Below are 278,600 nucleotides of genomic sequence, written 5' to 3'. Positions count from 1 at the left end.
CAACTTGGCCCTGAAGGCTTGGAAGAGGGGATTAAGAGCCTGTGATTTGTTTATGCAAGAACCAAAGGGCAATGGGGGTGGGCGTAGAGCTCAGGAGTAGAGCGTGTGCTTGGCTTGCATGAGGTCCTGGGTTCAACCCCAGAGCCTTCGTTAAGGGGAAAACTAAAATAATAATAAATTCCCTTAAAAAATAAAGTTCATGACTCATTGATTAAAAAGAACAAAGGGCCATGTAATCCTCCTTCCAGTCGCTATAACATTTACCAACGAAAAATTATTTACCACGCTTTATTCAGATTAACAAGTCCGTTTTTGACGTAGACAGTAGTGGTATACTGCCTGCCACCCGTTTCAGCGTGAAGTTTCTGATGCAGGCACTGAAATGCTAGCTAACCACTCCTGCCCTGTACTTCAAATACAATTTGCATGGAAATAATCAGCATACAGACGCTATAATATTGCCTGCACTGAAATTTTAAGAGATGTTAATTATTCAGTATGAAATTATCTTAAATCTTCTTATAAACCTGCCCATAGTTTAAAACAGGAAAGTATAAACAGTATTTAGAAAACACGAAACATCATTTAAATTTTATTGGAAAATCCAGAGGAGTGTGATTTCAACCAGCAACAAAGTGTTACTAAGAGGTACCCCATACCCCCTGCCCCCCACCCCCAGTTTCCTTTTCTCCTAAGGAGTAAAGTCATGTTGCTTGATGCCACCGTGGGTAAACACGAATCCAGCCTGATAACCAAAACTGAAACAGAGTATCAGTGATTGGTTTTGTTCTGCTTATCCTCATGATAGGGAGAAAAAAAAATGTGTATACACCCACACACACCCTAATCAAAAAACAAAAACTACTAATGTCGTAGAAAATCCACGGGTCCCTGAGAATGCCTGGCATTTCCAAAGGCCCACGGCCCTACTCTGGAAACGCTAGACAAGCAGGTGAGTTTACTCGGCCTCCCAGAAGTGCTCCTGCCTTTAAGCCATTCGCAGAGTGTGACAGGAATATAAGTGTACTTGGTAACCTGTGGAGCCCTGCCAGGAAGGGCGATAGTTTCTTCTAAATGCTAAAGAAATCACCAAACCTAAATTGCTTAAAATGAGTGGAAGCAAATTAAAAGTGAACCAACAAAAATTTTAAATGAACCAAAAAAAAAATTCTCAGTGCATTGGATTGGAATTGAATTCATGTGAAATTTTAAATGCCTGGCTTTTATCACAGGAAGGAAAAATTTTGTGAAGAAACTTCATGTATTGCGGTACCTGGAACTATGAAAAATATTTCGCTCATCCTCTCCGTGTATTTCTCATGTGGGGATACAGGATATTATGCCTGATAGTATCCCAAATGGTGGATGTGGGGCTGCGCGGAGCAGGTATCTAGCTTGGTGGTGAGTTGTATTTCAGGAAGGACAAAATAAAGAATGCAGGAACTCACTAAGGATGCTGCAAGACAGATGAAGAGAATTTGTGCCATTTCAGAGAAGCTTCAAAAAGTTAAGCCTTGTACTAGGGCATCTGCAAAGCTGCACTGATACAGAACTAAGGTGAGGTTCTAGGACTAACCCTCCAAGAAGATCATCAGTGCAGCATTTGCTTCAGGACCCTGGGACAGTGCTCAGATTGTCCCAGGTTAATCTGAAGCCAATCAATCTACAGAGAACGTTGAACATGTTCTAAGGATGGGTTGGCGAGAGCAGGGTTATTTGTTTTGTGGCTTTATGTTCTCTAGTAGACGTCTGTTTTTCCTGGGGTGTATTAAATGACTGTTAAAAAAAAAAAGCACAACCCTTCAGTGGCATAAGGCACAACAAACAAAAGTAAAGTTGATCCAAAACACTACGCTCAGTGCATACGTTTGCTGTTATGTGTAGGTTTTTAGTGTAAAAAAATCAGCTTTAAAATTATTTTTTCAACACTAATGTAACAATAATAGGATATGTGTGCATGTATATAGCTAGACATATATATATATAACATTTAATCTGCTGGTGATCAAAGTGACAACTAATGTAATAATGAAGGAAATACAGACAAATGACTGGATTCGGTCCTGTTCCCTGCCGTGTGTTTGGTTCTGTAAACGTCTACCTGGCGTCAAATGTAGATTCTTCTCTGCTGTGGCTGCATTCTTTTTCTTTCTAGACTTAAAAGACACGAAGAACAGTTAACTCCACAGTCTTCCTGGCTACTTCTCCGCGGATTCCACAGGGACTGAGTGCGCCCTGGACCTGCAGAGCCGCCTGGACAGTGGGAAGGACCTTCCTGGTTGGATGTTGGGGCAGCTCAGTCTACTAATGTGTCCCTTTCGGTATCGGTTTAACTGAAAGCTGCCTTCACTTACTGTCAGTCTGAAAGTGACTACAAGGAAGAGGGCCCGTTTCTCCCAGAGCTTTTATATTCCCTCTAGAGACTGTTTCTTTTCCAGTGGAAGACTTTATAGTCATTTATAACATGGGCCGTGCCAAAATGAGTGAAATACTGACTAAATGTCTAGCGCCACCTATTGGTAGTAAAGTGTACGTTGATTCTTGGTGACTTAAACGTTCCCATTAAAGAGTAAGAGGAGGTGATTTTGACTATTTTTTCCCCCAATTTCTACGTTCATATGCATACTTTATCATGACCAGTGTATTTAAATATTAATAATAATAATAATTGAATACTTTAGAGTTATTGTTTGAATTACTCAGTTTCACAGTTCCACATGCAGGCACAGTCTACTTTCAATAGTAATGTGAAAAAGGTAGAGAGATTCTGAAGTACCAGGAAGAAACAATAACATGGCATTTTTCACATTAAAAAAGTGCTTGTCTTGAAATACATATCATCACCCACAACACAAAGTGTCCTTTTAAAACAGTCTTTGGATTTTTTTTCCCCCTGACATTTAAGAGTTTGAAATAATAAAGCCATTTAAATTCAGTTACTCATCTGTGCTAAGAAATAGATGGGCCACAAACAGAGCTGGATTTCCACATACAAAAGAATAAATACAGTTGAACACTGCTTCCATAATTAAATGGATTGAACACTTAAGCAAAATGAGGTCTATACATACAAGAAAATATTCAGCCTTAAAAGGGAAGGAAATTCTGATGTGTGTTGCAACACAAATAGATTTTGAGAGCATTAAGCTAAGTGATACAAGCCAGTTGCAAAAAGACAAATATTATACTTTTAGGACAGAGTCAGATTCATAGAACAGAAAGTAGAATGATGGTTGCCAGAGGCTTGGGGTTGGGGAACCGGGGTGTTGTTTAGCTGCTGTGGAGTTTCAGTTTTGACAGGTGCAGGGTTCTGGGTATTAGTTGCATACCAATACCAATGTACTTACGCTACTGAATTGTACACTTAAAAATTGTTAAAATGATACATTTTATGTTGTGTTTTTAATTACAATTAAAAATAAAGTCTAAGAAATGGCTCAAACAATGTAAATGCTCAAAGTATAAAATTCACTAAAGAAAACAGGCATAAGTCTTCATGATCTCGGATTAGGAAACAGTTTCTTAGATACGTCATGAAGAGCACAAGCGACCAATGAAAAAATTGACAAAAATGGGCTTTATCAGAATTAACCACTTTTGTGCTTCCAAGGACTTCATCAAGTGAGTGAAAAGACAGCCTGGGAGAAAATACTTGCAAATCATGTATCTGATAAGAGACTTGCATCTAGACTATAAAAAGAACTCTCATAACAACAACAAGAAGACCCGCCAATTTCAAAATGAGCTTGAGTCTGAATAGAACTCTTTCTCCAAGGAAGATACACAGTCACCAATAAGCACATGCAAAAATGCTCAATATCGTTAGTCATCGGGGAAATTCACATCAAAACTACAACCAGGCACTGGTTCACCCCCCCAGGATGGCTGCCATCAAAAAGGCTGAGAATCACAAGCGTCGGTGCGGACGTGAAGTCAGGACCCTCACGTGTTGCTGGTAGGAGTTTTAAATGGTGCAACCACTTTGGAAAACAGTCTGGTTGTTCCTCAGATGGTTGAACAGAAGGTTACTTTAGGGTTTAGCAATTCTGCCCCAAGAGAACTGAAAACATGAGTCTGTACAAAAACTTGTGTACAGATGTTCACAGCAGCATTATTTATAATAGCCCCAAAGCAGAAACAAACCGAATGTCCATCAGTGGATGAATGGATAAGTCAAATATGGTGAATCCTTTGGACAGAACACTGTTCAGCTAGAGGGAGAAGTGGAGTGCTGACTCATGTTGCCACAGCGATGAGCCTTGACAAGCATCCTGCCAAGTAAGAGAAGCCGGTCACGAAGGACCAGAGGGTGAGTGATCCCATTTCTGTGAAATGTCCCAAACAGGCAAAACTACAGAGACAAAAAGTCAGTCAGCGATGTGCTAGGGCCCAGGAGGTAGGGGATGGGGCAGTGAGGAGTGACTGCTAAGGGTTTCTTTTCAGGGAGGTGGAACGTTTAAAACTGATTGTGCTTACGGTTGCAGAGACCTGTGAGTATGCTAAACGCCAGTGAACGAATTTTCCCCTTTAAAAAGGTGAATTGTAGGACACGTCAAATGTATTCCAAAAAAGAGCTCTTATTTAAAAAAGAGAGAGTGAATGGGTCCATTCAGCATCATTAACTTGTGACATTGATTAAAACAGTTTAGAACGGTAAAGACTAGAAAGAGAGACTCTGAACACCCTTGCCGGTATTAAGGCATAGAAAATGAATAGAGTCTAGATTTAATGAATGTAAGGTTTTACGGTGATTTATGCTTTGAACTTCATTTCGTGACAGTAAGTAATTTCCACTAAAATTGAAAATAGAGGCATTGTTATCATTCTGTATCCCACACTCGTTCTTTACAGTCAGCAACATGACCTTGCAGCTTAAATCTAGACATTGCCCGCCCCCCCCCCCCCCCCCCCCGCCAGAACTGCCGCCCCCGCCTGGGATTGTCTTTCATATATGTTAATTTCCTAAGTGCACAGGCTGTTTTCATTCAGAACGTGAAAGACTCCCCTAGGTAAACTCATTTTAAAGGTCTTGATTTTCACAGCCGCCTCCTGCATTTGGAAGCTTAAAGAATCCCTAGGGCAAGGTTTCACCGAGCCTCTTGAGAACCACCTGGGTGAGAATTTCCTCGGCTGCTCGGTGAAAATGCAGATTCGTGGAAGTTTCCGCCAGCCCACCACAGCCCCAGGTGACTTTTATGCACACTAGAATGGGTCGATTGAGAAACAGTCTCCCCTGCCTCATCTGAGAGGTGGGACTTTTGAAATCTTATCACCGTATGGAGAAGTATAGAATCCTAGACTGTGAAAACTGAGAGGCACCCAGGAGTCATCTTGTGCAACCGTCTCATTTTATGGAAGAAGAAATGAGATGATTAACCCAAAGCCACACTGCCCTACAGGGCCGTGACCGGGACCAGGCAGGGCGCGGGGGCTCTGATGCCAGGGCAGCCCTGGGTCAGATGGGGCAGAACTAGGCAGACTGGGTACCACTGCCCCTGAGTACATCCATCCACCGTCAGGTGGGACCTCGAATCTTGGTTCGAAATACCAACTCCAGAGAAAAGAGGACTGAAATAGCATGAGAAGAGGAGGAGCTGCCACTGCAGAGGTCATCTTACTTACTTTCTCTGTACAGCTTTTCTGCATGCATTCAGTTTAATATTTAGTCTCTAGAAAGCATCTCATGCTGTCGCTTAAATGCTATGCATGTATGTAGGTGGGAAAGCTGACTGCTGTGTTGGTGCGGTGACTATTACTTTCTAGCTAGAGACTGGTGGCTCCCGATGGAGAATTTTCTAGTTTCTTGAGATGTTTCAACAGAACAGTGTCAGAAGACGGTTCTCTCCCCCTCCCTCCCCCTCCCTCCCCCTCCCTCCCCGTCTCTCCCCCCTCTCTCTCCCCTTCTTTCGTTCCTTCTTCTGCTCTGGAAATTGGCCAGCGAGATTATTTATGGCTCCCAGTTCACATCACACCTTAATAATAAACAGGAGCAGTTTTCCTTTGTTTTCAAATTTCAACAGCAGGGTAGTTAAAAATTGGCTCCCATCAGAAAGCTCTTTCTCCAAGTCTAATGTGCTATGCCGTGTATATACATGATTAACCAGTACAATACGTACAGCAAAGAAGCCAGGTGAGAGATTTATTGATTCTGGCTGAAACAAATTGAAAAGTAACCTTGAACACTTTGTGAGTCCATAATGAGCTCCACACATCAGCCTGGGGGCCAGGTTAGCCCGTCCACTTAGTTGAGGCAAAGAGCCTGTGTTTGATCTAACTTAATAAAGTAATTCCAATGTAAAAAGTAGGTCAAAATGATGACATTCTAAAATTCAAAGTTCTTTTTTGTTAATAAGAGGAATGCATTTATTTTAAGTGGGATTAATGATTTTGGTAAAAGATAGTATTTTGTTAGATACTTTGAAAGGACTGTCTAACCAATGAGTACTTTGTGGTTGATTTGTGGGACGAATGAATGTCCCCAAGTTCAGAGCTGATTCCAAGTAACACTCAATGACTCAGCTCTTCGAGAAAATGTCCCTGCCTCTGATGAGTCAAAATTCAAATTGGGACCAGAAACTAGAACATGGAGTTATTTAGCGTAGCTGATAGGACTCTGTTCTACTGGTAATCACCCCATGCGAGTTAAATGTTACCTGGCAGTATTATGAGGCTGTGTCTTCTGAAATTAAGTATAAGCTTTAAAAAAAATCTGAATAATCAGAACAGTATAAAGAGCAATCATTATTAAACACTCCTCCACCAATTAACTTTCTGAAACCAGAAACGGATAGACTGTGTGTATATAAGCACATGTGAATTATTAGGTTAGTAGATTTCAATGTCAACTTTCAAACTCAGATTTTTTTTGTTATTGATAGTTTTTGGTTAGTTGGTTGGTTTAGGAACCATTAAAGAAATATGTCTTTCCTTGGATCTTAAATTCATAATGTTTTTCTGTTTAAGTTAGGAATGATCCGTTTCTATAAAAGTAGAGAATTCCATTTTTACGGGAGCTGAGAAGTAGGTGAGAGTGGGTAAAGATAAATTAGCATTTTGGTTATTGGGAAATCGTGATTCTTTTTAGGGATGTAGCCCCACACACCCCCTTTTTTCCCCAGGCCCAAAATAAGAGTGACTAAGCTCCCCAAAGTGTGGGTAATAAAAGAGTGAAAGTTTTCATTCTGACCACCATATACTACTTGTTTTGGTAGAAAAATCGCCCACAGATTTCAAACTAAACAGTAAGCTCTTGGTTTGTTTACTGTAGAAGTCTTATTTTCTCTTCTAACAAATGTTTCCAAACAGAGAATTTACCACAATTTTAGGAAAATATTTCTCTTTGAGACAAGAAGGACAAATAAGATGTTTAAACAGCAGCAGGTAAAGACCCTGGGGTGCCAGCATCCCCCACACCCAAGACGTCCCCGCTTCACAATGAAACGGCTGTGTTCCTGCCCCCAAGGAGAGCTCTCTAGAAATTTCCACCTTAGGGCATGTTGCCACAGACGCTCAGGCTTAAATCAGAACACACTCCTGTTAGTACAGAGCTCGGTTTGTAGAGAAATAATTATTCTCTTTGTCATTTTGAGTCCTCAGGCACAGAAAGAAAGCATTTTCACACAGAACACGGTCACAAGCCTTTTAAATCCATTTGTAAAATTATTTTGGTTCTTATGGAAAAAGATGAAATATTGAGTACTGATGAAAATTTCCTCCTACGTAAGTATTTTTCAAGCTCATTTAGCCCCCAACCTGACATAATATCACTAAACATTAAGTTAAATGTTTCTAGAATATTTCATCAAATCCCAAAATGAACAAGTAAGACTGGAGAAAAATTGCTAACCAGCATGTATTAGGGAAATGAAAGAAGGTTGTATGTTAAAATTTTCTTCCCATCTCTGAAATTATAAATGTCATTTTAAGTTGATTAACTTAAAAGTTGATTACTACTTAAGGTAAACATATATTTCTTTTTCTTTTTTTAAGTTCATCAGTGTTCCTGCCACAAGCCTTAACTGCGGTTTAGTCTTAGTAAGACTGAGAAAGTGAGGGTGAAAACTCATTTGCCCGTTCCGGGCAGGAAGGTGGGAGAAGAGGAGACATTTAGGGTTCTGAAGTAGATTTGTAGAAATGCGTTGAGAAAGCTCTTTCCAGAGTATCTGTGCATTCAGGTTTAAAACAAGACATAAAATAGTAGATAAAGCTTAAAAGCAAACTTGTCAGATGATAACATTATCCTATAACTAATCATAAATCAATTAGCTTATGTGCTAGAGCATTTTTCTATTAACTACCCCGGAGAGAAGATGATCCATTTACTGCCGGGTGGAAACGTGCCTGCGCTGGGGTGGGGGGAGGCGGGAGGAATCCCGTCCTGCTGGCTGCTGTCTCAGGTGGTGCGTCTTCCAACCAGCGTTTGATTTCAAATGAAACGCTTAATATCTGTCTCTTCCAGACTGTCTCTGATTTCTAAGTTTTTAAATAAGAGCTTTATGGAGATAGAATTTATATACTGTACCATTCACCCATTTAAAGTGTACAGTTCAGTGGTTTTTAGTCAATTCAGAGCTTGTGCAGTCATTTCCACAATCAAGTTTATAATGTTTTCATTAACCCCCCAAAAGAAACCCCATACCTTTTAGTCATCAGCCCCTGCCTCCCAGCTCCTTTATACCCTCTCCCCCAGCTCTAAGCAACTGATAATCCATGTTCTGTCTCTAGATTCGCCTATTCTGGACACTTCATACAGATGGGATTTTGCAGGATGTGATCTTTTGTGACCGGCTTCTTCACGCAGCGTGATGTGTTTTCAAGGTTTAATGTCTAATTGAAAAACAAACTTCCATTTGGGAAGAATTTCAAATTTCCAGAAGAGTTACTAAAATAAAAATTGTACAAAAAGTCCGTATGTCCCTTATCCAGATTCACCTATTGTTAATCAAACATCTGAAGGCTTTTGACGTCTTTGTTACTGCAGCAATGAGACATTTTTTAAAAGTTGTATTTATTGGGTGCTTATAAATAATGTGGATTGCCATTTTGAACCTTCTTAAAATGACTTGAAACCCAGGAGCTAACTCCGTGGTAGACATGTATTTGATACAGGCCAGCTGATTTTGTGGATGTACCCAGCAGTACATGAAATTGGAAGGTTCTAGAAACAGAAATGAACTGAAATGAACACACAGGAAACAGAACTTAAGGAGGCCAAGAAGACACCAAGGTCTTTCCCACCATTCTTATCCAATTGGACTTCTCATCAACCAGCATTTACTAGGCACCTCACTTTGCATCCCAGAGTGGTATAAAGTCATGTAAGGAACGGGAGGACAGGTGGTGAGTTTTAACAAAAACAACCACTTGCAAAATACTGTGGCCTGAACTCTGTTAGCAAAATTATGAAAAGTAGTTATGGAAGGCATGAATAACTAACCCTCTCTGGGAGGAAGACACTGCAGGAATCGCAGAAGGGGATGTCCCTTGAGAAAGCTCTGGACATTCTTTTCCCTACTGGCCAAAAGCATTAAAGATGCCCCAGGCTCTGTCTTTTTATGGAAGAAGTGATAAGGTGAAGTTAAGAAATCCTTTCCTTTGAAGCTTTATTATTTTGCAAATAACCAGCTTTCTTAGTTCGTGTTTTAGGGGAAATCGCGCTCAGGGTACCCTGCGTTTAAACTAGCATACGTGATAGTTTCCTCTACATTGCAAACATGCGTGTATATGTATAACTGGATCGCTTTGCTGTACACCTGAAACTAATATTGTACATCAACTATACTTCAATAAAAAATAAAAAAAATAGCATGCAGCATAGTTTTCCTCTATGTTGCAACAATTCTGGTGCACGTCATTCAGTTTACTATTTTTTTTTGGTCTTTTTCTTAGGGGGGGTGGTAATTAGGTTTATTTATTTATTTATTTATTTATTTAATTAATAGAGGCACTGGGGATTGAACCCAGGACCTTGTGCATGCTGAGCATGCACTCTACCACTGATCTATACCCTCCCCCAGTTTACTACTTATGATATGTTAAAGTAGCATTTCCCAGCCCAGGCGGGGAACAGGACGCTGAGGATGCCTGTGACACAGGTTCCCGGGGCCCCTGCAGGGTGATGGAAGCTCTGTTGGGCAAGTCTGGGAAACTGAAGCACATACCCCAGGAGTTTATGATGCTAAGCTCAACTTAGAAACACCCCGTTACCAGATTCCTCATCAAAGCTTAGTTTATGGATGTAAAACGTGTTACTGCAAAAATACTAAATAAAAAGCATGTTGTTCTAAGCCTTCAGGGCAGGTCGGAGTGCTCTAGGAATTCAAGGGGACTGGAGGCCTTCAGGAGGTGGAGGAATAATCAATCAGGGGCTAACGGGAAGATGGCAGAATGGGGTTTTTGCCTGCATGAAGCCACGTGAACAGTGTCAGAAGGTAGGAAAGGCATAAACTGTGGAATCAACCAATCCGATCCTTCCTAGGGTTTGTGACTCTGGGTGAGTCATTTCATCCCTGAACCCCATTTTCCTCTTGTGAAATGTAGAAAGGAAGAAAGAAGTAAGCATATCTAACTAGTAGGGTTATTTTGAAGGTTAAATTGAAGTATGTATATACAAATACTTTGCAACATACCGGGTAAATATTAATTATTATATTTTGTAAAACAACAAATCACTTTTGCACACCTGTGTCCTTTAAAAAGCAATACCAACTTTTTTTTAAGGAGCCAACCTACCACATTAAATGTATTATGCAAGTCCGTTATATCGGAAAATAAATCTACAAAAGAAACCGTTTTTTCTCCTTAGTGTATTATTCTCTGTGGTAGAGATTTTAATAGTTCTTGCTCTAAAAGACTTGACATTTGCGGACGCGTGACTTAGAGAAAACCTGCAGATGTCTGACACAGTGAAATAAGATAGTTTGATGATAATTTGAATGCAAGGAAGCTATTTATAAAAAAATTGTAAAACTGAGGGAATATGACTAGACAATTCAAGCATGTTTGAGACTATAACTAACTGCAATTTTGAATGGAAGGAGTTTTGGAAACAGAATCTGCCTGGAAAATACAAATTCACATCGATTAACAAGTTAAAGCCCTCTGTCTGAACAAAGGCCTTAGTATGGTAATAATACATTAGTGATACCAAAAATGTCAATATTTTGTTATATAGAAATATTTTATTATATGGAAACATTTTCCTTCTTTGGAAAGTTAGCAGCCACAGCTCTTTGTTGGCAGTGATGGGAACAAAAGGAAGATGGGAACTGAAGGGATTTGTGACAGGGAACTTAGAAATCAGAATGAGTTGGGGGATGGGGTGAGCAGAGTTTGGCCCAAAAGCCTGATCCCATTAAAAGACAAAGGATGCCGCAAGTCAGGGAAGCAGCCCAGAGCACCTGCAGGGACAGCACAGGGCGGCCTGCGTGTTGTCAGAGCTTTAAATGCTTTAGGTGAAGGACTTCATCCTTTAGCTTTGGCTTCTGGTCCCAGGTCCCCCAAACAAACAAGCAAAATGTGTGTGTGTGTGTATTTAAAATATAAAAATTATATGACATATATTAAAGATATGTGGGAGCAGCCACAGCTAATAATGTAGCTTGAGATATTTGGCAGCAGAAGAAAGAATTCAGATCGGCGACTTGGAAGCAGGTCACTGGAGGGTTACCTTAACCTAAGAGGTCCACTGCCAGCTCTCTCCTCTTTAACCCCCGGTGCGCTGGCTTCGCAGGCTTTCCCTCCCGCCCCAGCGTGCCCCCCCAGCAGCGGAGCTGAACGCGTCCACCTCCGCTCAGCCCCACGGCCTGACGGCCAAGGCGGACAACCCCGCTGTCCCACAGTAAACACTGGCAGTAAACTGCTGCTGACCTGGCGCTTACCAGTGACGGACCTCATCTAATACCACTTTTATAATCAATGGGATGTTTCCTTTAAAGAAATAAATTAGAAACTGGGGACCTGAAATTGCAAAAGGACAAAAGGGCTGCGGCCTGCAGGCCGGTCTTCCCTGGGGCGGAGGCCTGAGGTCTGCGTTCTGCGCCTGGGTGCAGGGTGGATGCGGGGTGGGTACGGGGTACCCAGGCCGCAGGGGAGTTAACGGCCAGGGAGCAGCTTGGAACTTTGGGAGCAGTTTGAGAGTCGGCTGATGTCTGAGGAACCTCGTCATTAAAAATGGGAGCTTGTGTTTTACATGACTTGGTTATTTTATTTTTCTAGTGATTTCTTTTTATTGCATTTTAAAGGCCTCGATGGGGGACAGAAATAAAGGCGGAACCAGATCCTTCTGTACAGCCACTTTGCGAAGCTTTAAAGATGGCTTCATTTCCATCAGCACTTCAGCCTCGAGTCATTTTCTCCCCAGAAACAGTGGCCCGGCGTCTGGGGTGGGGTGGGGTGGGCGCGGGTCCTCAGATCTCCGGGGTGTTTGCGGTGGGCGTCGGGCTCCTTCTGAGTCGGCCTGCAGGTGGCTCGGCAGAGGTTCCTTCCTCCCAGCTCCTGGCTCCAGGTGATCGCTGTGGTCTCATCCCCTCAGCAAACACCTTCAAAGAGCCGGCTGCAGATACAGAGCGGCGGGGAGACTGGGCTCCTCCAAACAGGGAGATTGCAGTGGGGAGGGAGGTGAAAATCATATTCTTAATCACAAACAAACACAATTAACTGGCAGCTGGATTAAGATACCTAATCAGTCAAAATTATTTAGAGGCTCTTATAACTAACACCCCCCTTTTGTAAGTTCTTAGTTACTCTGGGAGATAACACTCTGTTAATGAAATACGCGTCTGTAGGGAACATTCCTCGTCTTAAAGTGACAGAAGGAGGCTTCAATAAAAGCAACACAGGCCTTGAGAGAAAAGAGTGTTTAAAGAAAAAGACGAGACATGGGAGGACGCGCAGCGAGAGACCGCCCGGCAGTCAAGCATCCCCAGTTTTGGTCCCACTCAGGGCAGAGGGACATCCTCCGATGGGGCCATCTTTCATCCATTCAGCTCATCTTGCTGAGTTCCGATGATGTGCCTGCCAGTCGCCAGCTGTCCTGGGCACGCGGACAGGGCAGTGAGCATCACCACTGAGGTCTCAGGGAGCTAGCATTTTACTGGGGAGAGGACAGACAATAAACAAACAAGTGTAAAATACGGTGACTGCTAATAATAAGTGCTTATGGGACATTATGAACCAAGTAAGAAAACAGAGCATGACAAGTGTGTGTGTGGGGAGGGGGTGGCGGTGATGGCAGATGGTGACTATTTTAGTGGTAGGATGGTCTCCCAGAGTAGGTGTCTTTGGATGGGGGAGCCAACCACAGGAAAATACTGGGGACTTTGGTTCCACGCAGAGGGAAGAGGACGTAGGCTTCAAGGAGGAAAGAGCTTGGCATGTTTCAGAAGCAACCAGAGGCCAGTCGGCTAGACCGCAGCAAAGGAGGCACCTATGTGGGGCCATGTGGCCGCCATGATGGTTGGGGCGTTCACACACGATCGGACTGGCATTGGTGATGCTGTGTTATGCACGTGCATCAGAAAAGTTCACTATGAGAAGGTACTCAAGTCAAACGCTAGGCAAGAGTGTTGAAAAGTCTGGACTAATTATCTTTATACATCTTTATGTATGTCATATAATTTGTTAAATAGAATAAATATTTGGAAAAATTATACTAGCCTAGATCCTTCCACCACTGAGGACTTAAACTGCTCAGAAATTAAAGTTTCAGTTTGAACACCTATCCTGAAACTGAACCAATATATTAGATATGTTTTGTAAGTCTCCCTACATACAGTGACCAAACCAGTTAATACATACACGTATGATTAATATTTGTTAAATCAGTCATGCTTAGAGTCTTTGCTTAACCAGAGGCTGCCCCTTTTAGCTCCGGGATGTTTTATCAACAGCCTTTCTGGAGAAATGACCCAGCAAGATTTTCCTCCTTTAGTTCTGGAAAGGGACAAAAGATGTGCCGAGGAGGGAGGAGGCTACTAGGTGCCCTGGACTGTCCATTCCAGCTGAACTCAGACCTGCTCACCCTCAGGGCTGCACAGGCTGCCAGATGCAGCTCGTGAGGTCTGCTAAGAGCAGCTGTGGACAGGGCCGCGTAGGGAGGGGGCCGCGTAGGGAGGGGCTAAGTCTGACTGGGAGGCTCAGTGGTTGGTCTTCACATTAACACGGTTCCACTGACCTCTCTCTCTCTCCCGCTGAAGATGGAAATGACTCATGGGAATTCAGTCATGCATAGAAGCAGTGTAAATTAGATTGGCCAACCTCTGAACTTGGGGCATGTCATGAAATCTGACTTGTTATGCGTTATTTTCTTCGTTTAAGATCATGGAGAGTAATGTGTGGATGGGTGTGGCTGACCCAGGGGAGAGGCAGTGTATTTACGAAGTATTTCCTTAAAGCTGCCACCGGCTCTAAGAACACTTCTGGAAAATATTATTGAATTCATATTCCCCTTTCTTCCTGATGGTTTTTAGTAAAAGAAATCCTACGAGGTCAAGCCAACTTCTAGTTTTGCTCCATTCACAACTGAAAGCTCAAGAAACATTTTTTTGATTTTCAAGGTACAGTCCTGCACTTTGAAAATGCGGGCGACCCCACCCCAAGCAAACAAAAACAGTGCCTTGTCATTTTGTTTCTAACTTACTCCTGAGGAATGTGCCAGCAAGTCAAGACAGTAAGGAGGGAAACTTTGAGGTTAGAGTTTATGATCACATTTTCTACTCAAAATCACTTGAAAATAATTTTAAACAAGTAATTTTTTCTTTCCTTTGCTTCTAAACATAAAAACAGTGGAATGCTGGGGGAGATCTGAACAGAGGTGCTGGTGTGTCTGGAAGCCAAGAGCAGGCAGGTGGAGGAGAGGGGAGATGGATGACAGGGAGCAAATATGCAGATATATTGAGGGCAGTGGGAGTCAGGTTTCTTACCATCGGAAAAGGGATTCGCCCACGTGGAAGGACAGCAGGCTAGGGAGAACCAGAGGCTGTTGGACTGGAATTTAACTCCTGATTTTTCATAATTTGGGGAGATACAGAAACAGCTCTAGATGCATGAGTGCATGCACACGTATGTTTCTAGCTCTCTCTGCTAAGAGTATTTAGAAGCCGTGATACCTGAGTCCTGAGGAGAACCCAGATCTTGGTTTCGAAATGCCATCCTTCCCTAGAAGATGCCCATGACTCCCTGGAGAAATGACTGAATCAGGGTTGAGGCAGGAAAAGTACAAGATGAGCCTGGAATGCCTAGTTATGGCAGAAGGTAAGGAAACAGTCCAAGGATGATAAGGACGTATGGAAAGGATACAGGAGTCAGCTGGAAAGGTGTCCCACTGGCCACTCCAGTGACAACCTGAGCCCCTAAGCAAAGAATATCAGTTAAGGATGAGAAGCCACTGAATAAAAAAGGAATCCATACGTCCCTGCTAATATAAATAAATAAACAATTAAGTAAATGCAGGGGAAACTTCCTCCCAGTAGAAGGGATACATAACTCTGGAAGGAATGATGGGACTATAAAGCCACCGTCTGAGCAGATGCTAAGCTAGGTGGATGGAGGCTTAACGGGGATATGAGTATAATGGCAGAATTCCCACTACAAAAACGTACTTATCAGTTGCAGAGGGGAAAATGGTGACTTGTAGGTAGAGAAACTGGGCAGACGGCAACTTGATCAGGTGGCCAAGGGTCACTCGGCAGCGATGGTACGGGCCGCATCGGGTCTCCCTTGTCACACCCTGGGAGGGGAGCACCACCGTTTCCGCAGTCTGCTGCCAAGAATATGTGAGCCCACAGCAGACAGGCCTGCTGATGGGACGCCTTTGGAACGAAAGCCCTGCACTTGTTAAAGCCATCAAGGTGAAAAGAGTCAGCGAAGGACTGAGGAATGGTTCCAGATGGAAGCCAAAAGAGACGTGATAACTGAGGGCCATGTGTGATCTTGGAGTGAATGTTGGACCAGAAAGAAACGGACTTCATTGGAGCAGTCTGCGAAATTTGAATTGGGCAAGTGGCTGAGACGGCCGTGATGTGTGGTGGGCAGCAGTGTTAATTTCCTGATTTGTTTGGTTATATGGGAGCGTGTCCCTCGGAGTATTCCGAGTGAGTGAGACATCATGCGACTGCCTGCTCTCAGATGGTTCAGAGAAAGGTTTGGGACACGCATACATACATATAAGTGTTTAATATATAAGCTAGAACACACTCTATGGGTGTATCACATTTATGCAGTGTCTATAATGACTGTCTACATGCTAATGTTGTAGGATGATATATTAATGTGCTACATATTTATATTCTCTACATTTATATATTTTTAGAAAGGGAGCGAGAGAGCAAGTGTGGGGAAATGTTTTTGTTTATTTAGACCGAGATGGAGCAAAGGAGATAAAACGCTAACACACTGGAGCATCTCAGTGAAGGTGATACGGTGCTTTATGCTGTTCTTGCAACGCCTCTGTAAGTTTTGGATTATTTCAAAATGAAGGATTGAAAAACAATGCCTGCCTAGCTACATGGCTGTGTGAGGAACAAGTGCTTTCATGTGTTAGTGTGATGTGTGTTGTTTCCTGCGTCAGACACTCCCATCTTCCCGAACTCTCACTAGGATAATTTTACAGAACTTGAAAAGCAGGGATGGGTTATACTTTTCAGCCTGAGGAGTCTACAAATCTCGTGAGTTCCAGGGAAATGTTACATAATAAGAAAGTGTCAAAAAGAATGGGTTGTCTATCTGTCTCCAATTTTGAGTTTTAAAATAACCACCGGGAGGACAAAAGAAAGAAAGAAAGAAAGAAATTAACCACTGAAATAATCTGTATTTACTCAATTAGTCATTATCCAGAAAATCCATAACCTTAGTTCCTAAAAATAGAATCTGGTTTGCCCTGGATCAAAGGTGGGACCCTTTATGCAGTAACTAGTTTTTTAAAAGTTTTTGCTATAGAGGTATCACCTCACACCAGTCAGAATGGCCATCATCAAAAAGTCTACAAATGCTGGAGAGGGTGTGGAGAAAAGGAAGCCCTCCTGCACTGCTGGTGGGAATGCAAATTAGTGCAGACACTATGGAGGACAGTATGGAGGTTCCTTAAAAAACTGAAAATACAGTTAACCGTATGATCCAGCAATCCCACTCCTCGTTATGTATCTGCAGAAAGCTCTTAATTCAAAACGATACATCCAGCCCAATTAACAGCAGCACTATTTACAATAGGCAAGACATGGAAGCAACATAAATGTCCATTGACAGATGACTGGATAAAGAAAATGTGGTGTGTGTATATATACATACATATATATGTATACACCACACACATTAGAATACTACTCAGCCATGAAAAATGCAGTAATGCCATTGGCAGCAACACTGATGGACCTAGAGATTATCATACTAAATGAAGTAAGTCACAAAGAGAAAGACAGTTATCACACAATATCACTTATATGTGAAATCTAAAAAAATGACACAAACAAACTTATTTACAAAACAGAAAGAGACTCAGACATAGAAAACAAACTTACGGTTACTAGGGGTGGCAGGGGGAGGAGGGATAATTTGGGAGTTTGGGATCAGCAAATACAAACTACTATGTACAAAACAGATAAACAACAAGGTCCTACTGTATAGCACAGGGAACTATATTCAATGGCTTGTCATAACCTGTAATGAAAAAGAATCTGAAAAATATGTATATATGTAGAACTGAATCACTATGCTGTACACCTGAAAGTAATACAACATTGTAAATCAACTATACTTCTACTAAAAAATTTTTTTTAAGTTTTTGTTCTAAAAACAGTAGCATTCCATTATAACCCAAAGCAAGACAGCCTTCTGTCCAATCCCCATTTCCATTTTATCTCAATTTGCTATCTTTTTTCTGTACAAAGAAACTTCTCTAAATGCATTTGCACCCAGACATCTGCAGACACACATACTAGCCCAGTTTTGCTGCACACTTTTACTTGTCAAAACTTTGTGATTATTTGTTCTCTTTTTTATCTAGAACAATTGGAAAGAGATCAGATATTTTCTCCTTCCTTTTTTGAGGAAACTGGAGGCTGAGGCAGTCGAAGTGACTTGCAGTTTACCTGGCAGCAAGTTCCTGAACAACCAAGACTAGAACACCCTGCAAGGTCCAGGCAAGGTTCGTGTATTTGTGGGTTATTCTTTTTTTAAATACACGAGTCCCAGGCATAGTTACCAAAACTGAACTTCGTCTCTATGCCTTTAAGAGAAGAATCTAGTCCTACTGAGGTTAAATGCTGATTGCAAGGTGTCTATTTGCATTTCAAAGATCTTTTAATGGAACATTGAATGTTTTACAATTCTAGGTATTTTTATTCCTGGCCACTCTTAACGGAGTTTTAGAAGGTTGACATACATAAAGCAAGATTTAAAAAATTTTACCACCAAAGTAAAAATACTGACATTCAAATGGAATTAGGAAAAGCACAGGAGTTTACAGAGCTCTCAAAAAGCTTTTGCCAATGTAACAGGCACAGCATAACATTACTTGTTACTGGCTATAACAGACGTTACAGTATTTTAAAATTTCATTGTTTTTCTTTAAAACATTTGTTTAGTTGTTCAAATGCATGTCTCTTCAGTATCATGGTAGCCTTTTCTTATTCTCTCAACATGTCTTCATACGCTAACCTGCATTTATTTAAATTTTATTTTATTATTAAACACCTGGATAGCACTTACTGAGTGCCAGCTCCTGCTCTAAGCAGTTTATGAAGAATTAATTCATTTCATCCTCATCAAACTCTCTGAGGTCAGTACTGTGATTGCCGTTCACTTCACCGAGGAGGAAGAGAGAGGCTCAGCAGTGTGTCCAGGAATGCACAGCTGGAACTCTGATTCGGTTCCGAGCAGTTTGATTCCCACATCTGTGCCCATAACCATCTTACCGTGCTGTGTACTGAGCTTCAGACTTACAGGTGCTGGGGAGCTATTTGTTGATTAAATGAATAGATGGTTCTCTTGTCTCTTAGATGGATCTGAAAACATGAAGCAAATTAGCCAATTGCTCTGTGCCTTAATTTTTCACTTCATAAAGTAGAATCAAGAATATTTGCCATCCATTTTCTCCCAGACAACAGTAAGAATGGAGAGGATTACTTTACCTGCCTGCTACATGTATGTTTTTATGCCCCAAAGACCTGGTCAGCCCAAGGTAGGGCTAGAGGAGACCAAAGCAGAGATCTTAAATATGTGATGAGACCACACAATTCAGTGCAATTAATGGAGTCTCTTTCAGTCTGCAAGAGTGCTAAGTACAGGGACAGAGCTTCTGACACCTCAGCTTCCTTATATCTGATTTTTATCGCAATATAACATTGCACACTGTTTTCATTTTTTTTCAGCTGAATGAGAATTTGTATAAGATATTCAAAATAAATGAGATGTCATTTAGGGTTAAGACTGTGATCTAATAAAAAATGTCTAATTATAGATCTTCTAAATAAAAATGCTTTTCTGTTACAGTCCTGCATCTCTGATATTATTTAATAAAAAAAAAAGATTGTCATGACCTGGTTAGGAACAACACTGGATGTTTCTATGCCAAAAATCCTAAATCCAGCCCTACTTAGCTGCTGTCTTCATTGAGTTCCTACAAACCCTAACATGTCGCTCACTGGCTGCAGACATGGCATGCAAAGAAGTTCAAAACAAAACCCACACTGTTAGCAGCAAGGGCAAGCAGGTACTCCAAGCACGCCTGCCACGTGACCTCGAGCAAGGCACCTATTCTTTCTCAGTCTCAGTCTCTCCTGAAAAATGAGGATAGTAACAAAGGCTGCCCTGCCTGCCTCCAGGGCTGTTTTGAAGCTCAGATGACTTCGTGTACATGAAACTGCTTTGTAAACCGTATTCTGTGATTATGAAGAAATTAACACTGAAGGTTTTGGTTTTGGAAAGATTTCCCAACATAGAAATTTATTTCAGAATATATCCACATGCAAAATTTTCCATGTACATTCTTGGCCTGGACTTCTGTACTGAGGGATTCAGAAAAGCCACAGGACTTGAGTTAAACCTCAGAAGAGGTGAGAGTTGAGGTGCTTAATGGAGACTGAACTCATGGGGAAGGAGAGGGTGGAGAGAAGAGTGCAGGCCTGAAGTCTGATGACTGCATGGTCTGCACAGATGTGTCTTAGATGAGAACAGAGTCTCTGCTGAGGATTATAGAGACAATCCCTAGAGCCTTGCTTTGAAAGAAGATGACCCCATGACTCGGCCGCGGACAACCGCTATAGTATCCAGGAGCATTTATTACACACCAGCGGACTTTGTGTGCTCTGGGGATGTCAAGAGGATATCTAAGAGTACTGGCAGAGTTGTCGGCAAGGTCAACAAATGGGCAGAGAAGAAAATTTGGGTAACAGAGATCAACTGAACACTGACTGTAGAGGAATACAGCAAGAACTCCTAATATTTTCCTCTCCTGTTTGGAAACTTTGGAAGCTAACTCAGGTACCATTTCAAAATCTGATTATGTCTGTGGTTCAAGTTGCAGAGAGGAGTGGATAATGAGTGTGTCAGAAGTGGCCTGTCCTATGACCTACTAACTTTGATCACCTCCATGATCACAGAATGCACACCTTTGCCCTAACCAACCTTCTGGCAAAATCCAGCCCTGCTGACTAGGCAAGCTTGGCAAGCCAGAGTTTCCAGGGTGGAAAGGCTACCTCTTACAGTACCTCTACTAGGAAAAAAAAAATCTCACAAGCACTTGGCCTACTGATGTTGGCATCACCTCTGCGTGCCAGGAACAAATGATTGCAGTAGACAGGGCCCAGAACACCCGGCTGGTGGTGAATAAATCGAATAAACCCGACTGGAAGGCTAGTGGGACTGCACTGGGCACCCCTCTGAGGCAGGGGCCGCGTCTGCTCCCCTTTGGGTGGGAGTGCAAGTGTTCTGCTCACAGGAGACCAGCTGCTGCTGAGCCTGGTCCGTGGACAACAGAAAGCTCCAAGGACAGCCCTGGCCTCTTCTGGGGTGGGAGGGAGCTGGGAGGAAGAGGTCAGCAGAAGTGGGTGCATGGAAGTCACGGTGCTATCGAAGTTCCCTTGTAAGTTGTGAGGCAGAGATGAAGGGGGCGAACAAAACAGAATTTGTTCTGGGGAAGGAGCCCGGAAGTCTGAGGTTCCCTGTGCAGGGACTAAAGGGAGGGAGCCAAAGCTCCAACCCGGGGGCCAGAGCCGGGGCGGGCGCGGGGCGGGGGAGAATATAAGAAACACCCCCGCGGACGAGTTTCTGAGCAGGGAAGTGGACCGGGAACAGCGCATTTCCTGCTTCGCCTGTGCAAACCCCAGGCGGGGCCAAGCGGGAACAGGGTTACGGTCGAGGAGTCGCCGGCTGCCAGGGCGGGGTCCCGGGCGGCCTCGAGGGGGTCCTCGGACCAGGGCGGGATGCGGGCGGAGGGGGAGGGGGAGGCGTGAGAGCGGAACGCACCTCTCCCGTCCTCGTGGCGAGCGAGTTCCCAAAGACCCTCTCGCCACCGGCCTTTTTCATCCGCCGGAGAGGCGGGCGCATCGAGGGGCAAGGTCGAGCGCCAGGAGCAGGGTTCGGGTTGGGGAGGGGGGGATGTTCCGACCTTTGCGGGGGGCCTCCAGGGTCCCGGGTGGGGGCTGCGCGGCGCCGGACCGGGTGGCCGCGATCTCCCGGCCCCTCCTTCCTCCCCTTCTCTCCCAACCCACCCGCGACCTCCGACCTGGCATCGCGAACCCACGGGGGACTGGCCCGGGGTCAGGGAGGAGGCGCGCGAGGTGCGGAAGGCGCGGCTGGGAGGCGCCGGCGCGCGGCCCTACCTGGGAGGTGCGGAGCCCGGGCCGCGCTTCGTGCCGCGCGCCGCCTTCCGCTCGGCTCCCGGAGGCCGCCGCCGGCGCGCGGCTTATAAATGCAAAGGCCTTATTGTTATTCTTTGTTCCGGGGACACCATTGTCTATCTGCCCGGGGGCCGCCGCGGCGTTTTCCCACGTTGGCGGCGCGCGCTCCCTCCCCGCCCCCACGGACTTGCCCTCCGGAGCCGACCCGGATCTGTGTGGGTGCCCACGGCCTTCCCTGGCGGCTGGAGTGTCCTTCGTCCGGCTCCCGCTTCCCAAGCATCGAAACACAAAAGCCTGCCGGAAATCCCCCAGCCTGTGCCTGGTCACTCAGGGGTCCGAGCCGCGGCTCGCCACCTCCCCGGGTTAATTTCTGCGCCCGCCGGCCGCGGGCCCCGAGGGGTAACGGGCACAGCATCGTACCGCGCTAGAAGCGTGCTCGCCCAGGCTTTCGAGCCTTGGGTCTGGGCCGGGGACCGTGCGTGCAATTAGTAGCCAGGAGCCCAGAGATCCTAGTCTGTGCCCGGCCTGCGGGTGCGCCCGGCCGGCCACACGAGCGGGTGTACACGGCTCTTACTCGAGAACTTGTTTGCCCCCCTCCCCCCGCCGCGTAAATCTCTCGTGATTAGAAAAGCAAGGCTCGCAGGAAGCCACTCCGGATGTTTGCTGCTTTTCATGTGGCATTTGTGGTTGGCTCTGATAACGTCCCGGGCTGGACTTCCAACACCGAGTTTAGTAAAGAGACCGAAATAGAGTCTACACACACCACGGACGGGTCTGCGGCGGGCGCCGCAGCCCGCAACGCGCACCCCCCCAATATATGACAAGTGAAGGAACAGAAGAGATTAGATACAAGTTACAGTACATAGAAGAGACTAGTCTTGAAAAGGCACCATGATTCCGTCCTTGTAAATGTAAGTGAATTGCTAGCTTATAAATCCCAAGGAGGGTGTTCAAGAGGGGGAAGGGCGCTGAATTCTGAGGCTCCAACTCGATCCTCTGGATCTTGTGCTCTCACTTGATTTCTCAGTATCTTACCCAACAAAAATCAGTGGTTTCCAGGAACGAGTGCAGATAATAATGGGGAGCCCCCAGATTTTCTTCTCCACCAGTTTCTCCATCCTCTTGGCTCCTCTCTGTGTAATGAGGTGGCAAGAAGGAACACGAGTGTGGAGAAAGTACACCAGGGTAAATCCGGTCATAAACATTTTTGGGGGACTCACATCTAGATTGTATTTCCTGCACCTTATTTTATTTCTTACGGAATTAGTTGAATAGGTTCATCTAGACAGATTAAAATGTATTCTGGAAGGGGCACTGTTTTTGTTTGGTGTTCTACCTCTGTTCTAAGAAAACTCCTGTTCATAAAAATTTTAGTGCTAATAGAAAATTCAGCTTTGAGATCTTTGAAAAGATATTTATTGCTCTCCAGCAAAGTTAGAGATCACGAGGAAACACCAGGAGCGAGGTGTTACAGGACTAACTGGTTCTCTCCACTCCACATTTCCTTACTTAGACAATCTGTAGCCATGCAGTTATGCTTCATTTTCAAGCCCATATTATTTTTTCAGCAAAACAAACTCTTAAAGGAAAAGTGCATAATCAGTTAATTTGTTTAAGTTTATTAATTGCTTCAAAACCACCAATTAAAAATAACACCTCTCTTTTATTTCCTTAAGCAGATTAAATTTTTTTCTTGTCTGAACCTCAGAGATCCAGAGACTCAAACCACTTTCTAGCTGCTGAAGGTGAGGGAAGTGCAGCTGACAGACACATCACAGGTCGGCACAGAGTTAAAGCTGGCTTAAAACAAGTGTGTAGAGGTCTTTGGAGAAATAGCACTGTGGGAGAAACTGACGGCCAGGGGTTGCAAAGGCCCTATCTCTTTGTTTGTATGAATGCCACTAATAAGCAGTCTTGATAGATTACTTTGTCGCTGAAATATCACACAAGAAGCTGCAGATCCCGGATGTCAGCCCTAGTTTTTCATCACCCCTTCACAGTAAACAAAGAAAATCTGTTGTGGAGGTTGATGTATGGATTTCTTTGCAAAGTTTTCAAATTCTGCAGGAATGGCTGTGTTTTTGCTGTAGACACCACCACAATACACAAACAAAATACACAAACACAACAACTTAGCTTAGCGGTGAAGAGCTCCACAGACCACTGGAGATCACATCCACTCCCCAATGCTGTGATCTTGGGCAAGTGCCCTAACCTCTCTGTGCCACAGTTTCCTCTCCCGTAAGATACACTAGCATCGACCTCGTAGGTTTATAAGGGTAGACTAGCTCGCTGATGTTCAGAAGGAGCTAAGAATAGTGCGTGGTGTTCTGTCTTATATAAGGGCTTGTTTACAAATCCCCCTCAAAAAGTTTCTCAGATTTAAGCAGAAGTCATTCAGATGATCATTCCAATCTCGAGAAACGTATAGGAACCCCCCATCACCTGTCAGAGTGACCACCTTAAGAGCTACAGTCGTTTTGCTGCTCAGGGGTTTCTTTCCTCTCATCCACCGACATGTACATAAATATCAATGCTGTTTTTTTTAAACCACATTTTAGAAATCAAAACTGTCTTGCCTCTTTCACTGAACACATATGGGAAAATTTAGTTACGCTTGTTAGACATTTCATGTACACATTTTCAAGGGGTGGTTCGTTGTTTTGGATAAAGCTTTTAAATTCTTCAGGATGACGAGCTATAGAACGTCATTCATATGTAATCTCGTTTCAGAAAGTAGGATTTACTTCAGCCACAGAATTTTGAATATAATACAACAGGTACGTTGAGTCCTTGGGGAGAGAAAGTATTTTTAAACTTATTATCAGTTTGAAGAAGACATCCGTGGGGAAGAAAGCTAGGTCCCCCTCCACTGAAACACCCTTAGCTCCTGGGTTAGTGGATGCTTAGTGTGTTGGTTGGAACTACCGTGTCCCAGTACTTCTATCCAGCAGTGCAATCCAACCAGCACCTTAGAGGTTTTTCAGGAGGCCCCCTTCCCGGGTCAGAGAGGACCTGGAGACAAAGCCCGGCTCCAGCCAGTTTCCCCTGGGCAGGTGTAGCCCTGGGCGCGGGGCCGGGGGAGGGGAAGAGGGCGGGAGTGGGGTTGAGCCGGGACTTGGGATTTGGGTGGCGGGCTGGGCGTGGGTCTAACGACGCCCGCCCGGCCCGCCCCCGCCGCTCCATTGGCCACGTCTGTGCAGAAAAGGCCCCGCAGCCCGGGGGCGCCCGCAGTGTCACTGGGCCGGCGGGGGCGCTGCTTGCACGGTGGGCTGGGATCTGCCAGGGCCGCGGGGTCGGGCTGTGGAACACGGGCGGCCCGCCGGGCATCTCCCTCTCTCGTTCCCCACCCCCTCCCCCCAGGTCGGGGGAGGCGGCGTGTCCAGCGGAGGGTTGCGGGGCGCGGGGCAGGGCTGGAGCGCCATGAGCAGCCCGGATGCGGGGTACGCCAGTGACGAGCAGAGCCAGCCCCGGAGCGCGCTGCCCGCCGTGATGGCCGGGCTGGGCCCCTGTCCCTGGGCCGAGTCGCTGAGTCCCCTCGGGGACATGAAGATGAAGGGCGAGACGGCGGCGAGCAGCGGGGCGTCGGCCGGGACCGCGGGCCGGGCCAAGGGCGAGTCTCGCATCCGGCGGCCGATGAACGCCTTCATGGTGTGGGCTAAGGACGAGCGCAAGCGCCTGGCGCAGCAGAACCCGGATCTGCACAACGCCGAGTTGAGCAAGATGCTGGGTGAGTCCGAGCTCGGGACCCAGATGGTGCGAATCGTGGAGCCGCTTCCTTGGGCCGCAAAGAGTGCGGGCCTTGCGCGGGAGGCCAGGAGTGCGTGGCTGCCACATCCTTCCCTGGGGCCCTCGGTTCCTTCCCGCTTCCCGTTCTCCCGAGTCTCCAAGGGGCTCTGGGCCTCGGTGGTCGGCGCCTGGATCCCCCGGGTGGCCGGGGCGCGGGGCCAGCGGCTCTGGGGAGGCGGCTTCTCCGCGCGTCTGAGCGGCGGCGGGGGCACCCTGGCGCGGAGCTGGGTTTGTCGGGCCCGTTCCCCCGACTCCTTTCCCGGGTGCGGACGTTTTCAGTTCCTCGAACGACCGCGAGTGGGTGAGCGGGAGGCCGCTTCCAGGAGGCTAAAGGAGGAAGGGGTGCCTTGGCCTTAAATCTCGCGTCTTCCCCAAGTGCTCGTACTCCCGGCCTCCAGGTCCCAACGTTCACCTTTACCTTGACCCCCTTCGCCCCCCCCCCAGTTTCCCCGTCTGAGGTCGGAGGGGTCCCTGGCTCCAGTGGGGCCTGGGAGCGGGAGCTTGGACAGTAAACCCGCGCCCCTCTGCACCTCCCGCGCCCCTGCAGGCAAGTCGTGGAAGGCGCTGACGCTGGCGGAGAAGCGGCCCTTCGTGGAGGAGGCCGAGCGGCTGCGCGTGCAGCACATGCAGGACCACCCCAACTACAAGTACCGGCCGCGGCGGCGCAAGCAGGTGAAGCGGCTGAAGCGGGTGGAGGGCGGCTTCCTGCACGGCCTCGCCGAGCCGCAGGCGGCCGCGCTGGGCCCCGAGGGCGGCCGCGTGGCCATGGACGGCCTGGGCCTGCCCTTCCCCGAGCAGGGCTTCCCCGCGGGCCCGCCGCTGCTGCCCACGCACATGGGCGCCCACTACCGCGACTGCCAGGGCCTGGGCGCGGCCCCGCTCGACGGCTACCCGCTGCCCACGCCCGACACGTCCCCGCTGGACGGCGTGGAGCACGACCCGGCCTTCTTCGCCGCGCCGCTGCCCGGGGACTGTCCGGCCGCCGGGCCCTACAGCTACGCGCAGGCCGCGGACTACGCGGGGCCCCCGGAGCAGCCCGCCGGGCCCCTGCACCCCCGGCTCGGCCCGGAGCCCGCGGGCCCCGCGATGCCGGGCCTCCTGGCGCCCCCCAGCGCCCTGCACATGTACTACGGCGCGGTGGGCTCGCCGGCGGCCGGCGGCGGGCGCGGCTTCCCGATGCCGCCGCAGCCGCCCCCGCCGGGCCCGGGGCAGCCGTCGCCCCCGCCCGAGGCGCTGCCCTGCCGGGACGGCGCGGACCCCAGCCAGCCGGCCGAGCTCCTTGGGGAGGTGGACCGCACGGAGTTTGAACAGTATCTGCACTTTGTGTGCAAGCCCGACATGGGCCTCCCCTACCAAGGCCATGACTCTAGCGTGAACCTCGCAGACGGCCACGGGGCCATCTCCTCCGTGGTGTCCGATGCCAGCTCTGCGGTATATTACTGCAACTATCCTGACGTTTGACAGGTCCCTGATCCGACCCAGCCTGCAGGCCAGAAGCACAAACAGTGTTACATACTTCCCGGAGGAGCTAAGGAAATCCTCAGCCTCATGTTGTGTTGTGTTGTTTTTAAGTTGCCTTGGCATATAATTTATGGTAATTTATTTTGTCTGCCACTTGAACAGTTGGGGGGAGAAAAAAATGCGAGGTTGTGATTCAAGACTTGTGCAGATACCTGTTGCCCACTGTTGCCTTGTCTAAACCCCATTTCCAAGTTCAAGTTCACCAATTTCCAAAGGGTCCCAGAACAACTTGCTCCGTTTCCTGAAGCTTTATTGATCAAAGAAATTTTATCCCGGGTGTGTTTTTTAAATCTTAAAAAAAATAATAAAATCTGGAATCCTACTTTTTCACTCTGCTTAGTGCCTCTGTCACAAAAATCAATTTCTGAGATCAGTGTTAAGAATTTAATAGAATTGGAAATATTTTAATGATGACATTTAATATATAGTTACTGTAAATTTCTCATTCTCTTGTAATGGTAGATCTGAATGCCTTGAAGGAGACGCCCTAATGTGAACATTTGGGTACCCCAGGTTTTTGCTAGGGGAAAGACCCTCACGGAACGAGCCTACATTATACATTTCAAGTGATCTTAGTCTATAGGAAGTAATGGTTAATCGTTAACACTAAATATTTTCAATTTTAGTACGTCACTTTCAGAATCAGGAGAATACCCAAGTGATTTTGTTTTTCTAGTTGGATCTTGAGACCTGCCTAAAGAGGCTTTGGTTTATTTTTTCCTTTTCTGTATTTCCCCAAGAGCCTTTAAACACCCTCTTCACAGTGAAGTCACCAGTCATCACATGTCTACACATTGGGGAGTAGTGTTACTGGGTTACAAATTGAAGGAGTCACAGGAATGAATCAAAATGTGCGTTGTGACCTTAACTATTAACACTTGGCATCTGTAACTTCAATGGGATGTTTTGCTCTAAACTACATCTGGGGCCCATGGCAGTTCCTGACACCTGCAGTTCTTAAGCTTTGGAGGGATCCAGGGACCATTTGTAGGTAGCATGCTTTCCAGTTGCTCCTAGAGCTACAGTCCTAGGGCATCATTATCCTGCCCCTGCTGGGAAGAAACCGAGTCTCAGGGTTGTGAAGCAGGTCGGCCTGCTCCGAGCTGGGGCCCTTCCCATCACATTTTGCAGCTGAGACGTAAATGGATACAGACGCCTTATAATGGGTGCTTCCTGCCCGGGGTGTTTCGTCAATGCCACTTTGCACTGAATTTGAGCCTGATCAAACCTGAGCACTTACGTGTGATTCTCTTCAATTTCCAAATGAGGAAAGAAGGCACGGAGCCCTCACCTGCCACGTGTATGGGGAAAGCTTGTTGTTACAAATTCTGACAGCCTGTTTGTTCATACCCATTTTCCTTTGTGCAGGGTGTATTCATGGGCACTGGGAGAACCTGTGTCCTGGTGTGAGAAACTCTCTCCATACTGATATATGCTGTAGAGAAAAGGAACGGGGTAGGAGGGGGGCTTACAGCCTTTATCTTGAGAGTTATCTGAGCTGACATGGTGGGCCGGGTTCTCTTGAGAAATGGCAGGATGTATTTTACAAAGGGTTCCTGGATGCTAGGAATGTTTGGGATGAAAGTTCCAGTGAGGAAGGGTAAGTCTGCCTTGTTAGGCGTAACAGAGGTTACTTTGAACATTTGAGATGAAAAAGTTCACCCCAGACTTCCAGCCATCATTGAATCCAGTTTAATTGCTTCCTGTACCCTACCTTTTTCTGTTCTTTCTTCCTCTGACCCCAGACAGGTTCTACTTTCAGCCTGCTTCTTCCCTGGGATGTCCTATGTTCCTAGGAGATAAAGTGAGCGCAGTGCCCCACTTGCTCAGGTTCAAGGCTGTATCGCCAGTTCAGATCACACCTGGCATTTCTGTGCCTACTTGGTTGGTCCAAGGATACCCAGTTGTATCCTTTGCTGCTACCTCTCGACAAAATTAAGAAGACAAATAGGGAAAAGAGGAAAGGAGAAAAGAATGCTTGGGGGAAGAACCAAAAGTCCATGAAAATTACATTCTTAACGACTCACCAGGGACAGGTGAAGTAATAACTCAAATTGTTAGGTGTATCCAATGCCTTTAACCCCAGTGGTGGATAATTTGTCTTCACGATCATTCCTGGGGGCAGAGGTATCTCATCTATTCCTTCTTTTTCCTTAGGCAGAGGCAGATGCACTGACCTCAGGTCCCAGCTAGTGACTGGTTTTTGTTTTACTTTGGAAACAAATAAACAAAAGATCCATTGCCTCCCCCCATCTCTACTTCTGGGATACTTTAGAAGTGTGTCAGGAGGTAGAAATCAGGGCAACTCTCCCGAGTTGTAAGCACTCTTAGATGTCTTGCTTATTTGAATTCACTTTAGAGGGTGTCTAAGAAAAACAAACCATGCCCTTCCCACCACTGGGGCCTGCCCACATGCACATAAGCAATGCTTTAGACATCATTTTAGGCGATTCATGACTCCTTAGACCTCTTCCAAAGGTTGTAGGAATCCAAAGCCCTCAGATTTCGAAGCCCCGACGGTGAATATTTGTTGGAAAGCATGATATTCAAGCATCGAAGCAAAAAGGCAGTTTCCCTTAATTTGAAAACACAAAGGGACATCTCGAGAATTCTCTTCTATTACTGAATCCCCCCCTTTTTTAAAGGTCACTTAAACATTTTTTTAGGGGGGAAACGTCATAGGTTTACTTATTTGTTTTATTTTAAGAGGAGGCGCTGGGGATTGAACCCAGGACCTTGTGTATGCTAAGCATGAACTCTACCACTTGAGCTGTACCCTTCCCTCCTGTCCCCCCCCCCCCCCGCCCCCGAGTTTCCCCTTCTTGAGACATGTCAATCAAGGAACACTGGGGAGCGGGATGAACCTCTCTCAAAGTGTAAAGGAAACCCAGGACAGCCTACAAGATGAAGACAGAACCTTCTCCTTGGTGCAGTTGTGTGGTGGTGGTAGCTCGTCTCCACCTCGGATATTTACATCCTTGGATAAACTCCTCCCACATTTAATCTGGGTTGGACTTGCTACTCTGATCCAATGGAATACAGCAGAGGTGATGCCGTGCCAGTCCCAGGGCCAGCCCTCAGGAAGGCTTGGCAGTCTCTTTTGTGTGCTCCTGGGAGCCCTGAGCTACTGTGTAAGAAGTCCAGTTACCAGGTGGTGAGACCATGTGCAGAGACCCCGCAGAGAGGAGAGACCACGGGCATCCCGAGGAGGGCGGGCAGAGGGCTGGCCTGGCCTGCCTGCTCACTCTCACCAGCCCTCCTGCCCCCATCCTGCCGACAGGAACTCAAGAGAGGCCAGAGGAACAAACTGCCAGATGAGCTCAGGCAATCCACAGGTGGGAGAGAATGAAAAAAAAAAAAAGATGGTGGTTATAAGGCACTAAGTTTGGGGGAGCTTTGTTACTTGGCAACAGATTATTGAAACAGGTTTTATCCTTAAATGACCCTTTCTTATTTTTCCTGGTGGGAAAATCAGAAAAAGAGTTTGGGGTCCTGTCAGAGACACCAATGTCGTTTTAGAGTGAAGGGTGGAATGTGAAACGTGACTCCGGTTGGCTGACCACGGTAGCGCCAGATGCGCAGACAGACCCTTCTTTCCTGAAGCTGATGCCGATGCAGTGACCGCAGGTACCAGCCAGTGACTGGTGTTCTAAAAATATTAAATTTGCCTCAATTTTTAATGGTTTTATTTTGGAAACAAATACATGAAGGATACATTGCCTGCCTCCCTCCTCCCCACCCCGTCTTGACTTTTGAGGTGCTTTAAAGTGTGCCAGGAGGTAGGAATCCAGTTCTTTCACAGGCCAAGATGCCCTGACTAGGTGCCAGTGCAGAGTCTGCACACCTCTGAGCGGCCCAGAGAAAGGAGTCAGAGGGTATTTTCTTTCCCACAAAGACACTGCCTTCATCTCTATTAAAGCTACCAGGGCAGATCTGATAAATAACAAATAAACGTGTAAGCTGCTAACACAAGCAGCCGTGAGATGATCTCACACTGAAACAGTATCTTTTACTTATTCTTATCTCAGAAGATTATTGCACCTTTCATTTGAATCCCACTCTGCAAAAGACTTCAGCTTCTGTAAATTTTGTGCTGATATCGGGAAAAGCACATACAAGCAAGAGGAATTTAGGGGAAATGGAATGGGGTGCTGTGCACCCAAAGATACCATCACTGTCTAACATTCTCAAATGTCCCATTTCACTTTATTTTGAATACTCTGAACTGTGCCGGTCACATCTTAGATGTTCAACATGCCCTTCCTCCTCCGATTCCCTTTTGATTTGTTTTCACAACACTGGACAGGCACAAGAGATTTTCCATCCATCATTTCAGCATAGATTGATTCTTCCTGCTTACAAGGTGCTTCCTTCTGAGTCCCAAATATTCATCAGAGGAAAAGTAATATCTGTGTCCTAGCCCTACCTCGAGCAGGGTGAGGAACATTTAGCTCTTTCCTCCACATGATGAGCCTGTGCCCTACAGAACATTCCATCAGGTCCTCTGACCTGGGATCCAGCTGCATCTCCTTAATTTTTCACTGTAACCCCAACCCCTACCTTCCCTCTGATGAGAAGGTTATGTGATTCCTCCTGAATTGTTAGGCAGCTTCATGTAAATCAGTCTGCACTGTCCCTCTTACACAAACGCTGAACCCTCACCACCAGCAATTCTCCCAGCTTTATTCAAGGGTCTGGATATTAAAAATTCTTAGTCCAATGCAAAATAGTATTTTAATAGTAAACTGGCACTTCTTAGCAAAATATAAAATTATTAGCACCAGTATAGAGCAAGCGCTAAATAAGTTATTGCTATGATGTTAATAATGTTCTTTGATGGAAGCATTCTCTGCAGCTTAAGTCCAAACAACAATTTGGCTGAATCAGAGGGAAAAAAAGTAACCTCATTCTTGCTGAAGACATTTTATCTTTGAGGATCTCTTTCCACTTTCGCCAAAATCTCAAAACACTTTGACAAAGTTGAATTCATAATAAGCATTCCCAGCTGACATTGCTTAGAAAGATGATTTGTGAGGTCACACTCTGAGATTCGGCCGAGCATTGTGAACTGAGCAGCCATGCTGTGGACTTGGTTTTCTCCAGGATGGTGGTCAGTGCTCACTCTGATGGGAGTCGGTCGGTCGGTGCCCTCTCATGTACCTGACGTCTTGCTAGGCAAGGAAGACAGCTGTGACAGGCTGGCAGGAGGCTGAGCAGTGTTCTTGTCTGTCTGATTCCTCAGGCTACAAGAGCCCCTGGGGCAAGGACTGTCTGGTCACTTTGTGTCACCTGACCTGGTACCTAGAAGTGCTCAGAGATAGACTTAGTACCTCCCTCAGTTCTCCACTGGGCATTCCCCGAGGACTTGGGAGCTCCTGCTTTGTCCCTCTTCTACCTGAGACAGTCACCAGTGGCTAGAACTCCTTTCTCCTGAATACTGTGTCAGGACAGCAGACTTAACTGCACGGAGCATAAGCTACTGGAGCAGATCAGAGAAAGGCTGTATAAGTGATGGTGTCCCCAGAGAAGAAAAGTCTCTACATTTTGAGCCAGAAGTTCCCCGGCTCAGCAGCTTGGCTTTGTGAATCTGATGGTGTGAATCTTTTCTGATCTCTGCTCTGCTCATCTGTGGAAAGCAGGCATGGTAAAAGCCCCCTCTCCCCCACGGGATGGCTGCAGGGACGTGAGATGGTGCTGGAAGGGTTGCTTCAGGGACACGGATAAACGCTCTTCCCTCCCTCCCCTCTTCTCTACCTTTTGATTTTATGTATCTTGTCTTTCCCAGCAGACTTGGGGGATTTACTTTCATGATTCAACAGTAAGTTGCCTCCACTGGTTCTTTGCTTAGTGGATTAATTTCCTAGCCTTGTAAGCTCGCCCGTATGACCTGGAAACACAGATTGATCGTCTGTTGTTTTTTTCTAAGCTTTGAGCAGCTCAGCCTCTTTGATCATAAAATGAGACCAGAAATAATTGTCATCTGAAGAAGAACTTCACATAGAATGTCTCAGTTTGTATGAACTCCCCATTTCGCATGAAAATCTCAAGGTCTTACCAAGGGACAGTTGAGACACAGAGCCCTCCCCAGCCTGCTAACGCTCACCTTTCAGTCCAGCCCTTTCCCCCACCAATCACAGTTTCTCAAGTCCTGAAACATATTTCTGTGTCATTTAGTTTTTAAGGACTGAACGGAGTTGGAATTCTTGAGGGCGAATAAGCAGAATGGAATGGGGGAGGGCAGTAGATGAAGAAATAAATTCTGGTTTCCAGCAGTTCCAAGTAATGTTGAAACTTCATACCCAGGTTTTTGAATCACTCAGCCCTCAGATGTGATTTCCCCAGGGCAGTGGTGGATGGGGTGAAGAGAAGGAAATTCTGACACATCCCTACCAGCAAGGGACAGTTTTATAGCTGTTCCTCACAGCGTGGATTCTTCTGCTTGTTTTAATAAATCAGTTTGGATGTTTGAAAACAGTAGCTGGGATTGTAGGTGCACACCCACATGCCAAAAATACTACAGGACGGAGAAATAAAATAAAAATTCAAGCTTGTAGTTTCAGTAAAGAGATTGTGGGTATGGGAAGTATATAGTTTTATTTATTCATTTAAAAATTATTTAAAATTTAAAGTGATGCACATGCTTATCAAAAAAAAAAAAAAGGCCACATGACAGATGGGCTTATAACAGAAACTAAGAGTTACAGGGAGATTCCATCCCTCCAGAGCCCCAGTGCCACGTATTAGTCAATCCTTCTACCCGCTTCCCCCGGTTTTTTTGGATCTGTTGGGATTTACCTACATTAATAATGCTGTTATTCTTGTGGTTAATTAATTAATATCCCTGCGAGGCTAGTTCGTATTTATCAGGTTTAGACCTTGACTTCCTGCTGTAATAGCCAAGCACGCCCTGCGCTCCTCCGTCTACCGAACGAACGTAGTTCCAGCCTTATTTCCATTTCTCCTATTGATGACCATTGCCTTCCTTCTAAAGCACTGCTGCTTGTTCCGTCACAAAGGCGGGAAGTCTTGACCCCCAACTGCGAAAAGTGGGGATACTGGCGCCCCCACCTCTCCCAGCCGCTCTCCCTTCTTTGGCGAAGGTGGACATTTTGGGACAGGTTTTCTGCGTGTGTGGTGGGGGAAGGGAGCAGATGGAGTAGCGAGGCACGTGCTGGAATGGAAAGGCATCCATTTTACAGCGTCTCAACCAGTCCCAGACAGTCGGGGCCGCTTACCACCGTGGCTGTGATTTTAGATTCAGTCACTTCTTACCCCCACTGGGAAAGGGAAGTAGCGTCCTTAAAGCTTTACACAAAGCAGAAAAAAAAGTCAGGGAAAGGGGAAAACCCAAAGCTCAGCGGTCGGCTTCCACGCCCACCCCACCCTGCGCCGCGCGCGGGCCCAAGTCCCGCGAGGCGGCGGCGAGTCCCGCCGGCGCGGGCGTCTCGGGCGCGGGAGGCGCCGGGAGCCGAGGGCGCGGCGCTCCCCTCGCCGGGAGCCGCACTCCAGCTGCTGCCAATTCTGGGGAGCACTTTCACAAAGACCTGCAGGGACTTCAACTTAAAAGGTAAAGGCTCTGAGGTTTGGTGTGGGTCGAGGGGAGCACGGCCACCGTGGTGACCGGGACGTACAGACCCCGACGTCGCGCGCTCGCTTCGAGGCGTTTCGCGCCCGGTGCCCGCGGCCTGAAGCGAATCCGACTCGAAGGTTAGAACGGGCTTCCCTTTTGTATCGTCCAGGAGTCGACCTGCCGCGCGAAGCCCCCAGTAGGGCCAAACGTGACATGTGGGGCTGACCTGCCTCCCAGCAGTGGGGGGGACGGGGGCTCGGCCGGTGGTTTCCTGCGTTCGCGGCGAGTGGCGGCGCGTGGCTGCGCTGGGCGCCTGAGCTCTGGCCGCGCCGGGGCCGCCGGCAGCGCGAGCCGGCGCTCTCGAAGGTCACGTCTGTGCAGACAAGGCCGCGCGGCCCGGGGGCGCCCGCAGTGTCACTGGGCGGGGGAGTGGGGGCGTCGGCTGCGCCGGGACGCCGGCGGCGGGAGCGGCCCGCCCGGCCTCTCCCTCTCTTGCTCCCCACTCCCGCCCCCTCCGTGTCCCGCGGAGGGTTGCGGGGCGCCGCGCAGGGCTGGAGCGCGGTGAGCAGCCCGGATGCGGGGTACGCCGGTGCCAGGCCGAGCCAGCCCCCGGGCGCGCGGCCCGCCGTGACGGCCAGGCTGGGCCCCCTCGGGGCTGTGAAGGTGAAGGGCGAGGCGGCGACGAGCAGCGGGCCGCGGGCCCAGCCAAGCCTCCACACGGCGTCTTCAAGGTGTGGCTAAGGCGGAGCGCCGGCGGCTATCGGGGGCACCGGGCCCGCAGGACCAGGACCTGCGCGGGACGCCGGGCGAGGCGCCGGGAACCCCGGAGGGAGTGAGAGGAATGGGCTTGTGCAGGGGAGACACCGGCTCGGGACCATCCGCGTGGGTGGGTCAGTGGCTCTGCCTCCGAGAACTGGCTTGTAGCGGGGGTTTTACTTCTACGGAACCAGTCGTCTTCGGGGCGGGAAATGAATTTAGGTTCAAGACCAAATTGTTAACCATCTCCAGGTGTAAATGATGACGAGAAATCCTGCACTCCTCGGAAAGGTTTTAAAGGTGTCCTCTGATCAGGCAAGGCTCTGTACAAAAGAAAACTCGAATGCTCTTCTTCCAAGTTTTAGAAAGAGCTGATTCCTTCTTTATCTCTCGGTTAAGAAATTGAGGGACTTAACAGCAGATAAAACTACTGGCCATTAACGAAGCAGGAAATGCAGTCAACAGCACCGTTCAGAAAATGTGCAAAGCTTTAGAATGTCCAGCGATACAGTCTGCTGTGTTGACCTCTTTTTTTCCGATGCTGAAGTTTGTGTTCGAAAACCTGGGCGACGTGGCCTGTAGTTGTGAAAAGTTCAAGCTCATTCTGCTTTCATTCTTTCCAAGCTTTTTTTTTTTTGAAGAAGGAATAAAATGTCCAGTCTTTATTTTCATCCTACCCATGTAAAATCATTTATCTTCTGTGTAAATAGCTTCATTAAATTTTTTAAATTTCCCATTTTTTTCCCATAAAAGATGTAAGCAGAACATCAGGGGAAAACTAGTGATGGCATGGCGGTCCTGTTTCCCCTTGGGTTCATTTTCATAAAGACACGCAGGGTTTTCTCTCCCCCTCCACCACGTCCCCACGAGTGGGAGCACACTTTCCCTGCTGTTCTGCAGCTTGCCTTGCAGTTAACAGTGCATACTTGGTGTTCTGAGCTCCTAGAAGCTGAACCTCTGTTTACCCAGCTGGTGGTCTTCTCCACTCTTGCGTGGGGTCGACCCCACCTGTCCTGTCTTCAGTCCAGTGTAAGTTTGTCTGTTGATACAATCATTTTATGTGCACTTAGAGTCCTAAGACCCCTCTTACACTCATGCAAAGACTGAGTTTGTGAACAGGAACGGGGGGGGGTACCTGCGTTTAAAACAGAGAGGCCCCAGTAGGGGGGGGGCATTTTACCCGAGAAGGAAAGGGCAGAGCTGTGCACGCCCTGAGCGCGTTCTTCCTTTACAAGCACGGTTCTTTCTGGGTCCGCTCTCAGGGGTGCAGGCGGCCAGGCCGAGCGGTGACAGACCACTCCGCTGGTGGTCCTCGCGCCTGGACACCGTCCCTACGTTGCCTCACTAGGGCAGGGGTTGGCTTGCCGGGGTGCTGCGTTGGTACTTCCAGAACCCTAATATCGCGAGGCCGAGACGGCGTCCTGGGTCTTGGCCGGTGAGATCGCCCCAACATCTCTGGCTGACGGGGTCCTGGTGTTCCTCTTCTGGCAAAATGGTTACTATTAACCTCCGCACTGTCTTCCCTTGGATGAGGAAGTGTGTGCGGCGCCGCTTCGCGGGTCTCCAGCGGGCTCTAGAGATGCCCCCGCTCTGGGGGCGGTGGAGCCACTGGGTCCCCAGCGAGGCGGGCACCGGTGGAGGAGCGGTCTTCCTGGAGGAGGCGGCGCTCCGATGGGCCCCTGAAGACCACCCCGGCGACGGCCCCCCAACCGGACTCCCCGCTGCAGGACACGCCCGTTCCCCACCACTGCCAGGGCCTGGGAGCGCCCCCGCTCGACGGCTACCCTCTGCCCACGCCATACACGCCCCTGCTGGACGGCGTGGGGCCCGACTGGCCTTCTTCGCTGCGTCGCTGCCCAGGAACTGTCTGGCCGCCAGGCCCCTGCACCCCAGCTCGAGCTTGGCCTGGAGCCCGCGCCCCGCGATGCCGGGCCTCCTGGCGCCCCCCAGCGCCCTGCACAGGTACTACGGCGCGGGGGGCGGCGGCACCCGGAGCCCCCCCGCGGGGCCCAGGCCCCCCCCCCCCCCCCCGCCCCAGCGGCTACCTTGCGGGGACCGCGCGGACCCAGCCACCTGTCAACTTGCATACAGCTGGGCTGCGGTGCTGGCACGAACCCCTGGGCTCCGTGTGGGAGTTCCGTTGCGGGTTCACCATGTACTACAAATGTCACAGTGTATGAAACTTTCCTTTGTCAGAATGAACATTCCAGTAAGAGCAGCGTTTAACATTGTTACCCCTCAAAGGAAGTGATGCAAAATGTGCCCTGCTTAAACATCTTGTCTCACTTTCTGTAGATGCATCTTATTCTGACATGAAAGTTGGATTATTTTTATCAAGTGGCAAATTCATGAACCATGGTAGAAAGCACCTTTTTCTTCCAAAGTTACCTCCTCCCAGGTGGTTTTAAATGCAGAACCAACATCTATTGTGTAGCTCCTGTATTTCAACTCGCTGTTTCTAAAGTTCTTGGTTATTGACTTCAGTAAATTTGTAAATGAAGTTTTTAAAAAATTCTCTGTATATGGATATTTTATATTCTTCCACAAAGTTAAGTTGTGTCTGTGTCAGTCAGGGTCCCTCAGGAAACGCGGCGTAATGAAAAAAGTGAAGAAAGAGTCAGGAGCAGACAGGCCTTTCTGTAGGAGACTCCGTGGAGGGACTGGAAGCTTTCCGAGCTGGGCAGTAGCTTGAGCGTCACGCCTCGGCCGTGACTGGGAGGTTACAGCCCAGCAGGATGGGGCCAGAAAGTCAGTCCTTGGGAAGATCCCGTTGCCCCCTGACTTTCTGATACTGCCTGTCATTGGCAGGCCTCACTGCAGAACTGGAGGACAGGAGGCCTGTGGAGGCTGCTACGGGGAGGAGGGTGAGGGCCATGTCTTGGGGGCCAGGTGAGGTCCAGGCTTTCCCAGCATCAGCTCCAGAAGGGAGCTCAGCACAGCACTTCTGCCTAAACTGGATAAAACTGACTGCCGCATGCCCCCTGCGAACTGCGGCAGGCAGTAAGGAGGGATCTCGGCCGCTGCTCAGCAGGCGGGACACTGGAGGCGCCCCATGGAGGTAGGGCTGGGCCACCAGAGAACCCACTTCCAGGTGACAGTGCAGGGGTCTGTGAGTCGGGTTCCTGGGGGGTGAGCCGGACCTCGGGACTCTTCAGTCATGTGAGCAAAAGCAAGTCTTTTACTGTGTAAAGCCCTCAGTGTTGGTTTTCTTCTCACCCGAAACACCAGTGCTCGTGCGTGACAAAGAGCTGGAGGTGTGACTGCTGGGTTCCCTGGTGGTCGGAGGGAAGCGCCCAGACGTGGCCCAAGAGGTTGCTGGCAGCGGCCAGTCTCAGGCCAGGGCAGCGCTGCTTCTCCAACTTGAATGTGCGTGCATCTGGCCAAATCAAATGCAGATTCTGATGGAGGAAGGCCAGGGTTCTGCGTCTCCAGCCAGCTCCCAGAGGAGGCTTGACAGGTCACACGTGAAGAGTCAGACCCTAGATCGCTTATCCACACTGACTTAGGGACCGTTCATGACCTAAAACACGCCAATTCAGGAACAGGCACCACAGAGTCATTTCGGAAGAGTTCTGGGTCATTGCTGCTGCTGGCTGTGTCTGCCCGGCTCTTCACCACCCCCGTGCCCCCGCGGGCCTCCCAGCTGGCCCTGCTTGTCTTGCTTTCCCGAATCCTGTCAGTGCTCAACTTAGAACCACAAGAGCGACAACACGGGGAAATGGTGAAGCTCCCGAGAGGAGGAACCAGGGAGATGAACGGGGGTCTCTGGGCCTCCGAGGCTGAGAACCTGATGGACTTGAGCTGGCAGAGCCCTGGTGTTGGTGTCACCCCCACCCCATCAGGCATTTTCACTGCTGTCACCCGACTTCGTTACTATTCAATATTTCACGAATCTACCTGCTTGCTTGTTTCTTACTAGATTACAGCCAGGCGTTTCCTGTAGGACAGCATATAAGAATTCGATACCTTTTAAATCTTCTGAGTCCCACTACCTTCCCTAAGCCAGTGATTCTCAAAGCAAGCCGCCCAGTACGGTCTCTTAAAAAGAAGATGGAGGCCTAATGTCCCCATAAGAGATTCTGACCGGATTGGTCTGGCCTGCAGCCAGGGGGTTTCAAATTTGAAAATCTTTTGAGGTGATTCTGATCATGGCCATTAAATAGGTAACTCTATTACTACCCCAGAGCGACCTGAGAAATCAGTTGCTTGTGTGTTACTTCATCAAGTGTTCACTGAGCATCTGTTCTGTGCCAGGTGCTATATTGTTTCCCAAGATACACTAAGGCCCATCCCCTGCTCTCAAGGAGCTTGTGGTTTCATACGAGGGAGAGGCTGATAGATAAACAATTGTTAGTGTGTGGTCAGTGCAATAAGGTATCGTTCGGACAGAAAGCAGATGGATTCTGTGTGAAGGGGCGTGGATCAAGAATGATAATTTCTAATGTTTCTTGAGCACTACGGATGGAGGAGGCCCCAAGGAAGGGCTGGTGCTTACCCAAGGCTTTGGAGGAGGAGACCGCCAAGTGGGGAAGGTGGGGGTGGGTGGGAAGGTGTTTCTGAGTCAAGGCTGGGGGAGACTGGGGTGAGGGGGTGAGAAAACTAGGGCGATTAATTCCATCTTCTTTGTAAAATAAGGATGGAGTCGTGACCTGAGAGGGATGGTAGGGGTTGCAGGCAGGAGTGGAGCCCTGAGACTTGAGAAAACAGCTCCAGACAGAGAGCCCCAGGGCACCGTCAAGGCCCAGAGGAGACTGGATTTCACAGACAGGGTTCCACCTTCAGGGCTGTGTGCTCAGCAGCTCCAGTGCAGAAACTGAGAAATGAGACGGTAGAATTCTTTCAGAGCTAGGCTCCGAGAAGCCATAGGGAAGACAGACTAGGTGGCCAGAGAGTTTTGGTGAGATTTTGGTACAAGGGTTTAATGGAGACGTGAGGTCGGGAGAAAGCTTTTAGGCTTGGAAAAAAATTAGAGGGAGAAGCCAGAAAGCATCAGAGAGGACTTCCAAGATGAGATGGGCCAGGGTGCCGATAACGAGCCAGGTGTGGCTGGGGTGGGTCTCTGGAGGGGGAGGTGCAGGGTGCTGGAGCTAGGAGGCCAGGGCACCTGGGCTGGACTCTGTGTGGTCACTGGAACCCTGTGGGTGGAGCTGAGGAGGGAGGAGGACTGGAATCCTCTCTGCAGACTTCATGAGACGCCCCACCAGCAGGAGTGGATTTAATCAAGTTATCCAGGGTATAAAGGGGGGGGACTTAGCACGGAAGGGAAAGAGCAGGGAACTGGAATGCAAAATGGAGCTAGGGTGGAACAGGAACAATCCCACTTAGACTGGAGAACGTCGAGGAAGAAGTGGCAGGAAGCCCTAGTGACAAAAGGACGTTTTATACATCCCTCCAGAAAGCTGGAGATGGACGTTTTTAGGTTAGGGGTGAAAGATGTAGAGTTCAGAAGTTGTGCTGACAGCAGCAGCCTGAGCAAGCGGGCATCTCGAATCAACTCTGCCATCAGTGGTCGGGTTTACGGACAAGTGTTGCTAGCAATGCCCTGCTTCTGAGAACTCCCTGTTTGACACAGTTGTTCTTGATCACTAGGTGCTAAACTTTAAAAATCGTTATTCACAAAACCAATCTTTCCCTCCAGTCAGTTCAATATTGATACCTGAGGCCAAGCCTTAGGCTTTGGTTAGGATTCTGCTCAGCCTGGAAGGTGCCGGACTTCCCACACTTGACCTCCAGACAGATCTTTTTATCCGAATATTGAGCAACCCTGGCCAGGCTCCTTGTCCTACAGGCACAAGGACGATGCCCTGTGTCAAGAGGGGCACTCTGTCCTCACACGGGGACGTGGAATCATGAACACTCCTCGAACCCTCCTTCTCCAGAGACGTTTCCCTGTCTCCGTAAGACCCGCTCTGGAGACCCTGCGAGGTGCGTCCCTGTTGAGAAGGCAGCCGCCCAAGGACCTCCAGGGCCGGAGGCCACGTTCCACACGTCCCAGTGGCCAGCACCAGGACGCACTCCAGGGTTCATTCCTAACGGCTGAGACGTCCATGGACCAAAGGAAGGGAGGCCTTCCTCTTCCCAAATGGGCCTTGTTTCCGGTATCACTCACACCCCTCAGGAGCATCTGAAGGGGAGAGTGAGTTCCTGGCTGTCCCCAGCTGTCCTCTGGGCTGGATCATGGGCTGGGGTGCCAGCCACTCCACTCCAAGGCTCTGTGGGGTGCATGGCCCTGCTGCTGGCCCGGGAGCCCCCAGCTCTGGCGGTGCAGAGTGAGCCCCACCAGCCTCCAGCATTACTCATCCCGCTTGGCGCGGGTTGAAAGCATGAACAGTCTCTTCCAGGCACTCCCTCGTTTCACTTCCCTCTCACCCGAGGGCCCCTCCTCGAGTCTGACCTGTTGGGGGCAACATCCTCTCTGGCTGACCCACCCTGCTTCCTCCTGCAGGCTGTGCTCCAGCCTGTGCTTTTGGTTCAGGGGTTCCCAGAGAAGTGTTTCCTCTGCCCGTCCCCTTCCCGGCCTCCCCATTATCATATTGAACATACTGGGTTCAGGGTCTTGAGTGACTGGAGATTTGAAAACAGAAAGATCAGTGGGCATCATGGGAGGAAGCAGTCCTGGAGAGGCAGCAGATGGAAAGTCCACCTGTGAAGGCCCAGGTGGGCCCAGTGGAGGGACCAGCCCCGGGGACTGTGGAGAGGGTTTCCGGGGGCTCTGAAGAGAGTTAGGGCAAGTTGCCGCTGTGGTGGGTGGGGCCCAGGCAGATGGAGGGTTGGCATTCCGGAGACACCACCGTCACCCAGCCACTCAGAACGTCTTGTTTCCTCAACTATAAAGTGAGGGTAATAGTAACCACCTGCAGAGTCATTGCCAGGATTAGAGATATTTGTACTGCGCTGAGCTGAGTGATGGTTTTAGGAGGAAATCTGCGTTCCTCTGACCTTGTATATCTGCGGGGTTGGGGGGAGCTTCTGCACCTAAGCATGTGGCCTGAGCCTGTCGTGACCAGGGAGCTGACCAGTCTTAATTCACTGGGACCTAAGTGCAAAATGGATTTATGTTTCTCTCCAAGTATGGCTTCCACGATGCTCTAAATTCTCCCCATCTTGCTCTTTAATGAATTCTTGGGAAGACTTTAGTACTGTCTAGTTACTTTTCATTGTTAAAATCTAACTCATTTAATTTATTTGGAAAATGAAGAAGGTAAAAAGTAAATTCACTGTAAAGCCCCAATCTCAGTTCAAATCTTATCCCTTCCACTCTCCTCCCAGAGGGCGTAGGCGGGACCCTATCTCTCAGTCCCAGAGGGGGGCCTCGCTTGTCTCACAGACAAGCCCTCTTGCAGGCCGGCTCCTGCTGTGCACGGGGGCGGGGGGGTGGAGTGCGGAGGAAGGCGAGGCAATGCCTTTTTACTTACCTGGCCACTGTCGTAGTCTCTCTGGTGCTTCTCCAGAAATCATTTACTGGTTTGAAAGCCCCCATGTGACAGGGGCTGGCTCTCTTGTGGGCCACAGGGAAGGCACTGAGGGCCTCCCGCAACCTCCATCCCTGAGTGGGAGGTGGATTGTGGCTGGACCCATCTGTACCCTCTCTCTTTTCAACCCCTGCGCTGGACAGCGAACCCACAGCCTCACCTGGAAGGCAGCTTTCTTTGTGGTGCACCAACAAGATGGTGGAGGCCTGGTCACTTTGCATGGTGCCTACTTCGCCCCTGGGAAATTCTTCCATCTGTGGAGATTCTGAACTTACCCTGGGCTGGCCCTGCTGCCCCTTCTCCCTGCCACTTCCCGCCACTTCCCTTTGAATTCTCTTTCCCTCTGTTAAGGGAAGATCTCTAGTCTGATTCTAAGCCAGATGTCAAGCCGGGAACCAGAATTTAACTCTCCTTTATTGCATGCCTTGCAAGCTCTGTATTCTTTTTAAAAATGTATTTCATTTAACATTATTTATTCTGTAATGGGTAAGATGTTCAAAAGTACAAAATAAAATAGCATACATCAGATAACAGATATCTCACCACCACTTATCATAAGAAGCAAAACCAGACAAAGTCCCATTGCATGAGTACTTTTCAAGACTGTGTTTGGGTGACACTGGACATTGCTTTGTCCACAGTAAAAATAATTGGAGTTCAAATTGGAATTACAGTATATTTGTACCTTATTTTTGGAAAGATTTCTATTTTTTTTATATTATGCATTTCCATCCAACATTGCCCAAACTGGATCTATAGATTCAATGCAATCCCCCTCAGAATTCCAACTGTCTTTCACACAGAAATGGACAACCTGGTCCTAATACTCATGTAGAAATGTGAGGGTTTCCAAATAGCCAAAACAATCCTGAAAAACAGTAACAGAATTGGAGGAATTACATTTCCTGACTTCAAAACTTAGTACAGCCATTTCTCAGTATTCGGAGGGAACTGATTCCAGGAACGGCCTTGAATAACAAAATCTGTAGATGTAAAATCAAGTCCCTTATGTCAAATGGCACAGTATTTGCATATAACATTATCACATCCTCCTGTAGGCTTCAAATCACCTCTAGATTACTTATAATACTTAATGCAATGGAAATGCTATGTAAATAGTTGCTAGCACATGGCAAATTCAAGTTTGGCTTTTTGGGACTTTCTGGAATTTTTTTCCTGTTAGTATTTTTGTTCTGTGATTGGTTGAATCTGTGGGTGCAAAATTCAAGGATACAGAGGGCTAACTGTTCACGGCTGTAGTCTGCTACTGGCATAAGGATGGACCTATAGAGATCAACGGGATAGAATTAAAAATCCGAAATAAACCCCTACATCTATTGCCAAATGATTTTTGACAAGAGTGGCAAGACCACTCAGTGAAGAAAGACTAGTGGTGTCTTCAACAAATGGTGCTGGGACAAGAGGTTTTCTACATACAAAGGAATGAAGATGACCCCTTACCTCACACTATAGACAGAAATTAACTCAATTTTTATTTATATTACTAAAATTATAAAACTCTTAGAAGGAAATATAGGGGTAAATCTGTAAGACCCTAGAATAGGCAGTAGTTACTTAGATATGACATGAAAAGCATAAGAAACAAGAAAAAATAGATTAGTTGGATTTTATCAAAATTAAAAACTTCCGTGCATTAAAAACATAATTCAGAAAGTGAAAAGACAAGCTGGGACAAAATATTTGCAAATCACACACCTGGTAAGGGTCTACTTTTAAGAATATATAAAGAACTCTTACAATTCAACAATAAAAGGAGAAATAACCCAGTTTAAAAATGGGCAAAAGATTTGAGGAGACATATTTGAGTATTTGAATAGGCATTTTTGTTTTGTTTTGTCTTATTCTGGTACAGAATGAGTCGGGAAATCTTCCCACCTCTTATGTTTTCTAAAAGACATTGTGTAGAATTCGTGTTAATTCTTTTTTAATTATTTGGAAGAAATTTCTAGTAAAACTATATGTACTTGGACATTTCTTTTTTGAGGGGAAATTTTAAATTATAAATTCAATTCCTTCAGTGGTTATAGGGCTATTCAAATCCCATTTCACAGTTGGTGGTGATATGTGTCTTTCGACGCAGTGGTCTGTTTAACTTAAGTTGTCAAATGTGTGTGTTTAGAGTTGTTTATAGTATTCCCTTATTATCCTTTTGGCACCTGCAGGGTCTGCAGTGCTGTTTTCTGTCACATTTCTGATTCAGGGCCCCCCACGTCTGTGGGGAATATGTTCCAAAGCCCCCAGTGGAAGCCTGAAACTTCGAATAGCACTGAACCTTATATATGCTGTTTTCCCCTTATACATACACGCCTAAGATAAAGTTCAACTTATAAATTAGGCACAGTAAGATTAACAACAACGACTAATAAAATAGAACAATTATAACAATACATTGTAATATGTTATGTGAATGTGGTCTTGCATTCTCTCTCAAAATACCTGATTGTACAGTACTCACCTTTGTTCTTGTGACGATGCTGAGATGATAAAATGCCTACGCGATGAGACGGAGGAAAGTAAATGACACAGGCATTGTGATGTGGTCTTAGGCTGCCACTGACCTTCTGATGGGGTGTAAGGAGGATCACCTGCCACAGGTGATGCTGGCTCACTGAGCAGTGACGATGTTGAAGGTTGGACATCAGGAGCAGGTGATGGTGGTGGTTGGGGATGCCGGGCAGGATACAGCAGGACGACCTGAGGTTTCATCACGCGCCTCAGAATGACATGGAAACTGTGCAAAGAAAAACCACGGATAAGAGGGGACTGCTGTGTTGCTAATCCATGTCTTCTGTTTTTCTCCATCAGTCCTGCTAGAAGTTTGTTTATTTTATCCACCTTTTCAAAGAACCAGCTCTTTGCTTCACTGATTTTCTTTACTGTTTTTCTGATTTCAGTTTCATCGACTCCTTGGACTGAATTTTCTTTGAGTTTATCCTGCTTGGATTTGCCCAGATACTTTATAGATTTACATTCTTGACAGATTTGGGAAGTTTCAGTGATCACTTCTTCGAGTAAATTTTCAGCCCTGTCTTCTCTCTTCCTGGGACTCTGACTGCATGAATTTGATGGCAATGTTGTTATGGCCCCACAGGTCCCTGAGCTCCCTGTTCCTTTTGTTTTTTTAGTCTATTTTCTCTTTGCTGCTCAGATTAGTTTCTGTTTTCCAGTCACTGACTCTTTCCTCTGTCCGTTTCATTCTGCTGTTGACCTTCTTCTGTTCTGTTCTGTTCTTGTATTTTCCATCCAAAATTTCCCTTGGGTTCTTCTTTATATTTTCTATTCCTTTGCTGCACATTTTACTACTTTTCTGAGGCTTTGCATTTTTTTCATTTGTTTCAAACATGTTTGTAATTACTCATTGAAATATTTGTTTCATGGTGGTTTTAAAATCTTGGCCAGAGAATTCCATCACCTCTGTCATCTTGGTCATTTATTGATTGTTTTTATGTATTCCATATTGGAGGAGGTGATTGGGAGGATGTAAGCTGTGAGTGGCCCTCAAGCTGGACCAGGGCAATTGGAGGCTCCTCACCCCCTCCCTGTCCTTGGATTGTCCGCTCTGTCCGTGGGAGCTGTTTTCAAGGATGCGGCCTTGAGAGAGAGCACTGAGTTGTCGAGACCACCTAGACTGAATACGTGACTGGGCAGGTTAAGGTTGCTATATAAACTTTTAAGATTCTGGCAAGTGGGTGCAGAGATGTCCTCTTCCTTCGGTTGTCCCAAGGCAAGCCCTGTGTGTAAGTTGCCGTGCTTATTAAACCTGTCATCTGTCAACCTGGAGGGGTCTGTCTCTGTCCTCGGCCTCTCCTTGCCCTCTGTATGGGGGCCAATTTGTGAACCAACATTCAGTTTGAGGCCTTCCTAGTTACTGGTATGATGAATGATTTTTAATAGAAACCTGGGCATTTTCGTACTGTATTGTGAGACTCCGGATTTCACTTAAACCTTCTGTTTCAGGTAGCCTTCTCTGATACCGCTCTCGGGGGAGAAAAGCGAACAGCCCCACCTTAGTGCCAGGTGGGGTGTAAGTCTACCTTCCCCACTAGGTCACTGAGCATGGAACTACTGCTGCTGACCGGGGGCGCCCCCGTGGGCCCCGCTGACCTGCAGGTGGGGGCCCCGTCCCCGGCTGGGAGGGCCGGCTTCTGCCTGGCCGTTCTGACGGCAGTGGGGGTCGGCCCTCCCCGGTCGGGTCTTGAGCGGTCAGGAGCGGACCCCCCCAGCTCCATCTCACGGGCGGGCTTGGGCTGAGCCGTGTGCTTTGTCTGTCTGTGTTTCGTATTTTAAAAACTGTATTTGCGGTACAGCCGACGTACAGCGCGGCGTCAGCTTCTGGAGCGCAGCGCAGCGGCTCAGTTACGTGCTCCTTCTCCCGCTGATTAGTTTTGGGGGTTTCCTGGGGCGCCGCGGCCGGACGCCCGTGCAGCGCCAGGGCGGGGCGTGCGGGGCGTGCGGGGCCCCGGGCGGGGACACGCAGGGGGCCCCCGGCCATGCCCACGCCGGCCCCGGGCCGCAGGCCCCCGGCCAGCCCGCCGCCGCCTCGCCTCTTTCCAGTCTTCTTGTGCTCGTCTTCCACACCACGTCCGGGTGCTTCTGCTTGTACTTGTGGGATGGTCATTACGTGGATATATGCTTTTTGTTTGGTTTTTACTATTTTACTGATATCTTGGTTTTCATTTTGTTAAATTGCAGTGCAGGTGATTTACAATGTGGTGGTAGTTTCCGGTGTACAGCATAGTGATTCTGTCATACAAACATATATACACATATTGTTTTTCAGATTCTTTTTCATTATAGGTTATTACAAGCCATTGAATGTAGTTCCCTGTGCTATACAGTAGGTCCTTGTTGTTTATCTATTTTATATATAGTAGTTTGTATTTGCTAATACCAAACTCCTATTTATCCCTTCCCCATCCCCTTTCCCCTCTGGTTACCGTAAGTTCGTTTTCTGTATCTGTGAGTCTGTTTCTATTTTGTAAATAGGTTCATTTGTCTCATTTTTTTAGATTCCACATGTAAGTGATATCATATGATATTTGCCTTTTTCTGTCTGACTTATTTCACTTAGTATGATAATCTTCAGGTCCATCCGTGTTGCTGCAAGTGGCATGATTTTATTCTTTTTTATGGCTGAGTAGTGTTACACTGTATGGATACATGCTTTTATCTCTCTTAGATAAATACTAAGAGTGGAATTGTATGGACTGAACCGTCAGTATATAGGCTTAACATGTTAAGAAACTGCCGAGCTATTCTCTAACATGTTTGTACCACTATACGTTCCTGCCGCTCATGAACACTCACTCCAGCTCGTTCAAGTCTTCTTGAACAGTTGCTATGGGGTTTTAAAAATTTTAGCCTTTCTGATAGGTGTGTAGTGGTATCTTATTGTGATATAACTTGTATTTCTCTGATGACTAGTGACTGGAGCATTTTTCATGTGCTTATTTGCCATCCATGTAATCATCCTTTTTTATGCGTCTGTTCGCTTATCTTATATCCTTTTTAATGGGATTGTTTGTTTTCTTCCTGTTATTGAGTTGAGAATATATTTGTGTATTCTGGATCCAAGTGTTTTGTCAGATATTTATATTGCACATATTTTTTCCTAGTCTCTAGCTTGTGTTTTAATTTCTTAATGTGTCTTTTGAAGAAGGCACCTTTTTAATTTTGATAATACCCTATTTATCAAGTTTTTATAGTTTGAGTTTTTATTTCCCATGTCAGAAATCTTTACCTAACCAAAGCTCACAAATATTTTCCCCTCTCTTTCCTTCTAGAAATTTTTTAATTTTAGGTTTTACATTTAAGTTTGTGATCTATTTTGAATTAATGTTTGTATGTGAATTGAGGTTCACTGTGTTGCATATTAATCGGGCAGATAGTCCCTGCACTATCTGTTCAAAGGATTATCTTTTCTCCGTTTAATTATATTGGCACCTTTTCTTTAAAAAAACATAAATTTTTGATCATACATGTGTGAGTCTATTTCTGGACTTTTTGTTGTGTTCAGATGATCTATATCACAATTAATACCACAGTGTCTTAAATACCGTAGAATTATAGCTAAGTGTTGAAATTTAGGTAGTATGAGTCCTTCAACTTTGTTCTACTTTGTAAAAAATTGTACTGGCTACTCTAGGTCTTTGCTGTTTCTGAGCCTTCCAACCCATGAACATGTCTCTCCGTTTATTTAGATCTCCTTTGATTTCTTTCATCAATATTTTGTATACTTTAGCACTTAAATATCACACATATTTTGTTAGATTTATCCCTAAATATTTCATGTTTTCTGATATTGTTACAAGTATTACTATATCCTAAATTTCAATTTCTAATCATTGCTAGTTGATAGAAACACGGTTGCTTTTAAAAAATGAATCCTGTGTCTTGTGACTTTGCTAACTCACTTACTAGTTCTGGAGTTTTCTTTTTGGGAGACTGAGATTTTGTTCCTGGAAGGCTGTCACCTCTGTGGGTAAACGCGGTTTTATGTTTTCCTTTTCACATTGGATGCCTTTTGTTTCTTTTTCTCGCCTTATTGCACTGGCTAGGACTTTCTGTACAATGTCAGGGAGGAGAAGCACCCAAGAGTCTTTCTTCTTTCTCTGTGACACAACTCATTGGCAAATAGTCTCCCAAGAGGGGAAACGGGCATTTTGTGTTCTGGGCTCTGCCCCTATGACACCCCACCTTCAGAGGCAATCAAGCAGCTCAGTGTGAGGAGCGGGTAGAGTGAATTTTGGTGGTTTGGGGGCTTAGAAGGAGGGTGACTCCACCGTTGTGGTGGCTGTTCATCCTGGAGTGGACCTCCAGTGACTGTGGGTCCCTAGTGGGTAGACCCTAAACTGTGTTTGGGGCAGCCGGACTCAGAAGAGAATGACCATTCTTGCAACTAAGAGGGCGGGATGCTGTGGTAAATAGAGTAAGAAACTCTTCGAATCAAGATGTGGCTTTGAGGGAGTGAAGGCATACCCGGGGCAGTGTGTACCTTCGAAAGTCCCTGCCAGCCTGTGCTTGGGGCAGAGGCAGGACAGCATTTGATGGCAGGTCTGGACGCAGAGATATGGAAGCCCCAGTGGCAGTGGTTTGAGAAACTCCAGGGCTCCCGCCCACTCGGTGGTGGACGTCCAAGGGATCTCTTTTGGGACCGTGTAAGAGCCTGGAGTTTGTGGTTGATCAAGGAGAGGCTAAGAAGCTAAGAGGGTGAAATTGTACTTCCTGCCACTCACACACACAGGGAGTCGGATCAGTTTTAATTTAATTGGGGGAAATGAAATAAATGAAAAATCCTGAAATTCCGGGAGGGATAAATCAGGGGTTGGGGATTAACAGACACATACTGCTATATATAAAATAGATAAACAACAAGGACCTACTGTAGAGCATAGGGAACTGCATTCAATTCTTGTAATAACATATAATGGAAAAGAATCTGAAAAAAAAATACGTATGCATATGTATAACTTTGCTGTACGCCTGAAACATTGTAAATCAACTACACTTTAATAAAATTAAAAAATAGTTGAATTCCATAGTTTAGCATTTGTTTATATTGATTACAGTGAGTTGAGGTCCGAGAAGCTTTTGAAAATTAGGCAGACTGTTTGAACTTTAATTCTGTAGGCAAGACCGGATCATGAAATGTTTTTGAGAAGGGAAACAACTGCCGGGTGAAGTATCCCATGCGCCTGCGTGCTAGCGGCGCGGTGTCGTCGCAGGTGACGGTGTCCGGAAGCATGAAGGCTCAAGCAGGGAAGTCCTGGGCTGGACTGAGAAACCAACCAATAATTTAATTTAATTTTTCAATTAAACTGAGCCTGTTTGGAGTGGAGGAGAAGTTAGAAAGCATCGGGAGAGAGAAAGTCCCGAGTGACACTACCTAAAAAGAACTTTCCCAGCAAGAGTTAAAAAGAGCTGCAAGATCTGAACATATTCCCACTCTTTCTTATCAGCCTAGAATGCATTTTAGTGGGTAGTTCTTGGCGGTGTCAAGGGAATAGACTTATTGTTCATGCGGAGGGTGGCAGCGCCATTTACCAGGGGGAACTTATTTAAGAACCCACACTCTTGGGCTCCTTCCAAGGCATTGTGAAAGTGCCGTACAGTGTCTGATTACTGTAAAGCGCCTTGTTCCTGCATTTTAGAAACAAAATTTTACCCGGCACACATCCTATTTCACACAGAATTCTCTCTTCTGTTAAATACAGATAAAGAACGCAAGAATACGCATTGCAGAGTGGGAGTTCACCTTGATGTGGGATGAAAATGGGACCTGGTGCTTCTTGCGATCAGGTTCGTGGCAGGATGGGGTGCACATCAAATACGCACCCGAAAGTGCGATCTGATTTGGTTATGTTCTGAGTAGTTTACTGAGGGTGGCAGTCAGTTCTTAGGAATATAAAATGAAGGGACATTCATTTCTTTTCCTCTTCTTCCTCCTTCATTAATTCCTGCTTCTTTAGGAGTGTGGCGTGTACAGGTATTTATGGATAGCGTCGTGACACTACTTGGACATGGCGACACTGTCTTCCCTTAGGAGACACCAGCTCACCCCTTGAGCAGCAGGGGCGTCCTGGGGACTGCACCTTCCTTGTCTGGCATAGAGACGTCAGCGGGTGGACCGGTGTCCGCCTTGATGTGCATTGCGGAAGCCACTAGGACCCTTGTGGGCAGCACGTGTTTTTCTTTTGCCAACTTGTAGCAGATTTACCTCCTTCTGAAAAAAATGCGTAGATTACATTACACACTCCTGAGGCCCATGGACTTTGTCCATGTTACCACGAAGCCATCAGAAGACCGAGGCAGGAGGCTTACTGCTCTGCACACGCTCTTCCTCTTCGACAGGGCGCTGGACGTGCGGCTCACCTTCACCGCTTCCAAGACTGCTTGTGGGTGGAGCAGAAGTCAGGTTTTCCAGCTCTGAAAAAAACATATTCATATAGGCTTGCTGTGGAGATGGAGCTAGTTAACAGTGGTTAACATTAATGAAAGGTAAAAACTGTAAGGGAATAAATAATATTTGCTTGGGAATATCAAGGACTTTTAACATAGCCTAGACTGTGGTCCAGGAACGTGTGAACCAAGTTTGCGTTGCTCTTTAGGTCTTTCCCTGATGCCCGTTCCTGGATAACCCTGTGGGAAATGCTGATCTCGTGCTGAGAACCAGCCCACTTCTTGGTCTGGGAACAGGACTTCCCGTGAGAGTGACTTCTTTAATTTGTCCTCATCAGCTTCTCCCTGGAGCTTTGTGAGCTCTCTTCCTAAACCCACTGTCACCCTTTCCCTTCTCTGGGATGTCTCTGGGACTTGGGGATGTCTTTTTTTTTGTCCTATGCATCTGCCCTTGCTGTCATCACAACTCCTGTTCACTTGCTAGAAATGGTTCTGTTCTTAAGTAGGCCTTGGATCTGGTTTTGTTTTGTGCTAGCTCTGATTTCATGACAGCAGCTGCCTGTCCCACATCAGTTTCCTTTAAAATTGTCAACCACAATTGTGTCACTTCCTGTTTTCAAGCTGATATTCCTTGTAGGAACTGTGACTGAGTTTTGGTTTGGATGCTTTTATACTCAGATAATTTTTTTTTTATTGAAGTAGAGTCAGTTTACAATGTTGTGTCAATTTCTGGTGTACAGCTTAATGTTTCAGTCATACATATACATACATATATCCTTTTCATATTCTTTTTTGGTATAGGTTATTGCAAGGTATTGAATATAGTTCCATGTGCTATCCAGAAGAAACGTGTCGTTTATCTAGTTTATATAGAGTAGTTAGTATCTGCAAATCTTGAACTCCCAGTTTATCCCTTCCCACCCCATCCCCCCTTCCCCTTCCTGGTAACTGTAAGTTTGTTTTCTATGTCTGTGAGTCTCTTCTTTTTTGTAAATAAGTTAGTCTGTGTCTTTTTTTTTCTTAGACTCCACATGTGAGTGATATCATACGGTATTTTTCTTTCTCTTTCTGGCTTACTTTACTTAGAATGACAATCTCCAGGTATATCCTCACTGTAGCAGATAGCATTATTTTATTGTTTTTTATGGCTGAGTAGTATTCCATTTAATATATATACCACATCTTCTTTATCCAGTCATCTGTTAGTGGACACTTAGGTTGCTTCCATGTCTTGGCTATTGTAAATAATGCTGCTGTGAACATTGGGGTGTATATATCTCTTCAAATTAGAGTCTCTAGATATGTGCCCAGGAGTGGGATTGCTGGATCATAGGATAAGTCTATTTTTATTTTTATTTTTATTTAATTTATTTATTTTGAAGTACAGTCAATTACACTGTGTTCATTTCTGGTGCACAGCACAATGTCCCAGTCATGCATATACATATATATATTTGTTTTCATACTTTTTTCATTAAAGGTTATTACAAGATATTGAATATAGTTCCTTGTGCGATACAGAAGAAATTTGTTTTTTAAAATATATATATATATTTATAAAAATATATATATATATATTTAAAAAATATATATATATATAGTGGCTTGATTTCTAGAGTTTTATGTAAATGGAATCATGTAGTATACACTGTTTTTTGGTCTGGCTTATTTCATTTGGATTAATGATTTCCGAGATGCAGACGTGCGTGTGTATGTATCATTAGTCTTTTCCCCTTTTTACTGTTGCGTAGTGTTTCATTGACTGGATGAACCATAACTTGTCTATCCGTTCATCTATTGTTGGATGTTTGAGTTGTTTCTAGTTTCAGGTTACTACAAATAAAGCTGCTATAAGCATTCTTGTTCAAGTCTTCGTACAGGTACAGATCTTTTTTTCTCTAGGGTGTGTGCATATGTGGGATTGGAGTGGCTGAATCATGAGATAGTATATATTTAACTCTCTAAGAAATGCACAGATGTTTCCAAAGTGGTTGCAGTCTTTTCCTTCCCACCAGCAGCTTATGAGAGTTCTAGCTCCTCCACAGTCTCGCTAACACTCAGTGTGCTCTTTTAATTTAAGGCACTTCAGCCATTCTAATAGGTGTGTATGGGTATCTCATGTTTTTGGTTTGCATTTTCCTAGTGGCTAATGATGCTGAGTATCTTTTCATGTGCTTATTCAAGCCACCTATATGTGTTCTTTGGTGAAGTATTTGTTCAAATCTTTCTCCATTTTGGGGGATTACTTGCTCTTCTTTGTTTGTTGTTATTAGCGTTCTTTATGTATTCTGTATACAAGCCCTTTATCAGATATATGCTTTGCAGAGATTGTCTTCCTGCCTGTGGATTATCTTTTTGTTCTCTTAATAGTGTTTTTTTTGAAGACCAGAAATGTTAACTTTTGAAAGAGTCCAATTTTTTGAAATTTTCAGTAACAGACTTATCATATAAGCCACCCATTAAAATTATATAACTCAATGGTTTTTGGTATACTCCCAGAGCTGTGCAGCCATCACCACAACCAGTAGGATTTTTCTATCAGTTCAGAAAGAAGCCCCGCTGGCAGTCACTTCCTGTTTCCCTCCGACTGGAAACCCTTTCCTACTTCCTGTCTCCATAGATGTGTCTGTTGTGAACATTTCATACAAATGACATCATGTAACATGTGGTCTTCTGTGGTTGGCTTCTTTATTGAGCACGTAGTCGAGATTCCTGCATGTTGTAGCGTGTATCAGTACCTCATTTGTTTTTATCACAAAGTAGCATTCAGTCACATGCCACATACCTATTTTCTTTCTTTTTTATTGTGTAAAATACACATACTATAAAATTCACCATCTTTACCATTTTAAAGTGTACAGTACAAATTTCTTAAATAAAGTCACTTTGTTGTGCAACCATCACCACCATCTATCCCCATAACTCTTTTCATTTTATAAATTGAAACTCTACCTATTAATCAATAACTCCCCATTCTCCCTCGCCCCACCCCATCCCCTGACAACAAGCATTACAATTTCTGTCTTTATGATCTTGACTGTTTTAAGTACCTCGTAAGTGGAACCGTACAGTATTTGTCTTTTTGTGACTGGCTTATTTCACTTAGCATAATGTCCTCAGGGTTTATCTGTGTTGTAGCATATTGCAGAATTACCTTCCTTTTTAAGGTTAAGTGGTATTCCAGTACCATGCTGTCTTGATGACTGTAGCTGTGTAGTATTGTCTAAAGTCTGGAGAGTTATTCCTCCAGCCTCTTTCTTTCTCTTCAGCAATGCTTTGGCAGTTCTAGGTCTTTTGTGGCTCCATATAAATTTTATTATGATGTGTTCTAGTTCTGTGAAATATGTCCTGGGTAACTTGATAGGGATTGCATTAAATCTGCATATTTCCTTGGGCAGTGTGACCATTTTAACAATATTGATTCTTCCAATACAAGAGCATGGGATATCTTTCATTTTTTAAAATCTTCTTTAATTTCCTTCATCAATGGTTTATAGTTTTCTGTGTGTAATTCTTTCACTTCCTTGGTTAGATTTATTCCTAGGTATTTTATTACTTGGGGTGCTATTTTAAAGGGGATTGTTTCTTTACTTTGTTTTCTGTTGATTCATCGTTAGTGTAAAGAAATGCAACCATTTATTGGTTGATGAACACTTGGGTTCCTTCGACATTTTAGCTGTTGTGAGTAATGCTGCTAGGAACATAGGTCTACAAAAAAATCTTTGAGGCCCTGATTTCATGTATATATGATATATACCTCGAAGTGGAATTGCTGGATCATGTGGCACGTCTAGTTTTAATTTTTTGAGGAACTGCCGTATTGTTTTCCATCGTGGCTGCACTGGAGTCCAGTCCCACCCGCAGTGCAGAAGGGTTCCAGTTTCTCAGGATCCTCATCAAACTTGCTATTTTCTGTTTTTTGATAGTTGCTCTCTTAATGGATGTAAAGGGTATCTCATTGTAGTTTTATTTGCATTTTCTAATGATTAGTAATGCTGAGCATCTTTTCATGTGCTTTTTGATCTTTTGTGTGTTTTTTTGGGGGAAATGTCTATTAAAGTTCTTTGCTCAGTGTTGAATTTTTGCTGTTGTTGAGTTTTAGGAGTTCTCTGTATATTCTAGATTTTAACCCCTTATTGGATATCTTACTTGCAGATATTGTCTTCCAGTCTGTGTGTTGCCTTCTTACTCTGGATTTTGTCTTTTGATGCAAAAAATTGAAACATTTTCATGAACCCAATTTCCCTATTTTTTTTTCTTTTGTTACCTGTGTCTTTGGTGTCATATCCAAGAAGTCATTGCCAGATGTAATGCCGTGAAGATTTTGTCCTATGTTTTCTGCTAAGGGGCTTATTATTTGAGATCTTACATTTAGGTCCCTGATCTATTTTGAGTTAATTTTTGTGTGTGGTGTCAGGTAAGGGTCCAACTTCATTCTTTTGCATGTGGACATCCAGTTTTTGCAGCAGAATTTGCTTAAAAGACTGTCTTTTCCCCATTTAATGGTCTAGGCACCCTTGTCACAAGTAATGGAACCATGTTTGCAAGGGTTTATTTATAGCCTGGATAATGCTTTTCCGTTGGTCTGTATGTCCGTCTTTATATCAGTAGCACAGTGTTTTGATTACGGCAGCTTTATAGTCAGTTTTGAAATCAGGAAGTGTGAATCCTCCAGGTTATTATTCCCCAAGATTGTTTTGTCTGTTTGGGATCTGGGGTTCCTTTAGATTCCTTATGAATTTTAGGGTGGGTTTTACTGTTTTTGCAAATAACATCATTGGGATTTTGATAGGGATTGTGTTGAACCTGTAGGTTGCTTTGAGTAGTATGGACATTTTAATAATAAGTCTTTCAATGCATGGGTGTAAATGTGTTTCCATTTATTTACGTCTCCTTTAATTTCTTTAGGCAACGTTTTGTAGTTTTCATTGTACACATCTCTCACCTCCTTGGTTAATTCCTAAGTATTTTACTCTTTTTGATGCTATTGCAGATGGAATTTATTTCAGATCATTGTTCGTGTGTCAAAATGCAGCTGATTTTTGCATGTCAACTTAGTATCCTGCTACTTTGCTGAATTTGTTCTAACAGCGTGGTGTCTTCAGGGTTTTCTACATATAGGATCACGTCACTTGTAAGCAGAGATCATTTTACTTTGTTCTTTCCTATTTGAATACCTTTGATTACTTTTTCTTTCCTAATTGTTCTGTCTAGAACGTCCAGTACCGTGTTGAAAAGAAGTGGTGAAAACCGGCCCCCTTGTCTTGCTCTTGAGCTTGGAGGAAAAGCTTTCCGTCTTTCAGCTTTGAGTATAATGTTTGCTCTGGGTTTCTCGTTATGGTTTTTATTATGTTGAAGTAATTTCCTTTTATTCCTATTTTATTGAGTATTTTTACCATGAAAATGTGTTGAATTTTGTCAAATGCTTTTTCTGCCTCCATTGGTATGACTGTGTAGTTCTTTTCCTTAATTTTGTTGACAGGGCATATTACATGGATAGATTTTCATATGCTGAGTCGCCCTTGCACTCCAGAAGTAAATCCCGCTCGGTCACGATGGGTCATCTTTTCCCTGGGCTGCTGAATTCTGCTGCTAGTGTTTTGTTGATGATGTTTCTGTCAATGTTCGTAAGGGATATCGGCCTGTAGTCTTCTTTTCTTGTAGTATCATTTTCTGGCTTTGGTATCAAGGTTACGCTGGCCTAATGGAATGAGCTGAAGTCTTCCATCCTTTTCAAATTTTTGTAAACGTTTAAGAAAGATTGGCATTAGTTCTTTTAATGGTAGAATTCATCAGCTGTCAGGTCCAGGACTTCTCTGTGTGGAAAGATTTGTGACGACTGATTTAATCTCCTTGCTAGTTATGTGACTGTTCAGATTTTCTGTTTCTTTGTCATTTAGTCTTGGGAGGTTTTGTGTTTCTAGGACGTTGTCCCTTTCATCTAGGTTATTCAATTTTTTGGTGTGCTGTTGTTCAGAGTGCTTTCTTAACAGTTCTTTTTATTCCTGTAGAATCGATAGTAATGTCTCCAGTTTCATTTTTTATTTTAATATTATGAGTCTCCTCTCTCTTTTTCTTAGTCCGTCTAGCTAAAGGTTTTTTCGATTTTGTTGATCTTTTTCAAGAACCGACTTTTGGTTTTATTGATTTTCTTTCTTGTTTCTCTCTTCTCTGCTTCGTTCATCTCTGCTCTAATCTGTATTATTTCCTTCCTTCTGCTAGCTTTGGGCTTAGTTTGTTCTTCTTCTAGTTTCTGAAGTTGTAAAGCTGGGTCGTTGATTTGGGATGTTTCTTACTTTTCTCATGTAAGCATTCATGGCTGAAGTCTTCCCCTTAGCGCTGCTTTTGCTGTGTCCCGTAAGTTTTGTTATGCTGTGTTTTCATTTTTATTCGTCTCTAGGAATTTTCTAATTTCCCTTGTGATTTCTTTTTTGATCCATTGCTTGTTTAAAAGTATATTGTTTAATTTACACATTTTGTGCATTTTCCAATTTTACTTTTGTATCATTTCTAACTTGATTCTGCTGTGGTCAGGTAAGGTACTTTGTATGATATCTATTTTTTTTTTAAGTCTGTTGAGGCTTAATTTGTTGCCTCACGTATGGTCTATCTTGGAAAATATTCCTTGTGGATTTGAGAAAAGTGTATATGCTGCTGTTTTGGGGCAGAGTGTTCTATGTCTGTCAGATTTAGTTAGGTCTTGTGTTAAGTCTTCTATTTCTTCCCTTATTTTCTTTCTGGCTGTTCTGTCCATCATTGTAAGTGGGGTATTGATGTCTCCACCTGTTGTTGTAGATCTGTCTGTTTCTACCTTCATTCTGTCAGTTTTTGCCTCATCTATTTTGATGATCTGTCATTATGTGTGTAATTTTTTCATTTTTAAATTGATGTATAGTTGATGCACAATGTTGTAGAAGTTACAGGTGTACAATATAGTGATTCAAAGTTCTTAAAGTCTATACTCCATTTATAGTTACTATAAAACACTGGCTATATTCCCCACATTGTACAATACATCCTTGTAGCTTATTTTATACATAATAGTTTATAATTAATCCCCTGTCCCTATCTTCACCCTCCTCCCTTCCTTCTCCCCACTGGTAACCACTACGTTGTTCTCTTTATCTGTAAGTCTGTTTCTTTTTTGTTATAGTCACTAGTTTCTTGTATTTTTTAGATCCCACATAGAAGTGATATCATACAGTATTTGTCTTTCTCTGTCTAACTTATTTCACTTGGCATAATACCTTCCAAGTCCATTCATGTTGCTGCAAATGGAAAAATTTCATTATTTTTCAATGGCTGAGTAGTATTCCATGTGTATATATACACCACATCTTCTTTATCCATTTACATGTTGATGGACACTTAGGTTGTTTACATATATTGGAAATTGTAAATAATGCTGCTATGAACATTGGAGTGTCTTTTAAAATCAGTGTTATTGTTCTTTTCAGATATATACCCGGGGTGGAATTGCTGTGTCATATGGAGGTGTAAATGTTTTTAATGGCTATATCTTCTTGCTGTATTGAGCATTTTTGTTAATATATAATGTTCTTTTTGTCTCTTTTACCCTTTTAAAATTTTGTCTCTTTTTCCTGATATTTAGTTTGGCCACTTCTGCCCTCTTTTGGTTACTGTTTGCATGGAATGTCTTTGCCATCCTTTCACTTTCAACCTATTTGTATCTTTTGATCTCAAGTAAGTCTCTTGTAGACAGCAGCTAGGGCCGTGTATTTTTATCCATTCTGCCAATCTCTGTCTTTTGACTGGATATTTTAATCTATTTACATTTAAATTAATCACTGATAAAGAGTGACTTACTTCTGTCATTATGCTGTTTGTTTTATATATGCCCTATAGCTTTTTTGTTTCTCATTTCCTGTATTACTATTTTCTTTTGTGCTTAGCTATTTTTTTTTGTAGTAAAATGTCTAAGTTCCTTTCTCACTTCCTTTTGTATGTGTCCTATAGCTATTTTCTTTGTGATTCACTCTTTAGGATTTACCACCTTAAAGTTATAACACTCTAATTGGTGTTTATTGCAAGATTAACTTTAATACCGTACACAGACTCTGCTCCTTTACAGCTCTGTTCCCACCCCTTTCAGTTCTTGATATCACAAGATTATATTTTTCTATATTATGTGCCCCCAAACATAAACTAATAGTTCTTTTAAATGCATTAATCTCCTAAGTTATATAGAAAACAAGATTTGAAATTACAAACCAAAAATTTACTCTAATACTAGTTTTCACAGCAATAATTTTTTCTTTACATGTATTAGTCTCTTAAATTATGTAGAAACAAACAAAAAGCACAGTGACAAACCGTTGTTACCATAACACTATCTTTTACAATTGCTCGTGTATCTGCCTTTATTGACATCTTTATTTCTCCATGTGGCTTTGAGTTACTGTCTAGTGTTCTTTTTTTTTTTTTTCTCACCTTGAAGTACTCCCTTGAGCATTTTTTGCAGAGCAGGCCCAAGGGTCATAAACTCCCCCAACTTTTATCTGTCTGGGAATGTCTTAATTTCCCCCTCACTACTGAAGAACATTTTCAGTGGATATAGGAATCTTGGTTGCCTGATTTTTATTTTAACACTTTGACTATTAGCCTATTGTCTGGCCTCCAAAGTTTCTGACGAGAAATGTACTCATACTTTTACTGAAGATCTCTTGTATGTAATTGTTTGCTTCTCTCTTTCTGCTTTCAAGATTCTTTCTTTGTTTTGGATTTTGTAAGTTTGATTATAATGTATCTCAGCATGGCTCTCTTTGATTTTACCTTGCTTAGAGCTGAGCTTCTTGGATGTTTATATTCATGTCTTTCAACAAATTTGGGAAGTTTTCCGCCATTATTTCTTCAAATATTCTCTCCCCCTTTCTCTCTCTCTCTCCCTTTTTGTACTCCCAAGATGCATATGTTGGTCTGCTTGATGGTGTCCCACATAGGTCCCTAAGGTTCTGTTCACTCTTCTTTAAGTTTTTTCCTTTCTGTTCCTCAACTTTGATAATTTCCATTGTTCTATCTATCTTTGAGTTTACTGATTTTTTTCTTTTGCTTGCTCAAATCTGCCTTTGAATCCATCTGATTTTTTTCATTTCCCTTATTACATTTTTCAGATGCAAAATTTTGTTATTGTTGTTCAGGTTTTATATCTCTTTATTGATATTTCCATTTTATTCACACGTCATTTTCTTGACTATTTCCACATCTTCCTTTGTTTTTTGAGCATCTTTAAGGCAATTGTTTTATAGTTTTTGTTTAGTATATCTGCCATTAGGCCTTTTTCAGGGAGTTTCTGTTGATTTATTAATTTTTTTCCTTTGACTGGGTCATAATTTCCTGGTCTTTGTATGCCTTGTGATTTTTGTTGAGCATGAGACATTTGAATAATGTGGTGGCTCTGGAAATCAGATTCTTCCCTATTCCCCAGGGCTTGCTTTTTAAAAAAGTTATTATTACTTTGTTGTTGTTGCTGTTGCTGTTTTATTGTTGTAGGCTGTCTCAGTGCTGGGGATCAGCCTGAGGTGTAAACTGAATGTCTTCTCAGGTCTTTTCAGAGCCTTTCCCTGGGCATGCGTGGTCACTTTCTAATTTTCCGTGTACACACAGTTGATTTTGAATGTTCTAGTCATTCATGTCTGGCTCCCAAAAGGAAAAAGCAAAAAATGAAGATGGGGAAGGGGCACTGGCACATTAAATCTCTTGGACATCACTTCAACAGGAGGGAGGGGCTTGCAACAATTCGGGGAGGTGCAACAACCATGGTTGCCTGTTTCACTGTTCGTTGTCTGTACCTCTGTGATCAGAGGGAGCATTCTGTGATCAGAGCACAGAGCTCCAGTATTTGTAAGAAAGAATCCTTCTGTTTACCCTAGCTCCCATAGGCAGTGTGTAAGCTGCTCCAGGAACTCATGCACAGCTGTCAGCCATGGGGGTGGGGGGTGGGTAGCTGCTACTGTGCCAAGAAGTGAAATTGACTGAAATTAATCGGCACTTTACTGTCCAGGTCTTCCCCTGGAAGTAGCAAGCTCTGAACAGACTGCAGAGTTCAAAAGCTGTTACATCAGACAGATTCTGCTTGTGTAGTTGTTGTCTAAGTAAGGAGACAGATTTTTGATTGTTCCTCCTCTGCCAGCTTCCCAGAATCCTCTTCCTTAGTTTTTTTTTTTAATGGATTCTGCTTTTAGTGTTGAATCTAAGAAATCTTTGACACAGATCATGCAGATTTTCTCTATTATTTTCTTCTAGAAGTTTTATAGTTTACTACATTTAGGTGTATGATCTATTTTGTGTTTTTTTTTTGTATATGATGTGAAGTAAAGATCATTTTTTGGCATGTGGATATCAAAATGTTCTAGCACCACTAGTTGAAAATGCTCTTCTTTCTCCATTGCATTGCCTTTGCACATTTTAATCAAGAATCAGTTTTCTACATAGGTGTGTTTATTCCTGGAATCTCTATTTGTTCCATTGATCTAGTAACACAATACAATGCTGTCTTGCTTAATGTAGTTTCATAGTAAGTCTTGAAATTTGATTGTGTTAATCTTCAAATTTTATTCTTTTTCAGAAATGTTTTAGCTACTCTAGGTTCTTTGTATTTCCATATGGATTTTAGAATGAGCTAGTGAATTTCTACAAACTAGTCATCTGGGATTTTAATTGGGATTACTTTGAATCTGTGGGTCAATTTGGGGAGAACTGATGCTTTAACAATATTAAGTCTTCCAAGCCCTAAGCAAGATGTATCTCCCAGTTGATTTAAGTCTTCTTTAATTTCTGTAAGCAATGTTTTCTATGTGCAAAGTACAGGCCTTTCACATATTTTTTATTTGTTTTATCTCTCAGTAGTTCATATTTTTGATGCTATTGTAAATAATCTTTTAAAATTTAAATTTCTTATTTTCATTGCTAGTATGTAAGGATACACTGATTTTTGTATATTGATTTTACAACCTGAAATCTTGCTAAACTCACTTATTTGTTCTCTTTTCTGTAAATTCTGTTAGATTTTCTACATCAAAGATTATGTTAGCTGTGAATAAGTGAAATTGTACTTCTTTTTTTATCATCTGGATGACTTTTATTTATTTCTCTTGCATTGTTGCACTGGCTAGAACTTCAAATCTGTTGAGTGAAAGCAGAGAGAGCAAACATTCCTGCCTTGTTTCTTATCTTAGGGGAAAAGCATTCAGACTTTCACCATTAAGTATGATGTTAGCTGTAGGATTTTGGTGTATGTCCTTCATTAGGTTAGGAATGTTCCCTTGTAACCCTAATTTGCAAGAATTTATATCAGGAATGGATACTGAATTTCATCAAATGCTTTTTTTTTTGATATGTGTTGAGGGGATTGTACAGTTTTTCTTTTTTAGTTTGATAATATCACGAATTACATAAATTGATGTTTAAATGTTGAGATAGCCCTGCATAGCTGGGATAACCCCACGTGGTCCCAGCGTATGGTGCATTTACTGTATTGTTGAATTTGATTTGCTAAATTTTATGTTTAGAACATTTCCATGTATGTCCACGAGGGATATTCATTTGTTGTTTTCCTTCTTATGTCTTTGTCTAATTTTCGTACTGAGTAAAGATGACTTCATAGACTGAGTTGAAAAAATTACTTTTTCAATTCTTTGGAAAAGTTTGTTTAGAATTTGTATTATTCCTTCTTAAAATTTTTTTGGTAGAATTCACCCGTGAAGCCATTTGGTTATGCAGTTTTCTTTGTGGGAAGGTTTTAAACTGTATTTTCAGCTTCTATACAGTATTTAGGATATTTAGGTAATTGATTCCTTCTTGAGTAAGCTTTGGTAATTTATGTCTTTCAAGAAATTTGTGTATTTCATCTAACTTGTCAAATGTATTTGCATAAAGTTGTTTGTAATATTTCCTTGTTATCTTTTTAGTAGAATCTGCAGTGATAACACCTATCTCATTGGTATTGGTAATTTGTGTTCTCTGTCTCTTTCTTTTTCTGATCAATCTGGCTAGAGATTTATCAGTTTTATTGATCTCAAATAACCAATTTTTGGTCTCATAGTTTTTTTTCCTATTGTTTTTATGTTTTATTAGTATCTGCTTTGTTCTTTACTATATCCTTTCTTCTGCTTACTTTAGGTTTAAGTTATTCTTCTTTTTCTAGTTTCTTAAGGAAGGAATTGAGCCTTGGTTTCTGACTTGGACATTCTCTGCTCTCAGCCCTCTGTTGCCTTCAAGGAGAAGTGCTGTTTCCAAAGTGCCCCGTCTCTGATTCCTAGAAATGACGCCCTGACCTCTCTCTTTCCACATCTAGGACCTCAGGTATTTGAGGAATAAGTCCTTCAGGTTTCTGTGTCTTGGGAAAGAGTATCAGAATTAAACCTTCAGGTGATACAGTGATGGAGATGCCTGCTTAAGGCAAAAGTGGAGATAAAAGAGAAAGTTCTGCTGTTGCTGCTGCCCAGTAGCTCCAGTAGCCCTGCTTCGCCACCAGGGAGGAGGCAGGTGGCAAGAAGGGCGCCCCTGCCTGCCCTTGGCCGGAGCCAGGCCTCTTTCAGGCACACAAACATCCTCGCCTTCACGTAGCTGTTTGTGGGTATCTCTTTAAAGAAGCTGATCGTTATAGAAGAGGATTTGAATGAAAAAATACCAAGTTTTATGAACAATGCGAGAGCCTTGCAGAAAATTTCCAACATGGTTTCATTGTTCAAATCACCAGCCTTCCCGATTCTGAATCTTCATCTCACATGTTAGAGGTGATCCCTCGTACACCAGAAATGGACACACTGTAACTGACTGTACTTGAATTAAAAAAAAAAAAGAGGTGACCCCTCCTGAGCCCTGAGCGCGTCAATCAGCAGACCTTTGAGCTTCACTCCAGCCCTCAGATTCTTTTGCCTCTAGGTACTGGGAGCCACCCTGGGAGTTGCATCTGCTGGTATCTAACAGTGCCCTGCCTGTGAGATAGGAAGGGAGAAACAGGTAATCTTGTTTTAAGAACAAGAGATTAGGAGATTTCTAGTTGTTTCCAGACTTGGCTGCTTATTCAAAATACCCAGTGATCTTGTAGAAAATACAGATGCTTGAGATACGCCACCCTCCTGCTGTTTCTACCCCAGGTCCCAAGCCCTTCAGTGAAGCCAGGTCTAGTATGTGTGAGTGTGTGTGCCTGCGCCTGTGTGCATATATTTATACTAGTGGTCACAGCAATCACTTCTTGTTGTTACTATCAGTATCATCATTTTTTACCTTTTCACAGTTCTGGGGGTGGACTGAGCCCAGCTAGGCAGGTCCTGCTCTTGGCCTCTCATTCAGGACAGTAGGAAGTGGTGGAGGCTCCAGTCATTCTCAAGGCTTCCTTCCTCACACGTCTGGACTGTGGCTCAGACACCCACACGTGGCTTCCCCTTGTGGCTGGGACGGAACCTCACATTTTTTTACCAGCCCCTCAGGGTGATTCCTGGTAAGCTAGGCAGGTTTTAGGATTACTTTTGGGAACTGCTGGACAACAGGAACTTTTTAGTCCCTTCAAGTTGTAAAAATTCTAGAGTTCAAGCCATCAATTTTCTTTTCACATAAAGACTACCTTCTGAGTTAAGAGAACACAGGTGTTTCTCAAAGCAAAAGGTCTTAAGACAAAATTTCCAAATATAGGACTATCAGAAATTCTAACAATAAGCTGGTAGAGTGCTGACCGATGTAATTCTGTTTACTCAGCGGGACACGCCTTCGTTGAGTCATGCCTTTGGCCAGTCACTGGTCCAGGAGAGGGTGTAGCCTTGAATTCTATTTTCATGGCTGTAACAGAGGTTACACATTACCCAGAGTAGTGATACCTTTAAGCAAGTTCTGTGTTTCCTTGAGACGCAAACTCCTACCACTGCCTGTGGGGATTGTGAGTCCAGGGCAGGGGAGGGACCAACAGCCTTTCTGGAGAGTGGAACTTCCCGCGAGGCCCGTGGATGCCTTGCACGTTGGGCCAGCACGGGAGACAGGTGTGAAACCGTGCAGTCCCGGGGAGGTTTCACTTTCCAGTGTTGTAGGGTGGGGTCCGCGTGACCACCGCATTGACAGCTCTGTGTCGCCTGCCCAGCAGGCGTCTGCTTCCCTGGAACACGATGCTAACTGCTTTTAACATGTGGCTTCCATTGCCTTCTTTGCTGGATAGACATTTTGTGCCTTTCTAGAAAGCATTTTAAACTAGTCCCTAATTAACATATCACAAGGCAAAACTGGGCTCTTCATTGGGCCTTCTGGACTTTCAGTTAAGGGAAGCACCATAGTCAGTTGTTACTTCTCATCTCGTTAGTTTGCAAACAGAAGTTGACGGTGGACATCACAACCTTTTAAAAAAAGATGGACAGCCGCCAAATTGGTTCTTACTGAAATGAATGTTTTAAAAAAGAAACTAAAAGCTGCCTTATATTAAACGGAAATAGACCAACTAAATAAAACCTACGGAAGACCAAGGGATGAATAACAATATTGTGATATTTCATGTAAACAAACTACTCTGTTGTTTAATGATTCTTATTTCCTAACCGAGAATTGCAACAATGTCTAGGAATTCTCACCTTCTGGTGCAGAATGAGAAAATTTTATGAGTTTCCACCATTCAGTTTAAAGCCAAAGGAAGTGTGTTTCAGACGTTTCCCTTGAACATTCTCCTTCTGGTCAGGAAGTGGACGACGTTAGCTGAAAACATCACCCTCAGATGGAGGAAAGCCTGCCATTGAGACGAAGCATCTGCCTCCCCTGCCCGATGTGCCTTCTTCTCCTACGTTTCTCACTTAAAACTCAGCTAAGGCTCAGTGGCCCTTCAGTCTCAGGGAGAAAGCGGGTCAAACTACAGTGGAAAGTGATCAGGGAGGGAATGGCGTGCACAGAGCAGCCTAAGCCCTTCATACTGAGATAAGAGTTTCAGGAGCTGCCTTTATTTTCAGAAACAAAAGGCAGTCCCATACGCAGGAGCAAAGGTGAGATGACAGTCGGGTCTGTGGCTCCCTCACTGGGTGCCTTTAGGCAAATCTCATCTGAATTTTTCCACCTTTATAGTGGAGATAATGGCACTGAAAGTTCTGTAGCATTAAAATGAGATAATTTATTGGCAATTTTCTTAAATTCTCAAAAAATACTGTGCACGTCTAAGACAGTGGTACTAAAACCATCCTAATAAACGCGTTTCTATTTTATTTGGTAACAATACTCATGTTTACAAGTGGTTCCATATAAATTTGGGTCACTGAAAGCAATACAATATTGGAGGAGCCTAGTCTGAGTGTTTCATATACATTTCTGTGCATTCTTAATTCTGATTTTTCATAAGTTTCTTTTTCTTTTGTTGTTAAGATACAACTATCAATTACAGAAATAATCATTGATTATTTGTTGATTGATTTTTTAATATAAACTTTCAAATTAAAGTGTAACATTTGTACAGAGAAGTGCACTTGTGGGCAGGGCTCTGTGCAGTTCATTGTGGGGCACACACCGTTCTGATCCGCACAGAGCTGTTCACGTTATCTTGGAACTCGCCATTTTGGGATCACTAAACTAATCTGTAGACCCTAGGTGTGCTTCCTGAAATCATCCTCATCCCTTGTGTGATGAGCAGAACTGATCATTGCCTAAGTGTCAGCGGAGGCTTCCAACGTAACAGCTTCCATCAGATAACATAAAGTGTTTCTTAGAAAGGAAGTTCAAAAGGACCGATTCTGTTAGATTGCCGACCTTGACCTCCTGCGGCCAAAAATCCCGTTTCCCTGTGTTTTTAAAGGAAACACGTTTGAGAAAAGCTCCCAATCCCAGATTCGGTGGTTTTCCTTAGAGAGACAACAATGGAATTCTGGGAGAGAGCTGACCTGAGCGGATTCATCTGATCCCTCTCAGGAGAGAGCGGTGTTTGTTTACTCTGCTCGGAGAGCTATATTTCTATGCATGTGCTATTCTTAGAGTCCTTTGAAGTAGGAAAAGTCATATGTCATAGACCTCCCTGTGATTAAAAACTTTAAGGCTGTTTATCTGCTTATGTACATAGAATACATAGAAAAGGAGAAGCACCTGTTTGTTGGAGATGGACCCCGAGGAACGAGGGAGAAGTTTGCACATTTTGGTTCTCTCCACAGTGTCACACTTGTTTATCTTATATCACAGGCTGCTCTTCGGATAGATGGTTTTAAAGAGGAAAATATGGTTACATCTGAAAGCCAAGAAATGTAAATTAAAAATTGTGTGGGGTCTAGAAACAGTGTTGGACTGGAATTAACTGGGAATAATGGCTGATTATATACAACAGCAAACATCAAATGAGATAAGTTATATGAATGGCTTTCAGAGCATGGTTATTGAAAAACTAAAACATTTCTTATTTCTTTGGCTCAATCAGCACTTATTTGTTTTTAAAGATCTTTTAAGAATTCAAGGGGGAGGGTATAGGTCAGTGGTAGAGTGCATGCTTAGTATGCATGAGGTCCTGGGTTCAATCCCCAGTCCCTCCATTAATAAATAAATAAATCTAATTACTGGCCCCCCCAGAAAACTCCAAAATGAACAAAAAAGAATCAAAACAGAAAAGCACAAAATGACAAAGCAGTAATATGCCACACATTACTCAGCATAGCAAGAACCAGGAAAATCTCAACTAGGATAAAAAAAAAAAAAGGCAATCAAATGACAGCAAAAAAATGAGATGATACAGATATTAGATTTATCTAATAAAAATTTTAAAGCAGCCGTAATAAATATGTTTCAATGAATAATTACATAACCTTTCATGAAAAAATCTGAAAATGAATATATGTATATATATACATGACTAAGACATTGTGCTGTTCACCAGAAATTGACACATTGTAATTGACTGTACTTCAGCTTAAAAAAAAAGCAAAAAAAAAAAGCAATTATAAAGACTGTTGAAACAAATGAAAAAAAAAGAAAAGAAAATCTCAGTAAAGAAATAAGAAATCTCAGAAAAGTAATAGAAGATATAAAGGAGAGCCAAATGGAACTGTGAAATACACTACCCAAACAACAAAAAACAACTCCAGCCAGCCAACCAACCAACCAACCAGACAAACCAACCAACTTAATGAATGGGCTCAACAGCAGAATGGGGAGCACAGGTGAAGGGATGTATGAACTTGAAGACAGCATGATAAAGATTATTTAATTTGAATAGCAAATAGAATGCTAAAAAAAATGAACCAGTGGCATGTGAGACTGTAATACAGATCTAACATTCATGTCATTAAAGTTCCAAAAGGGAGAGAAGAAACCAGGGAAGGTTGAAAAGTATTCGAAGAAATAATAGCTGAAAAGTCCCTAAGTCTGGCAACAGACATAAACCTACAGATTAGAGGAGTTGAGAAACCCACAAACAAGACAAACTGAAATATTTCTGTACCAAGACACATCCTAGTCAAACTTCTGAAAACTAAAGACACACACTTGAAAGCAGGCAGAGAGAAACGCTGCATTACCTACAGGGGAAAACAAATCACATGGATTTCTCATGAGAAACGATGGAGGCTGAAAGGAATGTCGTGCCAAAGACATTTTCAAGAGCAGAAAGAAAAGAACTGCTAGCCCAGGATTCTATGTCCAGTGACAATGTCTTTTAGGAGGAAGGGTCTTCTAGACACCACTTGCGTGTGACCCTGAGGTCTCTGCAAGTCTTCCTGCCCAAGCCTGGACCGGCTTGGGGCTCGAGTGGGGCTTTCCCTGAGAGTAGCCGCCCTCAGGGTCTGAACCCCAGCCAGATGAAAGATGAGACCCGCTCACGTCACATCTGTCAGACCTCGTGGTCCCCCTCCAGCACTTGGTTAAGGCAGTTTCCTTAGAGACTAGTACAGTATCCTTGAGAACATATGTGTTAGACTCTCTGATTCCCTTCATTTGTTTCCTTCAACAAATATTTGTTAATGAGTCCCGTGATTAAGGCATTGTTTTGTACACACCAGGCAAGAAGAAGGGGATGAGGGCGGTTTTATATGGGCTCTTTGGAGAGACCTCTCTAACAGGGAGGAAGTGAAGAGGGAGGCCAGGGGAACAGCTGGGGAAGGAACATCCTGTTATGAGCAGCAGAGTTTGCCTGGTGTTGAACTTGAGGAGGAGTGGGGGTGAGGGGGAGGGGCAGTGGAGGGGTAGAGGATTAAGAGCCACTAACTACTATGTGTAAGGGGAAGGAGGGAGGGATAAATTAGTAGCTTGGGATTAACAGATACACATTACTATGTATAAAATAGATAAACAACAAGGACTTACTATATAGCACAGGAAACTATAATTTCTTGTAATAAGCTATAATGGAAAAGAATCTGTATATATATGTGTGTGTGTATAACTGAATTGCTTTGCTGTACACCTGAAACTAACATTGTAAATCAACTACACTTCAATAAAAAATAAAATTGGGATTGGGGAGCAAAGCCATAGCTCAGTGGTAGAGCACATGCTTAGCATACATGAGGTCCTGGGTTCAGTCCCCAGTACCTCCATGTAAATAAATGAGTAAATAAATGAGTAACTAAAAACCTAATTACTTCCCCCTAAAAAAACCAAAAACCAAAAAAAAATTTTAAATGCAAAAAAGAATTTGCAGAAATCTAAAAAAAATTACCGTGTATAAACAAGTTACAAGGATATATTGTACAACACGGGGGACATAGCCAATATTTTAAACAAGTATAAATGGAGTGTAACCTTTAAAACCTGTGAGTCACTATACTACACATCTGTAATGCATATGATATTGTGCAGCAACTATACGTCAACTTTAAAAAAAGAAAAAAAAAAAGAAAAAAGAAAGAAAAAAAAAAGAAATACTCCCCAATGGTAACCACTAGTTTGTTCTCTACAACTGTGGGTTTGCTTCTTTTTTGTTATATTTACTAACTTGTTGTCTTTTTTAGGTTTCACATGTAAGTGATATCATACAGTATTTGTCTTGTTTGACTTATTTCACTTAGCATAATGCCCTCCAAGTCACCCATGTTGTTGCAAATGACAAAATTTCATCCTTTTTAATGGCTGAGTAGTATTCCATTATATGTCTATACCACATCTTCTTCACCCATTTGTCTGTTGTTGGGCACTTAGGTTGTTTCTCTATCTTGGCAATTATAAACAATGCTGCTATAAACATTGGAGTGCACATATCTTTTTGAATTGGTGCTTTTGTTTTTTTTTCAGATATGTACCCAGGAGTGGAATTGCTGGGTCATATGTAGTTCTATTTTCAGTTTTTTGATACACTTTAAAGTAGAAAATGAATATAGTAATAAATAGTTGACAGTTTTTAAGAATGAATTTAAATTCTTAGAGAGCAAGGATGGCTTTAATGAACTGGTACATATTTAGTGAGTGCCTGCTGTAAGCACATAATTATGATGATGTGAAGAATAAAAAGATGCTAGTACATAGTTGAAAGTTTAGGTGGCGCTGTAAACATGTAACATGTAAAAGCACTGATCAAACAACTCAAGGAAATATGTAGTTTATCTTCCTATCATATGATATTTTACAGATTTTGTAAGCTTTTGTATAATATTTGTTTAACAAATTGTAACAATCGACAACAACCTTTTTTTCTAATACAAAAGCAGAATCATTCTTCCAAATCATACGGTGGGTTATAACATGACTGGTGGGAAATGGCATTGTTCAGTATGATCAGCATTATAATTTATGTTTGAGAGAAGAAAATTGATCTTGTTTTTGTTGGGCTCTTAGGTCACACAGAACATAACATCTAATGAAATGTTTAAAAATTTTGACTCAGAATTAGATATGCATCTTATGTTTTACAATGAATACCTTTTTGTAGGGGTCATATAATATTTCACAATGTTGCTATCCCATTAATTTATTACACCATTTCTCAATTCCTGACTTATAGGTGGTTTCTAGTTGCTAAGAGATACATTTTTATACTATTCCAGTTAAAATATGACTATTTAAATACTGCACAGCTAGGTGGGGTTTATGGAAAACGTAAGATGGTTCATCATTAGAAAATGTATTACCTTTATTCATCATGTTAAAAATTTAAGGGGGGAAATCATAATTATACCAGTAGATGACCAAACAAAGCAAATAGTTAAATTTATGAGCCAATTCTAATTCCTTTTTTTGAAAAAGGTTTAAGAAAAAGAGGGACCAAAGAAAATTACCTTGGAAAGAAAGAAGCACAGTTATCAGTTGCAAAGACATGACAATATTCCTAAAAATCCAATAAATTCAACAGTAATTGTTAAATAAGAGAATTGACAAGGTGGCTATATAGAAGACAAAATAAAAAATAAATATTACTTTCCTTTTTATTAGCATTGAACAATTAGAAGCTGAAATGAGAAAAGTCATATTCAAGATACTATCAAAATTAGTCTGGAAAATACCTAAGAACTGTTTAATAAGAGAAGCACATATTTTTATTAAGCGAAATAAAATAGGACTAAAATAAACGGAGACATACTGTAACCCCTCACGGCAAGAGCAGTGGCATACAGATGCCGCTTCTGCTCAGATCCGTGCACGGCCGTAATGCAGATCTGAGTAGTGTCCCAGAGAATTATTTTGGAAAACAAACAGGTTGATTTTAGAATTTATTTGGAAGGCTATAGCAAGAGTTTGAAAAAGAAGAATCAAGAGGAGGAATTTGCTAACATATTAAAATATATAATTATTTAAATCAAAATAGTTGGGTACTGGTACGGAGACAGGTATCAGTGGCACATGTGTAGTGGGTTTAACACTGTGATAATGAAGGCATTTTGAAGAAAATAAGGTTACTCCCAACCTGCACACTTATAAAAACTGAAGGTGAATTGAGCCTCTAAATGTAGAAGAAAAACTGCTGTATTGGTAAGGTAACTATGTTTGGTAAGCATGTTAAGGTAACTGTTTAGATTTAGGACCACCTGCTCAGCATGTCTTAGGATCATGGTGGCTTAACGTAGGAAGGCATCTTGACTGTGCAAAATCGGAAGTGAGTTTGGAACCCTCCAGGGCACCCCTTCCAGGTGATGATTCAGTTACTGAGGCTGGAATAAGTGGTTTCGAGCTGTGCTACTGAAGGAAGGGAGAGAGCTGGGAGGTCCGACAGGGGTACTCGTGGCCACGGGTAGAAATGACAAGCACTGTGTGAGCCGCTCCTGCCTACATCCCGTTGTCTAGAGCTGCTCATAGACTTACAACCTGACTCTAAACGTGGCGGGGTTCCTGGAAGGTCAGTCAGTATTAATGTCTCCATCAGAAGAGTGCTATAGTCAGATACAGATGCACATTTTTATAACTCAGGGTGGGGGGAACATTTCTTAAGGTTGTTTAGAAAAGAAAACAACAATGAAAGGAAAAATACATTTGATGACAAAATAGTTTTAAGGCATTAAGCAGTGAAAGATGCTGAGAACAAACTTCAAAGGCAAGTGACAGACTGAGAGAAGGTATTTGCCACCCAGACAAACGGCAAAGCGTTAAAATTCCTAATGTGCAGTTTCCATAAAGAGAAAACAACAAACCAATTAGAGAAGATAGCAAAGGAAATTAAAAATTAAAAAATACAGATGGTCAGTCATGTATATACAGGGAAGTACATTGCAGTACTGTTGCTAATGGCATAAAACCTGAAAATTATTTGATTTTCAGTTGGAGTCTGACTGAATTGCATGTGATGCACCTATATCACAGAACATCACACAGTCACTAAAAGAGAGTAGGGTAGGTCTTCACACTACTCTGAACAGAAGCCATTGATAGGTAAGTGGAAAAAAAAGAGATGATCACTGTGGCCAGTAAGACTCTAATTGGGGGAAGAATTAAAATTAATTGAAAATATTAATGATATAGATAGATGATTTATAAATAATATACATAAATAGATACATAATATAAAATATGACAAAAAAGAAGAATATGGACAAAACTGTTAACTTTTTTTTTGAAAAGCAAAGGAGGGATATTCACTTTCTAGTTCATTATTGTTTTCTAAGTGGTAACTTTGATCTTTTTGAATTTTTCTGCATTGTTTAAATAAAAGCCCATGGATAATATTCATTCATTCTTTCATTCATTCATTTATTCATTCACTCAGGTATCCATCCATCCACCCACCCATCATTCCATTTAATCATCTTACAGCCAATCAACAGTTAAAACAAGGACCTATTCTTAGATTCTGTGTTTGCCGTGCATAGTGCAGTTAGCACTGAGTTGAGCTCAGCTCGGAGTAAGAAGACACCCAAATGTTGTTTCCTCTTTCTTGTTGACCACTGATTTGAAAACAAACCAACAAAACATGAAGAGTCTGGTCCTGGGCTGCTTGAGTGCACCATCTGGAGTGGCTTCCCTCGCCTCTAACCTTTGTCTGCCCTGGAGATGACAGATTAGTGGGGAACATCCTTTAGAATAGGAAGTGGAGGTCAATAAAATTCGCACCAGGCTTTCCAATTTAGTATCATCCCAGCCAGGACATCCCAAAATAAAATTTGTTTCAAAAATAGACCTAGGAGGAGAAAAAGTCAGGACTGAAAACAAACAATTAATCCTCTTATGTCACTGATTCTGTGAGAAACCCAAATTAAAAAAAAAATCAGCTTCTTGTTCAGGTGCAATGATTCTGTTGGTAAAAAAAAAAAAATGCAGAACAAAAATAGTGCTGAGTCCAGCATGGTAAACGATCCTATAGAACAAAACAGGAAGCTGTTTAATGGAAGAGAAGTGACTTCAGAGTCTGAGCTGTGAACGGCCCGTTGGATGCAAAGGGTTTTTCATTTGCAAAGTGTGGTATTGGTGCTTTACTGATCACAATCGACTCGTACCCCACGTATTCTTTCGTGGCGATGCACTGGCTTATCAACCAGGTGAAGAGGCAGTGCATCCCGTATGTTAACTGATAAAGCATTTCAGGGTTGGTGCTTAGGGAAGGGAAACACATCAGTCTCTTCTACTACATGTACTTCCAGATACACACGTTTGTGTGGGTGCATGAGATTTTGCACCGTCAGGATTTGAAGTGCAGTTGGACAGACATCCCAAAGCTACCTGATTTTTTTCCCCCATGTGATAATCTTTAAAAGAATAAGCTTCATTATAGAAATAAATATATTTTCCTATTTCTTCAAACTGTTGAGGAATGTGTATTCAAAGGTATAGGCTCCAAAGGGAGAAACATATTTCTTCCTACTATTCCATATGGTTGGTTTCTTGCTGGGAAAATCTCCATTCAGAGCAGTTTCCTGTCAGAGAGCTTGTCTCAGTGCCAAGAAAAACTGTCACCTCTTAAAAATTCTCCTCATCTAACAAAGAGGATTGGGGATTTTAAGTCCACATTCTGAAGATTCAGGCAACACTTCTCCTTAAATGAGGCTGGTGGGCGAGGTTTTATTTTTATCTCCTTTCCCGTTTTCCAGGAGGGGAATAGACCACGTTCTAGAACATGTTCAAGATGGAGCCGGTACGTAGCAGGGCTGATCTCAAACCAGATAACACCAACCCCCAAACTCTGGCAACATGCGCCCTTGATGCATGATCCAAAAGCTTATTTACAGGATCTGCCGGCCTCTGTCCTCTGTGATCTTAGCTGGCTGGAGTGACTGACGTACTGCGCAGCCTGAACTCACGTAGACAGCGGGGAAGCGATTCCAGGACTGAGGATCTAGGAGCCTTGGCGGAGAAGAGGGTTGTTTTGTTTTGTGAGTTGCTGTTTTCCTGGGATAAGCCCTTGTCATCCCTTTCACATACAGGGAGGCAGTTTCCTCTAAGTTGGTCCCTGAGAAGGACGTTTCTTTCTTCCTGCCCTGTCCTCTTTGCCGGAGGGGAAGGGGAGCGAGCATCCCCGAGGACCTGCCCTGTCCTCGGAGAGAAGGCTGAGAGGATGGCAGCTGACACGCAGAGGGCACTTGGTAGGAACCTGGCCCCGAGCAGGCTTCCTGAGCTGCAGTTTGGGGTCCCTCCCTGAAAGGCAGCCCAGAGGAGTCTGATGACTTGGCCGGGAACCAGTGGGCTGCTCGCCAAAGGGCAGTAAATCAAAGTGAAAACGAGGTGATATTTTAAAAGAAAACGGACACTTCTGTTTGTTTGTTTTAGAGGGCCGAGAGAAGTAAGTTATTGTAATGGTAAAGGGGTAGGAGATACAGAACAACACAGCCGTAGAGTATTTCAAAGATTTCTGTTTGTGGAACCCTTCCTGTAACGTGTCTGCTCGATTCTCCCTAAGCCAGATCCCCACATTTCTCTAGAGGAGGATGGGAGTGTGAAATTCTAATGTCACCTGGAAGCTGGTGACCCAGGGTCAGTGAGGTTCTCAGCGCATTAACGTAAACGGAGTGCTCCAGCTCCTCATCTCCACAGGGCGGTCAGAATGTTTTCAGTGTGAAATTTCTGGTGCCCAAATCTTTGTTTTTTTTAATCCTAATTCAAGTTCTATTTCTTCTGCCCTTGATGAGTTTTTGCACTTGGACACTCAAACTTGGAAAAATGTTTCTAAACTCTCACCTCCTGCCATCTGCTGAGGAGGGGTCTGCACCCCACAGGAAGATCTCGGGGAAATCAGAACTGGGTCTCAAGAAGCAGTATTACAGGAGTGTGGATCTGGGGGTGCGTTTCCACAGAACCCAGGAGATACCCAGGCAGTTGCTAGTTTATCCCAATCATACCTTTCAAACCCTCGGAATATAAAACATAGCTGTAAGGAGTAATGTCCTGAACGCCCAGACGCTCATCAACCTGATTAAGAAACATGGCATTACACTCTGACTATAGCGAAAAATGCTAAGTCACCAAAGCATAACTTGAAAGCAGTACACGATGGAGTGAAAAGAATGCTAATTCTATTTTTCCTTTAAACTTACTAGCAACCTAGGTTGGGCCCCGTTTTGTGCCCGGCACGGAGGTTGCAGAGAATGACGGATACCCTGGCTGACCCGGATGTGATGGGAGATTCATACCAAAGAAAAAAAGAGAGAGAGAAAACCACAATGTAATGCACTCTAGGAAGGGCTATGGAGGATGGGTGCTCTGGGAACTGAGGGACTACGAAGACAGTCTAACTCAGAGTGGAGGTGTGGATGGGGGTGAGTTGCAGTAAAGGTTTCTCAGGGAAAGTGAGCCTTGAGCTGAGTCTGGACGGAGAGGGTTGAGCCAGGCACCCGGGAGGGAAGGAAGGAATGTCAGGCAGGGTGGCAGCGTCTGTGGACTCTGGAAGCACCGGGGCGCTCATGGGCACGCGAGGTGACTGCTGAGACTTGGGTCAGCAGGAACAGGCAGGGCTGAGAGCTGGGACTTTGAGGAGGGGGTTCAAGTCATCCCAGCTGCCTGTCAGAACAAGCTCTCTGCTCAGCGATGAGGCGGGGGTTCTCACTGGAGGTGTCCCAGGAGGGCTGCAGGGAACCCTGCAGGGAACTGATGCAACGCAGTAGGAGTGTGTGTGCGTATGTGTATGTGCGTGCGTGTATCTGTGTGTAAGTGTGTGTGTGTGTGTGTGTGTTTGCGCGTGCGCGCTCCCCTGGGAAGGTCCATCTCTTTCCTTCCATCTCACAATGTTTCTTAACTCTTGCAAAGGGTACAGATCTCTGTTTGGCTAGAGGAAGGCGGCCAGGTTGGAAGGTTATCACAATAGGTGAGATGACAAGTATGAAGTCCTGGGTTGAGAGAGTGACCCTTGGTTTAGAAGGAAGGACAGTTTCAGAGATAATTAGGAGATGCTTTGATGGGATTCGTTGTCTGATTGCATTTGCAGGGGGAGGAGCGGGGAGCGGTCCAGCTCAACGCTTCTCAGACTTTGAGGGGGATCCTGTCCTCGATTCTGACCAGTGGGTCTGGGACGGAGCCAGAGACTCACTTCCGGAACAAGGTTCACAGTGCTGGTGGGAGTCTGTGGCGGGGAATATACTGTGAGCAGAAAGGGTGAAAGTGATGGACTCCAGGTCCCAAGTTCTCAGCCCCAGCTGTTGATGTTTGGGGCCACATAATTCTTGGTTATGGGGGGAGGTGCATTCTGTACACTGTAGGCTGTTTGCAGCATCCCTGACCTCTGGCCACTAGATGACGGTATCACTCCCCTAGGGGAACCTCCCCACAGATCCTGGCATCACCACGCAAGGGGCTGGGGGATCCTGGGGGTGGTGGGGCTGCTCCTGTGGTTCACAGCCCTGATAAAGTCCTCTGGGTGCTTCAGGAATTATCACTACCTGGCCTCACCCACACTGATGATATTCTAATCTCTGGAGGGGGCGGGGGAGGACGCCCAGGCAGCTTTTGGAAAAAGCAGTGTTCACCCAGCTCTGCGGTTTGACGCTGCAGCACCAGGCCAGGGGACACAGCTGTCCCCTGAGCGGGACTTCTCTGATCTGGGAGTGGTGCAGGCAGGGAGGTGGAGGGAGGGGTAAAGATAAGATTCCAGATTTAAATGCTGATGAACTCGGTATGCCTGGAGGTCATTTAGACAGGATGCTCACTTCCATTTTCTTGGTCACTGACAAGCTGTGTGTCCTCGGGCCAGTCAGATCCATTTCCTGGTTTTAATTTTCCTCATCTGTCAACTCTGATAATATCTACTTTATCTTAAGAGTTGATGAAAGGTAAACCACATTCATGGATGTGGAAGTAAGTAAAAGCCATCTCATACCACCACACACACACTTACACACACGCTCAGCTTGAGGTAGATCAGAATTTTATTTGAAGAACCGTATTTTGAAAGTTTTGGGGAACATGAGAAACATTTTATAATATCAGGGCAAGGAGTGATTTTTCTGGGGAAAAAACAACAAACACAAAAAGCACTAATCATAATTGATATATTGAAGTAAATTAAAAATTAAAATTTTAGTTCATCAAGAGGCACCATCGGTAAAGTTAAAAGACTAACTGAAAACTGGGAAAAATATCTGCATTGCACAAATTGACAGAGCTTTAGTATTAAGAAAATGCAGTGAATTCCTAAAAATCAAGATGAGAAAGACAAACAACCCAGGAGGAAATAGGCAGGAGATATAAATGGGTAAGCCAAGAAGAGGGGGCCAGAGTGGCCAATAAACATAGTACAAGGTGCCCAGCCTCCCCAGTTTTCAGGCAAATAAATGCCAGCTGAACCTGCAGTGAGAACTATTTCTTACCCACCAGATGGGCAGACATGACTGACATTGTAAGGCCAAAGAAACTCGTGCTGCTGGTGGCGGTATAAATTAGTAGACAGCAGTAGTACTGTCTGAGCAATTTGATAATATTTAGTAAAATTTAAAAAGCCCAATAACCTATAGATATACTTTCATGAAAATAAATAAACTATAGCTCAAAGAATTAACACAGATAACTATCAAAGGTGATGGTGGGCAAAACGGTAAGTTACAGAAGTGTGCAGAGTATCCCATGTACTTAAAATGTGAAAAATACGAAACAGAACTATATTTTATTTATAATTTTATAAATTCTTACTTTAGAAAAGTGCATGAATGGGAAAATTTAAAATCAAATTCAAGATATTGAGTCTCTGCAGAGGAGGGAGAGAAATGAGGCTGGGGGGCTTACGCAGGGTGGGGAGGTTGAGTAATTTGCCCCAGCTAGAAGCGGGCAGAGGGACCAAGCAGGGAGGTGGGAAGTGCAAGTGGAGCATCAAGGAATGCACAAGAAGAAAGTGTTTCAAGAAAGAGAACCCAATTACCACGCCTTTGCTGCTGTGAAGTCAAGAGAAGTAAGAACTATGAACCAACCACAATGGTAGATCACATCAAAGATGGCCACCGTCCGCTTGCCCCTTCCCGGGTGCGCATGCTTCTCCGGGTACCAGTAGGCGGAGTTCATTTCCCTCCCTGGAATCAGGGCTGGCCTTACTGGCTCACCTTAACCGCAGAATGGAGGGGAATGAGATTGGGACTTCTGAGGCTGGGTCCTAAGCAGCCTTGCAGATTGGGAAGCCCCTCTTGGGAGCCAACGGTCATGACGAGAAGACAGTCCCCTGCAGAGGCCACGTGTAGGCACTCTGATGGACAGTCCCAACTGACCTTCTAGACAACAGCCAGCACCGCTCAGCTGCTGACTTGGTGAGTGAACCATCTCGGTCATCCAGCCCCGTGGAGCCTCCAGGTGGTTGTAGCTGAAACGTCAGCTTCAGGAGGGACCTCACAGGAGAGCCTCCAGGGGGAGCCCAGATGACCCACGGAGCTGGGAGATCATATTACATTGTTGTTTTAAGCCACTGAGTTTTGGGGTATTTTGTTACACAGGACAAAAATGGCCCCTTGGGGTGTAGACTGGAGTAATCTCAAGGGAGTGGTGGGAGCTGAGTGAGGAGGACGGGAGGTAAGAGGTGGAGACAGGGACTGTGGACAACTCTCAGGAACTTCGCGGCGAAGGGAACAAAGGTGGGGGGGGTGAGAACAAACGCTGGATTTGGGGAGAAAGGGGGTTTTTATTTTCTTTTTGAAGACAGGACATTCTAGAGCATGTGTGATACCACAGAGGAGGAGATGGATGTCACTGGAACTCAGAAGTGAAAAGGCACGAGACTCTGATGGAGAGTTTCACCCGTGAGGGCAGGCAGGCGTGTGGTCCAGAAGCCAGCGCACTGCTCTCCAGCGGACGGAACAGGATGGTCCCGATTTTCTCCGTGAGGCAAAGCTAACATCCGATGGGGAAAGGAATGTGTATTTTTATAAGAGGTTTGAGCCAAGAGGACAACAAAAGGAAGACAAAGCTCCTCCTCCCCCATTTCATTTTTATTATTTTTATTATATGAGCTGCTCAGGCTCAAAAAATATTGGTGGCCATTATTTAATATCAATCAAAAAATACTACAATTTGAATCAGAGTGCAAATATGCTTTTTTCGCAATTTCACTAAGCTGGGCTTTTGAATTTACTTTCTTGTTCCGAAGACTCACTTATTCTCAAATTCTTACGTCCAATGGAAAACGTGTAAGTACATTCCAATCACAGTGTTACAGTTTAAAAAATGCGGCTTGTGAGGAAATAACCACATGGAAGCGATGGTCGTTTAGGGTTAGTGACTCGCATCCCAGTCCTGACGACTCTCCATTCTGAGAAGAGAGGTTTATTTTTCAGAATGAGATTTTCCTGAGCGCCGCTGCGGTGTCCGTACGTGCTGATGGATGTGTCTGAAGTGTGACAGGGAAACGTCCCTGGGCCATCAGGACTTAAAACCCTCACGTGTGGTGGAGTACAGAGAAACCGCTGAGTCAGCCAGGACATGTCGAAGGCCGCCAAGCGTGTCTTAAGAGTACTGTTTTCTCCTCTTTGGTGGGATTTGAGATGCAGAATTTTGTTTGAGCATTTGTAAGATCTGGTCAGAGTGTGAAGATGTCATGGTAAGTAAGAAAATACTCATGAAACGGAATACATTCATGTCCTTGCAACTTTTTCTTTTAGGAACGTGTATTAATAGCGACGAGGAATTTAACATGCTTTACCTTGGAAGGAGGAGGAAGAGAACAGCTCAGCTTTAGCTTTCAGTGAGTACTCGTGGTGCGGGAGCCGCTTTCTGTAATTCCACACTGACGGTGGGCAAACAAGCTGTTCGGTGAGGGGCTCTGGCCGGGTCTGGTCCCCTCCTCCACGAGCGTCATTTTTTTTTTTTAGTTCCTTCAGGACATCCGCGTTGGAAGCGCTCTGAGGAAATCACCTTGGACGCAAGTGTTCTGAACAGCTTTTCCTACTGCAAGTTCGGAACGTTCTGAAACCTGTTTCTCTCAGAGGTCATCTTTTTGAGGACACGGCGCAGGGTTCCAGCTTTGCCCCCGAGCGCGGCGCTGCAGCGGCCGCAGCGTGCAGCGAGGGCGGTGCGCGTGCAGCCCCGCGCCCCCGGCCGCCGCCCCCGCGCCCCCGGGCCGGACCCGCCTGCCGGCCGTGCTCTGCGTTTGCCTGACTGCAGGCGGGTCGCGCGGAAGCGTTCAGAACCCAAAGCTGTTGACTGAATCAAGTACGGATGAAAAGGGTGGCCCCCGGAATGAAGGCAAGGACGTCTTGGCCAGATTCATCAGGGGGCGCAGTGTTCCGTCTTCGAAGGGTATAAAGGGTGGAAAATGACGTCGCATTGATGCTGCCTCACGTGGCCGTGAATCAGCAAAACCGAGGAAGGACCCGTGGCAGCCCGTGTGCCCGAACGTGGCATCTAATCAGGTTTCTTTCTGAGGGAACCGAGGGCCACGGAGACCCAGCCCTCACCAGACACGTGAGCCAGTGGCTCGAAAGTTGGGTTTTAGAGACTCAGAATCCGGCGGAAGACACTGAGGCTTATACTGTCCTTGTCTTGACATTGCAGTTAGAAGGGTTTCCTAGTGTGTTGCTTAATCATGTCTGAAAAATTATAATAATGATACCTGCTTCATAGGACTATTTTGAAGATTAACTGAATATGTTTATACTATAGGTAAAAGTTTTAATCAAATTAATTATTTTTTTTGAGGTGAGGTAGGTAATTAAGTTTTACTTATTTATTTTATTTTTAGAGGAGGTACTGGGGATTGAACCCAGGACCTTGTGCATGCTAAGCTCAGGCTCTACCACTTGAGCTGTACCTTCCCCATCAAAGTTCTTAGTATTAACATTATTTATTATTACTGTTCCTTCCCCAATACTATTTACTGCATCTTCAAAATAATGTGTATCATTGCATCATTCTTGTACAGGTGTTTGGGTACCTGTAAACAATATATGCTTTGAAAATTTATCTACTTGTCATAATGCATATGTTTCATAATGCTTTCAAGCTGCAGAACGTTCCTGAGATTTGTTTAGGTTGATATATGTACATCTAGTTTCTTGATTTTCACCCACGCATGACACAGATTTTACTTACTCACTGCGAGGTTGATGCACGTTTAGACACTTCCTTTTTTTGAACTCAGTGTGCACACGGTTATCTTACACGGTTTTCACTGGGCTGTCTGAGGTGTCTGTCTAGAAGTGGATTTGTTGGGTCATAGGAACTGCATATCATCAACCACATTACTCTTCAAAACCACATCTTACTTCTTCAAATGAGTTATAAGACTTGTCACTTCTTTGAAAAATATGGTTAGTATCATGATTAGAAGAACATTGGACTTACTGCTCTATTTGTGGAAATTATCATTGTTAGGGTATTGAGTTTTCCTGTTCATGAGCATAGTATTTTTCTTACTTACTTAGCTCTTCTGTAATTGCCTTCAAAAAGTAACTATAATTTTTCTTCATGTATATCTTATACATCCTTGCTTAATTTATTTGTAAGTATCTTGTAGTTTTGGTTGAACTTTGAATGATATTTTTAAAAGATGACATTCCTAATAGATTTTTGCAGGTATTTGGTAAATCATGAACTTTTATTCAGCGATCTTACTGAAGAAAGCATTAGTTCTTTTTTTTAAAAAATATATATATTTTATTGAAGCATAGTCAGTTTACAATGTTGTGTCAATTTCTAGTGTACAGCACTGTGCTTCAGTCATATAGGAACGTACATATATTCGTTTTCATATTCTCTTTCACCATAAGTTATTATAAGACATTGAATATAGTTCCCTGTGCTATAGATTATAAACTTGTTGTTTATCAAGAATGCATTGGTTCTAATAGTTTGTCTATAGATCCTCTTGGATGTTTATGTAGATAATTATATCATCTATTAATAAAAATACTTTCGTTTCCTCTTCAGCACTTGGTCTTATTTCTTATTCTTGTTTTACTGTGTTGGCTAGTATTTTTACTTCAGTACAGTTGTGCACCTGCACTGTATCAGTTCTGTGTCCTCAGGTGATCGACTGGAATAGAAAGTCCCCTCTATGGAAAGTCTGCACTAGGCATCACTATTACAGAACCTGGAGGACTGCCTGGGTTCATGTCATGGACAGACACTTAACTACCTGTGCCTCAGTATCCTGACTGATAAAGTAGGCATAATAGTGGTATCCTCTTGATAAGGCTGTTTTGAAGACTAAATAAGTTAGTACTTATGATACCCTTATAGCAGGGGAAGTGAAGAGTTGTTACTCTATGAATTTCAGTTATGCTATGTAAGTTCTAGAGTTCTCCTGTGCAACATAGTGCCTGTAGTTAACAATATTTTTGTGCACTTCAGAGTTTGTCAAGTGGGCAGCACTCATGTTGTATTTTTACCACACATGGACACACACAAAATTAAAATTAAAAAAAAAACAACAAAGGGACGTAAGAAAACTGGGAGGAGTTGGATTTATTTATTCCCTTGATTGTGGTCCTTGGATCATGGATTTTTGCATATGTCCAGACTCATCAAATTTTATGCATGAAATATGTGCAGGTTTTTGTATCTATGTATCGGTTGTATCTCAGTACAAAAACAACCAAAACCCCCTGAGAGCAGTGCCTGACATGTACAAAGAGCTCAGGAGATCGCACCCATCAGGACGTCTACAACTCGCACCACGTAAAAATGAGATCGGTCGACAAGCTTCCTTTCTCACACTAGTCCATCTGTTTTTCGATATCAAGGTTTATAAACATCAAAAAATGAGCTTAGGTTTTATTCTCTTTCTATCCTCTTGAGTGGGTTAGTGTACAATTAAGAATTATCTATTTCTTAAAGTTTTGGTAAAACTCACCTTTCAAATTGCTTAGTCCTGGAGATTTTCTGATATTGATGACTAATTCAGTTTCTTTAATGCTTGTCTACTCATGTTTTCAATTTCTTTTTGAGTTTATTTTGGTAATTCATATTTTCCATATTTTAAAGTTGTCAGGTTTATTGGTATAAAGTTGTTCACCATATTCTTTTATGATATCTTAAAGTTTTAGTGTATTTTTATGACCTATTTTTTCATGGAATGGATAAAATCTGTTGTATTGGTTTGTTTCAAAGACAGCTTTTTTTGCTTTTATCTGTCTTTATTTCTTTAATTTCCTCTTAGTTCATCAGTTTTCACTATGTATTTCCTTTTAGTGTCTTCAGGTTACCTGTGTTCCTTTATGAGCTCCTAGAGTTGTATGCTTAGCTCATGAATTTCCTTTTTTTTCTCTTAGTATATACACTTCAGCATATGCATTCTCTCTAAACGTTGGTTTTGAGGTAGCCCATAGAGTGCTACATGCATTTAGCTCAATTACAATAAAAGAATTACAATCAAAGAAGTATTCCCTCCCACCATTCCCGTCCCCAGTTCACACTCCACAAGGACAACTCATTTTTAACTTTTTAAACAGTTTCTTTCGTGTTTACCTCTTTATTTCTAATTAACATGATGTAGGCTCATTTCTTGATACTTCAGTTTATTATCTACTGACCTCCTGCTGTGGAAGATAAGATGTGTTCCCTCCTCTCCGCATCTTCTCAGTGGAGTCAGTGTCGCCATTTTGAATTAAACTGATATCCAGAGTTTGCACTATTGTATGGATATGTAAGCACTGCTCACAGAAGAGCTACGTGCTATACTGTGCTTACATTTCCTCTTTGCAAACTTTTTCCTCCCTGAAGTTGATAAGAGGTTTTTAGTTTTTGTTGTCTTAAGTTTTCTATTTTCTTATCATTCTTTCCTTCCAAGGTCCCCTCCGTCTAAGTTTAAATGTCTCCTTACTGTGTCACACACATCAGGTATTTGATTGATTTTATCTTTTTCTCAGAGATAACCCTCCTAGGATTCTCTGCTTCTGCTCATCTAGATTTCCTGTGCTCTCGGCCTGCTCTGGGGCTCCCGTCCAGGGACCTCTCTGCACTGTCATGCTGGGGACCAGCGGCTGGAACATCGGAGAAAGGCACAGGGACCTTCTCCAATGTTCTGCCACTGGTTCCGCACTGGTATTTCCCTCTTCATTTGTGCTGTTGTTTTGGGGGAACACGCTTCAGTGGCTTCCTGAGAAGGGGCATATTATTCCTGGTCATTCCATGAAATTCTTTAAAGTTTCTGAAATACCTGTAATTTTTTTATCTGTTCCTATTAACTTGAACATTCATTGTAATGTGCCTTAGTGTGTGAGCTTTTTTCTTTTACTGTCCTGGGAACTTGGTAAGCCCGTTCGGTTTGGAAATTCATTTTGTTCAGAGATAGGGAAACCTCTATGATTATTTATAGGATAAAACTGTCACTTTAATTTTATTTTTTATGTCTTTATGGAGAAAATTTTAATCAGATGTTAGAGCTCTTGAACTTATCCTCTGTTTTTTTTTTTCTGCATTTCTTGTCCTTTCTTATTTTCCATCATTCTATTTATATATATATATATACAAATATAGTTACACTTTTACAACTATATATTTCTATTTATATAACGTGTGTGTGTATGTGTGCATACACAAATGGGATGATGGAAAAATGATCACTTTCATTCTCACTTAAATCTAAATATTTAATCATTTTTCTTATGATTTCTCCTTTGATCCATGAATTATTTAGAAGTGTGCTTTGTAGTTTCTAAAGTAAATTATGTGTGTTGGGGGGGCATTGGTGATCTTTTTGTAATTGATTTTCAATATTACTGCATTTTGATCCGATAATGTGGTTTGTATATAATTTAAAAATATATATTGACTTTCTTTTTGATGTAATGTGTATTTATGTCTATATTTCCTAATATCCCATGAATGCTCGAAACAGAGAAATATTTTCTATTTGTTGGGTGCAGTATTTCACATGCACTTCCCTTAGATCAAGCCTGTGAAGGGGAAAAACACTTTCCTAATATGTTTTCATGTTGATCTGCCAGTTTCCAGGAGACTTGTGTTCAGTGGCCCTCGAACAGCCCCCATGTGGACAGCCTTCAGTCCAACACTGCCTCCACCCTCCACGCGGGAAAGCCCCCGGAGAGATTTCTGTCTGCACAGTTTTGCCGGACTGTCGTGTATATGGATCTTACTGTGTGAAGTCTTTTGGGTCCGGCTTCTTTCATCTAGAAAAGATTCATTTAAGGTTTATCTCTGCTGTTGTGTGAGTCAGCAGTTCGTCTTTGTGCTGCTGAGTGGCGTTCTGTTGTGTGCACGCACCGCACTTGGTTTACCCAGCCACCTGCGGAAGCACGTCTGGGTTGTTTCCAGTTTGGGGACAGAAACAAAGCGGTTACAACCTTGAGGTTTTTAGGTGAATCCAGGGCGTCAGTTCACTTGGATTAAATACCTCGGAGTGGGATTTCTGGGTCACATGCTAAGCATATATTTAACTCTGCAGGAAACTGTTCAGCTCTTCCAAACTGGCTGTGCCATTTGCATCCTCACTAATGAGACCCCGCAGTGAATGCGGGTTCCAGTCGCTCTCCATCAGCCCCGGTCTTGGCGTGGTCAGCTCTTACGTGTTAGCCATTCTAGGTATGCAGTGGCCTCTCTCTGTGGCTTCAACTTTCTTGATGACTGTTCAGGCAGAGCGTCATTTCACATGCTTATTTGCCATCTGTATATTTTCTTCGGAGAAGTGCCTTTTCACCTATTCCGCTCATTTTTAAAGGGGGGTTGTTTCTTACTATTGAGCTTTAAGTGTTCTTTATATATTCTATCTAGATACGAGTCCTTTATGTAAATATTTTTCTCCAAGTCTGTGGCTTGACTTCTCATTCCCTTAACAGTGTCTTTTACAGAGAAAAAGTTTCAAATTTTTTATGAGTCCAATTTATCAAATTTTCTGTTATGGCTCATGCTTTTAGTATCATGTCTAAAACTTATCACCACATCCAAGGTCACACGGGTTTTCTCCTCTCTTTCTTCTAGAACTTTTGAAGGTTTAGAGTTAGAACTAGGTCAGCGGTTTATTCTGAGGTAACTTTTGCGCGTGGCATGAGGCGTGTATCAAGGCTCTTTTCCCTTTTCCTTTTTTCACATGGGTACTCAGTTGTTTCAGAAACATTTGTTGAAAAGATAAAACTTTCTTCACTGACTCGCCTTTGTACTTGTGCCAGAAATGAACTATGTTTGTGTGGATCTATTTCAGGACTCTTTATTCTGTTCCATTGTTAAATGCACATACTCTTTTACCAATATCATACTGTCTGGATAACTGTAGCTTTAATCATGAAATGTGAAGTCAGGTAGAATGAGTCCTCTAATTCTTTTTTTTTTTTGTTCAGAGTTGTTTTGGCTTTCCTTTTTCCTTTGCCTTTCCATATAAATTTTAAAATTAACCTGTCTATATTTACAAGAAAGGCTTGCTGGAATTTTGATTTGGGTTGCACCAAATCTATTTATCAATTGACAAGATGAATATCTTTAAATATTGAGCCTTTCAATACATGAGCATAGTAGATCTCTTTATATAAATTTTCTTTAATTTCTTTCATTAGTGTTTGTAATTTTTAACATACAGACTCTTAGATTTATCTCTAAGTATTTCATTTTCAGTGCTATTGTAAATGGTATTTTTTTTTGGAATTTCAAATTCCAATTGTTTATAGTGTATAGGAAGATAATTGACATTTACATATTGGCCAGGTGTCCTGTGACCTTATTAAATTCAGCTTTTAGTTCTAAGAGATGTTTTTGTAGATTGTTTGGGATTTTCTTCATAGACAGTCATGTCATCTGAGAATAGAGGCAGTTTTATATCTTTCTTTTCTATTTGTCTGCCTTTTCTTTTTCTTGTGGAAAGGCTGGAACTTCTAAGTTCTAGTGTTTGAACGAGACATTGATCCTGAACAGAGTGAGAGAAGATATCCTGTCTCTGTTCCCATCTTAGGGGGAAAGCACTCAGTTTTTCACCGTTGAGGTTAGTTGTAGGTTCTATGTAGCTGTGTAAATGCTTTTCATAAGATGAAGGAAGTGCCACTCTATTTCTAGTTTGTTGAGGGTTTTTATCATGAAGAGATGTTGAATTTTGTCAGATGCTAATTTTGGAATCTGTTGAGATATTCATAAGGTTTTTCTTCTTTAGACTGTTAATATCATGAATTACATTAATTGATTTTAAAAATGTTGAACCAGCTTTGTATTCCTGGGATGAATCTTGCTTGATTGGCATGTATCATTGTTTTAATTGGAATTTCTGGATTCAATTTTTGCATGCTTTGTTGAAGAAATTTACATCTAGGTTTACAAAGAGTATTGTTTTGCAATTTTCTTTTCTTGCAATCTCTTTTTCTGGTTTTAATATTAGGTTAATTCTGGTTTCATAAAATGACTTAGAAAGTCTTCCCTGCTCTTTTACTTCCTGGATGAGATTGTGCAGGTTTGATATTATTTTTTCCCTACATAATGGCAGAATTCACCAAGGAAGTCACCTGTGCTTGGAGTTTTCTGGGTGGGAAGGTTTTCAATTACAGATTCCATTTCTTTAATAAATAGAGGATTATTCAGATTCTCTGTATCTTTTTTCAGTGAATTTTGGTAGTTTACGTCTTTCACGAAACCGCTATGTTTTATCTAAGTTGCCAGATCTATGGGTATACAGTTGTTTATTTTCCTATTATGCATTTAGTGTCAGCGAGGTCAAGGGTGACGCCCCCTCTTTCATTCCTGGTATTGTTATTAATGTCTTCTCTCTTTGTTTTCTTGGTCAGACTCACTAGAAACTCACTTGTCAATTTTATTGACTTTTTCAAAGAATCAGACTTTGGTTTCATTGGTTTTTTCTGTTTTTAATTTTATTGATTTCTGTTTTCATCATTATTGTTTTATTTCTTCTGCTTGCTTTGGCATTATGGGGTTGAGATGCTCCAGGTTTGGAGTTTATACATGGGTGGTGAAGAGGATTGTCAGATAAACGCCTCTGTTCGGTCCCTGAGAGGAAGTCACACCAGAGAGAACTTGCCAGATCTTACTTCTGTTTGCTTTTATTTCAAAGTGTCCATAGCAAGAGTTTTAGGAACGTGTACAATTACTCATTCACACATCACCCTCCTTCCCAGACAGTGAACCTCTGGGCAGGATTCAGTACCCACCATTTTCAAAACATACCACAGTGCGTGTGTGTTGACCGACTACATGATGACGTGGTTTTTCTTACATCTGCCCTTTTCAGATTCTGAGTTCTGAGTTCGGTTTGGGAAACACAGTCAGGTCCCAGGTGACTCTTGCCTCTCATTTTTCTCATTGTAGCTTTCAGCATTCTCTTACCATCCTTAACCTTGACAGACCCTGCAGGTGCACCCTGGCTGATCCCTATCCTCCAACTCAGACTGAGTCAGGATCAGTTAAACTCCCGCCTGGTTGTGTGTCTGAAACACCTCTGTGGTCCCAGCTGTTTTGTACCCTAGACGGGACTAGAAATCTGAGAAGTGGGGAAGTAGCATCACCTCACACCTGGAGGAGGCAGGATCCAGTGTGGCCATGGCATTGTGACCATCGGTTGGGACCTGACCATCGGTCCTGTGGAAGGTGAGGAAGCTGCGTGGCTTGGGTGACACTGCCTTTCTCTTTACGGATGCTCATATTAAATTCAGGATTCCTTAAAGATAATTTCAGAATCATGAGCAAAAGAAAAGGGAATTTTCATTTCAAATGTAGAACTAGGGATGGAAGGAAGTATTTAAAAAGTTGTCTGTTTACCTATATAGCTCATCAATTTTTTGGGGGGGGCAATTCGTGGAATACGTGATGTTAGGTTTGTTTAATTCACAGTGGTAAACAGAAGGAATAGCGCCTGTCTGATTTACTTTGAGACATTATGAGGAGAAAGGATTCGCTGCTCAGACCCAGCGAGTGGCGCAAATACCCTCTAAGCTATTATTATTATTATTATTATTATTATTATTTTATTATTATTATTATTATTATTATTATTATTATTATTATTATTATTATTATTATTATTATTATTATTATTATTATTATTATTATTATTATTATTATTATTATTATTATTATTATTATTATTATTATTATTAATTATTAATGGAGAGGCAGGTGCGTTAGGACCTACCTGCCGGACTAGCCTCCCTCTGGTTTGCCTGCCGCGCGGGGTGCACTGACGCCTGCGCGCCACGAGGTGGCGCCTTCACAGCGGTTTATCTCCCGGTGCTTCGTCTCCAGCCCCGCTTCGCAAAGCGAGGCAAACGCGGCGATGAGGAGGCGCCCGGGCCTTGAGCGGGTTAGAGATTGTTCTGGTCTTTGTCCCCGAGAGCGAACCTGGCCTGGGCCCTATCTCGGTTAGCGTCGTTATCAGCATCTCCCACGAGGACTCAGGGGACATGCTCAGCAGGTGCGCGGTGACGCGGGGCCGGGAGGAGCGCGGGTGTCCGTGGGCGACGCGGGCGGGATTCCGGGGGCCTTCCGCGGGCCGGGGGTGGACGGGGATGGACGCCCACGTGTGCCTTTGATGGGGAGGCACAGAGAGCCGCGGCCAGGGAGGGCGGGCCCAGGATACGCGTGTCGGGTGGCACAGGCGTCGCGGTGGCTGTGACGAGGGTAACCGTGCCATCCAGCACCGCGCGGCCCCGTGCGGGCCGTGGCCCGCCCTGAACAAGGGCAGGAGCTCCTGCCAGGTGTCCACGAACTTCGTCACGAAGCACGCGGTCTAGCAGAGCAGGGCCGGGCGTCCACCCGCGTTCCGGCACCGAGCCTTCCTCTTGGGGAGGCCCTGCCTTTGAGTGGCGCTGAACGTCACGGGCTGCTTGGCGACAGCGCGTGGCCCTGAGTGCTTCAAGTGCATCCTCACATCCGGACAAAGGCGTGGTGCATGTGCTTGGGGCCAGTGCCGTGCACGTGGGAGTACCCATGCCTGGACCAGACTGCCTCCTTCCTCATCTGATGGAGGGTAACACTGATACCTGACATACAGGGCTGCCGTGGGGAAGGTCAGAGGTGGAGCGCAGGCAGAGTTCCCGTTGTGTTTCCCGACAGGTGGTACCAACGGACTCAGCCCACGGAGGTGAGCACCGGTGTGCGTCTCAATACTTCTTGGAGGAAAATACTGTCACCCCTGTTTTACAGAAGACGAACAGCTGCCTTTCAGTGGAGCTTAACAGCATCCTGTGGTCATGCATTTCCCATGTGCCAGGGCCCAGGCTTAAAGCCTGGGATTTTCTGACTCTTTGATTTCACCGGGATGCTCATCCGTCCCAGCACACTGCTGGCTCCTGGCTGGACTAGTCTGGTAGCTTTTAAATTCAACCGTGGTCATAACCTAGTGCACGCATGCACACACACACACAGACACATCTATAATGTGATACAGAAGTTTCATGAAATAACACTTCCCCTCCCTAAATGCAATGCACTCTGGTATTTTCCACTCCATTTGGCTTCAGCTTTAAAGGAAAATGCTGGTGGTGGCCTGATGAATTGATTTCATGGCCCAGCATGGGCTGTAACCCACCAGGGACACCCTAACAGCAATTTCTAGGCGCTCTTCAGTTCTAATTTTGTCTGATTCTCCTAAAACAAGAATACAAACAAAAATCTTCAAACCTGATTCCCTTGGTTTTTATTTCTTTGAGTTTATTAAAAAAATTTTTTTACTGCCTTTCAAGTTTGGGCCTTTGTTCAAATGTATAGTGAATCCTTAGTGACTAATCATATTTTTAAAACACTTTGTATACAACTTTTGAAGGTTACATTCTGCCTACAGTTATTTCAAAATATTGGCTCTGTTCCCCATGTGGTACGTATATCCCCGTAGCCTGTCCCACACCCGGTAGTTTGTACCTCGCACTCCCCCACCCAGAACAGAAGACCTGGACTCGGGAGCAGTTCGAGTGGACGAGGAGTAAGGATTTTAGCTGAAGTCAACACGTGGAAACATTGCAATGCGGAGGTGGCAGGCTTGCCTGCAAGGCCCCCTCCAGGATCCTGTGTTCCCTCTGGGGTGCCAGGTGTTAAGTCAGCCACCTGAGCATGTTTGGAGAAGGACGGTCGCTAAACTGATGGGGAAGGGCCTGACAGTGTTTAAGGAGCCAGGGATGTTTAATCTGATTTTGAAGGAAAAGAGTCTAAACAGTTGAAAAAATTTCAGGCCAGTGTGACAATAGGTCCCTAAGGCAGCAGAAGCCTCCTGTGGGACTGGGTAAGTCTTGAGCCGTCTGATGCATTATCTCACAGAAAGCTTATTTTTATTGGGTTTTTAGAGTTTGGTGTCTGCAGTGAGACTCATGCGAAGTGATTGTTAGCGCACTTCCGTCCTGTGAGCGCAGGCGGGAAGCCGCCCCTCCCAGGCTGAGTGAGTGGAGGAGCTCCCCCGCTTGCCCCCGGCCAGCCGTTCCTGAGCTTCAAAGGGCTTTCTAAGGGCGGAGGCCGGCTCCGGCCCAGGCCGGGCCTTGAGCGCAGACGTTCCTCCGCCTGGAGCCTGGCCGCCCGGCGGCGGGAAAGCCCCCGTTCCTGGTGCCCTGGGCGGCTGGGAAGCGCCGGCCCGGCTGTTTCCCTCCGACCCGGGATGCAGCGGGAGGCGGCGCAGAGCGCGTTCTCCGCGGGAGTCAGGAAGGGAGGGGGCGAGGGGCGGAGCGCGCCCTGCCCGGGTTCTCCGCCCCCGGGGGCGCCTGGCGCTGGAAGTCCCCCTGCAAGGTGGTCCAACAACACAGAAGTCGCCGCCGAGTGGGGCATCACATAGGTACCTTATTACATTCAGGAAGGAAAGGGGAGAGAGGAGTCAAGAATGACTCAAAGGCCATGTGGTTGGGGAATCTCAGCGCAAAACTGGGCCACCAAAGAGCAGTGGAAAGACTGAGGTGGTGTAAATCGAGGGCAGAGAGGCCGGGACTCCCGGTGGGGCTACGCCGGCTGCCTGGAGTCGAGCGGTGTGCGTGAAAGGCTACGCGAAAGTCCGTGTGCGTGAAAGTTTGCGGGTGAAACCTGAACTGGTGAAGAGGTATTGAAGTACGTTGCTCCTGCCGCTCAGCTGTTTGCCATCAGTGTGGAATCCTGACCCTTGTGGTCACAGTGGAAAGTGGAGTGGGGCTCAAGGACACGGGAGCTGGGCTGTTGTCCGAGATGACACGTTCATTCATTCATTATCTGCTGGCATCCCGGAGTGAGTTCCACGCTTAGAATATAATTAACACACCCCTTTTAGGCGGTTCTTTCAGTAGACTTAGAATGAACAGGTTAATGAGGTGCTGTCTGAAAACGCCTGTCTGTATTTTATGCTGATCTTTCAGGTGGGTAGAGTCTGGTGGCTCCCCGGTCATTTGGGACATTGCGTTGTTCGAGTTCATAGGAAGGGAGGGGGCGCTGAAGCAGAGGAAGCTGTGCACGAGTGGGATCCGGGGACATGAACTGGTGATGTGACCGTGATGAAAGCATCAGTTAACCTTTATCGGTGTGCCCTCTGCCCTGAGCAGTATTCTCAGCACTGTATACAATAATTGTATTTGATTTTAACAACCCACGTAAATGATTACTATCGGCGCCCTCCTGTACAATTAAAGGAACTAAACCACAGAGAAGCTATGGATTTGCCCAAGGTTGCAGAGCTGGGATGGCCTGACCACTGAGCCACACCATGAACACTTCCCAGTGAGGCACTGCCCTTGCCTGGCTTGATAAACTGGCAGAAGACGAGGAGACACAAAACTTAGAGCCATGAGAAAGGGAGGAGAAGCAATGGCACCTTCAAATTCTGCAGAGAGGCCCTTGGGAGAGAGTTCAGGTTTTACAGTTTTCACCCCAAATTCCAATTTATAGGAAAAAAAAATCAATCAACCAGAATCTCACTGCTCCAGCACATCAGCTATCCATCGTGTTTTGTTTCTGGACAGGTGCCCACCAAGTATTTGAGTGGAGCCTCTGGCTGAGCCGGAATGGCCAGCCCTGGAAGCTGGGCTCCCCCCAAGACAGCAGAGCATCTTCAGAAGGTGGTGAAGGTGTAGGAGTTCATCCAGGCTGAGGGCTCCTGTGCCAGAGAGAGATGGCCTAGGGTTGGGGGCTCACCTGCTCACTCCCCATCACTGGCAGCTGTCCAAGGTCCCAAATGACGGAGTGGGGAAGAGACATTATGGATTTAACTAGCTGGAAAAGAGTCTCTCCTTCAGCTCAGGTTAAATTAGTCCAGAAGGGAGGTTTTTTTTTTTTTTAATTGTGGTGAAATACATATAGCATAAAATATACCATCCTAAGCATTTTTCAGTGTCCAGCGTGGTGGCGTGAAGTGCACGTGTGCCACCATCACCACTGTCCACCCCCAGGACTCCTCTCATCTCACAGAACTGAAACTCTGTCCAAAGGTGCCTTCGGTGTCACTATCTCTTAAACATATTTTTAAAAAGCAAACTCTGCTTTCTAGTTGCTTACAAATTTCTAGCAAAATATAAGAGGGTAGTAACAGGAAACAGACCAACTGTCAGAGGTATGGTTGTCGTCTTCGGAAAGAATGGGTTTGTTAAGGTCTGTTTCAAGCCTGCCCACCTGCAGATGGAGCGTGACCTCCAACAGGTCTCAAGGACACGTCCACTAAGAGCCATTCAAAGCCAACTGCGGGCTGGTGGGTGAAGGTAGTGCGAAGGCAGCACTTCCCGTGACAAGAACCGGGATGTGACAGATTGTCTGGTCTCTGTCCTGGGTTTCTCAGTGACAGGGTGCCTTTCTTATGCTGATGAGGTGACTCTTTGGGCTCCTGGATGGCGCCCGGTTGAGGGCTGGTCACCAGGGAGACTTACCACTCGATTAGAGGGCTGGGACTTTCGGCTTCCTGACCTTTCGAGGGCAGGATGGGGCTGCAGATTGAGTTCAGTCCCAAGGCCAGTAACTTGAGCAATCTTGCTGATGTAAGGAAACTCCAGTAAATACCCTGGACTCTGAGCTCACAGAGTTTAGGGAGGGGGAGGTCCCGACCCACAGGCCGAGGGCAGGGATGCCGTGTGCCCCCCTCACGCCTCGCCTGGCATGGCTCTTCATTTGGCTGGTCCTCCTGACTTGTATCCTTTTATAATCAAACTGTTGCTGTAAATACAGAGCTTCCCTAAGTTCTGTGAGTTTTTCTAGCAAAGGCTGAACCTGAGGAAATCATAGGAACCCCTGAATTTATCACGTTGTTCAGAGGTGACCTAGGACCCCTGAAAGTGCAGCTGGCACCTGCTGTGAAGGCAGTCTTGCTGGGTGCCGTTCCGTCTGACCTGGGGGGCTGTGCTAACTCTGGGTGGTTAGTGCCAGAACTGAACGGCAGGACGGTGCAGGCTAAGGGCTCTTGCATTGCTACACATCTTGCCATCAAGACATTAGCTGCTGTTTGTTCTGGTTCTTTTTAAGGACGTTAGTAAAATTAACAGATTAGCAGATGTAAAATTAACCACAACAGTGGCACCAAAATGGGTCTCCCTGGGCTAAAGTCAAGGTGTCCCTGCACTGCAGGCCTTCCCGAGGCTCCAGGGGGAGTCAGTTCCTCGCCTGTTCTAGCTTCGAGGGGCTGCCTGTGTTCCTTGGGCTGCGGCCCCTTCCTCCATCTTCAGAGCACAGCATCTCCAGTGTCTCTGACTCTGACTCCCCACCTCCGTCTTACAAGGACCCTTGTGATTACATCGAGCCAACCTGGATGACCTGGAATAATCTTCCTGTCTTGAGATTCTTGGCTTAATCACATTGGCCAAGTCCCCTTTGTCTATAACGTGACATATTCACAAGGGCCAGGTATTCGCGCACGGGCAACTTTGGCCGGGGATGGGGGAGGCATTTTTCTGTCCCCCAGTCAAGAAACTACTGCAGCACACACTGCAGTGAGTAACTCCTGCTGAATGAATGCTCTGTCAGTGTGGTCACTTACTTGGTTTCTTTAAATCCAGTTTCATTGCCTTCATACCCAACAGCATTAACAGAACTGTAATTGTGAAATAAATGTCATGTTGCTCCTCTGTGTAAAATTCTTCAGTGGTCTGTCACAGGCTGTAGTACAAATCCAAACTCCCACCCAGGATGGCCCTGCCCGCCTTGCCAGCAGCTTCTGCCACTGATTCACTATATATGTTACACACGGATAACTGACATTATATGTAACATAAATATAATATATTATAAAATATAATGTGTTATAAAGTATAATAAAATATATATAAAATATGATTATATAAAAATATATTATAAATATATATAATATAAAAATACTACTGGTAATTGACCACTTTTGATTTATAAAAATAGCTGTTTTATACGGTGCAACCTAGTATCACCATTAACCACACTGATGTGCTGTCTCAGTATAACATGATTGTCTCAATGCACCAAACTCCTCCACTTCCCTGTTCTTCTGGTGCCCTTCTCCCTCCTGTGTGTAAACAGACCCCAAGCACACGGTTGCACACATTATGAAGTTCCTAATTTGATGAGATGGTGCGTGTGTTTTACATGAGCTGCCGTTTCTGCAGCTGTCTCCCTCTCAGTGGTGTAACTTTGCATCCGATGGCTGCTTTGCTGGGAGACTTCAATTATAATAAGAATCAGAAAAAAAAAAATCTTCACAGAGAGGAATTATTAATTTAAAAACTGAAGTTTAGAGAAATTCATTGTCTAATTCCTTCACCGAAGAAGACAAATTCCTGGTCCAAATATGTGATTTCTTTAATAAGATGTAAAATACATAATAAATGAATAGATAAATGCATAAATTATGTCAGTACCTAACACTCATTAAAAACATCTTCAGATCATCTGTGGAAGAGGTCAGAGATAGTGTTTCCTTCTATAATTTGTGGGACATTTTGGACAAAGTAAAGATGAAGTCGTTTGCAGCACCTCCATATCAAAGGAAAAACCGGCCACTTGGAGATTACATTCTTCTAAGTGAATTAGTAATACCGCTGCTCACAGCGCCAAGTGCTCTCATGGACTGAAACAGGGCGACCTGCCGCGCAGGGACCGGCAGGTGCGCCGGCCTTCCCCGGGGTGAGCCCCGAGGCTCTGGGCGCTGGCACAGAGCGCGGCCCTGACGGCAGGAGTTGGGGGCGCCGCGTCGCGGCGGAGCGGCAGCGGGGGTGCGGGCCGTCCGGGCCGGCACTGGGCAGGGAGGGGCCGGGAGGCCCTGCCGCGTCTGAACCCGTGTCACCTGGGAAGCGACTTGAGAATGGGCTCCCGCCCTGGAAGAATGGAGGCCCCGGGTGGCCCGGGACCGCCCCGCCTGCTCCCCGCTCCGCTCCGGCCCGGCGCGGCCCCTGGCGCAGAGGCGGCGGGAGGCCACGCCGACGAGAGGAGGGGGCCGGCCCGGCACAGGCCCCCCGCCCGCCGGCCCGGCCCGGCCCGGCCCGGACGCTCCCGAGGAGTCGGACGCCGGCGGCGGGGAGGGGCCTCCGGCGGGAGCGGGACTTGCCCTGGGCGCTGCTTTTCCACGGCGCCGCCCTGCCCCCTGCTGCTCAACTCAGCGGAAAACCACTCAGTGCTTCTTTAACAGGCGCAGGTTCTTCTGGACCACACTTCTCGCTCTCCAGAACATTCTCAGTCACGTTCGAAGGAGCTTTGTTTCTTGTGTGTTCCACCTCGCAAAAGTGCTGTTTTCTATACCAAGGGGAAAACCAAGTTGTGCCTTTGCTCTGAGCTATAAAGCAAATATGAGACTGCAGCTCAATCACAGAAACCCTCCACTCCCAGATAACCTGGTTATAAAACGGGCAGAGGACTTGAGCAGACATTTCTCAGAGGAAGACCCCCGGAAGCCCGCTGGGGCTGGAAGAGACGCGCAGCACCATGAAGCATCAGGGACCGCAGGGCAGAACTCCAGCAGGTGTCACCTCACGCCAGGATGGCTGTCATAAAAAACAAGTGCAGGTGAGGTGGTGGGGAAATCACAGCCCTTGCACAGGGCTGGTGTGCATGTGAGATGGTGTGGCTGCCATGGAAAATAATACGGAGGTTCCTCAAAAAGTTGAAACTAGAACCGCCCAGATGATCCCGCAGCCCCACTTCTGGGTATTTATCCGAAAGAACCGCAGTCGGGATTTCGGAGATGCCTGCCCCCTCACGTTCATAGCAGCGTTACGTGGCAACGTCCCAGTGTCCGTCCGCTGTCAGATGGAGGTGTGAGGACAGTGGATGCACACACAGTGAGGTATTGTTCAGCCTTAAGAAAGAAGGAACTCCTGCCATTTGCAGCAGCATGGATGGCCCTGGAGGACATTGTGCTAAGTCAAACAGGCCAGACACAGAAGGTTGAACAATGCATGATTCCACTCATGTGAGGTGTCTAAAATTGTCCAGCTCATACGAGCAGAGAACGCGCGGTGGTGGCCAGGGGGCGGGGCGTGGCCCCGGGGTGGCAACGGCGTGGCCCCGGGGTGGCTACGGCTCGGCCCTCCGCCCGCAGCCCAGTGCCTGCGGTGGCCCTGCGCTGTGCACTTCACAATCTGTTAGGAGGGCGGGTGTCACGTTAAGTATTGTTACCACGCACGAGAAACAACAAAAACAAGAACAAAGGGTCACAAGGACGCTCTGGGACGTGACGCATCCGTCTGTCCCCCTGACTGTGGTGATGGCATCACGGGTGCTTTGTCCAGACTCACCAGATTGTGCCCCTGAAATACACGCAGTTCGTGTGTGTCACTAACACCTCAGTGAAGCTGTGAGAAAACCGCACAACAATACGAGACCTTCAGTCAGGGGTTCTGGGGCCCGAAAGGAAGGCAGTGATGATGACAAGTGACGCAGCTCCCCTCCAGGGCCCCCACCTCCCTGGCTCGTGCCTGGCTCGGAGCCTCTCCCTGCCCGGCGTGCGTTGGCGCTTGCACAGTGTTGAGAGAGTAAGTGGAAAGTGGAGACAACACTTGCATATTAATAGCCTACTGCAGGGGGAGGATTTAGCTTAAGCGCTGGAGCACATGCTTAGCAAGCACGAGGCCCTGGGTTCAATCCCCGGTACCTCCTGTAAAAATAAATACATAAACCTAATTACCTCCCCCACCCAAAAATACATAGATTAAAAAAAAAAAAGAATTGGAAAATAAAGCAGTCCAGTGTAAAAGATCCCTGGCTTGTGACTTGTTAGAAGTCAGAGGCTTTGTTTCTTTTGCTTTGGTTTTAAGCAGGCCCGCGTCTTAAATGGAGCATTTCCTTAACACATGTTGGTTGAATTTAACCAGTTTGCTTGTTATGGACACTAGACCTCCACGTCGTGGTGTCTCCCGCAACTAAAGCACACTTCTCAAGATCACCATTCAAACTGTCAACTTTAAAATAAGGTAAAAAGCTCACGCGCTCACAGGCCACATTTTATTTGTGGGCCACCAAAGATCCATTGAAGGAGAGATTAGTTCGTTAGCCGTTTAATAAAATTTTATTTGAAGGAGGTTATTTTGTTGGATATTGTAGGCGACTAGAAAGGCAAAGAAAGTCAGCTGTGTGTGCAGGTGTCTGTACGGATCTTTATCAGAAGAAGAGGAATGACTCACTGCTGCGTCCGCACAGCGGCGAATCTCAGACCAGCTCTGTTCTTGGCCAGCGTGTGGTTTGTGCGCTACGTGGAGCGTTTGCTGTTGCTATGGGTGATCCAGGTGGCAGTGCAAACATCGCTGTCCCGACTGGCCGGCACAGACAGCGGTCAAGTTTACTCCCAAGCAGGTCTGAGCCACAGGGCTGCCAGGCCCTTTTCTCTGAGTCTCCCAAACTCCAGCCCTCCCGCTAAGACATTTTGGAAGCAACTGAGGAATTTCTACCTACGTTTTGGAAATCACAGGTAAAGTCTATGCTTTTTTTCCTTCTTGCCTTTTTTTTAAAACCAGAAATGGTAATTAAAATTTTAAGTTTTATAATTAGATTTTTAAAAGGGAGGATGTCTTACACTTCTATTTCAATGCAGAAGATTGCTTAATGGTGTGGAAACTATGCCAAAGATGGTAAAGGAAGCAGGAAAGGTCTGAGCTGCATCCCTTTGGGTCTTGGTGGCTGTGGGGAAGGTGAGGGGGCTTGCTCCTCTCGTGGGGCATTTTGGCTGATGTTTCTAAGGTGTCGTGGCTTTCCGAGCTTGTCTGGGCAACTGTTCTCAAGCTCAGGAGCCCGTGGGCCGGGCACAGGACGTGGGATTGAGCCGTAGGGCCCTCAGGGACCACTGGGGGGCGTGAGGCAGAGGAACAGTATGGTCAGTCTTAGGTTTCAGCACTGACATTTTTTACAATAACTGTGGAGGCAAAGAGGAGGGTGGCTCACAGTGGGGCGGGACCCCATGGGTGCCTGAAGACCCCTTAGGAGACTACGGAGCATCCGATGTGGGATGAGTCCTAGGGGTGAGAAGGGCCAGACAAGGAGTATGAAAAGGATGTTCAGCACGTGCCGGAGCTGGGACAGGTGTGGGGACTCGGTCCCCAACCGGAGACAGACGGTTTACTAAGGTCTGTGGCTTCTAACCTGGATGATGTTAACTGCTCACATCCTTGTGACTGCGTTTTTCATGCTCAGTAACATTCAAGCAGTGACTATGTTCCAAGTCTGCAGAATGGGTACGTTGAGAGGAGCAGCTTTGGGGGCGTCCTGGCAGGAATACAGGTGTGGAGACAGGGGTGCAGGTCTGAGCTGCCACCCACCCCCTCTCGGGTGTCTGCCTGCAGGCGAGCCCCCGGGTCCTCTCACTGGACACCACGGTGCTGCGTGACTCTGCCTCTTCATCTTAGATTGTTTTTCTCACTGTTCACGTGGAAGTTTTTTCCTTTTTTTTTTAAATTGAAGCATAGTTTATTTACAATGTTGTGTTAGTTTCTGGGTACAGTAAATTGATTCAGTTATACATATATATACATGTTCTTTTCCGTATTCTTTTTCGTTATAGGTTATTCCAAGCTACTGAATATAGTTCTCTGTGCTGTACAGTGGGACCTTGTTGTTTATCTATTCTGTATATAGTTTGTATCTGCTAATCCCAAACTCCCGATTTATCCCTCCCACTTTCCCCCTTTGGTAACCATAAGTTTGTTTTCTATGTCTGTGAGTCTGTTTCTGTTTTGTAAATAAGGTCATTTGTGTCATTTTTTAAGATTCCACATACAAGTGATATCAAGTGATATTTGTCTTTGTCTGTCTGACTTCACATAGTAGGACAGTCTCCAGGTCCATCCGTGTTGCTGCAAATGGCATTATTTTATTCTTTTTTTATGGCTGAGTAGTATCCTATTTATATATACACCACAGCTTCTTTATCCAGTCATCTGTCGATGGACATTCAGGTTGCTTCCATGTCTTGGCTGTTGTAAATAGTGCTGCTGTGAGCATCGGGATGCAGGTGTCTCTTTGAATTAGAGGTTTCTCTGGACATATGCCCAGGAGTGGGATGGCTGGATCATATGGTAGCTCTGTTTTTAGTTTCTTAAGGAACCTCCACACTGTTCTCCATAGCGGCTGCACCAGATGACATCCCCACCAGCAGTGCAGGAGGGAACGTAGTTTTTCTCCACACCCTCTCCAGCATTTGTCATTTGTGGACTTTTTAATGATGGCCATTCTGACCGGTGTGTGGTGATACGTCACTGTACTTTTGATTTGCATTTTCTGATAATCAGCGATATTGAACATCTTTTCATGTGCCTATTGGCCATCTGTATGTCTTCACTGGAGAAATGTCTGTTGGGTTATTTTGGCCATTTTTTGATTGATTTATTTGGTTTTTTTGTTATTGAGTTGTATGAGCTGTTTGTATATTTTGGAAGTTAAGCCTTTGAAAGTTGCATTGTCTGCAAATATTTTCTCCCAGGCTGTAGGTTGTCTTTTTGTTTTATGTATGTAGTTTTCTTTGCTGTGCAAATCTTACAAGTTTAATTGGGTCCATTTGTTTATTTTTACTTTTATTTCTGTTGCCTTGGTAGATTGATCTAGAAAAACACTGCTACTGTTTGTGTTGGAGAACGTTTTGCCTATGTTCTCTGCTAGGAGACTTATGGTGTCCTGTGTTGTATTTAAGTCTTTAAATCATTCTGAGTTTATCTCTGCGCATGGTGTCGGGGTGTGTTCTAACTTCACTGATTTACACGCGGCTGTCCACCTTTCCCAACACCACCTGCTGAAGAGACTGTCTTTTCTCCATTGTACATTCTTGCCTCCTTTGTTGAAGATTAATTGGCCGTAGGTGTGTGGGTTTGTTTCTAGACTCTCTATGCTGTTCCACTGATCCATGTGTTTGTTTCTGTGCCAGTATGGACGTTTGTTTTTATTCTGATTAAGCTGCTAGCTGTTCTGACTGCTGTGGGGCCGGAAGGAGCATGCAGGACACCCCCTACCTCCACCCCATCCACCCGGCTCACTTCAGATGTGGACAAGCTGGAGTCGTGGCGTCTTCTGGTTGCAAGGTCACAGGCAAGAGGCCCTCTCCTCCTGCTCAGGCCCGAGTTCACCGGTCCTGCTCCCCAAGGGGGCCTGGGTGCCCGGTGCCCGGGTTTCTCCTGAGTCAGCATCGCTTGTGTCCAGGAGGCCTTCCCCAGTCCTTCGTCTTCCCCCCCTCCTGTTTCCAAATCTGTCAGGGAGGATAATGGCAGGGTGTGGGGGGGCGCAGCAGAGAGTGCCTGGACGTCGTGAGCACCCAATATATTAACAAGTAGATCTCATGTCTCCTGGTCTGACAAGTCAGTGTCATTTGGGTGGGGAGACCCAGATGGCCTGCGAGTGGGTCTCCTCGTTTGGCGTCACTGCCGTGCGGTGGCGTCTGGCGGCTTTATGTGGGGCCAGAACGGGAGGCTCCATGTGGGACGCAGGTTCTGGTTCCCCCTCAGCACTGGGAGGGGCCACTCTGCAGCCTCAGGACGTGTGACATGGGATTCGGATGCGAGGGCCCGCACAGCTGCCTGGGGAACCCCTTGCAGGGAAACTGTGTGAGCCCCGTTAACCCCAGGAGCCGGGGAGCCTTGAGAGAGGGTTCTGTCAAGCTGGCCCCACTGAACTGAGCAAAAGCTTCTACTTGTAAACTTCTCAGTAAACCCGCAGCCGCCTCATTTCATCTGGCATGTCTGAAGTCAACGGCAGAATACTTTCTCAAGAATGTGCCGTGAAATCTTTCTTCCTCTTGGCCAGTCAGAATGTATATATTTAAAATGTTTAACGTGGCGTCTGAGTAAGCGCAGAGAGATTAAGTTCCTTGCCCACCAGCACCACAGCAATAGGTGTTTAGTTTCTGTTTACATGCACTTTATTTAGTCCCTTAGAATCGTTTAGTAGCAACATAACACAAAAGCCAAACAGCCCACTTAGAGACCCGTCAACACGGTGAGGGCCCGGGAGTGACCACAGGGAAGGACGCCTCAGTACAAGGAAACGCTAGAGGAGTCTGGTGGACGTGACTTGGTCGAGCCATACAGACACAGGTCACACGGTCATCTTATAAAGAAAGAGTTGTGGCTTTTCAGGTCGTTAACTGGCAGACTGTGTAAACTCTGGCCACTGGATTATTTTGTTCCAGGCTAACTTACTGGATCACAAAAGAATTTTAGTAATTATCGAACAGAAAAAAAGATCAACAAATATTGCCAGAACATTCTATGAGTAAACTGCTTTCTGTGCATGGTTGGTGAATGCCATATTCCAGTTAATTACATATCCTGAGAACATATGAATCAGCACCGTGACACTGTGCCTACAGTAACTGTACTCAGATAATGAAAATACACTCAGATAGAAATGACAATAATTTTTGTTTTTCTTTGAGAAGTTATTTCACATCTTTATGGTGTTTCAGGGACACGAATGTAAATACCACTTACCACCACAAAGCACCTACAGAGGGCATATGGGATTGGTGGTCCAATGAAAAAGGCCCCCTAGGTCCCCTGGGAAGAGAGACGGTCCTAACAGTGTTAAGTAATTTAAAATGAATCTTCCTCAATATCAACAGCTTTTCTGTTACTCAAACGATTCTGCAAACTCGGAGTTTCACGGGTTTTTTTTGGTTAATTATGTTCATCTGTGAAACCGGTGACTATGGTGTAACACTTCTATGTCCATTAAGACAATGAAGATGGACTGATGGTTGCCTTTCATTAAACAATAGCATTATTCACGTCTGAAGCTACCTGACGTTTCAGAGAAGGCATCTTTGAAGACTACACTGAAATGACAACATTCGTCTCTGATAGATAAGCCAGTCTCTGAAATAAAAGAAGAGGTTTTAATAATATTAGGGCTGGTGAAGTTCACTATACATTTATAAGCGTTATCTAGGATTTCAGTATTAATTTATCAGAAAAGCATTTTCATAGCAGGTGCTACACAAATGGCACTTCCACACACAAGAGGAAGGCAGTTTTTCAAAGGTCTTTGAAGGTCCCCAAGGGAGTTCTGTGCCAAGAACACAGGGCCAGGCACACATGGCCTGTCTCTACAGGTTTTGCCCAGAACGGGTGGTGCGGGGGCTAGTCGGCTGGGCAGGAGCAGCAGGCTTTCCCGAGGCCCAGGGCCGACAGCGCGCACGGCGTCTCGTGTAACTGGGCCTCTTTCCCTGAGGGCCGCACCCTGCTGTCTGCCCCTTAGTCTCACCACCCCCACGAGGAAGGAAATCAAATCTCAAGAAAGAAAGAGGAGAACATAACCAGGAAAGCGCTGAGGTGACTGGCGCTAACAGAGGAGGAGGGGCCTGGGCCTGGGGGCGCTGGGGGGGTGCCGGCCGAGGGGGGCATGGCGGTGAGCTTGCTCAGAGGCTGCCTGGTCCCACCCCGGTGTGGGGGGCGGGGGCACAGGGCCGACCGGTCCCCGAGCAAGTCCAGGCTGCGGCTCTGGCCCCGCTTTGCCCTGGGTGTTCCCTGATTTTCTTACAACTGATCTGAATACTTGAATCCCTGTAGCTCAGGAAGCAGTCTGGCTTTTGCTTCTCCAGACAAATCTCAAAGGAGAAACTTCAAAATAGGCAATTATTTTGTCTCCGTACGTCCAAGTGCCTGTCTGACACGTTTTGTCAAACTTCCCTCGAGTCACAGGGCGCTCCGTTGTGACGCATCCGTGAGCGTCTTCAGACACTCGGAGGGCCGCCTGCACTCGGCTGAGCGAGCAGACAACTTCCATTCTGCTCTGGTAAAGGGCCAGGTTAACATGGGCATCAGCATCCGAGCACCTTTTACAGCCTCGGATCCAAGTACCTTTCAGGGAGCCACAAAAGGCCACCTTTTTACAGCTTAATTCAGAGCTTATCAAGGTCTTATCAAGGTCACGGCATTTCACTTATTAGCAGGAGGCCTCCTGAGGAGGAGCAGAGTGAAAATGCAGGCACGCAATTTCCAGAACTCAGCTTCCTAACAGGTGGGATGGAGAGGGAGAATGTTTCTCCTGGTTTGAGGTGGTCCTTTCCAGCGTAACGGTCTCTGAATGCAGCAAGCAGCGGGAAGCCGACCTCACTTCCCACTTTATGGATTCAGGAAAAAAAAAAGTCACTCTATGTGGGAGAAGAATCTATAAAGTCATGGATTTGAGAATGTTTTACAAAGTTTCAGGGTCCTTTGAAGCATTTCTGTAAAAATATTTAGAAGTAATGTTTGTGGTTGGTGCGATCTGTCTGTGATCGCTTCATTAGATCAGGCATTGCCCAGATGTCCGAATTATTTATTTTACTGAGTATGTGTAACGGGGGTCGGGGGGTCGGGGAGAGATTTGTCTCCAGTCTAATGCTTGGCATACAGTCATGCTTCTCTGATAATTTTGGCTGCACAAAACTGAATCATGAAAAATAGACATATATATGTTTCTTTCTTATTAAAAAAAAAGTGAATCCACAGTCCAGGGCTGGGATGGTGGATCTATAATGGGAGACTGCAGATTCTTCCATCCACTCTGCTGTTACTGGCTGCCATTCCTAAGGTTACCTGGTGGTCCAAGGTGGCTGTTGGAGCTCCAGCCATTGAACAACATTCTAGAACAGCAAGGAGGAAGAAGGGGACAAAAAAGGGAACCCTTCCATATATAGGATTCTTCCTGAAAGAATTGTGCAACACTGCTGCCTCCAACTCAGTGGTTAGAACAGTGACCTGGCCATGGGTGGCTGTGACAGACACTGGGAAATGTGCTTGGCTTAAAAAAAGTCAGAATCCTTTTATTAAAAAGAAAGGAAGAAGGGGTTTTTAGATACAGCTAGCAATCCCTGCCATACAGCTCAAAAAATACTTGTTGCCTTGAGTTAGAGCAGTTGGCCGGCAATGGTGTCCATGAGAGTTTGTTAATTGATCTTTTCTCCTGAAAAACCAGGAAGCTTTTGGATGTCACAGTGTGATAAGTGTGGGGCTTGGGAGAGAGAAGGCTGGGCCTGGACACGTCTCAGCTGACCTGACTGCTGTGGGCAAGGATGTTCACCTGGGGCTCTTCTGCCCTTCAGGAAGCTGGCGTGAGCACGAGTGGAGGGAGGCAGGTGCTGTCAGGCTTTGTAAGATGGAAATCGAGTGCTCAGTGGTGAACGGGGATGTCTGAGAACCTCTCCAGTTTTCGCCACACATCACACCCGAGACGGGATCTGGGGAGGCCTCCAGGGCCCTCATGAATTCAGAACTCGGTGACTTTGTACGTGGCTCCATCACTTGGTTTCTGTGTTGCTGAGTCATTTAACAATGCTAAGTGTCAGTTTCCACATCTTTAAAATGGGGATATGCCAGTCCCTTCTTTCCTGGGCTGGTGTATTAAGGAAAAAAAATGAAAGTAAAGAGCTCTGCTCAGTGCCCAGCACATACTAAATATTTAATAAATATTAATTGTAATTATTAATAATGCAAGGAGCGGAACAAAAAAATCTTGAAAATTAGGTGTAAAATCCAGCGGCCCAAATGCCTTTCTTCCTGGGTCGCCTTGAAGGAGGGCAGGACGGTCCAGCATTAACTCTCACAGTCTGGGCCTCGTTCTTCAGAAACCAGCTTAATCAATATTTAGTTCTGTGTGTCTTTCCTTGCGTCTAGTCTGGAGTACGTGTCATACTGTTTTTAGCTATTTTCAAACAAATAAGCAAACGCACAGAACAAGTCTTCTTGCAGGAACCTGAGGACCAAAACGTGTTGACAAGGAAAACCGGCTTCGTGGTCCAGATTAAAGAGTCGGCACTTGGTCATCATTTCTGGTTGCGGCCGGCCAGACTCCGCTTTTAAACAGAAAACAGAAAGAGTGCCGTTAGGCCCGACAGAAACCCACATGTAACTGAGGTTTGGAGGTGACTCCCCACGGAGTCTGGAAGCGAGGGCTCCTCTGACTTGTGCTGCTGCAGACAGAGCCTGCCCAGCCCGGGGGCCCGTGTCACCGGAGCCCCCCTGTGGTCTCCCGCCTCCGCCCGGCTGGGCTGTCCCTTCCCCGGGACTCCCCACCCTCACTGCGGCCTCCCCTGACCCATGGGCGAGTCCGGCTTCCCCAGGGCAGCCTCTGTGTTTCCACAGCAGCCACCGCACTTGTCGTGGCCTGTTAGAGCCGACCTTCGCTGGGAGCCTCCAACTCCGGTCCCAGGGGCTGCGTCTTCCTGTCGACGGCTGTGCACCGTGCCCAGGCTGCTGTCCCCTCTCAGGACCAGGGGCCAGGGCCAGGCGTGGATCAGGGCCTCTGCACAGCCCACGTCTACACGGAGCCGCGGGAGTGAGGATGCACGGCTGGTGCAGCTCGCTCCGCCTCCTTCAGATGAGGCACCAGCACCAGCTCGGCAGGCCTGCCAAACAAAGGCCCACGACCTGGGTGTTCACAGGACAGAAGCTCTTCGTCTCATGGCTCTGGGCACTAGAGGTCCAAGATCCTAGTGTCGGTGGGGCTGGTTCCTACTGAGGCTGCGAGGGAGAGGTCTGTTCCCCGCCTCTCTCCCAGCTGCTGGTGTTTGTGGCCATCTTTGGGGTCCTCTGGCTTGTAGAAGCATCACCTGATCTCTGCCTTCATCCTCACATAGTGTCCTCCCTGAGGGCCCGTCAGTGTCCAAACTTCCCCTTTTTATAAGGTCGGCGGTCATATTGGGTTAAGGCCGCCCTGGCGACCTCATTGTAACGTGATCATGTGCCCAGATCCTGCTCCACAGTAAGGCTCCACCCACAGGTACCGGGGTCAGGACTCCACATCTTCTGGGGGGACTGAGTTCGTCACACGTTGCCCTCTGTGCTGAAGGGTGGTGCCCCTTACCCAGCATTTTTAGGATGCGGAGGCTGTGTTATTTCCCTGGCTCTAGTCCTGTGTGTTGTCTTTTGTAAGCAGGAGCCGTAAGGCAGAGAACACGCTGGGGTATAAATTAAGAGGTGGGCTTGCTCGGTTAAGGGAACTTGTCTGCTAAGTATGGAAAATTCTCTCCATGTGGAGTTTTCGACTGACGTCAGACCCACGTGGCTGCACATCCACCCAGAAGGGCCGCTGCAGGAGTTCCTTTATTCTCACAGATCCATGGACAATTATTTAGAGAAAGTGACTTTGTCAGCAATTTAATGAAAGTCACCCAGCCTTCGAAATTAGAAGCAATTCAAGCTTTGTCACCCATTAGCTCTGTGGTGCTTGGCAAGTCACTTAATTGTCTGGACATCAGCACACTGTCCGGAAAGTTCCGGCGCTGCAGTAGGTTACCTCAAAGGACCCTTGTGGCTGGAACCTTCTCTGGATTGTGTGGTCCTTTTAGTGTTGAAAGCACAGAAGTTCTGTAAGGAACTGGGCTGTGCAAGTAGAAAAAGAAGTTAATCAAATACTTCCCTGTCTGTTGTCAGCCGTGGACGTGATTCGGTTCCCGCCTCAGCGCAGAGGGAAGCTGGGGAGAGCTACTCGGAGCTCGGGCAGACTGGGCACCAATATTTTAATGCCTGTATTGTAAGTTCTCTGATTTTTTGTCTTTTCTTGTATCTCCTTTCTGCCTCCGTACAGGCACTTATCAGGAACCTATGTAGCTTGCATCTGAATGACTTGAATATACTTTAGTTCACTTTGATTTAACACAGAGAAGCACTGCAGGTCTCAAGGACCGCCGGTTGCAGAAGCCTGGAGTCAGTGAGATGAAACCCCATCTTGAGAATCTGAATCAAACTGCCTTGTGTGGAAGGACTGTAAAGAAAACGTTAGGTGGTTTGAACAGGGTGTTACGAGAGCAGTGCGTTTTAAGTAAATTCTCTGGTTTTCAAGAACTTGAATTGTAATAAAAAATTTTTGATGTGCTATTTGAATTTTCAGTAGCAAATAAATGTGTGTATAGAGGAGCTTACTAAAACTTGAGAACCTTTAAAAAAATGGCACAGCTCGTGGGACACATGCCCTCTGCTCAGGGCGCTGTCCCCGCTCAGCCTGGCGGTCACGCCCTGGTGGGTTTGCGGCGTTAGAGTCACAGGGGTCAGATGTGTCATTTCCATCCTCACGATAACCAAGTTTCCAAAGGGTTGTTTCTGTCAGTATCTGATAACCTGTTCAGGAACCACATCCGAATTTTTCCTTGTACCAGGGAGACTTCAGGGTGTACACGCTCAGTCTTGATAATCTTGGCTTAAAACTCCCGCTAATAATAGCATCGTTACTATAAATAGAGATTTTCAGATGCCCTCTCCTTCTATTGTACTGCTTCTTTCAGTGTTCAATGTATCTTAACCCTTTTTCTTTATTTTGTCATAAAACCGTGACCCTTGGTTGCTGGGAGGATGCACAGTAGACCAGAAGTCGTAACCGTGTTTGGCTAAATCAGTCATCACCTTCTGTTTCCAAGAATGAGGCAGTGGCTCGAGGGAGGTGTAGACTCTGCTTTCCACTCAGCCTTTCCAAAGCAAACAGAAAAAAGGTGGAAACGTTTGCTGACCGCGCTGGTCGGCTGCGGGGAACGGTCTTTTAAGGATGCGACCTTCGTTGTTGTGAAAGAGAGGGAGGCCAGACTGTCAGGGTTTTGTCGAATTTAAGCTTGAGACAGAAAGCAGCCACTTCCGGAGAAAGAGCACCGATGAATGGTCTTAGTTCTAGTCTAATGTTTGGGAGGCACAGAGATTTTGATGCGAAGGAAGCTGGGGAGAGAAGTTCTCAGTGCCGTAGCTTCTCCCTCAGATTGAAGGATGCTTTGATTTACATTTCAACAGTATGTGATTTCAGAACTTTGCTTTTTATATCCCACCCCCCCCACAAAAAAGGGGTCTCATTCAACATTGTCATGAGGCAAGGAGCAGAGTTGCAGCGATAAGCCAGTAGAGCTGGTCCTCAAAGTGTCCTGGGAAGTTCCCAGCCCGGGTGCCGCTCGCGTGCCCGAAGGAGGAAAGGTGCGACTGAACGTCAGACTCGTCCCCCATCGCTGCTGGCGCTCAGCCTGCAGCAGCTGCTCGCGCGGGGGCTTCAGCAGCGGCCACGGAAGCGTGCGTTTCTGCTTCTCTTGCGTTGCTTGCTGACGCCGGGCCTCTTCTCAGGCTTTAAAGACAGTCTTCAAAGGATGTTACATGTCAGAAAAGTCACTGTCAGCCATGTTAGAAAAAAATGATGCCACGTGAGTGACAAGCAAGAGATTCTCACCGAGAGATTCCCATTTGTATTTGGGATCAGAGTGTAATTGATCCTCTTTGTGGCAGACATGCCACAGTCCTGGTTATATCCGAAACGGCAGGGAAGATGTTAGAAGTCTGGAAGTGAAAACACCGGAAGGTGATGTATTTCAGGGCAAGAGGTAATCTCTTTCCACTTTGCGTCCAGAAATTCATGGGTTTTGCTTCCCAGTCAGAATCCCTGAGGCACTGGCCCATGGGGATGTGGTGGGGAGGCCATCCTAGGTGAGGGCGGGGTTATCAGTCGCCCACGTTCAACGTGATAGACCCTTGTGAAAAACCTGGCTCGATTAAATAGGTTGGAATATGTTTCAGATTTCTGTGCAGTGCTCTGATTTCTAGTTGCTCTGTTTACTATTCTACAATTTAAAATAGGCAATAAAAACTTCTCTAAATAAGAGAAAGCTTCCTGAGTAGATGGGAAAAAATTGTCTGTTTTTTGGTGTGAAAAAAGTCCATCATGTATATATGATTTCCGTGTGAAGGGGAAAATGTCACTGTCACCGTGTTAACCGAAATATAAGTGCTAGAAATAGTGAATCTGCATTCAGAGTTTATAGTCCATGTGGTTTCCTTATGTGAAAAAATACTTTGTTGTTTATGCAATGCTGAGAACAGTGTCTTGTTAAATTCACATTCCCTTCTGACTGTATCAGTGCATTACGGAGCCGTCACTGTGTTATAAATTGCTGATTAATAACTGTACGGCTGACGTGATGTCTTACTAGGCGCTATGCTACTTTTTATTTCATTTAATCTCAAAATAATGCTCCCAGGCATATACTGTGATGGGCTCCCCATACTGTAGATGAGGAAATGGGGGCTTACCCTGTGTAAGCACCCCCCGGGGGGCACAGCGGGAAGGGGCACAGGCGGGCTCAGGTGCAGGTGTGACGCTGTCAGGCCGCACGTCAGCAGTGTCTCCGCCAGCTCTACACGTGGCACCTGGGCGGCCTCAGGCTTGGACGGACCCCACTGATGAGGAGCTGGGGAGACATTTCCAGAAAGAAGATGGAAGTACTTTCTAATGACAGAGTGAGAAAGGGCTCAGGAATCACATAATTTCTTAACGAATATTACTGGACACAGATTAGTTGACATTTTCCAAAGGCCATTCTGTACCTCTTTTACCTCTGGTTTTTGTTTTGGAAGTGAAATATTTTAAAATCTCCAAAACAAGGGTCCTAGGATGACCCTCTGACTTTCAAATAAGAGCACCTCATGCTGCAGCTTCGCAGAGTGAGCGGCCGTGTCCCTCGGTCCCGTTAATCAGAGGAAGGGCTCTTGTTGGCTGAGCACAGGACACGGTGCTGCAGGCGGGGTACTTCCTTTAATTCCCCCCGCCCTGTGCGAGCTGCACAGTAGCCACTTTTCAGCTGGGGAAACAGTCTCAGGAGAGTTAAGTGCACCTACGTAAGCCCCAGGGCTGGGCTTCCAGCTCACGCCTGCCGTCTGCCCTTCTTAGGAGTAGGTCTGTTGTCCCTTGAAGAGTGAGGGAGGTGCGGTCACTTCTGCACAGAAGCGGGGTCTCACCAGCCTTCCAGCCCCGTCTCTGTGCTCCGACCCTGCGATTGGGTCTAGAGGCGACCCGGTTCCCATTCAAAATCTGCTGCAAGTCCCCAAAGCTGCGCTGTGTGTTGTTTCAAGAACTGCCAATCTAATCAGCGTAGCTTTTGTCTGGGAAACCGACATCAGGGCCTCAAGGGCCCAGATTCCCACTGTTATCTCAGCTGACACACGGCTGCAAACCGGTCACGATGTGCGGGCAGCACCTTTGATGATTCTCCACGTTTCTCCTCAAATGAGGGAGAAAACTGAGCACGCTGGTGATGAGTCTAGTCAGCACTTTTGCCCACAAAGATGCAAAAACCAGGCTCAGTTCTGATGGCTGGGCTGCAGGGAGGGATCGGTGACCTGCCTTCCTGCAGGACCCGCTTCTCCCCGGTCACTTTGGTTAATGAAGGCGGGGTGTCTGGATCCCACCCTCTTTGTTAAGTCTGGGGTTCTGGGGTTATCGAGTCACCTGCAGAAATGAGTCCTAACATTCTGCATAGGGTCTGGGTCAGGGAGAAGTTCTGGGTCTGGTTCTTTAAAACAGCTGGTCGCATGAGTCTGCTCAGCTTCTGAGTCAAAGCCTTGGATGAGTCCAGGGTCCTGAAGCCGCCCGGTCAGCAGGCTGCACATGGTTGCCGAGTTTCCGGCGCTGCTGCTTCTTGGTCCTGCTTGCTCCCGGCTAGGGAGGCAGGGCTCCTTTTGTTCTGGTCCATACCTCGGGGTCCCGGAGCCTCTGTGTCTGGGCTCCTCATCCCTGTGAGTTAAGTCCATGCCCCAGTCCCCTTCTCAAAAGCAGCCCACATCCGTGGGCCTGCAGTGCTCGCCTCCCTCTCTCCAGAGCCCTGAGAGGCAGCTCATCTCCCGGGAGGTGTGATGCTCTGCTCCGCCCTCATCCTCACATTCTGCCTGGCTCAGGAGACACCTGTTTGGACTGGGAGAGCCACTCTCTGACAAAGGGGATGTAGTAATGGCACAAGGCAGCAGAAAAAGTAAGGGTTTGAGCCAGACGGACGTAACTGAGATGTTGGCTCCAATCTGCACTTACTTTGCCTCTGGACCCCAGACAAGGCTCCATCTCCCCGGGGCTGCTGTGAGGTCAGAGCCGATGTATACGAAGCCCCTGGTGCAATGCCTGCGTGTGTTAGCCATTTCCTAACTGGTGGTGTCGACTGTGTTTTTTAGTGGACTGTCTGGACAGTGGGAAGCAAATATAACTTAGACATTCTTGAGCCTCTGGGATGGTTCGTATTGCTGGAGACAGACACAGGACTCAGGTTCTTCTGAACCAGCCCAGTGATCTCTAGAGAATGGCTATCGTGGTTTTGATGCGGTTTCACCTTTCTTAGGTATTTTAAAGGTAGATCCAACAAGGAAGAGAAAATGCCCTGTAGCACTGTATCTGGACTGTGCAGCTGGGGATGGCCAAGGAAGCCTCTGGAACCTCCTGGAAGGTTGAGAATGTAGGCTAAATGGCTGGAACAGTTGACAGCTTGTGATGGCCCATTAGACAGCAGAATGATTTCACAAACGAAGCGCCTCAAGTCAAGACTCTTGGGCTGGGTTCGGGGGGGGGTGTAACTCAGTGGTAGAAAGTGTGCTTATTATGCAAGAGGTCCTGGATCAATCCTCAGTACTACGGTTAAAAAAAAAAAAAGAACTCTCAGGTCATCTAAAACGAGACTGGATGAGCACGCAGGGAAGTGAACGAGGTGGCGGAAGACTTTCCTGTTTCTGATTCCCGTGAGTCTATGGAAGGGCCTCTTTTTTGCATTTTCTAATAGACGTCTATTTTTTCTTTTAGGCTTCGAGCTGCACTTTTTTTTCTCTCTCTCAGACGTATTTATAGATTCTACTTATAAAGCTTAAAATTACAACAAAAATGCCATTTCATACACTAAGTTTAGTCCCTTTTAAATCCTGTCTTGCAAATTTCTTCTCCTACCAAGCAAAGCTGTCCCCTCAGGTTGCCGTCTGTCTGCTGCTATTTTTGAATTACATCCACAGAAGACTTCATCCACCGCTGATAAGGAATTTAGCGCCATTGGCAGGTCAGCTTGTGATTTTAGCCTTGGACTACAGCTGCAAATTAGGGAGCATCTTTCAATTTAAGTGATTCCCTGGGATGCGGAGCCCATCCAAAGGCAGAAGCATACGTTGCGCTATAAGGATTAAAGAAGCAGTTTTGCAGAAGCAGCGCTCCCACGGCGGACCACGCTTTCAGGACGGCTTGTCACGGAAGAGAGACTGGCGGCGAGCACAGGAAGGGAGCTGGGAGTGAGAGCGCAGAAGCGGGGTTGAAGAGGCAATAGGAGAGACAGAAGGGGACTGAAGGGACCCAGAGGGAGTTAACCGTGGCACCAGCACCAAGGTCAGAGCCAGCTCAGCGCCCCGGCTGGTCTGCACCTGGTGAAGGTCAGAGCTGACAGCTGGGCTGGAGTTTAGGAAAGTCCTTGCAGTATCAGAGGGAAGCGGGGCCCCAGAAGGAAATGGACGACAAGCTTTGGCAACAGAAAAGACTTTGGACGTGACACTGACATTTCAGTTTAGTCTGAATTTTTTTTGGGGGAGGAGGGGAGGTAATTATGTTTATTTATTTATTTTAATGGAGGGACTGGGGATTGAACCTAAGACCTCATGCATGCTAAGCACGCACTCTACCGCTGAGCTATACCTTCCCCTTCCAAGCCTGAAGTTTTATACTTGATATTGTGGGTCAGAAGCTGGTGCCTGAAGTGCAGGTGGAGGAAGGTGAGAGTATCGGGGGGAACGTCATTAAGTGAGATTTACAGGAAGAAAGACAGATGCTGATTTTACAGCATCTCCAGACATGGGTCTACCTTGATTTCAATATCCCTTGGTTTTTGGCCTTTATTTGGATACTAGGTCTTCTCTCTGGAAGGAAAATGAAAGGGGATTAAACAAACACTGCTAGAATGTCTACGACTTAAAAAGCACTTGGCCCAGCACTTTACATATGCTATTCGCCAAACTGTTAAGCAGCCTCTGAGATACTTATTTTTATCTATATTTTGTAGAAGATATGGAGGCTCAGGTGGGTAAGTCACCCGAGTGCACAGGAGCAGTCAGTGGTGGCCTTTAGACTCACTGCCAGGCATACGTGATCCTGAAGTCCCCACTCTTTTCACCCCACGTGCTGTTTCCTGCTGGTGCCTGGCGGCGCCAGCGAGGGGCCCCCACACGCAGCTGCTCTCAGTAAGTTTTACGGGCTGCCAACTTCCGCCCTCCCTCCGTCTCTTTCTCTTTCTCCTACTAATCTCTTAAAATCCATTTTTCTCCCATTTTTTCTGATTTTTAAAATAGACTTTATTTTCTAGAGCAATATCACGTCCACAGCATAACAGAGCAGAAGGGACAGAGATTTCCCACGACTGCCCCAGCCCCTACCTACAAGGCTCCAGCCTCTACTCCTGCTGTTCTAACGTCCGTCCTCCGCACAGTAACCAGAGCCATCTCTCCACGATGCAGATTAGACTTCCCCACCAGAACAAAACTGAACTCCTCACCAAGGCCTGGCGCCCTGAGCAGCCTGGCCTCCTACTCCTCTGATGGTACCTTTCTTTACTTGCCACTTCACTCAGATTTAACAGCTTCTCTGGCCTCATTTCTGCCTCAGGGCCTTTGCATATTCTGTCCTTTCTGTTTGGAATACATTTCTTCTATGTTTTGGGGTAGTTTTTTCTCTTTCCAGATTTAGTTTCACCTTAAACATCCCCTTCTTAGAAGGGACTTTCCTGAGAAACTGACTGGCCTTCCTCGCTTTCTACCAAGTTACCCTACTTTATCTTTTTCAAATCACTTCTGCCCCCGAAATTATTTTATTTGCTAATTTTCTTTTTTTGCTGCCTGTAGTTCCATCAGTTAGCTTTTACAGCATTGAAAAAAAAAATCACCCTGAACTTAGTGGCTAAAACAAGCATTTATTGAGCTTATGAGTTGGGCAGGCCAGTGGGACTGGGCCCAGATGGGTGGTCTTCCGGGTTAGACTGGGCTTCCTTACATGTCCGTACTCAGGTGGGTGGCTCTGTGCTGAGGGCCAGCTGGCCGCTGGCCGGGTGACTGCGCCACCTACACTAGGCCTCTCTCCTAGTCTTGCAGGCCAGCCCATGCTTACTCATGTGCTGAGTAACAGGAGGTTCTTGGGAGAGCTGAGCGACCCATTATCTTGAGATCTGCTTTTGCTGCTGCCATAATGTCCCTCGGCTTCATCCTGTTGGTCCAAGCAGCTCACATTCAAGGAGTGGGAAAACAGACGGCGCCTCTTGATGGGAGGAGCTACAGGTGACACTGGGAAGGGGTGTGGATGGAGGGAGGGAATAACTGTGCTCATTTTTGCAAACAATCATAACAGTGATTTGCCATTTATGTCAGGTTATTTGCATCAGCAACTTCTGTTTGTTTGTTTGAGCTTGGGAGACCACGCACCTCGTGAATCTTTATGGGGCAAAGAGCATCTCTTCCTGGAGTTGCTGGACGAGCTGCGTGTTTTCTGTCCACTTCTCTGCATCAGAGGCACAGCCAGTCGTGCGGCGTGGAAGTGAGCAGGGTGACGGCAGGCTCCCTGCGGACTGCGCTTTCTGGTTAGCGTCTCAGCCGAGGGGCCTGTGCCAGGTCGGTCTTATTTGCAGGACGACTGTGACCCTGGTGGGAAGGTGGCGAGGGTGCGAGTCGTAGCACGTTGAGCTCTGGTGTCCAGGTGATTTCTTCACCAGACCAGTTCTGTGAAAGGTTTCATATCTTTGTCCCTGAAATCTTGAGTTAGGGCCTTATTATTTAGACCGCTCGAAGATTCTGTGCTTTTAATAGACTCCTTTCTGTGTAATCCCCAGGGTCAGATTTGGTCGCTTGCCACCAAGAGTTCCGATCCAGCAGTTGGTACCAGGAATAGGGTGGATTTTTCACGTATAATGAGAAGAGTTAGGGGGTTACCAGCTTAGCCCAGCTGCTCCCGCAGCTGTCAGGACCTCCTCTCTTCCTACGTGGCCGTTCTCCATGCGCGAGTGTTTGTCTTCGTGCGTGTTGTCGCTAACCAGCTCCCTGTGTGACTCCCACGTTCCAGGCAGGGAGAGGGAAGATGGGGGTGGCACCAGCTGTGTCTGTTTCTTTTATCAAGAAAGCGAAAGTTCCTAGAAGTGCTCCTTCAGATCTTCCCTTACATTGTCTTGGCTTCAACAAGGTCACCTGGATCACCAACCCAAGAGATGGAGAAGTGAGAATCTGGCTTTCCGCCCTCCCTGAGGAAGGTGCGAAGGGAGCAGGCTCGGGAATGTGTGTTGAACAAGATGATGACCAGTGGCTACTGCATCGTTAGTTTCCCCTTTAGTGATGTATTTAGTTTTGTTTTATTTTTTAAGTGAAGCATAGTCAGTTTATAATGTTGTGTCCATTTCAGGCATACAGCATCATCTTTCAGTCATACACATACATACATATATTCCTTTTCATACCCTTTTTCAGTTACAGGGTTACTACAAGATACTGAATATAGTCCCCTGTGCTGCACAGTAGAAACTTGTTGTCTATCTATTTTATATACTGTAGTTAGTATCTGCAAATCTCGAATTCAAAATTTATCCCTTCCCAACCCCTTTCCCCCCTAATAACCGTAAGTTTGTTTTCTACGTCGGTGAGTTTGTTTATGTTTATGCAAATAAGTTCATTTGTGTCATTTTTTAGATTCCATGTAGTGGTATCATGTATTTTTCTTTCTCTGTCTGACTTACTTCACTCAGCATGATGATCTCCAGGTCCATCACGTTGCTGCCAGTGGCATTATTTTATTCTTTTTTATGGCTGAGAAGTATTCCCTTGTATAAATATACCACCGCTTCTTTATCCAGTCATCTGTCAATGGACATTTAGGTTACTTCCATGTCTTGGCTGTTGTATATGGTGCTGCTATGAACACTGGGGTGCAGGTGTCTTTTCAAATTAGAGTTCCCTCTGGACACATGCCCAGGAGTGGGATTGCTGGGTCATATGGTAAGTCTATTTTTAGTTTCTTAAGGAGCTCCCCCCTTAGAAGGATGGTTCCTGGAGAACAGGGGTTGAGCGTTGTTCACTGCTGTCTCTCCTGTGCCTAGAACAGTGCTTGGCAAATATGGGACCTTAAAATTCATTGACTGATTGATTTCTAATCCACTGTCAACAGCTGGAGAGTCTTTCTTCCAAATCTGTCTTATCTTTTGCTTTTATTACAGAGCCACCATTCTATGCCAGGCCAATTACTAAAGATTTATTTATGAAAGATTTGTTTCCATGCTATATTTCTCTCTCCAGTCTTTTGTTTGTTTTTAAATTTTTTATTTTTTTTTTTATTGAAATGTAGTTGATGTACAATGTTTCAAGTGTACAGCAAGGTGATTCTGTTATATATATATATATCTCGGTTCTTTCTCAGATTCTTTTCCCTTATAGGTTGTTTCAAGATCTTGAATCCAGTTCCCGGTGCTGTACAGTAGGCCCTTGCGTTTTCTCCGCAGTCTCTTCCATATTCTGTGTGCATTGCCTTCTGCCACTAGAATATCATGGTGAATACCGTTTCTGGCTTGTCCTTGTCATTCTCATAGATCTGTGTTAGTTGTGCTGTGGTAAATCGCAGTCTCTCAGCCTGGGATTCCGTGCTGCGCATTAGCTGTCTCTTTCCCTCCCACATCAGCAACTTCACTGGTAATCACTCACAAAGCCAGCTCATCCCCTGGCCATCTGGTATACCTGCCACGTCCAGTGTGAGCAGAGGGCAGGCTGCAGGGCTCACCGGGACAAAGGCAGACGGCTGTACCGGGAAGGGAGTAAGTGAGACCAGACTTAGGGAAGACCCTCAGCGGGGGAAGGCCTGCCAGGCTGTTGGTGAGAGGGAAAGGGCAGTCACCATTCACTTTGAACTTGTGTCTAGCCTGCAGTCTCATCAGTAGAACTCATACCGGGCAGGGCGTCTGACTGGGCGGAAGCAGGAAAGGGCCACCTCAGTCTGGTCAGGGGGGCGCTCAGAGCAGTCCTTTTGTCCCTGAGAAGTGGAGCATGAACCAGGACCGAGAACCGCAGACTGAAACACAGACTGGCCCGCAGGAGGCTGAAGTTCAGGGCCATGCAGCAGAGCAGGCACTCAGCCATTCTTTAGGCTTCTAGAGAGGATGAGACCGTGCGCAGCCAGCCCGGGGAGGCCGAGCCTGCCCTGCGTAGGGCCTCAGGGCTGGCAGCCAGACCGCGCTGGGTCAGGTGGGGACTGGCAGCCCCGTCTGCCTGCCTTCCCTCTCCTTTTACACGTGCTCCACTTCTTATCAGAAACATATTCTTGGCTTGTGTGCTTACAGGGAGTTTCTGAAAACCTTGGGGTACAGTTATGATACAGTTCAATGTATTTGCTGAAAGATAATTCAAGTCATATTTACAAAAAGACAGTATAGACAGATATAAAATTGGCATGCTGTTTTTCAGGCAAAATGAAAGCTTCAATTTCCAGCTTTGGTTTAAACTCCAGTCTACAATTAGGTATTCACTCTCCCCTTTCCTTAGAGGTACTAGGATGGAAAGAATTGAGAAACTCAGGATTTTAAGTCAAGTAAAGTGCTTCTAGAGACACTGTAATTATTATGAAAGTTGTTAATTAAAGATGTGTGTTTTCACTTGTATGTGGAATCTAAAAAACAAAACAAACAAATAAAACAGAAACAGACCCACAGATACAGAGGGCAACCTAGTGGCTGCCAAAGGAGAGAAGGGGTGGGAGAGGGACGAAATTGGTGAAGGTACAAACTACCATTTATAAATAAGTAAGTCACAGAGACGTGACGTACAGCACAGGGAGTATTGTCAATATGTTATAATAACTTTGCATGGTGTGCAATCTATAAAAATATCAAATCTTTATGCTGTAGGCCTGAAACTAGTATGATACTGTAAGTCATCTATACATCCATAAAAAAATACACATCCTAAGATTTTCAACTAGAATTCAGAAAGTTCCACTTTCAGAATGCATTAAAAAGACCATGCTGAGATTTTAAAAAAAAAATTCTTTAACAGGAAAGGAAAGCTCTCGTTGACAGCATTAGTGGTAAGGATTAGAAAAAAACTGCTATTTGGAGAGAATATCCCAATGTCTTCTTTTTTAAGGTAAAAAAGTGAAGTCAGTCTAAAAGAATTTCAGGGTGTTTTTCTCACTCTTAAAAAATAATGAACATTTATCATTTAAAATAAGAAAGTCCTTATGCATAGTGCAGTTTTATTCAGGAACATCTATTTCCTCTAAGCAATAAAGATCTTCCAAACATTTTAAAGTAACACCTTAATCTAATTGCACGAACAGAATGGAACTTTCCACTGTCATCTCTTTGCAGTAAGTTAGAATCTTCACGTGTCTAAATAGTCCCCTGTGGCAGCGTGCTGATCACATAGCAGGGGAAATTTACCGAAAATCACTTGAATTTTACTGGCTGCCTCCAATAAGTGATGTGAAATCCCAAGAACTGTTTATCATCTGAGAGAGAAAAGTATAAACTGAAGTTCTACTTACTTGTTCTGTCAAGATATGTAGGAACAATTTTTTGGATTGGCTGGTCTAAACTTAGGTTGGTTATATGTATTTTGAGGATAGCTGCCTTTTCCTTCAATAATAGTGAAGTTATTCCTTTTTTGGTTAAGTAAAATAGACTCTTTTATAGTATTTTGAACACCCTTGAAGACTTTATGGAAAAGGTGATTTACCCCTGACAGGCAAAATTTTTAGAGCAACAATGTTTTGTTGTTTTGTTTTGTTTTACTGTTTCATTTAGGAAATAGTACTTATCAAATTCTGACCAAGTGATTATAACTCATTAATTTGTCCAGAATTAAAAAATAAATATTAATCACAGAAACGATAGATCTCAATGTACAGTTTTGGGATATACAGAATTCTGCCTCAGTAACACTAATTCTCCATAAGACTACGCTAGACGTCAAGATGCTTTCATCGGGATCATTTTGAATTTTGAGTGTATCCAGATCAGTTTCATCTGATCAGCCAGTGATGGAAATGTGAAATTCCACTGTGAACTCGGGGGCTTTTTGTTATTTCAGCATAACTTAGACTACTGTGTCCATCATAGGCTTTAACCATGTCACAACTGTCAATACTATATAATTTCTAGCGTTTGCTCATTTCACTACGTGAATAATAATATTCACTGCTTTCACAAGACACAAATTACAGCCCTCACTTGAATGCCTCTAAAATCTCTCTTATGCTGATCTCTCTCCCCATCAGCAATGTCATGCTAATAACTGCTTTTTGGACATCACTAACTGGATGTCTATGACTTCAAACTAAGTATGTCACAAATGGAATGGATTTATACAGTTCCTGACTTAAGTCTCTCCTGTCACGTAGTCTATGGTTGTTAATGGCACTGCAGCTTCTCCAGGCTTGACAAACTTGAGTTACCCCTTTAAACAAAGACATGGCAATTACTTGATAAAAGCCAGCTCCTGCAGTCATCTGTGTTCCGGCTGCTTCATGCAACTTCTGCTGAACTATGCTCTGCACTGGCTTCTTTAGTTCCAGTAGATTGTTCATTTAGGGGATTAAATAAATTACCTATCTCCTTGCCTTCCGCAGTCAACCTATTGTTGTGTTATTTTGGGTCTACCTCTGAAGTTTTGGGGGACTCATTTCCTTCCTTTCTGTTTCTATTTTCATTAGTATAAGTCAGGCCCTCAGGAACTCTTGATTTAACTATTTTTAGGGCCACCTCACCAGTTTCTGTCACTACAGTCTCCTCCCTCCTAATCGTCAGATGTACAGTGTCAGTGAGATGCTCAGTTCTGATGTCATCTCCCTGCTCAGAAATCTTCAGTGCTTTCCCACGTTCTGTGGAATAAACGCCTTCGCCAGGCATTTTTGACCCTCTGCAGTGTGGCCTCAACACACACAGAGACTTCAACATTAGATGGAGAACATTACTGCAAAGTGGTTAATTGGCCCCTCTATTTACTAACGGTGTGTCCTTTGGTAAAGTACTATTCCTTCCTCGACCGCAGTGTTCCGAGCTGGAAAACATGGTTAACAATACTATGTACCTCATGGAGTTGCTGTGAGGATTGAATGAAATAATTTATTTAAAGCGTTAAGTATGTGCCTGGCACAAAGCAGTTAGTCAACGTTTTATTGTTATTGTTGTTACTATTATTACTATGACAGCACTGCTGGGGGTAGAAGCAGAGGCTGTTTATCCATGGAGCTTGTGTCAGTTTAGTCCTCTGTGAGTTTTAGAAGTGGGAGCACGCGTCTGCTACAGCGCTGGGCATTCTGGTCCCTCCTCATTTAGCTCCCGTGTTTGCCTCATTAGCGGTGACTTCCAGATGAAGGGCTATGCCTGTTGAGTTGTATGGAGCACATTAAAACCTGACCTGACCTGCTGCCTAACGGGATTAGTCACAAAACCCAAACGTCCATCAGCTGGTGAACAGATACGCAAAATAACGGTATATTCATACGCTACGACACTATTCAGCAGTGAAAAGGAATGATGTGCTGCTGTGTGCTAAAACACAGCTGAACCTCAAAAGCATTACGCTAAATCAGTGTAGCCAGACACAAAAGACTCCGTGTCGTATGATTGTTTATATGAAATGTCCAAAATAGGCGAATCTGTAGAGACAGGAAGTAGATTAGTAGCCGCCTCGGGCTCTCGGTGGAAATGAGAAATGACTGTAGATGGGGACAAAGTGTCCTTCTGGGTTGATGGAAATGTGTGTGTCTAGTTCTCTGTCATTTCATCACACGTGTACCACCACCACAGTCGAGATACAGAACTGAAGATGTCTTCATCCTGCTGCCCCTTAGGGTCCCACCCACCCCTCTCCCACACCATCCGTAACCCTGAGACCCCCAACCTGTTCCCCATCTCTGTGATTTTGTCATTTCAAAAATTTTATGTAAGCAAAATCACACAGTATGTGAGACCACTTACATTTAATGTAATTATTGCTATCTTAGGGCCTAAGTCTTCCATATTATTTTTTAATGTTTGTTCTCTTTGGTTTTTCATTTCCCTGTTTTCTCTTTCATGCCTTCCTTTGGGATATGTGAGCAGTTTTCAGTTTCATTTTGATTTTTCTACATTGTTTTTGAGCATAACTCTTCGTGTATGTTGGTGGAAGTTCTAGGTATTACATTGTACCTACAAAATTATCAATTTACTGATGTAGACATTTTACCAGTTTAAGTGCAGAAATCTTAGCTCCCCTTAACCTCCCATTTATATTTGTTTTAATATTTCCTTTAATATTTCCTCTACATACATTGAGAACCATATAATATAATATTACATTTTTTGCCTCAACTGTCAAACATAATATAGAAAATTACAGAGAAGGAAAATCTATTTAATTTTTGGTCTTTCTGTTGTTCTTTCTTCCTTCCAGATATTCCAAGATTCCTTCTTTTATAATTTTGTTTCTATTAGTTAACTTTCTTTACAAATTCTTTTAGAGTAAGTCTGCTAGTGACAAATTCTCTTAGCTTTCCTTCATCTGAGCATGTCTGGGCTACTCTTCATTCCTCAAGGATATTTGCACTGGGCATAGAACTCTAGTCAATAGCTCTTTTATTTTAGCACAGTAAAGTGCTTGTAACTTCCTTCTGGCCTCTGTGGTTTCTGATGGGAAATCTGTCTAATTGTTTTTCTCGTATATGTAATGTGTCATCTCTCTCTGGTTGCTTTCAAAATTTTTTGTCTTTAATTTTCTGAAGTTTGATTATGATGTGTTTTGGTGTGAATTTCTTTGAGTTTATTATCTTTGGGATTCAATCAGTTTCTTGAATCATAGTTTGTCTTCTGCAAGATTTGGGAAATTTCCAGCCATTATATCTGGGAATATTTCAGCCACCCCCTTCACCCCGGAACACTGTCTCTTTTCCTTCTGCAATTCTGATGACCCACATATTAGCTCTTCTGTTCTAGTCCTGGGAACTAGAAGTTCTTTTCATTATTATTATTTTTTAATCTATTTTCTCTCTGTCGCTCAGAGTGGGTAAGTTTCATTGTTCTAACTTCATGTTCACTGATCCTCTCTTCCGTCTTCTCTGTTATGCTGGTGAGACCTCCCACTGGGTTCTTACGTTTCAGTTATTATACATTTTCATTTCTAAGATGTCCATTTCATTCTTCTTTATATCTTCTATTTCTTGGCTGAGGCCTTCTATTTTTTCGTTTGTTTCAGATGTGTTTGTAATTGCTTGTTGAAGTATTTTTATGATGTCTGCTTTAAACTTGTTGTCAGATAATTCTAACCTCTGTGCCATGTTGCTGATGACATTTGTTGATTGTTTTTTATCAGTCAAGTTGAGATTTTCTGGTTCTTGGTAAAGTGAATTCTTTTTAAAACTTGTATCCAGGACACTTGGGCACTATGTTATGAGACTGTGGATCCAGTTTAAAACTTGCATTTTACCAGGTCTCCACTGACATTCTGCTGGCAGGGGGAAGGAAGCACACCTGTTTACTGCCCACATTGACTTATTTGATCCCCTGGGGAAAGGGGGCCTCACTGCCCTGAGGGAGGTGGGACTTCACGCTTCCTTTGGGGGTCTCACTGGCCCTGGGGGTGGGGGTGACCTCATTGCTGCTGCGTGGTGGTGAAAGCTCTGGCTTTCTTCTGAGCCTCCTCTGACGCCAGCAGGGAGGGGAGCAGTGGCTTTGTCACTGCCAGGTGAGAATGGAAGTGCTGGTTCCCTGCTTGGTCTTCACTTGTATCATCCCCAAATGGGGAAGGGAGAGATGCCACACTGCAGCTAAATGGTAGTAGTCAAGGCTTGGTAAGGCAGAGGGGGGTGGGGTGGGCTGTTTTTTCCCGTGGTGTTTGGCTAGGGTAGGCAGTTTCTCCCTTTTCCTGTACACCTTAAACTTATACAGTGCTGTATCTTAATTATATATCAATAAAACTGGAAGGAAAAAAAAAAGAAATGATACCACTGAAGACCTGTACACAAATGTTCATAGAAGTATTATCCATAAGAACCCCAAACTGGAAACAAACCAAATGCGCTTCAACTGGTGAATGAATAAATAAAATAAATTTTAAAAATCCATAAAATAGATTACTATCTGGCAGTAATAGGGAATGAAGTACTGATACATATTATTACATGGATGAACCTCGAACACTATGGTAAGTGAAAGAAGCCAGTCACAAAAGACCACATATTGTAGGATTCCATTCATATAAAACGTCCAGAACAGGCAACTCCGTAGAGATAGAAAGAGATTCCTGCTTGGGTAGGAATCCACCCCCGGTGTGTGGGGGGTGGGATGGGCACAAAGTTTCTGGGGCATTCTAAAATTGGAGTGCTCAAAAGTGTTCTAAAATTACATCATGGTGATGGTTGCACAACTCTGTGATTATCTCATTGAATCCACTTTAAATGGGTTAATTTTGTATCATGTAAATTACACCTCAATAAAGCTGTTTAAAAATGCAGATGGTCGTGGTTGGATGTTCAGCGAACAGAAGCACGTAGGAGAGCTTCCTGCTGTGGTTCCCTTTAGGTGAATTCTCTCTGGAGATTAGCATCACCGTGGATTAAATTAATTGGCTGTCCTCAATCCCTGAGTGTATACACTAAGAATAAATCCGAAGACATTAGTTTCTTTGCACGAAACGAGGTTACGCATCCAGCAACATTTACAGGAATTATTCAAACAACTTAACCATCTTTTCTTTATAAGGGAAGTTTCAAGTTCTGGTAAGTACAAAACTTTACGGTTTTTATTTTTGAAAATAATCTATTTCAGCTAGTTGGACTTTACTTTCCTTTTATATCTAGACTATGTATTTGTGTTTCATCTTTAACCATTAGAAAAAGAATAAATATTGCTAATAATTATTATCTTTACACACATATGCCAGAAACCCTCACAGTATGCTGACACTGAAGTATGAGGGAGCTTCAGTATCAGGAAATCGAGAAGTGCTAATATATTCAAATATAAGTAAATTTTTTTTCCTCATCATAAAAGCACTATTTGCTCATTAGAGAATCTCTGCAGTATATTAAAGAAGGCAACTGCCTGTAATTCAACAGTGCTGTGACTGCCATGGGGAAGGGCTGGTGTACTTCCTCTCTGAACCCCCACCCCAGGCCCAATCCACAGAGTCAGGATCCGTGAAATGAACTAACTTTTCGTGCAATAGCAGATCTCTGAATTGCCACAGAACCAGCTTTACGAATATACCAGTTCTGTTTTTTTGTTTTCTACTTCATTCTTTCTGAATTGCTTGAATTCCTACCATGTAATTAGTGAAATGATACCCCTTCATCCTGTAAATCTGTCATCTGTTTCGTCAAGTGAGTAGTGGAGGGAAGACACAGCCCTCTCGGTAGAGGCAACTATTTAGCTCAGAGCAGCACAGACAGCTGAGAGCAGTAACGGCACACATAAACATAACGATGGTTGAACCTAGTGAAACCAAGGGCGTTGAAAAAAATCTGCTTCATCTTAAAAAGCATTACAAGTATTCAAGACAGCTCCGTGGTCTGACTGAGCAATGGAGAGCAGGCAGAAAAGAGGGGAAGGTATTGGTAGCCAGCTGTCAACTCAGTAGAAGCAGATTTTCAATATAATCTGAGCTGGAGGTATGAAGTTTTAAGTCAGTGTTGGGGCAAGTGGAGGGCCTTCAGAGTCTAGTTTCCTCTTGTTCCCTCTTTCCACCTCCACTTCTCTTCCCCCAGCATAACCTGCTGGGAGAATTAGACCACGCTAGGCACTTTGTTCCTTAGATGGCCCCTAAGTACACCGCTGCCTTGCCCCAGGGTCAGAGGGCTCAGAATAAACCTTATTATCTAAAATGTATGCAAAGACACATTTCAGAACTTCCATCCAAGTTCTGATTAGTCTTTGAAGTTGGCTAAGAAAGGTGCACAACTAAGGGTAGCTAAAAGCTGTGAAGGGCTGGGAGCTGTTTCACAAAAGGGGACACTACTGTCAAGACCGACCGACCACGTCGCTGGCCTGTCCACTGCACTGGCAGATGCTGCGCTAACCCTCATCTTCTTCCTGGAGGGCAACCCCGCCACTCTTTGCCTCTGGCATCTCAGCTTTATGTAAGCTTTCCTCTGGAAACCACCGTCTCTTCTCACCCTCAGCATCTCTCCTTGACATTTTCAAGGTACCCTGACTCTTCCTCAATTCTGCTACTGAATTACTCTGTGAATTTCCCACCAACACTGTAGGAGACACACATGACGTCAAGGCAAAGATGAAACACTCCCTCTGGAATGGATCTAGTTTGCACTCTCTCTCCCAGTGATGATTCTGGGCACTGCATCCACAGAGATCCTTTTATTCAACAATAATGTTGAATCTTCACCATCTTCTGTTACACATGCAACGCCCACCTCACTTATCATAGGCTCTTAAACCTCACCCACACGTACGCAAAATCTCAGTACGTGCTCCAGAACTTCCCTGGTGACGTCCAGGAGCTTCCAGGGATCCTCTTACATGCAACTAGGATCACAGGAACTGCATCTTTGTTTTGTTTTTGCTACAGCCTCCGCATCAAGGTGCCTGGCAACCACCCTGCTGCAGGTGGTTTCTCTGCAGATGCTCCTCCACGGCGGGGCACAGGGCATCTTCCCAGGATGTGGTAACTCCAGCGTCTTCTCTTCATGCATCAGGCTCAAAACCAGTCATCAGGGCTGGACAGCAGTGGGATAGCGACAATGGGGGCCATTTCTTCCCTTCAACTGTCCCTATCTTCCATAGCCTCCTTTTTGGCTCCAGCACAAAACCTCCTTTTTCTTATTTTAGCCAAAAACAAACAAAAACCACCACCACCAACAGAAAAAACCTCAAAACAAAACCCTTAGCGTATCAGCTTACATAACTGGGTTCCCAAAAGGACCACTAGGTCAGCAGCTCTCCACCTAGTGAGATCCAGGAAACTACTGAAATTAAAAGCCTCACTATGCATTTACATATAGATAAATACAACTTTCCAAAATTAGGTGAAAAACGTGTCTCAAACACTATCCATGTAAAAAATTCTCAAATAAATATGTAAGAAAACCAGCCTAGAAAGTAACCGGAGTTACTGAGTTCTGAAGTCTTTTGTTTAAACACTGAAGGATTTCCTCCCTCTTAACAGTTGGTGAGGGCCTGAGACTCAGCGGTGGGGCACAGCTTATCAGGTCAGACCACAGCTTATCAGCCGAGGGTGAGGAGAGACTGAGGTTTTGCTGACTCCACCGCAAAGCTGGATTCCCCAACTCCTGATGCGCATGCCTGCTACAGCAGCTTTATTGTCTTAAGTATTATAATTACTTTAAACTGCTTGGGGAGAGAGAAGAGGAGACACATCTAATTTCTCAGCTGATCTTTGAATGCATTTTCTTTATATATAAATAAGATTCGCAAATTGTATTGGAGATAAATGAAGTGTCTTAGATAACAGCTTGCAAACATTTAAGTAGGTGATTTGGGCCAGATTTATAGCTGATTTATAATGACAGATATGCCTTTTTCATCTCTTAACACTGATCACATTCATTTAGCTTGTTTAGTTTGTCTTCAAGGCTGCAGGGCGCTCTTACTCTGTCAAAAGACACTGATAATTACATTGATTTAAAACAACAGAAAATAGCCACAATACGCTACAAATGGAAAAGCAGCTAGGTATCGGATAAACCCTCCCACTAGCTTCTCACTTGTTAATCAGACTCCGGTTTCAGTTAGGAAGTGGGACACCTCAGCGACTGGCTGAAAATGGCTCTTAAATTCCCTCCTGAAGTTTTCATTTTAGAACCACTAGTGGGAGCAGTAACCAGACTGCACCATTTTCAGCGGCCCACAGCAATGCTGTCATTCATTCCAAAAATACTTGCTTAGTGCAGTGTTTCCTAAAGTAGGCCTACTAGTGTGCTAGATAATTTACCTGCATTTTCTACAATCTGTAATGGAACCATCTGAATATGGCCCTTATTTAAGGATATATGTGACACATTGCTTCTAGAATTTAATGTCAGGAAATAGTTTCCTCCAGATGAACTCATTTGATTCCATCCAACAGACAATCTGAACTTTTATAAACTTTTTCTGTTTCCTCCCTTTTCCCTGACTGCCAGGACATGCAGAACTAAATCGATCAATTACAAAACTCTCTTTACTCTTCTCATTGGATGGTTTCTGATTTGTGTCTCCTTCGTTATTTTTTAGAAAATTGTTCAATAATACTTGTTAAAGATCCACAAAATTTGATAATGTATGAAAAACACAAATATTATCCATAGCTCTGCCATCAGTGATAACCACCATCAACGCTGGGCTGTGTATACTTCGGACTTTCTTCTGCTAGTGTAATAAATATTATATACATTGGCAATGGCATAGTGTGTGTATTCTGTAAGCTGCCTTTTCACTTAGTAATAGCTCATGATCAGTTTTCTGTGCCAATACAGAACTACAGCCATTTTTAACGGCTTGTATAGTTTTCCATGGGTGTATATAATTTACCTACCTAGGCTTTTATAATTGTCTTTAGATTGTTTTTATCTTTCAATTATATCTACCCTTATTTAATTGTTTCTTTTGTGACTTCATTGTAAGCCCTTGAAACCTACCTTTCAAAATAGGTGGTATAATGAATGTATAGATGAATGAATGAAATCCTAGGAAGAGCCTGGGTACCTACAACTATAACCAGCTGGCTTTCGCACGTGGTGCGTTGCTGTGAAGATGAACAATTTTCTTCCGCCTCCAGGTCTCGATCAACATGAGCGGAACGCTCTCCACTAGCTTTGCCATGATCCGTCGGACTTCTTCCGAAGGTCAGGCTCCTTCCTCTCGCCAGCTGCGCGTCGCTCAGCCTGTCGTGGCCAAAAGGATCAGCTTCTACAAGAGCGGAGACCCGCAGTTTGCGGGCGTCCGGGTGGTGGTGAACCCCCGCTCTTTCAAGACGTTCGATGCTTTGCTGGATAACTTGTCGGGGAAGGTGCCCCTGCCGTTCGGGGTGAGGAACATCAGCACCCCTCGGGGAAGGCACAGCATCACGCGCCTGGAGGAGCTGGAGGACGGCCAGTCGTACCTGTGCTCCCACGGCAGGAAGGTGCAGCCGGTGGACCTGGACAAGGCCCGCCGGCGCCCGCGGCCATGGCTCAGCAGCCGGGCCCTCAGCGCGCACGCGCAGCGCGCCCCCGCCCCCGCCGCTCCCGGCATGCTGCGCGCGCCGCGCAGGCTCCTGGTCTTCAGGAACGGCGACCCGAAGACGCGGCGCGCGGTGGTGCTGAGCAGGCGGGTCACGCAGAGCTTCGAGGTCTTTCTGCAGCACCTGACGGAGGTCATGCAGCGCCCGGTGACCAAGCTGTACGCCACGGACGGGCGGAAGGTGAGCACTTCGGCGGGCTCCTCCTGTCTGCGCCGTGGCGGCGAGGGTCGCGGTGGCGGCCCTGGGCAAGGAAGGCTCTTCCCGCGTGCGTGCGTGCGAGCGTGCGCGCCCCCGCGCTCGTGGGCGGGCGCTGGCTCGCTGGAGTGGCTGCTCTCTCGGTTGCCGCGAGCGACACTGACGGGGCGTGGGCCCGAGGCCTCTCCGCCCTCACACTCCCTCCCCGAGCCCGGAGTTGTAGACGGGTTGGCGCAGAATCTAGTCTCGTCAACACTTCTTGGGAAGGAGTGGCCAGGCATCTTCTGGGACCAGCTGACGGGCCGGGGAGAGTCCCCTGCAGGGGACAGCATGTCCACAGTGGTCCCTTGCCAGCCTGGCGTGTCCTGCAGGCCCTTTCTCAGCTGGATCCTTGGGTGGGGAAGACGGGCAGCACTACGTCCTGTTAAAGAGCTCTGTGGTTCTGATGGAGGAAGACCGGTCAGTCTCCGCCAGCTGGAGGCTGAGTAAGGGTATGGTCTAAGCCCCTCCCCCACCACCCCGTACTTAGTCGTTTTATATACATCATTAGTGCCTAACAAATGCTTGGCTTCCTGATTCTCTCGCTCAAGTCCAGGAGGTGGTTGAATTAACTCAGTTGTAAACTCACTGTACGGAAAGAACAAAACTTCGTGTTGCTCACGTAAGGACCATACTCTGGTTTTTTTTCTAGGTTCCCAGTCTCCAGGCTGTGATCCTGAGCTCTGGAGCTGTGGTGGCAGCAGGAAGGGAGCCATTTAAACCAGGAAATTATGACCTCCAGAAGTACTTGCTTCCTGCTAGATTACCAGGGATCTCTCATCGTGTGCATCCCAAGGGAAATGCTAGGTCAGAAAGCAGAAAGAGTAAGTCACTTAAATATATAGCCTTTATTTTTAGCCCTGAGATTTTTAACCTCACCAGCAGCAACAAAAAAATTTATCTTAAATGACCAGTTTCCTTCATTACAGAAAACGAGGGGATCAGAAACGTTCTGAACAGAAATTGGTTATATTTATAGCTGGAAAGAGTCATAGAGATTATCTAATAATTTTTCTTTTAAAGATTTTTTTCAAGTTAATAAATGGTGTATCTGTTTAAATTGATGAAGTATGTTTTTTAATCTTTGCAAGTAGTACCTAGAGAAAAAATCAGAGTGGGAGAGGAACCCTATGGCATATGTCTAAGCGGTACTCTGGTAGGTACAGAATTTTCTCTAAATAATGCTGTGCAGTATCATGGTTGAGCTCAGGTTAGTTGATGTACATATTTTTAAAAATCTCTAACTGCATACATGCTCTACTTTCCGAAGTTACTCCAGTAAAAATCACAGGCCCTTAGATCCACTTTTTATTTATTAAAAAAAAAAGAGGTTTATTTAGCCAGCTCATGCTGGTTAACTGTACTCTAGGTTGATAATTCCTTAGGAAATGCCATGCAATGTGACATTATCTTTTGGATATGGGAGGAGGAGGCCCTCAACACCCAGGAGTGTGGGATAGGCTGTAAATTCTCCTTGCGTGGCTAATCTCATTATTCATTGTACTCAGTATTTTAGCTCTATGCGAAAGTACTTACTACCTTTTATACTTAAATTTTAGTTTTTATTTCATTTAAACATGGAATAATACACATTTTAAGTTGTTTTAATTCCTCTATTTATTGCTAAAATGGGTGAATCTCAGTTATTGTTGTTACTTAGTTATTTCATGAATATACTTAACAGATAATTATTAGTGTTTCTGTTTTGTAGGCATTTTACGAAAATGGGTTTATTATCTTCTGTCTGATATGAGTTGCTGAGTATGATTTTTCATGGTGTCAGGGAATCTGAGGGTTTTGCTGAGTTTTACTTTTAAAAAATTGTGAATGAGACATTTTCATTTATAATGTTAGTGAAAGTATACCAAAAATAAAAGAAAACATCTCTAGGCCTACTCTGAAACTTTAAAATATTTAATTGGTAGTAAGCATGTGCACATCTATACAAACTACTACTAATATGAATTTGATTGAATTTAGGAAGCATGAGTGCCAGAGTTACCACTAGAGATAAACATTAAAAAATTACGTAGATATCTGGGTCTATGAGTAGCTTTATTTCCTTTTGTTATTGATATTAAATCAAGTGTACTGGTTATACAAAATGGATGCTCAATTAATAATTATTACTAGATTAATCTAGCTTTAAAAATAAATTCTAAAAATGTTTTTGCTTTCATATTGCTATATAATAATCTCTCTTGGATATGCACAGATGGGAAAATTAATGCCAACATAAATTATTACTTGCTTATCCTAATAGGTAAGCAGCACTTGGTTAGACTCCAATTTCAGTAATGGTAAACAAAATAAAATAACAAAACAAAACCCCATGAAAATCTCTTAATTTTTGCTAGAATTCTTAGCAGTTTCTACTTTATACTTTCCTTATTAAAATTGCCTTGTTAAACTCGTTAAAATTAAAAATTTGTGAACTTCCTCATTGAAGTAAAATTGTAAGTTCCTTTTTAAAGAGTAGTGTGTAGAAATGTTCCAGATATTACAATGAGCTAAAAAACCGATGAATACATAGAAGTGAGAAACTTATTAATAACATCTTACTATGAAATTTAGAAAATACGGTATTTTTCACACTAATGATTTATTTTTTTCTTTTCTTTCTTTGCTACCTCTTCTATTGGATATTTATAACTTCTCTACCTTCCACATTATATTTTAATGTGGCGCATCTTTTCCTTTTAAAATTTTGAAAGTGAGCACACAGGTGCCTTCAAGCCCAAGATCCCAGATTTATTCTGTTTCTTCTGACAAAATGCAGAGTAATGATTGCTATTCAGAACATTCTTTTGCTTCTGAAAATTACTTGGCCTTAGAAAAAAATGATTCTCAGAATTTATTCATATATCCTTCTGAAGATGATGTTGAGAAATCAATTATTTTTAATCAAGATGGCACTATGACAGTTGAAATGAAAGTTCGATTCAAGATAAAAGAGGAGGAAACCATAAAATGGACAACCACTGTCAATAGAGCTGATCTTTCTAATAATGATGGAAAGAGTGAGATAAGTTTTCCAGGGAGAACAGATGATCGATCATCTGGTTTAAAGATTACAGCATGTTCATTGTCTGCAGATGTCTCACCTCTGGAGAAAGGCAATAATCAAGAGGGCAGTTTGGCAGAGGAGATAAACACTCAAATGACGGATCAAGAGGCTGAAACTTGTGATTCTGCCAGTTGGGAGAATGCTGCTATGGACACAAATGCCATCCAAGGAACTCAGGATCAAGCGAAGCATCATTTTTATAGGCCCCCTACACCTAGACCAAGGAGAATGAGACAAAAGAAATCTGTGATAGGGAGTGTGACCTTGGTATCTGAAACTGAAGTTCAAGAGAAAGTGATTGGACAGTTTTCCTATAGTGAAGAAAGGAAAGATGGGGAAAACAAATCTGAGTATCACATGTTCACACATTCCTGCAGTAAAATGTCATCAGTATCCAACAGACCAGTACTTGTTCAAGTTGATAACAATGAGCAGGTAGAATCATCTTTAGAAAGAAGAAAGGAAAGCAGACTGCTCAAGTCGAGTGCCATAAGCGCTGGTGTGGTAGAAATTACAAGTCAGAAGCTGTTAGAGATGTCCCATAACAATGGCTTGCTGCAGACTACATCAGAAAACTCAAGTGTGGAGGAAGGTACAGTTGATAGTGTAACATCAGACAACAAAACTAGTATCAGGAATTTAAGAACTGGTGGTAACACCAATGATAGATTCAGTCCTTTCTTAGCAGATGCAACTCATCCTTCAGAGGACAACTCTGAAACTGACAAAACTATTTCCAAGACCTCAGTTTCAGTAGGATCCTCTACTGTCACCACAAGAATTGACAAGCTAATTAATGAATTTTCTCAGTGTGGTTTAACAGAACTTCCAGAAAATGAAAAGCAGATTTCATCATCTGCTGCCATCAAAAAGAAGATGAAATCTGAGCAGCATGTGATAAATTCCAGGCATCAAGGTGGGGAGAGTGCAAGTAAAGGAATCCTCAGGAAGAGTAAGAGAATAAATACAAGAGGTAGAATTTCACAGGAAACCATATTGCAGGATTCACATAGTCGCTTTAAAGGAGAGCTACTTTGTGAGAAAGACCTCCATGCAAGTGATATGGTTATTGAATCAAATTATTTTTGTTCCAAAAGTAATAATCCTGTGAATTCCAAGAATTTTCATAGAAATAAATTAAATACTATTCATAATCCTAAGTTTCAAGGACTTTTAACCAAAAGGAAATCCAGACCACTGAACAAAGTTAGTTTAGGAGGACCTACAAAAAGAGAAATTGGTCAAGGAGATGAAGTACTTTCCCACAATAAATTTAGATACTGCAAAAATACTTTTGAAAATCAGAATTTATTTCATGTGCTTAATTTCCTTGAGCAAAACCCCAATGGTTTTTGTGGACCACAGGCCCAAGCAGAAATAGCATCTTGGTATTTGAGAGGAACAACAAAGAAGAGTTTAGTTTCAAAAGTTAATAATTCACACATAAGTTTAAGAAGCCAGAAAAAACAAAAAGGGGATAAGTTGAAATCAGATACTATTGTTAGCAAACAGCATGTTACAACCAGGGCAAATTCCTTAGGTTCTTTGAAAAAAGCTGTTTTTCCTGATGATATTACCAGTCATTCAGTTCAAAATTATGTACAGAGATGGTTGCAGAACATAAATCCACATTCAGCTTTGCAACCTGGAAAATCGGTCCCAGTATTCAAAAAGCAAAGGAGTGTGGTACGTTGTAACAACAGTGGTTTTCCAAGAAATAATTCCCGTACAAGTCCTGGAAAAGGAAATAATTTTGTCCTGGAAAGTAATAAGCACATAACGAAAAATGCGAGTTTGACAGGAGATAACCTAGGTAGAGAGGTAGGTGCATCTTTAGACAAAGACACCAGTGAAGAACTTACGAAAGATCTCTGTAAGAACCAGATTGAATCTCTGAATGACGCTTACTGTCTTTCCCTTCGTGAATATTGTACTTTGCCACAGTCAGCTATTTATGGTCATAATACTAAAAGTCAGGTATCTGCTGAAAAGTCAGGACCAGAGGTAAGCTTTGCTTACAAAGATGTAAAGCTAGCTACAAAAGGGCAAAGTGCAGAGGCTGCCATTCAAGTCGATCTCATGGAAGAGGACACCCCCAAAGACCTCTTATCAGTCGGGTTGCTTCACCAACTGCAAGCTTTAGTTCCTAGTGTTCACAAGACTCAGAATGGAGTTGTTCAAATGCCAGGTTCACTTGCAGATGTCCCCTTCCCTTCTCCAATATGTAGTTCATCCACGAATGTTCTTCTAGCTTGGCTCCTGGTGCTACACCTGAAGGGAGGTATGAATAGCTTCTGTCAAGATGATGCTCACAAGACTACCAGCAGAACTTCAGAAATACTTGCATTGTTGGAGGTTCTAAAGCACATTGCTGTCACAGAGGAGGCTGATGACTTGAAGGCTGCTGTTGCCAGTTTAGTGGAATCAACCACAAATCACATGGGACTCACTGAAAAAGAACAGGACATGGTTCCAATAGGTCTTTCTGAAAATTGTTCTATACCCAACCTTCAGATAGTTCCTAGGTGCACTGAAAATGAGGAGACACAGGAAATCTCTTTAGATGGATGCTATTCTGCCAGTGAGGACTGCGTCTCTGAAGTCTGTGTTTCAGAGGTGACTTGCTCTCCACGTGAGATGTGCACTGTGAGTAAGACTTGTCCTCCAGAAGAGACTTGTAACCTCAGTGATAATTTTTCCCCTAGTGATGGCTGCACCACAGATCAGACTTCCATAAATGAGGCTTGTTTCCTGGGAGAGGTCTGTTTGCTTACTGATGCTGTGTCTTCTCATAAGGCTTGTGCTCATGAGGAAAACTATGTCTATGAGACAGCTTGCCCAGTTGATGAGGCCTGCATTCCCTTCAAAGTCTGCAATACCAGTAATGTTTTAAATTCCAAAGAAAACACATATACTGATAATTTGGAATTGACTGAAGAGTTGGAAAGAGTTGATGAAGTTCACAAAGACCTAAATATTTTGGCAGACTCTGGGTGTAAAGATGGCTTTGATATATTGGTGTCACACCAAAATATCAGTAATTTAAGTCACTGTGTTTCTTCCCAAAGTGCAACTGAACCAGAACTTGATAGGGAACATAATTCTCTGGATGAATGTAAAAACTGTTCATTAAAGAAATTTCAGCATAAAAACACAGATACATCTTTTGATAAAGAAGAATCAAAGACTTCTGAAGAACCAGGCTCGGTAACCAGCAGCATGACATCAAGTGAAAGAAACATTTCAGAATTGGAATCTCTTGAAGAGTTAGAAAAGTGGAACCCTGGTATCTTGAACATAAAGATACATTCAGGAGAGCAAGTTACTGAAGAATCGATCTGGAAGGAGTTAGAGGCTGGTAAAAATCTGGAATTGATCGAAGTCTCTAGCAGGAATGTTACAGAGGAGGAAAGAAGGAATGGCGTAATTTGTGAGACAGTCAGTAAGAGGCTGGCAACACCACCATCCTTAGTATTTTGCTATGATTCTAAGCAAAATACTGAAAAGGAGCTCAGTGAAGGAGAAACTAAAATGAGAGTAAAAGAGATGGTGAAAAGCATGGAAATGGAAAGTTTTGCAGAGTCTCCTCTTAATTTTAAAAATGGCTTCAAAAGTCCAGTGACTTCTGATTGGTCAGATTATAGACAAGACAGCGAGACTGAACGGTCATATAAAACATCCAGTGATGGCCCCAGTGACAGTGGTGAGGAGATGGCCCCAGAGAAAGAATATAATAAGGGATTTGTTAAGCGGACAATAGAAAAGCTTTATGGTAAAGCAGAGATTATGAAGCCATCTTTTTTTCCTGGGTCTCCACACACAGCTCAGGTGTGTCCTTACAATTCTGTGGAATTTCAGTGTGCTGGGAAAGTAGGTCTTTGTGGTTCTGAAGGTCGGTCATTTGCCTCTTCTGAACAGGTATCTAGTAATTCATCTGTGTTGCAGAAATTTCAGGATGAAAGGCAAGATAAATGTGATTTTAATGACGTGAGGGCCAATTATCATGAGGAAGACGTTGTGAAACATGGTACAGAACAAGATGATCATGACAGAACCTTCAGGCACAGAGATGAGGGAGTACTGATTGACAAAGGCAGGTGGCTCCTGAAAGAAAATCACTTGCTAAGAATATCATCTCTTGAAAATTCTGGCATATGTGGCAATGCAGACACCACATCAGTGGATACTCTGCTTGATAATAATAGCAGTGAGGTACTGTATTCACATTTTGGAAATTTGGCCCCAGGCCCAGACATGGTTGAACTGTCCTCTTCAGAATTGGAGGAATTGACTCAGCCTCCTGAGCTGAGGTGCAGTTACTTTAACATGCCTCATTGTAGCGACTCTGAGCCTTTTCCTGAGGACTTGCTAGATGTTCAAGATAAAACTTGTGCTAAGGAGAGAATACCGAATCACCATGCAGAGGACAAGGGTAATCACAGGTCAGAAAGAGTAGTCACAGCTGCCACTCATGTCTTTACATCAGCTGGTAACAAAGTCCACCCTGTCTCTGATGGTGCTGTTAAAAACCAGCCATCGCCTGGTAACAGTGTAATCCATGGGGCACTTCAAGAAGGTGACTCTTTGGACAGACTCTATACTATTTGTGGTCAGCATTGCCCGATACTAACTGTTACTATCCAGCCTGTAAATGAGGAACACCGAGGATTTGCATATTGCAAAGATTCTGATATTGAAAATTCCCTGAGTCTCCAATTGTGGATGAAAATACACCCATATTTACTGCAGTCAAACAAAAACATGTTCAGAGATGAGAACAGTAAAGCAAGTGGTAGGAGAGCATTTACTGATGATGCCATTGGCAGCACATTGGATTGGCTTTATTTCAGTAACACATTTGGCTTGATGGATAAAAGAAGAAAATTAAAGAGAATTAACTTCTTGGACTTAGAGGAAGAAAATAATTTAAATAAATTTCAACCGTATTTAAAGAATTTCTTGCACACATTGTTAGTTGTGGGTGTTGTGAATTCAAATACACAAGATCCCAGCAATCAGACAAATGAAATTTTTGAAGTAGTTGATGAGAATAACAACTTATTAAATAACAGATACCAGAGCTCAAGAACAAATCTCAACCAAGTAGTAAGAGAAAATAACTATCATTTCTCCTTTGAAACTCTTGGCCAAGCCTTCCTATTTTGTCAAGTTGAGACATCCTTAGATATTAGCAACAGAAATAGGTTAGAAATATTTTATATTTTTGAAGATGAAAATCTTGTTATTTGGGAGGAGGAAAACCATTAAATTGGACTGATCTTGAAAGCTGTGCTGAACAAGATTTAGAATTTCAATATCAACACAGCCTTTCTTCGTTAGTGTGTTTTTTACTTATAGAAAGATGAGGCACATGGGATGGATGTGGATTAGAAAAACCTCTGAGAATTAACCACTTCCTCAAAGGAGTGTACCCTGGAAATCCTGCCATTGGATACTCCGATTTGACTCTAATCATTCCTGTGTTCTTCATTTTCCCGACAATCACAGACTCAGTTCCTGTTCTGCTATTTCCGAGGCTCCTGCGTGTTTTTTTCTTGAACATGTGTAATTTCCTGTTTCTGTTATTTTTCTCCTAGGACATCATAGATGCCCCGAGGACAGGAATTGTATATTTTTTCCCCTCTTTTTTAAATCTTGTCAGCTTAGTGCAAAGTATGTATTGAATATACGTATTGGTGAATTAGTGGAATAGACATAGCCTCAAATTCCTTCACTTACTAATTTTAACCGGTGACTTGATAAACATATGATGGTAAGGTCTCCACAACGACCTTAAGTTTTTTAGGCCGAACGTGTTGAATCTAGTTTTCTCACAACATCCGTCTAATGAGCTCGCAAGCATTTCCATGGGACAGGACTCACCATTTTCCCTCTGACTGGATAAAAGGGATGTTCTACTACTAAGCTGGCTCTCCAGGACTTTGCCTAGAAATTAGAATCTTTTAAAAACATTAGTAAAATGTCAAGAAATTCAGATAGGTCAGAAACAAATGGCGAAGTTTAAGGCCTGCTCTGTGAAGAAAAATGAAAGGAACTGGATGATTTAACTTGGGAAGGAAAAGAGAAAAGTGACCTTGAAATTCTCAAAATTGAAAAAGAACTACTGTGAAGAGGAATTTGACAGATTTCTGTGTCCACCTGCATTAATAAAAACTTTAGGTGTGAATAAAAACATGTTGCTTAGACAGATAAATAAATTTGATTAGACTCTGAAGCGTAGATTGTCTCTTTTGAATACTTGTGGTAGTTTGCTTGGGACTTAGCCAGGGGATCTTTTAAGATTCCTTGTTCTTCGTGACTATGTGATAGTATAGAAACAAGTCATAAAATGTTGAAATCAGTGTCTTATCTGGAACTGACTCAAAGCAGAAAAATTAGTATTTGGAGCAACACATGGAGGTGCTAAAACAGCATAAATTTGGCATTGGGGAACTAAAAGCAATTACTTACATAAAGAATGCCTTTGGTTTCAATTCAGCATGAGTCATAAGTCCATAAAAAATTATGAGTTGCTATTTATTTAACCAGATGAAGGCGACTTCTACATAGAGTATGATTTTTTCCTTCAGTAAGTGATGCACTCTTCTGACTGAAATATGGAAGGTGTAATGTTCTGTAACCGTCTATGAGCAGTGAGAAATTTTGGTGAAATAAAAGGGCTGAAATTGTGGAGAAATACATGCACTTAGCTTTATTGCACTTTGCAGATAGTTTTTTTTTTTGTTTTTTTTGTTTTTTTTGTTTTTTTTTTACAAATTGAAGGTTTGTGGCAACCTTACTTTGCCCAAGTCCATCAGCCACATCCCACCTCGTTTGCTCACTTTGTGTCTGTCATGTTCAGGTAATTCTTGCAATGTTTCAGACTTCATTATTAATATTTGTTATGGTAATTGTGATCAGTGATCTTTGATGTTATTATTGCAATTGTTTTTTGTTTTTTATTTAAAAATTACGGCGTGTACGATATTTTTTAGACATCATGCTATTACATACTTAATAGGCTACAGTGTGAATATAACTTAGGGGCACAGGGAAGGCCCTGAGTTAACATGACTCGCTTTATTGTGATACTTGTTTTATTGCAGCGCTCTAAAATTGAACCTGCAGTATCTCCCAGGTCTGCCTGTAATGCAAAGGGGAGAAGAATTAACATTAATGTTGTGCTTACTGTATACCAGGGACTGCAGTAATCTTACGGCTTTTTATATGTAATCCTTCCTCATGACACTGAGTTTAGCTTTGTTCCCTTTTTATGGGTGAGAGAACCTAGCAGCAGGGGGGTAAAGTACTTCCGTCAGTGGTGACAGGTATGTCGAGATTTCAACCCAGTTCTTTGTCTTGAAAGTCAGTGCTCTTTTTACTACATTTTTATTCTTTTCACGTGAGGAAGAAAGTAAAATGATTTAAAAATTATTAGCATTCTCCCCAGAGCAGAGAGACAAGGGAATTATTTTTCTTTTTAATTTGGAAGGAGTGGTATTTAGATGTACCAAGGAGACTGAGCAAATCACTGATAGCAACCAGGAGTTCTTAGAAGAATGTGGCGTGCAGCGGCATGTGGATATGTAATTCTGCATCAGGCAGTGCCCTGGGCCCCAGATGAAACTGGGAGGGACGTACGTGAATGAGTAATGCCTGACTGCGCCGTGTACTTCCTTCAAGTGAACACGTTCAGAGGTGGGGGCCACAGCTTACCCATGTCTGCTCCCCAGATCCAGCGCGTCACCGGGGACGCGGTAAATGCGTGTCGGGTGGATGAGACATGCTTGTGAGTGCTCGCTCTTTACCTCTTTCTAACTTTGAATCCATACATGAAGAAAGACACGCAGAGACGCTGAGGGATAGAACTAATAAGTTCCTTGTATTTTATGAAGCAGTATTTCAATCGTCCTTTAAAATGTCTATGCAAATGACTTTTTAAAAAAAAACTCAAAGGCCGTTTTTATTTTCACAAGGCTTGGATTTAAACAAATCCTGAAACACTGAGATTTAGGAGACTAAATGTAACATTAGGGAAATTGAAGAACCCTGCCCCGCCCTGGCTTTATCCCTAGGGGTGAAGTGCTTGGGGCGGAGGGCGGCATTCCCCCCGCGGTGCTCAGGGGACCACGCGGGGCGGGAGGTGCGGTTACCGCTCGTGTCCACCAGGTGGCGGCGGCGCCCCGCGCTGGCAGAGGCCGCGCGCTCGGGGGCGAGGCTAGCCCGGCGCGGGGCGTGCGCCCAGCCGGGGGCCGGTCCCGGGCCCGCCTGCCTCTGCGTGCAGCGAGCCAGGGCCCAGTTGTGCAGGCCCCGCCCCGGCCCCGCGCCCCAGTCTTCAGTCCGGAGGGGCAGCAGCGTTCAGGGCGAAGGAAATACGCGGTTAGGAGCTCAAGTTCACAAGCCGAGGGGAAGTGAATTAAATGCCCGCGATGGAGAACCGGCCGTGGGTCCGAGGAGGGGCGCGGGGAGCGGGGCCGCCGCACGGCCGAGCTCCGAGGCCGGGGCGGGGGGCGCCGTGTTCTCTCGGAGCCGTCGGGCCGCTCCCCAGGGGCCCCGTCCGGACGCAGAGCAGGCTGCGGGGCGCGGTCCCCGCGGCGGCGCCCTGGTCCCGCCTGGGCGGCAGGCGGGCGCCTTCGGGCCTTCGAGGGGCCGCTTTCGAGGCCCTGCGCGGGGCCGCGTGGGGGCGCGCGGACCCAGGGCGGGTGAATTTTTTAAGCCATTAGTGCTAATTCCCTTGATGTGCTTTAACCAAGGTGGTGGTTTCCTAATGAAGACGTGTTTAGCGCCATGGATGCTAAGCTATGTAAAAGAAATGTGGTAATTCCACCATTTATTCATGGGACCCTTGATAAAGGTGAAGGTGACTAACCTTGAGTCCTGCTTGGTGCCAAATCGTGGGTGATAGCGTGTCGTTTTAGCAGCGGGAGACTGAGGTTCTTTCGTGGAAGTATTTAAAATAACACGTACACACGCACGCACGCACAACAGTGGGGAAAAGGATGCTGAAGCGAACATGAGTCTGTCCAGGACAACGATTAGTTACATTCCATTGGACACAACTAATTTATATGTCTGAACGTGAATAATCTGTGTTATCATTAGGTTTGTTTTTTGTTTGCTTTACAATTCACAGAATTTTAAGATCGCTCAACGATAATGAAAAGCAGGGTAGCGCCCTAGACTGCTTGAGGAGGGAGTCAGTAATTTTTTGGGTCCATTTCAAGATGTTTCACAATTTTTCCAGACAAAGCCTTTGTTTTCCAATGACTTAAATGCTAAATTATTAAGCAAATATTCCTAAATAGGAAACAGTGTATCACTGAAAAAGTTTTTTAAAAATTAAATAACACAACAACAAACCCTCTAAGAGGGGTCAGTCTTAGTGTATGTGATGGTTTAAGGCAAATCTGTGCGTCCTGTGGTTGGGCCTGTAGTTCTGGGTCAGCAGTAATCAGCACAGATTTTAAACGTAATGAATATAGTGACTGATTTTAATAATCGGAATTCTTCCTAAAGGATACCGCGTCAGCCTATCCTCTATACACACGCATTTTCAATACTTTACCGATTTTTACCTTCTGGTTCATGCACAGAGATGATCATAACAATAACAGCAACAACAAAAACAACAAAGGTTAATAGAGTAAAAATTATTTACCTGTCTTTCCTTTTGTGAGTAAGTCTTATCTTTCGTTTTTCTTTTTCTCCCCGCCTTACTGAGATATGAATGACACATAACACTGTGTAAGTTCATGGTGTTCAGTGTGGTCATCTGATACACACATATAAAGGGAAGCGTTTGCCGCATGAGGGTACTTGACACATCCTCCGCCTCACTTGTGGCTGTTCTGCTGTCGTCATGATGAGCACGTTAACGCTCTGCCCTCACAGCGACTTTCAAGCGCTCCGTTCAGTATTGTTAACTGTGGTCGCCATGCTGAGAGTTAGGTCCCCAGAACTTACTCATCCTGCACCTGGAAGTTGTACCCTTTGACTGACATCTTCCCATTTTGCTCGTCCTTCAGCCCCTGCAGCCGCTGTTCTACTCTCCATTTCTGTAAGTTCCGTGTTTTTAGATTCCACCTGTAAGTGAGATCACACAGTATTTGTCTTTATCTGCCTATTTTAGTTCACTTAGCACAGTGCCCTCAAGGTCCATCCACGTTGTCACAAATGGCAGAAATTCCTTCATTTTTTAGTGGCTGAACAATGTCCCATTTTAAAGATACATGTGTGTAATATAGCCCAATAACAAGGTTTTATTTTATTTTATTTTATGAGTTTTATAGTTTTAGTTCTTACCTTTGGTCTATTTGACCCACTTAAACCTATTTTTTGTACATGGTGGTAGGTAAGGGCCAAGTTTCACTTAATTTCATACAGGTATGCAATTATTCCATCATCCTTTGTTGAGAAGACTATCCTTTTCCCATTGAAATACTTTGAATTGAGTAGACAAGACTCTTGTTGACAATCACTCAGCTATACATGTGGGGGAGTATTTCTGCACTCTGTTTTAGTTCATCGATCTCTGTGACTGCTTGTATGCCAAACACGTTGTCTTCATTACTGCAGCTTCATAATAAGCCTTGAAACAGTGCAAAATTTTCCAACTTTGTTCTCTTTCAAAATTGCTCTGGTTAGTCTGAGTTCTTTGTTTCCCTCTCCTTCAAACTCTGCTCGACCAGCTGGAGACCAAAGCCCTGAGTACCTAGCATGGAATTTTCCGCCACTGCCGAGTACACAGCCGGGGAAGTAGCCATGGATAACATGAAAAGACGCCGGAGTCAGGTCCGCGCAGTGTGCGAAGGCAGTGTCAGCGGATGCTGCAGAGTGACACACGCGGGACCCTGCCCGTCTGCGCGGCAGTCCCTCTCTGTCTTGGACTCTCACGTTGGCATTTTGCTGCTTTAGGGGATAGAGAGTGAAAAGAAAGGCTTTCCTGGCACGAGTAGAGAAACGGTTCTCTTCCAATAGTTCTACGCCTCCTTCTGCTCAGAGGCTCCTTGTTACACGGCGCCTTCAATCTTCTTCAGACAGTGGGGGCTGGGTCACGGCCCTCTGCTCGTTGCCTTGCTGGGAACACATTTTCCAGTGGCTTAATCCCAAGCCCTTGTGTTTTCTATGTGGCCAACACCCACAAGCATGCATGTCCTGTGGACACCCCCGACATCCAGCGGCCACGCTGTCCCGGGGCTGCCCCTCTCTTGCTGTCCTTACCATGGTGGGGGCCCAATTGCAGTCACTCAGTATGGGGACAGTGACAGGCACTAATGCTCTGATTTTCTACTTCAGGGGATTAATTCTTATTTATGTAGACGTTTTATTCTTTGAAATTTATGAAGTTGATAGCAGTATTTATTTGCAATGCTTAAGTGACTTATAAGCCTAATTTATTCCTCCTCAACTGTTTCTTTTTTCATTATTGCCTTCTATTAATGAGAGAAACTGAGTGCTAAGGAATAATACCTTGTTGAGTAGGGTTGAGTGTCGCAGAGCCGCGGACCACTGTAACACTGAAGCTTCTTGCCCTCCAGGGGCCAGCGTTCCTCCTTCGGGAGTGATGCTGCCCCCTGCTGGGACTGCATGGTCGGCTCCGTAGAAAAGAGGTTAATTCTACATGATGACACCGATAATAGTAACTTCCCCGTATGAAGTGACTTAGTACCAAACGCTGTGCCATGTGCTTACCCAGTTTTACCTTGTGTCGCTCTCGTAAAAACCATGAGTGTGTAATGTCCATTTTCCGAATGAAGAAACTGCAGTGGAGAGGTTGCTACCTGATCTAAAACTTCGTTTCAAAGTGCAGATGTCTGGGTGGTTTTGCGTGGCCCTCAGAGATCTTCTCTTTCTGCTGCTCTCGACTCCTCGCAATGACACTGTTCAAGTTAGTCGGAAAGTCACGTCGTTCTGTGGCCAGAGGTCCACGGTTTATTGCGGGGCTTCAAGTCCCACACATTGACTTCTAGGAACGTTTCTGTTCTTCCTGTTTGGCATTGCTGGTAGGTCGTCAGATATATATATATATATGTATTTAAATTGAACAGGCAAGACTTTTGTTGAAAAAGTATATATGTACTTTTGGTCTGTGACTTGTTTGTAGTTTACTGGGAGGAACAGTTGGCACGTGATTGTAAGGACCCTGAAAACATAAAGCATAAATCTAGAGAGGATTTGTAGAGTCACAGGCTGAAAACATGCTGTTTTGGAAGAATCCAGACACACGTTTCCTTCGTCCTGATGCTCCTGAAGCGCTCCTCCTCTGTGCTGCACAGTCAGCTCATCACTACACTTACATCCATTTTCCCTTTTACATATTTTCCTGTTTAAGAAGGTAAGAGTCATATGGCAGATGATAAAAATCAAATAGAATAGACCAAAATAAAATGCAAAGTTAGCCTTTCCCCAGCTCCAGCTTCTGAGCTCTGCTCAAAGGCAGTTTCAGTTTTTCCCCTTAAATTTTAAATGCGTTTGTCAGCCTGTGTAAATGGATCTAGGGACATCCTTTTTATTTACAGACTTGGGTAGAGAATATAGTATTCAAACTGTGCCTTATTTTGCTTTAGTCTTTCTTTCAAAAGTGTTATGTTGTGTAGCATTTCAATGTGGCTGTTTCATTATTTCGGTGACTCATGTGTAGTACAAGACACACGGCTGTGTCCAAATAGTCACCCTTCCAAGGAGTCTTTGGAAGAACGTCCCCAGTGCACAGAGTTCGGCCTCTTTGTGGGTGTATTTGTGCAGTGAGCCTGTTGGGTCAAACGGTATGTGCATTGTCAGTTTTCATAGATTTGCCAAATTGCCCTTCAGAAAGGGTACAGGAGACTACGCCGATGCCAGACGGGGTGAGAAGGCGCCTCTCACGGCGCCCGGTATTCTGAAATGAGAGGCTTTGCCCACCTGGCACGTGAGCGGTGGTCTGGTTTGGTTTGCCTGCATGTAGTTGGCATGCTTTCTGTTTCTTTGCTGCTTGCGTGTGTTTTAATGAATTGCTGATTCATGTTTTGCCCACTTTTCTATTGTGGAGTCCATGTTTAGTTTTGTTTTATTAATTGTGTGAGCTGTTTGCAAATGAAAGAAATTAGTCCTTTTTCATTTGTATGGCAGTTCCCCCCTCAACTTGACCATTTTAGTTAAGGCTTTTACAAGTTTTTTTTTTATTTAATGTTTTAAACAATCAATTGTATTGAGGTATAATTTACAGAAATAAATGCACATATTTTAGGTCTATGCTGTTGACAGTTGCGTTCACCTGTGTAACCACCACTTCAGTCAAGACAGAAGAATTCTGTCATCCCAGAGAGTTTCTTCACACGTTTTTGCAGAGACTTTCACCATCCCTGCCCCTAGGAAAGAACTTACTTGTTTTATGTGACTACAAATAAATCCACCTTTCCTGGAGCTCCTTGTGTGGGGTCACAAAGCATATGCTCTTTTGTGACTAGGATTTTGATCAGCATAAAGCTTGATATTCATCCAGATTTTCCTGTGTACCAGTAGTCAGTCGTTTATCAAGTGCTGAGTTGTATTAATTTATGTAACACAATTTGCTTATATAGTCACTTGTTGAATTACTGTCCAAGGACCGCTGTAACAAATTAACATCATCAGGGTGGCTTGAAAAAAATAAGAATTTATTCTCTCATAGTTCTAAATGCTAGAAGTCTGAGTTCTTTGCCTTGCTGCTGGGTATTTCCAGTCTCTGCCTGGAATTCCCCCTCCTTCCGCCTCTGTGTGTTTTGTCTTTTTAAAAGACCTAGTCATCATTGACTAATCCCGCCCTAGTCAAGTGTGACTTCACCTTAACTAGTTATGTCTGCAATGATGCTATTTCCAAATAAGGTCACATTCACAGGGAGCAGGAATAAGGAGTTGAACATCTTTTTGGGGACACAGCTTAACCCACAAGAGTTCTCCTTTTGGCCCTGGAAAATTCATGCCCTTCTCCTATGTGAAGTACGCTTACCACATCCCAGCATGCCCCAAAGTCTGGATCATTCCAGCATCAACTTTAAGCCCAAAATATCACTTAAATATAATCCTCTCAAAAAATTTGGACTCCCGTCTTTGAAGATATCACCTAAATCAGGTATGGGTGAGACACTGGGTACAATCCATCCTGGGCCCAAATTCCTCAGCACCCACAGACCCGTGGAACTAGAAGACAAGTTGTCTGCCTCCCAGATACAACGGTGGAACGTGCGTGGACTAGACACTCTCATTCCAGGAGGGAGAAGTCAGAAGGGAAAGGGGGTCACATGTCCCAAGCAAGTCTGAAACCCAGGTTGGCAAATTCCATCAGATTTAAGGGCCTGAGAGTAATTCTCTGTGGTTTTGTTGCTTTGCTCTCTGGGCCCTGCTGGGGCAACACCCCGCTCCTCACGGCTCCCCGGGGCGGCAGCCCTGCCCTCTCAGCCCACCAGGGCAGCGGCACCACCGTCTTGGCCCAGAGAGTCATGCTTCCTTCATTTCGTCCCATCTTTGTCCTTTCCATCTGCTAGAATAAAAATTTTTGAGAACCTTGTTGGTCTTCTGTGGATGCTGTGGGGCCCACGTCACTAGACACAAACGTCCCCACACGTCCTTCCTGGGTAACTCCATCTTCACTCCCGGCTTCTGCCTGGATCCTTAAACCACATGCCTAATCTCTTGAGCAAATAGTTTTCTTGTCCTTGGCTCTGCTTCCAGAACAAGATATGCGGACAGATCGAGAATTTTCCAAATCAGCGAGGGCTGGTTCCTTTTTACTTAGCAGTTCCTTCCTCTGTTTCTCTTTCCTCTTAAATTTCACCATAAGCAGCAAGGAGAGAGCAGGGCACACCTGCCACACTTCGACTGGAAAGCTCCTCCGGTAGACGTCTAAGTTCATCGCTTGTAAGTTCTGTTTCCACCGCTGAGTAACAGAGCACAACTCCGCCGAGTTCTCTGCCAGCTGTAACGAGAACTGCCTTTACTCCGCTTTCTGGTAAGACTGTTCCTCATTTTCATCCTTTCCAGTAATGAGTTTCTACCATGAATGGGTATTTAATTTTTTCAAGTTTTTTTTTTTTCCGGATACCTACTGAAGCGATCAGACACAGGTCCTCTGTTCTGCTAATGTGGTGACTTGCATTGATCTCTAAGTGTTGAAAAGCCGTGCACTCCTGGGATAAACCCAAAGGTTGCGGTTGACTCGATTTCCTCGTGTTTTGTTGAGAAGATTTCCACATATGTTCATCTTGCTCTGTAGTTTTCTTGTTATGCCTTCGTCTGAATTTGGTATCAGAGTGATGCTCGTCTCACACGATGGGCTGGGAAGTATTCCAAAGGGTTTGTGTCGGATTGGCATCCTTTGTTTCTTAAAGGTTTGGAAGAAGATTCACCATCTGGGCCTGTAGTTATTTGTGAAAAAGATTTAACTATAAATTAATTATTATTTCTTGGAAGATAAAGGGCTATTCAAAATTTCTAGTTGTTTTGTGTATGTTTTGATAATTTGAGTATTTCATCAAGCTGTTGGTTCACTCCCTGCGTCCTGTTCTCCTCCAGTCCAGGTACTCACCCCTTCAGCCCACCCTTTCAAATTAGGCCCAGTAGGGTATGGATATTAGGAAGGGTTTAGAATCGTAAGTACCCATCTTCTGTCTCCTACGCGGTGCCGAGCAGGCTGGGCGGGGGGTGCCCTGTAAACCCCTGACATCTCTGTCTCACTCTTCTCTTGGCTTCTGCTTTACAAAGATTATGGCACAAGGTTTTGTGCCTTCTTTATTTAATTTCTGTTGGGTTTTTTTGGTCAGTTCTTTTTATAAAATTAACTTAAAAAATTTTTTTATTTTGTTAACTTTTCTGTGACCTGGACTCACTTTACCAAGATTTTACATTAAGACTGTTCTGATTTTTCTTCCCTCTTGGTCTGTTGGCCTTATCGCCTCGTGGAGAACAGGCGAGTGGAGGACAAAGACATCATTTTGTGCCTTCCGTGTACTCCTTCCACCACCCGGGACACCAAGTAGTGACTCAGTGACTTGTTGGCTATTGATTGATTGAAGTTATGAAGTAAAAGATGAGTCTTGCTTCATGATCTTTAGACTCTTCTCCAGTTTTTACAACACTCCCTTCCTAGGTTAAGTTTTAATGACCTAAAGAAGTGCCAAAACCTACGGTAAACAGATGTCATATTTCATTATTCTCGTCTTTATTTCTATTCCTATACTTCTCATCCTTTTCCATGTTAGTTGTTGGAAAATGCAATTTCTTTCCCTATTGATTTGGTCCTTGTACATTTAGCAAGTATTGATTCTCCCCTGCACTCTTTGCTGCATTTCTAAGAAAGCAAAAGCTGAAGAGCTTTATTTCACTTTATTCAAACAAACATGCTAGTCTACAGAAAGCAGCTGGGGCTTTCCCAGCTCTGTAGTTCATAATTGCAAGTTAGCCACTTCTGCCGTCGTCAAAGATAGCTTATCCATCTCTTTCAGTTTTTTAAGATGATGTTTTTATTTACTGATTGTCTACCAAAATGATTTGGTAGCCTAATATGGCTTTTTACTGTGTAGAATTCCGTTTTAAAGTAGATTAAAAAAATGGACATTCATTTAGCATATATTTATTGTACCATGTAAGTAAAATTTAAATCTAGAATCTGATTATGATCTGAATGATCAAGATGGGAAGTACACCTCAGTTCAAGAATGGGAGAGAGGACGGCACAGTCTGCAGAGTGGAGTGTCACTTACGCCTGCGGCTCTGGGTTCTGCTGCCTCTCCCGCTTTCTTCTTTGGTATAATCTTGAGTGTGTTCCCCTAATTTCGTATTACTTTACTTTCTTATTGGTCAACTCTTGATATTTACTGCAAAGAAACCTGGCAAAATTAAATTGAAATCCTAGGACGCGATATCATCCCCCATCAGTGTGTTACGATGTTTCGTTCATCTCCGTTGTATTCACCAGGAAGCATACATTTTCCAGCACTATTTTCACTTGTTGCTGGGTGATACGGAATTTACTTAATTAACATTTGTGGAACTCAGTTCCACACATCTATTTTTGTGGAAAAAACATTATTTTAAAATCTACTAATTAGGAATACTTAAAAAGTGAAAAATTGTACCAGATGACTTCTGAAATTTCTCGTAACTTGTCTGATTCTAATCTTTATGTTTATATAAATTATTATATAATTTTTAATTTTGGAAAATAAACATCTAAACTCAAAAGATCTTAAAAGGTTTAATTGTGAATGCACATATTATATGTCAGAGCTAGAATATTTGAGACGTTTTGTCCAAATGCTGGAACTTGAGAGAAGTTACATAGTGACTCTCTTGGAGTCTAGGCATGACCAACTATGACAGGATAATGGTAGTGTAAAGATCTTCTAGGAAATCCCCTCACAGCTCCGTTGTAGGACATAATAGTTTTATTGTTTTAAAGACCAAGTCTAAACCCTGTGCTGCAGCGCGTTTCCGGGGGAGATGGGGGGAGCGAGCTTGTCCTCCTGGAATTCTCCTCGCTCTTCCGTCTTCCATTGTCGTCAGTGGCTATAATGCTCCGTGCTATCTGTGCTTCTATAGGTGGCAACTGGAAGGTTTCCATCGTCACCAGTGACTTGCCAGATGCAGGGACCAGCTCACAGATTTATATTATACTATATGGACGGCACAGGAGTTCAGCACCCATATACCTTTGTGGAGCACATGGAACTCGATTTCAGGACGGCCACGAAGACGTGTTTACCGTGAGTATTAAAACTGAGTAAAGCCTGATGATGTAAGTGATACAGCTAGTGGGTGCTCTGGAATGGGTGCAGTCTGTTGAATGGGATGCTTCCTGAGGTAGCAACACGTGTCTTGTAGAAGATCTTGTAGAAGGTAATTCATGGCAGTTTTTGCTCAAGCGGATTAAACACAAGTCAGACTGCACACAGTAAGAGACAACAGCTGGAGAGAAATGGTGGGTGACCAGCACCTGTTGTTTCTAGACGTGTGGCTGTCAGGGACAAGGGCCATACCTTTCTGCCTGGGGCCCTTACAGATAAGCCTCAAAAGCACGGTCAAAAATGGGAAAAATAAGTGATCAAATAAAGGTGGGCGAAGATGTTGTCAAGTTACTAGATCATGGCCAGACACCTTGGGATCAAGGTCTGGGGAGAAACAGAGGCAGTAAAGATGAGGCAGCGAGCCCGGGGCCAGGCTGGAAAGCTAGAGAGAGAAAGTCGGCAGTGGAAGGCAGGCCTGAAATGAGGCCGGCGCCTGGGGCTGCGCGGCTTAGTGCTGTCTGCTCAACAGATGGCTGGCCGGCTGGAGGGCTGTTCTCAGCTGGGTAGCGACGGAGAACAGGATCATAACCAGAAGGCAGCGTCCTGAAGTATCCTGACTCTTCACAGGACACCCACCTGTGGGTGATCCTGGTGTTCGGTTTACCACAGCCTGTGTCCTTAGCCCACGTACATTTGGAGCCAAACTAATAGTTTAGTTGGAACTGTCCTTTCCATACTTTCTGTAAGAGTCAGTGTTTAAAGAAGCTCTTTCTTGTGTTGACAGTCACTAAGGTGTAAAAATAAAAGTGAAGACTTGCTATTTTGCATGTGTAAGAAGTGGTTTTAGAGGTGACTGTGTCGAGAGCCTGAGCTGTTTTTGTTGTTGTTTTGCTATTTTATTGTTTTGCGTTCACTTTTAAATTAAACATACCTTCACATGGTATAATCATTCTGAATTTTTTGATGCTATTGTAAATAGAATTGTCTTAATTTCTTTTTCATATTGCTCATTACTAATTATAGAAATGCGCCAGATTTTTGTATGTTGATTGAGTATCCTGTAACTTTACTGAATTTATTTATTAGCTCTAATAGTTTTTTGTGGACTCTTTAGGATTTTCTATAGATCAGATCATATAGTCTGTGGATAGAGATAGTTTTATTTATTCCTTTCCAATTTGGATTTTTAAAATTTCTTTTTCTTGCCCAATTACCATACCTACAATTTCTAGTACAGTGTTGACTAGAAGTCATGAAACCTGGCACCCTTGTCTTGTTCCTGATTTAGGAGGAAATGTTCAGTATTTCACCATGAAGTATGATATTCTTTGTTGGTTTTTCATAGATGCCCTTTATCACGTTCCAGAAGTCCCCTTCTATTTCTAGTTTGTTGAGTGTTTTTATCATGAAACTGTGTTGGATTTTGTCAAATGGTTTTGTTTTGTTTTGTTTTTTTGCATCAATTGAGATGCCTGTTTTTCTCCTCTTCATTCTATTTATGTGATCTGTTACATTGGCATTTGTGTGCTGAATCACTCTTCATTCCTGGGATTAAACCCAGGTTGGTCAGGGTGTGTCATCTTTCAGTTACGCGTCTGTATTCAGTTTGGTACTGTTTGCTGAAGATTTTTGCCTCTATGTTTATAAGTGGTTTTTGTCTCTAGTTTTCTTTCCTTGTCTTTGTGCTTTGGTAGCAGGGTAATGCTGACCTTGCAGAATGAATTAAGAAGTGCTCCCACCTCTTCTATTTTTGGAAGATTTTGAGATAAGTTGGTATTAATTCTTCTTTAAATATTTGGTAGGCTTCACCAGTGAAGCCAACTGTACTAGGTTTTTCTTTCTTGGGAAGTTTTTGATTACAGCTTCAGTCTCTTTACTTGTTACAGGTCTATTCAGACTTTCAGTTTTTTTTTGAGTCTGTTTTGATAGTTCGTATGATTCTAAACATTTGTCCATTTCATCTAGGTTGTCTAATTTGCTGTCATATAATTGTTCTTGATATTCTTTTATAATCCTTTTTATTTCTGTAAGATTAGTAGTTATATCCCTATTTTAATTTACGATTTTAGTAATTTGAGTTTCTGTTCTTTTTTTCTTAGGCTAGCTAAATGTTTGTCAATTTTCTTTGCAAAGAACCACCGTTTGGTTTCGTTGGTTCTATTGTTTCTCTGTTCTCTATTTTATCGCTATTCTAATCTGCTATTTCCTTTCTCCTGCTAGCTCTGCATCTAGCTTACTCCTCTTTGTCCTAGTTCCTTAGATTCTCTTTACCTAGTTCCTAGGTAAAGCTGGGTTCTTTGAGAACCTCCTTCTTCTTCCCACTTTCTCCCTACCCCACCCCCTTCTTCTTCCTTCATTCTCTCCCCTACTTCTCCTCACTCTTCTCCTTAGAGACTCTAGCTTTAGTATATCAGAATCTCCAAAGAAGCGTTCTCTCACAGAGAGGTTTTCTCTTGCCATCTGACTGATGGAATTCACCTGCAGTGCTCTCCTCCTTTTAAGTACACTCATATTTTACAGAATTACAGCTAAAATTTCCCTTTTGAGCTTTGCTTTTGGTATATCCACTATGTTTTTTGCATGCATTTTTCATTCATCTCAAGGTGTTTTAAAATTTCTCTTGCAATTTCTTTGACTTATTTGTTGATTAAGAGTATGTAGTTTAACTTACACATATTTGTCGATTTTCCAGTTTTCTTTCTTATATTTATTTCTAGTTTCATTCCATTGTAGTTAGCAGAGATCCTCTATAATTTCAGTCTTATTCAGTTTTCAAAACATGTTTTGTGACATAACATATAGTCTACTCTGGAGAATGTTCTAAGTGCACTTGAGAAAACTATTCTGATGCTATTGAATGGAATGTTCTGTAAGTGTCTCAGATCTAGTTGGTGTATAATGTTGTTCAAGTCCTCTATTTACTTATCGATCTTCTGTTTAGTCATTCTATCCATCATTCAAAGTGGGATATGGAGGTCTCCAATGATTATTGTTGACTATTTCTCCATTCAGTTCTGTTCAGTTTTGCTTTGTATATTCTGGAACTTCGTCATAATGTATATATTTTTATAATTCTAGTATCTCATTGATGGGTAGATTACTTTATTAATATATAATGTCCTAATATAAGGTTTTAAAAGATGGGCTTTGTGAAACTGCATTGAAAGATGTTCTCTTGGTCCCTTTATAGATCACAGTTGGAGACATTGGAACACTCTTTAAGATTCGTGTTGGTCATACCAACTCTGGCCTCTCCCCTTCCTGGCACTGTAAAGAGGTAAAGACCTATCCACACTCCCCCTTTTGCAAGAGCCTCTGTAAATTCTGTTCAAGAATCAGGGGGGCATTTCACACCTATTGCGAGTTGATGGAGTCAAACCTGCACCTTTTTGGTCAGTGTTTTCCTCAAGACAGCAGTATCATATGCCTGTATTAATAATTTAATCCCTAATTAATTGAGAGAAGCACCTCAACGAACAATCCTTTTACCTCTTTGCAAGGAAAAGAAGATATTTGGGACTCTGGATAAACTTTCATTGCTTCTTGATATGGTTGCAAGAGTGATGAAAAGGTGACTAGGTGGCTGTTAACTGCTTCAGAAGGGTTGTTAAGATAGACCATTTGCATTGGCGAAGTAAGTATCTGCTAGACTTGAATGCCAACTCTCAAATTTAGTCTACTCGTGCTAAGCACGATAATGCCCCCTGAGTACTTTTCGGAGCAATAAGAGGCTTAAATTTTCTATTTTGTTCACAATCAGAAATTTTACTTACCACCATGATTGCCAGTAAATGCACGTCTTCAACACTGGAAATCCTGCAGCTCGTCATCCATTTTTGTGTGTGATGTATTTCCATCTTTCGTCATTTCAAAATAAACGATTTTTAACTAAACAAGTTCTCAAAATGCAAAGAACACCTAGTCAAACCCCTCATATTGTTCGCAAACTTGTTCTACAGTTTTATAATATATGAGGAAATTAATGAAAAATTCATGGAAGATGAGTAATCCCCTAAAAACATATTTTTTATTTCAGTAGAGGAAATATGTAGTTGTTAAAAATGCCACATTCTTCATATTAAAGTCACAAAAGATCCTGAATCAGAATGAAAAAATGAAACTCAGTTTATGAAAATACAGACTGCAGAAGTTAGATTTCCAAATTCAAAATTACTGCTTGGCCTCTTTATGAAATGATTTTCTCTTTGATGCTATGTAGAGCTTTTGAAGTACGGAATCCAAGTTAGCATGTAAGAGACTGTGCATGACAATGATGAAATCTGCTACTTTCCCCTCCTAGCAAGCTAGTTTACGAAAATGACCACAGTCTCACTTGACTAGTAACCAATAAGCAATATGATCCTTATGATCAATATGGGGTGCTGAGGGAGCTGTTAAGTGATCTGAAAAGACTGTATGACATTGCAGAGGAGAGACAAAACACCAGGCTGAAAATTCTTGGTGTCTTTCCGTCCATGGCAGGTGCTCTCACTGCCAGGCAGCTCGTTTCTCCGAGGTCTTCCTCATCTGTCTTTCAGTGCTAGTGACGATCAGAGATGTTCTTGATGAAAGGTTTTATTCTAAGTATATCACACCCGTATGTAATTTAGCCATTTGGCTAGATTAAGATGCTTGATAATGGTTTGAGGATTTTCTGTTGAATTCTTGTAATACAGTTTAGAAGTCTGAAATTCAACATTTTAAGGAAGCCAACTTGTGCCTCTGACTCGAAGGGATTTGAATTAAAACACTGCGTCTATTACAGCAGTAATAATACAGCCTTTCCACAGCCCATAAAATCATCACATTGCTTTGGTGAACTTAATCTTGATTCTCTAGTTAAGGAAGATTACAAAATAAGCCATTTCAAATGGTGATTTATTTTGTGTTTCTCAAGTGCTCTTTTGGACTTTAATTAAAAAGTCAAATCAAATAGTGGGGGCAGCAGTGGCGGCCTTGCAAACCAGTGGTAATTCTGTGTGGTTCTCAGGGAGCCTTTCAAAAAGCGGGACTGCCCCAGAGGCACACTTGATGTGAATTTATGAGTGAAGATTTCTGGGCCTTACCAACACCTACAGAGTTAGTAAGGTTAGGGATTGAAAATCTACTTTGATAACAACATGCATTCCTAAACACGTTACAGTTGAAAGTCTCTGATGTAAGGCATTTTCAAGACAGTAAGATTAACTTAACAGATAAAATAACACCCCACTGAAGCTTTCGAAAGAATAACAGTATCCTACTCATGAAAGGCTAGATTTTAGAATTGGAAAACATTTCTGTTTTCCAATGACTTTTGGCATTCATCTGGTCCTACCAGAATTTATTAACATCTTTAACTCCGGGACGAATGGAGCAGACATGGATATAATAGGCACCCAAATAAGTAACTATTGCTTGATTCTCATTCATCCTCAGGTCTAAGCTCATGCTAATATTTTATAAAATTGCTTTAAAATGAAAAATGCATTACTGAGATGTTGGAATAGGGAAGTAATAGATTTTAAGAATTGTAAACATCTCTTTTTAGGTAGGAAAATATTGATGATACTTAGAAAACTTGGGAGAAAATTGGCATGTGTAACATTTCAACATAGAGAAATAAAAAATAGAAAAGTTTCAAAATAGAGAAAAGAAATGCCATTGTACTTGGGATGGCAGTAAAAGAAGAAGTTAGCACTTTTCTTGTCAAGTATTCAATAACTTCTTTTACAGCAAAAAAGCAAAAAGCTGTTCTTAATTGTCAGGCTCGGACAAAAACTTTTTACTCTTTGATAAAATATTCTTACTTTTTTTTACAAGTAATATTGTTGCTGTTATAGATAAAATTGTGGAACGTGAATTCTGGAAAACAGTTTTATATGCCTGTTCAACGGTGGATGGCACGAGACCAAGAAGATGGGGAAATCTGTCGAGAATTACCTGTTTTAAACAAAGGGCAGCCCATCCTTCCAGGTAGGGAAGATCCAGCTCCAGGCGGCAAGATTAGGTGTGTGTGCCGGAATGCTGAAGGGCATGTTGGGGGAGTGCAGAAATGAGTGAGTGAAGGAGTAAGGACTGCTGTTCCCTAGCAGTTGTCTCTGCTGGGGTGGGGGTGGGGTGGGGGTGGGGGTGGGGCGGGCAGCTGCCTCTAAATGTGCTTTAGTTGCCCCATGCATCGGCGCTCAGGAGTATGTTCTTGTCACTCGTTAACTGGGTAGGAAGGTCAGCTGAAATGCCTCTTCATCAAAAAAAGAAAATTAATTCTTAGAAGGCCATGAGAAAATCGAATGGCCAACGAAGTTATTCCTGGGCTCAACGCTGCAAGTCAGCATAAGCTTTCCTTCTCGGGCTCACCCTTATGGTTGGAAAATGTATCTATTTGATTAGGAAACGAAAATGGTGCTGCTCAGTGAGTTCTAAACATTTCTAAACATTTGGCCAAAAGCAGAGATGTGTTCAAGGCTTGTGAAATGTGGCTGAGAGGCAGGCTGTGCTCAGAGCTGGACAGTCACTGCTCCCGCCACAGGGACTCGGGGTGACTGTCCACAAGGGCCAGGGCCGCTGTGCCTGCTGACTTATGCTTTGGAAGAGACTAGGAAAAGGGTTCATGGAAACTATTAAATGGGCGACTGATAAAGATGGAGTTTTCTCCAACAAGAATACTTTCTATTAAAAATGTGATACCGCAGTTTTCTAAAGAAACACGTGGTAGTAAGTATGTGAGGATGCACATGTCCGCACTGGCGTGGGATCGAGTGGGAGGTTTCCGTCTGACAACTTGCGTAACTTCCCAGGGAACGTGAGTCGCTGAAACGTTTGCAGAGGTGGCTGATTCCTTTGTGGTTTTTAAATAAGGTGTAACAGACTCTTTGTTGAGTCTCTGAAGCGAAAATAATTTTGAAAAGATACGAACAGTGCCGTTTGCGGGCGGGCGAAGGCCGGTGCGAGCGCCGTTCTCGCCGCCGTTCCCTCCGGCGGACCCGCCCTCGCCGCGCGCCCCTTGCCCACCGGGCCTTCCTGCCACCTGCTGGCGCCCGGCTTCTCCCGACAGGGGTGGAACTCTTCTCCCTCGGAGCGCGGGCTCCTGCCTGCTATTATGCCCAGGGACTGGGGTGTGAGGGAACGGGGAAGTCAAAGGGGGGCACCGACCTGGGACACCGGCTCCTCCTCTGTGTTAGCGGCCCCCTTTCCTGCCCCGCGAGCGGGGCGGAGCGCTTCGTCCGCGCTCCGCGTGTCTGGGCCGCTGCGCCTGCCTGCAGGTTCTGGATGCTCCGAGTCCACGAGGAGATTCCAGGGGATGAAAATGGTAAACTCACTGCCACGTGTCGGTACTTTTAAGTTTTGGTCTTATTCCCCAACTCTCCCGCTACTGTTGACTTTCCAGAGTCTTCGTGTGGCTGCTCATGCATTCTGTCCAGACTTTACAGCCATGTCCAGTGAGGGGGGCTGGGTGCAGCCCGCTGCTCCGTCTTTCCTAGACCTGGAGCTCGTGATGAGCTGTATGTAATTTTTCTATCATGTGAGCAATGCTTGATAAATGAAGCTTATTTTTCTTGGTGGGGAGGGAAACAACTCAGTGGTAGAGTGCATGCTTAGCATGCACAAGGTCCTGGGTTCAATCCCCAATACCTCCATTAAAAAATTTAAAGCTTATTTTTCTTTTGTCATCAGTGACAGTGTATGAAGTGCGTGTGGCAACAGGGGCGCTTTGGAATGCTGGAACAGCAGCAAATGTCTACATTTCTGTCTGGGGGGAAAAGGGGGATACAGGATCCAGACAACTCTTTCGATCGAAGAGCTCCTTCAATTTTTTAAGAGGACAAGTAAGTGGCCAGAAAATTCTTTGAATTTTAAACAAATTGTGGTAAAAAAGTGAAATTTGCCATCTTAACTACAGCTGATCATTGAACAACCCAGGGGTTAGAATGCTGACCCTCTGCACAGTCAAAATCTGTGTGTGTAACTCATAGTCGGCGCTCCACATCCGTGGTTCCCCATCCGAAGGTTTAACCAGCTGTGGGTTGTGTAGTACTGTAGTGTTTACTACGGAAAAAAATCTACATCTGAGTGCACCCACGCAGCCCAAACCCATGTTGTTCAAGGGTCAACTCTATTTTTAAGTGCACAGTTTCATAGTGTTAAGTTATTCACATTGTTGTACAATGGATTTCTAGAAATTTTTCACCTTGCAAAACTGAAACTTTATACTAATTAACAATAGTTTCTCATTCCCCCTTCCCCCAGCCCTTAATAATGACCATTAATGACTTTCTGTCTGTATTTACTGAATGAACCTAATTCCTTTCACAATCAATTTTTGCTGTGTCTTAATTTATACTCTTATTGTAAATCAGACTCATACTCTAGATCTAACTACAGTTTTCTGATTTGCTACAGATCGACACCTTCTCCCTAGAAGCTGTGCACCTGGGGAATTTGTACAAGATTGTCATAGGCCACGATGGGCTTGGACCAGGTAAGAGTCTTCTACAGGTAGGTATTCAAGGTCTGATTCTGCTCTATTCACATGAAACCCTGTACAAATCTAGAAAATAATTTAGAAAACTTGTAATGAACTGATCTCTAAGTATTGACTATCTGGAATTAAAATATTGTCCAAAATATTCTTTAAATTTTAAGTAGATGTATTACTCTTCACAACTACTTTGGCTTGTCCAAGTGGAGGCTCTACCTAGAAGACTAGAAAGAATGATACATAGAAATTGGGGGAATTTGGGATTTATATGCTGTGGCACGTGGCCATGTTCCAGCACGCTGCTGGTGGACACGGTGGCAGTGTCCACTGGCAGTGATAGTCCACGAAGTGGTAGCAGTAATGCCAACAGGGTGCGTTGAGGAGCCTGCCCTGGCAGCTGTGCTGCGCTTCCTGCAGTGTCCTGTCTCAGCCGTGTTTTCTGGTGCCTTTTTGGTCGTGCTTCTTCCTCAGTTTTCCCATCATTTTTGTGAGATGACTCATCTTCATTTTCTGCTGTTGTGTAAGGTCATCATAAGAGAAACAAAATCTTTTAACAAAAGACAAGTGTACTAAAGTGCACATACCACAAAGAGGATTAAAAAAACCCAAAGCATCAAACAAGACAATAAACTCTTTCACTTAAAAATGTGAACATGTAACTTTAAAATGTTAAGAACTGAGTTCTCATTCCAATAGACAGTGGACATGTGTTTAAATAATTAATGAGGGAGGTTAAATAGTTAATCAAAGGAGGTTACATGAAATTGAAAAATATGTACTTATAATCAGTGAAAACAAAAAGAATGATGAATAAGATTGGTAAATTGAGTTAAAATATGGCTAATGTCTTAAGATAGATAAAAACATACTTTTGAGGTTATCTTCTCTCTTGGACAAAGTTCATTTATATTTTGACCAGACTTAAATCTTTTGCATTTATTTTTCTGTCAGTTGACAACTAGTTTTATAGAGTTTGGGCTCTGGCCCGTAGTAAATAATAAGGAATATTTCAGTTCTGCAGGGAGTCAGGTGACTCTCAGGCAGGCTTGTTTGACAGTGTCCTAGTACAACACGAAAGGGATGTGTTAACGTGCCCAACGTGCCCACTTATGCCAACTAATTCACTTTTGTAAATACTTTTGGTGGACCTACTACATATAAAGTGCTGTGTGAAGTGTTCTCTATGGTAAAGACAAAGATGGCCAAGATGGAATGCTTGCCCTTGAGTCTACCAGGAGCTGGTAAGATAATTTTAAATTGTAAGAAGTTTGGAACATCATTTTGCTTCCTGATTCTAACTGAATTCAAGTCCTGGGATTTTTTCTGACAAGTTTTGATTTTCCCAGTTTAACCACTAAATGGAATTTCTTTAACTGAGATATCATTGCTGTGATGTAGTAAAGAGGACACTAGAATCTAAGTCAGTGACATAGAGTTGAACCCAGGCCCCAGCACTTGTCAACTTTTTGATCTTGAGCAAATCACTTACCCTCTCTGTGCTTCAGCTTATACTCTGTAAAATGAGATTAACGCTCATGTAGTAACTGTGAGGCTCATGTGAGATTGTTTATGAATGACAAAGCAGTGTACATTTGACAGTATGTTATCAATAGATAGTCATCAGAATATTTTTAAATTACATTTTCAATACCAATTGAATATGTTGTTTTATAAAATTTATTTCCTTCCATTTCCACATTTTCCCTATGTATATTTTAAGAAGGAAACTAAAATTTTTTCTTATAATCTTTTTTTCCTTTACCTCCTCTCCACCTCTTTATTTTTAAAATCATTAAGTATTTATCTAAGAACATCTTAGGGGGTTGGTGGTGATGAAAAGACCAGGACAAACAGGGTTCAGTGATGGCTGTGGTTACCACTGGTTAAACAGGAAAAGGGCAGACGTGGCCAGCATTTACCCCTTTAACCTATCCAGCGACTTCCCTGCTATTTATGTAGCCAACATTCATAGACTCTCTACTGTCATACAACTTACTGTCCTTCTCCGAGGACTGGGAAGTGTCACCTCCACATGTCTGCCTCTCTTTTACTACCCTGGGTCCTTGGCTTCATAGTGTGGTGCCAATCCCGTAGGAAAACAGAACCAGGCTTCAGTGTCTGCCACGTCCTCCCTTCTATGGACCAAAGGTTCCTAGTTGTTGTTTTTTGTTTAGTTGGTTTTTTACTTACAAAAATACTGTTATTTTTAACTTATGTCCGCTTTATAGTTCAAGAAGTAACAAGATGCTAAGAACACTTGCTGAAACATTTTCAAACTACTTGACTCTTGTTATTACAGATTTTTCTCTCAGAAAGTCTTAATCAGAATCTCTAAACATTTGTTATTTGTTTTTAAGATATGAAGAATGTAACAACTGAAGAAATTTAAGTTGCCTTAGATTTCAGAGTTTTGGAAGGACTTGTTGGGTAACTGGCTAAATTACTGTTTCTTTTAATAATCAAGGGTGGGGAGTCTCAGAGGTTAAAATTAACTAGTAATCAAATTATCTCGTAATTTCTCTTAACTTCCAGCCTTTTAAATAACATCTTAGAGGGAGATTCTCCAGGATTTAAAGGGCATTTGATTAAAAGAAGTGAAAAAATTTCAAACACGTGGTAGCATTTTGTGGTCAAGGGAAGCTTGGAGATAGGAAGAGCCGTTGGAGGGTAATGCACAAAGACAAAGGCGCGTCTGTTGAAGAGCCTTACATCATGTGGACAGGATTTCCCCCTTCTGTTACGAACATAAGTTATATGTGTAGTACATGTTTACAAACCATGGTGCTTCTTTATATGTGAGACTTAATTTACCACAAAGCATTTTGAAATTCTATTACCTTTTGTTTGGTGTGTGGTCATAGGTTTGCTTTTCTGACTTAAGGATCTCTGTTCTACACAGGGAACATTTTTGAGGAGGTTACTGAAAAAATTATCTAAAAATGTATCTGTGAATTTGTTTAGAAGTGATGTTTAATATAGGAAGTATTTTCAGTAAATATGGAAATGTGAAGAGTTAATACTCTTTAATAGAAACACTCACTGTCCCCCCCCAAATGCCCACTCACATCACTTTTATTCAACAGAGTATTGGAAGCGCTGGTCTGAGCAATTAGTCAAGACAAGGAATAAAAGGCATCTAAATTGGAAAGGAAGAAGTCAAAGTGTTACTATTTGCAGATGACATATTATATATAGAAAACCCTAAAGACTCTACCAAAAAACTGTTAGAAAAATAAACAAATTCAGTAAAATTGCAAGATATAAAATCAGCATATAGAAATCTGTTGCATTTCTATACTCTAATAAGAGACTTTCAGAAAGAAAAATTAAGAAGACAGTCCCACTTACAACTGCACCAAAAAGAATAAAACAGCAAGGAAGTGAAAGGCCTGCACAGTGAAAGCTGCAGGATGCCGTGAGAGAAGCAGAAGACACAAACACGTGGGATGGCGTTCCAGGCTCATGGGCTGAAAGAATTAATAATGTTAAATATTCGTATTACCCACGGCAATCTAGAGATGAACATGATCCCTGTAAAAACTCCAGTGGCATTTCCCCACAGAAGTAGAACTAACAATCCTAAAATTTGTATGGGACCACAGAAGACCCAAATAGCCTAGGCAAGCTTGAAATAAAAACAAATGCTTCTTGATTTCAAACTACATTACAAAGCTACACTAATCAGAACAGTATTACTGGCATTAAGAACAGACATACAGATCGATGGACTAGAGCAGAGAGCTCAGAAATAAACCCAGGCATGTACGGCCAGTTAACTTGCAGCAGGGGAGGGGAAAGGACAACCTCTTCAGTGGATGGCACGGGGAGAAGTGGGCAGCTGCGTGCAGAAGGCTGAAGCTGGGCCTCTGTGTGGCTCCGTGCGCAGGAACGAGCTCAGAGTGCATTAAAGACACGAATGCAAGACCTGTAACCGTAAAACTCCTGGAGGAAAACGGGTGATGAACGACTTGACATCATTCTTGGCAATGTGTGTGTGTGTGTTTTTTGGATTTGATACCAAAAACAAAGTCAACAACAAACTAAAAAAATAAAAAGCTTCCACACAGCAAAGGAAGCAACCAACAAAACGAAAAGGCAGCCTGCAGATGGGACAAGATACTTGAATCGTATTTCTGACAAGGGGTTAGGAGTCAAGGTTACAAGGAACTCATGCAACTCAATAGCAGAAAACCCAAGTGGTCTGATTAAAAAGTGTGCGGAGGATCTGAACAGGTATTTTTCCAAAGAAGACATGCAGACGGCCAACAGGCACATGAGAAGGTTCTCCACATCACTAACATCAGGGAAATGCAAATCAAAACCACAATGAGATATCACCTCATGCCTGTTAGAATGGCTGTTATCAAAAAGACAAGAGATCACCAGTGCTGGAGAGCACGTGCAGGAAACCCTCACCGACTGCTGCTGAGAATGTAGATTGGTGGAGCTACTACGGAAAATAGGATGGAGGTTCCTCACAAAAGAAAAACAAGTGCCATGTGATCCAGCAACCCCACTTCTGAGTATATATCCAGAGGGTATGGATTCACTATTTTGCAAACATAGATGCACTCCCATGTTTATTGCATTATTCACACTAGTCAACGCATGGAAACCATGTAAGTCTCCGTCATCGGGGGAATGGATACAGAAATGTAGTCTATAGATAGAATTGATGTTATTCAGCCGTAAAAAATGAGATCCTGCCATTTGTGACACCTTTGATGGAGCTTGAGGGAATTATGCTAAGTAGAAAAAGTGTGACAGAAAGAGACAAATGCTACATGATCTCACTTATATGTGGAATATAAAAAAGCCAAACTCACAAAAAGTGAAGCTTGGTGTTTGCCAGGAGGTGGGTGGTGGGGAAAAAGAGGAAGCATTGTTCGAAGGGTACAAACTTCCAGTTATAAGAGGAGTAAATTCTGGGGCTCTGACATACAGCATGGTGGCTCTAGTTAACAATATTGTGTAATTGAACGTTTCTAGGAGAAGATTTAAAAAATTCTCACCATAACAATAACAGCAGCAGTGGCCGCGGTGATCACGTGGCGTGAAGGCTGAGCTAATCAGCCGTGCTGTGGTCATTATTTAGCTACATATAGGAGTTTTAAATCAATACTTTGTATACCTTAAAATTAGACAGTATTGTATGTCAATTACATCTCAAAAAAGTTGGAAAAAAAGTTCTGAAAGAAGCAAAGAAAAATTGAAAAATTGTGAAAAAGAAGATAATGAAGATAAAAATAGCTATCAATGACAGAAGGTAGAAAAACAGATGAATCGATGTCACTTACGTGAGTAGGCGCCTGTGGGAAAAAAAATAAACCCACAGGTAGTAAACCACGTGTCGAAGAGCCTCATAAAAAAGAGAAAGAAAATAAATGCCAAAATAAGATGAAGCGAACAGAACGACAAATTTATGTTAGAGAAAAATTCTGACACTACTTTATACAGTTCTGGGCTAAGAAGTTTGGATCTCTACATGCAATGGGTGGCTACCTAAGAAAAACTGACCCAAGAAATTTGGCCTAAAAAATAATGAATGAGCCACGTAAGGAAATTTGACTCAATATTGATTCAAGTGAAAGTAGAAAACAAGACTAGTCAATAACAATACAGGTTTCAGAAGGCTGACCGCCTTCCGAAGCGTCTGGTTCCGCCTGGGTTTATCAGCGCTTTCTCTGAGATGTCCGGGAAGCAGATGTTTCCGATGCCCTGCAGAGTGTTCCAGATTATGGAGCTGGAAAGCTTCTCGATAGACTTAATGATACCAAACTTGAAAATGCACCAAATACGCAACTACGACTTAGTGCTTCTGGCACTGTTCTCTCACATGTCCCCGAGGTGACCAGGGACTCTTCCGGACCTCGGAGGACGTGTTCTAAAGGAGCTGTCTTTTTGTTGAGCATATCATGATTTGTAATGAGAACTCAAGCAAATAATTGTATTTGATAATTTTTCCACATCTGTTTAAAAGCATTGTCTCTTGTCTGAATGTTTGTGTCCTCCCAGACTTTCATGTTGAGAGCCTAAAGCCCTGTGCGGTGGGATTCATAGTTGGAGCCTCTGGGAGGTGCCACAGTCCTGGGTCGGGGGAAGCCCTCGGGAACGGGAGCTGTGCTCTAACGAAGAGGCTCCAGAGGGCCCCCCGGCCCTCCCGCCTGGCGAGGACATGGCACGGGCGCTGGCCGTGACCCGGGAAGGGGCCCTCGCCAGGAGGCGGCCGTGCTGGCACCCTGATCACCAGAACCAGGAGAAGTCATTTTCTGTTGTTTGTAAGCTGCCCTGGTCTCTGGTATTTTCTTACAGCCGCCCAAGCCAACCCAAACCAGTTTTAACTGGACGGTTACATTTCTCATTTCGCCGTACCCTACATACTCAAATAAAATTGAATTCCTGTTATTACTTCTGAGGACTTTCACGGTTGCTGGCACGATGTATCCCATGGCGCCTGCATTCTCCAGAACAGTTCTAGCTCAGCCTTGCTGGTCAGTGTACGTGCAGGTGTTCTGAAGTAAATGCGTGTGGTGTGAATCAGGATGTATAGTAAAGGAAGAACATGTAACAGCTAAGTTGGGTTCATGGGACATTTTTTTTCTTGGAAAACAGGGTTATAATTTTGGAAAGAAGAGGTAAAATTATTGCCTACAGGTGATAGAAGTGTCTGTTAAAATGCAAGGAAGATCAACTGAAAAATGAATGAAAGAGGAGAATTTTGTAAAGTTATTAGAAGGTAAATCAGTGCACAGTAACTGGAGGCTGTTTTCCTTGTATTGAAAATATGAGCTGTGAAAGCTTTGATTTGGAGCAGGAACGAAAAGCATAAAATGTATGGCAACATCAGCAGCGAGCAGTCCGTGCCCATCGGAGCTGTCAGACGGGCTCTGTGTGAAAGCCAGTGAGACGCAAGGGGAAGTTCCAGCCAGGAGAGCTGGATTTGTAGATTCTGCCCCCCTTTCGAACTAAGTGAACCTGTTTGTTACTCAGCGGTTTATCTACCAGTGACCCGAGGCGGCTGTTTAATCCAGTTGCTGGTGTCGCTGCTCCGGCCGCACTGTGTTTTTGTTCTCTTTGCTGAGACAGAGGAAGGTGTGCTGTTGGCACAGGTTTAGTTTAGGCGCCAGCTGCTTGCGTCGGTGGTGCCTTGGCAGTTAAAGGAGTGTAGAACTTTGTTTAACCAAACTGCACCCCGGTCTGTCCAGTTGGTTGGGCAGAAACACTCGGCTGTGAGATTTATTTTTACTGAAGATCCCAGACTGTAATGGGGAGGATCTGCTGCAGTGGTTTCTTTATAGAAAGACCGTTGGTTACGCCGAAATCACGTGAAGCATCACAAGTGAGGAAATGACGGAGAATTGGAAAGACATGGGGAGAAATGCATAGATATACCCGCTAATTTTGGTCCAGAGAAATCACAGGCTCAGAGGAGAGAAAATCTGAAATACAGGGAAACACAATTAATCTAAAGGTAAATCCTGAGACAGACAGACAGCTGGCTTCCTTTTCCTGTCCCTGGCTCTTTGTACAGATAAAATCATGATGACTAGTGAAAATACTCCATTTTACCTATAAATGAAATTAAATTGTATTTTAACCAACTCCAGTTTACAAATTAATATAAAACTAAACATTTAAACAGAGATGATCATCTTCACGTGCACCCGCCCATTCTGTGGGCCTGGACCGGGTTCCGAGCGGCGGTTTGCCTTCGAGCATGTGTGTATTGCCGGGGTATGCAGCGTTGCTGACTTAGCAGATGTGTGCTCTTCGGAAGATGTTAGGTCCACGATGGGAAATGCAGTTTAGGAAACCAAGAGCAGATCAGAGCTGTCCCCCTTCCCCTGTGTGGAAACTCACACTGAAGCAGCCTCATAAAACACCAAGTCCTGGAAGACGCTGTGCGTTTGTCACCTGTGTCAGGAATGGTTGTAAATGCCTCTTACAGTGTGCTGCTTTCACGTCTTGCTCTATTTGAAGAGCTAAAGCTTAAAGGTGCACAAGACCTTGACACATTTGGAAGCCAGAACCTGTTTCTCAAAACCTCAAGTGATACCTGGCCCGTATATACGCATGCTGCATTCTTCCTTCTTTAATTTGTGTTTAGGAAATGGCTGGTTTCTCGACGACGTTGTGATCAAGGACCCCACCACAAACCGCGAATACGGCTTTTTCTGCCACAGGTTTGTGCATGTGCTTTATGTCGGCCAAGTTCATTTCACATTAGTTTCAGGTTCCTGTGTTTTGAAGCAACGGGTAGTTTATTCGTTCTTCCTAGTCGCTGATGCTTTGTTGGGAACCTGTTTTGAACACTACTTTTAGGGGCTGCTTCTCCCATTTAGAAAGACATCCATCATGTTTATCATTACTCCTGATGTTGCAAATTTAAATATTTTTTGGTAAAAAATATGATTTCTCTTTATATCTCAATAAGAAGGATGAAAGTTTCTGGCAGGAAAACTTACTCTCTAGGGACTGAGCCCCAAATTAGCTTCAAAAATAATAATTGTACAAAATAAATGTTGCACGTGCCTTTTCACAACTGTGACTGCTCACTCCCTGTCACTAGGTCTTGAGTGGTGGATTATTTTCCCAATGGCAGCGATAGATCTGCTCTTTCTTTCAGCACTCTCCTGCCTCTTTCCCCACAGAACCACTAATAATAATCACTTATGCAATAACTTACTGTAGTTTGGACTGTAGTTGGTAGCCAAAGGACAGCATAAAATAACTAGTCCAGTGGGGTGTAAAGTCTAGGGGCTTGGCAGGCCCACTGATCAGGCAGCTCACTGTGGGTTAGGGAGCAGCCTGTTGCATCCTTGCCCGATAGCAGCTTCTCCAGCCTCCCTTGCTCCCTCAGAATCATTTTAAGCATTTCCTTTTCCATTTTCTACTCTGCTTTTACCCACTAGGCATCTATGGCTCTTCCTGATTCCCGCTTTCCATTACTTCTGACTTGGCTAGTTGCCAGTGGTTAGTATATAATATAAATTCAGATTTACTTGGTATACCTTCTTTCCACAGGTGGCTGGATCAGGGGGAAGGTGATGGCAAAATTGTCAGAGAGCTGTATGCCAGGGATAATGCTGTCATCTATGCACGTGAGTGTCACACGTTTCTTGGAAAATTCTGTTTTGTACGGAGGGAGGGAAGCATGCCGCTGCTGAAATTAATGGTCCTCTCTTTTCCTTCCTATCCTCAGGGCAGAAGCTAGAAGTTAGTAGAAAAGAAATGGTAAGATTTTACTTATGGCTTTAAATAATTGGGTACAAGACAGTGTTCCAGCAGCCATTTGATGTGTTAAAAACAGTGTATAATGTTTAGTGAGGGGTGTTTCTTTCCGTTTGTTTTGTTTTTCTATTTAGTGGGCTGCAGAGAGCTGGAAGTTCAGGAAGGGAAACACTCTTCAGTTCTACAGCAGGCGGACTGGAGGGTTTGTCCGCCTGCATCCGGACGGCACAGCTGACGCAGCTGGAGAGAAGTCAGACAAACACAGTGAGTCCGCGGACAGAGTGCCCGGCGCTGCACCGGGGTCGGGAGCGGGAGGCAGCGCGTTCCTAGACCGCGTTTAAGTCTTGCTTCTTATTCTTCAGATGGTTTGCACCAGTATTTGACTGTTCAGATAATTCTTTGTCTGCATGAATCCAAGCCACCAGTACACTGCAGGCTTTACACCTGGGCAGACAGTGCAGTTACGCAGATAGTAAACCGGGAAGAAGCTTGTGTTCGGTATTACTTACTTGAATACAGTGTGGGCCATTAATGCAAGCCGTTCATGGAAGGCAGCAGTTGTAGCTCTTGAATGTGTGGCCATTCAGGGAATGAAGTTGGTTCTTCTAAATACCAAGTACCTGTTATGTCCAAACACCACGTTAAATAATTTGAGGGCCACGGAAATAACTAAGTGGCTACCCTGAATTCCAAAGATTCACGATCTGATAAAGAAGACGAACACATGCAACAAGTCTAATAATGGTCGTTTGTAGCTGGTGTCATGATGAAAGCACAGAGGAAACAGTGGGCCGGGGAGAACTGGGTTATGTGTTGTTTGGTGTCAGCAGCCCCTGAAGCCGTGAGCATCGCAGTAAGTGAAGAAGGAGTGAGCAGATCACGGGAGACCTTTGCCTGCAAACCCAAACCTCCAACTCCTCTTGAAGTCTAGGCTTTCACTGTTTAAGCAAAATTTGCTGCTGCGGAAGCAACTTTGCTCAAATAGCCCCGGGGATGTGCTGGAGACAGTAACGTACGGCACCTCCTCGAAGTGCAACCTGCACCTCATAGTCGGAGCCCGGGGACAACCCAGCTCTCTCCCTGTGAGAACCCGTGGGAGTCTAAGAATACGTCTTCGTAGCTCCTCTGCCCAAAGCGAGCCTGTCCCTTAGACGCTTCTCTTCCCTCCTGGCTCCAGGTTGGGGTCACCGTCTCCTTAGATCAGTCGCAGTAGTTCTTCATGTCCTGCTATGGGGTCCCTGCTGCCAACGCCGCTGCGCTTCCTCCTTGCTAACCCTGGCGAGCTGTGCCTCCAAACGTGCTCACAAAGCACCTCCCGTTGTCAAGTCAGGGACTGCGAAGGCGCTGACTCTTACCCTACTTGCAGCAAACCCCAGAGTGCTGAGTGAAGGACCAAGGTCATATTTTCTCACAGCAGACGCAGCAGCCAGAGCGACAACCTGCAGTGGTTCCCCAAGTCCGGGCCCATGGCGTCACGAGGCGAGGGCCTGACGGTACCTACATGTGCGGGTGGGCATTTTAGAGGAGAGAAGTCCCCAGACTAGGGAACTCTGATCTTAGACGGCGTTGCCCGTTCTTCCTTCTAGCGAAAGGGAAACAGAGAGAGATACAGAGACAGTGAGAAAAGAGACAGAGAGAACCTGTCATTATTCTGGAATGTAAGCAGGTCTTCTCCAGGGGAGGGAAGGGAAGGTTTTCACCTTTACTCCTCTGGGATGTTGAGAGGGGGAGAGAGAGACAGAGACAGAGACAGAGACAGAGACAGAGAGACACAGAGACAGAGAGACAGAGACAGACAGAGAGAGAGAGACAGATAGCTGAGCTTCACTGTGCTAGAATGCTCCCTTATACAAACATTTGGGAAATACCTTTATTCCAAGAGCCTGGACCACACAGGAGAACGGCAAATGTAGGGAGAACTGTCTCCTAAGACCCATCCTGCAAGCTGATTGATAAAGGGACCTTATCACTCCCACATCAGGAAGTGGAGTGACTTCCTTACCCCTCGCTGGGTCCGCCCTTTCTCCGTGTTTGGCTGACAGAATACAGACGCAGCAACACTGTAGCCCCCAGGGTCTGCCTCTGCTGCCGCACTTCTTGGATTAGTCCTTCTTGGAAGCCAGCCTTCATGCCGTGAAGAAGCCCAGGGAACTATGCAGAGAGGCTCCCCAGGAAAGAACCGGGGTTCAGACGGCCCCAGCTTGACGTCTGACCTGCAGCCAGCAGCCACTGCAGGCATGGAGACGCCGTAGACCAGACTAACCAGTTCATGGAGAAGATGGAGCAGCTTTTTACCCTTAAGAGTTCCCAGCATCTCAGTTCGCTGGTCCTGTGATACACAAAGCGGAGTGAGCGGTCCTAAAGCAGGCGGCGCGGGAGAGTCTGCGCAGGCTTCCTCGGCGTGACTGACGTTTTACGACAAGAAGTCTTTTATGTGTGATAATTCTTCACAGCTTAATTATTCGCAGCATTGTTTCCTGGTATTCTGGGCAGTGTCCCTGAATTCACACTCAGGAGCCAGTTTTCATCATATGCCTGGACAGTGTTGCGATGAACAAAGCTGACCCGCGAACACCTTCTCAAGAAGATATTATAAGAACATTTCTCAGACGTATCGGCTTACAATTTTCAGTCCACAAAAAATGCCGTTTTCTCACCGTGCGCCGGTCCTTCTATTTAGTTGTCATGCTGGTTGTGGATTTTGCTGTTTCCATACTCAGAGGGTTAGTTAGAAAGCTCATCGCTCCGAGAGCTGCTGAACCATTTCGTGGCAATACTGGGCCTAAAAGCAGATACACAGCACGAGAAGATCTCTGAAATACCAGAGGGAGCTTCACTGTATGATCATAAGCTCTGAGGTACTAAAAACAGCACTGCAGCGACACTGACGGTGAAACTCGGAAGCCAGGCTTCCTGTCTCGAGTGTGAATCCGAGGACTGAAAGGAAGGACCAGACAACCAGGGCAGTTCAGTTTTAGCTCTAAACCCTTCATGGCAACTTTGTGTCAGGGCCAGTTTCACAAACTTCCCATCGCTGACATCTAAATACAGATTCACACAGTTTTCTCATTTTATCGTAGTTTCTGACGTATAGCAGCATGATTCAGTTATGCATACATATTTATTCTTTCTCATATTCATTTCCATTAAAGTTTATTATAAGATATTGAACATGGTTTTCTGTACTATAGAGTAGGACCTTGTTGTTCATCTTTTTTTTATTGGAGTGAGTAGTTGATTGACAATGTTGTGTCAGTTTCCAGTGTACAGCATAGTGATTCGGTTATACATATATATATGTTATATAGATACTTTTTCATATTCTTTTTCATTATACTTTATCTGTTTTATATATATTAATTTGTATCTGCTCATCCCAAACTCCTAATTTATCCCTCCCTGCTCTTTCCCCTTTGGTAGCCATAGTTTGTTTTCTATGTCTGTGAGTCTGCTTTTGGTTTGTAAATAGAATTTGTATCATTTTTTACGATTCCACATATAAGTGATATCATATGATATTTGTCTTTCTCTGTCTGACTTCCTTCACTTAAAATGATAATCTCTAGGTCCATCCATGTTGCTGCAAATGGCATTATTTCATTCTTTTTTATGGCTGAGTAGTATTCCATTGTATAAATATACCACAGCTTCTTTGTCCAGTCATCTGTTGATGGACACTTAGGTTGCTTCCATGTCTTGGCTGTTGTAAATAGTGCTGCTGTGAACATTGGGGTGCATGTATTTTTTCAAATTAAGGGTTTTCTCTGGATATGTGTCCAGGAGTGGGGTTACCACCTGTGTTTTCTTATAGAAATTTTATGGTTTCAGGTCTAATACTCAAGTTTTTAATTGATCTTGAGTTGATTTTTGTGTATAGTGTAAGATAGTGGTATAGTTTCATTCTTTTGCATGTGGCTGTCCAGATTTCCCAAAAATATTAATTCTTCCAATCCGTCAGCGTGAAATGTCTTTCTATTTTTTTGTGTGTGTCTCTCAGTTGTCAGCATACAGGTCTTTCACCTCCTTGGTTAAATTAATTCCTAGGTATTTTACTTTATTAAAAAAAACTTGCCTTTATTTCTTTAATTGAAATATAATTGACACACAATATTATGTTAGTTTCAGGTACAGTATATAATAACTTGACATTTGCAAATGTTATGAAGTGATAAACATGATAAGTCTAGTAATCGGTCTGTCACCAAATAAAGTTATCAGAGTGTTATTGGCTGTATTCCTATGCTATTAGTTACGTCCCTGTGATTTAGTTACTGTAACTGGAAGCTTGTGCCTCTCAGTTCCCCTCACTTGTTTTGCCTGCCCCTCTCCCCCCCCCCCCTCCTGGCAAGCACCCTTTGTTCTCTGCGTTTATGAGTCTGTTTTTATTTGGTTTTGTTTTTTAGATTTCATATATAAGTGAGATCGTGCAATATTTGTATTTGGGGATCTAAATAGCAGTCTTTTCCTAAAGAATATTTCTTGAGCACCTGCTATGTTCGAGGCAGTGTTCTAAGTGCTGGTATATAGCTGCATACAGAGTACACAAAAATCTGTGCCCTCGGGAAGCTTACGCTTCGAGATAAAACGGCACGTAGGAGTAAACTGAAAGCTGAAAACAATCAAATACACGATGACATAATCTTCATCACAACTACACAAACTGGTCACCAATGCCCAAATAATATGTATTTAATTTTTTAATGCAGCAATTTATTTTACCCCAAGTCTCTGAGATTTATAGAATGGAAGTGGTTTTTACACTAGGATAATTTATCCTCCTGGAGACAGCTCCGTTGAGGTTTTTGTGGGGGCGGGGTGGTGTCTCGGGGCTCACTGAGCACACTGGTTAGCACAGGGAGGCATCAGAGACTTTCCACGAGAGCCCTACCAACTTGCCAAGCAACATGTGAGTTATCGGCGGCACTGGCACGCTGCCTTTTGACTAATTAAAAACATTGAACTGAGAGGTATCATAAAATGTCCTATGAGGGGGTTTCAACGTATAATTGAATTAAAAAAAAGCTTTAAAAGCATGAATTACTTGCTAATACTGAAAACATTTTATAGGTCTCTTTGATGTTATTTTCAACAAAGGAAATATATGCATTTTCCAAAGTCATGAAATGAGGCATCTTTCTCTGGCTCTTGAAAATGGCTCTGTCACTGGAATGGTATGTAGTAATTCTTCTTTTCGCCATATGTCAGTTGTATCCATACATAAAGTATTTTTGCATGAGGCATTTTTATAAGATGATCAAACTGTATTTGTATTTGAGATTCATCTTGTTACCGGACACGGGGTCTCAGAGTGTCTGGTGACACCACCCTTGGCTTCAGTCCACGCTGGTCACTGCTGAGGTACCCGTCACACACTGGGTGGCTTCCGACAGGTGGACAGCTCTGTGGCTCACCTGAAGGACGGACACAGGGAGCCTTCCCTGCAGTTGGTAGCCTTAGTGTCATGGATCAGGTCTTCCAAGGGCACCAATAAGTCCTTACTTTCGGGCCCAAATGCCTCCCTGGGACACTGAGGGGCAACAGGCAAGACTTCAAAGAGTATCTCAGACCAGAGGTGTCTCCCTGTAGCATGACCATCTTGATTTGTTTAGCTTTTTGCAGGCAAAATCTAGGAATGCACATCTGTTAATTTCATCTTTTAGTCCCAAAGAGTCTTGAGTTAGGAAGACACAAATGAAGAAATGAAAAATAAGTAACGATAAGATACATCAACACTTCATGAAATTACCCACCCTGCTGCTGGAGTTACTTCCGTTCTTACAGACACCCTACACGGCTTCTGAGAAATCTAGAGAAGGGCCTCGGAGCAAGACGCTGGAGATGAGGCTGGGAACACGAGCACTGACTGGCAAACGCACGGCAGCGCCGGCTCTGCGGGGCGCGGGGACCGCCGCACACGTTCCGCGCCCACGCATTCTGAACTTCGTGCCTTCCTGGTGCCAGTTCAGGGGCTCTGTTTTGCTTTGTCTCCCCTTGTTCTTTTAGGCCAGTGGTGGAGCCTCCACTGAGATGCGGGTGCTTTATCAGCCCAACCGCTGTGCCCTTCTTGAGTCAGTGCTGGTTCCTGGTCACACGATTACCTTTGATCGTCGCGGCAAAATAGCGGATGAGTCATCAGCAGGCTATGCGGACCTCTCAGGAGAGTTTGTGGTTCTTGTCAAGGTAACGTGGAGGAAAGTCGTTGCGTTGCCACACGTGTAGTTCCTTCTGCTCTTGAACTGAGTCGTGGTAGAGTCATCGGATCCCTTCCCACCAGGTGGCGCGGATCCCTGTTGTCCTTCTGTTCGCCCAGACTTTGAAAGGCAGTAGGGACCACAGCCTTGCAGCAGGGAAACTGGCGGGGGTAACACCCTGTGTGCAGTTGACTTTGGAGGGTAGAGCTATGGCTGTGGGGATTTTATTTTATTTTATTTATTACTATTTTTTGTTGTTGAGGTACAGTCAATTACAATGTGCTGTGCGGATTTTAAACAAAAAGTTAGAGACTTAGGTTTGAGAGTCAAATAAATATATATACATATTTAATTGTCTCTAACAGTATTTATACCCTTTGGAGTGTCATACACGTGTGATCATTTCATAATGGTTATGCTTCTTTCTTTACAGAGCGTTTGTGAATTTATTTTTTAAACAATATTATGATATTAATATAATAGCTGTCATGTATGAGATTGCCTGTTTTGTGCCAGGCACTTTACTGAGACCTTCACCACGTACAAGACTAAACTTAAGCGTCATAAGAATATTTACAGATATTGTTATCTGTGTTTTCAACGTGAAGACAGTATTTTCAGGGAAGTTAAGACTCTGGACGGTAAAGCCTGGCTAGTAAGTGATGGATCATGAATCAAATCAAAGCCAATTTGTCTTCAAAACTTTTTGTGCATACTGTGTAACAGGCCCTTTATCACACTTACTTCTCCCCAAACAACATAGGTTTTAATGGTCACGTAATAGTCAAACATTAGGAATATATATATATTTGTGTATCACTGGGTATTTACTCTTAATGTCTTTATTTTACCACCTCTGCATGTGTTACTACAAAATATACTTTGATTTATGCCTTTGACAACATATTTTATTATTTTCTTAGCTTGGATAACTCAACATTGAATTTAAGGGTTAGAATATGAAATGTTTAAGACTCTGGGAACATACTGACAAATTTCTTTCCAGCAATGTACCAACATTTAATCCTGGGAAAGTCAAGCCAAATGTGAGGGAACAGCTGACATGACCACCTTCACTTCTGACACTAACTTCAGATTTCAAAGGTCCTCCTTGAGACCACCATCAAGTTTTGGTAATTGACTAGAATGACTCAGAACTCAGTCAGTGCTGTTACATTCGTGGTTATGGCTTATTACAGAGGAAGGATGCAGATTAAAAGTAGCTAAGGGAGGAGATGCAGAGGGCAGAGTCTAGGAAAAGTACCAAACGTGGACACTGTAGTTGTCCTCTTCTATGGAGTCAGGACAGTGTTGCATTCTCAGCGTTGATATGTGACAGTGTGCATGGAGTATTGCCAACAGGGAGCCTTGGTGCCCAAGCTCTCCTGGGGTTCCATCCTGTGCGGAGTCCAAGTGGCCAGTCTCAGTCTCCAGCCACTCCGGAGGTCAGCTGACACCTTGTTATGCAAAGTTTTACTCTCTGGCTGGCCCAAGGCCCTCAGGCAAACAGAAGTACTTCTATTAGGCAAGGCATTCTGAGGGTTTAGAGATGACCCCTCAGAAGCCCAGGGCAAAGGCCAGACCTCTCTGGGTAAAACTGCAGTCTTTACTCCCCAGCTCCCTTCGACAGGGGAGGAAAGTCTCGGTCTCATTAACCTTGGTGTTGAGTATGGTCATTAGAAGAAACTGACAGTTTTCTAGAGGAATAGACATCTATTTTGGGTTTATTATTTTTTTGTTACTAGTAGAGATTGCTTTTCCTTACGTTCATTCATCATTTATATTTTGTGACTTGTGTATTTGTGTCTTTTATTCATTTCTCTTCAGGGTTAGTACGTTTCTAATTAACTTTCAAGAACTCTTTATATCTTCCTCTTAAGCTATTGATGACGTGGGATTTACTTAAACGTGCCTTAGTGATATTTGATGCCTCGTTTCAATCCTCCATTCATTCGTTCACTTATTCCTATATGCACACTAATACTCATAGGTTACATCTCAAAATTCAGGCACTCTTATAGCATGCTGTTTTTATTCTCCTTTGTATTAGCATTAAAGCTGTTTGTTTAGAGTGATAGTAAATTTCCTAAGAAGAATGTTTGTGGTTTTTCATCTTTTTGAATCTCCGTGTAGGATCTGGTGCTGATTCGTACACTCTCAGTGAACAGTGACGAATGTAAATTGTAATGAGTCAACCAGACAAGCTTCTTTAGTTTTGTTTAGCTTTGCACAGCAGTTAAATTATTTATTTCCTTTTTTTGCTCATTCTTTCCCACCAAGCTCCTGGTACGATCCTGGTCCCTGCAACTTCTGCAGGAGAAGGAGCTTTATTACCACCCCTCTCTAGCAAAACAGGAGCTGGTCGTTCACTGCCTCTCCGCTGTGTTTGTTGCCCCGAAGGGTGTGTTCCTGCCCGGCGCTGTGGTTCTGCTCGCTACTAGCCCGTGCCAGGCCCTGTGTCTGCAGCCGGATGGGAGCTGCACTGGCTTGGGAAAACTGTCTGAACAATCCTATTGGAAAGTGCATAAAATCAGCTCTGGGATTTGCATGTTGGAAAGTGTGAAAAATGCACAAATGTTTCTGAGGATTGAGGATGGCCAGTGTGATGGAACGGTAAGCATCTGCTCGTGTTTTTCTCAGCAAATGTTTGAGACACTTGCCAGTAACAGATATGAGAATGGTACTTGCTGAGTGCTTTGTTTTTCGGTTTTAACCTATGAACATTCTGGAAACTGGATGTTATGTAAGGGGCCCCCTTTGACCGGTGTTTTTAGTAAGTGGGGAGGGCAGCTGAATGCTTGGTATGAGGTTAGAGAGGGCTGTTCCCCCTTCAGACGCTGCTTCTGAAATGTAACGTGGGTACAGGTCAGCTGGGATTGCGCTGGAAAGCAGATTCCCGTTCAGGTGGGCTGTGGGGGGACCTGCGTGTCTGTTTCTAATAAGCACCCAGCTGTTAATGATGAGCTGGTCCACGAGCTGCAGTTTGAAAACCAAGGCTCTGGAAAGTCCCAGCTCAGCAATATTTCCTTCACTGCTTCCTTTGGTGCCTGAATTTCCGCCAGTGGAAACCCTGTTCCTTGAGCAAGGAAGCAGTTTTAAGTTCTAAATATTAGGAGTTCTTCTTTAACATCTTGAGACGTAGGAGGGGCGTGGAGGGCAATAGAGTAACAGCTTTTACACATTCATCTATAGCCCGTCGTCCTCCTGCGGGCTGAGGGGCGCCCGTGATGACCCAGCTAGCTCGCCTGCTAGTGCCCTGTTCGTCTGCTCTTGTTTGAAGGGGCCTGGTTTACGCTGTGTCGTTGGGGTGAACTCGGAGATGCTTTTTTTTTTTTAATAAATATCAGTAAAAATCTTCAGCTTAGGGTAAAATTTTAGAGATCTTCCTGGCTTAGGGCATACCTAAAGGTCAGTGACTTCTGTCCATCTGCCTCCTAAAATCAGGGGCTCAAACATTCTGTAGAAGTCTCTAGCTTTTTGATATTTCTGTTAAAAATTCAAAGCATTAAAATGCTTTAAATAGCATTAAAAAAGTTCAAAGCCTGTTAAAAAAAAATACTGCATTGGAAAGTTGTTGCCAAAAGATTTGCAACTTTGAAGAGCCTTTCCAGGAAGCCAGCACCTCCTGAGTACTCTGTAAATCACAGGAAAATGTGCCACTACTCTGGCCAAAGATGAATTTCCTGATTTTGTAACAGGATCAGCAAGGAAAGGCAGGAGGGGAGGTGGGCTAATGTGTGTGGTGTCTCTTGTGTGGGAAAGGCTGTCCCAGCTCTCTTCCACTCGTAATGACACCCTCAACCCCTAAGTTCACACAAGAAAACAGGTGATCAGGCAGGCACACAGTAGTAGCGCGTCTTTGCTTAAGACTGACCCCCGTAAATGACCTAATGATGCTTTTGGTGTAGTTATGAAGAGGTTGGCCAGGGTCAAAGAGCTTCTGTTCTACATTGAATGCTCTGATCCACCAGGCACAGTTCAGATGAGCCCTCCTGGTGTCTCGCTGGGATTGGCCCCTTGGTTGGGCCCCCCCCCACGCACTGTCATGGGATATCGAGGTCCGCGAGGGCCCCTCCCGTGGGTGCCGTGTGGACACTTGCTGTGTGCCGGCAGACCTGCGATTAACGGAGGGCCGGAGGACTCTGGCCACCTCCCGATGGTTCTGCCATTTAAACGGTATTGATGTTTCACTTTTATTTTGGCGTTGTTAAAGAGAAGACCACAGGCTCAAAGTGGAGGCACTTATGCTAGACCGTGTCACCAAACCGGGGCTCAGTACCTAGCCTAACTGAGGTTCTACCTCCCTGGGAGGTGCAGCCTTCACTGGTCGGCCAGGGGCTTTCTGGTCAGCACCAGTGAGGTATCTGTCCCACGGGCCCTCTCCGGCCCCAAGGAAGATGAGGGAACCCACGTAACAAGACCCTCTTGTCCCCAAGGAGAGATGGTGTACCCTGAGATCTCTGCTTGTGCTTGCTCGTTTATGACGTCCTTGTCTTGCCTGTGGGCCCCCCCCCCCCGCTTGCTGCGTGGGGCGCTGCCTGAATCACGAGCCCTTCAGTAAAGCCAGTTGGGTCTTTAAGGTTTGCCCATTGATTTTTTGTTATTTAACAGCACTCCGAGAACTCTCATCATTTGTGTTTACTTCTGCTCCTGCTGTTGTAGTCTTGTCTGTATTTGTAGCTTGTTTCGTGACTCACCGATGTGGCTGTCTGACTAAAACTCTCCATCTGAGTTTCGGTGCTGGGTCTTTTTAGTCAAAATGTACATGCATTTTTGCTCTTAAGATTCAGTATTGATGCGTAACAATCAGGCATTTATTTTTCACTTTCACTGTGTCTGAACAGACATCTTCGGGCTGGAATGACTCTACTTTTACACCTATTTGAAAAATAATAAAGGGGAACTGCAAGGCTACAACCTGCAGAAGAGGAGAGAACTGATTTTGTTGACTGTTATTAGAAACCTGTAAAGACGCACATAACTGGGTAGATAATGAGTTTTTTATTTCTTGGAGGTATTAGAGGGGCACTTAAGAAATTTCCTGAAGACAGTTTGAGATCTGTCCATATTGCTCCTCTGATTAAAATCCTTCAGTGGCTCCTATGGATTGGCCGCAGTCGGCCTGCGATCAAGCCCAGACTCCTGTGTGGCAAACAGGCTGACCCTCCTTTCCGTCTCACCTCTGCTCCCTGCTGGGTCAGCAGCCTCAGGAAGCTGTTCACCCACACACCATGCTGCCTGCTGCCTCCCGGCCTTCCTTCGTGCTGCCCCCCTGCCTGAGATTCCCCCACCTCCCACTTCCCTCTACTTAGCTTAATTGCTATTCTACACTTAACTCGGCCTCACCTCCTCCAGGAAGCCCTTCCTGATTCTCCTGAGCTTAGTGCCTTTTCTCTCCCCAGACCTAAGGAGTTCCTCTCTGTCCCGCTGGCCTTACATATTATATTTTTACTTGTATATGTGGTTGTGTCCTTGACTTGGCCATGAACAAATCAAAGCCAGGGTTTTATTGTATCCATAACAAGAACAGAAGGTAGAAGTTGCTTAGTTCCTGTTTATATTGTGAGACACAGATAGACAACAGACTTGGTTCTCACCTACAAGAAACTTGCCCTGGAGGGCAGAGGTCAGGCTGCAGTCATCTTTTACAAAGAAAATATAGATGCTATTGGGAATTTTAACTCATTCTCCCAGAACTCGCTTTCCAGAACTGGTTCATGTTTCAATGTACATGGACTTGGCAGAATCATCCTCTTCTTTCTGTCACTATTTTAGAGGGTCACGCGGTCTCTGTTTCTGGATCTTAAGGAACAGGGTGAAGCACGGCGTGCAGGTGATGCAAAAAGCTTCTAGATTTGTCAGGAGGACTTGAAAATGAAACAAAGCCATCTTCTTGTGAAATGACTGGTTTTAAATTCTGTCCTTCAGTGTTTGCTCATATTTATGAAATAATATTGTATTGATCGTAGGGCACAGGAGGTACTGACTGTCATTTTAAAATTAAGAAGAACCTGGAAAATGCATGTGTCAGCCTGGAATCTGTGAAGAGCCCGGGGCGGTTCGTTGGACTGCAGTCAGATGGTCAGGCAGCACCAGCTGTTTATACCAAGAATGGGGATGTTTTCTTCTACCCACACGTCATCAAGTGTACGTTTACCCTGAAGTACTTCCTTCTGATTTGCTTGGTAGTGACTTGTGTGCAGGGTCGGATAATCTCACCAAAGGGTCACTGAGCAGGTCTCTGCCGTCAGGCTTGGTACTGGTTGTCGCTCTAGAAGCAGTGAGAAAAATTCGTAATGAAGACACTGACCTCAGAGTCTCAGGTGTTTAACGTTAGGTCTAGAGTCTTTGCTACTGTAAGCTCCTCTATGGTGCATTTGTGTGTGTGTGTGTGTGTGTGTGTGTGTGTGTGTGCACACGTGTGCACTTGTGTTTTGTCACTTAGGGGCATCTCCATGCACACTGAGAGGGCATGGGGCTGTTAGAAACATTCTCAGTTTCATTGCTATTAATTTTTAATGTTCACAGTGTCAAAGGAGATAGAAAAAAACAATCAACACAAATGGGGTTGAAATTAAAAATAGGATTTGGGGGAAAAAAAGTCCAAAGGATAGGACAGAATTGTGAGTATTTTGAAACTAGTTTCTCTCATGTTTAAGTTCTGGTTCTCTAGCAAATTGAAGTAAGGATCTGAGGACTTTATTTAAACAATTTAAGCTTAGAATATATTTGCTTGAACAATGGTTAACTAGGTAACTCTATTGTGTTCTTAAATTATCTCAAAATTTAGTTTGCTGTCTAATTTTTCTCTGACTCAGTCCCATGGATTTTGGCTTAATCACAATCTGGATGATTTTCTTAGTCAGTGGGAATCTGATTTTAGTTCTCTTTTCTTAACAAGGTCTACCTGTGCTCTGTACGGAGCTACGTATAAAATTCTGTAAGTTTTATATATATCTTATCAGATGGGTCCTATGTAAATATAATGTAGATCTTCAGGGTAATTATATCTGTATCTGTATTGTATCTGTGTGGTGTCCTATAAAAGATCATCTAAAATAAGAACATAATGAGCGTGATTTAACATGGCGGCGTGGCTGGCCCTGTCCTCTGCGCTGTCTGCATCAGCTCCTTTTCAGCCTTCAGTTGCCGTATTTAAAATTAAAATTGTTAGGCTGGTACACCTTAACTTGCTGCTGTCCCTCCCCCACTCCCTCCACCCTCCGTTTCCCACGGGCTGGCACAGAGTGGCACTCCTACTCAACAAAACGGGCATGCCATCTGTCCCTGGAGCTCTGAAGGGAAATAGGCGACGTGAGGGAGAGCAGAACGACCCAGGCTGGAGCAGAAGGAAGAGCAGTGAGTGTGAGGGGCCGGCAGGGCCGCCCCCACGCCGGAGGAGCACAGGAAGTGGAGGATGGATGAGAAAGGAGAGCGAGCAGTGATTTAGAAAGGGAGGTGGGTAGGAGGAACGATAATTTGTGGTGACAAATGAGAGAGAGATAATAAAAGGCATGTTTGCCAGTTTAGGGGGTTAGTGCCAATGGAGCCATAGGAATGGAGCCTTCCTTTTTACAGGCTCTGCGGTTTAAGCCTTTCCCTAGAGCGTGGGTGCTTTGAGCTTTGTTCCCCGCACCCAGCGCTCTGGGCTTGGTGACGCCAGCCGACCCAGGAGAGCTGTGGCTTCTGTGTCTGGGGAACCGGACAGCAGCAGCGTCCTCCTCGTCTTCCCAGCAGAGCTGTGGGTCAGACGAGTGAATGTCTAGGAGAGTTCTCGATTCAGTGATAAGAGCTGACGCTTGTGGGCAGTTGTTTTCTGCCGGACACGCCAGAGCCTGGGTTCTACCATTTTATGTCACTTTGAAAAGTAGGTACACGATGTTTATTGTCTTGAAACTGCACTCTTATTATTTGATAATGTTTTCGAAAAAAATAGTTTAGCATCCCCAGTGACTGTGAATCAACTTTAAAAGCTTATGGCCAGTAGGGCTAGGCCTGATTCTTCTCAGCCTGTGTGATTAAATTGGTTGATAAACATCTATAATCTGTTTATATAGTTTACTTTTCACTTTACTATTTTTATTATACAAACAATACATGTAATTGTGGAAAGTTTTGGAAATTTGCTCAGGTAGAAATCTACCCGGAGATAAAACCTGCTGACATTCTGAGGGGTAGCCTGTCATGGTTTTCTTCTGCGAAGGTGTGTGCTGTGTGTATTTGTCTACCCTTTTCTATAGATATTTTCAAAGTATATTTTTCGACATAAAATTGAGCTGCAGTCTTGTATATGTAAAACAATTTCATGTGCTTTTTACTTTAAAAATGATTTTCTTCATACACACAGATTTATGCCGTATTTTCAGATGAGTTACACTGATGAGTTTATGACACATTATTTAACCAGCCCCTGATGTTGGATATTTTATTGTTCAATTTTTTGGGTTATTACAGAGACTGTTGGGAGGATCATTCACATATGCACATACTTTTGTAGTAGTCTAAAGTTTCTTCTTAGCAGAAATGACCAAGAGTGGAATTGTTTGCTCAACTTAGATAGCGATAGACGTCTTAAAGCTGACTGTGCCACCGTAATTCCAGCGGTCTCAGCAAAGAGACGTGCGGTTTGGGCACTAGCGGTCGGTCCTGTGGGGAACTGCCCGAAGGTTCTCGTTGGTCTTGGCTGTGCTGAGAGCTTCTGCTGCCCTGACTTTGGACCATCGGGCATCGTGCTTGGATCTCACCAGCTATCCTGACGGCCAGGTGCACGTCCCTGTGACCACCAAGCTCTTCCTGTTTGGATCAGCCCATGAGGATCACCGTGGAGTTCTGTCTGTCCGTTAGAGTAACATTTATGGGAGTTCCAGTGAATGCTAGACATCCATTGCAGGTGTCTCTTTTCACTTACAATCAACGGGAGGCTTTTCAAACAGACTATAAAGCTGTAGATCTTAGCTCTATAAAGATTGCTTCTCTTCAAAGGCTTATACCAAAGGATTCTAGACTTTGGAATTAAAAGAAAACAAAATTCTCAGCCTCATACCTTCTCAGTGATTATTTTCAGTCTGTAAAAATGACTGTAGCACCACTTTGCATTAACGTGGTGTTTTAGCCCAATGCATTATGTATATCTCATTATTTATCTTGTCATTGTATGAACGTTTAAGAAGCTGGATAGAGTCATGGCCAAGTGAGGGGTAAGATTCTCTCTCATAAATCCAGTAGGAAGAAGCACTTAATAGAATTACAGGCAGAGAGCCCATTTATAGGAAGTGGTGTAAATATTAAATATGGAGATACCTGTTGACATGGCCTTCAAGAAAGAATCCTTGGACTACAACAAGTCAGCTGAACTTCACGGCCTTGACGAACATTGTCAAGGTTTGGGCTGACTTAAAGAAGTATGTTCTATATGTTATCTGTTAGAATTCTCAGAATCTGGGGAAAAAATTGATACTGAAAGTTGGCAGAGTAGACTTTCCCTGCTATTGCAGACACCCAGATTGACCAAGAAGTCACTGATCCAGGGAATGTCACCTCCAGTATCATAAATGTCAACATTTGTACAGTAGATTGTTCCTAGAGAAGTTTACCCTAAAGATGTCATTCCTAAATACACTGAGGCAATTTCCTGTTTTAATAAGAGCAAGAGTGCTGGAGACACTGCCATGGATATTTTGTTGGAGCACCATGAATCCTCGGAATCTAAGACAGGGTGTGGAAGCACTAATGTTCCTTCAAAACACAGTTTCTAGTAACACTTCCCCATTTTCACAAGACAAGAGCCACAAGTTAGAAGGTGACTGGATAAAGATGTGGTATATTTATACCATGGAATATTATTCAGCCATAAAAACCGACAACATAACGACATTTGCAGCAACATGGATGCTCCTGGAGAATGTCATTCTAAGTGAAGTAAGCCAGAAAGAGAAAGAAAAATACCCTATGAGATTGCTCATATGTGGAATCTAAAAAAAAAACAAAAAAAAACCAAAACATAAATACAGGACAGAAATAGACTCATAGATATAAAATACAGACTTGTGGTTGCCAAGGGGCTGGAGGGTGGGAAGAGATAGACTGGGATTTCAAAATTGTAGAATGGATGAGCAAGATTATACTGTACAGCACAGGGAAATATACACAAGATCTTATGGTAACTCACAGAGAAAGGAATGTGACAATGAATATATATATATGTTCATGTATAATTGAAAAATTGTGCTCTACACTGGAATTTGACACAACATTGTAAAATGATTATAAATCAATCAAAAATGTTAAAAAAAAAAAAGAGCCACAAGCTAGAGAAACGGACGTGTCCACCACGAGCCCTTCGGCTTCCCCATCAGGTTTGCGTTGTCCCCACCTCGGGCTGCACAGGGAGGTGCTCCTGCAGAATTGGTTGCTACAACTCCTCTAAGGCATTTATTTTGACTCAGGTTAATCCTTAGACACCTCAACAAAGGAAAGACCAAGGGATGCTGCTGTCCAAAGGCTCGTGTTTGTTGAACTGTGTGTGCCAATGGAAATGCTGTTTTGTCCTTACCTTTATCACTACTTCCATTTAAAAATGGCTGTACTGTGCCTGGTCCTTGGAAATGAAACACAGGCAACTTGAACTTCTAAATCCTGAGTGCAAATAGCATTCGGGGGCGTACGCTGTAAAACCGGAGTCGTTGTTCAGCTAGGTTGAAGATACTTATTTCTGAACAAGACACCAAAACAACTTGCTTCCAAATAAAAGGCAGAAAAATAGCGAATATTTTCTTCACTTGCATGTATATATATGCTTACTGGATTCTTAAATTTCAGTAAAGTCACATGAAGTCTTGTCTGAATGACATTTTAGTTAGTTTTCCCTTTGATGAAAGCAATGTACCAGATTAGCAAAGGAATTCCCATTTAGAATCTATAAGAAAAACATCCTGAATGAGTCATTTGATTCATACTGTGGCGTTAAATTATTGCTTGGATTCACAGAGCAGTGAATGGATTTAATAGGAATACCATTCATGTGCAACGTGCTGCTAAGAATAAAAAAAAAATCACTTTCTGGTGAACTGTGTAATGCAGAGTAAAAAGATTTGATGAGGCATTGAAGTGGAAACAATAGCAAAACTTAAACTTGCATAGCTGAACATATGGTGAGTTTTCTGAGAAGAATCAAGTGATTTTGAGAGGATAGCATCTTTTAAAAATTCTTAATTTCAGTTGGCAGAGAAAACCCGTCGGGTATGTCTGCACCACCCAGCCAAGAGGAGGAAAGGATTGTTAAGTCAAAAAACCAGCAAGAGATGCCCGCAGAGCCTGAGGCCGGAGGTGTTGCACCTTCTTCCACTGCAGGTTAGGAACACCTGTTATTGCTTCTTTTGGTTGCTTTGTCTGCGTGGCTTTTTTAGTGGCTGCCTCGGGAAGAACGCCGAATTATTTTTATAATGTAGGTTGCATTATGTCACATAAACTTGCTTTTAAGATGTTATCTTGCTTTTTATGCTTGGTTTTATATTGCAAAGAATATGTATATTTTAAAATGTGTTTAGTTCTTTTGGTTCTTTCTCTTGAAGTCAGTGTTTACTCCAGAACAATACTTGAAAGGAAGGTGGCATTAAATTATCGCCTTGGACCATTACCAACAAAATGTATTGTATGTATATGTTTTGTGAATAACAGCAAATTCTCACCAAAGCCTAAGCTACAACAAAAATAGTCTTCGTTTCCCTGCTGTAGAAACTGAGGCATGAATAAAGCACTGTGCGCCTCCCCGGTCTGAATTTTTAGTTTCTACCTCTTGGTCTGTTTGATTATTTTTCTTGCTCTTAAACATGCTACCTTCTGTCTGACAGAGAAGTGAAATGGATGGTATCTGACAAATTCTGGGCATCAGAATCATCTTTGGGCAAAATGAAGTAGTGACCAGTGTTTCTGAACCATTGTTTTTAAACCCACCCTGAGAGAGACAGATACAATGTTGTCTCTGAAAAAAGTGCTTTTGAACATCAGTGGTTGGGTGTGCTCTCTTCCTTTCAGTTAGTAACAGAAAATAGATTCTCTTGCTGACAAGCCTGTGATCCTGCCAACCAGGGAACAGAACTTGGCCTTTTGATTTTTGTTGCTGTGGACCAGGCCCCGCTGATATGTCTGTGGAGCAGTGTGACCCGTCACGCTGCCTGAGAAGCGTGTAGTGAGTTCAGTTTGTTCACAGAGGGAGTTTAATCTTGTGTCAGGACATAATTAGCACCTAAATTTTTTCTGAAGTAAAATTTTCCTTGGTTGAAAATAGCGTGCTAGCTGAAATTTCTAGGAATTTTTTTATGAGTAGCAAAATGCTGAAGAGAAAATCTACATATTCTATGAAAATTTCCTCTGGCAAAAACATTAAAAATTTTTTTACCATTGTTAAATTTTTTTTTCAGTTTAAAGTGCACAGCATGCTGATTGGATGTGTTTATGTGTTGCAGTGTAATTGCATCACAGCCTTAGCTAACACCTCCATCACGTCGTGGATTTAATTCTTCTCTGCGAGGAGAATAAATGAGATCTAGTCTCTTAGCAAGTTTGATGTTTGTAGGGTATAGATTTTATTCAGGGGGACACCTTGAAGGAGTCTGTCGATTAATACAAGGTCTCTATCAAATGTTCTTTCAGCTTGGAATATTTTAAATCTCTAATCGACAAAGGCAAGTGCTTGTGCGCTTCTCAAATGGATAAATTTATGATCTGAGACTAATGGACTTTGGTGCATTTCCAAAAGATCAAGGCATTAGATTGAATTCATATTTAATTGATAACAGCGCGAACTTTAACATTGTTCTATATTATAGATTATACCATATCATGTCATCAATTTTTGTAGCACGAGTGCACTCTGACGATGTATTATGTTTGTGCAAATGTTTTATGTTCGTGAAAATGTTAGAGCAGGAAAAAGAAGTTTTAGAGACTGTCAGCTTGTTCTCAAGAGTAAATCCAGCAGACCAGCTACACACATGCACACGTACGTGCTTGTGTATGCGCATCCTGAAGGCTGAGACCAAGTAACCACTAGGCTCCCGACCCCATTCCAGGGTTCGTTTGTCTGTTCACTGTTCGTTGTTCATCGTTTGTTCGCTGGCCTTGCTGCCTCGGTCTCTCCCTGCTCCAGGCAGCTCACCCTGTTTCAGACTGATCTTCCTAATCCTCCGATCTTACCACCACGGACTTCAGCTGCAGTGTGCAACCCGGCGCCTTCCAGGACCTCCACTTCTCCTTTTCCCGTGTAGCATCTCTCTAATGTCACGGCCAGTGCATGGCATCGTGTGTGGTTCTTCCAGCGTGCCTGCTGTTCCAAGCCTTGGTGTGTGCGGGAGTGCTGTTCCCTGTGCCTGGAACGCCCTTCCCTTCTTTTCCTGCAGAATCTGACTCATCCTTATGCCTGCAGCGTGCGGTTCCCTCTGTGAAGCCCTTCCGGCCACCTCTCCACAGCTCTTCAGTCCCCTCTCTCTGCTATGTCTGAGCCTCATGGTGTTAGTATTTCTGTTGTTTTCTGTGTGCGCGTCTGCTTGTTTGAAATCAAGTATCCAGACGCCTGCCTTTTCCACAAGACAGTGTGCTCCTCCGGGGTCAGACTCTCATTATTTATCTTTCCATCTTTCAGTCGCTGACTCTAATACTTAGAGGGAAATGAACCTAACACAATGCCCAGCAAAATAGGAACTACATACATTTTTCTTGAATAAAAATAAATATTTTTGGTGATGACCAGGATAGTGAGTGACAGGTGCGCACCTGACGTGCATCCCACTGACCCAGGTCGCCGGGTGCTCTCTGGGGCCCCAATTTGCCATGGGCTTCCATCCCTAGAGGTCTGACTGCACTGCTGTCCCGTGTCTGGAGAAATTCCAAGCGTGTGTGCGGGGTTCCTGGTGGCCCTTGTCTAGACTGGCGAGAAGAGCAGTCACGTGGCCACACGCAGCATTTGGGTTTTGAAGGTTAGATTGTGGCATAAAATTTTGTTGGATCAATCTTTGCGGTCTTTTCCAGGCCAGCTGCCTTTGTTGGTTCATCCACACCCGCCTGCCTGCGTTTGATGTTTGCTTCTGTGTTACTGCCTGTGCACCTCTGGGCAAACCACTTAGCCTCTGAGTTCCGGCTTGTCCACCTGTTTAATAGGGCACAGTGCGTCTTAGGACTTGTGTGGGGGTGAGTAAGGTGACGGGATGATGCACGTTAAGCGCTGAGAACAGAGCTCAGCACGAAGTGAGCCGGGGGCTGCCTCTGGGTGAGTTCCGAGCGCCTCCCCCCCCCCCCGGCTTGGCGCAGCGCCGGGGCTCCGGGGCCAGACGTCCCGTCTGTCACTTGTGTGATTTGGGCGGGTTGTTTAGCCTCTGCCTCTTTTTCTTTTCCTGGGATGGACATCATAGTTTGACTTACTTCATGGGATGAGAAGTGAGCGTGAACCATTCACCACAGAGCCTGCTGCGTAGTAGGAGCTTAATGCATGCTGATGATTGTTGTAACTGAAGGGAAAAAAGTGCCTGCAGTTGTAATGACAGAAATGACCCAGGACAGTAAAGAAAAATCAATTTTAAAAAATGAACGCCAGTTCTTTCCTAGCATTGACAGTTGTGCGGGGGTCACTTTTACTTCAGTTTCTTCCTTGTAGCAGGAGGAGCTGGTTCTTGGCCGGGTCTGTTGTTGTCACCGTGCAGGCCGTGCTGGTGGGACCCCAGGAGCTGCCTGGGGCTGCCTGCAGTTTCAAGCTGCGGAATTGCAGGTGGGAAGACTCCAGGCTTCCCGTTGCCCGTTTGGCATGAGGAAATTTGCCTCGTTTCCTAAGCCTGTAGTGCTTCTACCTGCAAGCGCCAGTGAAGGACTAACGCAAGGTTGCAGGGAAGCCCAGACGACCAGTGCAGAGGGGCTTGGGGACGCCGTCGGCCCGCACGCCGCAGGGCCTCCTTCGATGAGGCAACGAGAGCGCAGAGAAGGCAGCGGTGTTAAGCGGGGCCTCTCGCCACAAGCATCTCTCACAAACGAGGGGAGTCGGGGTTGTGGGCTGCGGGGGCCGCCTGGGAAGCCCTGCCGCTGGGTGGCGCCCGCCCTCCCGGACCAGCCTGCCCCCAGGGCCTCAGAAATCATTTGCATTTGTGACAATTCTTCCTTTAGTTCCAAATCCTTTCCCTGCCCTCTTGGGTCCAGTATTTTTTTTTTCCAGAAATATTTCAGAAAACTTTTCTCTCTCCAATTTGCCATTTTTATGTCTCATTTGAAAATGTGTTTTCATTCCATTTTTCTTCTGTTATTATTGCAGTAGTTCCTTCTAAAAATCTGTAAGCCAGGCAGGCAGCTTTATGAAAAACCTGTGGACGCAGGACTGCAAATTCCCGCACGCATCCCTGTCACCGTGTGGAGGACGAGTCAGTCTGCAAGGCACGTCAGGTGCTTGCTGTTCTGACTCAGTGTACGGCAGTGGTTGAGTTTCCGTTGACCAGAACCTCGCCGTGAGGAGACAGGCCCGGATCAACTCCCTGGAGTCGGCGCCTCCCTGGGCCTGGACGTCCCTGGGCTCCGTGTGGAAAGAATTCTGTTGCCTGATGTCGCATCTGATGTGCTCCTGATGCCTTTACCCCACAGGAGGAGCCAGGCCTTCCCGAAGCCGTGAGCCTCTCCCGTCGGAAGACGAGTGGGAGGTGTCAGTGCTGACGGGAAGCACCGGGACTCGGGCCCGGGTCACACTCTGGGTGTACGGGGACGAGGGAGTCGCTGGACCAGTCAGTCTCAGCAAGGACGGCCTGGAGCGGCTCTTCCTCCCAGGACAGGAGGACGCCTTCCGGGTGAGCGGCATTGGCAGTCAGACAGGGTTTTGAACGTTTCAAGGGAATTTCCTTGACACAGAAGGGTGTGGCTGTGTGTGTGCGTGTGCGTGTGCGTGTTCTATATAAAATAAATCTCTGGTCTAGAGTCCCCGTAAAGATGCTAATGCCTGTTGTAATCATCAAAGGAAGCATTTCCCCCTTACATATCTTATATAAGCCGGGAAAGCTGTAGAAGAAAACTGCTTTCTTTAAAGACATTTCCTCTTGGGCCGCTGGTTTGACACTGGCCCCATGACTGTCAGCCTCAAGTCAGACTACAACCAGGTCATAAGCCGGTTAGAGATTCTTCTGGTGAATCCGGCATTTACTTTTAGATGTTGCTCAGCTGAGCTCTGTGGGTGTGACATCATTTTCCTGGCGTCTTCAGAGGCCGTGCTTTGAAGTTCTGCCAGTGCTCGTTGGAATAGCTCTCTCCTTCGCATCAGAAGACACCGGGCTGCGTGGGTCTGCGTATTGCTGGTCGCCTCCCCCAGTTCCTCGGGGCTGTGGGTACATTTCAGTTAGGGCCATCCCATTCCACGTCACGCGTCACCCCCTGCCAGGGGAGTGGGAGGGCTGGATGGTCCCTGGCTCATGGTTAAGGAGCGCAGACATTCTCCCTGGGGAATGAGCCTTTTGTGTCCTAAGGCCGGGCCGAGAGTAGAGAGTGACCGAGGCCAGCTCAAGTCAGCAGGAAGCCAAGGCCGTGTGAGGCTGTGGTGCCTGGCCACCACCAATGCCTGCGTGGTTGCTGGGCCTTCAGGCCTGAGCCCGGCACTCGACTCTTGCAGTCATTACATTTTTAGCGAAGAGAAGCCGACACGAAGTCACGAAGGAGCCCCTCGGCCCAGTGCACAGGCAGGCCTACCTTAGGCAGCACGTCCATTTCAGAAGACTATTTGAAGACAATCGTTTGGAACGCAACATGCATATGTTGTGGGTAGATCCCTGGGCCCCCACCCTGACAAAGTCTCTGATTACCCACAGTGAGCCCTGCAGTGTAGCTGTGTCATGTGCTGGTGAGTCCCGTCGGGGTTTTTCTGGGGAGGTTCGCCCAGGGTCCCCTCTTGGAGCCGATGGGGTAGCTTCTGAGTCGTGCTTGCACATTGGAATCACCTGGGAGCTTCTAACACCGCGGACGCCTCCTCGGTCCACCTGCAGGGATTCTGGTTAATTTTGTCTGGGGCGCAGCCGGGCACTGAGGTTTTGAGGAACTCCCCAGGTGATTCTGAAGTGCAGCCAGGGTTGAGAAGCCCAGCGCATTAGACTGCAGTTGGGTGAGCTGGACTGGCTTTCCGTGTGTTCATGGTGTGACCTTGAAGGTGTCCCTGCTTTCTCCAGGCCAGGATTATTTTTACGTGTAAGGATGGTAGAAATGATACCTGTTTTCTTCTAAAACCCAGCATAGTCTGATGACACAAAGAGGAAATATATATACATTTAAAAAACCCTATTGACATACAGAGAATGTAGTAAATTGGTTAAGAACAGAGGTCTTGGAGTTACAGAGACCAGGCTCACATCCAGATCTAACACATTAATTCTGTGACCTTGAGCAAATTGCTTATCCTCACTAATCTTTGCTTTCCTTCCTAGTATGGAGGGGGTGGGTGGGTCATGATACCACTTACCCTAACGGCTGGTGAGGCCAGAGACTGTCGGGGCACGTGTATGGCGTGCCCTGCCCAGGAGGCGGCCGGTGCTCCCGGAGCAGCAGGTGCCACTGCGGCTCCTCCTTCTGTCTCCTGCGCGGTGGCGTCAGCGTATGTTCTGGCTTCTTGTGAGGTCAGAGTGCTGAGCCCCTACCTCAGCTGCAGGGATCAGGGATGGGTGCGAAAGCCCCAGCCCCGGGAGTCCAGGGCCTTGTGCCCCTGGGCCAGCAGCACGGCCATCGCCTGGGAGCCTGTTAGACCTGTTAGGCCCCAGACCAGGTCTGCTGAATCAGAGTCTGCATTTTAACAAGGTCCTCCAGTAGTTCATTTATAAAACTAGTTTTTTTGGCATCCTTTACTTTCTTTTTATTTATTTATTTTTATTGAAGTGTAGCTGATTTACAATAGTGTGTTAGTTTCAGGTGTACAGCAAAGAGACTCAGTATTTTGGCAGATTATATCCCATTACAGGTTATTGTGAGATAATGGCTGTAATTCCCTGTGCTGTACAATATATCCTGTTGCCTGTCTATTTTATACACAGTAGTTTGTGTCTATTGATCTCCTACTCGTAATTTGTCCCTCATCCCTTCCCTCTCTCCTTTGGTAACCACAAGTTTGTTTTGTATATCTGTTAGTCTGTTTCTGTTTTGCATGCACATTCATGTGTATTGATTTTTAGATTCCATGTATAAGTGATATCATATAATATTTATTTTTCTCTGTCTGACTTATTTTACTGAGCATAATATTCTCTAGGTCCATCCTTATTGCTGCAAATGGAAGTATTTCATTCTTTTTTATGGCTGAGTAATACTCCATTGTGTCTGTCTATCTGCCTGCCTGCCTGCCTGCCTGCCTGCCTATCTATCTATCTATCTATCTATCTATCTATCTATCTATCTATCTATCTATCTATCTATGGATCTATCTATCTATCTATCCACCGCATCTTCTTAATCCAGTCATCAGTTGATGGGCACCTGGGTTGCTTCCATGTCTTGGCTATTGTAAATAGTGCTTCTATGAACATTGGGATGCATGTATCTTTTTGAATTAGTGTTTCATTTTTTTCTGAATATATGCCCAGGAATGGAATTACTGGATCATATGGTAGTTCTATTTTTAGTTTTTTAAGGAATTTACACCAGTTAACATTCCCACCAACAGTGTAGGAAGGTTCCTTTTCCTTCACATCCTTTCCAACATTTGTTATTTGTAGACTTTTTCAAGATAGTTATCCTGACTGGTGTGAGGTGATATCTCATTGTGGTTTTGATTTGCATTTCTCTAATAATTAGTGATGTTGAGCATCTTTTCTTGTGCCTGTTAGCCATCTGTATGTCTTCTTTGGAAAAATGTCTATTCAAGTCTTATGCCCATTTTTTGATTGGATTGTTTGTTTGGTTTTTTTGATATTAAGTTGTATAAGCTGTTTGTATATTTTGAAAATTAGCCCCCTGTCAGCTGCATCATTTGCAGATATTTTCTCCCATTCCGTAGGTTGTCTTTATGTTTCATTGATGGTTTCCTTTGCTGTGCAAAAGCTTCTAAGTTTAATTAGATCCCATGTGTTTGTTTTTGTTTTTATTTCTTTTGCCTTAGGATACTAATCCAAGAAAATATTGCTACAATTTATGTCAAAGAGTGTTCCACCTATGATTTCTTTTAGGAGTTTTATGGTATCAGGTCTTACATTTAGGTCTTTAAAGCATTTTGAGTTTATTTTTGTATATGGTGTGAGGGAATGTTCTAATCTCATTGTTTAATATGTGACTGTCCAGTTTTCCCAGCACCTCTTGTTGAAGAGATTTTCTTTTCTCCATTGTATATTGTTGCTGCTTTGTTGAAGATCGACTGTAGGTGTATAGGTTTATTTTTGGGTTCTCTAGTCTGTTCCATTGATTTACAGCCTGTTTTTGTGCCAGTACCCACACTGTTTTGATTACTGTAGGTTTGTAGTATAGTTTGAAGTCTGGGAGGGTTATATGTCCAGCCTTGTTCTTTTTTCTCAGGATTACTTTGGCAATTGGGGTCTTTTGTGGTTCTATATAGATTTTAGGATTATTTGTTCTAGTTCTGTGAAAAATGTCTTGGGTATTTTGATAAAGATTGTATTAATCTGTAGATTGCTTTGGGTAGTGGGTCCATTTTAATAATACTAATTCGAATCCAAGATCATGCATATCTTTCCATTTTTTTGAATTATCTTCAGTTTCCTTTATCAGTATTTTATAACCTTCAGAGTGTAGGTTCTTTCACCTCCTGGGTTATGTTGATTCCTAGGTATTTTATTATTTTTTTGATGGAATTTTAAATGGGATTATTTTTTACTTACTCTTTGTGATATTTCATTATTAGTATACACTAATGTTTGAGAAGCGCTGGTTTAGGGCTAAAGGAACAATGGGACCGGGGCCTCTGATAGTCTAAGAACCTAAGTTAGGACTAGCCAGCTCATTCCTATTTGCCCTTGCTTCTGTGACAATTGAGTCCTTGTGTCTTTTTCACCAGCATCATCTACCACTTCTGAATTAGTCTTTCATCCTTCCTCCTCCCCTCCCTCCGTCCTTCCTTCCCTCCGGTCCCTCCCTCCCTCCCGCCTTCCCTCCCTCCCTCCTTCCCTCCCTCCTTCCTTCCTTCCCTCCCTCCGTCCCTCCCTCCTTCCTCCTTCCCTCCCTCCTTCCTCCCTCCTTCCTTCCCTCCTTCCCTCCCTCCTTCCCTCCCGGTCCTTCCCCCTCCTTCCCTCCCTCCTTCTCCTCCCTCCTTCCTCCCTCCCTCCTTCCGCTCCCTTCCTCCCCTCCTCCCTCCGTCCTTCCTCCCTCCTGCCCTCCTTCCCTCCCTCCTTCCTCCCTCCCTCCTTCCTCCCTCCTTCCTTCCTCCTTCCTCCCTCCTTCCCTCCCTCCCTCCTTCCCTCCCTCCTTCCTTCCCTCCCTCCTTCCCTCCTTCCCTCCCTCCTTCCCTCCCTCCCTCCTTCCTTCCCTCCCTCCTTCCCTCCTTCCCTCCCTCCTTCCCTCCCTCCTTCCTCCTTCCCTCCTTCCCTCCCTCCCTTCCCTCCCTCCCTCCTTCCTCCCTCCTTCCTCCCTCCCCTCCCTTCCCTCCTTCCTTCCCTCCCTCCTTCCCTCCTTCCCTCCCTCCTTCCCTCCCTCCCTCCTTCCTCCTCCCTCCTTCCCTCCTTCCCTCCCTCCTTCCCTCCCTCCTCCTTCCTCCCTCTCCTTCCTTCCCTCCTTCCCTTCCCTTCCCTCCTCCCCTTCCCTCCTCCCTCCTTCCCCCTCCTTCCCTCTCCCTCCTTCCCTCCCTCCTCCTTCCTTCCCCTCCCTCCTTCCCTCCCTGCCTCCTTCCTCCCTCCTTCCTCCCTCCCTCCTTCCCTCCTTCCCTCCTCCTTCCTCCTCCCTCCTTCCCTCCCTCCTTCCTCCCTTCCCTCCCTCCTTCCCTCCCTCCCTCCTTCCCTCCTTCCTTCCGTCCTTCCTCCTTCCCTCCCTCCCTTCTTCCCTCCTCTTCCTCCCTCCTTCCCTCCCTCCTCTTCCCTCCTCCTCCCTCCTTCCCTCCCTCCTTCCTCCTCCCTCCTTCCCTCCCTCCTTCCCTCCCTCCCTCCTTCCTCCCTCCTTCCTTCCTCCCTCCTTCCCTCCTTCCCTCCCTCCTTCCTCCCTCCCTCCTTCCTTCCCTCCCTCCTTCCTCCTTCCCTCCCTCCTTCCCTCCCTCCCTCCTTCCCTCCCTCCTCCTTCCTTCCCTCCTTCCCTCCCTCCTTCCTCCTTCCCTCCTTCCCTCCCTCCTTCCCTCCCTCCCTCCTTCCCTCCCTCCTTCCTTCCTTCCCTCCTTCCCTCCCTCCTTCCCTCCCTCCCTCCTTCCCTCCCCTCCTTCCTTCCTCCTCCTCCCTCCTTCCCTCCCTCCTTCCCTCCTCCCTCCTTCCTTCCTCCCTCCCTCCTTCCTTCCCTCCCTCCCTCCTTCCTCCCTCCCTCCTTCCCTCCTTCCTCCTCCCTCCTTCCCTCCCTCCTTCCCTCCCTCCCTCCTTCCCTCCCTCCCTCCTTCCCTCCCTCCTTCCTTCCTTCCTTCCCTCCCTCCTTCCTCCCTCCTTCCCTCCCTCCCTCCCTCCCTCCTTCCCTCCCTCCTTCCTTCCCCCTCCTTCCCTCCCTCCTTCCCTCCCTCCTCCTTCCTCCCTCCCTCCTTCCTTCCCTCCCTCCTCCCTCCCTCCCTCCTTCCTTCCCTCCCTCCCCTCCTTCCCTCCCTCCTTCCTTCCCTCCCTCCTTCCCTCCCTCCCTCCTTCCCTCCCTCCCTCCTTCCTCCCTCCCTCCTTCCCTCCTCCTTCCTTCCTTCCCTCCTTCCCTCCCTCCTTCCCTCCCTCCCTCCTTCCCTCCCTCCCTCCTTCCCTCCCTCCCTCCTTCCCTCCTTCCTTCCTTCCCTCCTTCCCTCCCTCCTTCCCTCCCTCCCTCCTTCCTTCCTTCCCTCCTCCCTCCTTCCCTCCCTCCCTCCTTCCCTCCCTCCTTCCTTCCTTCCTTCCCTCCTCCTTCCCTCCTTCCCTCCCTCCTTCCTCCCTCCTTCCTTCCTTCCCTCCCTCCTTCCTCCCTCCCTCCTTCCCTCCCTCCCTCCTTCCTTCCTCTCCTCCCTCCTTCCTTCCCTCCCTCCTTCCTTCCCTCCTCCTTCCCTCCTCCTTCCTTCCTTCCCCCTCCTCCTTCCTCCCTCCCTCCTTCCCTCCTCCCTCCTTCCTCCTTCCTTCCTTCCCTCCTTCCTCCCTCCTTCTCCTCCTCCCTCCCTCCTTCCTTCCCCTCCTTCCCTTCCCTCCCTCCTTCCTTCCCTCCTCCTTCCTCCTCCTTCCTTCCCTCCTTCCTCCCTCCCTCCTTCCTTCCTTCCCTCCCTCTTCCTTCCCTCCCTCCTTCCTTCCCTTCCCTCCCTCCTTCCCTCCTCCTTCCTTCCCTCCTTCCCTCCCTCCTTCCTTCCTTCCTCCCTCCTTCCTTCCCTCCTTCCCTCCCTCCTTCCCTCCCTCCCCTTCCTCCCTCCCTCCTTCCCTCCCTCCTTCCTTCCTTCCTCCTTCCCTCCTCTCCTTCCCTCCTTCCCTCCCTCCTTCCTCCCTCCTTCCTTCCCTCCCTCCTTCCCTCCCCTCCTCTCCTTCCTTCTCCTCCCTCCTTCCTTCCCTCCTTCCCTCCCTCCTTCCCTCCCTCCCTCCTTCCCTCCCTCCCTCCTTCCCCTCCCTCCCTCCTTCCTTCCCTCCTTCCCTCCCTCCCTCCTTCCTTCCTTCCCTCCCTCCTTCCTTCCCTCCCTCCTTCCTTCCCTCCTTCCCTCCCTTCCTCCCTCCTTCCCTCCCTCCCTCCTTCCCTCCCTCCCTCCTTCCCTCCCTCCTTCCTTCCCTCCTTCCCTCCCTCCTTCCCTCCCTCCTTCCTTCCTTCCCTCCTTCCCTCCCTCCTTCCCTCCCTCCTTCCTTCCCTCCCTCCTTCCTTCCCTCCCTCCTTCCCTCCCTCCCTCCTTCCCTCCCTCCCTCCTTCCCTCCCTCCTTCCTTCCTTCCCTCCTTCCCTCCCTCCTTCCCTCCCTCCTTCCTTCCCTCCCTCCTTCCCTCCCTCCCTCCTTCCCTCCTTCCTTCCCTCCCTCCTTCCCTCCCTCCCTCCTTCCCTCCCTCCTTCCTTCCCTCCTTCCCTCCCTCCTTCCCTCCCTCCTTCCTTCCTTCCCTCCTTCCCTCCCTCCTTCCTTCCCTCCCTCCTTCCTTCCCTCCCTCCTTCCCTCCCCTCCCTCCTTCCCTCCCTCCCTCCTTCCCTCCCTCCCTCCTTCCCTCCCTCCTTCCTTCCCTCCTTCCCTCCCTCCTTCCCTCCCTCCTTCCTTCCTTCCCTCCTTCCCTCCCTCCTTCCTTCCCTCCCTCCTTCCTTCCCTCCCTCCTTCCCTCCCTCCCTCCTTCCCTCCCTCCCTCCTTCCCTCCCTCCCTCCTTCCTTCCCTCCTTCCTTCCTTCCCTCCTTCGTTCGTTCCTTCGTTCGTTCGTCTCCTTCCTTCCTTCTTCTTCCTTCCTTCCTTCCTTCTTTCCTTCCTTCCTATCCTTAAGTGAGCGTATAGCTGTTTTTCAGGACAGTGTGGGACTTCTGATCAGACAGGCTTGGGTTTGAATTTTACTTTTGAAGTTTACTGTGTATCCAGCTATGTATCTTCAGACAAATTACTTAACCCCTTTAAGCTTCTTTGTCTTTGAAGCAGACTCTTTAAAGAGCCTTACTCTTCACAGGGTTGCTGTGCAGAATGGAAGAGACCATGCATGTCAAGCACTCACCCCCCCACCCCCCCACCCCGGCTGGCACACAGCCAAGGTCACCACGTGGCAGTTCCATTCTCCAGAAGTGACAGGCAGACAGGCGTGAAGTCACATGTGCTTAGTAACCTGACTGTTCAGTTATCTCTGGTTTTTTTTTTTCCACTTAGAATGTGTAAAAAGAGAAAGCTTAGACTTTTGCAGATGGATATTTGGGACAATGAAAAGATATCTAAAATTTGGCTTCCCTTTCAGAGAGAAACCAGGCTGAGACTGTGAAAATGTCTTACTTCCTCGGGTGGGGAAGAGCCAGCTTCTGAGCTCCACCACTGAGACCTGCTCTGGGAGTAAGAAAGTGGGAGGAGGCTGTCTGTGGGGAGGGTAACAGCTCTCTTTTGCTTCCTCCCAGTCCGTGCCAGCATAGTCCTTGCTCTGGCGGTGCAGTGTTCCCAGGGCTGCCTAGCCCCGCAGTCCACGGGGAGAGTGATGGTGGCCGTGGTGGTGGGCTCTCAAAAAGAGAATTTCTAAGTATGGGGAGTGGTAAGGAAGAGGAGTTCCAATGGCTTCTGGGTCACCTGGCCGTCCCAGCTCTGTCAGTGTCCAGTGCACAGGTAGGCAACGATCCAAGCCAGACATACCAGGCAAGCGCTTACCTGTTCACATCTCTAGTCTGTTGAGGTGAGTGAACAGCTGGAGTGGGAGCAATGGTAGTGGCTATCATTTAAGTTATAAGATGATAAGGTGCATTTTGCCCTTCTGAATCCTCACAGCTCAATGTCCTGGACGTACCTTATTATGCTGAAATTCACTGCTTGTACATCTGTCTCCCTCACTGGACTACACATTTCTCTCAGTTGGGAACTGTGCCATCTCTTTCATCTTTGTATACCCATGGCCTGGCACAATTCCTACATTATTGCATTAAATGAACGTTGATCCAATTGAACTGAAAATTATATGCAGTAGACGTTATGTCCATTCAACACATAAAGAAATTGAGGACCTGAGATGTAAAACAACATAGTTTTACAACATTCAGGATATCATCTGAGCCCAAAGTGATTCCAAAGCCAGTTCTCCACGATGCCACCTGGAGAGCAGGTACTCCTGGACCACAGCAGACATGAAGCAGGCGTGCGTGCTCTGTGCGCAAGTTCGTCCGTCTGTCTTCCTCGAGCTTTAATCATGTATGTCTTAGCCTGTGAGTCTAACAGCGAGGACTTTCAGAGTGGAAGGAAGTTCTAGAGTCACTGATACTTTTTCTTAAGCTTGTAAAGATAGTTATATTTAGCTTTGGCGAAAGTTGCTTTTTTCTTGTTAAAATAAGAGCCCATCTTTCTGTCGTTGGAACTGAGCTCAGAAGTTGCTGGCTTCCAGGGAGAAATGTGTGGTGGTCAGAGGACTGAGCATATGTGTGCTCTTTATTCCATTCTTTCATCTGGCTCCTTTGGCATTTTTTTTTTGTCAAGACTCGTGATATTTCCGTCTCATTTTCTGTGTCTGTGGTGTCCACCCATAGCTTCTTGAGGGAGCTTAATCTCTGGACTCTGAAAGGGTCCCTGAGGGCTATTCAACTACTAGGAACAAAAAAAAATGCATTTAGTAAGAAGAGAAAGAATTTTTTTTAACGTGCTTAATTTAAAACATTCTTCTAATTTTTTTCTTTGCATTTCCTTCAGGTCGAAGTAAGACACGTTGGAAAGATATACAAGATAAGGATAGGACACGATGGGACCGAGTGGAGCCTGCAGAGGGTAATGCCTTTTCTCTCGTGCCTCATGGTTACTCTGTTATGAAAAGAAATAAGCCGGGTTCTTAGAGCAATGACATTGAGAACACATTTTCCTAATGGTTGTGAATCACGTGAGCGAAATTTCTGTAGATATTACACTTCCGACAGATACGGCGCATCCTCGAGAGCTTTTTAAAAACCGCACCTCTGTAGTTACACTTGCAGAGGCAGGCGTGTTCACGGGGGGTCTGCAGACTAGAGGGAAGCTAAGAACGGAAGTGAGTTGTCATCCGCTGATCAGCAGGCGGCCGCGGGGCGGTTCATCTCCTTCAGACCTTTCTTCTGTGAGTCTCGCTCATGAATTCTCTCTCCCTACACACGGCCCCAGATATGTGAGTGCCTATGTACATGTCTACATCGAAGTATTTATGTACGTTTGTACGCATCTTGCCTGAATGAAACTGAATCACGCTGTGGGCGCACTTCGGAATCCTGCCTTCAGTAGTAACAACACCAACCACCCCAGCAGTACTGAGTGTGTGCTGCGTGCTTACTGCGTGCCGGCTGCCCGCGAATACGGTCATGTTTCTGCCGCCTAACGGCTGCTCTTTGATTTCGGTACCACTGATATCCCCATTTTATGGATAAGAAAACTGAGGCTCAATAAAGTTAAATAATTTGAAATATTTAGAATAATTTAAACTGAGTTCACTTAAAGTGGTCTCACTGTACGTTGGACTCTGGGGACTGAGCTCTGAAGCACTATCATGGGCTTAATCTTTGCTTTAAAAAATAGACAGCAATTAAATGCTTAGGAGCTCTGAGATTTCTGTACGGAAGCAGTAAGTATTTGTGGAGTCAGATAACATGGTTTGAATCACAGTACATCTCTGCTTTGTAGCTTTAGATGCTGTGTCTGTCACTGATTCCTTTACAGGAATGTGATGATATGTTATTTAAAAAAAACTAAGGTTTAAAACTTTGAAAACCACTAATAAAATCTAGCAAATTTATCATTTTTCCATTTAAAATGTTTCTTAATCTTATCTGTGGTTATTATTGTATCTTTGATTGTATAAAGAAAGTAAATGAGAAAAATTTAAATTTGCTGAAATGTTTACTGTAGCATTTCTTAGCACATGACTCATATAATGAAAACTGGCACTTGTACAGTTTAGGAGCAGATAAATATGTTCCAGTCAGTTAGGCAAGAAGGACTTCCTGAGCACCTCACATATGCCCTATGCTGCGCTAAATGCCGGTGAGAATGGGAGGGAACCATGGGGAGGCTTTCTGGGGTTTCTAGTTAGAAGCATTGAAAGATCTCGGAGACAAAAAAATGACCATTTAAGAAGAAGATGCAAAACCTATGAAACCTGCAAAATTTAGCAAAATTACAAACTCTGTACTTGTGAATTACTGGCAAAGACAAGCCAAAACGCTTTAGAAAAGACGTCCCCGTTTGTCAAGCTGGCCTGCGATCACTACATGGCTTGAGCTTTCTCTGGGGCCCTTGAGTGAGGGGTGAGTTCAGGGCCAAAGCCATTTGACTACACAACGCTTCTCCAGCTGGAGGGGGAGACAGCCCCAGGCAGGACACTGAGAGGGGCGCTCAGAACCTGGCCAGGCCTCTGCTTTCACAAGACGCTCTCTGTAAACAGTTCCATGGTGACATAAGCTTATGAAACTGAGTTTTTCATTCCTCTCTTGGAGATTTAATGCAATGCATGTTAATATGGTTAAGGCTCTGAGATGTCCTGGGATAAAGAAATCTGTCTAACAGCATCTCCAAACTAAATTTACCCTCGGGCCACATTTGCAGGTGAAATCTATTAACATCCCTTGAAATGAGTATTGAATATCGTGCAGTACTACAGAGGTCTGAGGTATTTGGGGGCCAGTCAAGGGAAAACATGCGACAAGGTGTCAGCAGCAGGAGTGCATAGGTGTACTGCGTGAGGCCCCGACAGATGGGCCTGCAGGGGTGTCCTCGTAGCAGGAGTCTGTCCAGAGGGGAGGAGGAGGGCGCAGAGGAGCTCCCAGGGAGAGGAAGCTGAGAGCAGGGGGTTACGTGTCTAGGGGTGGGAGTCTGTGTCACCGAGCTCCAAAGGGCAGCGGCCACCGACAGGGGCTCTCTTCTCAGTAGGAAACAGCTGTTGGGTGAGGCTTCTGTGGGTGTGCAAAGCAGGGGGGCTCTAACTGACTACAGATCTGCTTGTTTGGCCTGTTTTTTATTTTTTTAATTGTGGAGAAAAATCATTTGGGCTGTTTCTGTAATGATAAAGTTTGGGCTTGCTGCCAGTGGGCTTTTGAGCTGACAGGTTTTAGTCTGCAGGGAGGAGTCAGCCTGTGGGCCCGTGTACGGAGGCTGTCTGTGACTCCTGTATGTCGCACTTCCACGCGGGGAGATGTGACTTGTGTTTGTATGAGTCCAGTCACACGTATGTGGGGGTCTGTCATTTATATGAAAATGACTAGCTAATGTCTAATCGGCTCTTCTGCGCTCCAGGCCTGTGGAGAGTTCTGGGAGAGGCGATCAACATAGCACTTTGCACCTAGAAGCAGCTGGGTGAGTCACTGATGTGACGGCGTATCTGGGAGGGAAAGACGGGCTCGCCGCAGGTCTGGTCTTAGTCATTGAGATGATACAAAATTAGAATCAACCGCAGTGTCTGCTTTCGATCTGGCTGGAGAAAGAAGATCACGTAGCAAACACACACTAATTAGGGGGCAGTCAGAGGCTGCGCTGTGTGTCCAGGCCCCAGTCATAGGGGGGTCCAGCAGGAGAAACGCGTGCGCGTAGAGGACCTGGGAAGGCTCTGCGGGCGGGGAGGGCCTTGCGGGGGGGACGTGCGTGTGAGGGCCGGGGGGGGAGGCAGCGGGAGGGCGGCCGTTTGGAGATTGCCCGGTTGCCTGTGCCGCACATGGATTATGGTGAAATGCCATGTCCCGACGTACGTAAAATGACCTGTGCTCCAGTGAGAGGGAAAGTGCCCGTTCGCGAGCACTTCCTGTATTCCTTGTGTTTGAACGGCATGTATTTCAAAGGCCTAGAATTCGTCGGACACAAGCTGCCTGACCTTGTTTGGGTGGAGTCGGCTGGTAAATGCACTGACTTACAGACCTTGCATCTCCAGGTCTTGCGTTCCTACTCGAGTGTGTAGAGGAATTCTGGGACTGTGACCACCATCTTCCGTCTGATAATTAACGTCCAGTCATTGTCTCTTTTCTCAGTGCAGCTTCGCTGGGACTTACCTCTGTGCAGTAACAGGTTCTAGTCGTCTCGATGCGTTGCCAGTGGAACAAGGCAGTGTCTTTACATCGTCTGTATGTTCTTCTTGATCAATATGTCCCTTTTCTTACAGGACACTCCCTCCCCCTCTTTTTTTAACTAGGCCTAGCACAGTCCTACTTAACTTAGCTCTGTGTGTCGGGACAGAACAGGACCGAGCTGATTTTCCTTTCATGCTTCCATGTGTCTGGGTGGGAGGAAGAGAACAACAGATCTCTCCGTTTCGGACTTTGGTGCCAAATTAAACACTAGCACAGACGCGTAAAGGCGTGGACAAGTGCACTCGTGCTCAGAGCCCTTCACCCAGCACTGCCGGGGCCCGCGGCCTGCAGAGGGCTCCTGCCAGGAGGCCGAGCGTGCCAGCGTGACCGGGACGTAGCCGCTGTCTTCCAAGAGTCCCTTCCGCAAGTAACCCGCCTATAAGCCAGACTGTGGCTTAGTTCTCCTTAGAGCCTTGATTTTACCTGTCACATCTCAGTGACAGCTCTCGCTACGTCCGTCTTCCAGAAGATTTACTGAAGGAGCGAGATTGATCTCCCCCGTTCGCTCAGATTCCGAGCAGAAAGGTCGTGCAGCCTGATGGAGGTGTTGTAACCTCAGCGCTGAACTGTGATGTATTGATTCAGGCTCTGTAAATGCTGCTTTGTGGCTGTTCCCGTTACTGTTTTTAGGACGTGTGTTTAACTACTTGGTTGAAATTTCTTAAAGTAATCCAGGAATTTTAGTTTTCTAAGAAAGGAAGAGTGAGTTTTATGGTAATGTTTTCTTGTAAAATGACTAATTCTTGCTGCTCTAAATCAGCAGGGGGAGCTCAGCAAATGAAATTTAGTTTCTATTAAAGCCACTCCTAATGTTGTTCCTATTCATTCAGGAAATTAAAGCAAATGCTGAAGACTTCATGTGATAAAGACACTGCTGTTCCTTAAGCATTTTATTTATTTGTTTGTTTTAAAGGGAAATGAATGTGTGCTTCAATGAAAAAATAATTTGGAAACTCACTCTTTTTCTTTCTCCACATCTATCCCAACAGAAGGTTTGGATTTGAAGCTTAATATCCTTGCGTTATTTTCCCTCAGCCTTACTGACCTTTTTTTTTTGAACGGTATTCATGTTTGGCAGCTTTGTGTCAGAGCCGAAGCAGAAGTCAGGGCTCTGGGTTTCTTTAGCGTAGAAGGATGCTAGACGGTGCTGCAGCCTGAAGGCCGAAAGGAAATACTGTTTTCAAAAAGAGAGTGGTTGGTCCTATGAGGACCAAAGGCTACCTTTCGTGGACGGGGAAAATCTAGGAAGCCCGCTGCACGGCCGTGGCCTGCCCGGAGGGTTTCCCCGCCGACCCTGGGGACTGTGTGCAGCTCTGTTGCCTGTGATGAATGCTTGGAGCCCTTACGGGACATTACTGTTTGGGGGAAGCTAGTGCCTCTGGCAAGTGTTTGTTGCAGTGACTCCCAATGTCTCAAGTTAAAGTGGGTGAAAACGTGCTGTTTTGCTTAGCATTTAGATTTTCAGGAGGGAATAGCTGCCCCGTTACATGGTGCTCTGGCTGTCTGGAGTCTGGGGGTAGATTTTTACATCGCTCACAGTTTGGAAGTTCTTTTCCTTGATCATGCTTTAGGTACCTCACTGGAGATCTGACTTGCCATTTCAGCCAGAATAATACACATTAATCAATTATGCCAGCCAGCTTCCAAAATACTGATATAAATTATTAATCTAAGTCACTGAATTGATTCCAGGTAATATATAGCTTGGATGCCAAATAGAATGGCTATTAACTAAACATAGTCATATGGTAATTAACTTCGAATATTGAACAAAAGAGGGGGACAGTCCAGTTCAGGCAGGCCCCGGAGGACAGGAGGACGGAGGAGGAGCTGCATGCTGGCCTAGGGGAGGAGGGGCCGAGGAGGCCTTTCTCTGTCCTCCCCAGTAGTCCTGGCCTGCTCGTTCCAGTACAGCCAGGGATTTGGAACAGAATTTCAATTTCTGATCATAAAGAACTGAGCATTTGGCTGAAGTTCTGCTGTGTGTTAGAGAGTGAGGAGCCACAGCCGATCTCAAATAACAGCAAAGAAGTCTGACCTCTAGTTTATGGGGTTAACTGTGACACCACCACACCAATACCCCCGTACTGAGCGCTCAGGGGACAGATGACCACCTTTACTATGGAAACCACAGCAAGGCAGGTCATGTTATCGGCCCCGTTGAGGTTACCGAGGGCTCTGAGCTGATGGGAAGCCATCTCCAGCCCCAGGACGGGCACGCGGATTTGAGGAGAAGGGGTCTGACTCTGAGGCACACGCACCGTCTGCGTACTGCCCACTGGACAGATCAGATGTTCTGAAAGGAGTCTCTCTTACCTTACTCCCAGGTGTTACAGTCCACACTTGAGAAAGCTCTGCTGTGGGAAATAATTTCCTGCTTATCTTTTCTATAAGGCATTTGAGTCTCGTTTTATTACATAAAGCACTCCCACCCTAAAACATTCCATCTTCGACCTGGCAAGGCAGGTATGAGGCCAGTTTTGCCAGTGAGGACCTGAGGGACACAGATCACCATGTACATGTTCTACCCAAGGCTGCACACCTGCAGCAAGGTCGGGGCAGAAATCAAGGTCTTTTGGTCCAAGTTCAAGTTCACTGCACTTCCCACACACCCTTTACTGCGTCCTGCCGTGAGCTGCCGTATGACTGGGCTTGTGCGTCGTGGTCTTCCAGGAATTTTGACCTCCTTTATCACTTCAATAATTTAAAATGTTTTGTTTGTGAAAATAAAAATAGAAGTAAATACAACAGGAGGTAAGTTCAATGGATGTATCTATCTCCCTTTACCCACATCACTGTTTAATTATTGGCTTATCTTCCAATAATTTCTGTCGTAGGACTTTTCAGCTTGGACACTGTGGACTTTTGGGGCTGGTTAGTTCTTTGCTTTGATGGGGGGTACAAACTTTGCATTGTAGGATGTGTAGCCACACCCCTGGCCCCTACCCACCAGAAATGTCTCTAGACGTTGCCTCATGTCTCTGGGAGCGGCAGAATTGCACCTCATTGCTGTACCTTCTTATTGCTTAAAAATTAACTTTGCTTTGTTAATTTTTATTTTAAAGCATCATGACTCTGAAGGTAAATGGAACCCACTCAGAGGCCTCACCCTGAAAAGGCTTTCCAGTGGAGTTAGTAGAATTGCACTCACTTAAGTACAGCGACTGAGGCGTCTCACCCGAGGGCGCTTCTACGGGCGGAGGGGTTGCTGGTGCCCAGAAGCTAGAGGCTTCTCGCCACTTTCCATAGAAAGTTTAGTGTGGAGGAAGGACCTGCTGGAGTTTTAGGTAGAAGGACCTGATGGAGTTTTAGGTAGAAGGACCTTGTAAACCCTGATACTTCATGGGGAAGACTTCACGCCTAGACTTCAGAAGACTCCCATTCACCCATTTATGACCCTTGTTTATCTGAAACATCTAATAGGTTCCATTGGAAATTATTCTTACTGTTTCCTAATGTCTGTGTTATCCCAAAGCCCCACCGAACTTAGTGTGTGCTAGTAAGTGCTTATCGCTCTGCTGCTTTAATGTAGCCTTCTGTTATTTAAATATTTGGGGTCTATATTTCACAGATAATCTATGAAATCCCCTTGGTGGTCGAGGCAGTTTCTTTTTGTTAAACTCCCAACCATACCCTGTGCAGTGCCGTGAACACCCACCGTAGGAAACGTCACCGTGAGAAGGCCAAGGGTCTGTGTGTCCTTCTCGGGTCACCTGCACACAAGCCCCAGGGGGCTGGAGATGCCCCGCACCCTTGGTTGGCTCTGTTTGTTTAGGAATTCTCTCTGGCTGCTCCTTTGAGGAGTATGTCCCTCTACACGGCTGAGGACGTAAGTTCTCTCTTTTTATTCTGAATAAAAGCAAAGTAATAGACATCATAGTGGCTCCAGGAAGGAAGATAAGATTAAACACCATCTCCCATAACATAGAGCCTCTGCTGTGGTGCGTGGATCACCCGCTTCCAGTCATCCACAGCTTCTGTCACTCTGGTTGCCACGTAAGCCACCCAGGCTCTGAGTTTCAGGACCACTGGGGCAACTGAAGTTTCAAAATTCAGACACAGGGCTGAAAATAATTTCATTTGAGCATTGTGTCTGATTGGGATTAAAAAGCATGAATCTTTATGATTGTTCTCTGTCTCTTCATGTTCCTGAATTTCCCACTGAATTGCTAGCTGTGTGCAGCTGCTGTATGCAGTGAGATAGTCTAGAAAGGGGGCAGTTCCATGTGAAGTAAAATACGTTATGTTAATCTCTTTAGTATTTATGAGTGTATCCATGTACAGATTTGGCTGAGGTTAAGATGAGTTGTTTACGTAGTTTGCGTAAAGCTTTGCACATTTCTCACATATAATCTCATCTAATCTTCACAACGGCTGTGGGAGAGAGTCACTACTCCTGTCTTCAGGGCAGAAGTGTGGTTCTCGGCGTGGTTACGCAAATGTCTCATGGCCTCATGGCCAGACAGCTGTGAAATGGAAGATCTAGATTTTGGACCCAGTTTTTTTGACTCCAGACCCAGTGCTCTTTTCACAGCCTCTTGCCGAGAGCAAGTAAAGACACAGTCAGGCACTAGTGATGAGGCATGCTGATTCATTTAGCTTAATTCCCTCTGCTGGCAAACACCCTTCTGCTTTGTTATTTGTTTAATCATTCACTCAACAAACCCCCTCAGGACTGCCTTGTGAAAGCCTGTGGAAGCGCCGAGATGAGTAGGACATGGTCTGTCCCATTACGGCAGTCAGGTGTCACGTCATAGTCACCAGTGAGTAAGTCGCCACGGATCATGAAGTCGGGTCACCTACATCTGAGCTGTGTAATTAAGGACGGACAGGTTCAGCAAGGCAGTGAGTCAGATGAAAGCTGCTCTAGCAGAGATCCAAGTGTGCGTGGACATTCTGAGGCGAGAAGGAACGTGGCCAGGTCGTGGAACCATGAACAGGTCAGCGTGGCCGGATTCCAGGGTGCGGGGCTGTCAGCCTGGGCAGTGGTGGGGCCTGCTCCCGAGGCCTGGGGCCGGGGGCATTCAGGAGGACAGAGACTCACTCAGGAGATAAACTAGAATCTTCCAGGGGGAGGCCGCATCTCCACTGTGATGGGAGGAAAGGCAGGTGTCGGCAGCGGTCCTTCCAGATGTCCTCCACTGAGACGTGGAGGTAACAGCGCGCACCTCCTGTGCGCTGGGCACCAGGGGAGCGAGTACCCTGGGCTGGGGTCCGGCGTGGGCTCGGCGGGCGGGGGCGAGGGCAGCCTGCCGTTCGCTGATGGGCAGGCTCTCAGCGGCCTGCAGGTGTCACGCACGCTTTTAGGAGGCATTCAACGTTCACAGAATCCTGCCAGACGCCTGCTTCGGTGACAAAGATGAACACACAATCTCCTTCGGCGTCCCTTCTATAGATTGCTTCTTTAGCATCAGCTGTTAAGTGAAACTGAGAGTCAGACAGCGTCCATTTCAAGTCTCCAAGCCTCCGTTTTCTTATCTATAACATCGTAAGAACCTTACCAATCTAACTGCCGATGGTTAAAAGATACAATTAAAACAAACCACTCAGCATAGTACCTGGCGAATGATGATACCTGGCGAATGATACTTGCCTAACTCTACTGCTGCCAGCAGCCCCCGGGTGCGCACCGGGGTCTGGCAGTCCTGGGGGTGGGGATTTAAAATTCTGGGTCCTGTGGGAAGTTGGAACTCATGCAATGCAGTCATTGTTCTTTCTAATCTCAGGTGACCATGCAGCACACGAGGAGCAAGAAGAGGCTAGATTTTGCAGCGAATGTGTGGCTATCGCGAATCCAAGCAGAGGGGGACATTGTCTGCGAGCTTCCTGTAGTGAAAGGCGGACAGGCTGTTTTTCCACGTGCGTTATTAATCCCCGGGGGCACACATTGCACGTACAATCTGCTTTTTTAATTGTTGCTTAGATTTACTTCTGAGCTGTTTAGTTACAGAATATATTTTTCTCCTTCTAAGAGAGTTGTGGGACCCCTTGAGAAGTGACTTTTTCAGCATCGCAGCATGAGTCCCTGGTGGATCTGGGATTACACGTAACCACAGAAAGATTCTTACGGTCCAGCGACAGCCGCAGGGGCTGCGGTTACGAGAAAGAAGTCATGTCTGTGCCTCATCTGGCGTTGCCTGGGGCCCGTTGGCCAACTCATGTCACCGCTTCACTTCTGAGGCATTCCCTCATCAAACCGTCCTTTATTTTAAACTTTAAGCATCACGTCAAATAGCATGTGTCTCCCTTCCACTAAAATACTAAACACGAGTGTCCTCTTGTGTCATACAAAGAAGAGCTTTTTAAAAAAACGTTTTTATTTGTACACAGCTGGCTTGTGGTGTAAAAATGCCATTTATAATTAAAATTAATCATTGAAAGATCAAAAAAAAATCTCTCCGTAGATACAGAAAGTCCAGATGATTTTTATATATTGTATATATAATACAGTGATTTTTACTGTCACCTGCCCCGCGGATCTCGGTTCTGTCCGTGTGAACGCCCAGGGGATGCATTTCCTTGTCTCTCTCCCCTTTGCTTTGCCAGTGGTGAGATACCTTGTTGACGTCCACACTGGGCAGCTGAAGCAAGCAGGAACGGAGTCGGAAGTTTCCCTGTGTCTCTACGGGGAGAGGGGAGACTCTGGTCTCAGGCTGCTGTACAAATCCAACATGCCAGTGAAGTTTCAAAGAGGACAGGTGCGCCTGCACAGAAAAGTTCCCCACGTTCTTAGTAAGCTCCCCACGGGTCTGGCCGTGTATGATTGAAGGTTGAAGAGTGCTTGGCAGCCTGCACGTTTTTGCTTTGGAATGTCTTTAGCACAGGTGTTCCTGACCTGACTTCCCAATGTGCTTTGTTTCAGAAGTTTTTCTTGAAGGAAAAATGGAACGCACTCTACCAGCAATGAATAATAGAACAAAGAAAAAGACATTAAAAATTAGTGATGGTCTAAGGGGAAAAACGAGATGATGTCAGGGAAAAACAAATGTGAACGTGCCTTGTCGGGACTGAGATGTGTAAAGCCTTATTCTAAGAGGTCAGGTCACGGAAGGGCTGTTACAGGATGTTTCACGTAATAACAACAGTCTTTCTTTAAAGCATCCTGAATGGAGCCGGCTGTGCCATTTTCACACCTTAGAGCCGTTCTGTTTCCTTTTGTGCTTTATAGACACACATGAGTCTTTCTATACAGTAGATGTTTCAGGAGTTGCAGTGACATATATAATCAACTCTGTCAACTTTTAATGTTATTTTGTTGTATATAGAAAAAAAGGTACTGTCTGAGGGTCTGAGATTAAGAATAGGGGTTACATAAAGCAAGGGTGTATTTTTAAGAGAGAAGGCTCCCAAACCAGTTTGAGAGTTTCTCAGACTTTTTGTGGCTGGAGTTCCTGGGATATTTTTGAAACATCAGAGACCAAAAGCTCACCTGAGCCCTTGTTTGTCACTGCAGGTGGCACAGGAGCTTTCAGCACGATGAGGGAAGAAGCACAGTTAGGTCTGGTTTGACACGATCAGTGTCTCTGTTTAGAAATGAAGATCCCAAGATGCTCTTTCACAACAAGCCCAAGACCGTGCTTCGCGTCATTCACAGAGGACGGTGTCGGAGAGGGCTTACTGGAGAAAGAAAGGGGGAGAGAGAGAAGGAAGGGAGACAAGAAGGAAGGGAGAGAGACTTGCCCCCCGGGCCCCCGAGAAAGTCGTGGTTCACGGAGGCCGGGGGTGCCCTGGGACCACACGGCTGCCCGCCTGGCCACCTCGTAGACCGTCACGGGCAGGAGGCTGGCGAGAGCAGAGCCGCAGTCCGGGAGCCTTCGTGTTCAGTGTAGTTGCTACACTGCGCGCTGCTCCGGGGGGGAGGTAGAACTCCAGGGGAGAAAAAAGCGTGGCCAGAAATACACTTTTTAAAGACATTAAAAAGGAGCGGTCTGCCCGCTTTTCTCTCCTCGTCACCCGTTTTGACGCTGACCGTAGTAACGTGTCTCTTCTGAAGACCTGCGCTGCTCTGCAAGCCCTGGGCTGTCGCTGCAGCCCTCGCCGGCCGCGCGGGGCTCACGCCCGCCCTGTGGGGTTTTTCTGTCTCCTGCACCAGGTCGATACGTTTCAAGTAGAAGCAGTGTCGCTGGGAAAACTGCAGAAGGTGCTGTTGCGCTGCGAGGCCGGTGACAAGTCGCAGTACTGGTACTGCGACAAGGTGGTCGTCAGGGAGCCGGGCACCATGTCCGAGTCCGTCTTCACCTGCGAGAGGTATGCGGGTCCCTGAGCGCTGCGATGTGCGTGTGCGTGCATGTGCGTGTGTGTGTGTGTGCGGGTTTTATGTCATTTCCTGACTTCCTCATTCTGCACCACCCACTGAGAGTTTAAGTAAATAATCTATTGCTAAGTATTAGAAGGGAATCTTACCTTGTAGCTTTTGATTATTTCAACGTGCTATGTGTCACAGAAGGATAAAAAGTTTACCCCTGAAATGACTGCATCAATTGTGAGAATGTTTGTTAAAATGTTGGTTTCTTGACGTTACTAAAATTGTAGTGTTCTAAGAATTTCATACCTGAATTAAGCAAGGAGAATTTTAGGGAGGAGCCTCAGAACAGAATGTAAAGAAAGACACAGATGGAAACCTAGATAACACGAGTTTTCCCTTGAGCCTCAGAAGGAGAAGGCAGGAAGCAACTCCCTCCATCCCTGACCTGACCCTAAAGCCTTCAGGCTAAGCCTCGCCCTCCAGATCCCTGCTGCGCCCTGTTTTCTCAAGAACACCCGGCTTCAGCTGCCGGGGGAGGGGCTGGGCTCCAGATGGGGTTGAATAAGGACAGGTTTCTTCGTGGAAACCCGCTCTCGCATGGACACGGGGCGTGCAGTCTTGGGCTCTGTTTTGAGGTTTTGGATCTTCAGTGTTGGGGCTGCCTTACAGCCTTTCCAAACAGATGAGCAACAGGAAATGAAGCCAAAACAAAAACCAAAAAGCAGGCACATACGGGGCTTTGGAAAATTCAAGGGGACGGGTTTGGAGATGCCAAAGCCATTACATCTCTGACTGTACTTCAGTTAAAAACAAAAGCCTTACCCCAGCAGTATTAGACATAGAATCTTCCTGGAACCCATGGTTATATGAAAAAAGGGGGGCAAAAAATAGTGACAGTCTTGCCCTAAAAGTTTTCGAGAAAAACTGAGGGGGGGATTGTTCTTAAAGTGATATTTTAATTACATTCTCCCCCTGTTCATATATCTGTATTCATCTCCATTGCCTACTGAAACCCAGACCAAAAACCTTCATGATCTCTGCATCCAAGGCTCTGCACCCCCGACTGCATTCATTTCCCCTCCAGTTCGTTTTCACAGTTGTCCTTTCACGGGTCTCGGTAGAGTCAGACCACCTCCCGGGCCCTGACGGGGCTGTTTAGTTTTGCTCTGTCCCTTGGACGGAGCTGTTCCCAGGTCAGGAACGCCCCTGCTTGCTCTGTCTGTGTGTCCTGACGCTGACCCTGTCCATCCCTTGACTCCCATTCGCATCCTGCCACCAGCAGGAGCTGGCTGGCCCCGGGAGCAGCAGTGTGTGTCTCCCCAGCGCTTACTCAGAGCTAAGCCTGGCACAGACACCACCAGCCGCTGAGTGACACGCCGCGCTGAGGAGGGCTGGCATCACGCCCCAGCCCTCTCCGCCCTCAGCACACGGCAGCCTGGGGTCCGGCCGGCAGCTGGGTTTTATCCCCTCGGAGAAGTCGGGGCTGATTCATCTGGGAGTTTCTCCTTGGGTTCTTAGGTTCTAATCGACTTCATCACATCAGTTCAACTGCTTTCTTTTAATTATGACGTCTCCTGGGAATACTTTAATGCCTTCATCACACTGTCACATGTCCACACCCACACCACGCCCTGGGGCTGCCCACCGCCCCGGCCCACCACCGTCTGCACTGCCTTCCTTCCTGCCTGGCCTCTGCCAGCGTGGCCTGGTCTGCGAGGAGGAGACCTAAGTGGTAGCTTAGTTTAGCTCAGTGGATCGTAGCTGAAAAAATTTCAGTTATAAAGTACATCAAGCGGCCCCGAGGGACACAGCCGCGATGCGCCGCCCTGCCGTAACGCGCGCTGACGTCTGGTGTTCGGCGCGCAGCGGCAGGTCCCGAAGACCCGGTGGCCAGCGCGCCTCTCGCAGCCCCTGATGGGGAAGGAGCGTCGCAGAATGCCTCCTTCCTGCCTGTGGATATAAAGAGAGGAGGCAGGTCCCACTTCCTCAGTCCTTACAGCAGCAGGAGAGCAATAGAACTCAGCACAGCGGGGCCTTTCTGCAAAGACCGCCCTGCGGCCGCCCGGGTGCTTCTGCACCGTCAGAGCCTCCTCTCTGCAGGCGCAGGGTCAAGGACGGCTTCCCAAAGGCAGGGGCCACTCTGGAAGGTGGCTCTGACCGCAAGGAGACAGGCGGCGCTGCAGGCCGGGGCTGGATGCATGGTCTCCTCTCAGACCTGGGGGGCGGGGGCGGTGCTGGCCCCCTCGTTCTGGGTGATGCGCTCTGGGGTGCAGGCAGCGGTCGTGCACTTGACGCCTCCTGAGGGGACAGGATTTACAGCACAGCAGAACTGGGGCAGAGGGGAAGCCGGCCGCGAGCCTGTTCCTTTCATAAACGAAGGGGAGGATTATGAGCTGAAACACAAGGCGTAGCTGCGGGAAGAGGAGGCTTCTGAGCATCACAGATGCTTCCTGCGAGGACTCTCCACGTCTCCTTTTCTTTTTTCCCCTCTTCAATGGGACACCCACATCCTTATGGTCTTTGTTTTATTTCTATACCTGAAGATTTCATTTTCCTGCCTTCTGTGCCTTTAATATAGGAAGAGTATACACCACCGAATTTCTACCATTTCACGTAAGATTCGGCTGTTTGAGGTTTGGAGCAAGCAGAATCTGTATGTGCATCAGGCAAACATTCAGCTGACTAGGAACTGAAGTAAATGTTCTTATTTACTATTTGTATTGGCTTCCTGTGAACGCTGTAACAAAACTCTACAAACTTGGTGGCTTGAACCAACGGTTCTGGAGGCCAGAAGTCTGGAATCCAGGTCCGCAGGGCCCTGCCCCCGGGGCGGCTGGGGGATGACCTTTCTTGCCTCTTCCAGGGCCCCCACTGCCCGGTGGTGCCCGCCGTCCTGCCCATTCCTTGGTTGGCAGCTGCACCTTCTCCATCTCCGCATCCTCGTCACACGGCCGTTTTTCCAATTGACGTGTGTGTCCGTGTGACTTCTCCTCTTCTGATAGGGACACTAGGGCTAACCTCACTCCGGTGTGACCTCATCTTAATCAGTTACACCTGCAAAGAGACTCTTTCCAAAACATGGTTACATTCTGAGGTTCTGCGTGGACATGGATCTGGGGGCCCTGTTTGATGAGTGTGCTGAGTGGATCCCACAGTGAGTACACTGCAAGTTTACAGCATTAAATCAGAGATCTCCAGACTCTTCTGTGTGTCGCCAAACTTGGGGTCTTGTGTACACGTGCTTGGGCACATGTGTGTGTGTGTGAACTTTAATAACAAAACCATTAAGAAGTTAGTACAGCAAGTGTCCTCCACGATTGTGTTGGTTAAGCCGCTTGACCTAGGAGGGCAGCCCTCAATGTCGCCGGCCTGTGCCCTGGCTGGTTTGGGAAAGGACACTGACGTGAGCTTGTGGGTGCAGGTTATTTGAAATGAAGGCCTACCTCGGCAGTTCTAAACGGGAGGAGATTTATGGATGCAGGAACCGAAAAGTTAAACACAAATGCATGATGTTTAAAAAAACGACCGAGCTTGACTTGTCGAGCGGAGCAGCACGCCCAGCTTTGTCCTCATAAAACCAGATCATGGTCAGGGAGGCGGGTGACCTGAGGCACGTCCCCTGCAGAGTGTGGGCCAGCCGCTGCGCCGCGGTCCCCAGGGCCGGGATGGCAGCTCATACTTGTAAAGGGTCCTGGCCTCATTTCTATTCAGAACTCTGCACTTTTTTTTTTTTTTGAGAAAAGTTGAGATCATTTCCTTTGTGTAAAAATGGAAGAAAAGAAGACCTGAAAAGCTCTCCGCTGTGGACAGAATAGACTGTCAGCGGGTCCTGGATACTTTCTGGAGGCAGAATGCCACCTCCACCCCAGGCCCACGCGCACCATTCCCTGATCCTCTACTAATTACTAATTGTCACAAGAGGGTCTGCGGCCCCATGGAGATGCTGCCCCTCCCTGCAGGCACGTGAGGCGAGGGCTGAGCGGAGGAGGGTAGAGAGGCCCCTCGCACCCTGGGGTGGCTCCCTGTTCAGACTCCCCGGCACGTGCTGGCGCCTCTGCCAGCCCAGGAGGCTGCAGGCTCAGTCCCTCTGCTCCGCCGGCCTCCCAGTGCCTTTGTCAGCCGTGATGTCCCGCCGTGCTGGCCCCGCTGGCCCCACCTCCCCCGCCCTTCCCCGGGCCCAGAGCCTCGTGGTCTCACTGGTGGATTTATGGTGAATAACCAAAAGGTGTATCACTCTGCCTGGGAGCCTTTCCTGCAGCGAGGGTGGCTGCCCAGGAAGCCTTTACCAAAGCTCCTCACCCTAACCCAGAGCCTCCTACACTCAGGGCTATGTCTGTTATAACGTCGAGCCCGCCTCTTCTGGCCCTCAGAAGACTTTCCTCAAGGTGGGGTCAGTGGTCTTGTATGTTTACTTTCCGTCTCTACCACGTTTCCTGGAAGAGGATGGGTTAAAATTGTATGGTGTGCGACTGAACCAAAGGGCGGGTATTCATCAAGACACCATAAACCCTAGGGGAAGTCACATTAAAGGAGGGATTTGACATTAGAACATGAAATCTAAAAGGTTTAAATATTCTTAATCTCACTAAGATGTGTAAACAAAATTACCACTTAGTATTCATTTGTAAGTGTTAACGCAGTACCAAAGAGTGCCTCTTAGAATTAGCACAGGAGTTAAAACAATAAAAGAAGTCTGATGTCCCACTGGTAGACAGACTTAAGCAAAACGTGCCTTCTGATATGATTTCAGGATCCCTCAGTCTGGAAAAGCTGAAGTTACTGGTTGGTCACCGCCGTGGGGACCTCTCTGCCTTCGCTGTCTGGTGTGTTTTCTGTGGCTCCATCTCGGCAGCCTCACGCATCAGCAGGGCTGCATCTTGATGCAGGAGGTTCTTTTTTAAAAAAAGAATTTGTATTGAAGTGCCATTGATTTACAATGTTGTGTTAGTTTCTGATGTACAGCAAAGTGATTCAGTTATACATGTAGATATTATTTTTCAGACTCTTTTCCATTATAGGTTATTACAAGACACTGAATATAGTTCCCTGTGCTCTGCAGTAGGTCCTTCCTTGTTTTTCTATTTTATAGATGGTAGTTTGTATCTGCTAATCCCAAACTCCGAATTTATCCCTCCCTGCTCCCCTCCTCCCGGCCTGGTAACCAGAGTTTGTTTTCTATGTCTGTGAGTCTCTTTCTGGTTTGTAAATAAGTTCATTTGTATGATTTAGATTCTCATATAAGTGGTATCATGTGAATTTTGTCTTTTTCTGTCTAACTTACTTCACTTAGTATGATAATCTCTGGGTCCATCCCTCTTGCTGTGAATGGCATGATTTCATCCTTTTTATGGCTGAGTAGTATTCCATTGTGTAAATATACCACAGCTTCTTTACCTGGTCATCTGTCAGTGGACATTTAAGTTGCCTCCATGTCTTGGCTGTTGTTAACAGCGCTGCTGTGAACATTGGGGGTGGGGTGCTTGTCTTTTTTCAGATTAGTTTTCTGTGGACACATGCCCAGGAGTGGGACTGCTGGATCCTATGATAACTCAATTTTTAGTTTTTTAAGGAATCTCCATGCTGTCCCTAGTGGTCGCACCAATTTACATTCCCACCAACAGTGTAGGAGGGTTCCTTTTTTCCCACATCCTCCCCAGCATTTTATTATTTGTAGACTTTTTAATGACGGCCATTCTGGCTGGTGTGAGGTGATACCTTCGTGTAGTTTTGGTTTGCATTTCTCTGATAATCAGCGATGCTGAGCATTTTTCATGTGCCTGTTGGCCATCTGTATGTCTTCTTTGGAGATATGTCTGTTTAGGTCTTCTGCCCATTTTTTGATTGGGTTGTTTGTTTTTATGATATTAAGCTGTATGAACTGTTTGTGTGTTTTAGAAATTAGTCCCTTGTCAGTCGCATGGTTGATGCAAGAGATTCTTTCACAGAAGCAAGACTGGCAGCCCCTCTCCACCGTTACTGAATATTCACAGCGCACTCTCCTTGCTTGCCTGCTTTGTGCCAGCTCTCGTGGTCTGAGATAAGCGCACCCCTCCTGCCTCCCACCAGCCTCTCTGGGCTGCTGTCCCAGTCGTCCCCAACAAAGTCTGTTCTGCTCCCTCTGCTCCACGTCCTCCGGGTCATCTCTACTCTCTTCCCTCACGTGTCTTAGTGCGTTGGATTCTTTCCTGCGTTTATTGAAATCCTTACGTTCAAGGCCCAGGACAGAATGCGCCCATGCCACGAAGCTTTCTCTGCTTTCCCAGCTACGGGGAGCTGGTCTTCGTTCCCTTAGAAGTTCTCCAGTCTTTACTGAGACCTCCTTGCGGTGCTCACACAGGGTGGTGTCCGCTGTCGCGGTCCGTGAACGTGTTTGTCTCACGTACCAGATGATCCGTTTCTTCAGGGTGGGGTCACATGCATTTGTCTTCATTGTTCAACATGGTTTCTTACAGCAAGGAGGGGCTTGGCCAGTACTTAGAGAAGGAAGGAAGGAAGGGAAGCGTGGTAGGAAGGGAGGGAGGAACTAATAAAAAACATGATGGAACCCCAAGTTGGAAGAGACCTTAGAGGTCACCTAATCTGAGTTCCCTCTATAACATCCTCAGATGTGTCATTAAAAATTGTTAAACTGTTTATTTACTTTCAAAATAGTTCAGCCTGTGTACAGACGACTCTATTTTCCCTGTCTGGGAAAGAGGGGGAGGCGGTGTATGCTGTAGATGAGAAAGGATGTTGGAATTTTGACCAAGTACAGAAATATAAGATACTATCTTTATAGGGAAGAGAGAATAATAAAAACTATCATGAGACAGTGAGCTGTCGTTTAACTTCACTGATTTTTTTTTCCCAAAAGAGGCCACTATTAATCACTTCTTGCTGTTCTGGGCTTCTGTTTGTGCTGCTGCAGGTTTCCGTGCTCCTCCTTGTCAGGCTGAGCCCTTCCTGGTATGAAGGTGACAAGTGGTGACTGTGGGAAACTGACAGAATGAGGTGCAGGCTTGGGTCTTGCTCATTGTTCAGACGGAGGTGGAGACACAGAACCTTCTTACAAGCATTTAGTATTTCCTCTGCCATTTCCAATATGAATGGGCTGTTGCCACATCTAACATGTATCTCAGACACAATCCGATCGGTATCACCTTCTTCTGCCCCTTCCCCACCAAAACCACCCCAGACGCCTCCCATGGCTGACGCCTCCATGGCTGACGCCTCCCATGGCTGACCACCTCCATGGCTGACACCTCCATGGCTGACACCTCCCATGGCTGACACCGCCGTGGCTGACACCTCCGTGGCTCACACCTCCCATGGCTGACACCTCCATGGCTGACACCTCCCATGGCTGACACCTCCCATGGCTGACACCTCCATGGCTGACACCTCCCATGGCTGACACCTCCATGGCTGACGCCTCCCATGGCTGACGCCTCCCATGGCTGACGCCTCCATGGCTGACACCTCCATGGCTGACACCTCCCATGGCTGACACCGCCGTGGCTGACACCTCCGTGGCTGACACCTCCCATGGCTGACACCTCCATGGCTGACACCTCCCATGGCTGACACCTCCCATGGCTGACACCTCCATGGCTGACACCTCCCATGGCTGACACCTCCATGGCTGACGCCTCCCATGGCTGACGCCTCCATGGCTGACGCCTCCCATGGCTGACCACCTCCATGGCTGACACCTCCATGGCTGACACCTCCCATGGCTGACACCGCCGTGGCTGACACCTCCCATGGCTGACACCTCCATGGCTGACGCCTCCCATGGCTGACGCCTCCCATGGCTGACGCCTCCATGGCTGACGCCTCCCATGGCTGACGCCTCCATGGCTGACACCTCCCATGGCTGACACCGCCGTGGCTGACACCTCCCATGGCTGACGCCTCCCATGGCTGACGCCTCCCATGGCTGACGCCTCCATGGCTGACGCCTCCCATGGCTGACGCCTCCCATGGCTGACGCCTCCATGGCTGACGCCTCCCATGGCTGACGCCTCCCATGGCTGACGCCTCCATGGCTGACACCTCCATGGCTGTCTAGTTTGATCTTAAAAGACCGGAGACATTCTGCGTCTGTGTTGTGCTTCCTAGTTACCCCAGTGAAAGGGAACGCCCTGGTGACCGGGGGGCATTTGAGGGTGCTGTGCTGTGGCCGCGGAGTATGCCTGGTGCTCTGGGGGCAGCAGGCGCCTCCTGTTTGCTTTTGTACTGCACCCCTTAAATATCACCATGCTCCCCTCCAGGCTCACTGCTCCAACACTCCCGTCTGCTCACTGGCTTTGGGGAATCTTCGCTTCCTAACGTAAAAGCATGGTTCACAGTCCTCAGTGGCCAGCCTTGCCTGGTTCTCTCAGTGTCTGCAGCACATTGCAGGATAGAAACTGAAGGGTGGGCGTGGACGTGTGCCTCGGCTGGCAGACAGATGCATGCACACGGAAGGAAACACACGTGTGCTGCAAGTAACTCTGATCTGAAGTGACTGGAGCAACCGAAATCTGTTCTGTTCCATTCGTTAGCAATGGTGCAGATCTGACGGTGATGTGAGACTATTTAAAAACATCCCACAGAAATGAGGGCCGCTGGAGGGAACTGAGAGCTGGCAGTCTGGGTGCTTTTGGGTATTTGAGGGTCTCGACACAAAGCCTCTGGACGGGTTGTTCCGCACAGGTGGGTGGTGCTCAGGGGTCTCTGTGACTTCCAGGGCCTGGGCACTGCTTCAGTCCAGCATCTCCTGATAAAAGAGAAGTCATGGAAGAGACTTTCCATAAATGGACTGAACAAAAGACAAGACTAGAGTGTGATTTTTCAAATGTTAACTGGTAAGTTAATAAACCCTGTTTCGGTTGCGAGGATGAGGAATTCACAAAAGCTGATTTTAGAAATGGCAGCTTTGAAGGGGACGCTCATGGAAGATAGCTTCAAGAAGTAAAGCCGGTCAGTATGAGCCAGGACGCCATCAGAGAGCTGGGCACTCTCTTCGGATTTTCAAGGTGTGTCTTCGTTGAAAATCTCCACTCTTCTTCCCCGAGAGCAGCTGCTTCTGGAATGCTCTTCTCCCCCGTGTCTTTGGTTTGCCCCCGGCCTGGGCTCCGGGGCACCTCCGGGCCTCCACAGTATGGGTGCTGGGAGGCCTCCTTGGCCAGCACCACCTGATCGCAGCTTCTCGGTCTCTTAGGCCGAGTCTGAAGAGAGAACAGCTGATTGACTAATCTCCCCTCCAGTCAGCTAAGGCAGGGGGCAGGCTCTCTGGGACAAAGCGGGCTCTCCAAGGCTTATCTCTTTACGGGACGTCTGAAAAGAAGGGTGGTGGGCAGGTGGGGGGAGCAACCGCCTGAACTGTGTTCGCTGTGACACCACCTGCGTACAAGGGGCTGCGGCTGGCGGTGGGAAGACGTGGTAGTGACTGGTACTTGCTGGGCATTGATTGCATGTCAGCGAGCAGGTCAGATGACATGTCTGTGAGTGTGTGGTGTCATCCTGTCTCCTGATGATGTAGGGACCACTATTAGCTATCATTTACAAGTGAGGAAACTGAGGCCAAGAGAGATCAAAACCGGGTCACCAGGCGGTGTTGGAGCCAGGCGGTCTGGCTCCACGTCCGATCCTGGGCCTGCGGTCTTAAGCATAAAGCTGACCTCCTTTGTTTTGGCTGCAAAGGCAGCTAAGGAGACGGTAATCTGGCAGCAGGGCTGGGCTCCACAGACCCGAGCAAAGCAAGACTGCATAATTAGGGGCTAAACATGGGCGTGAAGTAATCTGTATGTTATTAGAGTCTAGAAGAGGAAGAGACAGAACGCTGCGGGCTCAGCGGTCAGGAGGAAATGCGGGCTCCCCGAGCTTTTGAGAGCTTTTTCACTCAGTTTTAAGGAACTGTGATTCTTTTTGGAGACACTGAGGAAAAGCTGTTAAAGGAAGCTGTCCGAAAGCCAGAGACCTCTGTACAGGGGTGGGTTACGGTGGTGGAGCCTAGGTTTCTGGGCCAGATGTCCCTAGAACCACCTCCGGGCCCAGCCCTGGTGTCAGGCTGTCTTAGCCCCGTCCTTACCCTGTCACGGCCTCGTGTGTCATGAGCAGGGATCCCCGGAGCGCCAGCTGCATTTACAGGTGGTAGCGCGTGAGGACTTCCGCGCTCGGGGAGGGCGACGGTTAGCGGGTTTAGCGATCCACGCGTCCCCGTCTCCAAGCCCCAGTTCTGATATCATTTTCCCCACAATGGTGAGTGCACTGGAGGTGTGACTGTGTTTGACTTGATAAAAAGCTATTTTTATAGTTACCTTTGAATGTTCAAAATTAATACAGAGCCAAGCTTTTTGTAAAAATAAAGAAACCAAAAATTAATTTTCTCTCCGTTTTTTCCTTCTCTTTTCTCCTGTTCCTCAGATGGCTTCCCTTTATGTCTCAGGGCGTAATTCACTCAGAAGTTGAACTTTATCTTCAAGGTGAGGACTAATGACAGCTGCAGCAGAAGAAAGGACAGGATGGCTTTGATACAGCTGACGTCACAGAACGGCCCCCCGCGGCCCCCGTGGCCCCCTTTGCTAGCTTACCGTTGGCATCAAGATGTGCAGTTACTCCTCACAGTGGGAACTGGAGCCTGTGTGCAGTGTGTCGTGGCAGTGCCCGTGCCCTCCTGTGAGTGAGAAACCAGCCCGGGGAGCTGCTCCTGTTTCAGAGTTGAACTCACACTTCTTCTTCTCCCACTTGCAATGTCATCAGGCAGATCTGTTATTAACCGCACTTCACTTTTATTTTTGCAGAAATGCAAATAAACCATCCACCTAAAAGACAAGAGGAAGCAGATGGTAAATGCTATTGCCGCTTTTTGTCTTTTTAATCATCTGAAATACTCTGTTTCCAGATTACCCACCTTGTATAGTTTTTAGGATATTCTTACTGAGTTTAAACTATTGATTAAAAAATACTTAAAATGAATGTAGAAACAGGTATTAAATTATGGGTTTGATTTGTAAAGAAACTGACATAAGGGACTTTAGCTGTAAGAGCTTTTTCCTTCAATAATTTAAATACTTGGGGGGAAATCATCATTTTTCGAAGGATTAATCTCTGTTAGTTATACTTTTTTTAAACACTAACTTTACAGACTGGTTTCTCAGTTTTATTTTTGAGTCTTTTGAGATTAGCTGTTCTATTAGTTTCTCTTCAAATCATCCTATAACTTTGTTATTAATATGTTTATACTTTAAAGCTGATCTGAGTGAGGTAGACAGACATATTCCTAGTGTGCACATCAAATTAACAAACCTCTATATTTAAAAAATGTTTGTACCATGTGTGATATTTTGAAACTAGGCAAGGTTTAACGTTAACATTATTATATTCACAAACTCCTGTGCTGACTAGGTTGGCCACTGTGGTGCAGACATCACGTCTGCACTGATGGTTACCATTTGCACTTTTGATATTAGAAGTTACACTTCAGTTTATATTTTACTTTTCACTTTTTTGTGATTTATAGAGGGAAGGCTGTGCATGTATTGGACTGTTAATACGGACAGAATTTTACTAATGTTCTAGAACCTCTTAGTAATTTTAAGGAGTCTCAAAAGGTCTGTGTCTTATAATAAGCCCTTAAGTAACAAAGCTTGAAATGACATTCTAAGTAGAAAATTATCCATTAATTCCAGAACTTGGCAGAGCATATATGAATAATAGAAGCTAATAGTTTTAAACTGAAGATTCTAATTAAGGATAAAAATGTTGAAAGTCCTCTGTTAATAATATTAGCCATGGAATCAAGGTCAGTGGTATGGAAATGCAGTGAAGCCGCAGTGTGCAGCAGAGCTGTGTACCTCAGGCTTTGGTTGATATACTTTATCAGTGTCGTTTTGATTAAAATACATTGTTTTAAAGTTTTTTGGTTATTATTTCTGTGGTTTTTGTTTATCTTTATGAACTTATTAAAATGTCTTTTTTATAGTGTAAACGTGGATTAACCACAGACCTTAGTTCATGAGACACCACCATTGTCTGTCTGCGAATGGTCTTCTATCTTATTTCATTTTTAAATTCTGAAGAATATGATCTTTCAGATGTCTTAGGATATGATTCTAGAAATATACTGGTAGTCTTATAGTTGTATGAATAAGCTAATTTATGGTCTGGAAAGAACCCTGAGAAGTTAAGTAGTCTGACCTGATGAGGCAGTGTTACGTCGTGGTTGGGTGTTGAAGATCAAATGTGAGTCTTTGATTTTGAAAGTATATGAAGCGTGTTCACACAATTCGTACCTTGTAATGGAGCTGCAGTAGGAGGAGAGTCACGCCAGATGCGAATTCAGTTTCATGGTAGAAGGAAAGGAAAAGGAAAGAATCGACCGAGTTAATTTAATTTCATTTTGAGGTGATTAACGATTAGTACAACTGTGTCACTAACTCTGTGCTGTGTGTGATGAATTCCCAGTTACCTAAGACATGTTTCCCAAACTGTGACACCTGATAAACATAAATATTTATAGTTCATGTAGGTAAAGTCATTGCCCTAGTAAAACTGCACTTCTGCATTAGACTGGACTTGGCCATGAGAGCATGTTTAATGTTCATTGCTGGACTGAATTGTCCAACTTAGTGCGTGCTGTGTGATGCTCTTGCAGCTAACTACTGTGCTAAACCCGCTTATTAATGCTAAAAAATTTATATTAATCTTACAGTAATAAATGCATTTCAATTAATTCTAATTCTAATTTTCTCAAGATACGTTTGAATGATCTAGGAGAACAGCCATATCATACATGAGTAATGACATCTTTTCTGGTCCCGGGACGCTGTCTGGGTCCCTGGTCCGTGTGGAGGAGCAGCAGTGAGAACGTTAAGAGTGGGCACACGCAGTCTGTGCTGGGTGGGGGCTGACGTTTTAGATGTGTTGCTCTGTTCAGTCCTCACGGTAACCCCTGAAGCACATGGTATTGTTAGTCCGTTTTGCAGCTGATGAAACTAAAGGGCAGAAAAGCTGCTGCTGCTTTTTTTTTGACTTGCCTAGATCACACAGCTGGCAGCTAGTAGATTTAGAATTTGAATCCAAATGGTTTGACTCCATGGTCTGCACTGTTCTTGCTTTACAGGAACTTCTTCTAACTGCTCCGAGACGCTAATCACGCGCGCACGTGTGTGTGTGTGTGCGCGCGCGCGCATGGCTGCTGTGCCGTCGCGGTGACACAGCGCGCTCCGGAGGCAGAGAGGCTGCTGAGCATCTCAGTTAGTAGCGCAGATTCTAGATCTTGACGGCAGCACTTAACTCACTGCATGGCTGGGGGAAATCACTGTGTTTCTCTGTGCCTCAGTTCTGTCTTATAAAATGGAGACAATAGTAGAAACGACCAGGGTGCCGCGAGGATCAGGTGAAATCATATCCAGGCCCCGGAGCTTGTGGGGGGCCCAGCAGGTGTGCGTTTGCAGACGCCGCTGTCCCTTGCGATGAAACGCGTCACGGGTCTCGGGCATCCGGGCTGGAGCGCCAGCCCCTGCGCCGCCGTCCGCTGTCTCTGGGTCCGCTTCTCTGCTCAGTCTGTGCTTCCAGCGTCCTTTACTGCAGCGATAGATGATAAACAGAGCCAGAGAAGTGACGAAAGATTGACCCTGAACCAGTATCAGTCAGAATTATGTAATAGATTCACTGCTGCCAGTGCTTTATGGTTGCTTTCTGGACTGAAAGTGGAGAAAATTAAGTATTGTTTGAAACCATTTTATTCTAGGAAGCATAACTGTTTCTAATTCAGTATCATATTTGTCCCAACTCCTGTGATAGTCAGCATGTAATTTCTCTATTGCTTTCCACGTATAATAGGATTAATAATATTTGTCTCTTGGAAGAATAAAAATATTTGTAAAGTACTTAAAAATTTCAAAACCTCTCATGATCCTCTTACGAGGCTGTATTCTGAAGGACTTGTGAGTTATATACACAGAATCGTTTGGAGATAAAATTACCAAAATTAGAATAAAGTAATAATTTGTCTTGTTTACAATATCGTTGCCAATCTCATTGGAATATATTTACACACCCTTCAAAATCGGGGTGACACAAGGTCAGTGTTGTTTGTGTCGTCCTTGTGCTAATAACAAGGCCCATTATGAGGTACTTAGCAGTGTCCTTGTCCTCTGTACAGAAGCGACACTCATGGCATCTCATCAGGAAGACGTGTTCTTTGTTAACTGAGGAATCTTTTTATACTGTGCCGAAACGTTCTGAGTGATACATTGAATGTCCGTCCTCACACGTGAGATCTGTACTTTTCAAGGTACTTCTTGACAGATCCCCCAACGCTGCAGGAGTCTTTGACGTACTCGTTTTCGAAGAAGCTACTGTGGCTGAGTATTATCTTGGGCACCGGGACACAGGGGCTTTTAAGGTCAAAGTCGCCCTTCCAGGGCCGGGAGGCACAGAGAGACGGTGTTCATGCCGTACCTGAGGGCTGACGTGTGCACAGGGCCCAGCAGAGGCGGGGCGAGAAGGGCTCGTTCTGGTGACTGGGAGGGGTGTCTGGGAATGCCTCCTGGAGGAGGTGACCTCCGAGCTGAGCCTGGAGTCAAAGGTGTTCACCAGGTCGGGGCAGGAGAAGGGAGGTAAAGGAGAGGCGTCCTGGCAGAGGGACCTCAGGCCAACCCTGGAGGCGGGAAGGTGCCCTCGGGATAGCTGAAGGGAGGGGCAGAGGGAAGTGGTCACGTGAGAGGGGCGTCCGGGCTCAGAGGCTGCTCTGTGGGGTGCTGCAGGCTGTGGGTGTCAGTATTATGAGCAGAGCTGAGTTAAGCATTTGACAGGCATGTGAGTCTGTAAGTAATGTTAAAACATTGCCACGGAGGTAAAGATGGAGAGAGTTTTCTCTTATTCTGGCCTCTCAAGGAGCAAAGGGAATGTGGGTGGGCGGATCTCTTGGGTTCACCACCTCGAGGCTGGGGAGCCTCACAGGGCTCTGGGCGAGGGGATGGGTCTGGTTACCGTGAGGGCTTTTGTCCTCGGAGCCGCCTACAGGTCTGCATCTCTCCTGCCACGATGCGGTCCCTCTCACCAGGCAGGAGCCGCCCTGACGTCTCCTGGCGGCAGGACCGGCCTCCCTGGGCCGAGCCCACCCACCCCGGCCCCCGCCGTCTGCAGGGGCGCACTGGGTTCTGTCACTCTCCCCGCGTCTTCCTGCGATGCTTGGGTGTGTGTGCAGGCATACCTGCTGTCTGTGTGTCACCAGGCAAGCATGCCAGTCCCTGTTTTCACTGCGTCGTGTGGCTTTACGGCAGGCAGCCTGGAGAGCTCCCCCCTCACTACGTGAGCCAACAAGTACGCGGGAAGAGCTTCATTTACACACGTCCACCCCAGGCTTCTCTGCGCGGTCACTCCGTGAGCAGTTGCCAAGTAACTGCAAGCGTGTCTAGACACAGATGTGTCTCTGCTCAAGCACAGGGTCAGTTTTCTGAGCTGCAAAGTCAAGTGCACGGACCCCTGTCACAGAATGCGCAGAGCAGGGTAAGGCTGAAGTGCTAAAATTGACGGAAGGGCGTTGAACTTCACCAGCTACAGGGACTTCGTTCACCAAAATAACTCACTTGTGCCTTCCTGAAAATAAACCTCCAATTAGTAAGAGAGTTTGGAAAGGACAGTGTTCACAGCAGGCCCGCGCTCTGCGTCTTTCCTGAACCTGGGGAGTGAGAGCTGCCTCAGCCAAACCCCTTGTCTGCGCGCCGACGCCCAGGCCTCCGGTAGCAGCGCCGGGGGCGTCCAAGTGAAAGGGAATCAAAGGCTCCCGTCCGCGAAACGCTCTCGCCTGCTGTTCTGCGCACAGGCAGCCACCCCAAAACAAGCAGCGGCTCAAAGCAGGAATTCGCTGTGTGCTGCCGCCCTTCAGCGGCTCGGCGAGCCTCGGCCAGGTGCCTCTGACGGAACCTCTCCTGGGATTTTAGTCCAGCGGTGCTGCGGGTGGGGCTGCCCTGGGGGCTCAGCCAGGCTGCCGGTTCTGGGGCCGGGTGCTCGCCTGCAGTGGCCCACCTGCCGGAGGCCTCTCTGTGTGCCTTGGGTTTTCACAGCGCGGCTCCTGGGGTCCACCAGGGCGTGCTCTCACCGGCCCAGGCTGACTCAGAATTGGAAGTCCCCGAGTGCCACTTGTGCTGCTTTGTATTGGCCAAGGACAGCCCAGACTCAAAGGGAGGGACACAGACTCCACCTGTTAATAGAGCAGCATCTACGGAACACAGAACTGCAGACACAGTGAACAATCTATGGTCACAGTGGGGGCGGGAAGGGTAAACTCAGGGGTCTGAGGTCTGCAACTGTTAGCCACCATATATAAAAGTAGGTTACAAAAAACAAGTTTCTTCTCTATAGCACAGGGAACTATATTCAATATCTTGCAACAACCTTTAATGAAAAGAGTATGAAAATGAATATATGTACGTGTATGCATGACTGGGACATTGTGCTGCACACCAGAGACTGACACACTGTAACTGACAGTACTTCAATTAAAAAATTAAATTAAATTAAATTAAAAAAAACAGAGGAGCAGAATGGTCACTTGCAGAAGAGCAAGTGGGTTGGGAGAGATTGGTGAGGTCTTCTTTATTTTTAAATTTTTTTTATTGAAGCATAGTCAGTTTACAATGCTGTGCCAATTTCTGGTGTCCAGCATAATCATTCAGTCATATAGAAATATACATATATTTGCTTTCATATTCCCTTTCACCATAAGTTACTACAGGATATTGAATATAGTTCCCTGTGCTCTACAGTGTAAACTTGTTGTTTATCTATTTTGTGTCTACTGGTTAGTGTCTACAAATCTAGAGCTTACCATTTACCAGAGGGGAAAGGGGTGGGAAGGTATTGACATGGTGAGGACGTCTTGAAATAATGCAGCGTGAGCGGGCAGGAGACGCCTGGTTTGTCCAGGCTGTCCATGGTAAATAAACCTGGTATTCCACTCGAGCAGCAGGGCGCCCTGACAGGTCATGCACCAATGACGGTGCCGTGTCCAGTGACACTTTAATGACCAAAACAGGCGGCAGGCTGGATCTGGCCAGTGCACAATCATTTGCCAGCCCTGTGCCTGTCATTTCTCCAAAGGAGGAACGCTTAGCCTGTGGTTGCTAGTGAACCGTTAGTAAACTTGGTATTAGGTCAGATCTGTAAACTCTGCTGAGTCTGACTTAACAGTTTGACTCACATGGTCCCTTAGCCTCTTGAATGTCTACCACAGGCTTGTTCATCATGTGGACACTTAGTATCTGTAAATCGGCTGGTCAGCAAGGATTACTGAGTTCCAGATGTTGCAGCATTACATCCTGAAGTTCAGGACTTCCCAGTTCAGTAGTGTGTACACTTACTGCCCTTAGCTGTGCAGGACTGCAAGTGACAGGCTGTATGCTGTTCATTGTTAGGAAAATTCCTGGTAAGCCTTACTGCCTTTATTGACGAGACGTCCACGTTTATTATGGGCTACTTGAGGTAGATTAACGGCAATGGCTTATTGCATCATCAACAAACATTTTTTAAAGCTCTTCAAAATCCTGGTAAATATAAGATAAATATTTAAACTTCAATTACTTGAAATTCTCTCTCTTCCTTTGGGAGCTTTGCATTAATAGAAATGATTTCTAAAAGGGTTAACAGATGACAGTATTTTTTTTGGTGTGACTCCTTGGGGTTGAACAAATGGCACCCATAAATAAATAAAAAAAGACAGAAACTTGTAGAGACAAGATATCTGAACTCATGTTATTTTGATTTTTTTTTTTTTTGGGGTGAAGAAAGTTTCACGACAGAAAATAACGGGGAAAAACTTTTAATTGTGACAATATTATAAGTAATACAAACAGTATGAACATACTTTTAGCTCTGATAAAAACAAACTGTTTCTCAGGACAGTGGAACTTTTCAGCATAGTCTCAGAGTATTTCTAACATTATTTTCAACAAATGTTCCTAACTATCTTGTATCTTAGATAGTAAGACATTCTTAGAGAAGTTAAGCGGTCACGCTTTAAAAGCATACCATAGGACTGCTGGAAAGCACTTGCTTTTGTCCAGCAGCAGAAAAGAAAATTATGCCCAGGAAAACTTGAAAATAACAGAAATCACCACCGAAGGCATTCCATTCATTACCCTAAAGCTCACACCCTGGTGACATGCTGGTTCCACAAGGGAAGACACAGGAGAGCTACACGCATCCGTGGTGCGTGGATGTTTGTCTCTGTTTTAGTGAACGACATCCAGGCCGCTGTGCGGGCTCACTCCTGACCTTCTCTCCGTGACCGCGTGATGCCGAGCCCCAGGGCAGGCCCCGGCGGCAGGGGAAGGAGGAGGGTGCGATGGAAGAGACCTAAGAAAAGGAAGGAGCTTCTTTACCTTCTTGAATTATGCATCGAAGCGCAGGCGGAAAGCCTTCTTTAAGCACTGATGTCGTGATAGGATTCTCCATGGAATTGTAGTTTGAAGTGTGTGTGTTTCCCGTTTTCCTGCATGAGTTGCGTTTCCTCAAAGCACGCATCCTACGTGGCAGACGTGCAGGCACCCCGCCTCGGTTCTGCCCTCCTTGGCTTTTTGGTACCATGTTAAGTTCCACCTTTATTGTCAGATGTAGCATTACACAAAATTTACTTGACACAAGTTTTGTGAAGCCAGTTAGAGATACTCGAGTGATCTTTGTGGATATATTGGGGAAGAGAGAGTAGCATTATGTATTAAAAAGGAAGATAACCTCTTGGGGGAGGCATCACTGAGAACTCAGGTGATCAGAATGGTGATGAGTCTTCAAACTATAATGTTTGAAAATATAAAAAATACTCAAAAGGCAGTATGTGTTTCCGGGGCTTTTAAAAATAGCAATGAAGACATCTTTAGGTCCCCCCTGCAATCCAGGGATGCCCTGTGATGAGGAGAGGTCTGCCTGCAGGACCTCATCCCCTGTCACGCCCGACTGCCTGATGTGGGCTCAGCGTCAGAGGGTTTTACTGCCGCAGGGTTGATGGTGCAGTTGTCCAAAGCGCACAAAATGATCAAATAAATACCATCTCAATTTATCTTTCCAATGAAACCAATCGTGGAACAAGTCATAGATCTTGTTAAAAGATGTTTTCTGTCATGCTCTGCGCACTCAGCCTTCCGGTGCACCCAGCATCGCCACGGCAGGGGGCTCAGCCATCCATTCTGCTTACACGATGCATTGTCTTTCTCGATTTCACATGCGTCTTGTCTTCATCCTCCCTCTCCCAAACTCAGCTCCCCTGGCTGGGTCTTACAAACAGCATGTTACTCCTGATTTGTTGGTTCTTTCCAGCCCTTAGGGGACTCCAGTATTTTTTCTTGAAAAAAAATTTAGCTCCTTTGGCTTTGTTTTTTAGGTCTTCCACATCCTCATCGTGATTCTGCTAGAATCACCAAACTGTTGCCAGCCCCAGCTTGACAGGGCGCTCCCTCGTGCAGATACTGCCTTCATGTCAGGCTCTCAGTGTATCTGTATCCATCCACACTGAAAGATTTGACAGTGATGCCTAAGTAAACTCCTCATGCCTTCGAGCCAAGCACTGGTACTAAATGCGTCTGAAATATCTCCTCTCCTGAAAAGCCCACTGCTTATTTGCTTTGCGATTAAAATGCTGTAGTATTTCCAAAACTTGTCAACATGCTACCTTCCAAAAGGAGTCCATGATTAGCAATTATTTTTAAAACTTACTGATTTCACAAATTATCCATTTCATAACTAAGTTGATTATGTAGGATTCTTCGCTTCCTAGTATCAGCATGGTTTTTCTCCACAATTTCGTATTGATTTTTTTTTTTCCTTTGCAGAAGGAGATTGGAAGGTGACAGTTGTCACCGGGGATCTTGAAAATGCTGGCACCACGGCAACAGTATCTCTTTCTGTCTATGGAGAAGCAAGATGTTCAGGTCCCATTATTTTGGGATCTGGGAAACACCACCTGTTTAACCCCAACAGTGCAGATATATTCAAGGTAAAATTGATGCGTATAACTTTCTTCCTAAGACGTACCGCAATAAACATCGCCTAGGATGAGATGGAGAGTAGTCTGGTTTGTTTGTTTTGGTATTGCCTTACACTTTCTTGGTAAACAGGAAATCTTCTACCCCAAGGGGGGTGGGAAACAAGAATAATTCAGGAACGTAAGATTTTTGTTTCTCCCTTACTTTTTATTTGTATGAAGCCAACAAAGTCTATGAACTTGAGCAAGTTTAAAAATCAGAGCAAAGAACATTTACTCCTAATCCTGCCACGTAGCTGGCTATTTCCACTTTGAATGTCTTTTCTCGTCCTTGTCCGTCTGCGTGGAGCACGACGCTTTGCTGGGAAGGTGGCGCAGCCTAATGGTTCGGACGTGGCCTGAGGAGTCCGAGGGCCAAGATTCAAATGCTGGCTTCCCCACTGACCAGCAGGGTGGCCTCTATAAGTTCCCTCACTGCTGTGTGCCCGAATAGGGTTACCATGAGGATTGAATGAATCAATCCATGGAAAGTGTTTAGTGCCCCAAATGCTCAGTGAATGTTTGCTATTAACGCTGTGGTACGTGGGGAATTTTGTAGCCCCTTAGTTAAACACGGAGCTGGTCTTTCCAATTACGATTTTTATTGATGAAATATTGAGTATATGAAATTTACCACTTCATTAACCAGGGGTAAAAAAAGGACTTTGCCACTGTTGGACATTTAAATGGCTTCTAGGTTTTACTGTGATAAATGACGCTATAATGAACATACTTTTTAATCTTCGTTTCTTCTTTCCTCTAACCAAAGCTATCTTACTTTCTTATGACAAATTCCAAGAAATGGGATTAATCTTGACCCATTCTGACAAAGTGCTTTGTAACAGTGTCTAACTTACAGCGCTGTGCCCAGCAGCACATGGTAGTAATTGATGTGTTTTAATTGTTATTAAATCATCACTACACCCCCCCAAATCATGGTCTACATATTTCTGCTACATGTTTAATATCTTTTAATTAAAATTACTCAGCGCTGTTGCAGGTTGCAGGATGTGACTGTGGATCTATGTAAGTTTATCTGCACTTCTTACCTTTTTGTTAAAAGGCTTTGTGAAGATGGATTTACACATACCATAGTGTTCACTCAGTTAAAGTGCACAATTCATGGTGTTCAGTACGTTCATGGAGTCGTACGACCTTCATCACACTCTAACTTTAGGACGTTGTCATCACTCCACAGGAAGCCCGTACGCCGGGGTGGGACCTCTGCAGTCACCTAATCCCCGGCCTTTGGATGCCAGTCATTTCCTTTCTATCTCCCCAGATTTTCCTGTTCTGGGTAATGCACATGAATGGAGTCATAAAACGTGGAGTCTTCTGTGTACGGCTTTTTAAAATTTAGCATCACGTGTTAAGGTTAATCCATGTTGTAGCAAGTATCAGTATTTCATTTTTTATGGCTAATATTAAATCTTATGGATATTTCACATTTTATTTAGCCATTCACCAGTTGATAGACATTTGGGTTGTTTCTGTTTCTCAGCTCTGAGTAGGACTCGTTATGATGAATAGTGCTGTGAACATCCAGTTCTTCCCGTGGACTTACGTTACCGTCTCGCTTGGGCAGATATCTGGGAACAGAATGGCTGGATCGTATGGTAACTCTGCGTTTAACATTTGAGGAACCGCCAAGCTGCTTTCCAAAGTGGCAGAAACATTTTTGCATTCTCACCAGCAGCGTGTGAGGGCTCCTACTTCTCTGCCTTCTCGCAGGAATGTGTTATTGTCTGTTTGATCCTGGCCGTCCTGGAGGGTGTGATGTGATGCCTCACTGTGGTTTTGATGTGTTTCCCTAAGGACTAACTATGCTGAGCATCTTTTTACATGTTTGTTGACATTTGTGTATCTTCACTGAGTAGAGAAGTGTCTACTCAACTTCTTTGCTTTTTTAAAATTGGATTATTTATCTCTTTACTAATGAGCTTAAGAGTCCTTTGTATATGCTGGACACGAGTCTCTTCTCTCATATGTTTTTGAAATGTTTTCTCCCATTTTGTGGGTTGTCTTCTGACTTTCTCGATGGTTCGGGTTTGAATTGCTTCTGGTGTCCTTTCAACTCGGCCTGAAGGATTCCCTTAGCTTTTCCTGCAAGGCTGTTCTGCTAGTGGTGGATTCTCTGTTGTTCTCTATTTGGGAACCTCTTAATTTGCATATAGAGTTCCTGGTTGATGGTTTTTCTTTTGGCTTTTTGAAGACGTCATCCCACTGCATTCTGGTGAGAAGTCAGATGTTAATGTTATTGACAATCAGTCTGTGATGAGTTATTTTTTTCCGCCACCTTCAAGGTTCTTTCCTTATTTCTGGCTTTCAGTAGTTTGGCTGTGCTGTGTCTGGATGTGCACTGCCTTCCTGTTGGTTTTCACGGCTACCATGGGTGTGAGGTTGCTGGTTTTTAAGGCTGCTGTGGAACTGGTGAGAGAGAAGTGGGAGCAGATGAAGCCACGACGCACAGACCCTCCTGTTCTCACCAAGGTTTGCATTTTCGCTGATCATGTGCCCCTCAGGTTGCTGCAAGCCTTTGGTTAATTTCCAGAGCTCTTGAAATTTTGATTTCAGTAATTTTTGCCATTGCGTTTGTAGAGGAATGAATTTACAGAGGCCTCGATATGCCATTCTGGAAGCCCCGCTCTCCTCTTTACCTTCATCATACTTTTTTCTGTTTTATTGGAACTTCTGTTCCTCTGTGGAAGCTTCTCCTTATGGCTATGGTTTCTGTCATCCGCCGAGGACAAGTAAGAACCGGCCTAAGGTAAGTGAGACGTTGAGCCTATAATACGTCACGTGACCAAGTCCATGGAATTTAAGAGCCACCAGCCAAGTGGTGTTGAACACTGACTGTCTCATCGCTGTCAGAACAGTGAAACTTTCCCTTTTGCATGCCTGGGTCACGTTACAGGGGGCAATGTGGGGCAACTGTGATGTTCTCCCGACCCAACCTCAGGTCTTGAAGGGGGACTTGACTGTAGGATGGTATAAACAGTAGAGGAGGATTCTTCATTCAAAAACAAGGCTTGCAAAAACAATGTCAGCCTCTGCAGTAGTTTTGATGGCTACCCTCCATAGACTGCAGAGTCAGCCAGGCAGGACACCTGCAATGCCACTGAGAGCCAGGCTGGAAAGACAAGACTTGTTCAGAAAAATGATCAAGACAAAAACCAGAGCAGAGCGTCCATTAGAGCAGGAAGTTTAAAGAGAGCAGGCAGAGAGGACTTCCTCAGCTGTAGGGGCTGGACCTCATTCCGTTGCTAACTCCTAAATCCTACCCATTGACTGCTGGGGACTCGACACCCATGAATACCTGTTGAAAGCATGAAAGTTTAACGAAAATGCCTCGGCTGGAGCGTGCTTAATGTTTGCTAGTTTCTCCTGGGGCACTCATTGCTAAATTCCCCTTGCGACCTTCCTCACCTTGAGGGTCTCATAAAGGAATCCCATATATGGTTGTTATTTACTTACAAACCTGCCGAGAGATGCAGCTGAGCTTTTTACTGCATTTTTGCGAATTGAAACACCGAGTAGTGCTCTCTGTTGTTTGGGAAAAGTTAGTGGCTCAGCCATTCAGTCCTAGGCGGTAGTTTCCTGCTCGGTTCACTGTTGTATGAAGGCAGTTAATTTTGTAGATGAATAGGTTTAATATTTATTGCGAAGTCATAGGGCACTTGAGCAAGCATGTGAATACCCCTTATGTTCCTAGAATAGAGTGCATGATACGGCTTTGCCTTTTTAAAAGCAGTTTATAGCAGCAGGAATTAGGAGACCTGCAGTTGAGTTGCAGCTCTGGTCTTTACTGCCTGGGAAACGTGGTAAACCACCTAACGCTGCCGAGCGTTACTTTCCTCCTTTGTAAAATGGGTGCATAACCCTCTACAGTGTTATTATACAGACTGAAAGAGTTCGGAACCAGAACACTCCATATAAAGTCTAAATCATTCTTGTCTTTGTACCCCTGAGGCTGAGTCTTAAAAGCCTGCCCGCGGTTTGGGGTCGTCTTCCTGATGGGGTGGGAGTTAAGATGGCCTTTCAGATGGATGAGGGCAGGAAGGCAGCTTGGCAGGTGGTCGGGAGGTGGCTGCTGCGGGCATGGGCGTCTGTGCAGAGACACGGGTGGGGGCTGGAGCAGGAGGGGGCGCAGCGGGAGCCAAGACGGGGCTGAGAGCAAGGCGGTGAGTGTGGAAGCTGCGGCAGGAACGTCCACCTCGGCCGCTTCCGTGTTTAAAGGTTAGGTGTCCGTGTGGCTCTGCACATTATTGGCCATGGGTGCCAACATGGCGTTCTGATTTTGGCACAACTCTGACCGTTTTCTTTAGATGTTTATTTTCGTTTCTCCCCTCTCCCCCCACCCTCCTTCTTTATCTCCTTCTCCTTATTTATTTGTTTGTTTGTTTATTTGGTGGACTTGAAAGTTGGAGTTTGGTGGTGTTTCCCGTCGGCTCTTTTGGCGAGTAGGAGTCGCCCCGCTGGCACAGCTGGCTTTCCTGTGGGTGGCAGGTCCTGGGGACAACCTACCTTGATCCTTTTCCTCAGTCACAGAAGTTGAAGTGTTTCTCAGTGACACCCATGTCTCGACCACCACATTTCACGTGTGAATTCTTATCAGGAAAAGCCATCAGAGTTGCTCTGCTTAAAGACAGAATAAACCACAGAAACCAAAACCCCAGCACAGAATGAATTACAGAAGGAAGGCGACCACTTTTCAGAGGGAATCTGATTTTTCTCATAAAGGCTAGTTATTAAACAAAAAAGATTACTGGCCGCTGAGAGCGATCGATTTTTATTCACTGGAGGAATGCCGGAAGAGACAACCTGGCCCCCCCCCTAAGAAGCCAAAAAGCTTTGTGAGGAGACAAGGAAAAGGGCGCTTGCTGAGGTCTGCTCCGAGGCACATGTCAGACGTTCAGGAAAGCTGAGACACGAGAGGAAAACACCTCGCCCCAACCCTCTCCGCTGACCCGGTGCCAGGGCGCCACCTCAAACCCAGCCCCTCTGCCTGGCTCTCACCACACCCCCTCCGCCCTACAGGGCAGTGTCTCACCACCCGGCCTTGCTCCTTCCCGCCTCTGCAGGAGGCCCCGTCTAGCCCTTGCCTCCAGCCTACCCACGTAGGAATGACGCTCACCCTGCTCTTAAATCACCGGCTTCCTCCTTCCCTTCTTTGCAAACCTTCTGAGATACTAATTTTCTCTTGTTGCTTCTCTCTCCCTTCCCATCCCCTCCCAAACTTTTGCAGTGGGGCGTTTCCCCCACCGCTGGATTCAAGGCGTGTTTTCCTGGCCCAGCAGTGAGGTCCTCGTCTCCCCAGTGGTCGTGTCCTGTGCTGCTGGTCCGGGAATGGCTGGGCAGGCGGGTAGTGCACAGCTAAGTCTGGGTGCCGGGATCAGGTCTCCTGGATCCAAATTCTAGAGGCGAGACCAGCTGTGTGTTTGCGAGCAGTTATTTAAAATCTTACGCTCTGTACAATGGGCAAAAATAGTTGTACCATCCAAGAGAGCTGTGAGGATGATGCGGGATACCTAAACAACAGTGTGGAATGTTCAGCACAGAGGAGGGCACACGGTGAAAACTCAGAAATTTTTAAGTATTTTTATTGCATTTGGAAAGCAAGAGAACAAGAGAGTTTCAAGAAAGAATAGGTGACTGTCATGGGTGTATCCCCCCCAAAAGATACTGAAATTTAACCCTTGGAATCTGTGAATGTGACCTTATTTGGAAATGGGGTCTTTGCAGATGTAATTAAGATGTGAATTAACAAGAGGTCCTACTGGAGTCAGGTGTCCTGGTAAGAGAGAAGAGAGACGCTGTGTGATGACAGAGACAGAGACTGGGGGGATCCAGCCGTAAGCCAAGGGATGCCAGCGACGGATGGCCACCACCAGAAGCTAGAACGAGGCAAGGAAGGACTCTGTCCAGAGGCTCAGAGGGAGCACGGACTCCTCGATCTCAGACTTCCAGCCTCCAGGCCGCTGAGAGAGCACATTTCCGTTGTTCAGAGCCGCCCTGTGTGTGGTGCTTTGCTGTGGCAGCCCAAGGAAGACAGAACAGTGACCTGCAATCACATGCTTCACAGCAATGGAGAATGATTTTGACATGCCTTGATTTACATGAAACCAACCCTTAAGTAAGATAATTTACTTTTAAACTTATAAATAGACCATTTAATCATAACAGTCAACAGAAAGTATTAGATATTTACAAATACAGGCTTTTTAATGAATGAGAGAAAAATAAACAAAATGAGAAGTACCTTCAAAATATCAGTTTGGAGTAGGAAGACCAGAAAATCTCTGTGAGACTTCTTGGGAAAGAGAGAATAAAAACTAAACAAAGTGTTTCCATACAGTTTCTCAAAAAGTATCTTAGGAAGAGCATATTGTTTCTTCTTTCTAAAAGTGGGTATTCAAAGCCTATTATTTATGTAAGTGTAGGTCAGCAAGTATTTAGATTATTATATATTATATAATATATAGCTACATATAAAACATATATATTATATATGTATATATAAAATGTTATACACGCAATATTTTCAACCCTGTGGTAGGACCTCTGAGAGCTACAGACCATAGAATAAGAGCAAAATCACGCTGAAGAGAAAGGATGTTTACACATGAAACAGGTAAGAAGCCAGAAACGTTACGGGCTAGGGCCCCAGGAAGCGGCGTGGACAGGAAGTGCGGCAGGCGCCCGGGGGAAGGGCCTGCAGCTCTGTCTTGGGACTGGCGAAAGCAGAATCGCGCGCAGCTGTCGGCCAGTGGGCCTTCTGGCCGGGACCAGGCTGTGCTGCGAGGGTCATTCTGTAGGACAAGGTAGCTTTCTGGGCTCGGAGGATGAAAGAACTCTGCGCCTCTTTGGATTCATAGCTCACTTTTCCTCTGTGCTTCTTTGTGCTTCCAAAATACAAAATTATCGACAGCGAACTCAGCTGCAGTGACCCCTCTGCTGAGTGTCCCCTGTGTCTTCCTTGCCTTGCCAGGCAACCAACGCTACAAGATACCATTTTAAAAACCTCACTAAAAACTCTGGCTTATTTTTTTAGTATCATCAGAGCTCAGCTTTCAGTATAGTTCTCACAGCTGCCGTGGGGTCTCTCTCATATGCAGACTGGAACTCTATGTGGATGTGCTCTTCACCTTCTCCTGAAAAGGGTCAGACAGAGACACGCTGGCAAAATCTGAGAGCTGCTGGCAGGACGGTTAGGTACCGCTGGCGCACACAGGAGACAGAGGGGATGGACGCCGCCCTGCCACACTGGGGCTTACGGGGGCCTCCTGAGGACCGTGACGTCATGCTGACTCCAGCAACAGCTAGTGGATTTGATAAACCGAGAGGACTTGCTCAAGAAAACTAAGGGTTCAGAGAAAAATGTGTAACACATAATGGAATTACACAGTATCACCCCCCAAATGCTATTCAGGGATAGATACTGTTGAATATATTTCTTAAGAAAATTGCTTATTTTATTAAAGACTGAGGTATATTTCCATATACTATTAGGAAATGATTTCCAGGATATATTACATAGTTAAAAAAAAATAGAGAAGAGAATGCATGCTGCCATTTATTTAAGACAAGGGATGATATGTGAATATACATACACACACACGTGCCCACATATACATAGTCTCTTAAATTAAAAATAATAATTTGAAAGAGAAACTATAAGGCAATGAATAGTTACATATGTGGGAGGGAGGGGCTAGGTCCGAGGGGTCCGGCTTACTAGAAAGAAACTAGATTTTTTTTGAATAAACTTTGTTTTGCTGTTTTGATTTGGAAACATATAAATATTTTATGTAATTAAAAACATTTAATTAAAAAAAGGAACCCATAAAAGTGAAAAAAAAGAAACAAATGACCTGTGTGTCTGCATGTTACACGCACACAGCAAGGACCTACCCCAAGCACGTTAAAACCGATAATCTGACTGCATCTCCCTAGGAGGGTATGAAGTAATCATTAGTAGGTGGAACTTTTGATACTGATAATCCGAGTCTGTCGTCTGTGTGATGTGGGGTAAAACACATGAACAATTACATCAGCGTTATTAAGACCCACTTAAAATTCACTGGCTTAAAAAAACTAACAAAAAAGGACAAAGATTTAGCAGGCAAAAAGACATAGTAAGGAAACAAGGGGTTTACCTGTTGAATATTAAACCCTGGGAAGCTGTGTCAAGCTGACTGAACTTGTTTTAAAAAGTCCCCGAGTTCGCACAATGGAAAAGCGAGCCGGTCGGACGCGCGCTGAGTCAGGGCGCCAGGGCCGACTCCGCCGGCAGCGGCCCCGGCCGCAGGCTCGTGCCGTGGGAACGTTCTCCATGTCCCCAGATTTCCCCAGATTTCCCCGCGTCCGCGGGCGCCGCACCAGGCAGAGGGGCATCGCCAGCGCCTTCCAGGCTGTGAGAGAGCCCGGCTGCTCCAAGGCACCCGGAGCTTGCGGGCGATGGGCCTAGGGCCCCCTGCACAGGGGCGGCCCCGGCCCCCGGGACGCGCGCCCAGGGCTGGAAGGCAAGCGCTGCTCTGAGCCGAGCCCGCCCTGCTCTCGTGCAGAGCGGCTGCATCTAGCGCAGAAACTGAAGAAGAGAACCGATGCACTGTCCTCGCTTTGCTTCTTCCTAACGTGGTATCAGCTGGAGAGCGCTTGAAGACGGGCGTCTTCCCGGTGTAGAACCGTAGACGCCTATCTTCGCGGTGGCTGATTGAAACCGCTAAACCCATCTCTCCTCACGGGATCCCCTTGCCTGCGCCGTCAGCCAGGAAGTGGGACTGCTGTTTGGCGAGCGGTGAGGCGCTGGCTTTTAGGGCGGAAATTTCAAGCACAGTCCTTTCACCCCTGTGTTTGCTTCCTGAGCACAGTCCCTGGAGTTCTGCGTCTTGCTGCTTGTGAGCACGTGCGCCTTAAGAGCTCGTGACTTACATAATCAGGCTTGCACTTCACTTGGTAATACTTTTGAGGGTGTGACTGGAATATTAGCCACAAAGATAGTTAAGGAAGGGCTCATATAGTCCCTCTTCCTTTTCCTTTTCGGTGTTTCTACTAAAAATGTTCCTTTTTTTAAAAAAAAATTGTTGCCAGTAATGGGTGAGGAAGAACATTTAGTATCTCAAGGGGCGATGGGGAGTTCTCGCTCTCAGACAATACCGTCGTCAAGGTTACTGAACGCTGACTGTGTGGTACCCAGAATAAGCTGGGGCGCATCACTTTGTTACCTTTGTCTTTAAAGTCCGATTTGCCGCAAAATTAGGTTTTTGAGAGAAAACTGAACCAAACAAGCAGGTTCTTGGTGGCATAGATGTCTTATTCTTGTTTGCATGACAGAGCATCAGAATTAATATTTACTGACCACCTGCAAAGAGCCAGGTTTGTTTGAAGTCGTCTACATACAGCGTCTAATTAAATTTTCTCCACCTGCTGTGATGCAGGCTATGGAATAACAGGTAACTTGGAAGAGCCATGGTCGCACACCTCTGTGAGTCTAGGTCTGTCAAAGCTCTGTCAGTCTTTCAGTCTCATTGCCCATCAGATTAAGAGGCTGAGGCTCATAACACATCTCAAAGAACAGGGCAGGGGGTATCACTCATCCATCCTTCAGAGAGAAAGCTCTTCTAAATGGGGCGTGATATTATCCTCTTTAGGTGGGAGGAAGGTAGTTACATGGCTGGAGACTTCCCTTGCTAAAATGTGCCACAGCCCAGGTCTTCATCTCACTAAATCCGTCGCTTCTTTGACTGCATAAGGATAAATGTGTGAAGTACTGGAGGTGTTTTAAATCATGGAGATATCATGTGCAGCTTGGTGACTATACTCCATAATACTGTATTGTAGCTTTGAAAGTTGCTAAGGGAATAAATCTTAAAAATTTTCATCACAATAAAAAATTCTGTAATTATGTTTGGTGACAAGTAACTAGACTTCCTGTGTTGATCATTTTGCAGTATATACCAACATCAAATCATTGTGATGTACACCTGAAACTAATGTTATGTGTCAGTAATACCTCAGTTAACAAAAATTAACCATCATAGCCCTGAAACCTCTTCATCAACCAAGTGAAGGGGAGGTTATGGGATGTGGGGTCCATTGAGATCCAATAAAGCTGGCTCTTCTCCCAGAATCAGGAGCAGCGATATGTTTGCCACTTGGTGATCCCCCAGAAGCCCATGCCCTCTGTGGACGGAGATCTACCGCATGGAGGTTACTCTGCCCCATTGACCAGGCTGCCCTGCCCACAGCTGTCCACAGGGTGGCCTTAGGGTGCCTCGTGTGAGTGGATGGGGGTGTCCTTGCTTCTGCCCCTTGTCCAGCAGCACTTGGCTGCTGACAGCGTGAACACGGACGTATTTGCACCCCTCACGTCCTGCACGGATTTGCCATCAGCCTAAGCTTCGGATGGTTTTGATTTAACACTGTGATTCGCGACTTGTGGGAGGGTCATAATCCTGATCCTCTGAGAACACTTGGTTAGCTCACGGATTAAGACACCTGGTTGGTCGTTATAGATCATGTTTCCAGCTTTAGGTTTCTTAACAAATCAAGCAGATACGAGCAAGGGTCTCTCCCCTACTCTTTATTTTTCACTTGGGTTCATTCTTTTTTTTCCCTTGAAGTGTAGTCAGTTTACAGTGTTGTGTCAGTTTCTGGTGTACAGCGTAACAGTTCAGTTACACACACACGTACTTACGTTTGTTGTTTCACCATTTCTTTCCTAGAAATCTTTCTCCGGCAGGGGTATCACCCTCCAGGACTTGGCAGGGTCTGAGGCGCAGACGCTGATGCAGATTTGCTGGCCCCCCTGTTCTTTCCGACCTGAAAACTCGGTCATCGCGTTGCTAGGATACGCCATGGCCACCCTCCGTTCAACCTAGATCAGCCTCACGGAGTCCAGCAAAGTTCCCAGTTCTTTCTGCGCCCGTGTTATCTGTCCCAGGGCATGCATAATTAATAAGTATCATTTTATAATGCTAACAAAGAAACGGAGCTATCCACGAAGCTAAAAGCTCTAGTTCCAGCAAGTACTTGAGTCGGCTTATTTTGTCCAACTGATTGTCCTCGGCACCTTGACCTCCTTTACTTGAGAGTTTATCCGTGTTTTCCTGTCTTCATTTCTCCACTCGGGGCGGTGACATTTGCTCCCTTCATTGCCATTCCTAGGAAGCACGTGGGTCTGTGCGCGATCGAATTTGCTCTTCTTCACTTGGAGGCTTTTCTGAAGTTCAGCAGTACGTTCGGCTTGTTACCCCTCACGCGGTCGTAAATAAACTCACCGTCTTGCTCACGCGTTCTTTCTTCAGCGCGCGGTGCACCGCTTGGATCAGGACCAGAGGGAGCCGTGTGTCTGCTTCTCCCCGGACGGCGCGCAGGCGCCGGGACGCCGTCAGCGCGGGCTCGGCGGAGGGCCGGCGCTGGGGTGCTGTGCGAGGCGCATTCGTGCCGCATCTCCGTGGTTGGTGACTGCGTTGGTCGCAAAAGCCTCAGGGCCATGCATATTCTCCGTATTTATTTCAGCCTTGTGCCGGAAGACGGCGGTTTCTTTCCCAGCCGTGCACCGTGGAGGAAAGAGAGCCTGCCTCCCCTGGTGGCCTTGCCCGGGAGAGCCCAGCACGCTCCCCTCGGGCAGCGGCAGCCGCTGGGCGGGCGCCGGCAGCGAGGCGGCGGCCTCCGCTGCGCCGCCCGGTCCTGGTGGGGGAGCCGCCCCCCGAGACGCCGTGCGCGCCGGCGGCGGCGGCGGCGGCGGCGTTTCCTCCCGAGCGGCCACGTGGCGGGGCGGCCGGAAGCGCGCTGGGCGCTGCCCGGGGGCAGACGCTGGCCGTTAGGGCGTCGGCGGTGCCGAGCGCTCGGCGCGAAGGGTCGCCTGGAAGGGACACCCGGCGATGGAAACCCCGCCCATGAGCGCCCCCCCCCCCCCCGCAGTGTGCGGCGCGGCCGGAGCGCGGGGGCCACCCTTCACGGCAGCCCCGCGTCGGAGCACGTGCGCCGCTGAGCGCCCTTACGGCCCCTGCCGCGGTTCTCAGAAAGAAGGAAACGTAATTCGTATGTGGTGCCAGCATGAACTTGTAATTATCCTGGTGGGATAAAAAAATACTAAGCAATATTTTAAAATGACGTGTGTGCCGGAGTGCCCGGATTCCCGTAAAGCCGTGGTGAGGGGGACTAACGTGATCGTTCAGATCTCAGCGCAAAGGTTTTCAGGAAGCGCCTTGTCTGAGCATTTGTAATACTTACTCTTATTTGGGGGCAGTTGTTCCCTCCCACCTAGTAGATGATCACTTTTTAAATAGATTTATTAAAGCTCCGCCGTTCTATCTTCTGCCTTTTGCCGTTCTTTCTTTATTATTATTATGAAATTTGATTGTCGAAGTGTTGTTCCCAGAGAACATTCAAATCGCCTTCATAGGCATGAAGCCTCTTAAAGATAAGCAGATATTGAATTTTTTTCCCCTTCTGTTGGAAAATAGTTGGAAATAAATTGACTGTTCACTGTGGTTCCCAAGTAAGTCCGACCAAAATCTGTGTGTTCCTTCCTCAGAAAGAGATTTCCCATTCTTGCAACAAACGACGCATGTAATGCTCACAATGTTCCTGTAGAAAATCCCCGTTCAGACACTGTGCTGGTCACTGTTAAATGACATGGAGAGGAGAGGAGGGTCTGTGCAACATGACGCAGAAGGTCTGTGCTGCATGTCACCACTGCCAGTCACAGCAGGGTGTGGAAGGTGGCACGTCCCTCCACCCCACCTCCCACTTTAAAGCAGGGCCTGTCATCAGGACAAATCTTTATTTCTGTCACTGCCCATGGTAAGAGGCTCCAATCTGTCCAAAAGCACGGAAAAAAGGGTGAAACGCACACGCAGAGGGCCAAGCCCAGGGTGGCTGGCTTGGTCCCACCAGGCTGCTAGACAAAGCACCACCCATGGTTGCAAAGGTGGGAAGCCTGAGATAAGGGTGTCTGCATGGCTGGGTGCAGGGGAGTGCCCTCTTCCACGTTGCTGCTGCCAGCTTCCCACTGCGTCCTCATGTGGCTGGAAGAGGACCAGAGTGCTCTCTGGGGACCCTTTTACAAGGGCACTAATCCTGCTCCTGAGGGCTCCACCCTCACAGCTGTATGACCTCCTGCAGCCCCCACAGCGCCACCCGGTGGAGGGTTAGGATTTCAACACGTGAATGTGGGGGACATACCAGGGTAATCTCGGAAGGCTGTGTCGTGTAGTTTTGTATAGAGGATGAAGGGGTAGCAAAACCAACGCTGCAGAGCCGTCTCCAGTCCCCTTGCTGTGGGCGGTGCCTGCCCCTGGCTTGTTGTAACAGAGCCGGAGGAGGGGCTCCCTTCCCGCAGGGGGGGCCTGGATTTGCTTTGCGTGACATGCTGACGTGCAGCCTTCCTCGTGGTTGTTCCTGCTTCTACTGAGCAGACCTCGTCCTGTTACAGACCGTGTCTTCCTGTGGCTGACCATCCCCAGGCCCACCCTCAGCACAGTCTCGTCAGCAGTGCATGTGATCTAAGCGATGAAACGTGACATTCCTTGAGCTCTGGACAACCCTAAGTCAACACTTGGTCTGTCCCCACAGGCCCTCTCGTAGCATCACCGCATCTGTAACTAACACTTTGAATCTGAGTTCACGTCCGAGTGACACGCTCCCTGGACAGAGGGGTGGCCTGGGTCACACATACTGTTGCTTCCTCAGTTCTCAGTCCTGCCAGACGCAGGCCCGCAAATATCTGTGACGTGGACAGGCTTGACAGTGCCAGTGAGTTCTAAACACATATTTCAAAATTTCGACTTTAAAAAGAAATCGGTAGAATCCACAGATTCAAAAGATTCAAGACTGTCTCAAGTTTCCAGGTTTCAGTTGATGCAAGTTTACGGCTTGATTTTGATGGTTCTCTTGGAACCCAGGTTGCACAGAGAAATCCAAGTGGGGAGCTCACGTACCACACGTCTCCCGTCCTCACTGTGCCCAGCGAGGCAAGGCTCTGCCTGCTCCTCCCCAAAGACTGCACTGCAGTCTTGGGGAGAGGGCTCAGTTATAATTTACTCAAAGCATTTAAAATTTCGTGTAGAAAATTCTTGTGGAGTCAGTTCTGGGAACAGTTGGTATCCTTGTCTCTAAAACTAGTCTGTACGTTACAGAGTGGGCACAACCGCGTGGCAGCAAGACCGAGAGAAAAACAGATGTCGTCAGTGCTGCGAGAATACGGCCGTTTGCCAGGTTTCTGTTTCCTTATAAAATGCACATACTGGCTCCGATCCCACGATCATACACAGATTAATGTTCAAACATCCTCAGGCCTGGCTTCTCATAATCAATCTTAGAAACCTCTGTAAGTTTGTTTAAGTCTTCATTTCCATTCATTTTCCTTTGTCTTATGAGTACATGTTACTTTTATGCCTCAAGCAAGAGTAGCCTCTTTTACAGGTTCCAGGTCCCCCTCTCTCTTTCCTTCCATCGCTACACCTTTCTCCTTCTTTCCTTCCTTCCTTCCTTCCCTCCTTCCTGCGTACCTACCTACCTACCATTTATCTACCGAATTAGAAAGTGAGGGATGTAGGGCTCACGTGCGCGATAATCCCCCGAAGCTACTTCAGTGTCTTAAATGCCGGTGGTAACTCATTCTCACTAATCCATCTGGCCAACAGATTAAACTGGGATCAACACTGCTGTGCCACCAGCCGCAATGTAGCTTTAGCTCTCATTTTCTGGAAGAATCACTCTGTGGGCAATGGTGAGGGCGTGTTAGGGGATGCCCAGCCCAACTTGAAAGCTTGCAGGCCTGCAAAATGAGTCACGTTTCAAGCGCGAAAGTGACGCCGTAGGCACCGGACGCTGATCACGCCTACCTCGTCTCTAGCAGTGTCCTGAGTCTCCTAACAGCAGGCGACCCGCCCAACATCTACACGGTTCCCAGGGGATAGTTCTTGTTCCCCTTTAGCCGGACCCAGAGACTGAGTTCCCTGACAGCACCCAGCAGGCCGAGGGCGGCGCTCCGGACCTCGGGGCTGTCGCACTGTCTTGAGGGACTGAGTTTTGTGAACAGCCCTCCCAGGGCCAGGCCTCTGCTCTACTGTTTAATTGTGCCACAGTGTGGTGTCACCATTTGCAAAAATGGTTACCCTTTGCCCCAGACGTGAGTAGAAATACACCAAGTAAAGCAGGCCTCCCCCTGGGGAGCCCACTTCCCGTACAGCAAAATGGAAACCTGCCCTGCTCAGCAGACGCAAAGGACATTTGGACTGAATCAGTCTTAACATTGTCTAATCGTTTGCTCTTGCCAACAAAACATTACGTAATTCCCTGGAGAATGCGGTAGGCTCTTTGAGAGCTGGTTCGCACAGGGACAGTCCCACACAGCGTTCACCTGACATGGGCCGCGTCCACGCAGGATGACTGTGTAGACGTGGAGGGCGGGGAGGAAGGAGGAGACGAGCCGACCCGTGCCTGGAGCACCCGCTGTGCCTGCCCGTCCTGTTGTGTTTTGCTTTGCTTTCCTGCGTGGACTGGGTTCGCCTCCCGGGGTGGGATCGTCTGACTGTTCTCCTGTGCCCTTGGGTGGAAATGACTTGTTCTATGAAATCCGGTTTCCTTGAGTAAAGTCCTTGCTCTGAAACTGAGGGACCAGGGGGCTTTGGGCAAATAACACAACTGCTCTGAATTCCATTTCCTCTTCTGCAAAAAGGAGAGAATTCTGTGTATCTTACAGACTCGCTGCAAGGATTTAAAGTAACACGTAAGTTCAGCAGAAAGTCCTTCTCCCAGCAGACGGCAGTCCTCAGTGCTGTTACGGCCCCGGAAAAACAGCTCGAATGTTCATTGGGTTTCCACTGTGAGACTGGGTTAATTTCATGCAAAAACCCCCCAATTCTTATTGAAATTCTGAAAACGAATGGACTTATGAAAGTTTCCAAGATGCTCATGGAATCCTAAGAAGGGAGAGAGCCTGAGGGTGACATCAGCCTAGAAGGAATGAGCCCATGAGAAGGCTCTAGAGTAAAACTGAAACAGAACCCCAACAAACACAGCTCAGAGTTGCTCAGAGTCACCACGCGGCCCCGGGAAGGATCCGAGATGCCGCCGTGCGGCCAGGGCAGGACGTGGCCTTGCTGCTGGTCGAGAGCAAGGAGTCTGACAGCCATCGTGAGAACAGACAGAGCCTGGTGAGCTTTCCCAGCGTTCCTCCAGGGACGCCTGCAGCGAAGAGGCCCTGTAACGTGACTCTGCGTGTTGGTGGGCGGTGTGGGACGTGGGAGTCTGTGTCCCAGTTTGCCCGTGAAGCCAGGGCCCCGGTTGCCATGTTGTCAAAGCTCTCTCTCCCGGGGGCCGGTTCCTCAGCGCTCTCTCGTTTGGTGGAACTTTTACTTGTTAAGCTGGTGGCTGAGGCTGCTTAAGTCCCTTCAGCGGTTTTATTTCTCTCTTTGGAGAGGCTGACCGTTGACCAAAAATGATAGCGCCCGTGGGCCCCCTGAAAACTGGGAATTCGGCCCCAGGAAAGAACCTCGATGTATGTTCTAGCATTTCTTTCCTAGCTGGGAAAGCTCCTCCCTCTTCTGGCTCCACCACCACAGAATTCTGTCCTTGTGACTGAATTACTCTTGAGTCAGACGGGGGGTTCACAGAAGGACTACATTCAGAATACTTGATGACATGTTTGTTGAATGACTTTGAAACTTAGAAAGCTTGTCTAATTCCCCAGTTAACACCAAGCTTTAAAACTCTCTTCTTCAAAGAAACGTGAAGGTGATGGTTTCATGGGCATACACATGTCCACTCATTACATCGTGTACACTAAGTATGTACAGTTATTTTGTATATCAATTTTATCTCAGTAAAGCTGTTAAAAAGAAATTAATTTGAATCTCTTTTCTTGAACTTTCATTAAATAAAGCAATAACCTGGTAACCATTACTTAATATTTGCACCAACTCAAGGAAAGGGTTCAATTTTAATATTCTAGCCTGTGAGTATGTCCATTGTTTATTTTTTACACTCCAGACAATGTAGTTTGATAATAATGTTCCTAACATAAGATGTAAATATTGAAGTGGACTTCAATGGAAGTCTAGAATTTTCTTCATGGTCTGGGGTGGTCCAATGGTAGATCTCTTAGTGGAAGGCAGATGGATTGGACAGCACTGTCAGCTGCTTTCCAGCCCTTTAATTCCTTTTTTTTTTAATTGAAGTACAGTTACAATGTGTCAATTTCTGGTGTCCAGCACAATGTCTCAGTCATGCACATACATACATATATTTGTTTTCATATTCTTTTTTATTGAGGGTTATTATGAGATATTGAACATAGTTCCCGGTGCTGTAGAGCAGAAACTTTAAAAAAATCTATTGTTATATATAGTGGCTAACATTTGTAACTCTTAAACTCCCAAATTTATCCCTTCCCACCGCTTTCCCCAGTAACCATGAGATTGTTACTGTGTCTGCGAGTCTGTTTCTGGTTTGTAGAAGAGTTCATAGTGTCCTCTTTTTCTCTTTTTTCTTTAGATTCCACATATGAGCGATCTCATATGGTATTTTTCTTTCTCTTTCTGGCTTACTTCCCTTAGAATGACGATCTCTAGGTCCATCCATGTTGCTGCAGTTGGCCTGATTTTATTCTTTCTTATGTCCAGCCCTTTAATTCTTGGAGCACTTTTACAACAACAAAAATACGTGTGTGCGTGTGTGTGTGTGAGAGAGAGAGAGAGAGATGAGAGGGAAAGAGAAGGAAGACCACGTCTAATATTTAAAATTTTAAAATGAGCTGCCTGCCTGCCTTGAAGTTCTGCTTGCTGATGTTAATATTTTTCAGAAATATAGTTCGTAGTTGGTTCAGTTGTAGCTAATTATTAAAATGGGGATTAATATGTCTAGACGTGAACATTTTGCCTTTGCTTCTAGTGGTGTTATTACTGCAGAAATTTTAACACAGCACGAATATAAACGTGCAGCATTCCCGTCTGTCCCAGTTTGCCTGTAACTCCGTCTGAGAGTTACCGACCTCGCCTTCCAGCTCCGTGATGACTGCGGGGCCCAGCTCTGCCTTTCACAGGTTTGTGGAACTTCGGGGGATTTGGCTGACAAGGAAAGGTAGACTCTTAAAAATAAAAACCTTACTCTCCCGCTATAAACAATCCCAGTGAGAAAAAGGGGAAATTATTTAATAAAGTCACTGTGACTACACAGAGATTCCTCGGACGAACTAAAAAAGCTGCGCTCTAAAATGTATAAAGGGACAAAAGTAAGAACACATTAGCAGCCAATAGCAGGGACTTTCATCAGAGGCCTCTGTAAGGCCTCGTACAACTGGGGATGCGTGGAGAGGCCAGTGGAAGGAAGGCATGAAGGGATGTGAGACGGCCAACGTGAACAAAAGCCGGGGAAAAGGACAGACCAACTGACCTCTGACTGGAATAGTTTCTGACCTGGAAGTATAAAGGCAAATTAGGTGGAATTTCAGCCCAAGAAATTGAGGATGTAGCCAGATCAAGTACACAGCATTGGATGAGGGTGTAGTCAGATCAAGCACACGACAAGAGGATGTTCCTCCAAATGCATTCAGAGTCCTTCTTCTCCCCGCATGCCCGTTTCCAACGGCCTAGTCAAGGTCCCCATGCTCTCTCACCCAGACGACACCCCAGGCTCTTCCATGGTCCCCCCTGCTTTCACTTTAGCACCTTGCAATCCTCCTTTTGCAGAGCAGTCAAGGGAGTCTTTTTAAGACAAAAGGCAGATCATGTTATCTCCTGCTTCCAATCCCACCCCTGATGGAGGGTACCTGTCTGCCTCTCTGTCCTTCATCCATTCCCTACTTCTCTGGCCAGACAGCCCAGGGAACTTCTTTCTGCCTCACACTCAAACCATCCAAACTCATCCCCACGTTCGGGCTATTCAAAGACTGTGGTAGCTTTTCCCTCTGCTGTCAATGCTTCCTCCGTTAAGATCCACCCGCCGAATATCTTTTTGTCATTCAGATCTCAGCCTGAGTGTCACCTTCTCAGAGAGGCCTTTTCTGGGCATCTGATGTAGAATGCAGAGAGCTGCACATCATTGCTGCGTTCTCCTGTGTGTTTATTGTCTCTCTCACCCCCCTGGAAGGCATGTGTCACAAGAGTGGGTACCCTGTCTGTTTGACTCCTTGCTGTCTCTCCCCAGTGCCTAGAACGGTGCCTCATGTATATAATGGCTCTCAAGAACAGGTTTTGCAAGAGTGACTGAATGCGTGAATAATTAAGAGCTGGGGGAATTCAGAGACAAAGGCCAGTGCAGGTTAAGGTTGCTGTCTTGGGGGTGCTTCTGGAGGAGCTGGGAGCAGGCTGGAAGTCTGTCTAGGGCTTGGAAGGGTGGAGGAAAGGCCTGGGCACGGCTCTGGGCCAGAAGGTTGGTAAGGGACAGCTATTGATGGAGAAGGCGCGTAGCTTCTGGGAGCCGGTGAGGAGCCTGCCTGGCAGGGAGGTGGGGAACGAGACCAAACAGAGTGGGGTCTGAGTAACGGCAGGAGCGTCTGAAACTCACAGTGACTCGGGGAGAAGTAGAATGTGTGATTTCGTGTGTGCAGAACGAAACCATGTTTAACACAGAGGAAATTGTGTCACGATTGATTTTCTAAACAATTTCTTCACTTACAGAGAATTTGTTTTGTAAATGACTCCAGAACATTTCATTATTCTATCTGTTAAGTCTCCTGATGTCCACACAGACCTAAAGTAAAACATTTTTCTTTAAAAATAAGATGTGCTCTTCATTTTAATTTATTAGACTTGGAACATTACAGAATCCCACTTACAGAGAAAGTCATCACGAAAATGTGGCCTATTTCGTTTTATTTTCACCAAAGAACTATGAAAGTCATTTCATAATTGGCAAATGGGACAGTTCCTCATAGAGCTTAGTTTTCATATTATAAAGCTTGGCCAACCTAAGTGCTCACAGACAGAGTTTTTTTTCTATAAAATGAGAGAAAAACAACATACAAATGAAAACTCTCAGTCCTTTTTAACACTGTAGAGATGGGATGTGTTCCCAACAAGTGCCTGGGTCACCTTCTCACACCAAGGTCGTCTTCAGCTGCCTTGGTTAGGGACGAGCCTGACTGACAGTTTTGAACCAAATGAGCTGGCGGGCTGCCTCGTGAATTTGCATGCTTCCTGTGCGGCCTTGGACTAGCTGCTTTAGCTCAATTTCCTCAACTGTGAAATGGATTCAATAAGGAGTGTCTTTGCAGAAATGCAAACTGTGGCTGAAGTAAGCCTTATGCTAATGCTGGCGTGTTCTGACAGCTTTCCTGCCCTCTGACTTCTACCAGCCCCAAGAAACGGTATTTTATTAAAAAAAGAAAAAAAGTCAGCTTTATTTAGGATGAGGCTTTTTGTTCAGAATGGCATCGACCTGGCAATGAACACACGAAGACGCAGTAACAGTGAAAATCTCAGCGTGGAAAACTGAGGCTGCCAATGTCCTGATGCAGAGGGACATCTGAGTGGCGCTGGGGCAGGACGTGGGGCTCAGCTTTATGTGAGGACAGCGCCGGCCTCAAGAAAGGGGACGAGGCATGGGCAGCACCTGCCTGGCTCCCTGGGCTTGTCAGAGTGTCTGCCTGGTGGGAAAGCCGGCTGCCTGTCCCTGCCCTCAGGGAGCTGCCGTGAGAGGCGGATTACTATATGCTCTGCTTTTTCTTCAAGCAGAGGGACCTTTGCTGTCAGGATCTCAGAACAAGGCGGAGGCTGCAAATCTGATACCAGCGACCAGAAAGTGGGAGGTACTGATGGTGACAGAGGGCATCTGTGAGGTGGCGTGTTCCAGAGTGAAGCCCAGAGACGCTTCACCACAGAGAGAACTTGGAGCGGTTGGGGTTCACTGTGCCTGGATGACAGAGAAGGGGCAGGGCGGGGCCGCAAGGATGGGGAGAGGTGAACTGCCCTACCGCGGCGTCCTCACAAGACAGGAAGAATTCTTGGTCCCCAGGAATCCAAGAAGAGAGTGTCCTGAGACAAGCAGCAAGCTGGGGGGCAAAGCTGGAGGTGGCTTAGAAATAAAGACGCAACAGCAGAACGAAAATGCATGTTTAAATCCGGGCCAAGACTGAATCAGCGCTGAGGGACATGCCAGAAATGACCTCCCAGAAGGAAAAAAAAAAGAGAAAAATAGAGAAAGTGAGGCAGGGGTGGAAGATTGAGAACAAAAAGTAAACCAAGGTGTTTTGGGAAAAGAAACAAGAGAATATAATAATAGACGTTAAAAACTAGAGTGGAACAAGGTTTCTAGAGTCATAGAAAGCCCGCCACATGTAAATGGAAAGGATCCTTAAGTTCTGCACAAAACCAGTGGGAAGAGACCCTCAACCGGATATACGGGGGCAGCTGTGGGCGTGCTGAGGACAGCCCTGGAGGTGATCATTAAAAAACAGATGCTGCCAGACCTTACAAATAATTTACAGGAGCGCGCTCACACTGATTTCAGCAGGCTTGTATTTTCTGAAAGGAATGATCGTGCGTGCGGGTTTGAGCCCGTGTTCTGCGTTCCTGAGCAGAGTGATGGCCAGTGCGGTGCTTTCCGTGCCTCTGCTCCGTAGAAGGAGATGCCGACGCTGACCTCTTCTGCTGGCGGTGAGCATCAGGCTGTCAGCACAGGTGGACTCTGGTTGTTGAGACCTCACACCCTAAGAAGAGCAAAGAAAGCCACTTAATGTGCTCAGCCGGGAAGATGAGCGTAAACTCACGGCCTTAAAAAGACGCGTGTTTTTAAATCCATCATCAGTAATCGTCCCAACGGCACTTCCGCCCGCCCACTACCCTCCAGTGCCCCCCGTGCCCGTGTTTTGCCCCTACTAGTGCGTCATCGTGCCTGCCGCTGCGAAGAGCCGGGAAACCTGGGTGGGGAATTGAGGCCACGTCTTCCAGTGGGGAAAAAACAGAATCAGTCTGGAACCCATGATGGCTTCGGAAATATCAGGGGCAGGGCTGAAGGACAGAAGAGAAACTTCAACGGGGCTTGCCCTGGCTGAGCATGTCCTCGTAACAGCGACAATAATCATAATAGTTAATTGAAACAAGTGGAGACGGTGAAAAGCCATGAATTAGTAATTATATTCAAAAGAGAAAAGTGAATATAAAATGTACAAAATATAGTTGTAATGCAAAGAAGGGTATATATAACAGTATATGTTTAATTATTTATTGACTTTAATAAATAAAGGAGTGTTAATAAATGGGATTCCTGTAAAGCCCTGTGCCATTTGAAACTGTAATAAATTCACTTCTGTAAAAGATGAAAACAGTCTGCCAAATGCAACGGGAAAAGCCACCCGCAGAGCAGAATGTCTGACTGCGGGAATCTTCTCTTTCAATGTGTCCATGATTTTGGATAATTTTGATGTCATTCAGCATAGCACAGTTTTTATTACCTGGAATATAAAGGGAAGAAATTAGGGGAGAAAACCCAGATCATTAGCAATTTAAATGGTGAGCAAATTCCATCTCTCCTACATTTTGCGAATTGTTTATATCGTCTACAGATGCAAATGTATTAAAATTAAAAACTACACATTTACTTTATGAGTATCTTGAATATATGACTATTTTGTTTCATATTTTAATTATGTATCTGTTTATAAGTACAAAAATGTATTTCTATCCGTGTGGGAAGGAAGGAAAAGACTTGGAGAATTGTAAGTAATTCAAGTAGCCCAGGAAAAAGGAGGCGTTACACCAAGGTGAAGAAAGAGTGCCTGGGTCCTTGCACACCCGCCACAACCAGCTAAAGAGGGGACTCACCCTTGCTCTAGATCGGTGAGCTGGACAGTAGTGTAGAGGACAGCTCACTGGGCGGACAAAAATCCCTCATCCCTCGGGGATGAGGTCTCTAGATGGCCTTGCTAAAGATAAAAAAGATGGCTGGTAAGTGTCTGTTTTTATTTTTTTAAACTTTTGATTCTTTAATCATTATACATCCACAGGAAATTGCCAAGATACTAGAGAAAGATTTCACATACCATCTCCACCCAGATCTCCTCCAGTGGGCTGATGTTACATAGTTACAGTCCGGTATCAAATCAAGACTTAGGCGTTGCTGTGTATCACTACATGCCATTTTATCAGGTGCTAGATTCATGTAACCGCCACCGTGAACAAGACAGAGAGCTATTTCACCCCCCTTCACAGTCACAGCCCCGCCCCCACCCACACACCTCCACCGTCCCTGGCAAACACCACTGTTTTTAATCTCTAATTTTGTCATGTTGAGGATGTTACATAATTGGAATTACACAGCATGTGACTTCTGAGACTAGTTTTCCTTTTCATTTATTATAACGCCCTGAGATCCACCCAGTTGTCGCAGATATTAATAGTTTATTCCTTTTTATGGCTGAGTAGTGGTCTATCGTATGGACGTACCACATTCACCCACTGAGGGACACTTTGGTTGTTATTAGTTTGGAATGGTTATAAATAAAGATGTTAGGCCATTGTGTACAGGTCTTTGTGTGGACATAAGTTTTCCTATCTTTGGAATAAATGCCAGGAGTGCAATTGCTAAGTGGTATGGTAGTGTATCTTTAGTTTTTTTTACAGAAAGTGCCAAACTGTTTTCTAGACTGACTACTATTTACAGTCCCAGCAACAATGTATGAAATGTATCAGAGATCCAGTTTTTTGCACCCATGCCAGCATTTGGTGGTGGTGTTAGTTTTTATTTTAGCTGTGTCTTTAATTTCCGTTTCCCTAATACAGAACATATTGGCATGTGCTTATTTGCCATTGATATATCCTCTTTGTTAAAATGTCTCTTCATATCATTTGCCCATTTCTAATTGGATTTTTTTAATGTTTTTTGAGAAGTTTGTTTTTTACATATATGCACTTAAAGCTATACATCCTTCATTTAAATACGTATTATATATGGATATGAGTCCTCTATCAGATATGTGGTTTGTAAATAACTTCTGTCAGTCTGTAGCTTGTCTTTTCATCTTTTAAAAGTGTTTGTACAGAGCCAAAGTTTTTAAATTTTGATGAGATCCAATTTATCATTTTTTTCTTTTATAGCTTATGCTTTTTGTAACATGTCTAAGAATTTAGAAATGTGTGCACTTTATTTCCTTTTCTTGTGTTATTGCACTGGTTGGAACTTTCAGCACTGCATTGCATAAAAGTGCGGAACACAGACTCCTCGCCATGGTCCCTTCTTAGTGGAAAAGCATTCAGTCTTTTACCATTAAGTATAGTATTAGCTACAGTTTTATTTTCTTTTTGGTAAATGCTCTTCCTATTTTTGTGAGATTTTTTATTATAAATGGGTTGAATTTTATCAGATGCTGTTTCTCTTCTTCTTTTACCTCTCAACGTCATGGGTTACACTGACTGACTTTAAATGTCTGTTTAAGCAGACTTCCTTGCCTGGATAAACCTTTGGTTCTCAGGTTGAAGGCAATTTGATTTTAATCTGTTACTATCTTATCATTTTATTAGGTTATTTTATTCTTCAGGTCTAATAACTAGTGCACATCAATAATTACAAACAATTCACTTTGCAAGATAACAGTTGCTAAAAACGATGTAATAACAACTGGTTAGATTTAATCTGTTGGTTTGTCCGTGGTCAGTGGATCTGTTCTTTGACATTTCGTGGTGTTACCAGTAACTAGTCCTAAGGGAGAGCAATAAGGAGTGTGTGAGGGGGAAAGTAGCCATCAAGTTCAAAATTGGATGTGAATATGCGATTTGAAAAATCAGACTGGAGATGTAGGGAGCTTTATTTACCCTGTTCTCTTTTGTGTTGCAGGTAAATCTTAAAGATATTGGTGACATTTATAAAGTACGTGTTGGACATGACAACAGTGGAAACGATCCCAGGTGGTATTTGGAAGAAATTAGACTTGAAAATATAGACACGCGTGAACTGTTTTGTTTACCTGTTGATTCCTGGATAGCTGAGGATGAAAATGACGGAGACACATGGAAAGAAATGCCCGTTGTGGGAACCAGCAGGGCACCTTTGCCAGGTATCTAATTTCACTTCCTTTGTGCTGTGTATCAAATTTTTAAATCATTGAGATGAGTTAGAGCAGAGGTCAGCAACCCTCTTCTGTAAAGGGCCAGACACTAGATATTATGCTTCGTGGGCCATGAATTCTCTCAAAACTGCCCAACTTTGCCAGCTAGTGAGACAGCTGCTACAGACACTATGTCAGCTAATGGAATGGCTGTGCCCCAGTAAACCTTTATTTGTGGACACTGAAATTAGAATTTTGTAAAATTTTCACTTGTCAAAAATAGTATTCTGCTTTATTATTATTTTTAACCATCAAGAACAGTAAGAAGCATTTTTAGCTCCTGGACTGTGCGAGCACTGGGGCTCGCAGGTTCTCCCCACAGGCTGATGTTAGTCTCTGCCTGACTCAGGGCATTAGGGCTTTGGGGTTGGCGCTTGTCTGGCTGTCGGGGCAAAACATCCACAACAGGGTGTGTGCACATTGTCAGTTCATCTTTCTGTAAACTCTTTCGGTAGCCATTTAAGTGTGACTTTCTTCTTGGCTGTGCCCTGTGAACACACGTCACCAGTCGTGAATTTAGGAGCACCTGAGTTCACTTACCGAGGTTCTGTTTTGTTTGTTTGCCTGAAAGCGAACTCACACGTTGCCTTAATTTTCTCTCCATCCGCTTCCTGTCTCTCCGATAACCACCTTGTTATCGCTGCTACCAAAGTAAATGACTGTGTGTGAGCGCGTGCGTTTTCTCAGCCTCCCGACCCCTCTACTGTACCCGACTCTGTCGCTCCCTCATTCGAGGGGCAGGGGTTCCTGGAGGCTCTGAAAGCAGACACACTGGGGGAGTCTGGGCGTGGCGGTGTGTTTTGCCGTGTCACCCCGGGCAAGTCTCTTAGCCGCCCTTGGCCAGCATTGCCTCCTCACCTATAAAACGGGAATAAAAACAGTGCCTGTGTCATAGGACTGTTTGGAGTCCATGAGCTAATGCACTCGGTCTTTAGGATAATGTACTGATGGTACTTAGTTCTCGACACGTCGTAATCATGCAGTAAATACTAGCCTTCACCATCACAACTATCAAATCTCTCTCCAACCCTGACCTCCAGCCCATGATACCAACTGAGTTCTTCACTGTTTGCTCTGATTTTTGTCTGTATGTACCGCTGGCTCCTCTTGGTCCTTGTCGCCTGAAAGTGTGGGTTGGAATGCTGGATTCTTCCCTGCCTGTCGAGCTGCTCCCTGGCTTCCATGGTTCCCTCTGCCCAGAGGACCAACAGCCTTCATTTTCAACACCTCTGTCCTCTTTCCTGCCCGGAGCCCCGGTGTCCCGTGGGGTGATCCAACGTCTCATCATCTTTAATGTCCAGTCACTGTCTGTTCACTCAACCATTCCACACGCAAAGGTAGACACATGTCTACCAACGGGTGTTAGGTGCCTACTGTGTGCGAGAGGTAATGTGCACTGTGCACACAGGGCTCCTGCCCTGGAGTTGTTCGCCTTGCATGACTCTCGTTGCCCGTCCTCTAATGACTCCGCGATTTGCCCCTCCCGTCAGTTTCTCTTCTTCTGCCTCCCTGGGAGGGCTTCGCTAGGAGGCTCACTGAGGCTTTGAACCCATCACATCCCTGCCCCTCGGCCTCAGCACTGTTTACTCTGCACTTACATGGAGTCTTCTCCTTCACCGACTCCAGGTTGATTGACCTCATCTCCCAGCAGGGCTTCCTTCACATGTCCTCGGTCCCTGTTAGGATGTGCTGTAGAAATACTTGGTTCATTCAGATACGGCAAGAAAGACTTAGGATGAGACCAAGTTAATGAGTGGAGAAATGTCTTTATACTACTAATTCTTTATATTTGTACATAAATTTTGACAGTTGGCAAAAGCACTTTTTCTTCTAAAATCTCACTTGAAGCATAGAGGTCCAGACCCCGGTGGTTTCAGCTGTCCTACAGTCAGTCCTGTGACGGTGGCAGCGGTGTCCAGGGATGCCCAGAAGGCTGAAGTGGGAAAGACAGAAGAGCCCTAAGAAATTCAGGACCCTGGTTCCCACCCCGTCACCACGCTAGGCGGGATGTCATCTATACTGTTCACTCAGTTGCTAACATTTGTCAAGAAATCATTCTGCTTTTTAAACCTGACGTATAGAAGAATTTCAAAACCCATAGTACCGGTAGGAGAAGAAATCTTGTTGGCTGACTTTATTCGTTACTTCTCAACTTGCAGTGTTTGGAAAGGCTGCGTTATTTTTAAATGAACTTTATTTAAACTCCGTTAGGCAACTGTTTTGCTTCTTCCCCTTGCCTCCTGGGTGACATAGCTGCACAATTTGTTACATGCAAAGAAATGTGGAAAGCAGCTGTATGGATTTAAAAAAAAGTGCAAGAGACAAAAGAAAGTCCACTGTTCTTTAAATGAACTGTCGCTTTGGGGCTCATTTACCTTGAGCGGCAGTGAAGGCTCGGCCTGCCTCCCCTGCGTCTTCCTGCTCATCCTTTTCCCAGACTAGCTAATGAAGCTTTGCCCATCAGCCTTTCCCATTTAAAGGGGTAATTTCTTAGCTGAAACACAACCACCATTTCTTAAGACATTTTCCCCTACAAAACAATAGAATACAATATGGGCCGCCTGGTGCTAACCTCAACCAGTCTTCTTACTTTTCTCCAGTTCTGACAAATCATTCCAACCACCCCTTTCCCGGACTGAACAATTAGGAGGAAATCATTAAAATAAGAAAATGAAAAAATAATGACACCTCAGTGTTGAGGCATTAACTAGGGATCAGAACATCCTGGTGAGTATGGAACCGTTCAAGGCACCGAGCGTCTCCTTTGGAAGGTGGCGTTTCGTGCCGCTGAGGGGTCCATTAACTACTCCTGTGACGTCATGGAAGTCAGGAAGAGGAGATGACAGCCACTGAATTGATGCTTCTCTGGTTTGGGTTTGGAAGGAGGACTAGGGGGGTGGGTTGACCTTCAACAGCTCGAGACTGTCTGTCCGTCTGTCAGAACACCCTGCAGCCGGCCCAGGGAGGGGCACGAAGAGGGAGTGAAGGATTTTTTCTTTTTTAATTCAGCGGTTAGTACTTCAGGTTGCCAGGCTGGATAGAGTCCTAGGGACCCGCTGGAGGTTTATCTGTATTTTTAATTTAGCAGCACAGAGAGCGACTCTCACTGCAGCTGGCGCTTACACTCTGGGCCAGTTAATTTTGCAGCTTTGCCTCCTCTTTCCCAAAGATTCCTGGCGTGCTTTCAAAAGAAGAGGAGTTTTGGGGATATTAGTGTCTAAATCATCACGCTGGGGCTGGACTGGATGGCTGGTGGGATCCGAGCGACCTTTTCCTGGACTCCAGCCCCGGCGGGCGGAACGTGTTCACACACATCTTCCTCCTGGCGCCCCCTCTCTGGCTGTCTGCCGTTGGTGAGGAGGGCACGGGGAGGTGCTGACCGTCCTCAGTTGGTTGTCCCGGAGAACCTGTATTCAATGGCCGGGCAGGAGGCCCAGAGCTGACAACAAAGCCCACTCGGCCCACAGTGGCCCCTTCACGAGTTCTGGCTCCAAGCTTTCTGCACAAGAGACGGGTGGTAACGGGACATGAGGCTGGGGCCCCACCTGGGGGTGAAAAAGCGCTTGGTGCTAGGTTTTGACAAGCACACTGGAGATGTGCTTAGCGGTTTCCTTCAAATCAAGAAAGAGCTGTGCGCGAAAGTAAGAAAGGACCGTCAGAGCAGACGTGTGTCTGCTTCAGAGTATTTGTGTTTGTCAGACTTCAAGTAGTGAGAAAAGAGGTGTCTTTCTGAAAGGCTTCTGACAACCTGCAGCAAGTTCTGGACGCGAGCAGCTAAGCAAAGACCCTTTCATCCACGCGACGGCTGAAGCTCAGAGAAGCAGAGTCTGGCCTCAAATCCTGGCCTCACCCGCTGGCTTCCTGAACGGGGGCAGATCACGCAGGCTTTTCTGAGTCTTGGTTCTTTGCCTGTGAAACGGGCTGTAACACCCGTGCTAGGGTGCTCGCTGGCCGTCCCGACCAGGCGCCCTTGAGCGAGAGAAGGGCCCCGTTAATCCTCACGCCCAGGCAACGGATGTCTGTTGGGACCATTCCAGACAAGCCGTAAGGTGACCAGGTGGGGTTTCCAGCAGGCGTGAGACCACATGGCTGCAGTGCTGGCAGCTGGGAGGCCCTCAGGCACACCGGATTCACTCCTTCATCCTCTCCCTTAGATTTGGCTCCCTCCTGCTTCCTTCCCGGTACGTCGCTGCTGTCGTGATGGGAGGACAACCACAAAGAACACCGCGGGCAGAAGCCAGGCTATTCTCAGCCCCAAAGCCAGAGGGGCCCTCTGAACGTGTCAGTCAGATCATGTCACTCCTTGGCTTGCAACGCCCTGAAGGGCTCCCAGCTCACTCGGAGTGACAGCCCGGCTCATTGCTGCCTCCTGCAAGTCCTTCTCCGGCTGCCCCGGCTCCAGCCTCCGTGGCCCTTGAAGCGCCAGGCAAGCTGTCCCCTCGGCTCCCAGGCCTTGGTCCTTCTGCCCCGCCCACTGTCCCCCGCCTCCTCCGGCCTCTGCACGGCCAGTTCCTTCACCTTTTGGTCAGGCCTCTGGTCCAGGGACCTTCTCAGCTAGAAACCCCTCTCCCTCCCTCCCCTGCACTTCTTTTCTTTCTACACCTCAGAGGTACTTCATTTTCGGCGATAAGACAAATAATTTTAACCAACAGGCACAAGAAGATTCAACCCGGAACCACCGAGCCTTCAGTGCAGACGGAGGTGCCCGCCTGTGTTTAACGCCGAGTCTCACTCACCGCCTGTGTCTGAGCGTGAGTCCTCGGGGCAGCTCGCACCACGTGGTCACTCACAGTGAGTGCTGAGAAGGCTTAGTTCTTGGTGACCTGCAAGAAAACACCGAAACAGTCCATTAATTAGACCAAACTTGAGACTCAGCCGAGAGCTTAGTCGCAGGGAGGTGAAGTCGGGCTGCCGGTGGAGGCCCCCCGGCGCTGGTGCTCACTCCCTGAGGTGGTGCGGGCCCCCTCAGTGCTCCCCGGCCCGGCGCCCATGCGCAGAGAGGGGCTGGCTCCCGGGGGCCACACGAGCTCTCGGCGGGGCAGTCATGCAGTATCACCTGGGACCGTTGGAGCATCCTGGCTGAAAAGCCAGCCCTGGGGAGTCCCCCAGGCATGAACAATCACATCTTTTTCCTGATTGAGGAAGTGTTCAGGAGAAAAACCCCACACCTACATTCACTAAACATACTGTGTGCACTTTGACAGGGAGATGGGGACACGTGTGAGGTTCACTGCCCTTTAGCCTTTTCCTTAGACTCTATGATTTCTTGTCTGTGTCACCCAAGCCTGGTGGGGCCTGAAATGTGTCAACGGTTTGTCTCCCAGGATGGAGGAAAGGGCCCTGAGAGGTCGTGGCCCCAGGTCATCTGCCAACTGGAGACCCCTGGGAGGCTGACTGGCCAGAGACCCTTTGGGTGCCCCTTCTCTAAGTGTGGGGGGCTAGCTCTGCAGGGCAGCCGAGGGGGAGAATCTGAGCTCAGTAAACTCCAGTGTAAAGCTTGGGGTCTCTTGGTCGAAAGCTGATCCATTTAGGATTGTTCTCACTCCATGCGTTTGCCTTAGTTCCTGGATCCACCCGGGATGCGGGCAGGACCCCCGTGCTGTGAGCACCGCCCTCTGTTCTCCTTGGCCGCCCCTGAGCGATCTCACTCCACCTCCTCTTTGAGGACTGCCTCCTCCCTCTCAACCTGTCCTCGAGGAAACTCCCGGCCCATCATGACTTTGGCCCCCTCCGGTTAACTTCCAGTGAAAAAAGTCGTGTTTCTGCTTCCTCCCCAGCCATGCGGCATCTTTACTACATCCCTGTGGTGAAGGACTTCTGTGTCCCCAGGAACAGCAATACATACAATGTACATGTGACTATACAGGGAGACAAGTGGAGGGCTTTCAGCTCCGTGTGTGCCGTCAGCAGAAGCCGGAGAGCCCAGGGCTCCTTGAAGGCAGATCTTAAGGACTCTACTTACGGAGATGTGGATGCTTGGAGGTGATGCTGACAGGCGCTTAGCACAGACTCTGCCCCAAAATGACGCCTGGGGGAGAAAAACCCCACAGGGGAAGCGTGAAAGGTTTCCCTGTCCTTAGTGAGACGGCGTTACCTCTCAGTGCGCAGTCTGCAAGTTCCTGCAGCCTGGCAGTGCTGAGCTCTGACAGCGACACCGCGCTGAGCACGCCTTGAGAGGTGGGGAGGCAGTGGAAGTGACAGTAACCACAGGTGAACGTAGGATGAGAGTGTCGAAGGTGGTGGCATTACAGACACAAGTGAAAAAGGTGCCCCCAGATGGGGAAAACAGGTAGCGCAGGTGTCAGATGAGCTGGATGACAGCTGTGGCAGAGGGCGGGGTGAGGAGGGCTGTCGTAAGCAGCCGAAGTGTCAGAAAGAAAAATTCAGCATCAAGTATGGTAAAAAGGACATTTAAACATTTTCAGAGGAAATGTCTAAATCAGCAAGTTAACTCTTTCATATACTTTTAGCAACGAGGGTGACAGATACATTCTTAAAATTCAGTGCTTCAAGAACAGTTGTTTGTAGTCAGGGTGATGGGTTAATACCTGTCTTTGAATTTGTCCAAGTAAAATGGTCTCTTCCATTCTGTGTGGCACAGACACCTGGAACCCCATCCTGGTATTTTTCAAGTATGCGAGCTAATTGTACGTTCTCTTCTGACTCACATTTTGGACTTATCCGCGGGATCCTTCAGGAGTTCACCCCTTGGGTGTGGGGTGTCCCTCTCTTAAAGGTACTTTGTCAGAATGCATGCCTGTTGGTAGAACACACGGCCCTGCCTCTAAACAAAGGACACTGAGCACGGACTTTCATGCCCAAGGACAGGCACTGAAGAAGGGTTTGCTGCCATCTTCTTGTGCTGCTGCAGCACGTGGTGTTTTAGGGTGTATGAAGCAATGTGGTAACTGAGCAATCTTTAAATTTCCCCGCTGCATCGTCGGATAGGAAGAATTTTATGTTGCCTTCAGAATCACGAGAAAGTCAGGAGTTAGAATCTATTGTGATGCATTTAGCATTTTTTGAAAGAATCTACATACTTCCATTGCAGAACTATAGCCAGCGCTTAGTGAGCTGTGCTGCCCAGTACCGGCAGAGTCACTGGTGCAGATCCCAGCGAAGCGCCTGTCTACCCCAGCAGGACCACGTGCTTTCTTTCAGCTTCCAGCTTAAACTTCATGACGCTTCTTGATGTTGTTTGAGGATAAAATTGAGTGCTCATCTATGGTAATCACTTTGTTTAAAATTTCTGGTACATTTATTTCTCTTTCTTTGGATGTAGATGGCAAGTTGAGTTTTGTTTTGTTTTGTTTTCGTTTTTCTGTGCCTGTTTATTAAACTTAATATATAGCAGCTTCTGGAAACAGAGTGCTGAGAAGTATTTGAGGCACGTGCAGGTGGCGGGCAAGGAACACGATGTGCCCACTGGCATGTAGCATGACTGAGGGACGGCTGTGCTGTTCATGGTATAAATATATAGTCTCTGTTCTAAATAATCTTTTTCCTTTAGAAAATTTTTTTTATTGAAGTATAGTTGATTTACAATGTTCTGTTAGTTTCTGGTGCACAGCAAAGTGATTCACTTATATATACATGTTTATTAATTCTTTTTCATATTCTTCTCCTTCTGATTTATTACAAGATACTGAATACAGTTCGCTGTGCTGTATAGTCGGTCCTTGCTGTTTGTCTGTTTTATATGTAATAGTGTGTAACCGTTAGTCCCAAGCTCCTAATGTACCCCTCCCCCACTCCCTTTCTCCTTTGTTGAACACAAGTTTGTTTTCTGTATCTGTGATGTAGTCTCTATTCTCAATAATTTTTGATATGTACTTCTTAAAACCTTTAACTATTAAGTAATTTTTTATGTTATATAGTTTTAAATGCCCTCCCCCCCTTTTTTTTTAATTGTAAACTAGTTCACTCTTCGTCTGAAACGAAGAAAAAATTCTCGGTAAACGGAAGCGCTGTTTATCTGCAAAGACTTCAGGTCCTGCTTGTCCACACACCTGCTTCCGTGCGCAGCGGCTTAGCTCAGTTCATACGGTCACGCAGGCTGTAAGACCAGCTCTTCCTGATAGGTTCTTTATAAGATTTCTTTGGTTGTCCTCAAATAACAAGTGCTCTAAATTTCCTGCTCAAGCTCAGCTGGGTCTCACCCTGGGGCATTTTAGACTCTGTAAGACTGCACAAAGAAACTGATTTATCTTCTCTGCCTCCACCGTTTCCCAGCACCCCGCGTTTGTCTCTTTAAAGGTCAGGTCTGATGGAAACAGGCCGTGTTTCTCACGTACCTTGTTTTCTTACTTGTTGGATTTTCATGTCTGAGTTCTTTGGAAAATGTTAATGTGAATTTCTATAAATGCAACTGTTCAATTGCCAGGAGCGTGATTTAGAAAGAGCTCTAGGATCTTGGAATAAAAAGTACTCTTTGTATCCAAGATATTATTCATATTAGTAGCATCAGCAAGGAGCAGCCTCTCTCCTAATTAGTGGCTTCGACCAGTGTCTCAGAAACTGCTTTAATTCTAAGGTCAAATATAGTGGATTATAATTTGCTGGTACCTCACTGAGTGCTTTTTAAAAAATCATATTTAAAGTTGCTTCTCTCTAGGACATTTTTTTTCTTTCTGGTCAAGAGGGCTGTTAAGAATCTCCGTTTTTGGAACAGTAATCTCCATGAAGTGGCAGCACGAGTGACTGGCTGAGGTTAGAGCAGCCAGACTTTAGGAGAAAAACTGCTGCTTTTATCTAATTAAGAGAGAGAAGAGTTTTGTTGTTTTTTTTTTAATACAACTTTTCATAATAACTGTGAAAGTATAGTGGTTAATGAAAGTGCAAAATTGCTAACAATAATTATTTTGAAACAGGAGTTCTGGGAGTAACTGAGCGTCTGTATGAATGAGGTAAACATGAAATAGGCAAGAGTGTGTCTGAACTGGGGTGCACGTCAGGAAGAGGGCGGGGCCAGGTACCGAGGAGCAGCTGCCGTCAGCTAGATAAGGAGCATTCTGATTCCCTTCCGGGGGATCTAGCTGCATTCAAAGAGGAGACAAGCACGAGGAACCTAACACGGACTTCGGACATTCCAGTGGTGCTTTACGTGGTCCACGTGTGCACTGGCAGGAGGCCGGGTGCAGAGACAGAGTCCCGCGTGTTTATCAACCTCATTGGCACCAGAGGAGACTCGGGGGCTCGAAGGCTTCATCGATCCAAGAACAACAAGGTCACGTTTCGGCGTGGACAGGTAAGAAAAACATGCTTATAAATTTGTGCCCGCACGTTGTCCTCTAATTTCTCTGACTAAAAAGGCACACAAACAGAACATTCCTGAGATGCTCATTTGATACCAGTTAGGAAGTACAGTCGGTGTGGTCATTTCTTGGTGTGCATCTTACTGCTCTGGAGTTGACTTGAGGTGGGACTTAAGCAGGAACGATGTAACCTCCTAAGTCCCAGTTTCTTCTTCTATTAAAAACAAGAAACAGCCAAAAAAGAAAAACCCAAGGAAAAGCCCCGACCGAGATTCTCCGTCCAGCTAGGGCAGTCTAGCTTGTAACAGTTACCATCCTGCTGGTAGAAACGTTTGGTAAATGTCTTTTTAAGTTGGTTTTATAGGCAGTGGAGCGCTGCCAAGGCAGTTAGGGCTCAAGGGTCCAAGTGCCTAGAGAGGGAGGATGCTCAGAGGAGAGCCTGGTACCCAGCAGAGTGCTCTGTCCTGTCGTTTGTAGGTGGCAGCTGAGATTGGGAAGTGGAAGTACAGAGGTTTGGGGGCTCCTGGGTCTGGGGAGAGCCCTCCTAAACCCCCACCCGACAAGGGGGAGCTTTGTGCGAGTCCTCCCAGAGCAGAGCCCGGGCAGGTCCTGCAGGAAAGCTACTGACAAGCAAGCAGCAGTGGCTGCGATCACACGCTCTGCAGGCAGACTGCTGGGGCCTGAGTCCTGGCTCCGTCACTCACTCAATGCTGTCCCTGGGCGAGTGATTTAACTGTGTGTTTCATTCTTTTCAACTGTAAAATAAGAAAATAAGTGCTTACCTCATAGATGATGCTAAGATTTAAATGAGTTAATATGTATTTTACAAACTTTTAGGCAGGTTTGTTCATGGTGAGGTCCGTAAGAACTACTGTTACCATTAGTATTAGTAGACAGAATAAATGTAATGGTTAAAATTTTAAAATCATTTTTACTAGGCTGTATATTGAGGAGAGTGTGAACTTTATGTTGCACATTTGTGCCTGTCTCACAAGGCATAAGATAGGACTTTGCATATAAAATAGTAAGTGGTAATTTTTATAGAAATAGTAGTAATCGTACAGTAGTAACACACAGCGTTACAGTGATGTAATAGTGCAATGCTGACAGCAAAAGTACTTTTTCTTGAGAAAGGAACTGTCCTAACAATCACTCAGTTAATTTTTTATCGTACAGGTTGATATTTTTTCCATTGAGGCAGTGTCTCTTGGAAAATTGAAGAAAGTTCTGATTAGTCATGATGGGACAGGTCCAGGTAAGATTTGCTTGGTAAGAAGTTCGTTTTGCAAATTAATTAAAAGTAGCATCAAAGGTGGGTGAAAGAAAACATGAATGTAGAGCACGTGTAAAACTGAGATGAGAAAATACTTTTAAGAAATTATAGTTAGATGAAGTTTTGTCAGGTTAGATTTCTTAAATGACTTCACGAGCTCACTGCTGTGCTGTGAAGGAAATTTCCTAGGAATACAGAAGCTGTGTTGCCTGGCGTGCGCATGTGTGTGTGTGTAAAGTCTCCAGACCTACTAGACAGTAATCAGACTTGGATCGATCACATTTCCCTGTGAATGTGTCTCTTCTGGGTCCCCTCCAGCAAACTAGCACCTTGGGAACCATCCTTGACTCCCCTTTCCTTCCTCTGTCTTCTCCCCCTTCCACAACTGCTAACTAGGTCTTGTCAAGTCAACTTCATCAGTATCTTCTTTATCTCTGTTAGAGCAACTGAATTCAAACTTAAGTCTATTTGACTCTGGAATCTGCATTCTTGACTATTTTGTTGTTTTAACTTATATTCTAGTGCCTAAACCATGTATTACATTTATTTCTATATGCCTGTTCTCCTGCTAGATTTTGAATGTTTTGAATTCTGGTATTTTATTATTATTATTCATCTTAATTCTCCCAGTGCCTAGTTAAGTGCTTAAGAGTATAGAAGTTTCACTAATGGTAATTTATTGAATGAATGGATTTGAAACAGTGAAATGATTTTAAGTGAAGCTCCTTGAAAAGAATGAGGAGGGCTTGGAATGGCCTTCTCAAGAAAGAAGTGTGTGATTTTGGGCCAAACGGAAGAGAAAGGAAGAAGAAAAGGGAACGTCAAAAAGTATAGAAAGAAAACAGACACACGGTAAAGGCAGCTGGAGACGACGCGGAGGAAGGGAATTACTAGAAAGAAGCAAAAATAAGAAACCGAACAGAGGGAGGCAGGCCACGACATGCTGCCTTCCATCCACGGTGTCCCTGCCGCGCGGCACGGGCTCTGCCTTCTCTTCCCGAAGGATGGAGACTGACATCGAGATCTCCTGCTTTACCCCAAGTCTCCCCGGCCAACAGCTGATTACGGTCGCGGCTGTAGATGGACAGGACACAGCAGTTAGTAGAAATCCCTGGTTGCCAGGCTCTAGTTTTTAAAAATTATTTTGATGAGTAATGCAAACTATGTCAGAGAATCTAACCCCGCAGACTAAAGAGCCACCGTGGCGGTGCCGCGGGAACGGCAGGCGCCAGGGGGCAACCGTGGGGCCTCCCCTGGGTGAGAGGGAGACGGGGTTTCCGCGAAGGGGCAGGCTCTGAAGGGTAAGGCAGTATTGCCAAGGTTGGCGGGTACAAAGAAGAAAAAAGACCAAGCGAAAATTAAAGGAACATTGTGATCTTAAATATGTTCAAGGAGCTAAATTAACTCACATAGGAACAAAGCTTTAAATGGAGGAAGCAACAAACTTGTAAATATTGATTTTTTTTCCAGTGAAACATTGATTAACAAAACCTGTGCAGGTATGGGAACCCACAACATCACTCTCCTCTCCCCTCCCCCAAAATAGCTGCCCTAAATTTACTATCGTTTCTTGATTCTTTTAATCCTTGTTTAAAAAAAAAAAAGAAAAGAAAGCCTTAACTAATTACGTAGGTATCCTTGAAACTCCTTTTGATAGTTTTGTGCTTTGTGAAGTTAAACAGCAGACCCCCCCCCCCAAACATGGTTCAGATTCCGGTAACCACGGCGCGCTCATCCTAACTGCGTGAAGCCCGGACGGCGCGGCCAGCCCCTCGGTCCGCCGGTCGCTTCCTGAGAAGCAGACGTGCGTGCCGGTCGGCGACCCGTCGCGGCACTGCCTGCAGAGCCGCCTGCGCCCCCGGCCCGCGGCTCCGCTCGCTCGGGCAGCAAAGCGCCACGCGGTGTTGACTCCTTGTCTCCCGGCGATAAACCCGGGGGACGTTCACGAAAACGTGCAATTCGAAGATGAAAGCGCATCAGAGCAACACAGAGCGATGCTGCTGGCAGTGAAGCTGAAATCAAACCCAGGCGGAGCTTCGGGGGAAGCGCCCGGCCTGCGACGGCGGAACCGGAGAGGAGGGGACCTGTGACTGTAAATGAGGGGCCGAGCCGGGAAGGCCGAACGCGTCCCGGAGGAAGTGATGTCGGTGCGAACTCCCGTTCAGGGAGCTCTCAGGGAGATTTCATGGCATCACAAGCACAGAGGATAAAATGCTGGAAGCCGCGCGAACCTGAGGCAGGAGTTTGACCATTTGCGTAAAAAGGTGCTTGCTCTTTACGGTGAATTAAACGGCAAGAAAGGAAAGCACCGTTCAAATTCCTCTTCTTTTTTAAACGAAGAAATACACCCTTTAATTCTCAACGTTTCTAACGTTTTAAATTACAGTGAACTAGACACGGGTGTTAGACTTTGTCTCTTTCTTACACGTTTACAGCTAACAGTGGCGCCGTCGGTGACAGCTGTCCTGGCGCGGCGCTCTGCCGATGGCCCTGCACGGCTGCTCAGAGCAGGTCGTGCGACTGTGCCGGTCGGTTCCCAGCCCGCTGCTGTTCCACCGGGCAGCTTGTCCGCCAGCGCCAGGTGCGTCTTGTCCCACCGGGGCCTCTGACACGCGGCCACCCGCTGGGCGGCGCCCCCTGCGTCGCTCTGCTTCCGCAGGGCCTGCGCGAGCCTGGGCCGGACGCACGCGCACCCGCCACGCGCGCGTCCGCCTCCTCGTAAAGCCCCGTGTGTGCTGGACTTCATGGCGCCGAAGTTCTAGAGAAACCGACATCGCCGCAGTTTCTTCCTACTCACGCCTGTAGGCTCGGTTTCTGTTTGTTTCCGTCTTCTCTACTGTCATGCCTGAAATTTAGGTAATTTTTCTACAAATTATATCACATCTGGTTTTAGATTTACCCTACGTTCTTCTGTTTTTATAGCAATTCAACATTGTAATTTTCACTGAATTATGCTGCTTAACTGTTCCTTTCTGGCCAATAGAAATGTCACGAATTTTTAATATATTTGTTATATTTCTAACCATTTTTTCCCTCATATCTCTTAATTCCACTGTTTTCTGTAACTTATTGGAGTTTTTAAATTAGAAAATTACATCATCCATGAATAATGACCATCCTGTTTCTTCTTTTCCAACAAATTACTTTTCATTCCCCTTCCTTCCTTCCTTCCTTCCTTCCTGTCTTCCTTTTTTCTTTATTGAATTGCGTTGACAAGCACAGTCATCACTGATAGCTTCTAAATTCTCCCCTTTGAGAATGATGATTGTGACATCATGCTATTGTTTAAATGTATCAGTCCTCTATAAGTAATGCACTGAAATGCATTTATGTGAATTTACTTCTCTGTTTGTTTTTGGCTTTTAAATACTGTTTTTTTAGACTTTGAGAGTTTCGTCCTTGAGGGAGAGTCTTCTCTTTTCTCTGCCTCTGCCGCTCTGAGTAAGCAGTTCTCGCCATCAGGCTCGCATTTCTCTGCTGGTTTAATTTGAATGTGCATGTTTTTGTACCCAAATTGCCTGACAAGTGTACTTAAAAGAGAACATTTGGAGTTCTGTGAATAAAGACACAATATTAGTGTATTTTATGCTGAGAGTCAAAGTGATCTCCTTTGTCAATTTACACAGGTAATGGATGGTTTCTCGAGAGTGTTGTTGTTAAGTCTGAAGAGGAGGATGGTGGACAAGAGGTGCTGTTCCCGTGCAACAGGTGTGTAGTCACTGCTGCCTCGTGCGCCACCCCGTGCCCTCCGTCTGGTCCCCCAGCCTGCCCCTCCACCTGTGTGGCCGCGTCATCCGCAGCTTTAAAACCAGAGCTGAAGGCTTTGTCTCCCCAGGAAGCTGGTCCTCACCCACCCTAGTCATTCTCTTGTTATCAGTAACATTTAGTATTTTCCTCTTTGGGAATAAGTGTGCTGAAATGGAAAGGAAGCTGAGTTAGGACTTAGAAAACAGGTTTTTGATTCTGCTTCTCAAGCATTTGCTGTGCCCTGCTAGTTCTTCAAACGTGAGTACTGCCCCCAGCTTCTCTGAGGTTCAATCTCTCGCGTGTAAAATGGGAATGTTATCTGTTCCTTCTATCTAGTTCATTTGAATCATTTAGAATCAAAAGAAGTTATATATATGTTGACTGTGACCGCTAAAGCATTATTCTCAAAGGGGGTAGATCTAATATAAATTGAGAGAATTAAGTTGCAGGAATTCATTGACCATTCATAGGTGTTTCACAAACTCTCTGATCCTCAGTTTCAGGATTTTATGATAAGGATGATTAACTAAGACCTACCTACTTTATCAGTTTGTAATGACAGAATATCAAATACATCTTGAAACACAGTGCAGTAAAATAGAAATTATAAAACTAATTTCCCTTTGTTATTAATTAATCTGTAGAACACGTTGATTCATTCATTCAGCCATTGTACAAACAGTAACTGACCATGAACCACGGAAGAGCGGGCCAGGAGATTCAGGGATAAGGCAATGGTCCTGCCTGTAAGGATGCAGTGGACGCCCACGTGGGAACAAGTGTGCACGTCCTGAGGGCTGTGGGGGAGACCTGTGCGACAGCCCAGGTGCCGGGGTGCGTGTCTGTGCAATTGCATGTCCTCTGAGTCTAGAGAATGCCTCCACGGCAGTGAGTTTATCCATTTATTCATCCGTTTGTCCAAGCAGAAACTTGCCGTGCCTCCTAGCGTCAGGCACTACACCACGTCCTGGATGTACAGACATAAAAAGGAAGTGCCCCTGCCTTCAGGGAGCGCCCACTTGATGATGAGGTAGGGGAGGAAGGACGTGGTCCTAAACGCAGCCCAGCTGCGCTGAGTTTAGCAGGTGTCCGGGCATCACTGTCTCCTGAGGCGCTGAACACTCTTGTAGACGCATGGGGAAGCACTGTGGTTGGCTGGGGGATCTCACCTTGCAGTAGTCCCGGTTCTAGGACACAGCCATTCTTTTGAAATTGGAACGAACTGCACTCTTCCTTGTGTGAACAAGATGTGTGACACTCCCTGGTCTTCTGTTCGTTTTCTTACCACACGTCCACTTAAAACGCTCGTGCATCATGGTAGCTATTGCCAGCTTATAACATTCAAGCTCTGGAAGGAGACCTTACATTTTTAGTTTTTGCAAGAGATCTTTTTATTTCTTAATGGGGAGAGAAAGGGGCAAAAATTGAAGATTTTCAGAACTGGCTTTGAATTACGACTCTTTCACTGGCTAGCAGCTCTGGGGAATCTCTGCTTATACTCAGGTAAAATAGCAGTAACGACACCTATTTTGCAAAGTTGTTTAAGGATCTCACACAGTTTACCTAAATGATCCATGGGAGTGTCTGGCGGTGATTAGAAGCTGCATGATGATAGATGCTATTGCAACAGAAGCAATTCTAGATTAAAGAAGCCTTTAGGTGCCAAGCCACACATGCAAATGAAGTGGGAAGACTTTTATTTCTAGAGTGCATGTCAAGTGTTTAGGACTCTCCAAATAATTAACTTTTATTTTTAAAAATCTAGATCTGTGTATATATATGTGTGTGTGTATGTACAATCAGTTTCAATGTTGTGTCAGTGTCTGGGGCACCGTCCAGCACCGCAGCCACCAGCTACATATGATTAATCAATATAAATTAATTAAGATCAAATAAAATTAAGAATTCAGTTCCTGGGAGGCACAGGCTGCAGTTTAAACGCTCAGCAGCCACAGATGGTTAGTGGCCGCTGTACCGGCCGGCGTACAGTCAGCATCTGGTCTACGTCACATCTAAATACTTGGTGTTATGTTAGGCTGTGTTTAATAATACACAACATAGTTTTATGCCTCTGAATACGATGGTAACTATGGGATGACACACAGGGTCAAGAAAAGATTAGTACTCTTGTAACATGTGTCATGTTAAAAAAAAAATCAACCACCACGCAGAGCAGGCGATACAGTCATACTCTCTTCAGAGCTAAAACCACGCTGGCCGGCAATGCCAAAAAGTTAAGAGGCAGGGTGGGAGTGACTTACCTCTCCGGGGTCTGCCAGCGTTTTGGAATAATCACAAACCTTGGCAGTTAGGTTTGGAAGGAGCAAAATAACACAAATGGAAGTATTTACACGTTGTGCTGTGTTACACTACAAATTCAGTGCTACACACGGCCTATCGCTGCACTGCCGCGCGAGCTGAGCTCCGGCAGTGCTGGGGCTTGGCCTTGCTCATTCGGTCTGGGGGTCCGGGCTACACAACTTAGAAAAGAGGGAGATTTTCTTGCTACTCAGTAGAGGTGCAAGAGCCTCGTTTGACAGATGAGAAAACTGCCACCTGAGGAGATTAAACGCTGTGCACAAATCAGAGACGAGCCAGTCAGTGCGGGGCCTCCTGGTCTCTGGGACACTCTGTGGGATTTTAATTTAGTGTCTGTCAACCTACTGTTTCCACTTTATGACCATGATTTTGTGAATTATCCTCTAAGGAAGATCTCTGCAAAAATTACGGAGTTCGCTATAAAATTGATTTGTCGGAAAATTCCGCTGAGATTTTGGAGAGTTCAGAAGACAGGTTTTACTGGTTTCCCAGCATAACTTGTCAGCCATTTAAACTGAAGTCCCCTTCTACTAATACAAAATGAAAAAGTGTCTGAAAAAGAAATGATTTAGGACTTCATTAAGAATTAAAAAGTCCCAAAATAGGGAGAATCTACTCTGCTGTTGGACTCTGTGAAGTTTACCCACCGTCCAGCCTCTTGTGCGACTAGGGGGAAAATCAGGGCACGTCCACAGCCAGCCCTCACCGCCCTCTGACTCGGGACCAGGCCCCACGGTGAAGCGAGAGCTCCGCGCACAAACTCACCCGATCCCCATAGACCCCCTCCAGACGCGCTCCGTGGTGCCTCTGTTTCACACATGAGGACGCGGAGACACACAGAGGTCAAGTTTCTTACCTAAGAGCGAGTGGCTGAGCCAGGCTTCAGGTCTAGGTGGGTCTAACTCTAGAACGGCCCTGTCCCAGACAGGGAGCAAAAGCTATGTGTCCGCTGAACCCTTGAATGGCGTCTATTCCAAATGGAGATGTGATGTAGGTGCACAGTGCATACCAGCTGTCAAAGATGCAGAATAAAGAAGAATGTAATCGTGTAAGTCCGCTCAGGCTGCTGTAACAAAGCACTACGGTCTGATGGCTTACAGAGATCTGTCTTTCCCAGTCCTAGAGGCTGGAAGTCCAAGATCAGGGTGCCAGCTTGGTCAGGTTCTGATGAAAACCCTCTTCCAAGTTGCAGACTGCCACTTCGCGCCCTGTCCTCTCTCGGGACCCCCTGTCGTAGGCACTAAGCCCGTCCCAAAGGATTGCAACATAAACGTCTGGGGGAGACAAATATTCAGACCATCGCAGTAATACAGCTGAGTATTTTTTTATACTGATTACATGTTGAAATGATCATCTTTTGAATTTATTAAAATAAAAATATGAAAATGAATTTCACCCTTTTCTTTCTTTTACACACATGGCTCCTGTTACGTTTCTCTTAGAGGGGCCTTCGCTAGAGCCTGAGGCTTAGCCGCTGTGCGCACCCACCAGTCACTGAAAGGGGAGGAACGAAGGCCTCCACGCTGGGAACTCCACATGAGAAAGTTTTACGGATTTCAAGATATAATAGAATATTTGTAATGTTGCCGTGGGATGCTTCTGAAAACCGCCAGGGAAGGATGAATCGGTGTGACCTGCAGTTTGGGTGCAGGACACGTGCGCTGCGGGTGCCCTCCTAAAGACTTCACTTTCCGCCGTAAGCAGTGTGCCTTCTTTACACCCCTCACCCTAGGCATCTTCCCCCTTTCCCCGGCAGGTGGCTGGATGAGTACCAAGACGACGGCAGGACGGAGCGAGAGCTGCTTGCGGACAGCGGATGTGGGGCAACGGGAGGGACTGCGTCTGCCGCCTCCTGAGAGGACCCCCTGGGTCTGCCGCTACCCTGTGGCCTCAACAGGCTCCTCGTCTGATGGTCACAGTGTGTCCGCCCTTCCCTTGTACTGGGACGCGCACGCAGCAGGGGCAGTTTGAGCCGGACACATTCACTGCTTTGGGGAGAAGCACCAGCCAACACCTGATGGAGATCAGCCCACGGCAGCTGGCGCACAGCTGTCTCCTCTTCTCACTTCCTCTTCCAGAAAGCCTGACACCTGCTAGGTTTACTGGCGTGTTCAGGTGGCTGTAGTGGGGAGTAACTGGAGGGGCCCGTGACGTCGGATTGCTGTGAGATGCTGTCACACAGCGTCGGTTAATTTTAGAGTGGAATATTAGAAAAGCTGCTTTCTTATTTTTATGTTTTCTCCTTAAATTTCTAAAACAAGTTTAAGGTTTTGAGCGACGGAATCCCTGTTAACAAAGCGCATAATCTCCCATCAGACAGGAGTGATCGACGGAAACCGTCTCTCGGTTTGCACTGGTCCCGCCTTCTCTGTACCCAGAGCAGGCTGGCTAGGTGGAGGGGAGCAATGACCAAACCTACCTCATTCTTTCGTAGGGAGCCATTACTCTTCCTAAAACTTGCCAAGATGGTGATAAAAAGAACGACACTCTAATTTTAGTTCTTAACTTGTTGACCAAGTAGCCTTGGGTAAACCGTTTCATCTTTTCAAGGCTGCTGCTCTCCTCGATAAAATGTGAATAGTGCTGCCCACCTCTCTGGGCTTATGGAAAGGCTGGAATGAGACAATGTACGTAAAACTGCTCTTAAACGATGAAAATCGTCGTCATCATCATGACAGTAACCACAACGTGGTTCATTTTAAAATTCTTGATCTTATCATGAGAACAGGTGTCTCTCTTCCGGACGTAGCAAATGGACAGTTGGAGGCTTCCGTAACTGATTCCCTTTTGAATGCGAACTGGTAACGTTTGTTTTCCTTTCAGCTTTACTCTTGATTGCAGACACTTTCGTAACAGCAAAGAGTAGGGCTACATCCTGGGTAGCCTGAGTCAAATTGGTTCATGGGGATGAGAATTCTGAGGAGGAGCTCTCTAAAGACTTAGGACTGCTGTTGTGCTCCATTACAACCAGGATGGGGTCACCACGGCAAGATGGAGTTACAGGAAGCTCTTTGTATCCTAGGATGCCACTTTCATTTTAAATTAATGAGCTAAAAAGGAGAGATCTAACTGTACTTGACACCTATAAATGTGTAATGGTATGATTAACAGTGGCCTGTCAATTATTCATATATGGATTACTGGCAAAATTGTAAAAGCAGACACTGAAGTGTTTAGTAACTTTTCCACAAAAGATAGCAGTGTAACTCTGAGAGCAGTCACAGAAGTATCTGCGACGCGGCTGGGATTTCTGGTCTAGAAACTGCGGGGGCGAGGGAGGGTTTTAGAGTGTGTTTCATGCGTGACTCCAAACCTACCTCCCCGAGACGGATGCAGGAGAGGATGGCTTACTGCAGCTGGCTGTTACTAAGCTGTCCGGTCTCAGCCACGGGGCCAGATCGCTAGGGGACACCTGGAATTAATGGACCTGTTACTGCTATCCGGGAGACCCTTTGTCTTCTCGGTGGACATGCTGACTCTGAGCCACGGGCAGGGTGAATGACGGGGGTTCAGCGACATTTGGGGTCTGTGCTGCAGAGGCAGCAAAAGCAACTGAACCACTTACAGAAATCTGAGACTCTTCCTAGAAGTTGTGACACCATCTCTGGTAACCGCTCTGCAACTCCTTGAAACCCACGATCGCGTCCACAGCCCAGCCCTGTAAAGGGGAAGCCGTGGTGGCCTCTGGTGGCCTCGGGCTCCGTGCACGTGTCCAGCTTGCGTCTGAAGCCGGGGACTGTCTTTACGACCGGCTCAGCCCCGCCTTGGTGTCTGGGCTGCGATGTAGGCTTCCAAGCCCAGAGGGTGAGAAACTTAAGTCCCGTCAACCATTTAATGTCTAACAAATTGGCTTCGTCAGACTTTTAATTAAGAAAAAGTCCTTCACTGGAGGAAACAGTTCAATCTGTTTCCTCTACAATCCTGTGAACAGCAACAGTACAGGAAGACCACCACCCTCGGCCCGACTTCTTCCCGGCGCACGTCCGCCGGTGACGGCGGCACGGGGACGGAGGACGAGACCGGCCGGCTGCGCTGTCGGTGCCGCGCGGCCCGGCGGGGGCCGGACTCGGACGCCTAGCAGTCGACCCCATGGAGACCGGCCACGGGATCTCCTCCTGGACTTGACTTACTCGCTTACTCGATCTTTTTTATTTTTTCATTGCTGGTGTCTGGGGGCAAGTGGGCATTTTTGGGCGAGTCACCTTTTATAAGGCCCCAAATTTTATGAAAAATGTTTA

At 45.4% G+C, this 278,600-nt stretch overlaps 2 protein-coding genes and 2 long non-coding RNA genes across 7 annotated transcripts; 2 read left to right on the top strand and 2 right to left on the bottom strand.

The window, feature by feature from the left end:
- Positions 1 to 12,274: 12,274 nt before the first annotated feature.
- On the bottom strand, positions 12,275 to 22,078 carry LOC140690185 (uncharacterized). Its single transcript, XR_012065361.1, has 3 exons — positions 21,816 to 22,078; positions 18,909 to 18,998; positions 12,275 to 13,093 (listed from the first exon to the last, which is right to left on the bottom strand). It is a non-coding gene; the product is annotated as an uncharacterized lncRNA (long non-coding RNA).
- A 2,978-nt stretch (positions 22,079 to 25,056) lies between these two features.
- Positions 25,057 to 27,464, top strand: SOX17 (SRY-box transcription factor 17). Its single transcript, XM_072951675.1, has 2 exons — positions 25,057 to 25,563; positions 26,170 to 27,464. Exons 1-2 carry the CDS (start codon positions 25,257 to 25,259, stop codon positions 27,081 to 27,083), a joined length of 1,221 nt encoding a protein of 406 aa, XP_072807776.1. The 5' UTR covers positions 25,057 to 25,256; the 3' UTR covers positions 27,084 to 27,464.
- Positions 27,465 to 130,357: 102,893 nt separating this feature from the next.
- RP1 (RP1 axonemal microtubule associated) lies at positions 130,358 to 277,470 on the top strand. 3 transcript variants are annotated; one of them, XM_072951969.1, is made up of 29 exons: positions 130,358 to 130,969; positions 131,676 to 131,847; positions 151,644 to 151,807; positions 155,019 to 155,105; positions 157,651 to 157,783; positions 159,482 to 159,633; positions 160,208 to 160,286; positions 168,394 to 168,469; positions 169,311 to 169,387; positions 169,489 to 169,520; positions 169,652 to 169,781; positions 174,585 to 174,688; positions 175,521 to 175,697; positions 178,109 to 178,321; positions 181,678 to 181,855; positions 186,926 to 187,057; positions 191,324 to 191,523; positions 201,101 to 201,175; positions 210,213 to 210,345; positions 211,033 to 211,184; positions 212,579 to 212,733; positions 223,121 to 223,179; positions 223,498 to 223,542; positions 232,528 to 232,691; positions 257,499 to 257,718; positions 266,862 to 267,016; positions 268,200 to 268,278; positions 271,923 to 272,004; positions 276,119 to 277,470. In XM_072951969.1, the coding sequence occupies exons 1-29, from the start codon at positions 130,358 to 130,360 to the stop codon at positions 276,216 to 276,218; spliced, it is 4,137 nt and encodes a 1,378-aa protein (XP_072808070.1). In that variant the 3' UTR covers positions 276,219 to 277,470. The 3 variants fall into 3 exon arrangements, with proteins under 3 accessions (XP_072808070.1, XP_072808069.1, XP_072808068.1); XM_072951968.1 differs by lacking the exons at positions 151,644 to 151,807; positions 155,019 to 155,105; positions 157,651 to 157,783; ... (22 more) ...; positions 271,923 to 272,004; positions 276,119 to 277,470 and adding exons at positions 133,738 to 136,923; positions 137,005 to 140,325; XM_072951967.1 differs by lacking the exons at positions 151,644 to 151,807; positions 155,019 to 155,105; positions 157,651 to 157,783; ... (22 more) ...; positions 271,923 to 272,004; positions 276,119 to 277,470 and adding an exon at positions 133,738 to 140,325.
- LOC140690282 (uncharacterized) lies at positions 268,953 to 271,485 on the bottom strand. Of its 2 annotated transcripts, none has more exons than XR_012065498.1 (3): positions 271,392 to 271,485; positions 269,918 to 271,141; positions 268,953 to 269,370 (listed from the first exon to the last, which is right to left on the bottom strand). It is a non-coding gene; the product is annotated as an uncharacterized lncRNA (long non-coding RNA). The 2 variants fall into 2 exon arrangements; XR_012065499.1 differs by having other exon boundaries at positions 270,722 to 271,141.
- Positions 277,471 to 278,600: the final 1,130 nt, after the last annotated feature.

The sequence above is a fragment of the Vicugna pacos genome, chromosome 29 (genome assembly GCF_048564905.1).
Source record: "Vicugna pacos chromosome 29, VicPac4, whole genome shotgun sequence".
Classification (NCBI taxonomy): Eukaryota; Metazoa; Chordata; class Mammalia; order Artiodactyla; family Camelidae; genus Vicugna; species Vicugna pacos.
Note: the sequence above shows the minus strand (reverse complement) of the source record. Positions and strands in the feature narration are given on the sequence as shown.

What these genes read in the sequence shown, in the direction of transcription:
- SOX17 (XM_072951675.1), top strand. Translation starts at nt 25,257, where the DNA reads ATGAGCAGCCCGGATGCGGGGTACGCCAGTGACGAGCAGAGCCAGCCC. An exon ending in CGAGTTGAGCAAGATGCTGG is followed by an intron (nt 25,564 to 26,169) that starts GTGAGTCCGAGC and finishes GCGCCCCTGCAG; the next exon opens with GCAAGTCGTGGAAGGCGCTG.
- RP1 (XM_072951967.1), top strand. Translation starts at nt 130,358, where the DNA reads ATGAGCGGAACGCTCTCCACTAGCTTTGCCATGATCCGTCGGACTTCT. An exon ending in ACGCCACGGACGGGCGGAAG is followed by an intron (nt 130,970 to 131,675) that starts GTGAGCACTTCG and finishes TTTTTTTTCTAG; the next exon opens with GTTCCCAGTCTCCAGGCTGT. An exon ending in TAGGTCAGAAAGCAGAAAGA is followed by an intron (nt 131,848 to 133,737) that starts GTAAGTCACTTA and finishes AAATTTTGAAAG; the next exon opens with TGAGCACACAGGTGCCTTCA.